Source organism: Syngnathus acus, chromosome 23 (assembly GCF_901709675.1).
Source record: "Syngnathus acus chromosome 23, fSynAcu1.2, whole genome shotgun sequence".
NCBI lineage: Eukaryota > Metazoa > Chordata > Actinopteri > Syngnathiformes > Syngnathidae > Syngnathus > Syngnathus acus.
Window position 1 is genome coordinate 3,772,856 of NC_051107.1, and position 224,184 is coordinate 3,997,039.

Here is a 224,184-nt window from a genome sequence, read left to right on the forward strand (position 1 = left end):
TATTTGCTGGCATTTAGGTAATGGCGCTGTCTTTAGCTCCTTCTGTTTCTCTTCAGTTTTATCTTTTTATTGTAGCTAGTATGCCAAGTGGATTTAGGTCTATCTGTTTGATTTTCAATAACTGTCAAGATGCCCGAGGTAGTTGGGTTCAAGGCCTATGATTGTTTAATATTAGAATAGAATATTGTCATTGTACAGCAGATATACAAATTTTTTTTTCAATTTATTGTGGATAAATCTTTGAACTATTTTTGCCCATTTAGGCCATGTAAGGCAATCTGAAAATAATTATATTAGTTTATAAAAACTCTTTAATATGGAAAAGTTAGTAGGCCTTCAGATTCGAATGCAAAGCAATGCTCAATGAATATATAAAATAAAAAATAACTACAAAATGCCCCAAGCAGCCCCTTCTCCTCCCAGCAACAGTGAACTAGCGTTTGGCACCCGCAGATTCGTTTTTTTGTTTCGTCAAATATTTATTCATTTTTTTAGGGGATCTGTCTTTAGTAAAATATTTATTCATTTTTAGGGGAGGCGTCCATCCTTTTTTTCGTTTGAAATGCATTTCGAATGAAAAATGTTAACACACACACACAATGCATTGCGATGGACGTAAGCCATTCGCGGGCATTTTCCCTCCGCTGCCCTCATAGCTAACTGCTATTTCTGACGGTGACCACATACGAACTTACTAAAAAAGGCAAAAGAAAAATGTCTGGAAGTCATTGGAGACAAAAACGAACAGAAGCCAAAACAGGAAAACTGTGAGGTAAAGAAAAGTAACGTTAAAGAGAAGTATAAGCCATTGATAATTTATGATTAATTAGCTTCCGCGGTTAACCCCGGTTAGCTTCAATACAATATGCTAATCAGTAAAACGACCACTTATTTTATTTAGTTGGGCCGCAAATTATATTTTAAAATAATGTGCATTTAAACGTACTCATTGTGGTGTTTACATTAAATTGGCTTAATCTAGGTTTTTATTACTTTTTGATAGCATTGACATGATATGCTAACATTTTTGATAGGCTAACATTTTCGCGATGTTAAAATCGTCAAAATCATGTTAAATGCTTTAAACTTTGCGTCACATATTATTATTATTATTATTAGCAATTTCTGTAAGGTTTCAATTTGATGTTGATTGTAAGTTATCACTCATGTCAGAATTTTTATTTTTTGGCTATGATATTTTGTATTTATTGTATTTTTTTATGTAACTTGAGTGACATGATATCCTGCAAGTTAAAGAATGATTAAAACATTATATTCAATCTTTTTGTAAGTGTATAAACAGTATTCATCACCGACAGAGGATGGGCACGTAGAAAATCACAATTGCTTCGGCCGGCCACAAATAAAGGTAAATAGGCTGCCTCAAAGTATACTCAACAGAAAATATTTACTCAAAATAACCATCAATTACTCTCTGTCTAGAATTCGCCGCAAGATCTTGCCCAGAGGATTAAAGATGACTGAGACTAAGGTAAGGGAGCTGCCTCAAAATACAAAATAGGAATTTGTTAATCAGGTCCCGATCACCTACTAAACTGAATCTGACCCGCAGAACACCCCTGCAGTCAAGTGCAAGTGTAATGCCGTGACCTTTTGGAGTGTTTATTCCTCAAAGATCCCCAGTGACATTTACTGATGTTTAATTAGGATTGTGTCCGGGCGCAAATTCAGTCTCTTGCTGTAGCCCCAGACCCCTTAAGACTTGTTAAACACAGAAAATCTGTGTGCTTTAAATCCCAGGTGGATAAGAGGAAAGGCATGTGTGGAATTCCAATGGTCCAAGTTGAAAAGTGGTCCTCAATCCACAGGCATCTTTTGTGAGAGTTGTGGTAGCTCAATTCTCTTTGATTGAGGAATGCGTCACAATTGAGAGCTTCTGGGTTTGAATTTCAGCCCAGGCCTTTCTACATTTACCCCAGGCACTCTGGCTTTGTAAAAGTACACAGAAACATGCATTTTCATATTTTTTTTTTAAACTAAATTGTTCATAGATGTGAATGTGAAGGGGAAGTTGAACCATCTTGGAAACAGGAGTTCAGAACGATCAGTTATATCAGCCAAGTAAAAGAATATCTGAAAATGTTTTACTATTACTGACACCTGTAGGGCTGGAGTGGAACAGCATGATTATATTTTTTTTACTTATTTTTAGCGTGATTTTTTTAAAATGGTTTTGTGTACAGCACTTTGTTACAGTTTTTGTCAAAGTGCTCTATAAATAAAGCTGAGTTGAGCTATGTATATCATTATTTTGCCTCGATTGACGGATGGAAAACATTAAGGCAACAAAATCGTCTTATTGAATCGGGTACATGTAAATTAAGCTGAACTGCAGGGGGTCATGGTTCATTGTGCTTGTAAACGCAAAGCCTGGAACACTGCACCGGGCACCCTGCAGGAGCGTGCGTACCCAATCACGTAGAGCAAGACGAAACTTGAATCCTTGCCTTCTAAAATCATAAAGTGTAGTTTGCACTCGGAACATTGCATCTTGACTTACTTTCAAAGTAAGCTACTGTCCTGTTTTTGTTGCAGGAGCCTGCCACGCTTTGAGAAACAAGTGTGAAGTAAGTAGCAGTTATGTAATATTTACGTAACTACATGCACACACCCTGGCAGTGTACCTTTAGGTTGCATGCAATAAAGCTCACTGGCACATGAGAACGCATTTTGTGCACACATGTTCCGCCAAACTGTCATTTTAGTTTTAGTATTTTTTTTTTTTAAACCCTAGGGGAAACATTACAGTGTGTAATTCTCAATTTCCCCACAAAAATGTGATCTTTCCTCTAATTATCACTAATCACTGCTTTTTAAAAGTGCAAGGGAAGCAAGGATGGTGGCAAATGTTTTTCAAAGTGATGATACGGCATAATACTTATCCTCATATATGCTCAATATAATTACGATATTCTGGTGGTATTAATTCATTTTCTTATGTTGTCACTATTTCACTGATAAAAATACAACCTATTTTTAATCATTAAAAAAGGAATGTATTCTTTTCTTAATTTTCTCACTCTTTCCAGGTGCAGGGTGAATTTCACCCTTTGACCACGTGGCGGCGCTACAGAAAAGCAAATCCTTGAACCACATGACCATGCAGTAAGTGCCATTCGCCAGCATGTGTTCAGGGCCTCAGAGCAAAGTGAGAAGAAGCTTCTGTAAAATGCGGTCTGTTGATTTTACATTAATTGTTAGGAGGCCTTCCTCAGTGCACCATCAACTAGGAAGGCTGGGGGGAGGGGGGGCGGGGGTCAAGTGTGTATGTGTGTGGGGGGGCTTCTATTTTGGCAGAAAGCAAAAAGCAGATCGCTTGTGTTGATTCAAGGCCCTGCACAGACAGGAACCGGGGAGGCTTTTGTTTGGGAATCATGAGATAAACAGTGAGCTGAAACGCTGTGATGGTCTACTGCTACGCACTGTAACATGCACACACACACACACACACACACACACACACACACACACACACACACACACACACACACACACACACACACACACACACACACACACACACACACACACACACACCCTGCGCCACTCTTGAAATGAGCTGCAGATGTGCACAACACACTCAATCTACAACAGTGACTCATTTTCGTATACATGCTCCGATCGTTGCCCTCAGAAGGCGTCTTAACATGCACATAGTTAGCCTAGTAGCATAGCTGTTTTTGTAAGGATGCCAAAGTTTTTCTCAAAAAAACAAATCCCGTTTGGCTATTGTCACTGAAGGACTTTTTTTTTTTTTTTTTTTCCCTTGAAAACGGGCCACTTTGATTCTCATGGCATTCTGGGTACATGTCCTTGTTAGGTTTAATTGTCGAGCTCCTTGGAAAAATGTCTCCCCTGCAGAGGGAAAACCAACAAATGAGAACCTCCTGGTCTTGAGGGTATGGCGCAAGTGTTCTTTTACACCAGCGTGAAAAAAAAAATTACATTCACATGTGTCTAGTCCGGATGACAATGCTCCAGAGCTAACACACACATAGAGGCACACACTCTCGGACAAATACACGTTTAGGGACAGGCGGGTTGATGTCGAAGCCATCTGGTTGTATTTTGTGAAAGGAGTCCCCCCCGTTCCGGAGTTGGCCAGTCTGCAGTGCAAATGAAAAGAGCCTCGAGAGAAAAAAAAACAAAAAACTGTCTGCAGACTCGTACCATGTCTGTGTGTAGCACTCTCATGACGCATGCTGGCTCAGCAAGCCTGCTCGCTTCTTGTGCTGTTCTCATGTAATTTTCTCAAAAATCGACTTAAATAAGGATTATGGTGAAATGCATTGCGCTTTAAAGTAAAAGAAAACGATGCCAATAACGAATGTAAATGCACAAGATAAAATGCAATTGAACGCTATCAGATAGCAAATGGTCGCCAAACAATTGCGATCTTGAACGGACCCTGACGTGAATCTAACGTTCGACGCTTTTGAAAACAGTGGCACTCATTTATTGTATGAGAGACGGTACATTGTTGAGTGAAAATACAAAAATGCATTTCTACGACGTGCTGTAATTCTCCGCTCTGCTTACCTGATGGGAAAAATACAAAGTATGTCAGTAGAGGCAAGGGCGTTGATTTGGGTTGTCAGGTTGAGCCTGTAAAATCCTCAACATGTTCATTAACTTACATAAAGTCTTTTTTATTGTCCCATCGCTCGCTACCCATTGGCCGGTTGTGCGTTGAGACAAATACCTCGGCAGATTTCAGTAAACACGATAATTGATACTTGCCATGTTTTATAATACGTGACAACAATTTGACGTACAATCGTTGGATAACTTGCTGGCAAACTTTCTTTCTGTGTCATATCTTTCACGTCAATAAAAATATAGCACATAAAAATAATGACCTCATACACTAATCCCCCCCCCCTCGAAATTGAAGCAAGTGAATTTAGGCCCATATGCAGGTGAATGTAGGGCTTACCAAGCTTAGCTGTAGCTTTAAATGACTCCTGTTCTCACAACTACTGTATAATAATAGTTTGCAAAGTGTGGGGGGGGTAAGATTAGACCGCGCCTCTCCGCCTGGCGCCTCAGTGCTGCTGAGGGGAACACTTTTACACCTGTGGCTGTTTTGCTCTTTCAACACTGCTATTTGTAAAGAAACATTCATGTTGACAAAATGATGAAGCAACGCGGGACTTGTTGCCGAGTGTCCGTTTTGTGTGTTCCCTGTTGCAATGAACAAAGAAAAAGGATATGTTTGTAATTACAAGGCGGTTCATTTTCAGTATGGGTGGTCCTGTATGCTGCATTTTATCCCTGCAGCAATGTTTTTTTTCCAAATTAATAATAAGTGCTATATTATATAGAGGGACTGGGAGAAAAAAAATAACAGGGTACCAATATAAGATCCATGAGGAATGCCTCATTTTGTGATGGTATTCTGAAAAAGAAAAATCAATCCCTTAAATTGCTCAGAAATGATTGTCCACATTGAATCTTGCTAATGGTGTTACTTTTTGCGATGTCTTTATAACTAATTTAGTCTTTTAAAATATATAATTTTGTTTTACAGTCTGTACAAAGATGCCTACCTATATTATCTGCAGTTCATCAAGTACACGTCGCAGAAGCACGCAAGGTAAGGAACAGTCCCTATTACATGATCTAAGAATGTTCTCGACTGACATTGGTTTACATCGCTACCAGTCACAAGTATTTGGCCTCGAGGTAGCGATCAATAAATTGTTTTACCTGTCAATGTAGCATTTCAGTTTGTTGTGGTGTATAGAACGAGATGTTCTTGATTGACATCTTGCATCTGTGGTTTGGTTGTCATGTAATGTGGGAATGTCTCACTAAGAAATGTTTTTTTACATGCCAAATATTGATGCTGACTTTTTTTTATGATAATGTCACGCTGCTTAAAGGCTTAGTGAATATTGGCTTAACGTAATGGCTAAAGCAATACAGTATAAACAACAAAGATGGCTGCTACTTTTCAGAATATGGATTGTAATAAAATGTCATGTCATTGCATACACCTACATTCCAACAAATACATAAGAACCCTGAGAAGAGGTAAGTTTGCGAGACTTAAAATGTGTAAAAAAAAAAGTTTTTAAATAAAAACAGTAGAAACACATTTACCTAGAAAACATCTAAACCACCTTGTAAAATCGCCATGAGAGAAAATGACACACGAGGTGCGGATTGGAAAGCTGCTCGAGACCTGTGCAAGCATGTCGAGGTAAGTCAAATGTTACTGTGGCATTTTTATACTTACAGTAGCTAGGGTGGTTAGTTCAATTTTGCATACTGAAGGTTAGTTTTAGGAACCTGCTATCTTGTAAATATCACTTTGAATATTGTAGCCAAAGGCCAAGAGGGCTTTTAGAGACTAAAGCTAACTGATGTAATAAAAAAATTTTTATGCTCTTAGCTACAGTCGCTCTACTTGTGTGGTCTTATTTTCGAGTATTGTCCTCACCCTATTAGCTTGCATCCATAAATATCTTAAACATCATTGGTCCTCCAGAATATTAACCTTTCACCCTGAAATGGAGAGACTGTTGAAAGTTAAATGTAGCAGCACTACCAACTCACATCTCCTCCGTGCACTCTTTCTCGATTGTCTGTTACCAGTAGCACAGCTGCAGATATTTAATTGATAGACACGTTTCCCACAGGAAAACGCGTATTCACACTTTCCACACTGTGAAAAGTGGAAAATCAGTGATGGATAAGAAGAGTCGAGGATGGGAATGGGGATAAGTGTGATTACTGGAAATGATCCATACCACCGCAGCCCAACGCCAACCCATTTTTAGTACGGCTCCAATAGCGCATATGTATTTGCGTGAGAGGTCGAGGTGAAGGGGCACCAGGTTAGTAGCGTGAGGTGTAAATGGAGAGGAGGTCAGCCAGCTGGGGGCCGGGCGGTCGCTTGTCGTCTTCGATTTCGTTCATAGACAAACACCACAGTGTGTGAAAACATTTTTTCAGAGTCAGGCTTGTGTGAATAGAAACATGTTCATAGAATTAAAATAGGTCGTTAAATATCTTATGACTTCATTTCTGAGTTAATTACGTTAGTGACGGGTCTGGCATCGATGTTGCAGGGTTTATAAACTTTTAAGACATTTGGGTTTATAAACTTTTAAGACATTTTATACAAGAAGCAAGAACACATCCAGATAGCGCCGCATAGACACAGTATATTCTTTATCCTCCGCAAAAAATGACAAATACTATTTCAGCTTAATTGCCAGTCTTCTGTGTTCCATCATCTTCACGTAGTATCTCTACTCATCACGCTGCCCACTAGTGGACCAAACTTAAACTGCAGACCTGGGGGGGACCGGTAACATAATGTTTGCAATTAGCCTGCGTCTGCTAGAGCACCCGCCCCCCCCAGGGCAGTCGCTCAGGATATTGGGTAATGTCTGGATTCTGTGCATTGTGGGCCCGGTCCGTCTGCAAAGGCAATCGAGATGGCGCTGAAAGATACTCTAAAATATGAAATCGTGCAATGAATGGGCTGCAATTTTCCATCCGGGGTGGGTTAGTAGGGGGGGGACGTGTTGAATGTCTGCGACGAAGAGTTTGGAGCTTGGAAAGCTGGCATATGTAAGAAGAGATGGCAAATGTGTGTTTTCATTTAAAAGTGTAATATGGATGACAGTCTAAGCTGCAGGGCTGTTTGTGTTTGAAGCTTAAAACGTAGAAGGCTCAGTCTCGACCGGTGTTTCCCAAAACTTTAAGTTGAGTCTTGTATTTTAAAGAAAGAAAATCTCACGGCGCACCACCAAACTAAAATGTTACTGAAAGAGGATTTTAAACATATAAATGTGCACTACAGAAAAATCAAAAAATGTTAGCTCAATGCTAACACTCAATGCAAACGCCATAGATGGGCAGAAAAAACTAGCAACGATTTTTGTGGTGTTTTATTGCTTCAAGCAAATTGTTGGATTAGATTAGAATAGTGCTGCAAAGTGGGAGTGTTTGGCCAGCTGGCAACATTTAAAAGTTGACATTTTTAGCAGCTCTTTCTGTAGAAAAACCCTTTGTGAAAATTTTACAAGACTATCAAAATTCTTTGGGCTACCTCGAGTGAAACGCGTTCAAGATTTGCACGCTGAGGTATGTGTTTTTGGATGGTAGGAGACAGGTGCCCTCGTACTCAGGGCTTCCACAGGAAGTCAAAGGTGAAATTCGGAAAAATAAAACAAAACAGGCAGCATGTCAGTTAGGCACAGCCCGAAAAACACTTCCCGTATTTTCCAAAAACACACCGATCGGAGGCCTTTCGGAAAAACGGAATCTGCTTATGAAATCAGACGGAGAAAAACAAAGCTGAGACGGAATAATGTCATAAAACATTTTAGGTCAGGCAGCTTTTTTTCCCCTTTAAGTGAGTGACATACATGTAAATGACACATTAAATGTTCCCATACTACACAAAATGCTTTTTCCACATTTGACCTTATGTAACGACGAGGCCTTCGTAGTGTCTCCTTATTCTTCCTAATGTCCTTTCAAGGGCCGGCAGATTGAGTTACGCCGGACTTTGCCTCCCTGTCAACCACATTCATCTATTGTTACTTTGGTTACATAATTTTGTGGCAAAGGATCATGCACACCAAATGTCTGCTGTCCGTTATTAAGGTCCATGGCTCCTGTGCGTGTGTGTTTCTGATACTTTTGACAGTATTAGGACTGTCGAGGCAATTTGAGTGGTAAACAACAAAATATTCCCTTCAAAACTTTTATATCGGACATACATATATGTTAAAATGTGTGCATTACTAGATAAAAATATCTTATAAATGTGAGGGGACATATTAAAAATATGAAAATTAAAATGTAATAAAGCAATTATTTTCATTAATATAAATTAATTAAAAATAATGGAAGTTCAGGCATTAAGTATTTTCAAATTGACGCAAACGGCAAAACCCTCAATGTGTTAATCATGTACAATTGACATCTTATAATGAAAAAAAAATAATGTAGAAGCAGCGTCTTGCCATGTGGCGCCAACACTACTATCAAAGTCATTTGATTTAGTCATTTTCAAGATAATTATACACTGCTTTGCTTCAAGCCACCCGCTAAGGATGCGAAAGCCGCCTTCCCGGGCAACCCAAACCCCAGGCCACAGACTCGGTAATGAGCTTCATAAATCAACCAGTAATTACTTAAAGACTTGGATTGCAAATTGATTAAAGACTGGCACTTTTTTACTCTGAACTAGTGTGCCTAGCTACCGTCAAAACTCCAATCAGTTCCCCTTCTTGCACGGGTGCCAGAGTAGCTCTTCGACACATCAGTTTCCATCAAATCCCTGCTGGGAAACTGTTCCCCTTGTCTGATCGACTGTTTCCATCGTTGAATCTGTCCATATTTCACCCAAGCTATACGTTCCTGAGGGAAAACAGCTGCCGGATTTCCCGGCATCCATTCGGTTTGTTGGGCAGACCTCACCTGCTACGTTTACATGCTTTGCGCAGTCTGGACGGAAACAATGACACAACGCAGACCGATCCAGAGTTCTACACCGGTCCTTTGATCCGTGATTTAGCGCCCCAAACGCCAGACGTGCGCGCTCTGTGATTTATAGGTCAGGTTCAAAGTTGACTCGTTCCTCTGGCGCTTTTATTTTGCAAGCTTGCGTGCATGAAAGGAGAATAAAGATCCAGAGGCAATCGGTAATGAGCGCCGTGATGGGAAGTCAGACGTCACCGTTGGCGAGCATGAGCAGGTCTCACGCCATAACGGCTATTTTGAGTAATTTCTCGCACGCTTCGGCCAACGTGCGCTTTGGCCAGCTGCTTGATTCCATTTGTTATGTCAGACGCGCCCGTCCGATTTCCAGGCGAAGCTCGTTAAAACTTTGAGAGACAAAGGAGGCTTCTCATAGCGGCAGCTGGTAAAACTTCTAAAGTTGATTGTCCTAATGCTTTTAAATTGTATACAGTAGTTTGCAATTTTACGAAAAAAGTTGTTGCTTTGGGCAATGATGGAGTATAGTTAGTACGTCAGGAATTTTTTCTCATAGCACCTTCATGTCTAGTACAAACAATCAGTCATTAAAGATCAAATGCAAAAGTAATACATTTCAAAGTTAAATACAACTGAACTCTATTCAGGCAGTGATTCTTTCACATTCCACTAGAGGGAGCTGACACTTGAAAACCTTGGCATAGGAACTGTGGCCTGTTTCATAGGATTGGTATTTGTAATCCTTAACTAGACTTGAACTCATGTGTAGTGAGGTGCTGTGTTAACGTGCACCCAGTTGCCACAGAAATGATCTGTTTTTGTATTTGTATGTTGTGTTGCTACAAAAGGCGCATCGATAAAGAGCCTCAGACAAAATTCCCACTTATCAGACGATAAGGTTTATCTTGAAGTTCATCGCGGTGTGATGTTCTGGGCTTTTATCTCAAAAGACGGGAAGTGAAGTGAACTTGTTCTACCTGTTGAATTTGACTTGTCAACACTAGCTGCTCTCTCTCTTGTGTCGAAGGGACAATACAAAAATGTTTTTGCGTCACGTTGCGACAAAAAATATTTCTCGAGAGGATGCAATCTCTGTGGTGGAACACTAATTTCACTTTAGCTTGCATTTACCTTTGGAATACAGCTTTTTTTTTATTATTGTCTCCAAGTAACTGTCGAGACTCTGTTCAGTCGTTACCTGGTCTACATGTCATGTCGTCATTGATTGTATCATTAATCAATCATGTCCTCACTCGTTATTGCTCAGTCTACTTTGGCTTGCGTTTTTCTTTAAGTCCCGCCTCCTCGCATGGTTTGACTGTCATGTCATAACTTCATAACTGGACTGAAGACCATGTTCATACAATTATGGAGCAGACTACAGGTCGATCCTTAAACACACACCACCGATTGGTAATGATGTCACTCGACGAGTGTCCATGTCAATCATTACTCTACAAGACAAAACACAGCATGTAACCATTTCAAAGGTGCCTTGCGTGCTGTTGACCGATTCGTCTTCACAAATCTCTGAGTCACTGACCTGAAATAAACGAACCACTTCAAGCAACATGATGCTCTAAATGGAGACCAACAAAAACTTCAAATAGAAGTGACTGGTCTTGTTTGGATGTGTGTTGACAGAAGAGGGACCACTTAACCTACAAAGTTGCTTGGAAATCTTTCTGCTGAAAGAAATCCCCTAGAACTCTCACTATGATGTCATAATGATGTCATCTTTATTGTCTGGCCCTAGGAACTATACATTAAAGCACATACCGCTACTTTGATTACGGGAGCTTGAATCCGTATTAGTGGACGAAAAGGCACAATTGCAACTTCATAACAAAACTTTCCAGCGTAATCCTGCGCAAACCCGTAAAACCCAGTGGAAAACCAAAAAACAAAGTGGGCCACTTTTCTCATGAATGTAACACATATGTTGACTTTCCCTACAAGCCTGTTGGAACTGACCACATCATACATGACATACTGCGGTTAGATTGTAAAACTTGTGTATTCCGATTTTGTCATTCGTAAGCGTATTATATCCAGCTTGGATGCGATATACGGGAAAAAACTGCTGGCAAAGAAACCAAATCATTCTTAGTGGTCATTGCGGTGTGACACATAATCGCCACATATACTGTACATGTAAAAACAGGCTGCGTGTGTCTTTGCCAGATCTGCGGGTCCATTTTGCTGCCCTCAGAGGAGCACGAAACTAAATGGCTGCTCTAAGTGTTAGCCTCTAAAATCATCTGCTGTATGCATTACAAAAGAGTCCAAAGAAATTCTGTAGTTGTGCGTGGTTGTGTGTTGGACAATGCAAAAGAAGGCCACATTTTCTAGACTAAGCGCAATTTCAATACTGAGGTAACACGATTAAGTAAGGGAACCGAAGAAGTATTCAATGCAAGCCTATGAAATATGATTCAAAGCAATGAATGGACACTATTCATTGTCTCGTAGTGCGTGAGAAATCAAAGGTCAATTAAATCGTGCTGAGTCAGCCTTAGTAGTTCAGACTGTTTCTCGAAGCAGCATTGAGAAGAAAGAAAAACACAACTCTCAGGCGTCAGCACACAGGCACTTGGACTTGACACTTCACGTTAAGGAAAAGAACACCGCTTATTAGTCATAGCGGTCTTTGTATCAAAATATTAACTGAAGAACAAACTGGTGGTTGTTTTCCAATATGTCGGTTTTCGTCATGCAAAGAAGTAGTTACTCTGAAAGTTCAGCACAGTGTCAGCGCGTTAATAATTACATATGACTGAAAAATCTGTTTGAAGATATTTATCTTGCATTGTTCTGTGTTTGGTCACCTTAACCTGTAGGCTAGCCAAGCTAGCTCAAGCTAGCTAGCCATAGCTACCTACAGCAACAAAGTTGATACACACAATCTTACAATTCTTCTTTCTATGGCACTTCTCTTTTTGCCACTATCTCCTGGGACAAGTTGCTCAACAATCATTAGGGGATCTTATTGTGTTCTTTCCAAACAAAGCCGAAACGAGTGGAACATTCCAGCCACGAAGCGTCATCCCTGTGGTTGCGTTGGACCCTGAGTCTTCTGCCGATTTTTAGGCGAAACGTTGGGGAACCTTTTCACTTTGGAAAATGACATGTGACAAAACGCCTGCTGGGAGTTCTCCATCCTGTGATTACACGATATACTGGAACGTTTTAAACGCCAGCCTTTGTTCGGCATCATCTGTCAGACAAGCGAGGACCTTAGGCAGGATTATTATGATGACTAGATTCCACAGAGACCTTGTTTCATTAGTGCGGTGATTATTTAAAACACACAGTGATGCTTGGAAGACCTTTAGGCAGGCGAAGCTTCCAAGAACATGGTTAGCGATGGTCTACACTATGTTTCAGATTTCATCCAGTTTTCTGCTTTGGGAGCTGTTTGGCTGTGTATACAGAGATATCGTGAGCCGCCAACAGCCACAAATTACTATTTTTGCTTCAGCAAAAGTCCGCATAAATGACGTTGACAAGTCGATCTCATTTTTGGCATTACCGGTGGGCTAGAACGGACAGCACAGAAACACGAGAATGGAATGAACACACAGGGAGTCAAAAAAAAAAGAAGAATAATCTGAAAACCATAAAACTGGAGATTGCCAATTAGCTTCCAAGTATGCGTCACAAAATATTTAAGTGCACAACCAGCCCATTATTCTGATGCAGATTATCTTCGGCAAAATACAGCCAACATCTTTAAGGAAGAAACATCAGCCATAAAAGCATAATGACATGCAACTATTTTCCCAGTTTGAAAATTGAACTGAAATTATCTTTGTGGAAGAAAAAGAATGATGCTGACATTATGCTGTCAGAACAGCAGGCATCACCAAGACAACGAGAAGAAGAGCGTTAGGTTGACAAACACATCCTGCCAAATCGTCTTCAAATTAAATCATAAATGCGGCATTTTTTTTTTTTGCAGCCGTGCCGAAAAAGTCCTCTCAAATGTCTTACTGACATTTTACCGTGCACTGTGGAAGTTTCCACCAAACAAAATACCACAACTGTCAAAACCAATTTACTACGAATATAACCACATTTTCAAATGTTTGCATTTTCTTCGAAAATATTCATTTTTTAAAACCAAATATTTCAAAACAGAGTCATACTCTAGCCTTAAAATATTCTAATGAATGCTTAAGCTAATGAATTCCTTTCAATGCCACCGCAGCCTATTATTTCATATAATTGCTGTCAGCAGAAACCTATCACCAAATATGGTCGATTCAATATTGTTTTCACAAATCGAATGGGGCAAGGCACACAAAAGACGGGGCGAGGCAGTCTTGAGATGACATCGGCCGGTAGCGTACCGGTCGTTTTGACCAGCTGCAACCACGTCCGACAGCTCAAAAACCGCCGCTATGCGAGTGGGCACGTGACGGAGAGAAATAGACGCTTCCAAAATGTGCAAAAATCAAAATTACAGAGCTGAGGTTGACCAGATCGCAGCTGCCAAACACATGCAGCAAAGGAGAGAGAACTCAAAGGCGTGTTGGGGAACTGGAAAAACTGGAAAAGTGTCAACTTAAAAGTGACACGATTCTCTGCCGGAACAAAAATAACAACAGAACGCTGTGTGTCTTAATCATAACTCAATTATATTTACAGAAATAATGGACTTTAATTTGTGTGTGTGTGACATTTAACTCGAGGAAACAGAATATCCGTATCTACATAAATTCCATAAAAACAAAGACAAACCAAAAAATGTAAAGATAAGTAGTTGGGCAGTAGTCCTCAAACTTTTTACCACCCAAAAATATTTGGCCTACAGACCATTAGAAAAAAATTCTGTCAGGTTTATAAATCTCTGGGGCGAGTTTTATCTTCTCCAAGGGCACGCTTATTTTGTTATCGCTTCAGGTCATCAGTAAATTCAGCCCATGGACTTCAGAGAACAGATAATATTTCAGTTTGATTCTAAACGACATAAATTGAGTGCATGTGAGAATAATGGGGCTATATAGCGAAAAAAAAAGGCAGAAGAAAGTCAAAGTGTTCATTATTTTCTCAGTCATGGGGTTCTGCGGTGAGAATTGGGTCAAGAGGCCCCAGACTGCTGCTGTGCACACTTAACTCACCCCTGAGCTTCTCCTCAGGAAACACATGAAGGAAGGGAAGGCATGTCAACTCTTTGGATGAAGTGTTGATTGACTCCTGCGGTGAATGACCATATTTCCTAAAAACCACTCTGACAGTCTTGCTAGTTAGCAAGGTCCCAGGGTGGGTGCACAGGTTATACAAAGGCTAAGGTGCGGAAGCATAGTGAAAACGCTGAAAGAGCATTTTCTGCAGTTTGCAAAAAAAAAAATAGGCTCGCTTATTATCTTCTGTCATAACACAGGAAAGAAGAGATTTAGATTTCGACAGATTTCAACTTTGTTGACATGGGCTTAAATTACTTTATCAGCTAAGACACATTTATATTGTTTGTAATGTTACGTAACCAGATTTTCAAGCATGAAGAATTGCTCATCCGACAAACTGTAACTTCGCTGCTATCATGGCTAATGCTAGTCATTTAAGATTTTCTCAAGACAAACACAAAATTGGCCATGCAACAGATCTGATCTTGGAAAATCTCGTCCGTTAAGGTACCACTAGACCGGCTGACTGAGACTCAACGTACGGACTAAGGGGAATAACATCCCGATGAATCGGCCTGTGAGATCAACGTCTCAAGAACGTCCAATTTAAGACCTGTCTGTCGTTTACCCATCTCCACATTCTAGAAATAGAACCTATTTTAAGAGCTCTTCCTCCTCTAGCTTTGTTTATAACATCAAATAGATCAAGATGGACTCTTCTGCCTGGGTGGCTTTGCGTTTGACTGCATACAACCTTGACAAGGGCGAAGTCGGGGCGTGCTTTGGTCTCTATTTCCATCACCCCCTTCTGTGAGCATTAACAACCCTCACCCCTTCCTCAACATTCTAGCACGGTGTGTTTGTCTTTTGACCCACTTTGACAGAAAATCAAAGGCTGGCTTTTGCTGTGTCAACACCACCGCCAGCAGTAGTATCTTTGTTAGCGCTGGACTCAGATGGAAAGAATGAGCCAGGAGATAAAAGCAGGGGTCCTGTGTCGGAGCCATTAGGGCGGTCCCCACTGAAATCACGGTTCACTGAACACTTGGCCTTGAAAAAAAAAGTGTGTGCAATTGGGGTTTTATTGGAGGTTACCTTTCTGCAGGTGTATGTTCAGGATTTCTGTTCAGTCCCTAATTCTAGACTTAGGCCATGTTCAAAGTACAATCTGCTGTTAGTTCTCAATAAAGCAATTTGTTAGTACAATACTTATTTCATCACGTGGTTGCTCAGTGGAAAAAACTACATGCCGTGGCGGTACAACGTGAGCAAAACAAAACGTCATTTCATTTTTGTGTAAACCTCGTAAATTCTAACACCAATATCACGTGCTCACATGGGCCTCTAATTCTTTGGAAAACGTTATGTCCTCTTCAGTTTACAAGTGGACCTCAGTGCTCTTTGCTTAGTCCAAACCACCCATAGCCTTAAAAGCGAAGGTAGCCTGTTTTCATATCTCATAAGTCTCACTCTGTATATTCTCACCTGACACTAACAATGTACACGTGCTGTGTATAAACAAAGGCTTAATTAACAAACCGCCCTGCCGTCCTCTTTTTTTATTTTCCTTCGGTTTATTCTACGATCAGCGCTGGTCCTGCCCGGATTAGTGAGGAATGCAGGCTGCTTCAAATTCACCAAAGCCTCAGGATTCTGCGAAAATGGCTAAAAACAAACTCAATGCTTCTACTGGACTAACCCCAGCAGAGTCTTGTTGCTGTGTGCACAATTTTGCTCAGAAATAGCATAATGAGCACAAAGGATAATATAAGATTTGAGGCGTAAACAAGCAAAGACGTGTTGAAGAGGCCCAACTCCATCATTGCAGCATACTGTGAAACTCGTTAGCCTTTGGCCCGGTGAGATAAGAACCCGCATGTCAGTTTCAACTCTCAAAAGCCGAAACCCTTTTCTGCAACTCCTCTCCAAAATCACTTCACCGACTACTTTGTACACACTTTGTTTAGCTCTTAGAAGAACCTTGAACAGAACTTTGATCTAAAAAATCGAAAACAATATTCTGTGCACGACTCACAGAATGTGACCGTGACTCGATTAGCGTAGCATATCATCATCCTCATGTTATCGCCTAAATCTTCACGGCCTTATCACCTTGTGCGTTTCAGTCTTTGGTCGCTTTGTTGTCATGTACGTGAGGGACATGCTGACCTTAATATGCCCCCTGTAGTCATAAACAGTCTATGTAATGAGAAATTGTTTTTATTGGACTGCTGTTAGAATAACACAAAATATAATTCAAACCTAGCTTACAGTATATTCCAATTAGAAGTGATGCTATTTGTTTTCAAATACTATGTTCAGATTTTTATCGATGTTTTGTTAGCTTGCCTATTGATTCTTGAAGTCATAAACTAATATTCCCATTATATGTTAGCATTTCATTCATTTCGTGGCCACTCTCCAACGATCCAAGAAATCAACCCATGTCCAGGTACCGTTTTTAAATTCTCGGAATGCCTCGACTGGAAAACCCGTTGACCGCCACGCGACCCGGCCCGATTTGCCTCGTTAACCTGGCCTTCCAAAGTGAGAAGTGACAACACAGCAGCTCTCCCTCCTGCCTTGATGAACGACACGGCAAAGCGGTGATAAATGACTCGTCCTCCCCGCTGAAAAGCCACATGTGCAGTCAATTCACTCTGCTCACGTGAGCCACACAGGAAGTGTGCAAATGTGTTTGCCCAGGGCACAAAAGAGCCTTTGTCGCCCTAATACACTGCAGGTGAATGACATCACTGTGTTGGCTATATTCCCATGAGAAAAATGTCAAAAGTGTGCATCACCCCATCAGTGAATTGATACGCTGACATTTAATAATCATGTCAGTGATTTCACAACATAAAAGTGACTCACTACATTCACTGTCATTCAATGAGCTTCAATTTACCAAAACACAATCTTCTCTGAGGCTCTGGCTTCACCTCGAATGCCCTTGCGATATTTAATTTGTCATATCAGTACGGCAGTTTATGCAAGTGTAAGAACAAGGTGCGAAGTTTACTCAACATGTGACAATTAATGTGTTACAGTCGACACAAACAATCAGCTCTGAGTGTGCAGCAGGTCAGCAGCAGGTCAACCATGCAACCAGAAATGAACAATAACACACCTTTTGATTATTATTATTAAATTCGCACCTTATACACTCCTAACTATACATAAACTTCAAGAAAAATTTAGCTTTGACACGTTTTCAGCAAAATGGAACATAACTATACAAATTAAAATCTCGTGTGTTAGCCTCGGGCTGTATAAAATATGCAATCTTGCCATGCAAATCGTTGGCAGTGACTCTTGTGATGAGCGTTGAGAAAACACAGGTTCAATCGCAGTTGTGTAACTTGCCAAAATGTTTCAAGTGCCGCTTTCAATCCCAACCCGGTGTTATTGTTTTGACACTAGCTGCAATTCTGATGAATATGATTTCAGAATTCTAGAGTGGAGACTATAAAGCTCTTACAAGGCCAAGAAAGTCTGTGTTTAGATAAATTGAACTTAACAATACCCTAATAAGTCTTCCAGCTTGGATCAACAGGGGTACACGGAACCGACTCGGAATGTCAGCTTAGTCGGGTTACCGTGAAAACCACCAAAAGGTACATTGTGTCTTTGCTGGGGAGCGATGCGCTCCATTAAATCACCTGATGAGCAAAGCAGCTGCTGCTCCCTCTCCCCTTCGGAACCCTGTGGACCCCAACCCAGCAGGGACCGCTAACTAATCCTACATCAAAGTACACCCAACCACTTAAATCTGCAGTGATCGTCTTGGTTTTGATGCCTCCTTTTGGACATTTAAACAATCCAAATGGATCCCAAGTGCCATTAAATAAATTACCCTGCACTACTTATTTTCAGGTACTCTAAATAATCTTCCAAATCAGTCCTTTTTTCTTGGAAAAGATGAAAACAACAAATATTTTCTCAGCAGGTAAAGAGGATTGATTGGACGTTGAGTTCAACCGCGGAAGATTAACTGGGGAAAAGCAGTTCGTCTTTGTCAGGGACTCGCCCGACTGGCTCTATTGACGCCATCCAGACCTGAAATTCTTGGTTGGCAGCAGCCTACCATTCCCCAGAACATTCAGTTCCCATCGCGGTGGCCTCTTCTCTAGTAACCCTGAATGTACAGTATGACCACAAAGAAGCTGTAATATGCATTCAGAGTTGTGATATAACTCTCCAACCTGTACCATCTACTGTGCTTACCTCCTTTCTTTCTCATAATACATTCACCTACCATAATAACATCTGTCTTTTCGCCATCACCCCCCTCAAGCATTCTGTTATCGATATGCGCAAGCTGAGGCAACTTTGATGACATCACCTAACTCGCTTTGGAACTTGAAACTCTTGCCGCAGGTTTCTTCTAACGAGTGAGTAGCTGTAGTGGCATTTAATGCATCTCTATGGAAGAGGCTAATAAACCAAGTCAAATGCATCTGTTTTTGTCTTGACGGATGAGCACAGGCGGGCGGTAGTGTGCCGTGGCTTATCTTCTTCGGGTGAAGGCCGGGTACCTGCAGCAGGAACAAAAACAAGTGTTGCTTTCTTTGTCGGGTGGCAGACAGCGGAACCAAAAGTAGGCTTGACAAGAGACAGCAGGGGGGACAACATGACACAATAAACCTATTTATGAACTGCTTTATTGTTAGTACGTTGGCCGTGTTAAACGCCACGGGATCATTTGAGCAGCTTTCGAGCCTTAGACAATAAGTTATGGGCTTCCAGCACATAACCAGAGCGCAGGAAGGACGTTAACCCGCAGGCGCAGTTCATCCCGCAGATTTTGTTTTTGCTTTGATGGACCAACTTTGATAGGAAGAAGCTTCACACTGTAAACCCTGCAATAAAAAAATCATTTTATGACGGAAATAGAGGATAGTAAAAAAATAATCCCGAATGTTTTTTTATCAGGCTTTTGCTTGTTTTGCTCCTAACGTGAAATAATTCGTATTTTTCAACATTTTCCATCATTTCTTATTAAATAAATGCATCAATTCTGATAGCAAAAAAAGACTTGGGCGAAATTGTGAATATTATATATGTAGGGCAGTTTTGATGATAAAATGAAATTTATGTTTTAGAGTTGTTGTCATTTTACAATTTTACGCGTCATATTGCAGCTGTATTGTTTACTGCTATGTTTTATGATGTCCAAGCAGGCTGATGTCAGTGTAGGCAAAATGAGTTTGGAGTTAATCACTGAACCGCAGCTACTGCCTGGGCGAAACAAGAAGTTAATGACAGCCAGCATGTTGCTCCGAAATACTCGGGTTTGCTCTCGCCCTGAAGTCAAATCAATATTTGACTTGGCCGTGTCCCACCGGTGACCCTCAATTGAGTGAATAGGGATGCGAGGTGCTACCAGTGAAGAATCCACTGATGACCTCTTTAACATGCAGGTGGCATCTGTTAAGACGTCACAGTGCTCATGTGTAAGACTGTTTTGGGGCACTGAGAAAAAAGCTCTTCACTTAAATGACGCAAACTGAAAATACCACTGGCTCGTTCCATAATTTTAGAAAAATGTTGTTTACATTAGCTCACAACGCCGTTAAAGATTTTCTCAAGAGTACACAATCAGACTTTATTTTTAATGTGCGGCAAATCAGTTACACCACTTTGTTGTTGCACATTCCGCTTTTTCTCCTCTCGAGTTGCGCTCTCTGCACACTGAGGGTGGTCAAGGACTCGGAAAGCAACTTTCATTACCTCATGAAACCGCCACTGAACCAGACAGCCGAGTCGGTCACCCCACAGCGAGTCTGCCGAAGGCAGCGACCTCGTATGCCTTGGGTGACTCAACAGTGTGAGGGAATAAACAAAGCCAGACTTGCTAGCATTAATCACTCAACACTCTAATTTGCTGCTATACAACTTACACAAGGTTCCGTTTCGGAAAAAAAAAGACATTAAACATGATTATGAGATGGAAACTGAATATCATGAATATGTAGTTTGAAATTGGACTTGTTAACTGGTGTTGAATGAAATAAAACTCTGCCAAGGCCTGCCGGCCCGTCAGACAGGAAGTGCTTTAATCATGGCTTCCTGCGCTTGCCTTGTTTTGTCTGGATGCCGAGAGAGTGATATGTTTCTCATATGTTCAGCAAAAAGTGGTTTGAATTTTGCAGTTACCCTGTGTCAGTTCGTAGTGGTCAAACTCCCCCTTGGCTCGGACCCCCGCCACTGTTTTGCGAGGGGGTATACATTCCGACACATGGTAGTGATGTCACGATAAGGCCCTACACTCGCTCTGACATTTGTTTTCCGAACCCCCGCTGGATCATCTTGCTGTATTCTTGCTACCATGGCTTATTATCGTTAGAGCGGAACATCTCACCTCACGTGCAGAGGACAGTCCGGCCAATACAATACACGCATTGTTGTACTCGCTAATCCCCTGTTTCGGTACATAAACCGGTTTGTTGGCTATTACCAAGTACATTCTTGCTTTTTTTTTTGCGCTCTGTGTAGCTGAGCTTGGCAGTTCAAGGACACTAAAAAAAATAGGTGCACCATTACGTACTCAAATTAAAATGTACGTACTGTGTACACGGACCAATGCTAACACCGTAATATAGTCATAATTGCAGTAAATATTTACATAAAAAATCTTTGGACCATATATACACACTGGTACATTCATTAAAAGTTAATAAAATTATAGATTGTAAAATAAATTGTGTTTTTATAAAGTCTGGACGTATTTGTGTCGTAGATATGTGCCTTAAATTCAGTGATTCGTTTGTGCACCACTAGAGGGCGCTCACTCCAACACGGCTAACTCTCACCTTCCCTTAACGAGGCTTTCTTCGGAAATAGGGTCACATAGAAAGTGAAAGAAAAACCCTGAAAAACTGTCGATGCTTGATGTTTACTTCACCTCATGTTCATCCTAGTAAAGGCTTTGTAAACATAAAAGCGTAATAACCATATAATCATTCGCCACAGCGTGGCCATTACAGGCTAATCCCGCAGAGTGCTGTGGTCACAAAGCGGCTAGCATGACGCAGGGTGGGAGAAGAGGAATGGGGACATTTCACACGTAGTCCGTAACTTCCAAACACGTCACCGTTTTCTCGGTCTCGTGCACGGATTAGGTTTTGCGGCTTGTCTCAAAGCCGTTAATGTGTTTCACATTACAAGGTGCACGCAGACTCGAAGGAGAATTCATATTTGAGTATCGGTTTGAAACTTATCCCATCACTTACGTCGTCTTAACCGATATTATTGACGATTTCTGGGAAGTTCATCGCATTTACTGTTCTTTGTACCAAATAAGGCTTATTTGGAAAATGTGGTTCTCAAATTGAGCTGAAATTGTCAATTTTTCTGCTCCATTAGTCAACACTCCACACCCTTCACTAGATTGGAACGCTAAGATCGTAACGTCACCTTAAATTTTTCAAAGCTCATCAATAAATTTCAGAAAGACATCGATGGTACAGTGTGTGATTGTCGTGTACTGTGAGAAGTGTTTATCTTATCTCGTCTAGTCTTGCCGAGGCTGTAGCCTTCTAATGTATCTTTCTGCTTTTTGTTATGGCTTCACCTCTCTTTTTCTCACCACTGTTTGTCCTTCTGTTGAGCAGTATATTTATTTATTCGCACAACTCTTAAACAACATCACAATGACATCATCTCGGCATGCAAGTCTCATTTACGTAGCGACGTTATGTAGCACACGTTCGGCCTTCCACCTATGCGGGTACGTGTAATTCTGTTTTTTTCTGCAGCTGATGACATTTGGAATTCCGAGAACGCTTTCCGTAGCATTCTGAGAAAAATCAGCTGCATGAAAATATCAGACCGCCATGGTTTTGTTGACACATCAGAGCCTTGTGCAGGTGTCTTTAACTTCTGTCTCCATGCTGCATTGGACATGGCTAGGGTGGAAAATCTTTCCAGCCTCTGGCAAGTCAGATACAGTGGCTACAAATTGAAAAATTGATTTTGAACGGTGCTGTGTAGACTTTTCATATGCACTCTTGTATATCTAAACAAGCTACAGGGAATTTGTAGGGGTTAACGAGAGCTATAATGTTTGGGTAAAAGCTTGTGAGCATTAGTGCAACTATCGAACATAGATATGCAACTATCTCTTCCTTCCAGATAATCTATCTGCATCCGACTGTCAGACCACTGGGATACAATCCGAGTGGGATTGGGGGAGGTGTCTTATCTCGAACCCTGACACACCTGTTTACCTCACACAGTCAATAAACAAAACAGAACTAGCACTGAATAAAATAGAGACACTTGTAGTTAGGACCAAATGCGTCATAGGGGTTTTACTATCCTAATCCAATCCCATTGGACTATGAAGGAGTCCACCTTCATGACTGACATAGTCTTGTTTAAACTTAATCATGATTTAGAAGAGTCATTGGTATGTGGACTTTTGCTCACCAATCAGCTGATTTCATTTCAGTTTACAACTTATCTGTTAGACTTTGGAATGATATACCAAGAGAGCATGTCGTTTTATCAGCAGCGTCAATATGTTAGTCAATTTGTTAATCCGGAAGTTTCAGTCCTGAATGTTGTGTAGTTTCCGGAAAGTGGCTTTTTTTTTCTTTTCCAAAAATGTCCCCATGTGGCGTTCATATTTGGAGATACAGTCCATGTTTTTTTATTGAGCATTCAAAAAGCATCAAGTCTGATAGCTTCGTATTTGAGTCTGTCCGAACCCATTTAGGGTACTTTCCTCTGAATGCTTCACTTCCTTTACACGTTAATCTCCGTCTTTTATCTCCCTTCTGCTGCTTACCTTGTCACCTCCCTAACATGTCCACAAAGGACGTGTTGTCAAAGCCAAGGCGCAGAATCATACGGGTGCACAAAAGGAGGGCTTAACTTCTGACAAGGCTCCCCGAAATGCAATCTGGGCCAGGTGTCTGCAGGTACAGCAAATCTTTGGTGATTTCATCGTCGTGAGTCTTTCAACGTCTCTCCTCTGATATCACGCACAGATTACCTCAGAGCCAACACCATCTGGGAGAGCCATGCATGAAACAGTTTGGAAAAGGCCCATTTGAATTATTGTTGTTATCCTTTCTGCTGCAGCTGGCTAGATTTCCATAAATGGCAATGTTTACATTTCACTTGTATGAAGTGAAATGGTACTTTTTTTTTTTTTAAAGAAAATAATGTAAACATAAATCTCATACATGGCACATATGCACCTGCATCTGGAACATTTTCGTGTTGAGAGACATCGAGACAACGTATAATCAAGTCTGAATTGATGTTGCATAAGAAATTGCTTCGCCCTACTTGGAACCACCAAAGGGATGCTTCAACAGCCTGAAAAGGCGCCGAACCGGTCACAATGAGATAATGACCTCATCTGTTTATCACATGCTTAGAAAAAAAAAAAAACGAAATCTTGTCACATTTGAAATTTGATACGCGGGCTGGTGTTGGACTCTAATCCAAATGCTTGGACCTGTTTTTAGTCAGCACAGTTTTGTTTGTGTTTATTACTGCGGAGAGGTGTGTTTGTTGGCAGGTATCCACTTTTACTGTCTTGTGTGAAAACGGGACGGAGGTGTGAGTAATCCAGCACCGGGGCTGAGTAATGGCTTGAATAACGCGACGCGTTCCCTCGGGTGGTGGATGAGGCCCAGATGGCTAGCCAAGGGTTGACACGCAAACACACTGACTCGAGGGAGAGAGCGTTTAATTCAGACAAAGCCAGACTGCTGGAATCAGCTGGGACCTTGTTGGCACGTAGACAGCTTCCAGACCGGGCAGAACGATGAATTCCCGAATCAACTTTTTGGATTTTTATATCACGTTTGGTTCATTAGTGCAGGTGTCATTCCTAGTATATATTGTGAGCTGATATTTCATAACATGCCTAGGCAGTTCTCATCTTGGTTCATTTCGGTAGATCTGTACAAATGATACATGCCCACCACTTTGGGAAACTGAATATACACTTTTGAGGTCCTGTTCTCAAACCTGTTCTTTGATTCCCGAAATCACACTAAAATCAGCGACCTGGAACAGAACGTCAAGTTTTGCAAAAAGCATTGAAACCTTCAATAGAACCTAAAGTGAACAGGAAGTCGACCTCCATTTCCCTTAACCCAACTCAGGCATTTGTTTGAAAATCGTATGGATCAGTCATAATAAATTGCAACCTAGAAGTCCTGTTGTATTTTCTATTGGGATTCGATTCCATACATTTGATTTCTTGCAATCTTTTGTCAACTACCATTTACGCCGGAACTGGGTTAGAAAACAACTGGTTAAGCTACGGTGGGGTTTCCCCGCTTTACATCATGTCTGACATTGGATCCTGTGGCGACAATGTAAGGCGTGTCATTGTCACGACCTGTCTGTGGCTAAAGGACAGTTTGCTGAAGCACAATTGAGGCAGCACAGCAAGGACATCTCTCCATGTTCTCAACCACACTGTGCTGATTTGCTCCACTGATACTTTTCCTTTTGTTTCTCCTCTTACTGTTGACTGTCTAAAGGAATATTTCCTGAATGGAGCAATAGAAAACAATACAATGATGTATCGCCAACTTCTTAGCTGCTCTAGTAAAGGCTCTCCCTTCTTCACCTGTGAACTTAACATATGGCGGCCACCTGCAAGTGGGTGCTACACAAGCAATCCTTTAAATGGGATTTTATGAGCAGCTGTGATTTAGGATGTACAGTTCAGAGATCAGACATACAAGGGTTAAGGTTTATGTCTAGTAACCTATGGCCCCGCTGGAGTATTTGTGATGCAAGGCTAAAAAACAGATTGAATCTCCAGTTATAAAAATGTTCCCAAACAAATTTGTAATAATAAACCATCCATTTGCGTTTGTGGTCTCTCTCTTTGGCATTTGTGGGAGATAAAAGTTTCAGGTTTCACTTTCTGATCAGTGCTTTTGCAACACTGACAGGTTGTAGGATGGGTTTTCATTACAGGATGCAAGGTTATGAAACGACATGAGTCACGTTCAGCTTGAGTACATTGGAAGTCAGATTTCTAATGAACCGCTTAAAAAAAGAACTTAGTCATTGAGATTGCCGGTGAACCCAAAGAAGTCCAAAATGGGCTAACATGACTCTCATACCACTGCTAAGGCGCCCTGAAAAAACCTTTTGGTCTCTTGCCTATAATGAAGTTGAACACAGACAAGGGGGACCCTTCAGTATGACGATTAGCATGGCGGATTAGTTTCCCCTGCTGGGGTGAGGCCTCAGACATCACCTCTCTTGGTTTTAATGGCGGATTAGCAGCCATTGGAAAGCAGAGCCAGCGTTTCCATTGAAAGGACCCTTGCTGACTTTGATGTCTGATGCCTGGGCGTCCGTCTGGAAATGGATCACAAGGTTGTGCGCAACCCGCTCGACCTTGTTTAACTTTTTAAGGGACGATTGAGTGGTTTGATCTCTGTTTCAGCCCAGTCCGATGAAAAGATGTCAGCGCATATTCTATTCTTGGTATTCAGATTAAGGTCCATGCGTTCTAGTTAGAAATAATGATAGAACTAGTCAGTACCTCCTACTTTTAAGCTTATGAACTTAAAAAAAGGATAGCAGTCGGGTCTGCTCTAGGACCTCACCTGCCGCTTGAACGGGATCAAAAGCTGGAGGTGTCAAATTAGCAAGGGCAACAAAAAATCTCCTGGGGCAGGATTTCAAGTGACTTTTCTGTTTCAAGACAAGGGGGATCAGGAGGAGTTGTTGAACTTCACTCTGAGCCATTGTTTTGGTTTGGAGGGCAGGTTTTTTCTTTGGAAAGTCGACCACACATCTCGATGGAATTCAGATGTTCCGATAAGGATCACATTGTCGGCTCTTTAACTCCTTTTATTACGGCATCCTGTGTTTAAAGTCAGAGTTTGCCATGCTTAAATATTAAGACATCAGCTAAAACGCTAAATCCAACCCACATATTGCTTTTGGAGTGAAAGACGCAGGATTAGCATCAAATACAGACGTCGGATAGAATATACATTGAAAGGTGGATTCATTCCAGATATGCAGCACTGGAAACCTTCCTTTTTTTTTTTTCACCAGACTTTTTTTTTTCACCAAAAAAGGTCTACTTTAAGACACACGCAGGTGTCACTCAATGATACATACCCCTCCAAATCCGGTTTTATTAGTCCTCGCATATTTTCGTGCAAGACTCCTTACGTAACATCTCAGTGTGATGGTTGAAGGTATGCTGATGCCCGGCTCCTGCCAAGATGCTGAATTCAGCAGCTCCAAACAACAACCTGTAATTAGCTCATAAATTCCTGCAACTATCAGGCCATGCGATTATTCAACTCTGTTATGTCATATAAAAAAGATGCTAAATATTGTGTTTACATGGCAAGTGCTCGAGGGGTCATGTTAGTTATGCCATTGGCGGTTGTTTGTGCACAGCTCAGCAATAAGGCCATTCAAACCATGCTTGAGCTCACTTCAAATCTGATGAAACCTCGAGAAACTACTTGTATTGTATCGGAACACAATATTCAAGCAAAAGTCCTGTTAACTCTCAGGGAGAGTATCACAAAGCTACAAACCTCCTCCTAAGGAAATGAAAGCCTCCCCCCTCGAACGCCGCCGCAATATGTCCAACCACTATAAAGCCTACCTCGTAAAATATTGCTTTCACATATTTTTGAGGTGGGGGGGGTCTGCAACACAATCCGACAAGCACAAAATCTTGCTTGTGTGCTGATAACCTGCAGGCGAGGTGAGCCTGGCTTTTTGAACTTTTTTGAATTTTTCTATTGTGAATCTTAGCTTAAGGGCACTGTAGACTTTGGCACTTTCTACTGTTAAGAGTCAATTTTGCTTATATTCAGCAAGGGAGTGAGTGCTGCTAGTTATTATAGAAAATTGATCAATTTAGTAGAAATGCGATCCTACTTTTCCCAAATCAAACATGGGGTCCTCTTCAAGAATTTATCAAATGGTAACGCCAACTTTTAATATGTTTTGTATTATCAGTAGTTCCATCCATTCAACAGACATGTTTGCCATTGAACAAGTTTTGGTCTGACCAAGCAACCCAATGTGAAATCTGATTGGTTAAGGGCAGTCCCTTCACACTACTGATTCTGACCGCCTGGGGGGATGTGAATGATTTTTGCATGTGTCCCGTGTTAATGTTAATTTAACTAACAATCTGTTATATTGTCTCCACTCGGCATGGGGCTCCTCTTTAACATGCATGAGCCACCACGACGATGTGAATGGAAGCGCCCACCCGCCCCATTGACTTTGCGGGCTCCAAGGCAGCATTAAATCATATGCAGATTTCTTTGGAGGCAGAAAAGCTGAGCTAACAAGAAAAAGTAATCTTTTTTTTCCTCCACGTCATTAATAGATTACGACTGCAACACTCTGCAGATGAAAAGTAGAATTATGAGGGGGGAAAAAAAATCGAAAGTGTAAAACTTGAGTCACACAACGTTGCGGTCTTCATTAGGAACGGCTCAAGCATGGCCTACAAAAGTGATACCGAGATTAGCAGAAAGGGAAGCGAGATGGTTTGTGTTTGGGTGTTAATCAGATTCAAGTTCCACAATTGTAGAAACTTTGTGGCTGAGTCAGAGCAATGAGGGAAGTTTATGTATCAGAACCTTCCGCCCGGCCGTGGCCACGGGGCAAGAAGGTTGCATTTTTTTTCTTCTCCTCGTGTAGATGGCTGTCAAATGATGTGATGCTGATGGATGACTGACAGGAGGCTCTGCTGCCCGTGTATGTCAATAATCGGATCATTTAAAAAAAAAAAATGCACAGATGAGTTGCTGACATAAATCTTTCTGCAAGCCCTTTGCAAAAATGTCCCCATTAAAAGATCTAAAAATATCAAATAAATTAGACTTCATTTGGTTTTGCACATGTGCACTCTAAAACGTGCGCTTAGTGTTTTGAGTGGCCTTGCCGTTAATTTGGTGTAAATACCGGTGAAATCCATTACGAAGAACAAACTGTGTACATTACTGGCTCCTGTCTCCATAGCAACACCGAATAACGTTGAATTCCCCTAACTGTTTCAGTCAATTGAACTACTTACGAAGAAAAAGTTTACGGGATTCCTGAGTGGCTATAAAGTCTTTTGTTTAAATAAATTTGTGCTCAGATTGTTGTCTTCAAATTTGACCTATTTGGATAGTGGACCTCAGTAGCAATATCTTAAATGTCATTTTTTAAACCTTCAATTTGATGACTTCCAAAAATGAGCCAAAACACACAGAAATGATAATGATGACGTGACACAAAAGGTTCAGCTGTAAATCTTACACAGATTTTTATTGTTCTTATACTTGGGTAAAGTTAATGGCAAGTACTCTTTTCCCCTCCTTTTTCCTATCTCAGCATACACATACAGAAACCTTCTTTCGACGTACTCATTTCCAACTACGACCATCCAACATTTTCTTAAATAGCTTTCTTTTCATTTCCAAACAGTCTGTTCTCTTCAGCAACATTCTCTTCTTCATCCTTCTTATAACACATTCTGTAATTCCGCACAACTTCAATTCCGTGAAAGATGCTACACTGAAAAGTCTCCTTCGAAATTTCGAAACCATCTGTGGCTCAGTTCGAAAATCAGTTTCAGAACATCCCCGACTTTTGATTTCAGATTTAAATAACGCCTGATGCAAAAAAACAAAAAAAACATGACAACCACATCCTGGCATTTTTGGGTTCAAGGAATGTATAGAAATAAGACGTATAGTTCACTCGTAACTTTTATGTGGTACATCTTAATTTATCTTCCTGTCTTACCTAAAACACATGCGCCACCTATAAGCTAAAACAGTGCTCCTTTTAATATAGCTAAAAAAAATACCACATAAGAATATAAAAAAAATGTAAAACTACATCCCTCTTCTTATGCGGGAAAAAAAATGCTTAAATATCATATTAACGGTAAACATTCTTCCCTTTCTTTTTGTCTTTGGCAGGGTTTCCCAAACTTCCCAAAATTGACAATTATATGGCAGAACAATAATTGGATGTGGGAAACGGAAACCCTGGTCTTTGGGATGGACTTAAAAAGGAGGGGCCAGGTAAACAGCTGCCAAAGTGGACAGAAACAAAGAACACTGTTGTGAGGGTACACGCGCACAATGACACACACATAAATATACAAGACCCACGTTTTCCCGTGTTTATGTACAAATAAGAATTGAGTCTTTTTTTTTTCTCCTTCCACTTTATACCATGGTCTCTTTTCTCTTCCCTAATGAATAAAGGGACCTCTTGTCCTTTTTGGTCTTGTGAGACGCAGGCGGGGAAATAGGCGACGATGACGTGGAAGAGGAAGGGGAATCTGAGGGGGATGGGCTGGTGGTGCCACACGGTGAGCTAGGTGCGGACTGGGTGGTGCGCTGTGGGAAGTTCTCATCTGTCTCCTCCATGTGGACAATGGCGGAGACGGAGGATGGGCGCCGTTTGGGTCGAACGTCCATTGTCGCCGGGGAAGCGGGGTCACCATGGGGTCGGTGGACAGAGATGGCGCTGCGCAGGCAGTTCAGCCACTGCTGCTTGTGGAAGACATCGTTGACCTGGAGCGTGTGCGACTGCGCCTGGCTTGGGTCTTGGGCACGAACCCGGAAGATATTCTTGGCTGGAATGGAAAATTGAAAAAAATATATATCACGACTGGTCCAGATTACACAATGCCAGGATATCTCTGGTAACACGAGCCTCACCTTTGTCAGCGTTACTGAAGGCACCTCTAAACGAACCACCCATCCTGACATCACCGTCCTGCAGGTCGTCCAACACCAGGTCCTGCACGGGAATGGGCTGCCGGTACACTTGAAAACATTGCCGCTCGTTTCGGATGACCGAGCGGGTCAGCACAAGCAGCTCGGTAAACAGGAACACGTGCAGCTTCTGCCAAAGAGACAATGAAAGATTCAGGCTTGGCTACTTCCTCTTGGTGTCGTTAAACAGTAACTGTCCCTTTCCTTTATTGGTCACTCCTAGAGTATGAGACTTATGAATAAGAGACATAATGCTACCCCAGTTCTACTTCCTCAAAGTGAGTAGACTCATTTTCCCTGATTGAGTGGGGGTCTGGCTCCTTTTGATAAGATAGGTCAGGTTGTGTACTTTGCTCACCGTGCCGCTCTTGTTGCGAAGCTCGCCGTGACACAGCAGGCTTTTGCACTGTTCAAGACGGGGATCTTTCTGCCTGTCATCCAAATACTCCAGCTTGTCAATGTAGTACAAGCACTCAGACTCGCCCTTCTTCATGTTGATGTCTGACAGCACCCCTTGGATGATGGTGATCTAAAGACAAGGCATGACTTAATTTCAAGTTTTCTAATGGGTGTTAAAAAAAAAAACATTTTAGAGTTGGTACTTACTGCTTTTTCCAAGCTGGTGACATCCGGGTGTTCGGGCGGAGTGTGTCTCAGGATCTCTTTGAGCAGCAGCGGGTACTTGACCAGGCGGGAGCGTGGGATGTCCAGGAAGCTCCAGAGATCCAGCTTCCGGCTAAATGGCGACTCCAGGCAGCGCTGCAGAAAGTCTTGAACCCGCCTGTCTTGTTTCTTCTGGTCCAGCAGGGCCTTGGCAGCCAGCTGGTTGCTGCAATAGTCTTTGTAAGCGTCTAGCTTGGGCAGCTACACAGAGAAGAAAATTCTTTAATTACCTCGCCCTTAAAGCATTCTTTTGCCGATAGTTCATTTGAGATGAATCTTACCCAATTTACAACAATCTGACCGATCTGGCCCACGGTTCCGTTGGAGCCTGTTGCTTTGGAAAGCTGGGCCAGCAAGTCCTCATGCAGAGGGATGTAGGCATCCAGGTTGCCGAAAATATGCGAGAGTTCCTCTTCTGACATTATGGAGAGCTTCAGCATTGGGTCATGATACGCCTGTGTGGAAGGAGGAAATTGTTAAATAAATCTCTACGAAACCAGGTTGGGAGGATGCTAAAAATAGCTCTTAAAGACAACAGTAGACACAGAAAAGATAGACTGGAGGATAAATTCCTGGTTTTTTATAGTCCCTAGCTTGATTGCGCAGAGGGCCTGCCAGACTTTGATTTAATCTGTTTGCTTTCTGAGTACAAACCTTGCGTGCAAGTTGGAGGTCCTCAATCAGGTCCTGTTCTCCACGAGACAGCTCAAATATGGCCTGAGGTAGAAGAGGAAGGGGTGGGGGAAGGTAGAGGTACACATGAATCAGGTTGCTTTTTACATTGGGGACAACCCAATACCCCCTTCGATTTAAAGCCAGACTCGTGCCGGGTGCCAAGCGACTGAAGTCTAAGTCTTTCTGGCTGCCGTTTGCATTTTAAAAGTGCACACTGTTTATAGCTCCTGACAGCTCGGAAAGATGTCAGACATACAGTAAGTAGGGAGGTAGCTTGCCTCGTTGGCTTGTCAGTTCTGTGTGAAGTCACACAGAGTGGGAAACAGGCTCTGTGAGGGCTTTTATTCCCATTTTGACTATTTGACTTGTGTCAAACTGCATACTGCAGGGTTATGTGAAAGTAGTCTGGACGTACAGTACTGTCTGGATCTCTGAACTACACAGGCTTCATTCTTTCAGTCTGAAGAGATTCTCACCTCCTGCCTCTTGATCTCTTTGGTGGTTAAGGTTTCCTTCTGGTGAACGTCGAGCGTCTCAGACCACAGTGTGCTGTTTCTCCTTTTCGGTGGCGTGGGGGCCGCTGCCTTGCTGCAAGGCTTCTGGGGCATGGCCGGCGACTTGCCATCGCTCCGGAAGGAGGCCTACGGATGGAAAAAGGCCCAGGAATCAGACACTGTGATGTTGTCCTCTTTGACGTTCGGCGGAAAGAAGAGTCACAAGACTCTCACCTGGATGGTTTGGCCGAAGCGCCGGACGGCCCCATTCTTCACCGGAGAGATGAGGTTAGCTAACGACGTCACCCTGCCGAGAGGACGGACACGCTTGTTGCTGGGTTCCTGGATCAGAAAGACAAATGAAGGAGGGAGAAGTTAGCCAAGGATGTAACAAATCATTTGGTTATGCCAACTGTGAGACCTCAGCACAGAGTTCCTTGTGACTTCCTTGTGATCAAATCCATTGAGTCAGGTTATAAATCCTGTTTATTGACTCCACTTCTAGGCTTTGGAGCCAGGAAATAGAGGGAGTTGGGAGATTGTGCTCACAGTGCAGACAGAAATATTGTCTGATTTTGGTTGGACAATATGGAGACCAAAGCGCCTTCACCAGCTGTTGGCTCCATCATGTGAGAGGCAGGCGGCTGGCCCACACTGCACAAAGACCCCCTCTGAGTGCTGATCTGGTCGGAAAGGGGGTCTGGAGGAATGCCAAGAATGCACGAGACTCCGTTCTCAGCTGTTCGCTGTACATTCCCCCCCCCCCCCGTGCACGCTCCGCGACTATCTGCTTGACAACAAGCCCTCTTAAAAATATATCTGTAGTTGATAAATGCTTCCTGTTGCCTTGCTGCTCTTTAACTTCCTTTTCCAGACAGACAGGCGAAGCAGCCTTTCAGGTTTGGTGGCTGTAACATGAAACAGACAGCAGCGGCAAGTCTGGGAACGGGGTCTTCATCGTAAACCTGCAGTAAACCCAGCTCGAGTGTTTACATTGCACGGTGGGGGATGGGGGATGCAGTTGTGTTCACAGTGCTTCTGCAAGTTGACACAGGTTTTTGAATAGGGCTCGCGTGAGAGCAGATCTCCACCCGAGGCAGGTAACCAACCCCCCACCCTGGAGAGTTCGAAGAAAGCTGCCTGGCCGTAGCCCAACAACAACACAGTGCAGTAATCAAGAAGTTGAAATAATGCTTTCAGACGATAGAAGGGACGTTTTGCCTTGGGTCAGCAAAATTTAGGAAACCACCGAGGCACAGCTGTGGAACCAATCCACACGCTCTGGTGCGCCCTTTGAGCTGTTATGACTGTGGTTGACTGGGGTCTGAAGACGCTGAACCGCAGCTTTATTAAGCCCTCTAGCGGTCAGTCTGGTACAAGGTTGCCACATGGCAGATGGACTTGTTTGTGACCTATTATTATCTGTGCAGAATAAAACTAAACACCAAAGGATGCCCTTCCTGTTTTTTAAGCAGACTAGCACCAAACAGCCAATAATCCAATCAAGTTTATTTTTCTTGCAGAAACAGACCCATTTGCAGAACTCTATAACTTTTGTCAATGGAAAAAAACGAATAACGTGGCATAATCTCCGTCCAAACCCAATATTACAACCTCCCTTCTAGGAGGCCTTTGGGTTTCTTTGATCTATACTTAAATGTGCAGCGTGCCGAAAACTCCAGATGGTGCGCCTTTGCCTTTTACAGAAAAGTGCTGAGAATCAGAACCAGACCTCAAATGACAGAGCCAAGGTCATCAATAAGTCACATGCGAAAGTCTGGGAACTCGCTTGTGGAGAATCATCTGCAGACTTCAGAACCTCAGCACTTTTACTGTCGGTGTAACCACATGTTGGTGAAGTTCCTTCCCAAAGACTGCTAAAGGCACAATATACCTTTCTGCAGTCGAGAAACCAGTCCTGCATTGATCAACAGGATCATCAAGTGAATACTTGTTTATTTCTAAATTACCAAACCATAAAGATTGTTTATGGTACTTTGAAACTGCTGATTGCTCCATATCCTACCAACCCCCCCGCTGGGACAAATATTTATGAAAGCTCAGCTAATACACAAAATTTAACAAGTGCGGTTGTTAGATGATTGTCTTAACAGTCCAGAATCAAATGAACAATATAAAAGCAATATGCAACTCACCTCTAACTCCTTGTGGGCTTGGTTCTGGTTGTCTATCACTTGCAGAGTCCGTTTGATAGGCACCAAGCTTCCCAGTTCATCGTAAGCCACCATAGCTTTCAGTAAAAACGCGATATCCCTTTTTTTTTTTAATCCTTTTTTTAATTGGGCTCCAAGTAATCCACAGAGAGAGAGAAAAAAAAGATAAGTTAAATATATATATAAAATATCTCAAATTTAGATTAGCTCTTATCCCCGAGAGGGACTGAGCTTTTAGTGAAGCTCAACCTTACATGCACTCTAAACGTTCGTCTGCTCCAGACAGAGGGTGGGAGGGCTTTATAGCTTACGAGGAGACATGGGGAGGAGGCGGGCTCAAAGTTTGCTGGGACGTGAGAGGACACCACCAGCACGCTATGTTGTTCCATACACTCAGGACTAAAACAGTAGTGAGAAAAAGTGAGATCCCGAGTAAAGTTTACATCTAAACAGAGTTTCAATGTGGGTTTTGGTTGAGCCCTGTGCAAAACCATAAGATTAGCTCAAGAGGCCAGATACTTAAGGTCATTTTCAATTGGTGAAGAGACTATTAATCAGAATAAAGTGGTGCTGCATAGGACATATTATTGTAAAGAAAGTTTTTGACATGACTTCTTTGAATTGAAGCTTCAAATTTCATGTTAACTGACTGTAATAGAGCAAATGTTTCGGTTGAAACCAAGAATGAATGACTTCATCATTTTGTGCTTGTGAATCAATCAAGTCTGTGTTTGAACCTAAAACAGTCCTCTCATCAATCTCATCCAGCTAACTGGGGGAGGCAACATTTGAATATCAATAGCAAGGGGTGCCTTCAGCCGTTTTTTTTTTTTTTAAACTGAAACCTGTATATTGAATATCAATAAGGGGGGGGGGGGTGCGACTACCACCCATTTAATTGGTCTATTTCTTTGTCAGTTTCAGTTAAGTCAAAACGAAAATCTAACCCCAGGCCTTGTTTCTCTCAAGTGATCTAAACTCAGACTGACAACCACACCTGAACATGCAGAATGTTCAGGGCGTGATCTGCCATCTTAAATCGGGGTGCCACCAAAACAGCAAAGTGTAAAAGCCCGTTCCAAGGGCAAATGAGTGAGAGCGTCACATCGTGGACTCTGTCCTCCTGAGTCAACACCGAGGTGTGAAGGCCAACTTTGCCGTGTGAAGGTGATAAAACGCAGATGCTGAATGAGCTGCATCGTGGTTGACACCTTCTTTAAGGGGTTGTTGACATGGTGATAGGGAAGCACACCAACGGGCTTGATGGTTCCAGACATTGGAAATAACAAAGTTTCTCCAATGGTAATCATGGTTGAGGTGTGGGCATCGTTAACATTTTGTGAGACCGACGGCAAATTTTAAAGTTGCATTTGAACGTGTTAACCGGCGTTAATAGCAAAACAGAAGCGTCGTTTTTAACAAGCAGTTGTCACACGAGTGTAAAAAAAGAATGTATGAATAATAACACACTGGCGACAGCATGATAGGAAGGTGAGACGATTTTAGCATGCTTGTCAGAGTCATACAAGACATTTTCCAAATTGCCCAAACCACCAAAACAACGAACCTAAATTTCTCACTACAACACCAATCTGCGACGATGCCACTTTTGACACCTTACCCAAATAAATGTGGCGTAATGTGGGCCCGCGGTGCGATTTGACTTAGCGTGCCATTATCACTAACACGGCATCTGGCACAGGTGTGTGAGCATTTTTACTGTCATGCTGTCAATCTGGTCACGCAGCTACCTCAGCTTTTTTACACGACACGTCTCGCTTATGTTTTACTTTGCAGCTCCACATTGAAATCGCATTCAAATTAAAAGTAACAAAATAGCCTACATCTCAGTTTTGTGTTATTAGTGACAAAACCAGTCATATTCTTGAATTATTTTGTCGTAAAGTAGTTCAGTGACTTAAGTACAGTAATTGAGCTTGGATCTACAGTAGACGAATGGCCATGACTGTTCGACAGCAATCCCCTCTGGAACAGACTTATTCTTTCATGTTTATGAGTTAACAGAGCAGCAATGAATCGCGAGAGAAAGTCTGAATGTAGTCTGTAAGGCAGATGACACTGGGTTGCCTTTTGGCTGTGAGTCACTTGGTGTGGGGAGACCTGCTGCTGAATCAGCTGCACGTCTGCACCCCCCCTTCCTTCGAGTTACACGGAACTGCAGCTGGAGTGTCAACGTGATTTACACTCCAAAAATCACAGTTTGTGAAGTGCTGGTGGGCGTTGTTGATAGTGGGAGTGGAGCGGGATGAATAATGCCACGTGTAGCGCAGAGTTTCACCGCCGCCTAACCTATGCCGTGCCAGGGACGGACGGACCCAAACGCCAAGGCCTGTAGGGGCTGAGCTCGATTTAACTCGCACGTCAGGAACGGTGAGCAGCCTATTTGCTGCGCTTGAGGGAAGACATGAAATAAGCAACGAAAGAACCCAGCAAAATTCAAACCATGGAGTTCCTGCTGCCCCCTGCTGACTACATTTAGAAGATATACATGTATTTTAGGTTAGGGTTAGTGTTTGTAAAGAATAGTAGTAGTGACCTGTTCTGAAAAGGTCGACAAAACTTGTGGTATGGAAACAGAAAATCAAAAATAGCATACAATCAATTAATTTGGTCATACGCCCATCCCCAAAGCTAAATGTTCAAGATGGTTTACACTTCCAATAGTTTTGGGGCGGGAATCTATTCCACAGGTGTATTAGGTAACTATAAATATCTCATTTTTTTCAGACCAGAGGCAGAGGATAGCGTGTAATTACAAAATGGCCCACGTCTGGGAAACAAAGAAAACACCGCCGACAGTCTGTTACTCAATGTTTTGATTTGTCAGTGTCCACGCCCCAAAGCAGACCTGGTTGCTACCAAACACAGGATGGTTGAAGACAAACTGGAAAACCGATAGAGCCCGATAACAGACAAAATCACTTTAAACACTACTTCCTAGTTTTTTTTGCTGGGCAGTGACATATGCTGATAGGCCCTGGAAAATAATTGGCAGTCGCTTACCCAAGCGACAGAGCATGTCGTGATTAAAGCGCATTGGAAGCATGTCAACTTCAATGGAAAATAAAGTCGTAGCAAAGCAGAGTTGTTTTGATTGGAGGCGTGGTCGCTGGGAATCTCCACCCCACAACACTTTTTAAACCGAATCACTGCTACTGATACAATCAGTTGCGTAAGACTCATTGCTCTTGCGTAGGCGGAAAAAAAAAAAAACAGCCCACATGCACCCAAATACTAAATGATACAAAAAGACTTTTCGGACTGCACTGAAATGTAAAAGTTATAAAGTTACAGAAAAAAAACAGTTGTAAAGTGCATGTCAGGATTATTTTATGAACCATACTGAAAAGAAAAAATAGAGAATTAAATTATTTTATAGCGTGACAATAAATTCATCTTACCAGAAAAATATGATTTTTATGTAGTATGAAATTTCCAACAATGAAAGGAAAGTTGCAATTTCACAAAGGTAAAGTTGAATTTTTTTTTTCAAAATGGTGCCCCATACAAATTTTATATTCATATTAGATTATTAGGTAATACATGTTCCTTTTGTAGTTATTTTTATTTCACCGCAGAGAGAAGTCGTCGTCATGACCGGTCTTGTTGTTGGTTCTAGGAACCACCCACACACTTTAACGTCAAATGTGTTATTTTCTAACTGCGTTGCCCTCCCTGTTGTACCCTCGAACCAAACAGCTTGTTTGGACATGAACCGACCTTAAAAATAGCAATAGAAACGGCTGACGCGTTTGCTTTCGTGATCTATGAAAACCAATGCGTCATTCTCACAATGTGACACTTTCCAGTTGATTTTATTCTACCAAATGCTAAAACCTGTACGTGCCACGTGTTTGTGCTACAACATCGATCCATGTGAGTCTTATTTCAGTTTGTAACAAGTAGTTATTTTCATCCAAAGTCTCGTAGATTCTATCTTGAGATCTGTCTCTATGGCCTTGTCCACTCGGTTTAAATATAACTGGCATGGTTACTTTTAATAGTGTGGAGAGGGTGGGAGAGGAGCTTGTAGCACGCTACTTTTATCAATAGATGTCCATCTATTTTGGTCAAATGTCTAAAAATGGGAGAAAAATGTTGATCCGCAACCGCCCAGTCAGCTTGTGTAAATTGCAAATGGTTATTTTGCATTAGTTCTTGCATATTACCGTAATGATGGATTGTATATATATTTTTTTTAATAAAAAAACAATCATTGTGTGACCATTCAGCATTTTCTGATGGCAAACATGTCTGCTGTCAATACACACCCAGTCTGGTGTCAATACACAACTCGGATTTGGAGTTGCTGACTTGTCTTATATCTCTTACTTCATATATTTACGATTAAATCTGTGTCGTAAGCTCTTCATTATACATGCACAAGAGAAAAGTCAACATGTGGGTTGTTTAGTGTTTGATTTATTACAGCGAAATGCCCCACCACAGCCGTTCTACGCGCTTGCCACAGGCCCACTCATTGCTTTATCGTAAAATGACAATGGTCAGAGCGGGAGGTCCTTGAGCTAACAGGAAAGAGTTAATTAGGCAGCATGATGCTTTAACAACTGCATGTGGATTGCCAGTCAGTTAGCAGGTGTAGTTGGGGTGGGCGTCCAGGGGCGTAAAATAAAATAAAAAAGGGACCTCCCCCTACCCCCCTTGGGGTTGCCATTGGGGTTTATTATTGGGACAGTCCAGGCTGCCTCTCAGGGTGTCGACTGACCAGTGAGCGGTCAAAATGGGCTCGTAATAGTTAAACCTTATTTCGTTTGTGTCGTGATGACAGCGATGTTACTTCCTCTTGTTTGTTCCACACCTTCAACCATGCATTTTCCCAGCCTGTCTTTCTGACTTACAGGCCGTGCGCTCCATAGAAGGCTACAAATAACAAACGGTATTTTTTTTTAGCCGGGCAACATTTATTTAGAGATAGCAACATTGTCGGTTTTTGAAGCTCGCAGTGAATTAAAAGCAGGGAAACACGCAAAGTCTGAATTAAGCAGTCATTGCTGCTGCTACCTCAAAGACTTCAGAGTTATTGCAGGCGATAAAGCTATCAAGCATTTGCATACTTTCTTCCGCGTATACATTAGCCGATCCTCTGCGTCTGTCTGATCTTTTTCTTCGGAATTTACAGTATAAGACAAGATGGATGTCTAAAGGCACTCCCAATGGTTCTGCCTTACCTTTTGTCAGACCATCTTTTAACTGATATGTTGTAAAAATAACATTGTAGGAATCAGAATTACAAATCAAAGTGAATATATTAAAAATGGCCTGGGAATATTGCTTTCATGATGCGGGTTTTTTTTGTTTTGAGTGGAGGAATTTCACATATAGGAGAAGAATGACATCAACAGTAGGTTATCCAAACACTGTACAAAATGGGAAGACTTCAAGAGAAGCCTGAATAATGGTCGTGGCACATATCAGCAAGTTATTTATTTGTTATTCGTGTATGGGAAACGCTTTGGTCATTTGTCAACACGACAGTTACATGAACTGTTGGTTGCCATACTCTGAGTGGACGTTATTTATTTCGGTGAAAACCCTGAAAATAGTCTTGTTTTCTCCGAATTTCCCATCTTCTGGAGTAGTTGAACCAATTAGTTGACGTCAAGTTTTCGCTTTGTTCTTGTTGAATAATGCCAAATCTTGTTAGAGCTCGAGTTTGCCAATTGTGCAGGATCGCCGTGAAAAAGCGTGACAACACAAGATCTGTCCTGTCCCTCCATCAGCAGCTCACAAATAGAAATGACATGCTCCGTGCAGCAACTTGTTACTTCTTACTCAACAAACCCGGGGGCTAGTATGGATAGTTAAGAGCGTGTTAGTCACATGAGAGGTGACAGGGCAGCTCTTACTATGCACAAGTTTCAACAAAAACACATGAAAGGGTTTGCAGGTATCCCTTTAAAAATAGCTTCTTGTTAGTCTCCAAATGTTTTGCTGCCTGACATAAACAATGCGAGTTTAATATTCCAAAGTTTTAACTAAGGCCTAGATTAGAGTCCGAACAAAGGCTGAGTGTGAAAGATTCTTTGTTGGTAGTATGTTTTGTGAATTTGATGACAAATTTGGATTTTTTTTTTCTTTTCTGTTTAATTTTGGGATCGAAAATAAACAAATTGATGGCTGTGGGAATTGACTTGTCGGTTCAAGCCCAGGTCAGTAAAATCAAAAGGTTTTTTGGCTACTTTTAAGCTAACTTAACACCAAGTTATTCTCAGTAGCACATCAAAACAGGAGTTCAGAAGAATTCATAAAGATTCTTCCATCCCACTGATTACTAAAGAATAACAGTTACTTCATTTTTCCCATTGGACGATCCAATGCCCATCCCTAGTCTGCATACAAACTGTATTTGTGAGAACATTTGATGTATAGAAACACATCGGCTTGTAATTTAAGTTTGATTTCCAAACCAACCCTCTTCTCCAATCTAAATTACAACTCCATTCATAGTGATCTGAACATAATTCGTGTTATATTATTAGCAGCCCAAAACTCCGCAGGGGCTTGGTTGAACCCACACGAATCAACCGCGGTGACAGACTGCAGCATTTATTTATAATCCCTCCCCTCTCATCAAAAGCCTGCGCGACATCAATGAGCGCTTATAAAAATGACACTCTGAAATCTCCTTTTGTTAACATGTGCTATCCACTATTACGAGGCATCAATCCAATGACTACAGCCGTAAAACAACATCAAAGTGTGATGTGTCGAGTGGAATATGGCAGTTGCATCGGTTCTCGGCAAAATGGGCCAAGAAACGTCTGAAGGGTTGAGTAAATTGCTAGTTTCTTAACGAAAATTGGTCCAAATAGACCGAATAATAATGGACTGGTAGTTCTCCTTTGTTTAATGATTTCAAGTAAATCAAAACAGTTCTCGTTTGGAGAACTTTTGGGTATCTGCTGACGACCACGCAATTTAAAAAGCAATACCTGCTTTACATCTGTCTTTTGTTGTAGCTGTTTATTAGCGGTTTCGACCCAGCACTCGCTGTACACCTGACGCACATTCTTAGGGCAACGAGGCGCTCGAGGCCGGGTGCCTGATGTAGTCTTGAGAGAATGCGGCAAGCCTTCAGAGAATTCTCAGCTCCCCCTGTTCCAAGGTTCGCCTGGGGGCCAATCCGCCCCCACCTATATCCAGCAATGGGCCGAATGGGGGAAGGTGTTGATGGGATCGAGCTTAACTACTTCAAAGCCAGATGATTGGACCAAACATTATTCAAAGCCAAAGAAACTTTATGTCTTAGGGTGCCTGAATTTTTAGATAAGCAACAATGAGAGATGCTAAGAGCCTTCCAGGATTCTTTTATCACGCGGTCGATTTATAAATGACTGACAAACTAGTCCAAGATTAAATGGCGAGCTAATGAGCACCATGTGTTTTTGCTCGGATGAGCTAATCATACCAATGTTTGCGAATCAAAGCAGAAGCAGCAGGCTGGCATGAGATTAAGAGCAAACGGACCTCCGTAACAATTCTTTTATTTCTTCTCCGCCATGACACGAGTGATGGATTAGGTTGCAGGCGGCTTGTAAACCTCACGGAATGCTGATCATCACGCTGTGTAATCGGTTCTTTTTCTCCTCCGCTTCTACTAATCAGCTTGTCTCGTTTTGTTCTGACTCTAAACCGCACGGGCGTACTGTAAGAAACAGTAGTGGTTTAAAGGTCATTATGTTCCCTTTGGTTCAAAATCAGAGCGTTCTCTTTAGCCAGCATTTGACGAGCGCTTCGAACATAAACTGGCTGAACCCCGAGGGAGCTACTAAACATTTAAATAAATGAGGATGTAGAAAGAGCACACAAGTTTGGAGGCAGCTCAAGGTAACTGAATCAAGGCTTGATCCAGATAAGAACCTCATGATGTACTAAAGTTTTCCATTGCATGTCAGGGATTTACACATACTAAAATGTCCTAAAAGCTCACGTTGATTATTTGTTGAACGTGCTTAAGAATACAAAAGACAAAGCGGCGGCGTTTGTCTCCAACCTTGGTACAACGCTCTGGGAATTGTATCTTTCACTTATCATCAAACAAAGTCAACCAAACGTTGGCAATACCACATAAATTCGACAGCGAGTCCCACAATTATCTGATGTGATTTTTACTTCAGCAATATAGAAATGACCTAATATCATAAAAGATCTAAGATCTATATTAGACCTAATATAATAAAATGTCTTATGTCAAAATGTCAAGATACATCTACAATCCACCCGACTTAACCAACGCAAGTTCTACTTTGCCAATGAAGGCCTTTTTTTTTCAAGAAGATAAACATGACTGAGCCAAAGATAAGAATACTGAGCAATCAAAAGCACTTGTTGAGTCCACGTTGACCTGAAGTTCCAGCCTGAGAGTGACTTGAGTTCAAAGCACTCACAAGATGATAAGAAGGCAAACGTCCTGAGAAAAAATTCAAATCCCACTACCTACCACAGCTTCAGCATGTTGGAGCTAATCACTCCAACCAAGATCAATGACGAAAGGGCAGCACGGAGCCCCGTCAGAGCCCTCATTACCAAAAGGGTCCAAGAGAAGTGTGATATTGGAAGGAGGAGTCCTTCATTCCCACACAAACTTCCATTCTTCTTCTCATATTTGTGTGAGGGCAGCTTTACTTGACCTATTTTGGAGTTCTATTTTGTGTTTTGATCATCTTGATAATTACGCATTAAGCCTGTTTTGACTCTGTTTCAAAATGTTTTGGAAAGTCTGGATTAGAAGAGCCCCCAAAACAAGGCTTAGAGGTCTCGTGTCTTATTGAGATGGAACAAACAGGAGGCATGTGGTTAGCTGAACATTACACCCTGAGAACGACGACAGTACATTGCTTTCTTTTTTGTTGAGATGTACGTAGAGTCCATGACATCAGGATACTTCCACAGACATTGGTGTTAATCACTTTGACACCTCAAGAAGGAATCAGCATCCAGGGAATGCTAAACTGCCCGGAAACAATTTCGTGGCCCTCAAGTGCTACTCGTAAGGCTTTCCAGTTATTTGGCTGCTCTTACCGCTGTTGCTACAGGTGGCGTTAAAGCCGGTCACACAGCAACTGTGAGCGACACATGTATACATTTTTTTCTTCTTGTACTAAATGTCTCGGTCACTTACTCAGCTACCCGTAGTCGGGTAACGCCGAATGGATCACCAGTACTCACCTGTGTGGAACGTAATAGTCTTGGCGAGCGAAGCAAGAACAGCTGGTTCTGTTTTAAAAGCCTCGCCTGAAAAATGGATGAAGTGTTAAATGATTTAAAACAGACCAACTGACTTTACAAGAGCATTGCCAGCAGAAAACTAATGACTATTTGAATTTGATCAAACATTTTAAGCGATGTAACCTGCTTGGCCAATGATGATTCTAGGAATGGGCTTAGCTATTGATTAATAGTTAAGAAGGTCCATTTTTGGACTTTTGAACTGTCATGTATATGATTTAATTGGACTTGGGGTTTGGAAGTGAAGTGCTTTTTGCAGACAAAGTATGTTCATAGTCTTGACAACAATGAAACAGAATTGGAACTCGGGTATTCAACCTATGATATCATCTAACAGACCACGGTGTGCCGTACAGATTCTCCAAGACTGACTTACCAACACACATGAATCATTTGAAGTCCTCAATATGCCGAGGAAAAAACGCAATAACAATTGCATCATGTCAGACGTAAGAGAAAATACTGTATATGGGCAAAAGTCTCGAAATGAAAAACACTCAACATCAGTTCACATGAAAGAGCTCTGTGGACCACCCATGTGAGAAATACATGGTACTGTAAGGACTTGTTGCTTATGAATGCTACATGTGTTTTAGCATAACAATGATTGGAAGGAGAAGGAAAACAAGACTTCCCGGGTGTCCGGGGGAAAGGTCACTGCAGGTGTTGTTTGTGGAACTGTCAATGTGGTAGGTTGCCAGCCAGACTGCTTTTTAGATTTGGAAACATAGATTTGTTGAATAGTAATGGTAGAAAAGGTTTTGTTTTAGTTTCGGTAAGACTTGCTTTTAGTCTCGGTAGAGGTTGTCATAGATACCAAAGATAACCATTACCAATCAATAAGTCACTAAGGTGTTCCGGAAACTCATTTCGTCACAAGACAGGCCTGTGTGCAGAATCAAAGTAAGGTCAAAGCATTTGCGGAATGTGTGAAGCTTCCAAAGAAGTCATACGGTGACAAGCGCTATAAAATGTTGATGACTAATGACTGGCATGGGCGAGTTTTAGGAGCCAGTCTTGGTCGTAGTGCGTCCCACCGCTGTTATGGCACCCGGCTGGAATCCAAGGTGTTAGACAATTTCTCAAACGGGTGTAAAAACAACAAGCTGGGAATAGCAAGAGGAAGTGGGACGCAAGTCAAGCTAATAGCTCACTGCTCTATCTAAACAACCCCATTCCAGAAAGACTGCGGACTAGACAAAGGTATGCAAGGACAAAGGTTTGAGAAGTAAGCATAAGCCACTTTATGGTAATCAATGAGGATCCACTTTATATATACTTGCATACCTCATAATCTAAATCGGGAGAAGGCTTGTGATTGCAAATGCCACCCATCATCTTTAGTAAACTTGTTGTAGTTGTTATTAAGTTACTTTTAAGTACTGTACAGCAGTATCAATTTTAGAGCCCTTCTATTTGTTCAAATGAATCTCCCCATTAATTAGTGATTGCGTGAGTTAAAATTTTGATCTTGGAACATCAAATTGAGACTCAAATGAACAGTTGTTGGGCGTTTGAGAATTCAATGTGATGTTTGCTGTGCGCTGAGTAATTTGGAAAGGCGAGATTGTGTCACAGCCCCGCATCCAGGGGACAAAGGTGCTTTTTGTCGCAGATCAGCGTGTGTGTCGAGAGTAAAGTGTGAGTCAGTGGATCGGCGCCCCAGGTTGCCCTACCTTTGTTTGTTAAAGCTTAGTTAAAACAACCATTTCCTCACCTCCGCCCATCGACCCTGATGTGCCGTTTTGAACAAACGGTGAAACCCTAATTGGCCATCATTGGTAATTGAGGAACATTTTGTTTTTAATAAAGGTTACACAGAACTCTGGGAATCAGAAAAACGGAATACATTGTCAACCTCACTTGGGAATTGAAACTATTTTCTCCCCCGTGTGTTTTTTTTCCACAATGCTCGGTACGTGGGGGTCAGATAATTAGGTGAGCTTTTTCCATGTTTGTCTAAAGATCCAGACGGGCACTGGGCAGGGCCTGGGCACTCTGGCAGACAACATGGAAAAGCTTCAGAAGAGTCCAATGCAAACGCTCCCAGGGGTGCAGGCTGATTGCCGTGATAGCATTTGAGTGCTATATCATCCTGGGTCAAAGTGAGGCAGAAAAAATGCTAATGTAGTCAATCTTGCCAATGGTCATATTGCCATTCCCCAGTTTTGATTGTATAAATGTAAACCTTCAAATAAATTTGTTATTCACGACTAAACCATCACTTGTTAGATTAGTAAACTGGAATTTATTTCCTTAGTCGGCTGAATCTCGAGTTCAATGAAAGCTCTCTGCTGACATCTTGTGGCCTTGCTTAGATTCCTGGCCATGCTGTTTTTATGACACCTACTGGTACCAGTTGCGAGTTTGTGACTTACCATCTCAAAGTCCTGTTTGTTTCTTGGGGAGATGACCTAGAGCTGTACCTTCACTAATTTCATCCATTCGTACTCACTGAAATACCCATGTGACACATGTTTTGTTTGTTAAATGGAAATACCTCCTAGAGCGGTCACCAGCCTCCAAGGACCACATAAGTAGCCTTGGGCCTGGTCTAAAAATAGCTCACGAGTAATGGGACATTAGTTTCTCAGAATGTTGTGACAATGTTAAGGTTGATTTCACACAAAAAAGACATTTTTACATTTATTTCCGTTTTTTTATTTAGAAAAAAAAAATCCATTTCAAACAGCATTTCTTGTGTTGACTTCCCAGCTTGCGTTCCACGCTCAGATGCATTGATCCACGGTTTTATAACCGATTTCAAATGGTGCTAGAAGGACTCTGGCGGGGGCTCTATGCACCATAGGAAATCAGTTATCTGGTAGTGGAGAAGAAGAAACATGGAAAGGCTGTCCAGTGTTTGAGCGTTGACCTCAGATGCAACCTCGTGGTGGGAAGCTGTGTTGCTGTCCCCAAGAACACTGATTTCAAATGGTGCTAGATAGAGGCAACATACATCTAAACCACCATGTGAAACCAGCTTCTGGGGGCGGACAGGGAACAAATACTGCCACACTCTGTTGACTGACAAACTCAACCTAAAGTGAAGACGTGTGTGTTTAAAACAAACATACTGGTGTCTTTGTCTTAATAGAGCATTCTTAGTTTTATGCTAATCATTCATGCTAAATGATGATCATTTTTAATATTGCCATGTACAGTATCAATGCAGAGGGTCGCCATTAGGTGTCACCAAAGCCCTTCAAAAATGGTCATCAAGTGAATCCATTTAGATTCCAGGGTGGGTGAAAAGTTACGGTTAAAACTGGGAAAAAGAAAATATAAATAAATATCACATTTAATGAAACAAGAAATTCATGTTCTTTATACATGTGAAAATTAGAGATAAGAAAAAGAAAGTAAGCTATTAGCTCAGCTTAATTTCCATCCACGATGTAGTAGTTTAAAAAATATATTTTTCTCGTATGGTGTTCAAAATGTCAATGTGGTTCAAACCCAATTTTCGCAACAATAACAAAGAAAGGACAAAACCCTTTGCGCCGTCGTGGGCGTGAACACAGCCCATTTAAGTGCAACAATCTTTGACATAACAGAAGTACAAACCAATTGTGTCCGGTGGCGGTTTTGACGCTCATTCTTCCCGGATCGTTCGTGTTTTTGTTTGAAATTGACCCGAACATTACGTAAGGGTCAGGTTGATGATGGACCTAATTGGAAAAAGGGACAAAGGGGTGTAATAGGAAATATTGTGTAAATGTGCGTGTGTCTGTGTGTGTAATTGTGAGCCGCTTACAGTAAAATGGGTTGTTTTGTTAGTTCTCTGCCAATAACTCCCCCCCCCCACACACACACGAATAAAACACCCCCGAGACCACTTTGTATTACACTACTTGTTTTCGATCCGACATACTTCTGAAGACCACAGAAGAGTGACTCAGAAAACATCCATCATTAAAAATGACACACACACACAAACAGGCCGCAAAAAAAAACAACATGAAAATCCCCAACTTCCTTTTTAGAGTCTCCAATGACGAGTGACGGTCAAGAGGATTTGTTGGAATCTCTCTTATCGGTCTGTGACTTGACAAAACCACCTCTGGCCACAAAGTAATCGCGAACGGCCCTCTTGACGTCAAACGGCTGTGGGCCTTTTTTGTTTGAAAGCAAAGACGAGTAAAGAGTGAAGAAGGATCAGCGTCACGGCAGAGGAGGGGGTGATCTTCACAATCCCTTTCTACTTAATGCTAACACGTGTGCAACGTGTGAGTCACTTGTTGAGTCACAAATTTGCCTTGACATAAATTGATACTTCGGCCAATCGTTCTGCCCAAAACATTTGGTTTGTATATGCTGTAAAATAAGGAAAAGTTAAGACAGTCTTAAAAATCTTTAACTTGACTATCACAAAAGTGAAATCAATGCCAGCACAAAAATAAAACGAGATATTACCAAGCAGGAAATGAAATCAAAGCAGGCTTATGTTGGCACCTTTTTTTTTTTTTTTTTTTTTTTTAAAGGTCGGGTATCAAATTTTAGAATGGATTTGATGGAGTTCATCAGATATCCTTCAGGAACTGAATGGCATACCAGTGGAAATTCCCTTCTTGTTAGCTTCTTAGAAGGACAATAGCAGTGTTTTGGTCCAAGTTTCAATCTAATCATCTTACACCCAACGCGCCTAACAAAAGTCCCTGTGTTGGTATGACTGACTTAAACAAACATACAGTATCTCCCTTTCATTGCTCGAGAAGGTGTGGTATCCTACTTTAGCAGTACTAGTGACCAGTATGAAAATGTGAGAGCAATAACATTTGCACCTGAAAACTTACATTAATTCGTCACTCTTTCAAGACAGTATATTTCCATTACTTTTATTTTATAGCAATTTCTTCCCTATCATCACATAAAAAGATGAAACTTTTTTTTATATAAATATGGGTAGCGTACTCACTTTTGTGAGAAGGCTTGATCGCTGTCCACTAGGAGTCATCAGAAGACTTTTAACGCCGCACTCGCTTCAATCCCCAACTTTCCCACGTCCCGCACGCAACCTCGTGTGTCGTCTGTGTACCGTTGCCTCAGTGACTGTGACGCGGAATACTTTACGGCAGCAAGGTTTGGCTAAGAGCCTAGTGGCTCCTGTGGCGGGAAAACTGGGGTGTTAACTTCTTCACATGTATAATTCAATAGCGTAAAAACAACCCGGACACATGTAAACATTAGCGCCAAAGTCCGTTTTTACTCACCGAATACGTAATAAAATGCGTTTAGGTGATGTCTCCTCCAGTTTCATTTTCGCCCCAAATCCAAATTGTTGCCTTGTTCAACCTAATTAATTGCCAGGCTCATAACCTGACTTACACACTCTTTTCACTCTGGTGTGTGTCCTGTCTTACAAAACAAAGTGGGTGTGTCTCTCTTGAATCAAGCCCAAAAAATGTGAGTCAAGAGGAGGAAGCACACACCCACACCGACGATAGACGACTTCGGTTGCACGCGGGCGACATTTGCATGAAATATTTAGCTTGAAAATAATATTAGCGCTTCTTTTTTAAGATTAAGAAAATGCTAGTTGTGACTCACCCCACACCTAACCTGTAACTAAAAAAGCTACCACGCCACTCTAAATGAAGCAGACCTTAGCACTTCAATGTACTGAATGGTAAATAGGAGCAGAATGAGAGGAACTTCATAATAAGAGCTCCCCACGTCTCCATGGTGACACCAGAGGCAAAGAGCCAGTCGGCCCGAGCGACGCTCCCCCTCGATGTACACCCGCAAGGCAATATGGGAAAAAGGGATGGAGTCTCGCAGACGAGTGTCACAACAAACATTTACTCTCCTTGACCACGCACGTACGGAGTTCCGAGGTCAAGGGCAGAGTAATTCACTGGCCTTGAGATACAAATCCAGCAGCACACTATTAGTGAGGAGATGATCCTGCAACTTTAACAACTGGAACAATTCAAATTAATGACAATACTTAAGAGCTGACACATTTAACTAAAACTTTAATTTGGGAACAGGGAGTTATTTCAGGGAGGAAATGGTTAGAGTGCCGTCTCCCAATTACAGATGGTGATCTGTGGTCACACTCGTGTTCAACGACTTCCTGTCCTCCAAAGTCAAGTTGCTGACAGCGCCGTGATGGTGATTGTTTCGTGACCACAAACAAGGAATTGAAATTGCATGGCGATGTAGTGCAATGCAATTTGGGAGGCGGGGATTAAAATATAGTGTTTAGTTCAGCGCTTAAAAAGTAGGATCGTCGGCATGTCAACACATGGTAGAGCCTTTTTGCATATTCTTGTAATCTGTCTTGTAATATCTACACCACACCTTTGTTAGCAACTCTAACTGAAGTAGATAAATCACGTCTTTCATTTGAGCAAAACAAAGACTTCATAGCAAATAGCTGAACTTTTTTTAGTCACGGGCGTGGATCAGCTGGCTTTCAAGAAAGGAGATGCTTGTTTTGATCGGCAGAACATAAATAGATAAACAAGGTGGACAGACAGCGTGTGACACAGATAAGCCAATGAATAAAATCTTTTTTGAAAGTGGTTGGGCCATCTATAGGACTGAAAAATACACCCGCGGGTTCATGAAGCACATTTGAAGCTTCATTTTCCCCCAACAATACTATAAATAAATAAAATAAATAAATACTGTAGACTGTGCAGTTGTGTGTGTAGGGGCCAAGAGTGTTTGGCATGCTGACTCATCTTACGCAAGGCCATTTCAAGAAGCATGACTCTCACTCACTGGGTGACAGATGTGGGTAAAACAACAGGAAGTGACTTGCTCGTAAGACATTTTCATGCACGCACACACACATATTCATCATCATACTTCAAAAATAACACGATTATATACGTGTCGCGTCCCACTGTTCATCTGCTCAGCATGACCCTTCAACTCATTACCGCATATTTGACCCTGGTCATCTGATACCCTTGTGGTTAGATTTTTTTTTCCCCCTCCACAATTCCGAGATGCAGGATGTGTCATACGTAGTGGGGAATGCTTGTTTTTCTTCACCTTCTGAAAGTCACGTAATAGTGGACAGGTTTGTGCCAACTATAACTAAGCTAGTATAACTATCCGGCCATAGCCTTGTCTAATGTAAAAACTAGTTTGCCGCCATCTTATGGCACTTACTGGCAGTTGGAAACGTTTGAGGCGGGTGAAAGTACTTTGTTTGGTGGTATGCAGTCATATTTTTCCTCATGTTTAAAATATGCAACTTATTCACACAAGCAAAACAGACTAAGCTGTCCTTCCAATTTAGTGAAGTCCAAGTAAAAAGGCAAAGTTCACGGTGAAAAGGTGTGGCCATAACACACATGCACACGCGCACACACAATCAAAGACATTTTTGTTTTTTGACAACAGGTAGGATCATGCTACCCGCCCACATGCGCATTTTTCTCGTTCCACAGCCAGGTAAACAATTTGGTTCGGAAGGTCGACGCACAATAAAGCTTGAACCGCAGTCAACACTCACACATTATTACGCAATGCTCCCTTGATGCTTGGATTCGTCCGAATTATGGCAGGGTTCGTTTATTATTCAAATTAGACTCACACACACATTCAGACCTTCATTCCAGAAGTGCGTCATTCCAGCCTGGCCTGCTAATTTGAGCTTCGTACACTAACCTCCAAGCGAAGCCTGTATAGAGAGAGTGAGCCAACGTGAGAGAGAGAGAGAGAGAGAGAGAGAGAGAGAGAGCGAGCGAGCGCTTCGCTTACATAAGAAGTCCCTGCGAGATGGACGCCATCTCTTTGTTGGCCGCCCTCGGTTATCAACAGCCCAGCGAGCCGCGCCGTCCCGCAGAGGGGGTGGTTACATCCGTTACGTAAATAATGTTCGGCATAAATAAGCATGTGGCGACATCCACACGTGCTCCAGACAGGCCACCAGACTCGCCTCACATCCTGGCAATCGATGGAGTCGCCTGACTTTTACCGTAATGCTGTGAATAAACGGAGGTTTCCGAGAAGAATGAGTTAGGGGAATCCACAATTGCAGAACAGAGGACATGTAGGTGGTCCACTGTAAATACCGTGAAAATCTTTTTCCCTAACCTCAGGGTAAAGTGGAGGAAAATACAATTAACATTTGGCCACCGATAGAGCATTATTGGTGTTGCGTGGATCATCTCGAATGGTAGTGTATGTGTGTACGGGATTACTCGGAGGGCCAGGCCGAAGCCAGAAAGCACATTCTTTGGCAGCGTTCGAGGTTGCCGCCTGACGCCACTCAGGAACGCGATGTACGTGGCATTCATATACGTATGCAAGGTTGCTCGTCAATAAAAATTAGCACTTAGTTGTTGAATGAGATGGAATATATGTGACGGCTTCACGCTCAGTCACTTAGGCGACCTTCAACCAATGAGACACTTTGTCAAGGAGATGTTATGTTCTCGGATTGTGGATTAGTTTGAGTCGTTTTTTCTGGTATATATGTATCTTAATGCTAATTGCATAGTGAAAAAAACACCATAGATGAGCTAACGATTAGCATCGATAGCGGCGGCAATATATCGCTTTAAGCACCAAAGATTTGAACACAAACGGAGCTGTGCATGTATACGGATAGCATAACTACTCCCGGGCATATATTCTTTATCCTCTGCTAAAAACGACTTTTATTATTGCAGCTTTCTGAGAGTACTGGTGTCTCTTCTTCACTTGTGTCTGCATAGTACTTTATTATATTGCCCCCCCGCTGTCCAATGTCTCGTTAGCGGAAGTAGAAATCTCACTGCACTTTGGTGTAGTTATTCACAAATAAAAAAATTGTCCCCCTTGGGATTACTTTCAAAGGTTTTGCAGTTCAGTTAAAAAAAGGGCCTGAGTAAGCAGTCAGCATGTGGAGATAAGAGGACTTTTTTTTTTGAATGAATGCCAGAGTTCAGAAGTTGCGTTACGTCTCGTAAGTGTCGTAAAGTGTGCAGTTGATCTGAGGGGGTGTCGGGTTACACAATACAGTATCTTCCTTCCCCAAGGCTTTTTGTAGAAGCGAAATACTCACACACACACGCGAATACTGACGCATAACACACGTGCCTGAGCCATTTTCACAAGAAACACTTCCTAAATTACTCATTTTAATATAAATAGATTTTTCCTGATTCAAAAGGCTACACTTTAATTAAAGAAGCAGTAAACCAAAAAACTGTAGGAAAAACTAAAATAAATAGTAAGTGAAAAAATAATCATCTGACCACAGATATGCACTTATTTAATGAAGCAGACCTCGTCAAAATTCATGTCGAAACGTGAAACTTCCAAGCTGACATTTTCACGAGGCTCCATATTTTAAACGGGGTATTTAAGGCATTTACAGGCTCGTAAAAGTGGAAAGAAATCAGGGCTGGGATCAAGCCGTGAAGTTTTTCAAGTTCGGGGTTTCGAATGAGAGTGTGATAAAATTGAGATTTATTGCGAAATGTTCTGAAGAGTGAAAGCCGCGCGCTCCTCGGAGAGATCGGGCGGCCAATTGCAGGGGCCCAAATTTTAATCTGGACTGGCTGTAAATCAACGGCGAACAACTAGCAGGCAGTCCGACGATTTCACAGTGGGAAGTATCGTGTTTTGAAGGCCCAGCTGTGCACTTGCATGACTGGACACTTGCGGACGATCGAGTCTCAACGGAGCAGCTGATGCACTGAAAGGAACGCAAGCTTTCATCTTTAGCATTAAGCTAGCAGTCGGCAAAGTTAGCTGCTTGCGTTAAATACACGTGCACATTAATTCTCCTTGTTTTATGGTGCTCATATATTTTTTTGGGAGTCAATGCAAAAAAATTCATTTAAATAGTCAAATAAATTGTGTTACAATTAACATCGTGCACAATAGAAAATAAACACAGAATTTATATTGAAAATAAATAAATAAAAATATAAACTATGCGTTTACATTTTAAGAAATAATTTCATAAAAATCCCCTTTGTTCAAAATGTAAAAAAAAAATCAAATATAGCTAATTGTTTGTATGGTAGCTAATGAGATGAATTACGTCTCCTGTGTGTTTCTCTACTCAGTTGGGGTTATGTTAACCACAACCGCAGCACAAACATGTTTCCGTTTCTGTACACAGGACATCCACCCATATGGCATCCAAAGCTCTGTCTCATCTTGTCTGGCAGCTACCCATGCAGAGTTACTCGGGCAGCATTTGCATGCCGGATACATACTTCTTGATTTTCACGCTCTCTTATGTAATCTGTCTTCCTGCCTCTGGAATCAGTGCCCAAATGTGAGGTGCTGCTTGCATTGTTTGGGATCAGTTTGAAAAAATTGCACAAAATGTCTCGCCTAGCCCTCGATACGGCACGTTGCGGCTCCGCCTCTGCGGACTGGAGAGCTTCTAAAGAAAGGCGCTCAGTCACTGCAGGTGCTCAACACACACACAAGACACACACACACTCGCTTCCATTTATGCAAATACAACGCAGGCTTTTTCTGCGTATGCGCAAAGAAAATGCGCAATTCATCAATTTGCCCCTTATTAGTGGTGCAAATTAAAAACATTTGACGTCATTACAATACTTGAAAGTCAAATGAGACCTTGACTTCCGTCTTCCTCATTAAAAGGAGGTGAAATGTCATGAAAGCAAACTACAAACCTTTTTTTTCTAGTTAGCATAAGCTAATTTCTTGCTGCTCATTTCAGAGATGTTTTTTATTATTAATAATAATAATAAAAATATAATAAAAGTCCTACTACACTAATTTAATTATTTATTTATTTTACTCCTACTCAAGTACATATTGCGAGTAATTTTTACCCTTCGCCATGAATGGCGACCAGCAGACCGGGTGGCATGCCTCGTCCCCTGACATGGGCTCTAATTGAAGTGAACAGTAGCTTGGCCCTCTCCTGCTGTGCCCTGCCTAATGCCATTAGAGAGGATCTGAGCCCGTGGCGGTGCGTGTGTGTGTCCACACACGTCTGCGTGTGTTTGTGTTCACGATTTAATCAAACACTAATCCCCATTCATACAACAATAGCAATGTTAAATGTACATGCATATGGAAAGCCGAGAATATATGCTACGCTAAGTTAGCAACCAGACGCATGCAGATCAAGCATGCGCAGCCGAGAGGCATATATTACTAAATTCAACCATTCCCGTCGTTCGTCTACTGTGAATGAAACAGCAATTCTTGAATGGATCACACACACACACACACGCATGTATTTATGCAATCGGTGTTAATGCTATCAGTAACACATTAGCCCGCAGGCTAATAAAACCTTGAAAAGTCGCATATTTTGATTCCCCAAAGCCCGGGCACCGACTTAAAGGACACACACACATACACACACACACACACCCAGAGGCTGACAGGGCAAGCATTATGTAACCAACAGCCATGAGTTGCCGTGGGAACAAGGAAGAAGTGAGGCGGTGGGAGGTGGAGGGACTGGGGCCAGAGAAAAAGACAAGAATTGTATTAAATAAAAATAAAAAAAAGACATCTGGTCGCCTTCCCCTGTCATGTTCACACACACACAAAACATAATTAATCAATAAAACAGTATAAATGTCTGTGAGTAAATATGTATTGTAACCCAGTCAACTGTTGCAATACAGTACTAATAAATCAATTTAAATATTAAAAGCAGTGATTCACGATATTGGAATATTTTAATAATATGAATGTGGCTTTCATGTGTTTTATTTATTTTCTATATGATATACAAAATGAGATGCATAACTGTTAATATTAATTTGTATATTATATTTCATCCATCCATTATCACTCTATTTTTATTTGATTGTTTTTATTTTGTGACAAAAAAACACTTTAAATTTTTTATGTATTGTATTATGGATAATGTATACTATATAAATAATGATTATACTAATAATAATTTTGGTTATGATAGCACAATTAAATGACGTTTATGACTTTTCTTACTTTCACAAGAGCGGACAGGACAAGATCCACAAATACAAGTAATACAGAAAAAAAAATACACAATCACAACACCACTAAAGTCCTAGTAAGCAAAGCCACGAGAACGGCGGTGTCATCTGCCATGCCCTCCTACAGGGTAGAACCGGTCCGGCTGGTCTATTTGCTTCTGGTCACTGGGGAAACCGATGCTATGGAGAGTCACCTGACTCTCCTCCTCATACCTCCCTTTCCCTCCTCCATATGCTGGACAAACACAGATGATAGACCAAAGAAACTCTCCCATGCAGGCCGGACACCGAAACGGATGTATAAACACGCTTAAGTAAATCCGAAAGCAAACGGGGACAATCCGGTAGCAGACTACATTTGTCGGAGTATTGTAGTCTTGACTCTGTGTCTTTGCATAATGGCAAGTCAGTCACTTTGCGCAATACCTATGTCGTTTCCATCCAATCACTGCCCATAAAAATAAACCTTAAACGCCACCCCCTTCCCAACTTTGAACTTTCTACGCCCTCTGACAAACACCGACCGAGGAAGTCCCCCTTCTAACACCCCCCTTTCTGCTGACCTTCTGCACCAGTTAACGCACTTAAGGAAAAAGGTCGCCGTCGTCTCCGGGCCAAGGAAAAGAAACACTTCCTCTCGTCGACAAGTGGTTTTGAGTGTCTTGTACAGACGCCAGACGGCATGGGAAACATGACACACGCGAGGCCTTCTCTCTTTAATTTCTCGCTCGCTCGCTCTGTCGCTTTTCCCATCTCGAGCTAAACAAGACACTGGAGAATAGCTAACATAGCAGCACCGCTTCATGTGACACTCCCCCTGTGCCTTTGGCCTACTTAGCGCCGGCGCTGAAGCAATCTGTCCCTGCTCTAATATTATCCCCGCATCCACGCCGCAACCTTTAACATCTCCAACTTCCTGGAGCGTCGCATTGAGTCTGCTAACAACAAAACTCAGCGCAGCTTTGCTTACCTTTTGGCTTTGACAGCAGAGGAACAGAACCCACTGCAGTGTTTCCATTCCCGCCAGATATCGTTTCAACTCGAAAGTGATTCTGGATCTTTGCCGACTCTATCTGACGTCTCTAGCGTCCGTCAAACGAACTCTCGGATCACAAACACGAGTGCGTCGGCTTGTTTTTCTGCCGCCCCTGTTATATATTGCGCAGCTTGGAGCTGGGCCAGTCTGCCTGCCGAGTCACCCTCCATCCTGCGGGCTGCGCAAGAATCGAATCCGCCTCTTGAGAGCAGACCCATTCTGGGTATAATGTATCAAAACAAAGACAAAAAGATTCAATAAAGCCATGCATTGTATAAAGTTATCGGGCCTTATATAACAAACTAAAATAACTCCAATGTACAAGGCGGTCCACATTCATGCCTCACATGACGCCATCTTCTCTTTAGATAATTTATTCTTCCGTTATAGGACATGGTTACAGGCATGCTTACCCAATGTCAATCATAGGTCATGCTTAGAATCTGATCTAAGACTTCTGATCTTGGCACCAGAATGCGGATCAAATCCGAAGGTTCTGTATATCAGTAAGGCGCAAGATTTGAAGTCTATGTAGTTATTGTCCAAGCGATCATGAAAAGTTCTCAGTCAGCATTTTGTCTTCTTCGGACCTAAAACTCATAGCAGGACCACCGATTGGTCGGTTCCGGTTTTTACGCAGACATCTTATAGGTTGATGTCAGTGCCTGTAAGAGTTGATGAAAAGTTTCGCAGCCAAGAAAGTTCGAGAGGGAAGCGAGCCAGAGCGATGATGAGGTCACTGTGAATAGCAAACCGGGGAAAGTTGGCTCCCAACTGGAACAGGCCAAGTTCTGAACAAACACAACCTTGTGTCACTACTTTTATAGGGAGTGGGTGGGTAAACACATTTCATAATCAAACGCAAACTCGGCGCCAAACCGCCAATGACTCATTCGCGTGTTTGTGACCATCACAACAACGCTAGCGGTCAGCAAAATGGTTTTATTTTGCAGCGTCCTGTCCTGTCACTCATTCCTCGACGCCGCCTTCCCTTTAAGGCCGCCTCCTGCGTCACTTCCGCTGCTGGTCATGTAAACACAAGCTCTCGCTCTTGCAGCCACATGGGAGGTGCTAATTATGACCGCATAAACCCAGCGGAAATGCAACTTTCACAGCTGGCTGTTTGAGTTACGCTCACATCGAGACACATCATAATCATTAAAAAAATACACTGGCGGAACGGGGGTAATGGGTTACAAGTAACACGTTAGCAATCCAAAGCCTAATTTCCAAACAAATGAAAGCGATCTGTGCGTGACGCACGCGGGAAGGTCTGTCTTTTGTAAACCGCAACCAGAAGACGGACAAAAGGAAACATGGTCGTATTGTTTCTACTGGCAACTTGGAGCTAATCTGCGGGTTCTATTTAGTCGTTACACGTGGTCACAACATTAGGTACGCCTGCACAATGTCATGCGATATTGTCGAGCATTTTTTAGATTAGAGGTGAACTACGTCATGATGACTGAGAGGTCAAACAGTGGGGCGTTTTAATTTTCAGATCAGATGAATGTTAGATTACAAATAAATTTGCTTCATGGGGATGACAGGTTTGTTAGGAAAGCAAACATGGCAGGATTAATGATGGTTAACGCCACGGGGTTATTGCACATTTCATTGTTATCACGACTCGGACTTGTTTGGGCGGGTTTTGTTACTTTGTTTACAAGCGGAATCTTGGAACACAATTGCTTCATTCCACGTATTTTTGATTACAAAAATATACATTAGTGCGTGAGTTTCGACTAAAATAGCAAGACAGAGAGATCAACTATTTCCTCATTTGAGCTCATGTTTGCATAATTGCATTCATAGGCTTGTCACGGTGGTTTGTTGACACAAGTGAGACGAACACCCTTTTGGATCACAGCCAAAGGCTTCAAAACAACTCAAATCACAAGAAATTACGATAAATATTAAATCCAGTACTGTGTGTAAATATTAGATGATTGTTTACGCATTGACAGTACAACTGCAATTTAGCATAGTGACCTCTACCAAGGCAAAAAAAAATTGGTAGGGATGGGCATGTGATGACATTTCCTTGATTGATCATGGGAAAAAAAAACTTCCCAATAATCTCTCCACAAGGGGGCGCAACTTCTGCACACAAACGCCAATGATGTGATTCTTTTTCATAATGTCAATAGAAAAGTATAGAATTCACGGTGCAGCCCCACATCTCGCACAGCCACTCTATACCATCCATAGATCCATCTATCAATCTATCTATTGATCTATCTATTTAGTATCTACTTTGCGGAACAACTTCTCTTTCACTCAGAGAATCACAAGTTCTACTTAGTGACTTATTATTGCATTATTTCCACTGGACACCGTTAAGTTAATTTTTGCTTTAAATGAAATGTCAAAAAAAAAAAAAAAGCTTGAGGACGCCAACTTGTTCTCGGTCCGACCTCGCGGATGATTTCAGTATATTCCCACTCATGCCCACGGCAGTCGCGCTTAATGATCAAAACACGCGTCCCCCCACGACCCCCCCTTTTCTCCCCCTCTTATTCCCACTTGTTTACTCCCATTTCGATGTGCGCAACAGCACCTGGAATGCGGACACTGGTGGCGAACGAGAGAATGAACACGTAATCTCCCTGTGTAGAAGAACTAGTTCCTTATTAAAAAGCAAAGCGAAATAAAAGCACACTGTCAAGGTATGCGCAAACGCACCTGCGCCAGAAGCGCACAGCAGCCTGGCGCACATCAGCGAGGAGAAATAACTTCACTCACACTCAATCGGCGCTGCTCCGGGACCGCGATGTTTCCTCCGTGACATTTTTTTTTCTCCTTCTTTTAAAGCGCGTCACAGCTGCTGACAGGTGTATTGTATAACCGACAAGTCCACGCGTCTAGCGTTCCGGATCCTCGTGAAATGACTCCGCGCGTCCCCCCCACCACCTCCGAGCCCAAGAAGAAGTGGCCTCGCTCCCTCGCTCGCTGTGTTCCTGCCCGGTCATGATATCATGTCCATGTGACACGCTCGGGCCTCCGTCAATGGCAACTTAAAGGGGCCTCCCACGTGATTGCTTCTCGCAAAAAGTGGTATTAAAACCAGAAGAAAAAAGAAAAAAACTGATAGCACCTGGGCCGGTGGGCTGTGCTTTTCCCGGAAAGATGATGACGAGCGTGTGATGATGTCACCTCTAGCAATTGCAAAGATATGACGCTGTAACCATGATGAGGATTTGGCTGAATCGGGATTATTATTATCATCCGATGTGAAGACAAAAACAAGGATGCTTGAAGAAATACGTTCTCATTCTAGCATCCAATTACCACTACTAAAAATAATGGTTATAAGACCCGGGAACTATTATTATGCATAATACTTACAATATGTAAAAAAAAAAATTTTTTAATTTTGAGACCGCTCACCCCCATAAAAAAATTAAAAATGCAGTATCCTCCTGCTATTAAAAATACGAATTATTAGAAATATTTCCTAATTAGTATGCTCTGCTCATCTGCATTGCATTTAGTTTTTATTATCACTCATCAGTAATATCCATCCTATACTGTGCTGCTTTTCTTTCTGGCCAGGTGCCATAAGTCCCATTATAGAGCATACATTATTGCATGCAATGCAATATGCTATTGTAAATGATATTCCCCATTCAAATAAACACCGCCTCCATCTTACACTTTGATATAGCATTGAACAAGATGCAAGATAGAATTACAGGGTGAGAGAGTGCATTAAAGTAATGCAAAACTGACACTATAATGGCAAGTTTACTGAATTTACACGAGGAGGTCTGAACACGTCCCCGAGAAGAAGTGGTGCATGGGTGGGGGCGGGGGGGTCGAGTAATGCAGGAGATGAGTCGTGCCTCTGAGTACAATAAAATGATGTAGAGGGGAGCCATTTAACGGGAATAGAGTTATTAGTCATCCGATGATGCATCTCGAGTGTTTGTGTCCACCGACTCAATATTTCATAGAAGGCTGACCTCACCCTGAAAGTCTCTTTACAAAACTGACATTTATTGAAACTCAAAACCAGGACACAAAGCAAGACATCTCATTGGCAGTACAGTTATAGTGAATATAAAAAGTCTTTTCACACAGTTGTACGTGCATGACGCGTGTCTTTCGCCGCCATCTTTGTCCGGGCAAGTCAGCTGATTCCGTGAATATAGTGCGTGCGTTTATTTTATTTTTGTATTAAAGCCCTACAACACGTCAGAATTCCTACCTATCGCCAATGTATACTTATTATATTTGACTAGTTTATCATGAGTGTTCATAGAAAAGCTCTACTTTACGTGTGTGTAATAAAATCATTTCATGATAGAGTACAAATATGATTTTTTTTATTGTTTGCGTGGTTGTTTTAAGAGATGCTGAAGAGTTTTAATGTATTAAATATAATCAACATAATAGGGAATATGGTGTTATATTGCATATTATTTGAAGTAAAAAAGGTGCGGTGTGTCTTTTAGTGCTAACGCGCTTAGCGCTCCCCCTGCTTGTTTTTTTTTTCTCCGCCCCCCCCCCCCACCCTCCCCCCTGTAACAAGATGGCTGTCGTTCCAGAAAGCAGGGTTCTCACGTTCAGCGTTTTCAAATGGAGCTCTTACTCCTCCACGTATTTACCCGAGTGAGTAATTTCCATATTCGTCTGTCCGCTATCTGCATATAGGCCCTTGTGAATTGCTGTGAGCGCTGACTTAGTTAGCTTGCTAGCCTTACTCTTCGTTTTATTATGCAGGCTAGTTAGCATTGGCTAACGATGCTAGCGATATTTTTGGGAGTGATTTGAGGCAGATTCTCGGTCCAAATCATACTCAATGTCAGTTTAATGTCTTCTCTGAGAATTTAATATTCAGTCTATGACAGTACGAGGCCAAATATTAGTTTCCTCTGCTTTATTATTTGTATTACGACTATCGCTTCAACGGTATTATCGTGTCAGTGTATCCTTTCCTGTTTACTGCACTTTTTATTTTTTGTGTCTGATTGCATTTTCAATAAATATCAGTCGCAACATAATTAACAACAGCAAAATAAGCACGCAGGACCACCATTATGCATGAGTAAACAAAAAATCCCAATACACTCTACAAAAGTGTTTACTTCAATGGTATAAATGTAGGAGTCTTGTCAACTTATTGCTTCCTAAATCGCAGAGGCGACAGATTTGCACATGCAAATTAATAAATAGAAACATGATAATAACGTTTTCAAACCACAAGATAAACTTAGCCAGTGGTTCTCATACGTTTACATAAAGTACCACCTAATAAATTCCGTGATGCACAGGTTGAACACTGCACTGAATTTTTGATTGTCATCCCCATAAATCCATATGGGCATTTTTAATATTTAACTTGATTGTCTTGTTGCTTTATTAAGGAACATTTTGGTGGACAAACCTAATGATCAGTCATCCAGGTGGTCATCTGAGAGCAACTACCCTCCACAGGTAAACATAATGATGTCTTCATGTGTCCTTGCAATGTCTCATTTACCTCGTGATTTTTTTTTCTCATCAAAAGCCAAATTGAGGATGCTGTCCTTGTTTTTTTGCAGTTTTTAATCTTGAAACTGGAGAGGCCAGCGATTGTTCAGAGCATCACCTTCGGCAAATATGAGAAAACCCACGTCTGCAACCTGAAGAAGTTCAAGGTGTTTGGTGGCATGAGCGAAGAAAACATGACCGAGCTTTTGTCCAGGTAAGCTTGATCTGCTTACAAATACTTGCTAATATGAACTTTTTTTTTTTTTTAAGGTTAAAGGGAGCAGACAGATTTTTTTTTAATGTCTTTTTTTTTTTTCTTCTTCTTTGCCAGTGGCCTTAAGAATGATTACAACAAGGAAACATTCACCTCAAAGCACAAGATTGACGAGCAGATGTTTCCCTGCAGATTTGTCAAAATAGGTAAGGAGCCGTCCGTGTGCTTGGATGCAACTCTAATGTTGACTTTCTCAAGCTGGTTCATGCAAATTTTTCTTCGCTCTCTCCCTCAGTGCCTCTGATGTCGTGGGGTCCGAGTTTCAACTTCAGCATCTGGTACATTGAGCTGCACGGGATCGAGGATCCAGATGTTGTGCAGCCCTGCCTTAACTGGTACAGCAAGGTAAGATGTGGACAAATAAATCTATTTTATTCTTATTTTTCATTTTTTGCTTTAAAATGTTGACACTCAAATTATGTCGAGTGCAGAAAATATTTTAGTATTTTTTTCTAATATTCTTTTACGTTTCCTTAGTCAACAAATGAGCTCAGATTGAATCTCCAGCTCCCTCTGCTGGTCTCGTCTAGTTACTACTTCTGAATATTTAACTCATTTCACTGCTGAAGTAGTGTCAGTTCAAAGAAAGAATTCCTCGAAAATCATATCATTTACCTAAAGTTGCTTTCAATTCAGAAAATTGTGGGCACTGGGTTTCAAGTGTCCTTCCTTTTTTTTTTTTTTTCTTTTCCCCAATGTCATTGCAGTACAGAGAACAGGAAGCCATCCGCCTTTGCCTGAAACACTTTCGTCAGCACAACTACACGGAGGCCTTCGAGTCACTGCAGAAGAAGACGCGCATAGCACTCGAACACCCCATGCTCACCCACCTGCACGACCGGCTGGTGCTGCAAGGCGATTTCGACGCCTGCGAAGACCTCATCGACAAAGCCGTTGGAGGTTCGACCCCCGATTCTCGGGGGAGTCCTTATTTCCGTCCGCTTCTTGCGTGCGCTGATGCCACTTCTCTCTCTCTCTCCATAGACTGTTTGTTTAACCAGTATATCAGCCAGCAGGAGTACAAGCCCAGGTGGAGTCAGATCATCCCTAAATGCAACAAAGGTACAAGCGCCCAAGAAATCAACAGGGACGACGTGAACAGTGAGGCCATCTATTAAAAGCTGGACTTATCCAAACATTTCAGTATCATGTCAAAGCTTTGACGCTAAAACAATGTCTTCTTCCTTTGTGTGTGTGTGTGGCTGAACCTTCAACCTCCCATCCCTTTCTACGCCATCCTCCCACTTTCCGCCCCACATCCCATACTCACATGCCGCCTTTGTACCCGCCTTCCTCTGCTCTCCGCAGGCGATGGTGACGACAACAGGCCGGGGATGAGGGGAGGCCATCAAATGGTCATCGACGTTCAGACTGGTGAGAGCGCACGCGAGCCGTGTTATGACTTGGCTGGGCAAGGCACTCATTTCCTCCTCCGCGCGACTCTTGCCACTTTAATCGGACGATTCTGTGTCAGCTGGTGGTTGATGTGCACTTCCCTGCGTGCGAGTGAGTGAGTGACGCATTATTGTGTGCCCAGCCAAGAGAAGGGTTTTGTTTCAGAAAGGCAAACATTGACCTTTTGTCTCCCTTCTACTCGAGGATGTTTACACGAGTTAGATTTTCAAATGTTTTGAAAAGCGAGACGGCTCAGTGAGCGTTCCTTTTCGAGCCGTTAAAAAGGATTCCACTATTGTTTTCCCTCAAATAAACGATTTTAAATTTCCTACTGAGAACCAACCTTCAATTTTGCAGTCCGAGTTTATTCCTTTGGGAACTTTTGCAGCAGTTCACATGACTTTAAATCACTCGGTATTATTATGACAGTTTGCTGTAAAGCAACAGGATGAGTTGAACGGAGCGTTTGTGTCCTGCAGAGACTGTGTACTTGTTCGGGGGCTGGGATGGCACGCAGGACCTTGCTGACTTCTGGGCTTACAGCGTTCAGGAGAACCAGTGGGTCTGCATCTCTCGGGACACAGAGAAAGAGGTAAGCACATGACGCTCCAAGTTGGGAAGCATGTCAACAGCAGTGGCGCGAAATAGCGTCTTCCAAACTAATGAGCCCCGTGTTGTCGTGCAGAGCGGCCCAAGTGCTCGTTCCTGCCATAAGATGTGCATCGACTCCCAGAGGCGCCAGATCTACACGCTGGGCCGCTACTTGGACTCCAGCGTCAGGAACAGCAAGTCCCTGAAGAGCGACTTCTACCGCTACGACATTGACGTCAACACGTGGGCGCTGCTTAGCGAGGACACGGCGGCCGACGGGGGGCCCAAGCTGGTGTTCGACCATCAGGTAACCATCGAAGGTGGCTAAAACACACCGAAGAAATATTCTAATTTTGTCGAACCAAACAGATGTGCATGGACTCGGAGAAGCATATGATCTACACGTTTGGCGGGCGGATACTGACGTGCAACGGCAGCGTGGAGGACAGCCGCACGTCCGAGCCTCAGTTCAGCGGCCTTTACGCCTACCAATGCCAAGCGGCCACCTGGAGCCTCCTGCGGGAAGATTCGTGCAACGCCGGCCCGGAGGACATCCAGTCGCGTATCGGACACTGCATGCTCTTTCACACCGTGAGTCGGCAAAATGACTCATCCTCCCTGATGAGCTTGTTGTCTTAATCAGTTTCTCCTCCCTCCCCTTTCAGAGGAACCGCTGTCTGTATGTATTTGGGGGTCAGAGATCTAAGACCTACCTCAATGATTTCTTCAGCTACGACGTGGACGGAGACCACGTGGAGATCATATCGGATGGCACCAAGAAGGACTCGGGCATGGGTAAGAGTTGAGTTGGCCGATATGGTCTTAAAATAAAATATTAAGATTTTGTTGTTGTTGATCTCTGCAAGGTTTAAAGTTGGGATTCTTTTTTGAAAAATAGTCTCGGGATCAAAGTTGCAAATTTGGCACCGCTGATTGGTTTTGTAAACAAGCTCATCTCTCGTCACTGCTATGTTGTTAGCAGGAGCAACAAATCTGGACCCCTAAAAGAAGACAGTGTGCAAATGCATAAAACCATCTGAAAGGAATGGAAGGAAGGAAGCGGGCAGCACAAACAGTTGCTTCTTTGTGTCTTGTAAATCTCTCACTCTCCTGTGAGTGAATGTGCAGCGCTGCCGTAGCATCACCGCTGATATCTGTCGACAAAGCAATCCTTTATCCGCACTTAGGGATATTTTGCCAAAGTACAGTGAGTGTAACTCTTGTGTGAGCATGCCTGTGCTGCTTTTTAAACAACGTGTAAATGACTCGCGGGCTCTCCAAAAAGGTTCAACGATATGATTGTAGTAAAGTTTTCGTTTCGATGTCTTACCAGTTGCGAAACGTTATTTATTGACCCGTGTGAAAAGAGCCGAGCTGAGGGATTTTTACCGCAAATGAGGTGGTGGGGAGGAAATGAAAGTCAGGCTGAATTTGCATTCTGCGCACTCCAGTCGGTCTGGCCTTGTTGCCATGGCGGCGTGCTATTATGTTGTTTTCTTACTTCAGAGCCTCCAATTCTGCTGCTTTGGAATTTTTCTCTCATCATTTTTTTTTTTTTAATGGCTCAAAGCATTTATCCCAGATTGAGTAATGATTGTCGTATTATTGCTCCCCCCCCCCAAGTACCGATGACAGGCTTTACCCAGAGGGCCACCATCGACCCTGAGCTCAACGAGATCCACGTCCTGTCGGGCCTCAGCAAGGACAAAGATAAACGCGAGGAGAACGTCCGCAACTCCTTCTGGATCTATGACATCGCCCGCAATAACTGGTAGGGCACGCAGAAAGCTCCCCCTGAATTTGTGTGTGTGTGAATTTGTGTGTGTCCTGTATTTGCACTCACCGTTTCTGAGTCACTGGTTGGGAAAGTACAGACCGTCCTCAATGTTCCAGCACATTGATTTTAGCTGTTCTTGATCTCCCCGAGGCCATTCAACGAGACCACCGAGACTTTTTAAGCGGATATGCGCTCATTAATCTTTCAGCACGTGTGTTGTCATTTGTTATCACCACCCGAGATTTACAAATGATACCTATTTATCTTCCTAGTTGGATTTTAACTACTAGGGCTTTTACTACTAGTTTCATTTATGCTAATGAGCTTCCTCTTGTATTTTGGTTGATGCCCAAGGTCATGTGTGTATAAGAACGACCAGGCAGTGAAGGAAAACCCCAGCAAGGTCCTGCAGGAGGAGGAGCCGTGTCCGCGCTTTGCTCACCAGCTGGTCTACGACGAGATGCACAAGGTTTGGCGTTTCCTTCCACGCACCGTCGCACGACATTTGCGGGAAATATTGACAACATGACTGCTATGCAATTTTTTTTCAAGATTCAAAAGAGTCATTGGTTTGTGTTTGCAGGTGCATTATCTGTTTGGCGGCAATCCAGGCAAGTCTTGCTCTCCCAAAATGCGTCTGGACGACTTTTGGTCCTTGAAACTGTGTCGGCCCTCCAAGGAGTACCTGCTGCGCCACTGCAGATATCTCATCAGGAAGTACAGGTCTGTGACAAAGTAATTGGTTACTAAATGTATTTTATATTTATTTATTAGAATGATTCATTCATTGTTACATTAACTTTGTAACTTAAAAATATCACGTGGCACTTCAGCAAGGTCTTGCCCAGCTCTGCTGTTGAGAAAACCAGATGCTGAGGGATTCAGGTGCCATCTAGTGACCATTTATAAGAACCGCAAATGTCATTTTGTTCTGGCCAGGTTTGAAGAAAAAGCCCAATCGGAGCCACTGAGCGCACTCAAATACCTGCAGGATGACCTCTCGCTCACTGTGGACCACACAGACCCCGAGGAGACCAAAGAGGTACTGGATTTATCTTCTTGACAGATATCTTTTTATAGGATCACTTCAAACGCTGTTGTTGTACTTTGTTCCTGCCTGAGATCATTCATGACGATTCGTGTTGCGCTATAGTTCCAGCTTCTGCCCTCAGCTCTGTTCAAGTCCAGTAATGACTTCATCCCCCTGGGTAAAACTCCAAACTTATTTCTCCTCGTTAGCCCTTTGACGTTTTTTTGCTACGTAACAGTTTTAAATGTTATCGAATTGTTAAACGCCCCCAAGGTTTCTCAGACGTGGACCAGACGTACGCCCAGCGCACGCAGCTCTTCGACACTCTGGTCAACTTCTTCCCCGACAGCATGACGCCGCCCAAGGGCAACCTGGTGGACCTCATTACGCTTTAGCCCTCCCGCTGCCCCCTCCCCTCCCCTGCCTTGCAACACGCCACAACCTCGCCCGCTGGACACAAATGCAAAAGACACAGGAGGACGAGGGACCGACCACACACCAGGTACTTTCTATTTCTAATATCTTGTCCCTTTTACGTCACAATCTGCTGCTGCCACCCTGAAACTGAGACTCGTCAAGCCAACACTGTGTTACACTAGAATGGAATAGTGTGTGTGCGCGTGTGTGTGTGTAGTGATGACCAACTGCCAAGTTTTTGTTTTTCCTCTCGCCTCGGTCATTTGCATCCATACTTTGGGCTAACCATGTTCCAACTTGCCTCTTTTTGCGTTTCAGTTTTGAAGGACTCGGTAGAACATGGTTTGTGCAATCAGAGGCCTCTGCCATGTCTACTAAGAGGCAGTAGATGGCGATAAAGGGCCAATCTGATGTCGAGTAAAATAGTTAGGCTCAATTTTTTTTATGTATGCCGCCTATCATGAGTCCACTGATTATTTCTTTTCCTTCTTCCTAAAAGGATTCATCTAGCTGTAGCTATAGATTTTTAGTCATAGTGTTATGGTATGCTGTATACCATCTTATTAGTTCTGGTTGCTCTTGAATGGAAATAACCGTCATTCAATACAAAGATTGAAAACATTTGAAGAATTTTGCAGACATTTATTTCTCTTAAGGATGACGCAATTCTGACTAATTGAACCACGGCATTAGAAGGACGGGCACAATTTAAAATCACAATTATATTTTTATTTGCAAGTGTCAAAAAAAAAAGGCTCACTAAATAATATAACTGCTGCATTAATGTGTGTGTGTGTGTGTGTGTGTGTGTGTGTGTGTGTGTGTGTGTGTGTGTGTGTGTGTGTGTGTGTGTGTGTGTGTGTGTGTGTGTGTGTGTGTGTGTGTGTGTGTGTGTGTGTGTGTGTGTGTGTGTGTGTGTGTGTGTGTGTGTGTGTGTGTGTGTGTGTGTTAGCCGCATTAGCATCGGCGTCTCGGTTGCGTTCGCGTTGAAATGATCTGGTAAAAAGCAGGTATGCAATACAAACGTGCAATCTTGTGTTTTTGTTGAATCGTAGCACAGAAAAGCACTGAATGAATTAACGGTAATGTTAATTGATTTCTGGGGGGGATTAATATGACTCGGTTAGGGAACATGTGCAAAGATGGCCAATTTCCGCGGTTTTACCTTATTTTTGGATCGAAAAAAAGACGTGGCCATTGTTTACACATTTTTTTAATCAACTATGCCCTTTGTTTTTGATGTACGTAACCATGCATTTAGTCTCTTAGCATTGTAGCAGAAACAATTTGGAAAAAGAAAATCGTTACGATACAATAATTGTCATTTTTGCCTCAAATATATTTAGTGGAAATTTATAGCAAGTTACGATTCATGCCCTTAACTGAGTCGTGTAGTGCAAATTAAAGCTTTGTAAATGAACTATAAAATAAATTCTGTCAATGTTTTGACTTTTCTCCTCACTCCAAACCCCCCCAATATTTAGACTTCTTCTTGTAATTTTCTGACTTGTCATTGCATACTCCAGTGTGGCCATTCTAAAAATGGCATTAATGCACACAGAATGGCATTTGTTTACCGTACTGGCGACTTGTCGTCATTATCGCAAGTAGGGGAAGCCGGTGGTTCCACCATAAGCTTCTTTTACATGAACACTGGTCAAATTTTGTGTTGGAATAGGCTGTGTGTGTTGCCGTGTGTCTGAGAAGAGGGGGGGGGGGGGGGAAATCAAAAGCACCTTTTCTTTGAAAGCGATGCCAAATATTATTGTTTAATTTCCTCCTCGCTGAACCACACGGTCATCCATCTCGAGCCCTGAGTGGAACTGGGTAGTTCCAAGCGCGGTACTGTCCGATCTCTCGGCACTTCTCTGTGGAATGTGTAGAAAGCCTTGTAGTATTGCATTGTATGTAATGTAAATAATGAATAAAGATTGTATTTTGTTCAGGTTTTCATATATTCTGACGTTTGTGTTTCCTTTCTTCTCTTTCCCGCTATTCAAAAAGCAATTTGTGGAAAAAAAAAACTTTATTTGCACAAAAATAGTGACAATTTACAACTTCCAGTGTGTCAGACCCCTGTTCACCTTTTTCAGCAGACAATACATAAATACAAAAAATACAAATAGAGGGAACACACTAAAATAACAAATCCCCTGCATATTACCAGTTCACTATTCAACGATCATCGTTGATTTTGTGTTCTTTCTGAAACACCCTAAGATTTCACAAGATGGTACCAAAGTCTAAATAAGGACTTAAGCACAATTGATTGTTCTCGACTGAGAGACAAACTTTGTATGTCGGAGACTTAAGTTTAGCCCGGGTTGTTAGTAGAAATGATGGATAATAATCGAAACTGAGTTTGAAAAATAATGTTTTGAAATAATGCATTGTGGTATATGTACAGTTTCAATTATTAATACAATACTGGCAATTATAAACATTCTTAGGGACACACCAATTATCTGCTAAATAAAAGGAGATTACTGGAGTTTGAAGTTGCGCTATATTAATCGGCTTAACGGGGAAGGAAATCATTTGAGCACATTTGAACAAATGAACCGTCCAGCATCAACAATAAGACTAATAAGATATTTACAGTGTTTGGCAATAAGAAGCTTTTAGCTGGGCTGTGAAATTGTATACAGAGTTCCTGATTGATACAATGGTGCCTTGAGATACAAGTTAAATTTGTTCCATAGAAATGTATGGAAACGCCAATGCAGCTTACCCTGGCCACTAGGGGGCAGCATATTTATATAAACACATCACTCCGCAAAGAAGCACTGATATTTGTCCTTCCTTGCTGAAGATGAACATGCTTATGTGTATTATGTTGTCTGTCTACATGTGTTGCTGCACCGTTTGTGTTCAAAAGGTATTTCAAGGCACCACTGTATTTTTTTAATACATCCAACTTGGATGTAATTATTCATATCTTGCAGTGTCTGAGCTGTGGGTTATAAAAGCTGGTGTGTGTGTACAAAGAATACATTGAATATTTTGTAAAGGCACATTGTGTAACTTCACTCGTGTTATATGTCGAAGTCAGGCGTCAAATCTGTTCAGCCACTCCACAGTCCCGGTTTCTCGGTGGTCGTGTGTTTAATCCGTGCCAGGTTTGCGCTCCCTACAGGTGCGTGTCCTCCTCTTCGGGGATGTTCCCTTTGAGCATGTTGTCGATGGGCACGATCCAGCCGTCGTTGTTGAACTCGCCGTTGCGGGCCATCTTCTCCTGCATTTCCGGCTGCACCTCCATCACCTCCAGTGTGGGGTTGTCGTGGTAACCGTTCTCCACCGTGTGCAGCTCCTCCGTCAGGTGTTGCTGGTGAGTTTCCAAAGATGTTTTATCAAGTTTTTTTTTTTTGTAGGCTGCTTGCTAGCATACATTAAAAACAAATGTACCTGGTTTTCATTGTAAGGCTTGCGGTGGTGGGACGCACACACGGCCAGGATGATGATCATAATCAGCAGAGCGCCGCACGAAGCCAAAATGGCAATCAGGGTTTTGTTATCGGTCGGTTTCTTCATGCGGACAACAAAAGAATCATCCAACGTAAACGTTAGCGGCTTATAAATGTGCCGAATCAGCATTCAACCCACCTTTGTTATTTCCTCGTAATACTGAGTCGCCAGGGCCGTTTTCACTGTAAGACAAAAAATATATATTTTATGCTTTTTGTTTGCGGTTGGATGGAAGCAGGCAGCCGTACCTTTGCCGTTGATCTCCACACAGTCGAACATAAGTTTGCCTTTATGGTGGCGCCATGTCAAGGTGCAGTTTCCATCCCTCAGGTTGCCCATGAGGCGCTTGCACACTTCCACCAGATCTTTTTCTTCCTCCTTCTAAACGGGCACAATTGGCAAAGTCGGTGAAGAGATACATAGAAGTAGAAACTGTTCGAATTTAAGAACAGAAGATTGACCCCTACCTCTTGTCCATTGTTCAGCGAGTACTAGACAATGAAAAAGAAAAAAAACAATATTGTATGTCAGCAATTTTTATTTTGAATAAGTACTTAACTGTCCCATCTTACCGAAAACTTCTTTGGATAAGCTCCAGTGGCTGTGGTCACTGTGGTTCTTTCGAAGGATGTGGCGCCAGGGGTCGCATTTGTGGTTGTGACCGCGGAGGTCGCAGTTGAGGCCGGGATGGGAGACGGTGAGATGGTGGTCTGCTCCGTCACACCTGCTTTGGTCGTCCCTGAAGTCTGTTGGAGGCTGGTCGCACTGGTTCCAGCTAAGTGGATCAAAATGCATGTTTACTGGTGATTGTTCAAATGGATTGGGCATGGAAAAAAAACACCTCACCTGTTATGACGTCCCCTCGAGTTGTCTTGAGGATGACGGTGGTGCGCGAGGGCAGCTGAATCGTCGCCGTCGTGCCATCTGTGGGCACTTTACCCGTCGGCGTGACCGTGATGACGTTTTGGGTCGGTGCGGGGGCTTGCGTGGCGCCCGTCGTCGCGGCCGTCAGGCTGGCTTTTGTCGTTATAACCGAGGCGAGGGTAGCTTTCCCAACAGTAGGTGGCGCATTGGAGGCGGCAGTAGCAACCTTTGTTTGGGCTTGCGTCGGGGCTGGCGTGACCTTGGGAGCGACCGTCGTTGCGACGGGAAGTGAGGTGACCACCGGTGGAATCGTCAGGGCCTGCGTCACCTTAACTTTGTCGCTCTTCGTCGGTGCTAAAGTGTGTAGTTTTTGAGTCACGGGATCAACTACAGCCTGAATTGTAGTTATGCTGGCATTGGTTGGCACTTTGGTGGGCCTAACAGTCATCCCTTGTGTGGGCGCATCCTTCGTTACGGTGACTCCGGTAGCTGCACTTACGTCGTCTGCGTGCGCGTTGTGACATAAAAGACCTAAAAAAAAAAAAATCCAGGAAGAACATATCACATGGTCAGTGGGAGTCACAAACAAAGGAACATTAGATTATCAAAATATAAATAATATGAACCTTACACGCCCATAGCTATCCATCTTCATCTGCCGCTCTATTTTTAGCGACCAGGCCAGGATGTTGAATACAATCAACTTGGAAACACCACACCTATGCAGACCACTACCTTTTTCATGTGTGTGTGTGTTTTGTGCAGCACAGTGGACAATCCTCGTCTGCACTACAATGGCGTCTGGCTCCAACCGCCCCTGTGGATTGTGACCTCCGCCCATCTATTGTATTATATCCCGCGTACGCAAAACCACCGATGACCAGCACAATTAGCCGAGGCATTTATCGGAGATGATGTCATCACCTTGCCAGCAAAGAGGTATGTCATGTAATATTTGAACAACTTTTCAGGATGTATTTCTAGGTTGTTCAGTGAATGTATTTTTCTTGTCCTCCTAACCCCTGACCCTCAGCTGTCACCGCCGCATCTGTTTCTTTTCCCGCCACTATCTCCACCGAGGTTGTTTTTACCTCACCCGGACATTCCTCATGATGTAGGTCACCTGTGGGTCATCAGATCCACTTGCACGATGGTCAAAAGGTGCTCCTAGTTCAAGGCACTAAAACCTCTCGCGTGATACTCATGTTAAAAAGGCTACGTTGTTTTAAAAAGTAGAAATCAAGCGCTAATTTCCAAATGATTCACTAAAATCCTGCTAACCAGCGTTCTGCCTTTTGTGCTTTCGTGCTTGGCGGAGGGAATAACATTTTTATAGTGAACCCGCGGTGCATGGCTCCTTGACGGAAGGTCACGGGAGGTCAAAGGGTATTCTCACCCGCTTTGCCCTCCTACTGTTTGATTTGACCTCCCCCCCCCCGACTGCTGTACCTCTTCAAACGCACCCACATTTAAAGTGGTTTTCTTTTTTTTCTTGAGTTCAGCCTTAATTATCTTTTCAGACTTGCTAGTTACATTTTATGGCCTCCCGTGTATTTCCAACCTCCTTGTTGCTAAATACGGTGACAAGAGCGTGACTCCAAAAGCGTAAAAATGAGCTAAGTGGTTCAGAAAGACATTCCCTCTACAAATCGGACACATTTATGAGCGTGTTTGTCTGCCGGCCAGTTAGTAGTTTGCCAAGGACTGAACCCATCACAAAAACAATGAGCTCCAAAAAGAGCCAGTGGGACAAATCTTCCTCATTACTTTGGTGACACCTCGCACAAAGAGCCCCCACGTGCGCCCGTGTGACAATTCCACATCCCTCGTTACACCAGGAGAGCTAATTCAGCCCGGCCCGCCTTTGTGAGGGGGCACCGGGTGGAAGCCGGATAAGGGAGGGGTCCCGTTAGGAGGTGAGGGGGGCGGGAGTGTAGTCGGTGGGAATAAAGAGCGAGACGAGTGAAAGGGAGGAGGGCCAGAGGAGAGAACATGAAGAGACGCTGTAAATTTAACTGCCAAATGCAAATGGCCGGCCACACACATTATCCACACACTCCCCGTCCTTGGAAACCAGACCGGTATGCGTGTTGACACAAGCTGCGGAGGAAGTTAATGATCAAAGTTCATTATCACACCCCTCGAAATGTCGTCACGGGTCAAACGTGAATCAAGATAGCTTTAAATGCCGCCTATAAATGTATTCATCTGATCAACATAGCTAATTTGAACAGTCTGCTCTGATGGATGTTGCAACCAGGAGTTGAAATGCTATGACGAGCCAGATAAAAAAAAAAAAAATGAACGAAAACAGGGCGGACACCATGCGGTGCAGAGGAGGTCCGGGTCGGTACCAGTCGCTGGGCTTGATGAATGTCTGACACCTGGGAGAGCATCATGGCATTCAAGAGAAGAATGTGGGCTCGCAGTGTGGAGGCGATCTGTCACGAAATGTCAAACCGCTGTCGGGATATGCATAAATGATGACATCCTGCGTGAGCAGTCAAAACTCAGTCCGAGATAAAATGCACGTCTCGGTTAATACACCCTCATATTGTCCTTATTAGGTCCAAAAGAAAGGGAACCATATTTGATTGAGTGGGGTTACAATTGACCCAGCGTGCCTATAAAGTATTATAACTTCCTTGGCAGAGGTAATAAAAGCAAAACATACACAAGCAAGATGCTCCAACTCGTAAATATTGAAAACAATAAAAGGGAAGTACTGGTAGCACAAACGCAATTCTGTTCTTGTAACTGACTCCCATTAGTAAATGAATATAAAATGTTGTTATGCAATTGTTTTTACTAACTTTTTTTTTTTTTTTTTAATTCCACCAGGCCCACATGAAAAGATTCTTCTTCCATCTCCTGCTACCACACCCTCCTTGGGAACCAGGATGTTGATCGAAAGTATTTTCCCCCCCTCCACCTATTGTTCTCACTTCTCTCCCATGCTTACTGGCCAGCAAAGACACCGAAGCAATGTGCCAAAACAGGCAGCGTCTCCCCCCTCGCTCCCCCGTTCGGCACCCTGGTGTCCTGGAGCGTCTGTTATCTTGTAGGAAATGGACTGGTCACAACCCAGAGAGGACAGATGGTCTGCGTGACGTTAGGAAGTCCTGGTGAGGACTGATAACCAATGATGCGACCTCTTCCTGTCGGCCAACATCCAGCCGTTTGATTCAAGTATTTTTTGGGAGGTAAGTCGTAGGTTGCTTTGACACTAAATGTGAGCATATGATAGCATCAGGTCAAAGTGACCAAAACTCACCCAACAGTTTGGTTAACTACTTTGGAAGTGACCTTTTGACTCCTGGTTTAACCTGGCGGACTCATTAATGAATTTGCCACGCCTGCTACATATTACAACTTCATTGGCGATGTTAATAATCCAAAATAATGCAAAAGTCATAAGCCCTGATAAGAAACATTTGTATTGTTTTTTTTATTAATCGTATTTGATAAACCAGGGTATATAAAAATCATTGTAATAATATAATTTAAGTTTTTATTATTCTTTTATTTTTTTAATTATTATATTTTTTTATTTTATAAGTTTATAAGATATAATTTTATTTATTTTATAAGTTTCGGTATGATATTTTGAATCTTGTATTTCCATTCCCGGTTTAGGAGTTAGTGTATGAACCCCCCCCTTAAAAACAAACAAACAAATACGCACACAGCCATGCATGTTCACACACTTCTTTCTATTTTTAGGCGTTTGTATTGTGCTGACGGGTTTTCTATCAAGGGGACGGCTGTGTCACACACGTTGCTTTTCCCAGGGCGGAAAAATAAAAGCTCGCATTTGAATTCTCGTAATGCGGTGGCTGAGGCAGGTGCATAATTGAAGAAAATCTCTTTACTTGCCGCCAGGGAGGGAGGTCATGGGTCCACTTCATTATTCAAGATGTTTGTGTGTGTGGTGAGAAGCCCTTCACTTGGGGCGGGGGGGGTAGTTGTGGGGGCAGATGTTTCAGCTCTTAGTCCTACTTTCAGATATGATTACAACGACCTTGGTACTGATTGCATAGCGCCAACATGAAGACGGATAAAAAGGCTAGTTCTTTTTTTTTTAACCCCTTCATTTCAAACATTTAATTTTTATATTCAATACATTTGAAATAATATTTTTAATTTTTTAAATTAAATGTAACAAATTAATTGTAATGTAATTGATCATTTTATAATAATTTCACAAGTTTGTTTTGAAAAAATGTAGATTCATTGTATTGTTAATGTCTGTTTTAATGTGGAAAAATACATGCAACTGTAATAATTCAACATAACTTACCTATTTCAATAATTCTATGTTAATGTAATTTAAATGAATAGAATTTTAATAGATTTACGTATATTGCATTTTAGTATTTTTTTAATTTAAACTTTGAAAAATCAAAATAAGCACTGATAATGCTGTATGAACAAAGTTAAAAGAAATGCTAGTATTCAAACTAACTTTTTAAATTTTGTTTTGAAAAAAATGTAGATTCATTGTATTGTTAATGTCTGTTTTAATGTAGAAAAATACATGCAACTGTAATAATTCAACATAACTTACCGATTTCAATAATTCTAGGTTAATGTAATTTAAATGAATAGAATTTTAATACATTTACGTATATTGCATTTTAGTATTTTTTTTATTTAAACTTTGAAAAATCAAAATAAGCACTGATCATGCTGTATGAACAAAGTTAAAAGAAATGCGAGTCTTCAAACTAACTTTAAATTGGTGACCCCAAAATGACTCCGTGAGCATCCCACGTGAGCACACCTGTTGCTTCTTTTACGCTTCCGATTTCTCATTCTTTTTTTTCCCGCCGATGCAAAGAGTAAAAACTCGTGTACTCACTAAACGATAGCAGCAAACACGTGATCCTCATGGTGGCTGCCATCCTATTTGTGCGTTCTTCTCCTTCTCCCAGATGTCGCTATCATTCATGCAGCGGATGAGTTTTCAAGTTTGCTAAAACTGGAGCCTTCACGCCTTTCTCCTCCAATTGGAAGTAAATGATCTTGCCGTGCGGGCCTTTTGTGTTTTCTTCCTTAAAAGCTAAAGCCAAGAATGCTTTTGTGCATGCTTGCGTCCCGGGCCCTCTTTGCAGGGATGGAGATTTTGGAGGAGGGGGGGGTGAGTTTTTCTGCCGTCTCCTTGGCTGCGCTTGCTCCCTCCCTCTCCCTTTCGATCCTGGCTGGTATTGTGCTCAACGCGGCCCTCGCTCTTGCACTAAAGCGTTGCTCATTGCCATCCCCGAAGCATGCCTGCCTCCCTTATCAAGAGCGCGGGCGGGCCAATCCCGGCGCGGCGTTTTAAATAACAAAGGAAATGGGGAGACAATGAGGCCCTCCGCTACCAAAATGGTGCGTGACATCAAGGACGAGGGGTGAAGTCTCACCAGAGCGTTTGATCGCAGGGGAAAGTCAGCATTCTGTCAGATCGTGACATTTGGGTACAAACACAAAAATGTATCATCAGCATACAAAATTGAGAAAACTCTTCAAATACACAGATAGACATGTAAAACTGGAACTCAATAATGAAAAATAGCACAAAACAATGACAGCAAATAAAATATAAAGTCATGAAACGTAACTTTCAAATGCTCAAATAAATTAGCTATGTTTGTCCCTCAAACAATGTTAATTTGTTAACTTGGTCTCGAAATGTAATGACACTCCACAACTGTAGGGGGAGCCATAAGATAAACACACTAAAACAAAAAATATATATAAACAAGTCTAGCCTTCAAAATTGAAACTTAATTCAGCACATTTTAGTATCAAATTTAGCATAGCGTTCCGTTACCTGCGAAATGTCACGTATCAGGACCAAAGTGAAACATCAATGGCCAAATTGTGTATTCTTCTCAAATTGTTCAAACGTCATACTTTGAAGCTTTTTTTTTTTTTCCTCCTCTCTCTTTCTTTAGTTTCCTGCCGGCCATTATTAAATAACTGATGCAGTGGCAGGAAACGGCCAGGAAAACTTCCACACCCCTGATCTTATCCAAGCTACTTCTTTCCCCAGACGTCAACACGCACATGAAACAACATGGGGAGAAAAAACTCTCATATCCACTCTTCACCAATTTCAAAGGTATGTAATTCGCAATTGCTTTCCTTTTAAAACTAAAAACACTCCCCCCCAACCCAATAATGAACCAAGAATTTGAATCCTGATGGATGCTCAACATAAATTGAAACCAAAAAAAGCAATGTTAGATTACGAGTGGGATTACCCGGCTACCACCCAGCGATTGGTACCGTTTCACAAACACTGATAGAGGCGCTGATGAGCACCAGACGTTTGTTGAAGTAGGGGGGGGGGGTAGATCTGGAGGAGTCCATGGTGGGGTGATGCGTTTGCACCACATTCTTAAAATGCTCATGTCATTGTGGAAGCTAATGAAGGATGGATTTGGGGGGGTACAGTGCCCCCCCCCACTCTCTCAGTTTGCTAGACTGCAGGACAGAAAAGTTGGACGGGATGGAGCGGCTGAGCTCACAAGTGAGGAATTCAAACGCCGGACATGAGAGGGCAGGGCCCGATGCCACTAGTTTGTGTGTGTATAAACACGGCACGCATACAAATCCGCGGCGATTACTCGCCACCGACGTCCGAAGGGGAAAGGATGACATTTCATTTTTTTCGGTATCCCCCAAATCAGTTTATTATCCCGCCTCGCCAACCTAGATTGATTGATAAAAGAAGGTTCCAGTCATTTGTGTTGACATTCTAGCTTTGCGTGCGTTGCATCTTTTGAAAATACTTCCGACTCAAACGAGACACAAAGCTCACTCTCTCCGGAAATGATGTGACACATCCTTCCCTCGCTCCCTTCCGTCGTTTGTCATCCCGTCACTCAAACACTGACGGGTGCTTCCATTCTTCCCCGACATGCTTTGAGATGCCGAATTGTTGCTTTTGCGTTAAAGTTTCCCCAGGCAGGCAGTCCAGACTGGAGTGGCCACGTTTTCTCTCCATACATCCAGAGTACTTCTTTAATCCTCGAGGAACAATCGGCTCAGTCTAAGCACGCACAACACTTGACTTTCAAATGGACATGCTAACGTTCTAGCGTAGCTAAAAGTACTAAATGGCTAACTTGAGCTATTTTAGGTTAAAGGTGAGGAGTTGTATTCAAGGTACTTTGGAAAAGACGTATGATGTTTTGGTCTTGTTCAAGGAGAATCACAAATATTTAATCGGTAAACAGTTGTCAGACTTGCTACAGCGTGCGGCGTGGGGGGACGCGCCGTGTAATGATTGGATGCAGAACACTCCACACCTTGTTATCTGGTACCAAGCGGAGCGGCATCTGGAGCATTAAGGAGTGCGCACGTGTGTTGAGGGGAGGGGGTGGAAAACAAAATTGTGTCAGGGAGTTCTGGGTTGAAGCAGATGGCGCTTCCCTCGACTCTAACTGAGGCGCTTTGCTGTCAGCTCTCCTTTTTGGGGTCACGCATCAGTAGATGGGGTCAAAGGTGAAAGTGAAGATGGAGGTGTGTACGCCTTCCCCAGATAAAAAAGAATGACGGAGTGATACTTCTATCTTTGGCCGATAGGATTCACAGAGAGCTGACTTATCTGCTGGCGCTATCGCTGCAAACTGTTGGCGAGATCCACAGCAGACGTTGAGTATTTTTTGGGACGGTTCCCAGTTAGATATTATGTTTCAAAATCTTGTCAAAATAGGCTTGTTACTTTTTTAGACATTTTAACATGACAAAATAAATAAATAAAAGACAGAAATTAAAGGTACTGGACATAGACTCTTGTGGTACACCAAATAATCACTTAATTAAATGTTCAAACTGGGCATGTATTTTTTTTTTCTTTTTAATCCAGTACAATAAATTTACGTACAATTTAGTTGTATGTACCTTAGGGATGAAATACATTTGCATTCAATGGTTTAAAAACGCTTTTCAAACTTTTTTTTTTTAATTAGAAAAAAAATGTGCATTGGTAGACTCTAACTTGGTGTTCAAAATTAACCTGTACCATTGAACCGCGTGTTAACTAGTAGTCAGTGTGCACATGCCAACGATTTTTGATTAAACCGAAAAAAAAGTTGAACTTGGGTTCGCCTGGCAATAACATTGTTAATGGACAACTATATTATTCTGCACGGGCGATGTGACGGGAGTTGTTGACGCAAAATTTTCTCATACAGATTTTCCGTGATTTCCAAATCTTTGGTGGTCAGGTTTGTTTACGTCTGCCCGCATGGATGAATGTGGTAACAACTTGACCCCGGGCACGTGTTATTTATAGCCTGACGCAAATACAACAAGGGGATGGATGGGAGGGGTTGCAAGCGGAGAGATGGACTGATGTGTTTGAAAAGCAGGAACAGCAAATGAAGTTCTGGATGCGCAGAGACGTTCTGGTTCTGCCTGTCCGACAGCGGTGACACCAGAGTGGGCCGTTTATTCCTCGAATGGGTGCGGCTCAGGAAGCTGCAAATAGAGCAAAAAGTATGAAGGGCAGTTCCTGCGGTTCTATAGGAGGAAGTGCGGTTGCAGCCCAGGGGCACGGAGGAAGGACCACCGAGAGCAATTCTGACAAATGTTTAAGTTACTTCAATCCACTTGCAGCGAGGGGGGGTGGGGCACCAACAGAAAATATGACATTTGAGTTACTTCCATCGTACAATGTTAATTTGTCATCCATCTGCATGTGTTGTATAATATTCAACCAGTTTGGACACTGATAGCATTTAAAGGAAAAGTTGCAACAAATTCCCAAGGCATTGAACAAATATTGGAATTTAGAAAGGGGGTGTTAATGAGCAGAGATGAGACCAAGTCACACATGTGCAAGTCTCAAGTGAGTCTCAAGTCTTAACCTTCAAGTCTCAAGTAAGTCCCAAGTCATTTTTTTCTTGGGCAAGTCCAAGTCAAGTCCAAGTCAAGTCACCTTATTATTGCAATTTTACCCGCAGAATCTGATCTTAGTAACGTGAAAAGACAAGATATAAGTAACTTTAAGTAACCATCATTGTCCAATGTGTCTAACCTGTTTAAAAAAATATGACAATAATTTGGATTTGCACTGTAATTACTGATATTCAGTAAAATACACCATGGAATCAAACAAAAAAGAAATGACCTCATACAATGATTGACAGCTCAATCTAAACAAAATGAACGTCTGCCGACAGTGTCTGACACATTTGAGTTGCAAATATGAAAAAATAATCTGAAATAAATCTGAAAGAAGAAACACATTAACGAGCATTAGAAACATTTTATGTTTCATCTGTAACATCTGGAGACACCAGAGCTCTATAAACTTCAAACGGACAAAGTCGTCTGGCTGTCTGAAATGTTTCTGTTGCATATCTTGCACTGTGCTGTCCGTCTTTTGCCGTCATAAAGGTAATTACGATAGCCGAAGGTACCGCTCCCGCTGACATGTTTGTGCATGTCTGATATAAAGGGGCGTGATTCTCCAATAAACACGTTGGGTAGGTAGAGAGGGCACGATTGATTGACAGGGTTGCGATCCAATCATGACAACGCCATTCTCAGCCTCGATATTACTTTTTTAAATGTATTATTAATTTTATATTCAAACTGAAAACATAAACTAAATAACACGGAAGTCATTCAAGTCATCGTGTCTCAAGTCAAGTCCCGAGTCTTTAACTTCCAAGTCGAGTCTCAAGTTTTCTTATTTTTGTCAAGTCAAGTCACAAGTCATCAAAACAGCGACTCGAGTCGACTCGAGTCCAAGTCACAGTGACTCGAGTCGACTCGAGTCCAAGTCACAGTGACTCGAGTCCCCATCTCTGTTAATGAGTCAGGGAAGGTGTGGTTATATGTCCAAAATAAAACGAGTTCAGTCAGCCAGCAGTCAGTAATCTGTCTCCCATCCATTGATTTGCTCCAATGCATCTGCGTCTGTCTGTGTTCGGGGTGATTGGTTTAGGGTGCCCATCGGGGTTCCCTCACCCTCCATCCGGTCACTCGGCTCTGCGGCCCTGCAACGGCATCGCCGGGCAAAAAATCTGGAACACGATGAGTCGGAGTTCGTCGCGCGCCGGTGTCGAGGCGGCGAGCTACTGGACCATGATGACTGCGCGGCGGCCATCCTCGACCACAACGACTTCATTCAATTAAGTCAGTGTCTTAAACTCGTATTGAAATGAGAGCTGACCTTCTGGTGCTAAAATGAAAGTAATTATTTTGTCTCATGTCTTTTCGAAGTATTGGCGGATGAAGATGACGAGCTTGGTTTCTCTCCACTGGCCACCTCTGTGTATCCTTTCAATGCCTTTGAAAGATATTCCCATCCAGTTTTCTCGTTCTACTTCTTTGACTTGCTTTGAAATAGGCAAGACTATCAGGAGCCCACAGAGGTTTGTTCTCTTGTCTTTTTATTTATACAAATTTAATAAATCTGATTTTTTTTTTTTTTTTATGTGGGTCTTGGTAGTTCCTCTCTCTGGATGGCAACAGTCTGACCACAGCAGATCTGGTGGCTTTAGGCCAAGGCTTGTTCAAAGTAAAGGTGAGTTTGATTAATTTATTATTATTTACTTTTCACCAAGACTGCTTTACGATTTTCACCACCACTTTTAGTTTCTCTAAAATCGTTGTATATTTTTATTTAGATGCAAATTTATATTTTTCTTTAGTTTCCATTTGAATTTTTATTCCATTCCCTCCCCCTCAGCTAACCCCAGAAGCAGTGGACAGGGTCATCAAATGCAGAGCAGTGATTGATGGCTTTATAAAGGAAGGAAAAGGTATTTTGTACCGTATTAAGAGAAGAAAAAAAAACTTTGAAATGCTCACAGTGCTTATTATATGTATCTGCAGTTGTGTATGGAGTCAACACAGGCTTTGGTAAATTTGCTCACACGCTCATACCGAATGACCAACTTGTGTAAGTCAAACATCCATGAGCAAGAACTTATTGAATCAACACAAGTATTGTTCCTGAGGATGTTCCATTTTTTCCTTTTGTTTGTTTGCAGGATGTTGCAAGAGAATCTTATTCGCTCCACCAGTGCTGGTAGAGTTTGACGCGCTAAAGTATTCCTCCAATGAGCGAGCGATCTCACTTGCGTTTGTGTGCGAAGGTGTGGGTTCCCCGTTGAGCGCGGAGAGAACACGGATGCTGCTGGTGCAGAGGATCAATGTCCTGGCTAAAGGCTACAGCGGGATCTCCATGGAAACACTTGATGACATCATCAAGGCTTTCAATGGTACGCGTTTGCCAGAACATGATGCTGAAGTTGGCAAATCAATTCTTTCATCTTAACATTTGCGTGCTCCAGCGTCCTGCCTGTCCTGGGTACCAGAGAAAGGCACGCTGGGGGCGAGCGGCGACCTGGCCCCCCTGGCCCACCTGGCGCTGGGTTTGATGGGGGAGGGCAGAATGTGGTCGCCACAAAGCGGCTGGGCCCAGGCCAAGGCGGTGAGTTGGGCTTTCCTCAAGTAAGAACCAGAGTCAGAAAATGTCAGGTCATTCATTTTTGCAGGTGCTGGAAGGACATGGTCTCAAACCTCTTGTGCTGAAGCCAAAAGAGGTAAGGATCCCTTGAGTATTATTGAAAAATATTTAAATTTTATTCCCATACAATTTTGACAAATGCCTAAAAAATGTCACTTTATAGTCCTTTCAATTTGTGATCTGTGACGTTAGGGCTTAGCTCTGATCAACGGCACTCAGATGATCTCATCTCTGGGAGCGGAGGCTGTGGAGCGGGCGTTGGCCATCGCCAGACAAGCTGATGTCGTCGCCGCTTTAACTTTAGAGGCCCTGAGAGGAAGCGTGCGACCTTTCCATCCTGGTAACTCGGGTCGGACCGGGATAAAGTGCAGCACGCACCAGACACATCATCAAATGAATTATTATTCTCATCCCCTTTATGTTTTGCTGTGTTGTAGCCATACATGCGGTGAAACCACATCCTGGACAGAAGGAAGTGGCCGAGAGGCTGTGCGCTCTTTTGGACTCCCCCGGTTTCCCTTCACAGATTTCAGGTGGATTGCTATAAAGGGCTGTGATTAAATATTTCAATTGCTGTGTCATAAATAAATGCTGATTGAGTCAATGATCTTGCTGAAGAAAGTCACAGATCCTGCAACCGTGTCCAGGATGCCTACACGCTGCGTTGCATCCCACAGGTAAGGTTTCATTTGACATTTTTCTTGTTTTATTGATTCGCTGTTGGTTTTCTTTGGATTGGCTGCACGCTTTTGCTCGTTGCAGGTTCATGGAATTGTGAATGACACCATCAAGTTTGTGCAGATGATCATTTCAACGGAGATGAACAGTGCCACTGACAACCCTGTATCCTTCAAGAACATTTTTAGAAATGATTTTTTTTTTATTGTTCTTTATTCAATTATTATTATTTAAAAAATTATTATTCTAATGTGTATTTCAATTGATATATTCTTGTGCGGACCTCTAAACCTGCTTTTCAATCTGTCTGGATGTAATTCACAACATGTCCACAAGGTGGAAGTGTTTCCCCCCCCCTCAATTACGTCAAACTTGCATGGTGGGTCCTCAACTTGACTTCAGCTGGTCTTTGCTGAGATGAATGAGGTCATTTCTGGAGGGAATTTCCACGGAGAGTATCCTGCCAAGGTACGATGATGTCATAGATGATGATCCATCCACTCTAATTCTATTTGGGTTGGCAAGAAAAGTGGAAAGGGAGTTGTTGGATACAATGAAGCAGCACTATTTATGTTCAGGCACTGGACTACCTGGCCATCGGTGTGCACGAGCTGGCCAATTTAAGCGAGAGGAGGATCAAAAGGCTGATGAACCCGCCTCTCAGCGAGCTGCCGGCTTTCTTGGTCCAAGACGGAGGCTTGAACTTGGGCTTCATGATCGCACACTGTACCGCCGCTGCTTTGGGTTCGTCCCCGTACCGTCTGTTTTCCGTAAACAATTACCATAATATTAAAAATGTTGTACCCCTTTTGTAGTTTCCGAGTCCAAGGCTCTGTGTCACCCGTCCTCCGTTGACTCCCTATCCACCAGTGCCGCCACGGAAGACCACGTGTCCATGGGCGGCTGGGCTGCCCGCAAAGCTCTCAGAATCGTGGAGCATGTAGAGCAAGGTCATACAACCCCCCCCCCCCCCCCCCCCCTTCATGTATGCCTTATGTTCATGTATGAAAATGTATTTTCTTCAGTGTTGGCCATCGAGCTGCTGGCTGCCTGTCAGGCTCTGGAGTTCCTACGTCCACTCGAGACCACTGCGCCTCTGGAGAGGGTCTACCGGCTTGTCCGCTCTGTCGTCAGGTGTGCGCTCTCAATGATATGCCAACAAATTTTCACGTAACTTCTGCTAATGCTAACAAATGTCTTCTCCCCAGTGCTTGGGATAAAGACCGCATCATGAGCCATGATATCGAGGCGGCTCACACACTCCTCAGACGGCAAAAGGCAAGTGTGCCCCGATTATTTAAAATAGTCGTACAGTATCAATTTGTGACTGTTTGCAGGTGTGGGCTGAGATTCAACCATACATGGACAAATACAGAAGCAAGATGAAAGAATGAGACACAAGAGGACAAAAATATTCAGGTTCCATTTCATTGGGCAGGTTTGTTCTATAAATAAAAAATACTGTTAACTTTACACACATCACAACTGATTGTATTCCAATGAATTGTGAAACACAAGCACATAAACTGGGTGAATTTACAAAAAAAAAAAAACATCATCAAAGCAGACACGCTATTGCTTGATCACTAATTACATCACATCAAGATAAACCTTTCAAATGAAAAACAACTTGTCCAGGAAGTTTGGTTAAAAATCCTACACATTTGGTACCACACAACTACACAGATGGACCTTTGTTCATGTGACGCAAATTAAGCGGGACTAGAAACTACCGTAATTTTCGGACTATAAATCGCGTTTTTTTTCATAGTTTGGGTGGAGGGGGGCGACTTATACTGAGCAACTTTTGTGAATTTTTTCAAAAATTAAAAAAAACAAGTGAAACCGCAATGTAGCAAGGGATTACTGTAATTTGAATTTCAAGTGACGTCAGATGGTTTTATAAACGTGTTATTTATGTAATAGTTATTTGAATAACTCTGAATGTTACGTCAGGCCCGTTCTCAGCTCTTCGTTTGTGTTTATGTCACGTTAGCATACCTATCGTTTAGCCTGTTGTTGCTCGTTCATGTCTGTTCTTGGTGTTGGATTTTGTCGAATAAATTTCCCCCAAAATGCGACTTATACTCCGGAGCGACTTATGTTTTTTTTCACGTTATTGTGCATTTTAGGGCTAACGCGACCTATATTTTGGAGCGACTTTTATTCAGAAAAATATGGTACTTTCTACTCAACAGGTGATTTTGTCTGTACATGGAGGGTGCCCAGCGGACGCAAGCACCCGGTCCTTCTCCTTGATGGCCTCTTTTCCACCCGCGCCAAGTTCGGACGTTCATCCAGCGAGCGCAGCTCGAGTTTTCACGCTGAAGGTGAGGCCTTGTCATGAAAACTGTATCTGCTGTACGGTGGGAATCTGCACGACAGAGTATAAGTGGGGTCAGAGTTGACTCTATGGAAAGCCATCAAGTGTAAAATTCAACCAAGTCAATACAATATTTCCGAAAACATGTCAAGAGTCTCTGCCTGCCTGTTGATATGAGGTGGTGTACACCATGACGTTCTGCTGCTGACCATCCGCTGTTATAATTCCTGCTGGGAGAGGGTTTGCTGCAAAGAGTGGAAAATGACAGAATTGTTAAACAGAAATTGCTTTTGAAAACAATCAGGGTGGGTAGCCAAATAAATATATAGTATTAAAGTCAGCTTACTGAAGCTCTCGTCCGTGAGCTCCTCCCCTAGGCTTTCGCCCACAGACACACCAGGCATGCCTTTCTCCCCTTTCATTGCCTGGTGAATAGAAATATAGCCCATTTATTTTTACGCATTGTAATGCAAGTGGTCAAGGTCAATAGACGTGAGCGGTAAAATTATTATTATTTATTTTTTTAAATGCGTAATAAGTACATATGCAAGCGGTTAAGACCAGCACTCATGTCTCACCTCTCGGAACTTCTGCAAGTAGAGCTTGAGTGGCTCCACGTACATGTCGAAGCCCAGCGTGGACATGGCGAACAGGATGTCCTCGCCGTTAATGGTCTTGCGCTTCTCCTGGTGGCAGCGCTCGCTCGCCTCGCTCGTGATGAAGCTGATGAACTCGCTCACGCACTCCTGCACGCACTCCTTGGCGTCCTTCGCAATCTGCAGACGGAGACGGATTGTCGCGTCGGGTTCCGATGCATGTGGACATTGAGGAGTATACTGACTCTGTTTCCTCCTACATCGGGAAGTGCATTGATGATGTGACACACTCAATATCCGTCGTCACTCGGGCTAACCGGAAGCCATGGCTGACGGGGGCTGTCTTCAGGCTGCTGCGGGCCAGGGACAAAGCCTTCCGGGCGGGGGATGAGGCTGGCTTGAGGACTGCGAGGGCCGACCTGTCCCGGGGCATCAAAGACGCGAAGAGGGTGTTCTCGGGCAAAATTACCGCCCACTTCAAGGACAGCAGGGACGCACGGCGCCTTTGGCAGGGCATTCAGACCATCACGGACTACAAGCCCGCGCCGCAGAGCTGTGATGGCGACGTCCGTCTGCTCAATGACCTCAACCGCTTCTTTGCTCGCTTCGACGCTCAGAACAGCACTTGCCCGCTGAAGGCCACTCCCCCTTCCCACGAGCTGCCCCTGTGCCTCTCCGCCGATAGCGTGAGGGGGACGCTTGCCGCTATCGACATCCGTAAGGCGGCGGGCCCGGACAACATCCCGGGTCGAGCGCTGAAGGACTGCGCTGGTGAGCTGACGGGTGTCTTCACGGACATCTTTAACACTTCCCTGCAGCAGGCCATCGTCCCGTCGTGTTTCAAAGCTGCCACCATCGTACCTGTGCCGAAGAAGCCTGCTCCGTCCTGCTTCAATGACTACCGCCCCGTGGCACTTACGCCCATCATCATGAAGTGCTTTGAGCGGCTTGTCTTGGAGCACATCCGGTCAGTTCTCCCCCCCACCATTGACCCCTTCCAGTTTGCGTACCGGGCCAAACGGTCCTCTGAGGATGCCATCTGCTCTGCCCTCACCCACCTGGAGGGGAAGGACTCGTATGTGAGGTTGCTGTTTGTGGACTTCAGTTCTGCCTTCAACACCATTGTGCCGCAGCGTCTCATCGGCAAACTTGACAAGCTGGGCCTCAGTACCTGCCTCTGCAGCTGGCTACTGGACTTCCTCTGTCAGAGGCCACAGGTGGTACGTGTTGGCGACAAGATCTCCGCCAGCATCACGCTGAGCACAGGGGCCCCCCAAGGCTGCGTGCTCAGTCCGCTGCTCTTCACCCTCCTGACGCATGACTGCGCTGCCACCTGCAGCGGCAACCGCATAGTGAAGTTTGCTGACGACACGACTCTGGTGGGTCTCATCACCAAGGGAGACGAGACTCAATACAGGCTGGAGGTTGACCTTCTGACCGCGTGGTGCAGGGACAACAACCTCCTGCTGAATGTCGACAAGACCAAGGAGATTGTTGTTGACTTCCGGAAGGGTCACGCCCAACACCTGCCGCTGACCATCGACGGTGCTGTGGTGGAGAGAGTGAGCAGCGCCAGGTTCCTGGGGGTGCACATCAGTGAGGATCTCTCCTGGTCCACCAACACCGCGTCGCTGGCGAAGAAGGCCCAGCGCCGCCTGTACTTCCTTCGGAAACTCAGGCGAGCGGGGGCTCCTCCGGCCGTCATGACTACTTTTTACCGCGGCACCATTGAGAGCGTCCTCTCCAGCTGTATTGCTGTCTGGGGTGGCAGCTGCACTGACCACGACTTGAAGGCCCTGCAGCGCATAGTGAAAACGGCTAGTAAGACTATTGGTGCTTCTCTCCCCTCCTTGAAGGACATTTACACCTCCCATCTCACCCGCAAGGCGACCAAGATTGTGAGTGATGTGAGTCACCCCGCTCACTCTTTGTTTGAACTTCTGCCCTCTGGGAGGCGGTACAGGAGCCTGCGCTCCCGCACCACCAGACTTTCCAACAGCTTCGTACTCCAGGCTGTTAGGATCCTGAACTCGCTACGCTGAAACTTTCAGCGTAGCGTCCTGTTCTTGCTGTATGCGCACTGGCTCGGTTTTGCCCCTCTTATTTAATGGGTTATTCGTCTGTTATTTATTCATCGCTCATTTCGTTTTATTTATTATTTATGGTTTGTGCCTTCTTGTTTTTGTTTTGTGTCGCCTACTTGTATGTCTCGTCACCGTGGGATGGAGGAAACGGAATTTCGGTTTCTTTGTGTGTCTTGACATATGAAGGGATTGACAATAAAGCTGACTTTGACGTGACCTCTAAGTAAGCATTGCAGGCCTGCGAACGAACCTTTCCAGTTTGCGGGACGGCGTTTTTCATTATTCGAGCCACGTTGGCGATGGGAAGATAAATGTCCTGCTCCCTGTAATTCTCCTTTATGCCACCGTCGTCGTGGTCGTTCATATTTTCATCTGGGTCCTCTAAAAAGAAAAAGAAATAGGCATATTTTGTTGTTTAGATGCCGTTATAGCAAGTTGTACCATTACAAGGGTTAAACCATCAATTACCATCTTGCTGCAGCACATAGTGAGCGGATGGGATGTACTCCCCAGCCATGCCCAGCTGAGAGGCATCGGTCGTGGCACCGTCTCCATCCATCTGGGGAACAGACACGAATCCGTTTATTAGTAGATGCATCTATTTAGCGTTATTCTGGCTATGCAAAATAAGATAAAAATATGCCAGTTGTCAACCTTGCAATATTTTTATTCTGCAAACTTGCTCATTTCCAGTGCTGCTGTACTAAATGAAGTGATTAAAGTCAATATTTAGCAATAATTGGTTCACTTTACAAATGCTACAAACAGTTATTTATGGGGGGAAAAGTAACTGGGGAAAATTTGTAATTCGGATGTACCCGCCTAAAATTACGCATTCAAATGTCAACGAACCGCACCCTTCGCCTAAGAAATATCGCCCTATTGGTTAAGTATTTGTCGTGCAATTCTTAATATATTGCATTTGCTTTGCAATCCAAAAAAACTAGCCCACCAAAAAAGACCATCAAAAAAACATGTATAGCTATGGTATGCTAACTAGCAGCTAGCTCACTAGCTTGCGATAACCCCAAAACCCAGTATCTTGCGGAATTTGCCTGATTAAAAATACGTTGTTGTTATGCACCATTAAACAAGAAGCAAGCAATTCGGCTTTCTGTTACCTTCGATGGCTAAACCGGTGTTCACGCAAACGGCGTCCATTGCATAAATGGACATTTCACATCCACGGTACCGAAAGCGTCGGCCCTGTTTCTTTGTCGGAGGGGAACGTGGCTGCGGCCCGAATCGTATTAACCGACAATTATAAAGTTTCGCTGGAGAGATAACTTCCTTACGAACGGACGACAAATTAAAAAAAATGAGCCGGACGACGGACATTTCCATTCGAGCTAACGAGGAATCGGTTAGCAATCATTGGCCGGAGCCAGACACAGACCTGCAATGAAGCCCTGGTTGGTTACCTTCCTGAGACGGCTGTTTGGTTGGACAGAAAATGGCTGCGAAAGGACCAGTCCCAGCGCGGAGCCACAGCTGCGTTACCGGCTCTGACCAGTAGGGCGCTACGGTGCGTTCAAGAACCAGTCGCAGATCCGTTCCTTATAAACTCGCTTTAATTATGGACAAATCACCACCACCGAAGGGGTTATATTAAAACCTAATAGGCTCAAACATATTAGTAATAATTCAATAATTAGGAATTTATAGTCTTTATATTGCTTTTTGATTTTAGCAGTGCGTTTATTTTAAATTCTACTTAATATACGTTGAGTGTTCGAACGCACCTCCCCACAGGTGTTTTCACCCTCCCACTATAGCTGTTTGAACAGTAGCAGGCGGTTTATCGTCCCCATGAACAAATTCTCTCCTCTGAGGTATTTTACGTCCTTTTACCTTGTGTAATTTATATTTGTCTGCCTATCCTTGATTCCGACTCTTAAAAAAACTCAGTGAAAAGTTTCAAACCGCTAACTCTTAATGAATATCTGGACGTGTGTACGTGGTAACCAACAGGCATCGAATTAAAAAAAAAAAAGGAAAATGGCGTCGAATTTTAATAATTTGATAACTACCGTCGTTATTGTGCTTAGGCAGCAACAGTTTTGTTTTCGCGTTCAACGCGTCTGCACTTTACTCTTTTACCACAAGACGGCACCATACCAAAGCATTTAAACGTCTCAGGGTTGTAAAATCAATGCCTTTAAAAAGTGTAGTCAAACGCCATTTTTACGTCAACCGAGTGGGCTAAGCGTAATTTTCAAATTCTAAAAGCGCTATCGAATACAAATGTACATTTACAATAAATATACGTTCATTTTATTCTTTTTGCAATCAATAATGTTTTTGTTTTTTTCATCCCACAGGACATGTGGCATATAAAAGAAGAAGGGGGAAAACACCCAAGTAAGTATGTCAGAAAATTTGAGTGAGATTAGCCTAGATAAATTATATTCCCTGGATTTATACTCTAGTGTTGCTTCACCTGACCCTGAGATGTGGGGACTAACAGAGCAGATAACCGATTCCACCACCTGTGTCGTAAATCTTAACATACAGATCCATCATGGCGCAACAACACCTTGGCCTTTCTAGTGTAGGCCAAATTGACTTTTCCATCTTGCTTGACAGCGACGACGTGTCCCCTGAACCACCTTGCAACTTTGTACAACCTGAATTTATTGACTGGTAACCTGGATGGACAATATGTGGACTCCAAATCCCCATCAGCATTTTCCCCACAAATAATGGTTGAGGTAAGTCACTTCTGACTTACTGTGCTGTAGAAACGAACTATACTATTGAGTTAATTGGAAAACCACCACGACTCGTGAGAGCAACCCATGCGGAGGCACATTTCACACTTTCAGGATACATTAGCGCTTTCGCCATTACGCTCTCTTTTGGTGTGATGCCTTTATTTAATCGTAAATTGAATTGTGACACCAAGGTAAGATAAAATAGAGAAGTGTAGAGAAAAAAATATGAACTGAAATGTAGGATTTCTTCTGGAGCAAGAAAAATGTGTGTAAAAAGCCATTACAGTATTCTTCAAATTGTGATAATGCGTTTCATTTAATGATGTTACATACTATGCACACACTCACTCATTTAGTTTTAATTTGATGTACTGTATTCTTGTGTTATTTTTGTGCGTATATTCTATTTGAATACTTGTCAAGCAACATAATTGGAGAATTTAATGTTTTATAGCCATATGTGCATAATGATTGTCATTACAGTAATTACTACCCTTAGTGTCATGGGGGTCATAAATCCTCAGTCCTTGCAACTAAAGATTGCTCCCGTATTCATATCGCGCTCTGTCTGAGGTCCTTCGGGTTGTCAGTCCTTGAGGAAGCGTGGCTAACTTCGAGGTCAATGTCAGGGCGGGGGATTCAAATGAGTTTCCCAGTCTGGGTGCTGAATTATTCAAGATTTATTAAAAAAAAAAAAAAAGTTATTCAAAAGAACCTGTGTGGCGGCTAATTCCATGTTACATTGAAGGGTTAGGGCCTCGTTGGAAAATGTAATTAATAAGGCATTCAGCGAGGGTTCAAACAAAGGTCGCCAAATCTTTTATCCAGTGACTCCAAACGGTATCAAAGGCAACTTCAATTCGGACAATTTTAATGCAGGCCAAGACTTTTTGCTCCCCTTGCGCGCACCCCATTGACCCAAGGTGAACAAGCTGTATAGGAAAGTGCTGAGGTTGGCCCCATCAATCACGGTTGCCGTGGTAACCGGTAATGGCTGCCGTGACTCGTGCTGCTAACTGATGACCTTGACCGTCTACTAGTGTCTTCACGTGACAAACAGCCACGCGGGGGACTGAGCTGCCAGTGCTAATATCCATCATGTGTTTTTTTTTTTTTAACCTTCACCAAGGAGAACATCTCCATCCTTTTGTTGGTTAGCTAACTAGATTAATTGGTAAATCCATAAATTAACATGCAAATGCAGTAGAGCCCTCTCGATAGTCTCACATCCTCATTCGTAATTTCGTCCATTCACAGAGTATTTATTGTAGATACTTGCTCATTGTTTCCATTTGTTAGCAATTAAGCTGAACAAAAAAATAAACACTTAAATTAGACATTTAAAAGGCTATATGGTCGTTTTCAGCACACCACAACTTAATTTCATGCAATGAACTAAACGGGACTCTAAATCGATATCCGTACATGCTCTTCCTCTAATAGTCCGCCGTCTGTTCTTAACCAAGCCCTTAGGCCGGCATTCCTTAGGTGCTGTTTGCTTTTCCACTTGTGTCCTATTTCCGTTCCCCCCTCAAGCGTGTATGTTTCTTAAAGGAGTGACCGTGAATGTTTTCCCGTCGCCACCTCAGCTACGCTCCCACGTGTACATTGGCGGGCCACACGCACAAAGCCTTCGTTTTAATTCCGCCAGAGTGACACTGAACTTCCCCCGTCTGTCTGTCTTGAGTCTTTGCTGCAGTGTTTATCAATGTCATCTGCGGGACAACCTGCGGTATTTCCCATGACGACGTTGGCTTGTGTACATAAGTGATTGCACCGCATTTCCTGCTTTTTGCATGGGAGGGATAATGTGATTACAACATAGACACGCCACTGTACTTAAAGATGCTGCATAGAGATACTATTCATCACTGCCTTGGGAACTTTGTCACCACTGGGTGGCACTGTAGCTGTGTGTGCCAATGGAAATCGAGTTGAAGCAGAAGGGGTTTGGACAACGTAGTCGAAGGGGGAAATGGAGAAAATTGTGTGTGGGTTGTCATTGTCTGCTGCCTCTTGCTATTTCTGTCACTAGTGCTTATACTACCACAATAAGTGGCAATGCCAGATGGTATAAAAAAAAAATCGTGGCCTGAATTGAAATAACTGTCTCAGGATGGCTTCTTGCATTGTGTTAGCGTCTGATTAAAAAAACTTGATTATTGTGTTTGCAGCTCGGAGTGTCGGAGTTATGTACTGCATCTTAATGAGAGACCTGAGTCTTATCTTTTGTGATCAAGTGTACTTTTTAGGAGCATATACTTTATTTGCTATTTTGGGTTTGGCACCGTGCTATGTTGAAGTGAGGGGAGGAGCTTCATTTGGTGAATCTTTACCTTGTTTTATAAGGGAAAAATACTTTCCAGCTGACTTCTTTTATAGACGCAATTACAAACCTTCCTGAATGTGCAAATTTTTGCTATAAAACGATGACAACTTTGGACCACTTGGATATATTGTGATTAAACTTTTTCCTGATTTGATGACTCTATTTAGTTGCAGGACAGGTATTAGTAATGATATCAATTACGGCTCTCTTCCATTTAGAAAGGCAATTTAGGGGAGCCAATCTAAAAATATCTCCGTCCCCAAAATGGAACGCTCTTACATTAAATATGGACCTAAATGGTCCAAACTCTTAAGTCGTGAAAGAAAGACGCGCACATCTGGACGCGCTCATCTCCTCAAAACCGGCAGCCCATTTCCGCCAAGCGGCTCCTCCTCCCCCCCGCACGCCGCCCAGCAATGGTACACTCCGTGTAGGATGCGTTGAGCTCAATGACCGGCGGACGGTCCTCCTGACTCCTCATCAGTACCACCGGAGGCACACTAAGAAGGTTCGAGCGAGCGGAACCTTCAGCCCCGTCTCTTTATTCTCGCCTTCCTCGGCCATGAAACAGACTTTAAGCGAACTCATGAGGATGAGCAGGATATGCCGGATGGTACTGGCCACTTGTTTGGGATCCTTTATTCTGGTCATCTTTTATTTCCAAAGTATGTTCCAACCAGGTAGGAGCCCCTTGTCTCTTCTTCCTAATGCGCGCGGGCGCGCGTGTGTTTTGCCACCCCATCAATTTGTTTGCACCAGCCGCACGATCGATATGACTTGACGCCAAAGCAAGCGCCTCTCTCCTGGAGCGCTGTGTTGGAATCGATCGGTCTCCGCATTGATCCATTTTTTTTTTGGGAGGATATGCCGGCGTGCGCTCGCCGGTAGAAGCGGTGGCATTGTGCGTGAAAGAAACGAGAACGAGCAGTATCCCCCAATTCCTTAAGGAGATGCGTAAAAGGGCGCACACCAGAGTGCCGACCCCCTCTAGTGGCGCTCGGTTTGACAGAGGCGGTCAGTGGTGGTGGGGGGGTCCAAACTGGAAAGCATGCGTTGTCCATGTCCGTGAACGCACCGTGAATCACATCCACGCGGAACAAAGGCAGATGCTGTTTCAATTTAGCTTGTGGCTGCAGTGGCGCCTTGACTTGCGAGTTTAATTCAACACTTTTTTGCGTCGTGATTTCACGGTTTTAGTTCTAGTATGCACACTTTGGCCACCAGGGGATAGCGCAATTAAGAAGTAAAATGTAAATTGGATTAGATTTTATGGGGTAGCACGAAACACAACGTCACAACTAAACTGCAGTCAAACTGGTCGTTTTTCACAGAGGATAAAGAATATATGCCTATGAGTATTGCTATGTGGTCTGTTTTCATGTTACTACAGTACCACTACACAGGTGATAGTTTCGCTAGCTTGTGTTTTAGCATTAAAAGTTATGTAGTTTGGGTTTTATTACATGTAATACTATCTCTTTTACGTTTCATTTTCGAAACTTCATGTAATCAAGGCCTACATTTTCCTCCCATCCATTTTCTGTATTACCTTTCCTCATTAGGATTGTAGATGACCTGGAGCATTACCTGGCATATTTTTGAGCCCACTCGAGTACCCCTCAACTTAGGTGTACCACAATTTTTGTCTATCTGTGAGAGGCTCCAGTTACCCAAGACCCAAAATGAGGACAAGCAGTCTGGAAACGGATAGACAGCAGTTCTTTCATTATAACTATTTTAGCATTGAGACTCTGTTGGGAATTGTCGCCTGTGTCTGTCATCTAAAAGCAGCTCAAACCAGTCCTCCTATTGTGGAATCAATGAAGTTGTCTGATTGGGTAATTTACCCTGTAGCCATTCAAGGAAATTCAGTCACATGGTCGTGTCACACTGACTCTCGCTTCTGATTTTCTTCCATAGAAGGGAGTTTTCCTCTTTCCCGAAGCGCTCGCTCATGTGCTGTGCCGGCGGTTCTGTTTAATATGCGAGCAGCGTGGTGTTGGATCTGATCCATATCAAAAGTGCCTTGAGGTAGCGCTTGTTATGCATTGGCGCTATATCAATATGATTGAATTTTGCTCATGCGCGCTACGTTTGCCAAAAGAAATTGCTCGCTTGTCAGTGCAGTGCATCAACGGAGTCGTCGATCAGATTGGAACGATTGCGCGAGGATCCCAGGTTCTCCGCGGGCGTTGCATCATGCTCCACTCACATGTGCGTCGAGGTCACCGAGTTTCATTTTAACGACAGGCTTCTTCAGGATGCTTCGACCAGAGGATGGAAGGAAGTTTGGCATTTAAAGAAGACATATGGATGTCTCCATTCACAATTCAAAACGGTCCCCGCAAGTGTCTTTTCTGAAACCTCGCAGACAGTCTTCCGTTAAGATAAACTAAGGATGAAAACCTTTCATTACCAGGACACCCACGACCGGCAACAACTTTAACCGCTATTTACGGTGTCGTTTGTGACTTCTAGTCGTCAGACCTTTTCGAGAGCCAACTATTAAAAAGTCATTTCCATGACATCCCCTATAAGTTTCAATCCTGTATTTGTATTCATGTCTGATAACAAGAGTGTTGGGTTTGTACATTTGTGTTGGCTGTTCCCTTTCCAGTGATTTGTAGTGTTTACATTCTTTCCCAATGTCGCCGCAGCACAAGGCATACTTGGCACCCACGCACCATTGTTGTTTGTCAGATAACGATCCCGGGCCAGCGTCGCCATGGTTGAGGCATGTTTAAGAGCAAATGCCGTCTGGCCTCCCAGTGTAAACTCTCTCCTCTCTACCAGCGCTGGGGGTTGCGACCTCTTGTTGGAAGACACAGCGGCATCGCACACCGCCGTTGTCCTCGCTCAGTAATGCCACTTTGATTCTACTGCTGATGGCTTAGTTGGATTTGTTCGAGTCGGATTTGTTGCCAGCACTTCCTTCACTCGTCCACAGTATTTCTAAAGTTGTCATCATGTGGTTGTGGTAATTATAACGTCTTTTCAAGCCGACCTAATCATATGTTGTCCAAACCAGTTGGACACATAAAATATTTTACATTCTGGGGGCTTCTGTCGTGACAAAGTCAAATTATTTGGCAGGCATTAAGGATCCGTTAGGACTACGATTTCCATGCTCGCGTTTTATCTGATCTCGGTGGAATACGAAACATTCATTAAATATGCCTGGCGGCGAATGAGCCGTGCGTCTCAGGTAGCGGGCACAGCAATCACAAATATCGAAAGCGGGAACGAGATCGTAATTTCGCCGTTGATGCAAATAGGCCGCGGTTGGGATAAAGCTTATTGAGTGGCGAGTCGAGGTCGTCCTGTTCTGTCTCCAAAGAAGGGCCGCTTTGTTTTGGTTTGAGTGCGGACCTGCAACTTGTCTCTGGGAATTGAGTTGAATGGCAATCATAGTGACCCTGATAGAGGTCTAAGGACTTTCTCCCTTTTTTGGGTTGATAAGGAAATGTGCTGTGAGCGCCGCTTGTTTGGTTTCCCCCGTGAACTGCCTCTGGGATAGTCAGAAGTCTGTGTGTGTTTGTGTGTGCTGAGGCTGCAGATCTGCTCCGGTTTCCGCAGCCACGCCACATGCGCGCTGGCGTTTAACATCCCTCGGAGGTTTCGGTGACAAAGCTGCGATGGTTGAAAGCAAAGAATGAGCACGTCTTGGGAAAGAATGAAAGGCTCCGCCTGTGGAATTTCAACGGGAAACTCGAAATTCCTCACCCTCGTTGCCCCGTCGCCGCATGGCCAGCTGTAGTTGACAAGGGAGGGTCAGCCCGGGTCTCCAACGACAAACATAAGCACAGGTACACGTGTTAGCTAAAACTAGCATCAGCTGCCCCCTTGTGGTTTTTACAATCAGGAAGAAGCTTGGCTATTCTTGTTCTCTTCCACGAAGGTCTTGCCAGAGTCTCGACCCGGACTTTGTGTGTTCGTCTGTTTTTCCTGCCCAGCTGCGCCGCTAAATCCCACATCTAACGTCGCGGCATGGTGGGGGAGGAGGCTAAAGGAGAGGGATGAACCCCAAAGTTTTCCAGCATCTCCTTTCATGACTAAGCCATGCAGATTATCAAAGATCCAGCAAGCACATGTTAGGCACGCTCATAAATTTGGTCTCGTGTTATTAAATTAGCTCGTAAATTACCGCAATGAAAATTACACACCAGTGATTGGGATTTGTGAAATGTCACCTTAACCAAATAAAAAACGAGATACTGTCAATTGTTTGCATCCTTCCTACACAAGTGAAAATTCCACATCTTGAAGCACTCACTTATGACATCTTGTGCAATTAAATACCAGATGTTTTTTTTTTTTGTCAGTACATCAGAGGCGGTGACATTAATGATGGCAACTTGCAGAGTCAGCAATCTGCTCCTCAGCATCTGCCCCTAACACCTCATCAAATACACATTAAGTAGTTTAATGCACACATTTCCTAAAACAGTGGCTAGGCCGAACCACATCTTGTTCTCCGGTCATAAAATATGAATAGAAAATAAATAAAAAATCGAGAATGGCTCGTTATAACTGATGTGATTTGAGTCCGAACTATTTTCCTGCTTCATTTTGGCCGGCTAGCTTTTCTCACAGGCGGTTGTTAAGTCCCCGTGGTCCGCATTTGCGCTTACCTTGCTCTCTCTGCTCGCACCTGCCTGTGACCGTCTTGCCTTGAAGTTTGATAAATGACGCATTTGTGCGTCTTTTCTCGGCACGCCGGGCTAAAATGCTGGAAATCGCTCCTCGAATCCGTGCAGGGGAAACTCGCAGACCTCCTAATGTTTTTTTCAAGCCAGGCGATTGTGAGTCGCGAAAACTAATGAGCTCCCGCTACACATTAAGTCATTAAGCCTGATAATAAAAGACAGTTGTTAAATGAGGTTGTAAATATTTCCTCCCTGCTACAGAGATTTGCGACTGCTGCTTCAATGTTTTCCATCAAACTCTTAACAATTAATTATGTCCTTCAACTTGGGACATATTTATAGCAGGGCTTATTTTGAGCATATTGCAGGAAGGACTAAATTGTTAACGTTGACTCAGCTTGACAAGATCATGATGAACCACTGACTTATGATTTGGCTCATGTGAAGATTTATAAACTACATTGAGTAAACAAATCGATTCCCCACTTAGCTATCATCACGTGTGTTTATTTACTTCAACAGGTCCACGATGGCCCTTGTCAAAATAAATCATTCAGAAACGCTACGGTAGAAGATAGGCTGCTGGATTCGAAGGTTAAACCGGGTTAACCCCCCCCCACACCCAATAATTGAGCCAAATTTCCTCCCCTTCGGTCAGCAAAAGCACAATTGTAGGGGGGGCAAAGGTCCCATGCGGTCACTAAATGCGCAATCTCGGCAGTGGGAGGGGCTGGAGATGAGAACGTAATCACTCAGCGCCTGTCGATAAATATCGATTCCCTTGTTAGGTCTTCGCCCCCGAGACGTAAGTAAAGGGGTGCGAGTGTCGTCCATTAGCCACATTAGGGCATTAATAAGAGCCAGGGGGGAGGGCGCCGACTATTTTTAGCCGCTGACGAACGGCTCTGTTGCTCCATCTTAGTGTTTACCTCTGGAGGAGTGGGTGGGCAGGATGGAGAGTTTGTGTGTGTGTACAACGGCTCAGTATGTCTTCCAAGGAGAGCGCTGGAACCTCTACCGAGGTCATAGAGTTCGGGACTCCGTCTAGGTTTGCTGATAAATTTTAAATCGACCTCCTGAGATGGGAACGCTAGGTCGCCCCAGCGCACTACTAAAGATTAGCGTTCGGCCTTGGCGCGTCCACGCTTTCCGAAGCGCAAGTGTTGTGTGTTGACAGCGCGTGTCCTCGGTCGCCAGATGTAGACGGCGTGCTGGAGGAGAAGTGAATCATGGCTTTAATTAAGAGGACGAGCGCCAGGGCACATCTCATTAAACGTCTGCCGGAGGAACATTCAGACTACAGTAGCTAGCTACTGGGCGGCGTAACAGTGGAGCTGCTTCTGACTTTCCACTCCACCTTTTTCCTTTGCCTTTCCAAATGTAGACATTTTCCAGGACAGGAATTTAGAAGTTTCTGGCTATTTGAACACAAAAGGTGCCGCAGCACATGTAGACAGACACAGACAGGCATGTATTCTGAGAAATCGCTAATATCACTGCAGCTCACTCAGCAGTTATAGCACCCCCTGTTGCTTTGGCTTGTGCTTGGCAAAAGTATTTTCAGTGAATATAAACTAGCCTCTCATTTTGGTTTAATAATCCAAGCAGATTTGTAGTCAGACCTGGCTGCATACTTCGCAAGCTAATGGCGGTAATGTGATATTTCCCGTTTAAAGGATCTCATAATGTGACAACTTACATTTTATTGCGGCATTTAAAACTGTTGGAAAATTCTTTCTTGGTTAGCACTCCTGGATGAAATGTCCTCAACTCAAAATATTGCTATAATTCTTCCCCCTTCCTCTTTTCCTATACGTTCCCATTTTGTCCATCTGTCCGGCGGTTTCTGCTTTCCGAGCACGTTTCCAGCGTGGTTGTCTGGTTTGGCGGGTGGATCGACAAGTGCCGCAATCTTCCTCGCCGCAGATTCGGCGCCGGAGTCGAGCCCGGCTGGACGCGTCGACGTCCTCCAAACGGGGTCAGAGCGGACGTGTTGGCAAGAGACGAGCAGGCAAACTCTTTTGACTGACTCAGCAAGTAGTGGGTACACACCAAGACAGTGCTGTACTATAACGCCCCAATCAAGGGCACCTATTTATATCAAATCAACCTTGACTCTGATTTTTTTCGATGTCTGGTTGAAATCACTTTTGAGGAGCTGCTTTCAGCATCACGTAAATGCCGAGTAGGATTTTTGTTACCATGACAACTCGGGTAGAAATAGACCAATTTGACAAATTGGCCAACCGAGTCATTATGTTTCGTCTGGGTGCTGCTATCCAATTGAGTGCACCGATTATCCGATTATTCAGATAAAAACGGACTTTGTTTGTTATTAAACACAATGGCATGAATGCAAGGTGCAATTGTCATATTTGTTCACTTTACATGGCCGCCCTCTCACGTGATGTCAACAAATGAGAGCGTAGAATTTGCCGATTATTAAAAAATACCGATATATTATTAACTTTTTTGTTTAGATTTTATTTTTATTACCCAACAGTTTGTAAAGAAGCAACTCAAAAGTCAATAGGTCTTAAACTAAAAATAGTCTTAAACCAATTGATGGACTATATCGGAGAAACAATTACCAAAAAAAAAACATTAATGGGACGGAAAGGGTTTCACTGCCATTGCCATCGATCTGTCCTGTCACTTGACTGCATGACCTTCTGCCATGTTTCCACACATCACAAATGTAAGATATCGCAGGATGCCTTCAATAATTCAACCGTTGTCAGTCGAGTCTGTTTGAGACGATTAATGTCGCCCGCTCCTGCCAGCAAGCGCTTAAGGTGTTCCTTGCTTAAGTGCCATGAAGAGGACATTGTTCTCCAGTCTACGGCGCCTTTCCTCTTTTGACCATAGACAGATGAATCTGACGGAAACAGCTGCCAGCGGCTTCTCGTCCTCCCACCTCCCACTGTGCTGTGCAGATAAAGCATTCTCGGGCTGGCTGTCCATGTGATGTCTATAGCGCGTGTTTGTCATGTGCCGATGTCTTGAAGCGGATATTAGATCTTTCCTGTCATCACTCATTTCTTCGCTCTGGCGTCTTGGCCAGGCAGGCCCTAAGAGGGCCTCATCCGTCATTCGTGGTTGGAGAAGGCCCATTTGTCTTCCCTTTGTGTGCTTATACATGCTGGATGTCTACCTGTCTCGGGAAATATTTATTAGTGTTAAGGTTGGAGGAATTACGGAAGTCTGGAAAACAGAGAGAGGATGGGGGGGGGTTAAATGCTCAAAGTTTCAACACATTCCACCTCCTCCTTTTCCTCGTGCTGTTATCAGCTCATTTTGCCCAGCGGATGGGGTTGCCATGGCGATGGGAGTGAGGACCACAATGAGAACAGACGTCCTGGCTGGCTGGGGTGTGGCCCAGTTGGGAACATTGCGGAGGTGTGAATCCGGTTTTGGGATTGGAATTTGCCAGCGGGGAATCCGTTTTTTGGGTTTTGCAAGAATGGCTTCGAAAATTTGAATAGTTCCGGTGCTGAATTGTAGCTGGTATAAATCCCGCAGTCCCCCAGTGCGGTCAGAATCCAGTTTGCGCTCAATTCCTTCCGCATTCGGAATGCTGAACAGGCGCGTTACTTGTAATGCGAGAGAAATGGAGCGTAGCCTCAGCGCGAGCGACAACCCCGTGAAGTCAGTTTGAAGCGACTGATGACCCACTTTTGTCTTTATAGGCCTTCAATTGCCACTGATGATTACCTGCCCGGGGGTGGGGGGGAGCTCGTTACACGTCTTTCATTTCTACCTACCGATCTGTGTTGCTTGTCATTGTTGCGTGTTGTGTGACACGTTTATAGAAAGTAGCACTGGTTGTTCCGTTGCCTTTGCCATCGTGTGGTTGGTCAAACAGAAGCAGTTGAGCGCCACCCAAAACCGTACAACAGCGACTGGTAGTGTGCTAAAAAAAGGTCTTGGAAGGGAAAAGTGGATGGATGGAACTTCTAATTCTCTCCGCCGCCCTGTCATCGATCCTCTTATTCACGCTTTTATACGGCTGTTCCCCCCACAATCAACCGCGTCCATTCCTTTGATTTGTCTCTCGCAATCTAAATTGTGATGACTCGGACACATGTCCGCCGCCTCGGATCGATTTCCACATGTTCTCCTGCCAAGTCCTCGTGGTCAAGCTGAAAGACAAGATGCAGCCACCGGGCTGCTCCAGAAGCCCTGCACGCTGCTTCTTTTTTCTTTTTTTTTTAATGTCTACAAGCTCGCACACAAACGCTAACTCGCTGGCTCTCCAGCCCTATAATTTCCAATGCTGTCTATTTTAGGAGGACTTGCAGCGCTGGAAAAAACACAGACGCACTATAATTTAACAGTGCATAAACGTTGAGCAGCAGCAACCAACTCTAAAGGTACCTCGAATGAGAGACGAGCCTTCGAGCTTGCGTTACGTTCTCGCAAATTTATGATATGAAGAAAATGACTCTATAAAAAGATAACGAGACAATTTACCAGAAGAGCTGAAAAGGCTCATCAACCAGCAGCTTTTGTTTCGCCATACAGTTTTGGCGAGGAGTTTCAATTTTGAGAACTTCTTGTTTTTTAATGGCCGACGGCAAACTCGTCCAAGTTGCAGAGTGACCTCAGGGTCAAAACGACTCTTTCCGCTGTCTTCAGTGTTATCCTGTTGTTGCATCATACTCAACTCGGGTTCGTGCTGAAGAAAGCAAACCGCCAATCGCGCTTACAAAACAGCAGCGTCATTCCAAGCGTAATGAAAGGGCCAATCGGAATGTAAAGTTAAAAAAGGTAACGGCCACCTTCTATTCGCGGTATCATCGGTTTCCCGAAATGTGAACGGCTAACCGCTCGTTGGCCTCCCGTGCGAATATTGGCGCGTACAACGGCCATTTAAGGCAATTTTGCCCGATAAACAACCTATTAAAAGAATCGCCTCCCTGCGTCATATTGTTAGCTAACAAACATACGTATATACGGCCACTTTCCACGAGTGCACGTGCTAATTTTACAAGCCCAAACTATATGCTCCAATTTTTAGTGTGTCATTAAATGTACATTGTAGACTTATTGGCCACCATTCAAAGTAGCCACGCATGACTTATTGCCATATTCCATATATTGCATTCCACTCCCTGCATTTGAGGGATTTTTATAATTACACTTTACATCCAGCTTGTGACATCACTTTTTTTTTTAACCCTAATTACCATGGGTTACCTACGACTAAATCCCCCCCTCCCCCCGCGTACAATTATCGCACCAACTTGCCTCCTTGACTTTCTCGATTCATCTTCAACTGGCTTGCCTCCCGTCAAGTCTTTAGGAGGTTATTTGGGATGTAAAAGCTGATTTTACTTCAGTGCTAAAATAAGAGCTTTGTTCTTGCCGGAGGAGCTCATGCATTTTGCAATAGTTCGGGTTTGTTGATGCCAATGTTTTGATTCCAACAAAATGGCCTCTGATCACACAGTCACTTACAAGCCGATAAAGCTTCTGGCGTCATTGTGAGCCCGTTGTTGTCGGAACGCTCACGATTCAGTGCAAATATTTGTCACGCCCAGACGTTCTTATTTTGAGGATAAAGCGGTTTGGAATATTTTTGGATTGATGGTTGTGGAACCTAACTTTTTTTCCGTCTTTTTTGAAAGTGCCACCTTGTCATTATGCCGCAGGGCTAAAACGAGAAACTTTAAAGAGAGTACCAAAAAAAAAAAGTTTCACTTTTACAATCCGTGTGAATTGACCCTTTTAAAGTGGGCAAAACCACGTTAAGCCGCCCTCCCACGGCCGATTCGTTCCGCCGCTCGCTGTTGCCTTTTCCATTTACCTTGCAGCTCGCGCATCAAACGACGTCCTCTTGACCCTTTCGATCGCAATCAAGAGCCGCCCTTTTTTCTTCTTGCGGCTGAGCTTCTGTCTAATCAATGGCGTTCCTTCTCATGCCAGCAACATTGACATACAGGTGTGCCCACTGCTGTTTTCTCAGCGAAAGTAGCAAAAGTGGCTGTTTTAAGGGGTGAAATCCGGAGCGCAATAAATCAAAGCCGGTCCACAGGGGCGTATTTTAAAGCTCCCTACACTTAACTGTCTAGGTAAAAAAAATAAAAATACTCTAACCATCTTTATTATATTCTCTGTGGGACTCTGCCTTTGTGATTTATCGAAATCAATCTTCTCCCTTTCACCACCATGTTTTTCGCTTCTGGAATTGCAAAACCCTTTCAGGGTTTTTGGGGGGGGGGAGTTTCTCCACCTCTAAATTTAGAGGCCAGCTGCTCCCCTGGGGCTTTGTCTGAACTCCTCCTCCCCTTCATTCCAAAAGCACGGCTGCTCGGGCCACACCCAAAGGAATGGTGGGATATCGGTTAAAGACAAACAAGTGTGTGTGACTCTACTGTATAACATACTCTCATAATAGCTACGGGATTGTTGGGTTGTCATGTGACCAGTTTGAAATCCCATATCTTAAAATATCATTGGTCACGCATGCAGCCATATTTCATGCAGTTTTTTGGGGCATTTTGAAATCATTATAGGACAAAGATTTAGGCTAAACATAGCCAATTGTTGGGCGCAATAAAAATTAATTCAGTATTTCCACTCCTGTGTATAATTCATCAAATTAACCCGAGATTTAATTTTCATGACTAGGAAAAAATGAATTCTTATATTATACAGTCTAATATTTTTCTAACTAAAAAACACTCCAATTATTTTTCTGTTCCCTGTGAAAACGGTTTTTATTAATATTTGCCAATTTATAAAAAAAAAAAAAATTACAAGAGTGTAGGTACATTTCTCAGGTGACACGCCAAGTGTGAGAGACTGTCTGAAATACTGCCGCTGTGTTTTAGCCTTGTACGGCTCTGACTCATTCACACACGCACACACTAACACACTCTCCCGCTTTGTCAGGATGTCATCAGATATTTTACACCCTGCCTTTTTGTGCTGACTCGGGCTTTCCACTCCACTCCACTCGACTCTCTCTAGGTCACTCAGTCGCTCCTCTTGAAAGGCTCACTGTAGGCCCAACTGACGCAGATGAAGGCGTTGTGTCAACAGCGCAGCCACGAGGCGGTGACGCTAGCTGAAACGCAAACGCTCAAACACGTGAGGCGTGTTGTTTGAGATTTCAACGTGCTGACTCTGTTTCTCATGTACAGCAGATGGACTTGACTCCGTCCATAGGCCCCAAAGCACCACGGGAAGCCCGAGATGAGACCACTCACATCTCCACAGGATGCGCCGTAAAACCAGCGCCACTTCATGTTTACTCAGCTCCTGCGCATAAACTATTTGATGATAGTTGCTCAAATAAGATGCTGACTAGTGCAACTTTCCCCCAAACACTGTTTGAGGCTTTGTCCATATTACATTCATAAAAGTCATTAAGATAATCACAAGTAAAGAAAATGTCGTTTTATAACGAAAGAAAAATTCCAATTCCTCGTGTAAGTACATCATTAAGCCTCGCAATATGTTTGTTTATCCCTCCCGGGATGAGAGCGTTGCACGAGCGTAGCTGCCGAAGCTGTGCTGCTGTGAACGAGGGATTGGATTGCTGTCGGGGGTGAGCGCTCCTGTCTCATTAAGTTCTTGCACATCCATTTGGATGATCACAAAGCTTTGTGGAGGAAAATGTAGCCGTGATTATGAGCGGGAGTCGCCGCCCGTCTGGGTATTAAGCACCGTGCTTTTTTAATTATCCTCCAATCACTGTCTAATTAGCGACAATAAAGCCCCAATTGGGACTCAAAGGTCGGGCGCACAGAGGCGCACTTTGTCAGGCACGCCGTAAAATGCTTCATGTTAGCGCGAGCTCGCTCTCATGTGACTCCCCTTTTGCGTCTTTAGAACATTCCCAGATAAGCACAATAAATTCATATGATGATGACTTTGTCAAGCAAAATGACACTGTTGCCGTTTCTATAAATACAAGCACGAGTAATTCTAGCTTACATTTACAGAGACAATCGGGAGGGTTTTTTTGCCACATATAGGGCAGCATATTTTGGCAGGCTGCAAATAGGAATGGATCGTTTTTGTTTTGGGTGTAGGACCCAAAAAATGTGCATAGCCTCAAACTGGTTTAATTCCTTTTTTTTTGGCGTCACTGAGCAAACTGAAACTTTGCCCAGACATTAAATTATTTAATTACATTCATTAAAATTCTTTTATTTTTTATTTGTTATTTTATTTTTAATTTTCTATTTTATTTTATTATTTATTAACAATTGTCTTGATTTTTTTTTACTTTTTTTTCTTTCTTTTTTTTTAAACTCCCAAAATGTCCCTGTAGTTTTGTGTGGTGGGGATTCCCCCAAAGGGTTGCCTGGGAGGTTTTTATTCCTACAAAGCTATCGGGTGGGACCAAAGACAAATTGGGGCACCCGCCGCTTAGGTAGACGACACCAAGAAATCTATTTACTCCTCTTTCAGGATTATCGGATTTTCTGTTTTTTTTCTTAATTTAATCCAACACCAGCGGCAAAGTTATAAATCACACAACAAAGGCTCCGGATTAGTTATAAAACTTCCCGACTAAATAAAACCAAAAAAGTAGTCCGATAAAGTTTTTTTCTGGTTCATTTTCACGGCCATGTCGCTATGTTTACATTTGTGCCCCCCACTTGTTGCTAGGCAGAATTCATCAAGCCACCACCATCTGTAATGGCTAAATAACTGTTTTACTGAATCACTCTTCTATAAAGTCGAGTAGTTCAAATACCATGAGTTCCATTTAAGGGAGTGTTCTGGGGCTATGTTGACTCGAACATCTTTGTATATTTGGAAGCGACTGAATGCGCTTTTGATTTGCACCCCAGCAAAGAGTCCTTTTAGCACAGCCAGCCCCCACATATCCTCATCCCCGCTCAATATCGCAAGCTCTTCCTTAAAAGAATCTCTGGGCTTAGAACTCATGAATTACTCACAATCTCTCTTCTTTTTTTTTTTTTTATATCCCGCTTTAGATGTTTTATGCATAAGGACCCCCGAGTGTCGACGCAGAGGACCAGGGAAGAACTCAAATGATTTTTCTTTGAGTTGAATTAAGTGCTAGTGCACTTCTCTCCACGCAATCCTGCGACAGCTTGACTCGTCGAGCCACGGGGATCTTCTTAATTCTTCACTCGCTCCTTTAGAGGCCAAAGCACTGAGATGTGGAATGTGTATTTATGAGTGAAAATGCTCGAGTGGGTTCAACGGGGGCAACTGCCATCCTTGCCTGTCCTGACCCCCCCCTGCAGCGTTTGTATCACGCCATCTCTTTTTTTTTTTTTTTTTTTTTTGCACCGTCTGCTCCACTTCCCAGCAGCCAGCCGTCTCGTGACCGTGACTCTTCCACGCTTAAGCACCCTCTGACTGATTCGACTCACGCTTGACCGCCTTCCGACCCCTCCTCTATTTTGCCACAAAGATATTTTTATGCCAGTAGAAGTAACACACGACACTTCCTGTAATCCATCAAAATCGCCGTCGATTCTATTATAGCAGCCGGCTGACGTCATTGTGATGTTTCTAAATCCACACTTCTCTAAAAAGTGTGAAAAGACAGTAATTGTACGCTCGTCAATGCGTCTAGCATGTGTCCCGAGTTTTCCAAACATCTGCGGTTCCGTCGGGCTGACGATTGGCAGTGAGTCAGGCAGTGAGTGAGTGGGCAGCTACGATCTTTGGAGTCCTGGGAAAAACGAGGCGGTGATGTCATTTTCGAGACTAGACAGAGGTTTTTTTCAAAAGCGGCGAAAATGAAAAGAACAGATGTTGGAGGTGCTTACTCATTTCAAGTCGTCGCGATGGTTTTGGCCCAGTTTCTTCTCACCGGTCGTGGTGCAGGTGCGCCTCATTGAAATGAGTGAAATCATCCCTCATATAATGAATATATAATATAAACTGAACTCCACGCAATTAGACGCAAGCAATTGAAAAGCCAACTTCCCCGTAATTTGTCGCCTTTAAATAAATGATCCTCTCAGACCCAGCCCAGTTTTTATCACTGCGAGTAGCAAGTGGCGTTCAGGAGCGGCGCGTCAATAATGGAAGCCTTCTCATGTTAAATGAATGAAAGCCTGTGGCTGTGCTCGCCAGAGGCTTTTTTGGATTGACTGAAACTTGCCTCGCCACTCGCCGCTCAAGGAGCTCGACTGGCACGTCTAATACGTATGTTTAACTGGCCTAAAACATCCACGTAAATCCAGTCGAGCACTTGTACCAGCATTTTTTTGTTTAGGGGGTTGTCTGAAAATTGTTGGCAACATGGAATAGACTGTGCCTCGGTCGTCATGGCAACAAAAAGATGCATTAGCATCAGACACCTTTTGTCACGACTGGCAACTGACTGACATTTCCTCCGACTCTAATCCGCGAGTCAACGTTTCGTCAGATTTGATCTTGTAAAAGCAGCGCGGCGTTATCGGATCACGCCGCCGCTTCCTCCGGTTGCGTACGCGCGCCAACCTCAGGTGAGGAGCGCACAAGACAAAATTAGTCGTCTTATTATCACCGCGCTCGTAATCATCATTAAGTGGGATTAGACTCATGCTGCCAACCTTCGCTGGAGTCTTGATTGCTTTTACACACGCACACAGTTGCACGCAAGCGTTAAATGAAGTTGTGCCAACAACCCCCAATCACCTGTCTGGCAACACACACACACATGCGTGGTAGTGGCTGCCAGTGTTTAGTCCTAATCATCACTTTTATGCGCCGCGCAAAGTGGCTCTCCGCCTCGTCTCACCGTGTAGGTAAGATTAGTCACAAATGAATCTCCCTCCAGAGGCCCATAATGCTCCGCTGATAGATGGCAATAGATGTTGTGCGTGACTACCGAGCCCTGACTGAGCATGATTTTTTTTTTTTATTAATATTTCCCTTTTCCGCAGCGCTCCAAAAATTAAAACAACAAAAATAAAAAATCTGACAACAAAAGACATTGAAACTATTTTTAACCATCCATTCTATGATTGGAGAGTTCTTCCTTGGCCCATTCCAAGATGAACGTCGCAGCACAGCCTTTTTGATTTACGGCGTTGAGGACACTTATTGTCTGATGGCTCTTATGACAGGGCGTCGCCACTTTGTCCTTTCGCCTTAAAGGCAAGACACACGCGCAGTTAAGGTTTTATTGTGACGTGGTCTGCCCACCGCTGACCTTGGTAGGCGACGTTGCCCCCTTTAGCCGCGCTGTGGGATGCAACATTAAGTTTTACTAGGGCACCGAGGTTGCCATCGAATGACGAAGCCGAGTTGGAATGCACCCAGCTTTTTTTTAAAAGCGCTAATAAATTGAAAAGGAAATGTCGGAGAGAAACTTCAGCGGCGTGATGGCAGCAAAAGGCAGGAGATGGAGAGTCATGTGAACTGGCATCAAATTATTTTCTTTTTTCTTCTGCAGGTCCCAGTCTATTAGTTTCATGGTGTAGCAGTGGGCTGCCAAATTCACCATCAGCATCATGCCAGACAGGCAGGAGGGGGGAGGGGCTTGTTGAAGATTGCCGCAGTGTGGAATATCTTTCAAATTAGGTTCAATAATGAAATGCAAGGCTGAAGGCAACCACAGTGGATTCCTTCTATCATCTGGTGTCAGGTCCCTGACAAAAAATGAAGGTGCAGGTTAAATCATGGCGAGGCAACTGATCCGGTCTCCATGGTTACCTCCATTTTTTCACATTATTATTTTTATAAAATAGATGCCAAATCAGTAGTAATGCAATCTACTGTAAAAGGGCAGATCAGTCAGCTGCACTCTTTTTTTTTTTTTTCCTCTGTGCATGTGTACCTGAAGGCATCATAAAAGCCATTGCCATGTGCTAAGCCTTGTGGAATTATTCAAATGGTTTATTTGTGACTCTTGATGGCCAGCCAGCATAGCAAAAATCAAAAAACATTAAAATACTGCACAGTGCTTTGAGAAAAAAAAAAAAAAACTGACGTCGGACTGAGTGGGTTCAGCGAAACAAGTGTTATCTTGATTTCTTTTGACATCCGTCATCATTAACCGCCAGCTTGCTGTTACTCATTATACAGCATTCCACCTCTTCACTGGTAATTTAGCATGCTAGTGCGGACACGTGTGCATGTGTTATGTATGTGCAAAAGCCCCCCCGAGGCGTTCGGAGGTTATTCTTTCAAGCAATTCAGTCCCCTCCTGGGGTTTGGACCAATGGAGTAACAGTTTCATGCAGAGTCACAATCATCTATTCTTCTACGTTTGGCTCGAATCACTGCAGGAGAAAAAAATTGCAGGCCGTCTAAGCAAACTGTAGACCTTCACTGTGCCAATAGCGAGTGGGCGCTTGCAGATTTGCATGTTTGCAGTCAACAGATTTGTAAATTGACAGCAGAGCGCACCAGCAGGTGCGCCGAGCGAGCAAATATAGATTCCGAGAGAGCGGGTGATGCGGCAGACGCCCCTTTGAATGGAAATCAGGTCTCGCCTTCTTTTAATTGCTTTTTAGCGCGAGTCGGCGCGTTCAAATCGGTTACAGTTCAGAGCCTGATGTCGTTTTGTTCGCGTGATTTATGACAAGGGTGAACTTGGAGTAACATTGAAGCAGTGGGATGACGTTAGTTGGGTGAATGTACAGCACCATCGGCAGAAAAATTGAGCCGGAAAACGTTGACTTGAAGCCTATAATCAAGTTTGGCTCTTTTCCGTGCGCAAAGGAAAAAGTTTCAAGTTGAAGCCTCCAAACGCAAATCCATCCAGCTGTCATTTATTATGCAGGTGTCTCAATGGGAGCGACATATTCTCATCCATGAACATGAGCTCTGCAAAAAAAAAAAAAAAAAAATTGATTTGGATTCTCATTAGTGGATTATTTTCATCAGCGTTTTTCCACCCAAAGTAATCCGAGAGGTTTGTTTGAGTCCAATGAACTGATTGGGTGTCTCGCTTGTGTTTTGCAGTCATGCGCAGGAATCCTTTTGTGGCGGAAGGCTGCTGCGGGAAAGGCTCCCGCAACGCCCTTCAGGAGCTCTACAACCCCTCCCAGGTAGGAAGGAAGGCATCAGCTCTCGCCTCATGTTTCCACCGTTTGTTTCGTGCCGTCTAGCGTGACCTTCGCCGGCCCTCGTTTGTTCTCGACCATCTGGCCGAGGTTTGAGCGCCAGCCAGAGCAGGTGGAGGCTTCCAGTTGAGCCTTTTGAAATATCCTCTATACAGTTTGTGCTTATGTTTGCAGTGTATTTTTAAAAAAAAAAAAAAATCCTGAATGGAAGTCATTGATTCCCATTAACATGCCATTTGGAAGCATCAAATTGATAAGTGCTTTATTATTTCCTGCGGGTAATTTTTGCCAGGGACCTGATTATGTTCGACTTTGGAGCCTCCGCCATCTTGCTGACGGTTGTTTGGTGTCGTGTCTGATGGGCAAACAGCCCAAGGTGATGCTATCACAGTGATGGATTGCATCCTTTTTTCTTGGCGCGCCGCCGTCTGCTTCATTATCACGTGACGTCGTCCTTTGCCTCCAAGGCAACTCTTCATAACACCCGTCTTCATTCGTTCCCATTTTCCCATTGTCTTCCTGTGACTGTGTGGCGATTAAACAAGGCGTGAGCGCATCTCGGCTTGATTTTTTTCGTTTTTTTCCACGCGTCCTCGCTCATGTGAAGTCCCATTGATACGCTCGTGTGTGTGCGCACGCTGGCCGCGGCCAGAGTAAACTTGAGTCGGGCACTGGAGGTCAGGAGAGAGGTAGGTCTGTCTGCGCTCGTACGAGAATCACTTTGACTCGGAGGATGCCAGAAGGAGAGCGTTTCACCTTGAGTGGTCAGGGTTGAGGGAAAGATAAAGATTTCATGTAGAGGCCCATTTTATGAGGGGGGAGAAAGTTGTACAATTAGGATAGTATGCAACCGTTTCCGCTTGTCTAATGTTTTAGCACAGGGGTGGGCAAACGTTGGAGACCTTCTTTGGGTATTTTTAAAAGCGAACAGATGGGCACCGGGGTCAATCAGAGGCGAGGGGAAAGATGTGCATGGTTATTGACGGTAAAGTTGAAAATTAGAGAGCTCATTAACCTTCTTATAAGCCCGATGAAACTCTTCCTGCAGCTGATCTCGGAATGTAAAGTTATTTCATGATGATTGCGTTGAACACATTGCACTAAAGCTAAACGGCCCCTCAGGCCAAAACGTTTCATTGATCGTAATTAAAATCAGAATTCGTTTAGATGCTTAGAAGCAAGCGGCCACAAAGGTTATCAAATATTATGTTAAGCGTCATATTATGTCTCCCCGGTGAGCCGGCAATGGAAAGAAAAAGTAATCAGCGGCCAGGCCGCCGAGGCACGCGGCCGACACTGTTATTACCGAGCCGGCCGGGCGCAATTAAATGTTGATTCAGAGCTGACAACGTGGGTCGGAGAAAATCATGTGCAAATGTGTGCGGGGTCCCGCCGCCGATCAGAATTTTAAAAAAAATAACGTCCAAGTATGAGAAGCAAGCCGACTTTCCATGAGCTTGGACCGCTTACAAATGTCCCCTTTAATTTGACATCGGTGATCCAAATTTGCCACATTCTGACATCAGTTTCTGCATCCTGGTCGGAATTAGTAGCCTGCTTCGGTTTCATTTTACACCAAAAAAAAAAAAGACTCTAATCCATGTTGGAACATAGGATCCTCTCATTACTCACAGGTTGGAATAGAAATGGGGAAATTTCCAATTTGGGGACTACAATAAGGATTACAATACGACTCAACGCCTTCTGTTCATTGATGTGACGCTCATGAATAGCAGCAAATTAAAAGGTCATCCTCAAGCTACAATGTGAATGCCAAGGAAGTCTTTAATTCCTCCCGTTGGCTTCCCGAGAGGTAACCGAGCGAGCCTCGCTCTTTGATACTCCTGCTGTAATTACATCCTCCATTTTCTCTCGCACGTACAAACGGCGCCGGTCCCCACGCCCACGTCCACAGATGTTCACACGCAACTTTCATCTTTTTTTTTTTTTTTTTCCTATGTCCGTGTGGTAACATTAGCGAGTGAGTCGTATCTTGTCACGTTTCCACATTTGGTCCGCCCTCTCGAACATGAAATGAGCTCAATTGTCGAGACACGAGACTTCTGCAGCTGTACATCGAAATTGCTTCTTCCATTTTGCTTAGAAGTGTTTTTTTTTTTTTTTTTAATTGAAATCTCAATGCACAAGTGACAAACTTTGGAAGATAGAAGAAAAGAAAAAGCCAAAATGTCCACATTGTCCATCCTTAATGATGTGTCCGCATTTCTGTTGTCAACTCTGCTGATTAAACGCATTGTTGTGTAAGCCAGTCAGCAAGTTGTCACTGAAAGAAAGACGTCCGCGTTGAATTTGAAGCAAGTCCATTTAGAGTCGTGACAGTGACGGAGCACGCGTTTGACAATTCGGAACGACGCTCATTAACCGAAACTTCATTCCCGGCCCGGCGCCACTCAAAGCTGACTTGTGTTTGTGTTGAGCCGCATGAATATGAAACAGTACATCAGCAAGGAACGAGAACAAGTCGCTCCTCTGCTGAAATGAAGGTAAATAAAATCATTCTTAAGGGGGGGTTGAATGTCATGGCCAGTCCAGATGGAAATGTCTGAGCGGGCTTTGTTTCCACGTTAGTGAATCTAATAGACATCGCCAGTTATAATGGATTGTAAATGCCCTTGCAGGTGCTTGGTCAAGGGTAGAATCACTTTATTGAGCATGATATTGAAACAAACTCTCAAAAAAAAAGATAAAATAAGAATAAGAAATAAGAAAATAATCTAATAAATAAATGATATAATAATAACATTGATAAGTAACAACTAAGACTATTAACAGCCAGCCAACAGACCATATTTATTCTCTGGCGCCCACATCACTTACCAGGCCAGGCTCCGCCTTTTAAAGCCATACACACTCAAAGTCACAGATGCGACACTAGAATGTGTACAGTCTGTGAGTGGGGAAAATATAAACCTGACTTGGTGTAAAACTCGTAGCTAGCTACGACTTACACTTACTTACACGGCACTTTGTGTCCTATTGAAGTATGGATGCATATATGAGTTGCTTTTTCCTTTTGCCCGCTATTTCAAATCGCAGCGAAGCAGAACCGACCACTATTAAGAACTATCTCGTAAAATCCTCCCTGCACAAAACGTGATAAGCACAGTGCATAGCTGCACATAGATTAATGTGGCACGTCTATTTTAGGCTCATTTAAGTTTCAACGTGCTTTATAGAAACTTGACACAAGAGCAAAAACTCTCTGGGGAAAACTATTTAAAAAACAAAAAAACAAAACGTCTGCTGAATCCGTCAGCGCTGCGCCAGGTTGGGAGCGCAAATGAGATTGGAAACACTCCAAAGTAAAGATGCACTCGGTTAATTGAGAGACACAGTTTAGTGAGGAGGAAAATGGGAATAAATGCCCAGCCTCGCATTCCTCCACTGCCCCCCAATCGCCAAATAATTATAAAAAAAATTAAAAAAAACGGGAACGTTTTCATCGGCAAGAGGTCTTCAAACAAGCCACACATTCTGAAGCATCTTTTCATTCTCTGAAAATAAAATGTTCTCATTGTTAGTCCAGGTAAAGCCTTTATTTCCTTCCCTTCATCTTCCTCATAATCTGGGGGCGTCACAGCTTTTTCAAGTTATCTCGATGCATCCGCTCCATGCTTATTTGACATTCATAACATCGCTCAGGGGCAATAAATGTGCTGGAGCAAGGAAATTAAAAAATGAGACATGTGGAGCGGCAGTCTCTTCAGTCAGTTATCGTAGAATCAACAGTGAGCCACCTGTTTATTGTTGGCTCGCTGTATTTTACAGACCCACCCATGATCCACAATATAAAACATTTAGTTTCCTTAAACACAGTCAAGTTACTAAAACTGACTTTTTAAAAGTATTCCTTTGTCAAATCAGTCTTTGTCAAAGTGAATGAAAATCCAGACAAATAGCAATAACAAAGAAGACTTTTTCGCCACGTGAGAGAAAAAGGAAGGAATGCATAAACCCAAGCAATATTTATCAAAGAAAACATTTTTGTAAACTGAGGTTCCGCAAGGTTCCACCTTAAGTGACCTGCTTTTTTTTAAATTACATTTCCTATTCATGTGGCGCCGTTGATGAACCGCAATATTGTGGAGGAAAACCTTGAATGATTTTTCCTCGCCACTCATTTGAAGCTCCATTTAATTTATTCCGGAGAGAACGAACGCCCTCACGGTAACTAAATCAATAGTCGACAAGAGTTTGATCACATCAAGCCGCACACGGCAGGTTTAAGGCTCCTCTGACAGCAATAGGAGATGAAATGGCATTATGGGATGCCGCTACCAGCCTCCATCGTGGTATTGTTTTAGGACATTTTGCCAGTTGTTGCTGAATTAGCCAGGTGGCGTGCAAGCAAATTGCTCTCCGCTCCCTCGTGGGAACAACTTGACGCGGCCGAAGGTCAGCGGCCTCCATCAAGGCTCTCGCGGCCGCTGTATCGACCCGTCACGCTCTTGCCGATCCTGCACTGGAGGAGACAATTCTGCCGAGGGGGAGATTCCCCCACCCCCACCCTTATTAATTACACCGTCTGCCCTTCTTCCGGGACTGAGGGTCTTGCGCTCGCTGCTCCTTTTGTGTGAATTATAGCTTCATGTGTCTGCGAGAAGAGAGAGGAAAGGAAAAAGAGAGATTTCCATTTCCACTCTTTGATACATGGGCAATGGTGTGAATTGGGAGGGAAAAAAACGACATGTTCGGAATCCATCAGGCAGAAAGCTTTTAACGGGTTCGTTTGATGTGATATGACAGGAAAAAGCCAGAAAAATGTAACCGTTTAAATCAGGTTTAGGGGGACTTAGACAAGACGTCGGGGCCCAAGAAACATGCAGCTGAGCTTTTTTTTTTTATTAAATCAAAGCAAGCAAGGATCCATGTTGTGTGCATCCAATATGTACTTTGAATCTGACTAATGAATTAGCAAGCATGTTAGCAGGCGGATTATGGCATCGCTAATAAATACATCAACACAGCTTGCTAATTGAATGAACATAGGGCTTAGCTTTAATGAATGTCAAAATATTAGGGTTACTTTTTTAACCACCCATTTTCCGAGTTTGTCAGGTTGCGGAACTGACCACAGAGAAGCTCACTCATGCTGTCATCGGAATTTAAGAGGAGGTGGGCGGGGGTGGAAAACGTCTGTTTGCGCTTGGGCTTACAATGAATGGCTCGCTCACAGGCACGTCATACAAGCGAGCTGTTCATGCGGCGTCGGCCTGCAGATATTTCAGGTCTTGATGGAAGCAGCTGTGGGCTGCGGTCAGCACACTCAAAGGCCACGTTTGTTGGCAGTGGGAAATATGCAGGCGGCTTGACAATCCTTTTAAATTCCTCCTGGAGGCAGGGGGCACTGCCCCGTGGGGGAATTTCAACCCCGGGAGGTGGGATTCATCAAGAGCAGGAAAATTCTTATCCGCCTCCGGAGCAGTGTGAAAGCCTTGAATAATTGCTGCAAATTTATCGCTCACTATCTCCTGCTGGTTGCATTTTGAAGCATTTCCCTCTGATCTTCTCTCACATGACCAGCCCGAGCTGTCGGGGGCGGCCATCCTCCACCAGACCCGACGGGACCAGGTGGCGGACGCGTGTCGGGTCTACAGCGCGTCCAGCCGCAAGCGACGGGTCCTCACGCCCGGAGACCTCAAGCACCTGGTGGTGGACGAGGACCACGAGCTCATCTACTGCTACGTCCCCAAGGTGGCCTGCACCAACTGGAAACGCGTCATGATGGTGCTGACGGGCCGGGGCAAATACAGGTGGGACCGGAAGGCCGGTAAGGAATACCGCCGGATGGGCACTTACGGTTCTTGATTCTTGCCTTCCGCAGCGACCCGATGGAAATCCCGTCCAATGAGGCCCACATCCCGTCCAACCTGAAGACCTTGAACCAGTACAGCATCGCCGAGATCAACCACCGGCTGAAGAACTATCTGAAGTTCCTGTTTGTCCGCGAGCCGTTCGAGAGACTGGTGTCGGCCTACCGCAACAAGTTCACCCTCAAGTACAACTCGTCCTTCCACAAGCGCTTCGGCACGCGCATCGTGCGGCGCTACCGCAAGAACGCCACGCAGGACGCCCTGGCCAACGGCGCCGACGTCAAGTTCAAGGAGTTCGCCGAGTACCTGGTGGACCCGGCCACCCGACGCGACGGCCCGCTCAACGAGCACTGGCAGACCGTCTCCCAGCTGTGCCACCCGTGTCATATCCACTACGACCTGGTGGGCAAGTACGAGACCCTGGAGGAGGACGCCAACTACGTTCTGCGGCTGGCCGGCGTGGCCGACTTCCTGCGCTTCCCCAGCTACGCCAAGTCCACCCGCACCACCGACGCCATGACGGCCCAGTTCTTCAGCAACATCAGCACGCCGCAGCAGCTCCAGCTCTATCAGCTTTACAAGCTGGACTTCCTCATGTTCAACTACTCCACGCCCACCTACCTCCGGCTGGACTAGGAGGGAGCCCGTCTCGTTGGAGTCGTCTGTGTTTTTGTTTCTGGCGAGCTCCAATGCTTATTTGCACGTGAGAATGTCAAATCAGCTCATTGTTTTTGGATAGAATGTGCGTGAAGCAGGTCTTCCAGCCGGACGGAACGAGACTTGAAGAGTCTTAGTGATGCTCCTGGCAGGTTTCAAACAAACCTTCTGCTTGCACCCTGAACCCATTCGCATCAAGTGCACGTCACGACTGGCGCCCGCCTCGTTCGACTCCCGACCCTTCGAGGAAAGGACGTCCCGGTCGGCAGTCGGACGCCAAAGTCGACCAAATATTTTCAAAAGATGTTCTATTAGTGGCCTGCTCGCTCGGCACCTCCGAGAGCGTCGTACCGAGTGGCACCCTTAAGAGCAGGCGGCGCGGCAGACACTGGAGCTCGTAAACCCGCCCGCGGACGCGCAGTAACTTTCCTCGTGCTTATTTACTATTTTATTGTCTTCGGAAGCGTTGCTGCGAGACGGCAAGGATTATTTAAACTGCTTTGTCTATTGACATCATAGAGTATTTAATTTTTTCTTCATCTATTGCGAAGCGTTTAGTTTGTACGATTTTTGTCGACTTCCACACACAGCTTAAGAATAGTTCTCTCTGAGAATCTTCCGCTTGTAAATGTGATTAGCGCTGCCGAGCGACGTCAAGGTTGGTAACGACACTCTCCATCACACTGTAAAGTGCATTACGTACGCAATTTTACACACAGAAAGGGAGTCTTTGTAAATCCCAAACCACTCCAGCTCCCAAGTCAAAAAGATATTTTGGGGGATAGCTCTTGCAGTTTTTTTTTTTTCTCTTTCTTTAGCACTTGACTTTACAGCAGACATAATTATTTTCAACACGCAATTATGTCCACAGCGAGCGCTCTTGAATTTTAATGAATGTTATTCTAATTGACTTATCGGACCACCGCAGCAACAGGACATGCAAAGAATTTTCAAGTAGGGTTTGGTTTTTTTCTTCCCCCAACAACCACCACCACGTGGCCCTAAAGCAGTACTTAGTTCCTCGTACTCATCTCTGCAAAAAAGAAATGCGATGCCGGAAAAAAGATATGCGCATAAATAAAGTGCAGGGGATGCAAATTGCTTCTTCCACGCAGTAGCTTCAAAATTGTGTCTTGAAGAAAATGCTTTTGTGAATGTTTTGGGTGGGGTCATGTTATGAATGAGTGGATCTGTGTCTGCACATGGATGCTCACAGGAACATTGGTGATGAAGCCTTGACTACACACGCACACACACGCACACACACACACACACACACAAATTGTAAATAGAACACCCAGTAGCACACAAGTCCAACTGTATAGAACCCATTTACAGTATTATTTCAGTTCATATTTGTTTTGTACAGATATGGTCTTCACGCAGGGTAAGTGCGCCCTCTTGTGGTCCTTTAGTCTCGGTGCCCCTGCAACAACAACAGCAGGTTGCTCCCCTCTTCGCCTGTTTTTTTTGTTTTTTTTTACTCCCCGCTGATGTGCTGATGCCGACTTACTCAGCACTCGTAAAGCTGAGACGCGACCTCGCCACTTTTATTTTTGACCTTCCTGACTATGCCGTTCATTTGGCCTCCAGAGACGTTCCAGAGCCACAAAGGGCCCTTCTTCGCTCCATTTTAGGAACCTCCAGTCTGCATGCTGCCGTCTTCCGCCTTGTGCTGAAAAGGGACATGCGGTTAGGAAAACATCCCAAATCCTCAAGTAGAAATGATTGACTTTGTTTTGGCTGCTTTTGTCCCTATTCTCAACTCTGCTGTCTGCATCAAAACCCAGCCAACTGCCCCCCCCCCATCCCCAAACGATGTCTATTATTAGACTGAATTATATACAGACAGCATTTACTGTTTTGCTGAAATCTCCAAAACACACGGGAGGATGTTTTTCTTTTAAGAGAGCAGTTGACGATGGGGTTTTATACAGTATTTATGCCTTTATTTTGCTATTTATGCACAGATGAACACATTTTGTACAGTAGTGAGGAAACGATTCCCTGATTCCAACAAATGTTTGCAGTCACAAATTAACAACAATGAAAATGCTCCAAAGTGGACAGTCATGGAGTTTATTGGGAGTCTCTTCTTAGGCGTCAATTCTGAGAGCCTGCTTGCGCATAAACAAGATTGATCGGAATCACTGAAAGAGTCAGCAGGGGCGGTGAGGGACAAAAGATGACCAACAGACGGATTGTGGTTGGAATGTTGTGAAACATATTGTTTCGATATTGTGGTTTGTCAGTGCTGTTTTGAATAAAATAAGGACAATTTGAGTAGTTTTTTTTTCTTTGCATTTGTTTATTGCTTAATATATGCTGTGTCAAATTTGTGACTGTACAGTGACGATGTGAAACTTTATGACGTCACCCACGGACACTTAAAGAGGTGCACTGCACGAGGTAAAAAAAATAAAGATTTCACCCAGATTTTTCCCACCTGAAAGTGGTGGTGTACCTAATGGAGTGTCCGAGTGACGTCACAGATCAACCAGCCAATCAGGAGGTGGCGGTGAGGGCGGGTGGGGCACTTTTCTCTTTCAGTTAAACTTTGACCATGATTATTCCCTAATAAAGTGGCCTGAAAGTGGTGGTGTACCTAATGGAGTGTCCGAGTGACGTCACAGATCAACCAGCCAATCAGGAGGTGAGGGCGGGTGGGGCACTTTTCACTTTCAGTTAACCTTTGACCCTGATTATTCCCTAATGAAGTGGCCTGTTATTAGGTACACTTGAAAGTGGTGGTGTACCTAATGGAGTGTCCAAGTGACGTCACGGATCAACCAGCCAATCAGCAGGTGGGGGTGAGGGCGGGTGTGGCACTTTTCACTTAAACCAGGGGTGTGGACCTCCACTCCTCGAGGGGCCGCGTTCCAACATGTTTTCCAAGTGACCCTCGTTAAGCGCAGGTGCGTGAAAAGTTTTAGCTACTTTCACGTTCTGAAGGAGCTAAAAGTTTTCACACAGGTGCACTTAACGAGGGAATGGTTTTTTTAGGGTGACTGTGTTTTGTTCTTGTACAAGATGAGCATACAGTATAATATAAGTGCAGCTGTAAACCACAAATAAATACATGCTGTCCTGATTGATGATAAGACTTGGATTAAAGTTTTTTCATGAACATATTTTAACAAATTTGCCAGGGGCGTCGAACTCCAGTCCTCGGGGCCGCGTTCCAACATGTTTTCCAAGTGACCCTCGTTAAGCGCAGGTGCGTGAAAAGTTTTAGCTACTTTCACGTTCTGAAGGAGCTAAAAGTTTTCACGCAGGTGCACTTAACGAGGGAATGTTTTTTTTTAGGGTGACTGTGTTTTGTTCTTGTACAAGATGAGCATACAGTATAATATAAGTGCAGCTGTAAACCACAAATAAATACATGCTGTCCTGATTGATGATAAGACTTGGATTAAAGTTTTTTCATGAACATATTTTAACAAATTTGCCAGGGGCGTCGAACTCCAGTCCTCGGGGCCGCGTTCCAACATGTTTTCCAAGTGACCCTCGTTAAGCGCAGGTGCGTGAAAAGTTTTAGCTACTTTCACGTTCTGAAGTAGCTAAAAGTTTTCACGCAGGTGCACCTAACGAGGGAATGTTTTTTTTTAGTGTGACTGTGTTTTGTTCTTGTACAAGATGACCATACAGTATAATATAAGTGCAGCTGTAAACCACAAATAAATACATGCTGTCCTGATTGATGATAAGACTTTGATTAAAGTTTTTTCATGAACATATTTTAACAAATTTGCCAGGGGCGTCGAACTCCAGTCCTCGGGGGCCGCGTTCCAACATGTTTTCCAAGTGACCCTCGTTAAGCGCAGGTGCGTGAAAAGTTTTAGCTACTTTCACGTTCTGAAGGAGCTAAAAGTTTTCACGCAGGTGCACTTAACGAGGGAATGTTTTTTTTTAGGGTGACTGTGTTTTGTTCTTGTACAAGATGAGCATACAGTATAAGTGCAGCTGTAAACCACAAATAAATACATGCTGTCCTGATTGATGATAAGACTTGGATTAAAGTTTTTTCATGAACATATTTTAACAAATTTGCCAGGGGCGTCGAACTCCAGTCCTCGGGGCCGCGTTCCAACATGTTTTCCAAGTGACCCTCGTTAAGCGCACCTGCGTGAAAAGTTTTAGCTACTTTCACGTTCTGAAGGAGCTAAAAGTTTTCACTCAGGTGCACTTAACGAGGGAATGTTTTTTTTTAGGGTGACTGTGTTTTGTTCTTGTACAAGATGACCATACAGTATAATATAAGTGCAGCTGGAAACCACAAATAAATACATGCTGTCCTGATTGATGATAAGACTTGGATTAAAGTTTTTTCATGAACATATTTTAACAAATTTGCCAGGGGCGTCGAACTCCAGTCCTCGGGGGCCGCGTTCCAACATGTTTTCCAAGTGACCCTCGTTAAGCGCAGGTGCGTGAAAAGTTTTAGCTACTTTCACGTTCTGAAGGAGCTAAAAGTTTTCACGCAGGTGCACTTAACGAGGGACTCATAGAAAACATGTTGGAATGCGGCCCCGTGGACTGGAGCTTGACACCTGTGACCTTTGACCATGATATTTCCCTAATAAAGTGGCCTGTTATTAGGTACACCTGAAAATGGCGGTGTACCTAATGGAGTGTCTGAGTGACATCACAGATCCAACAGCCAATCAGAGAGTGGGTGTGGCACTTTTCATTTTCAGTTGAGCTTTGACCACGATTATTCCCTAATGAAGTGGCCTGAAAGTGGTGGTGTACCTAATGGAGTGTCCGAGTGACGTCACAGATCTAACAGCCAACCAGCAGGTGGAGCACTTTTCACTTTCAGTTAAGCTTTGACCCTGATTTTTCCCTAATGAAGTGGCCTGAAAGTGGTGGTGTACCTAATGGAGTGTCCGTGTGTCACACTCAAATGTAAACAAAGGCAACACTTTCTTTTCTCAATTTTTCTTTTAATTCTTTTCATATAAAACAAAGAAGACAAACACATTACGGTCATAATAAAAATAATAACGATGCCCTCTTTGTGTTGTCATTTTTTACTCTTGCTTGCGACTTGCTCTTGTGCAGCTTTCTTGGCTTTAACCATCTCCACCAATTCCTGTCAGAGAAATGAAAAATATAAACAACACATGGTGGCATGCGTGGTGTCATTAAAACTGCAGCCGGCCACTTTCTCTCACCTTGTACCTCTTCATACAATCTTTCTTGTTCCGTCCTGGCACGGATGCGGCTATCTTGTCCCAGCGTTCAGGCGTACTGACAGGATATGTCTTGAGGGCCTGCTCAAGAAGCTTCTGTTCCTCTGTGGTCCAGGGAGCGGCGCTTCCATCGCCACCTGGGGCTTGAGGTCACAAGGACAGCAAGAATTATTAAAAAAAGAAAAAAAGACAAATCATTTCATCGTTGAACTTCTAAAGTGGAGCATCCACCTTCAAACCTCTCCGATGGCACAGCGTTGTCAACGGTGGGTGGCACAGAATTGTGTTCCTTCTTGAATTTCTCAAAGGCTTTTCTGTTGATGTCGTCTTTCTGTAATGGATCTGAAGAGGCGAGAGTTGGATGTGGATTGTGTTGGCCCTAATTGGTGTGAAGCAAACGTTTTTCTAGGACTTTTATTTTGTTTACCAAGGCGTTGTAAACTCTTGGCTTTGTTGATGACGTCTTTGGCTGTCCTCTTCATGCCACTTGTCGAGTGTAAATTCATGTAGTTGGCAATAACTTCCCACCTTGAAGAAGAAAAAAAAAAAAAAGTGCTTATGCAGCATGACTTGTAATGACTTGACTGGATATTTATCCGCTGGCAGATTACCTCGCATTGGTTCCAGCAGGGAAAAGATTGACGGCCTTGATGAGCAGCTGGAGGTCTTCTTCGTTCCAGCCTTTGCCGCCGCCCCCTCCTCCCCCGCCGCCGCCGCCGTGCTCACCGCTCCGAGAGGCCTGCATTGCCTGAACCTCAGCCTCCCGCTCCTTCTGGAGCTGTGCGTTCACCTCTAGCACCTGAGAGGGAAGGTAAAGATTTAGGCACACTTGTGCTCAGAAGAACGGACATGCCGATGAGATTTTTTTTATTTTTTACCTGCTTCTCGACAGCAACTTTGCTGTCCTCCTTTGAAGCAGTGGCCAGTAACTCATTGAGGGTCTGCAGGCTGGAAGTGAACACAAGAAGAAAAACTTCAAATTCATGTTGCTCAACATTTGTGATCAAATCAACGCTCTGCTTGCTTTCTTTCACCTGCTGAGCTCGAGCCTATCGCAGAGCTTCTCCACCTCCTCCATCATCTTCACGTTTTCGCCCTCACTGGCAGCAAAGTAATTCCAGTTCTGCGGCATGTGAAACGGCGCCGTTAGCGCAGCCCACGGATCGTGAGCAAACAATAGCGCTTGGTGTGGAATCAACCTTGCAGGTTGTCCTGAGCTTCTGACGCTCCTTCTTGATGGCTTTCTTCTGGATCTCCTTTTCTTTCTTGGCCAGCTGGGCCGCCTGCTTGGCTTCTTCGTCTTCTTTCTCTTTAGCCAAACGAGCCACCTCCAGCTCAGCCTGTCGGGCCTGAAAACAAATGAGAATGTCATCAGCAATTTTTTGTTGCTTTAACTTTTCCCGTCGGGACTTACTCGATCTTTTTCTTCCTGCTCTTTCTTCTTGGCTTCCACTTTTGCTTTCTTCTCAGACTCCTTCCGGGCCTTTTCCTCTTCCTTGAACTTCTTGATCCGGGGATCGCAACTGTAGGCGGTATCTGCATGGGACAAACGGAGCGGGTTCACTCGAGCGATTCCTTCGCGGCATGCGCGCTGCACTGCAACGTTCACATTTGTAGTCTCTGTACCAACTAGTGTTCGTATTCGGATCATCTCCTCCTTCTTCCTCTGAGCTCTGGAGGCTCGATTCTGCTTTTCGATCCATCTCCGCTCATCCCGACTGCAAGGGGAAAATACCAAGGGCTAGTCAGACACAGACACTCAGACCAACGAATCGGATTGGAGTGCTCAAAAGGTCTACCACTCAGCCTTTTCCTTCTCCTCCTCATCCAAGTACGAGAATTCCCGCCAAGAATCAAAATTGTACCTGCAACAACGCAAATCAAATCGCAAGACTAAGACCTTGAAAATATTTTAAGCGCTGAAATTGAATACGGCGTACCAAAAGGAGTAGAAGTTATCCACTTCCTCAAAGGAAGACGCTATGGTGCCGAGGTTGGGCACGTGCTTTTTGGTGGACCACCGGGAGTTCCTCTCAAAAACTGCAGGGAACACCTGGAAGAAGTTTTCTTTGCCCTCCGCCTTGGAAGGCACGCTGTTGTCAAATGTAGGTTCGACACTGTCGAAGGCTCGCCTCTTCACGGGGTCGGACAGGGCTTCGATAGCTATTGGTAAGCAACAATGGCAAGACATCAATAGAGAGCAACCCCAAACCCTCCATCAATACAAACGAGTAACAACGCACCTTTAGTTATACACGTGAAGTAGTCATTATCGCCTTCTGAAATTTGCTCTCCCGCAGCTTTCCTTTTGTCGGGATGGTGCTTCAATACAATGGCTTTGTCTGTTGAGAAACAAGCGAGTATGTGACCCCGGGAACAAACACGACCAACTAGACCAGTACCATGCAGAAAGCATACTTACGGGCAGCTTTGATCTGTTTTTGAGTCGCTTTGTATCTCAAGTGCGGAAGACCGAGGACAGCGTAGTGATCTTGATTCTAACACCGAGTAACAGAAGGCAAGTTGTAAGCATATGTACAAGCCAATGAAAACAACATTATATTGTTCTCAGTAAATCACAGTCAACATTCAAGTCCATGTTCCCATGATACATATGTTTGCTCAACATTAAAAAAAAAACACCTTCCAGTCCTTTGGATCGAGCGTTCGGAGCATCGGATGCTCTTGCAACTGAAAGTCCTCATCATCCGACTCCTCAGAGGACTCCTCTTCCTCTTCCAACTCCTGGAAGGAGGTAGACAGGTTCCTGTTTCTCCTCTTCACATATGCTTCGAACCATCGGCCCACTGGCTCCACCTGAACCCGCACGGAGGCTGACAGAGGGATGCAAATGTAGGTATTCACAAATATGTACTCAATTACTAGTCACACTAGTCTGCTACTCAGTCAAGCCTGGTCACTCTTAACGGAAGTAGTTAATAAATAAAATGTCCACGTTAAAAATACATGTTATGACCATGTATATGTATTGACATTGTGTGCTATAACCAGCTGTTTTTATACCGGCACAATAATTTGACTGACGACTATCAATGTGTCACTCAAAAAATGAGCTGCTGTTATGCAACAGTCACATAACTGAGCTTAAATATCATGGCTCACACTGAAATATCTTTTTGGTATGAGCTCTACGTTTTCTGTCTGTTTTGAAACGTATTGCTAAGCTAACAAGCATGCTAACAAACTCTTAAAGTGTAGCTTAGCAGACTAGCTCCCATTAGCCTCAGTCATTCAATCCTTACCGGCAACGTCTCGAAACACTGTCGTTTCATCGTTGTCCACCGCTTTTAATAACATTTTTACAAAGAAGGCAACACGAACATTCAACAGCCACACTAATTAAACACTATATTTCTGAAGGAACTTCCAAATTCAGTAAAGGCTAACGAATGTTTGCAATAGCGACATGTGTCGACGCAGTCTGTAGGTCACTTCCGCCTACGCCGGTATGTCGCTGAGGCTAAACGTCACTTCCGTGATACGTCACTTCCGTTTTTAGGAATCTTTCGAAAATTGGGGTCAAATGTTTTGTACTTGAAAAAATAAAACTCGTACGTGAAAAAATACAACTTGAAACTGAAAATAAACGTGTTGAGCTTGAAATTTGAAAAATAAAAAAATTATTAAAAATAAAAATAATAGTTTAATAATTACTTGTATGTATATTGTGTACTATGTCTTGTCACCGTGGGATAGTGGGAACGTAATTTCGATTTCTTTGTGTGTCTTGCCATGTGAAGACATTGACAATAAAGCAGACTTTGACTTTTTTTTTACTTTGATAATTTGCTTGGAGAGAGGAGGAATAACAAACCTTAGTGTCTTGCTCAAGGACTCTTGGACATGATTACCAGGCTTGAGGATAGAACCCACCACCTCCAGAATATTTGGTTGGCTTGGACTCACCCTCCCCTCCCAAAAAACACACCAAGTAGCATTATATCATCCAGCGCTTGGATTTTATTATCAAAATGTCGACAGACCAATTTCCTCTCAAAAACGTGAATGTTTTGGACCGTCTGAACTTCATGTTTCAACATACACTTCTTTGTTCCTTAAAAAAATAAAACACATATTCAAACATGCCTCTTCTCCCCACAAGTGTGAAGAACAAACTTGAAAATATAAAGAGACCACAAAAGAAAAAAAAAACCACACAAATGTACAACCTGACAAAATTTAAAGCTGCAAATACATTCTTTTACCAGCGTAGGGAAAAAAACTGTTTTCAAACAATCAATACAAGCACTTTGGTCTCCTTCTACCGCACACAATTATGAATAATATAGAATTAGCAACATGCTAACACAACATTTGTCAGCATTTAAATTGGACGAGACTGATGCAAATGATCCGCTGTAGGTTTAAAGTGCACGTTTGTTTTCTTTCAATAACCAGGCTGCTTCGACGTGACGAGCTAATACTGATGCACATAAATTGACCAATCGGATTGCCTGCCCCAAACTACCATTTACATCGCCATTTGTTTTGTGTTTTGACTCGACTCGGGGGGGATATGAAGAGAAAATACTGCGGAAGACATTCTTGAATGAAATGGGCAAATAAAATAAAATAACTTGTAGATTTAAAATTAAAACTAGTCACACTTTTGGCTTCATTTACATTTCTTGTTCAACGCAACCATCCTTATTTTGTAGTCTTATTACTACCATCTTCCATATTTGTAGTTTTCTTTCTTTTTCCTAATTTCTATCTTGGTGAGTCAGCCAATTGCGAACCTGAAAATGTGGCAGGTGACTGATTTGCTGCCGATTGTTCACGTCATCCAATTACGGGATTTGTACCTGCGTTGAAAAATGTAACAGTATTATTATCAAAAGCAGGCAGAACACACGAGTACTTTTAAAACAAAATAAAAACCAAAATTACAACAGCAACAACAACAAAAAAACAGCCATGAAATATCGCACTGCACTGAGAAGCAACAAAAGCGACAAAATAATATTCAGGACAAGAAGATAAAATAACTTAAGCTCAAGGGCACAATGTGAGACGTCATAAATAGTGAAGTTAAATAAAAGGTGAAAACACTGAGCAGGTAAAATAGCTTGTTGACGGACAAAGCATGATGATACGTCGTCCTCTTCTTCTTCAGTCATCTCATTGTCACGACTTGATTTTCCACAGCTGCAAACACACACGTATGTTACACATGTACGGACACACACGCTGTTGTGTTTGCGCCTTTTTTTGTCACGCTCACCTTCAAGTTAAATCCTAACAGGTCTGAAATGACGCCCGAGACAGCGGAGAGGATGACCACCTGCGTGATGTTGTACAGCAGCGGGTTCATGGTCAAACCGTACAGCCGGAACGGACTATCCAGCTCCTGCGAAGCGACAAAGGCGGCAACGTCACCCGCGTGCACGCTTGATGACCACGCACGCGCACACACACCTTGAGTAGTTTGGTTGCCAGTTTTAAGACGTTGTTGACCAGCGTCAGATCTTCCTTCTTGTTGGGCTTCTTCTCCATCTTGAGATACAAGTTGATCTGAGACACACACACACAATCAGTACTAAGAAGCAAAGTGTGTGCGTGTGTGTGTGTGTGTGTTTTCAGCCACCTGTTCAGTGAGCAAAATGGAGGTGTTGCTGTACTTCTTGCTGGTCTCCGAGCCCAGCGTGACGAACCTGAGCAGGAAGAGCGAGAGGCTGGAGCACCAGATCACCAACTCCCAGTTGTAGTGACACTCCAGGAACGGCTCTTGCGCGTGCAGCAACTGCGTGAGGACGAACGTCAGTGGAATCGCCGTGACAAGACGGCAAGGCGCGCTCGCGCACGTTACCTGCGCGCAGCAGATGAAGACGACGGAGAGCGTCAGCAGGAAGGCAGAAGATACGATGACGTCCACGGAGCGCTGGGGGCCTCGACGCTGCAACGGAATCGTCATCGTTCAAAAGCGTTCAGCCAAAAAAATAAATAAAAAATCTCAATCAAGACTTCTTTTACTTTAAGGTATGAGCGGAGTGACAGCCACATCTTGATGTTCTGGACCTTCTTCAGTCGAAAGTGAGGAACCTCTGATTTCCTGGCTCTTCGGGCTGAAGTCAGGTGACCAAATAGTTTTGCGAACAGCAGCCTCTGAAAACCACATTTATTTCATACACTCCAGTTTGGCAACAATAAATAAATAGTCATCGTCAGTATGGTCCTCACCTGCTTGTAGGTCCTCTCGGCCACGCTCAGCAAGAAGAAGAAGAGCCAGATGAGGCACACCCGCACCATGAAGCTCAGCGTCACCATGGTGACCACCAGGGCTTCCGAGCCGGAGCCGCCGCCCAGCGCCACGGACAGCAGCTCGTTGGCTGACAGCGTGGGTAGCCGGTCCAAGTCGCTGTGCTGAGCAAGTCTGACGACACAGAAAGTAACCATCGGGGGGGGGAAAAAAAAAAAAAAAAGAATCGTACCGACTCGTCGCAAAGTAATCAAGCCACCTGTAAGCGAAGGGCGTGAGACCCAGCGTGACCGACACCAGATTCCCAAACACCTGGTAGCCAATTCCCGGAGTGTAAAGATTCACCTGGAACACGCAAACACGTTAGGATTAAATTCAAAATGAAAAAAGGTGCGTTGGTGGTGCGCTCACTCTATTCATTATCATCCCACTGATCTCCAGGACGGACATATCAGCTTTCTTGCACTCGTTCCCCTCCCAGACGATGGCGCTCACTCTCTCCAGGCCCGGGTTGGAGCTGTGGAGCCAGGGGGCGTGGCCCTGAGGAGGAACAAAAAGGTTAGTTTCCAAAAATATCAACTGGACGGTGTTGCGTTTGCTGACCTGGTGGAAAGGGTCGTCTCTGTACTCCTTCTTGGTGGGAGGACACAACGGCGCGCCTCCTCCTTCTCCGTCTGCGGAGGAGGACGATTCTCGTGTTAGGCACGCAAGCGGAAAAGTGTTTGGGGGCTCGGCGGACTCTCTGACCCGTCTCCGAGGTGCAGGACGACCTGCACTCGGCGCAGTGCAAGAAGTCCTCCCACAGCAGGTCCTCCGTCTCCGACTCGTGGCGAGTGCTCTCCGAGTCGGGCGTCCTCAGGCTGGAGCACCTGGAGCTGCAGCTGGTGCCCGACTTGGGGACATCCTGACACAAGAGAAACATTGAGATTCCGAGGTGGGGGTGGGGGGCATGGGGGGACAGGACTTGACAGACCTCCACGGTGTAGTGTTTCTTGTGGTGTGTGCTCTTGCGGTTTCGCAGCGCACAGTCGACGCTAAGTCTTTCGACTCCCCTGCGGAGGGCGATATAAGACGCCTCGGGGTCCTCCTCGCTGGACGCCTCGTCCGATGCGGGCCCCTGTGAGACACCGGCGACGTTGAGAGTCGTGACTATGTTTTCGGGGAGTCGCGCGGCGCCTCGGCTCACCTTGCCGGCGGCGGCGCTGCGGGCGGCGTGCGCCTGCGGGGGCGGCCCGCGGGCAGCCCAGCAGGCCTCGTCCAGGCGGCTCAAGAGCTCGCAGCGCTGCAGGCCTTCCTCGCTGCTGCGGTTGGTCACGCGGCCGTCCAGCGACACGTAGCCGTTGTCCGTTTCCGTCGACTTGTCAATGGACAGCTTGGACTTCTTGGACCTGGGGCAAATTGTTAAGGGTCTTACAATTCCGCGCCTCAATTGGTTCAAGCAAGAAGAAAATGCCTCACTTTGGCCACTCGGAGAGGAAGAAAGGAAATACACACCCAGCTTTACACAGATCATGCCAGAAACCGTGGAAGAGAGTGCCCAGGCTTTTTGTGGCGCTGGCAGAGTAGGAGAGCGGCGCCCCCTCCTGCGTGTTATCGGTAGTGCTAGAGCCGTCGCCTTCCCTATGCACCTCCATCTGGGAGGCCTTCCTCAACTTCCTTCAGTCGGGGGAAAGACACAGAAAGACTTAGAGGCCGCCGCTTGGGAGCCTTGCGAACCAAGCCCAATGATTGCACGGCCCATTTCGGGCGTGCGACGATCCTTCCCGAGAGAGGTGAAACGTCGAGGCGACGTTCCCAAAGTGAAAATGCAGACGCTCCAAAAACACACAAAGCGGCGTCAAACTCCAAACTTTGCAATTGTGATGGAGAGCCTGATCAATAATGATCAATTGAAAAAGAAAAAAAAATCAAAATTTGAACGAAGAGACTCTCCATGGCAAACAAGTTTTTTTCTCATCACCTGCGTCTCTTGCCGCCGAGGCCGCCGGAGGCCGGCTTGGGCGTCCGGGTGGAGACGATCTGACAGTGCACGGTGCCCAGCAGCAGCATGAGCCAGATGGCGCCCAACACCTCGGTGGCGGGGATGCCGTGAGGCTGCGGGATGCTGGCGTAGAGGAGGGCCGCCGCCGCTGTGGACATTTAGAGGAGGCGGAGTTATAAATGTTTTGAAATATTCAAACAAGCTCGCCAGGAGCCACACCTTGCAAGACGTAGAGAGCCAGCAGCAGGAGGAAGATGGCTCTGGAGGTGACCTGGATCCACCATCGGTAGAAGAAAGGGAAGAAGACCACGCGCACGATGCCCTTGCGAGTCAGCGAGGTCCACGGGCTCTCCGGTTTTGCTTTTGCAAAGGCGGAGCCTTGGGAGGGAGGCAAAATGAAAGAATGACGGCGGCGCTCGTCAGCACGCACGCGCTTAGGGTCAGCCTCTTCTCACCTCGAACCAGGTCTACGTCGATGAGGTCCGGCTTGACGTGACCTGTCTTCTTTGGCTTGTTCCTCAGGCCCTGCGGGGAGGACGCAAAAAAAAAACATCAATGAAGGCAGATTAAAAAAAAAAAAAAAAAGTTTCCATTTGGGAGGTACACGGTACTTTCTACAAGCGTTAGATGCATTCCTACTGGGTGAGTCGCATCGAGGTGCGCGTACGGAACCCACGCGACAAGATGCCGGCTGGCTTCTTCCATTTGGTCCCTGCTGCGTCACACACCAGATTTTTTTTTTTTTTTAAGTCTACTAAGCCACACCGAACCCGTGTTCAAAAGACATCAAGCACACGCCGCGTGCACGTTTGAGTCACGCGTTGTCGACTCGTTCTCCTTCAGGCCGACCCAAACGAGGGGATCGATAGTTAGATTTATCTTGGCATTGCCCTTCCAAACAAACCGCTCACTCGTGTTCTTATCTGCGAGCTATTTGCGGCTTCTTATCTTTATAACGGCCACTCGGCCGCGTCAAAAGCTTCTCGGAGACTGTGAACGGCTTCCTTAGATAAACATTGGATCAAAACCAAAAACTTTTTTTCATTTTCATTTCCACTCGGGTGTCACGTGGGCAAGCGTGGAGGGGTAAACACACCAAACACAAAGGCCCGGGCCGCTCGGGGGACGGACCAAACACAAGCGGCGCTACGTCTACGCCGCGAAGTCAGCGAGCGCACGTGCACCGCGCCGGCCGCCGCTGAATACTCACCCGGGATATAAACTGAAGACGAGGACGATTGACAGGGAGGATGGGTGAAGATGGAGAGGAGGAAGTGGGGCAGAAAGGAAATGGTTAAAAAAAAAAAAAAAAGAAGACAAACACTGGACGAGGACGGAGGTGGGAGGGAGCAGACAACTTGAAGAAAGTGAGAAAGAAAACAAATGAATGGCGGGCGGTGGCCAAAAGTAAATGGGGAGAGGAGCACCTTGATTTCCCGCTGCTCCACCGACTTCTCCCAGATCTGCTGGTCGTAGGCGCCAATCTACGAGACAAACACAAGCACAGACTCGTGAAGATTTTTCGTTTGACGACACGGATTAATTGTATTCAGACAGACACAAAAGAGTGCTGAGGCGTGCGAGCGTCATCGGTCCGTGACACGTGGAGTCAACAGACTTGGCGTGGCGTTGCCGTGGCAACAAGATAAGCCGTGAGACCTGGCAGGGTTCAACTACTTTGACCTATTTCTTCCACACAGTGCGGCGAGACTCCCGTGGTGTGCGCTGCGGCACTTGCTGAGGGTTGCCATGGCGACGCAGTCGGAGGAGTGGGGATTATGATGAACAACCCGGCGGCTAACTAGGAGCTGCTAGCGTGCAAATTAGCTCATCGGTGATCTTTTTGCGAAACCGAATGGGGCATCTCCGTGTTGTCATTTTCGGTCGACGGCAAGACAAAATGGCCGCCCCCGTGATGGATAAAGAAAAACGTGGATTTCTCTGCTGAGTTCATATTTTGCAACACTAACCGAAGTAGCACGTTTCGACGAGAGGAGGCGCAAATAAGATGTTTTGACTTGACTTCCACCTGCAATATGAAAAACATCTCACTCCAGTTTTGCATGTATGAAAAAGGAGAAGCCCACTCGTCTCTCATTCATGACTCAGCGCTTCTCCTCACGAGCTCACGCGGCAACAATTTGACTCAACAATTTGGATTGCCCGGGGAACTCCGATCACAGCTTGAATGCAGTCAGACAGATTTCGTTTTAATTGCACGTGAGTCACGTTGATGCGCGTTGTCGTCAAGCGGAGCGTGTCTGCCAGAGGAAGGGGAAAATAACGAAAGCCAAGACGGCTGAGATACACGTAAGGTGAGAGGCGAGGAAGGGGGGGAGAAGGTCGGCGGGTATCGATATTAGTCCAGCGGCGGATCGGATATCGGAAACCACGGAAAAAAGATGACACGCGACGCCGGCTTGCTGGCCCGTTTTATATTCTGAACGTGTCGGGTCCTTTGCTTTGAATGGAGATCATGCATACAGCAAATGTATTGGGACACAGGCTCGTCAATAATTAATCATCAATCAGGGGTTGGAGGAGCTGCAGAATTAAATCATCGAAGACATAAATCATCGAAGACATTTTTCAACGACTGCAGTACACAAAGTTCACAGCACGATAAGTGCAGGCCATAAAAGCAGCGTCTCACCTTTTTCTGGTACCACACCACGGCATCTTTCACTTTGGAAGCCATTTACATGTCACCTCTCGCCGTCTGGGGCATCTTAGACTGGAATGGAGAGGGGGGAGAAAAAAACAACAACAAATCACACAGGAGGGAGAGGAAGGTGAGTCCGACAGAGCAAAGCGAGCGCACACGCAATTTGGAGGCAGGCGTGTCCGGACTAAAGACGCCGGGGGGAGGGAGGGGCGGACCTGCGCGGCGAGCACACGTGTGCGCACATTTGTAACATGGTTGTACAAAATGCAGACTTGTGGTTGGAAGGCCACTCGGTCACACCACCAAGTAGGACGCTTGCAATACAATGCAGCGCAGGGCTCCGCCCTTAACATTTGGGCGTTGACACCAATTTGTTGTGCGCACAAGACGTGTCACTTTTGACAGGCACATTCTTGTTTTTTTTTTTCTTGTTACTATGTATAAAAAGTATCAGGCCGCGCCACAAGCCACTTCCAACCCCACCCTGTTGTGTTGACGCCAACGTCGGCATTCAACAGGTGCCGAATGGTGGACCCCCGCCGCTGGGATGATGTCATGCATTTAAAGGAAGGCTGGACTTTGTGCTGAAGCAGGAACGATGACACAAGGCTATGTGACGGCCAACCGGATCGAGGATGTTTTTCTTAGCCGGGGGGGATATCTCAAAATTACAAACCCTCAAAATGATTTGAAGAAAGCTGAGAAAGCTTCACTACATGTTTCCGAGAGGGGACATGTGGAAATGCTGAAGAAAATTGTCGGGAAATACAAAAAAAAAAAAGGGGGGGTCTGAGCATTCCTCAAGGGGGCAGTGCCCCCACTAGTGCCACAACAAGCAGGAAGGAAGCCAGCTAGTTGAAATTTGAAGATGTGGTCAGCAAGTGTCTGGCTCCTTCCTTGTTCTTGTCACTTTTCTCATAAAGGTCTTCCTCTACTGTGAAGCGTCGCACGCTGACCGTAACATGGAGTGCATTGCCATCTCGCCGCGAGATAAGCGTGATAAAGCGCACGCGGCAAGGCCGTGCTCGCTCGGTCAAGAGCGGTGGGGAGTGCCCGAGTGCCTGTCTATCTTGACACAACAGGCGGAAAGAAAAAGACATTTATAGCAACGGGAAGACTGTCCGGCCAGAAGTCGTCTGAACTTCTAATCCTCCAAGCTTAAGGCACTTAAAGGCAGAAACGGTTGGCTGCAACTCCGCTTCACCAGTTGGCCTAATATGGCCTCAAAATTGCAGATTGTGCACTCATTTAAGAGGGAAAACACAGCAGGACCCTAAAAAAAAAAAAAAATGTTCCCAAAATACACTGCGGCTTTGGGTGTGTATTTCGGGAGCACAAGCAGACGTTTTAATGCACTCAAGTCACATGACACCAAACACAAAGTGCAGCACACTGGCCGGTTCCATAGAAATTCAGTCGAGAGGAAAAAAATAAACAACTGCTGTGCACACATCGGGGAGGCCGTTAAGAGCAAAGTCATCCCGAGCCTGGGGGAAACCAACACTAAGGATACAAATGGGACAAGCCTCACATGGAACATTCCACTGACGGAGAGCTTTTAACTTGCAAACGATGTCAAGACTCCTTTTAACCTGTGTTGGATTTTGATGGCATGAAAAATAATGCGTGCAAAGTGTCATGGAAACGCATGAAAGGAGGCAGATAAACAAGGGCGGGGCACGAGACGGAATTTATTTCATACACAATGCGAGTCATAATTGGGTTATGCAATGGAGAACGATACTTTAATTGACACTTTTGGACGAGTTCGAGTTAACTCAGCTAAGTGGAACCTGAGCTGTCACCCCCCCCCCCCCCCTTTCCTGTGGCTGCTCTATATTTCATGATGGGTGCCGGTTACATCTCTTGTGCCACATTGGAAAAAGCGCCGGGCTGCCAAATGAAGGCGGGCGAGCCAAATAAGCACAGGCGCACCCCAATGATGGGTCGAGACTTTCCGTCCGGCCCGCTATGGGGACAGGGGTGGACTCGTATCCTCTGAAATTGACTTCCGGTCAGCCGACAGCACGTGGGCAAAAGTATTGGGACAGTAGCAATGTGAATTAACATACCAGCGGTGGTGAAAAGTCTTGACGCTGGGATTGTCAGGCTCCAGGCGGTGACTCTGCACAAGAAATGAGCATCACACATCAATGATTTGATATTTGGGGACAATAGCGACTCAGCTTTTCTGCTAGGGACAACAGCGAGAAAAAAAAGAAAAGAAAAAAAGGGGATGCTTCCTCCTACGTTCACACTTTGAACATCTGCAGCTGTGAGACAAGGCAGCGGGCGGGTGATGTAACAGTAATGCAGCAAGTGATGTAACCGGCCCAGCGGCGCGACGGGCTCGCTCGGCCAGGCATCGCAGGTGCCCGACGACAACTCAAAAACAAATACAACGCAATAAGTGACCATTAATCGCAATCCATTGTATCCATGGCAACTAACATCGTATGCCAATCTCACAGCTTGCACAGCGGCTCGCACTAACAAGTTGAGATTATTTTTTTGGAGTGTTAATTGTTAGTCTAACCTTCCATCTGACACACCTAGTTGTCCCACACTATGACAGAAGAAGCATTCAGTAAGCACCGACTAAATAAAAGCCGTGCCATCCCGTCACCTTTTGACCTCACCCAACAAACAATCTTCCCTGACAACTTAATCCCTTTGAGGAAAACAAAAATAGTCTCAATCTACACAAACTTTGGAAAGGAAACATTTTCAAGTATGAGAACACAACCTTAAGAGTTTACCTTTAGGCAACGTTGTCCGTGTCATGGGTAATCTAGTAAATCAGCTTCACAGCAAACTCTTATCAATCCAATACGTTGAAGTGCAAGTGCAAAGATACAGATGTAAACAACGGTTCCTTTTTGCCCTTTTAAAGCGTGATGTACAATAAAAACAGTCAACGAGCAACGCGCACACAACGTGTTCTTCTCCTTTATCCCTTTTCTAAGCGTTTTCTAAGCGCCCCCCCTCCCTGCAAAATGAGAAGCTAGCTCGGGAGCTAACTAGCCAGACGGCTATGCTACCCGGCGGCCACAAAGACCCCCCCCCCCCCCCCCCCCCCCTCCCATTCTTGACCCAGACATGCAACTGGCGGGGGCTGCAGCGTCTTACCTCGCTGACGGTCAAAGTTGCTCCCGCCGCACACAATGGATGAAAAGAAAAGCTTTACGCGTGGAGCTAGCCAGCCCGGTCCGTGGTGTTCAGAGGCGGCTCGGCATCAGCTCACTGGTTCAGCTTGTTGAGCTCCTCTGAAGCTGAGTGACGAGCAATGCAAAAATACAAGTTCACTTCACTCGCCCCGACCGTAAAGTCTCACTTAAAGACGCCTCCACATTTTCAGCAGTCTTAGTGTGTCCGTGGAGAAACAAAACACGTCATAAGTGCGACTCACCATCATTAAACCGCTTTAAACCGCATAAAAAAATGTAAGAAGACAGTGGATTGTCTACCTCTAGCGGACATTATTAATTCCTGCAGGTGAAAAAGAATTGCCCTGCGTCACGAGCACGGGGACTATGGTGAAAGCGCTTGCGTGACGCAAGAGCTTGCTAACCAATCAGGATTCAGAGTGGGCGTGCCAATCACGGATAACGGATCTACTTTCGCTCGCCCATCTTCCAGCGGTCGTCAGTCCAAAACCTTCGGAAAACAATCCATTTTTGAATAAAAAAAAAACAAAAAACATTCAAAGAGTGATGATGTAGGCCATACGGGAAGATGGAGAGGCTGGTCACCGATGTAGGAACACGCTGAGTGAGTGACATCGTCTGCGGCTAGCTTCATGCTAATGTGCTATGAGAGCTAGGTTAGCATTTTAAATATTACTTTGTGTTTGCATGTGCACAAATGGATTCCAATAATAAAACCCTGTCTCGATTGACAATACATTTAGTCATCTTATTGCGTATTTGACAGTGACATTTTTGAAATGTTATTCCATCCTAGCCTGTTTGTCTCCTGCCTTGCCAAGTCAAGATGTCCCTGGCGCAGAGGGTCTTGCTGACCTGGGTCTTCACCTTGGTCTTCCTCATCATGCTCGTACTGAAACTGGATGGGAAGGTAGGACATCATGTACTTGCAGAAATTACAAATATGCAAGAATGATGAATCGTTAATGTGGACTTCAGGTGCAGTGGAACTGGTTCCTCATCTTCTTGCCGGTGTGGGTCTTCGATGGCATCCTGCTCCTCATGCTCACCATCAAGATGGCCGGTCGCTGCAAGCCAGGTTTTGACCCGCGGAACGGCTCACCGGACCTGCGTCTGCGCGCTTGGTACCTGGCGGCCATGCTGCTCAAGCTGGCCTTCTGCCTGACGCTGTGCGCTAAGCTGGAGAAGCTGGCAGAGGTGAAGCTCACGTTGGTGTGCATTCCACTGTGGACCATGCTGCTGGGAGCGCTGGTGGAGCTTGGCTTCAATATCTTTCCAGAGAGGAGAGAGGCCTGACAAATGATGGAACAAAAAAAAAATAAAAAAAATAGACTACTAAAAATTAGACTACTTTGAACAACACACTGGATGATTACTTTTATTTGTTCCCATTATGTTGAATATTTGTGATTTGAGAATGTTTATTTTGCACAATTTTAAAGCTCAATTTTGCATCCAAAGTCAAGTACTGTATTAAGTAGCTGAAGTTCCACATTGTCAACCGACTAAATGTGACGTGCTGTTTAGAAATGACCCTGAATTTAATGAACAAACAATGAATGATACTTATTATGTCTCATAGATGAATTGCATTATTTTGCACTGTGCCAATGTAAATAAATGATAATGCAGTCAATGCGTTGTGGCTCATCAGCAAGAAATAGAAACAATATGCTGACCGAAAGAAAGACATTGAACTTCTTCTGAGAATGTCAATATTTCATCCAGTGAGCCTTTTATTAGTTTGGCTCTTATTTATTTAAAGTAGAAACCCTTCTACGCGTTTGTCTTTACAAAACCTCTTATATACACTACAGTGCTGACAGTGAAAAAGAAAATGGCTAAAATCAAATAGAAAAACACACAATTGATAAATAATCCTGAAAAAAACAAGTCCCTGAAGACTTTCTACGGTCATTGCGAGTTTGAACACAAATAGAAAGATCATGTCAGGTTTTTCCATTTCTGGCTGACCACACCTGAACTGTTTAAAAAAAAAAAAAAAAAAGCTTCATATTGTCCTTCACCTCTCAAGTGAAGCCTTCTGCAAAAAATAGATGAGAACTAGCTTACATTTTGGAAATATTTGCCACTCTAGCTGCGAGACTAAATGGCAGAAAACACAACTCGGCTTGCTGACCATTTTTTAAGGCTTTGGTCTAATTTTCCAGTGTGTGTGGGCGAGGGGGGGTCAAAGTGGGAAACTTTGGGATGATGAAGCAACACAACAAAATCTCTGTGTGAACATTCCATAGTTTACAGTTGAGGACAGGCACTCGGGGGGGGGGGGGAATGTCGTGGGCTACATTAGCAAGTGGGGAGGAAGCGACAGGAAACATTCCACGACTGTGCGACAACAAGAGACAAATAGTTTCAAAATTTGGAAGCAGAATGTCCGTCACTAAGCGCTTTTGGAAGTCGACATTCGTGATGAGCTTAAAAACCATCTTGGCGGTGTGTGCATAAAAATCTCGGAAGAACACAACATCTCCCCTGTGGACCGCCGGAAATGACGTGGATGTACGCCGAAGAGGTTGAAAAACGGGTCACTTTTCACTCGGCAGTTTCGAGAGTGCATGATTATGACTCATAATAATTATTCGTCGGGCTACCTGCCATTTGTGACATCGGCCGGTAAGACAACATGGCAACGGCTGAAACCGTGGGCGACGCCTCGATTTAAAAATAGTAACATCTCGGGAGGAAGTGTTATCATATTACGTAATATTGTCTCGGCCATTGTATTACAACACGGGGCGAGTGTTGTGTAAGGTGGCGGGTTTTTCTTGTTTTTGTTTCATAAAACGTCTCGGGCACAATTGGAAGCATTAGCTGCAAGTTGAACGGTAAAACGTCAATCTTCCAAAATGAGACTCGGCTTACCTGGTTTATAACACTTTTCAAAGCATACTGGGATTTTTGAAAACCACTTTCCTTTTTACATCATTTTACAACACCAGCAAAAGGAAAGCTGTACAATTTAATCTGGGAAAACCAAATTGTTAGGTAGAAAAGCCCTAGAGACTCCGCTCCTCTTCCTCCTCGTTGTTTGGGGGGAGTGGGGGGAGAGGGGGAGGCGGCGGGGGAGAGGCAGAAGAGGAGGGCGGTGGCGGGGGAGGCGGGGCGAAGGTGTGAGGTGGAGGATGGAGAGGCGGGGCCGGTGCCATGGGTTGGTAATGGGGGGGAGGAGGGTGGTTGGGGAAGGGCTGGGAGGGGAGGAAGGGGAGCGTGGGGTAATGTGGGGGGTAGAAGGGCTTGGGGTGAGGGTGGAAGTGGTGGGGGGACATGAGGGGGGCCATTTGGGGGTAGTAGTGCTGGGTCTGGGTGGTGGCGTCACCCGGGTGTGGGGGGGGCAGGTGCAGTGGGCTGATGTGAACTGGGTGGGGAGGCGGCACCTGACTGAGGAAGGGGGGAGGAGGTCTGTGGGGGAGGTGCGAGTGAGGCAGGAGCGGCGAATAGGAAGGGGGGAACATTTGGGGGAGGTGGTGGGGAGGTGGCATGGGGGGAGGATATTGCTGCAGGTGGTGAGCGTGCACGAACGTCCGGGGGCTCATGTCCACGCCGTGAGTCCACTTTTCTGTCGGCGCGTGAGTCCGTGCGTCGCCATAGGAACCGAGGTGGGCGTGGAAGTCCAAGGACGCGGGAGCCCGCCGGTCGGCGCCCGCTTCCGGGTTGAAGCGCGGCGAGTCTTTGTCCTTCTGAGGGGAGGGGGCCACACGGGAAGACGTGGATTCCGGGGAAGGGTGCGGGTGAGAGTCTGGCGGGGGCTTGGGGCTCTGCGATGAAGACGAGGCGGAGGAGGAAGGGCTGGCAGCAGCTAGCGGGTGGCGTAAAGACGAGGAGTGCGGCGAGGCGGTCATTGGGGACAACGGAGACGAGCTGGAAGACGGCGTGGTGGCGCTTGGCAGATGACGATGATGAAAGTTGTGATGAGTGTTTTTTGTGGCTTTTCTGTCAGGCTGGTGAGGGCGAGGTGATGAAGGTTTGCTCCTTTTGGGCAGCTCTGCTGTGACTCGGCTCGGCGGCGACTGTGGACGTTTGGGCCTCGCGTCATCCTGTGCAACCTCCTTCTCCTCCGGCTTGTCGCTCGCTCTCGCTTGCGAGTCCACTGAGCGCATCGGCGGCGGACAATCAGAAGGCGGCAGATCTTCCAGTGTTGGCAACGTCCTGTTCCTGGCTGCACCCAACTCCTCCTCTTCCTCCTCTACTTTGATCCTCTCCTGTTCCTCGCCCTTGGTTTCTTCCATCAGGTCCAGCTCCTCCTCTTCCTCCTTCACTTCCTCTCCCTGGCCTCCCTGCTCGTACTGCCGTAAGCGGACGTGCCAGGCCAGGCTGCAGACGGCCGACACGGTCTTGAACTGGTGGACCACGTTGCGCGGGATGAAGTAGACGTCGTCGTGACACAGCCGGATGCGGGCGTAGCGGATGCCCTCCCGACGAAGCTGGTTCAGCTTGGCATCGTCCACCCATTGCACACACTAGGAGAACGATACAACAGGATGGCGGCATCGTGGGATTAAAACCTTGAAAATTCAACCTTATCATAGTCAAGATACTTGATTTGTTTGAAGACCTGCGAGAGCGGCGGTTCATAAAGATCCAACTGCAGCCGCTGAACCACGTACGGGAAATCGGCGGCGTGGAAGCACACCACGTCTTTGGTTACGCGAGGAGGGTCCAAGCTGCAAAGGAACGCAGATGTCACGTCAGCGTCCGTCCGTCCGTCCGTACTTACTTACCCTTCTTTGTAGCAGACGGCCTTCAGCACCCCCACCGCCGCCGTGGTCTGGCGCTCGAAACCCTGGCCGATGTGGTCGGCGTGGGCCCGGGTCCTGTCTTCAAAGAGCATCTCCCTGGGCTCGCTGGTCCTGGGAAGGGACTGGAGGAGGTTCTTCACCTCGTTGGTGGAGCTGTGAAGGAAACTAAATCTAGTAGTAAAACCCAATAAAAAGTGGAAACTGTTCTGGCGGTCTTCTTACCGTTTTCTCTTGAAAGGAGACTTTGGTATGTCGGCCACCGGGATCATCTGCTCTCCCGGCCTCACCCACATGATGGGCCCGTCGTCGCTCTCGTCGGGGCTCATCAGGCTCAGGCTGGACATGGTCCCCCATGGAAGTGTGCGCTGGGGAAAAAAATAATAAAAATAATCACATCCGTTTGCCACCCAACTTGTGCAAAGTAACATTTGCGCGTGCTTTGTTTATTCAGCAGGCAAGGGACTCACCTTCAGGAAGGGCGACCCCTCCAGCATGCCGAGGAATTCCGGAAAGAAATTGCCCGCCTCCTCATCCACGGCTCCCACCAGGCTGATCTGCCTCATCGCCCCGGCTCGGTACGTGCCGTGGCTGTAAGTTCTCTTCACCTGCGGCGACGACAAGCAAGCGTTTTGGACCTTGCGTCAAGATTTTGGCTGATGATGTAAAATGCCAGCAAGATGAGGAGCTTCAAGGGGGTGTGCCCGCTTTTTTTTTCTTCTATTTTTTATTTTTATATCCGCTGTACTTAAAATAGTCAATGACCTAGATACTGAAGGATCAGGTTTTTCAAACGACCTCATAAATGCAGTTCGTGCAACAACCTCCGCCTCACCTCTGAGCGGTTTTATGCGCTCGCTTGTGGTCGCGGATGTGGCTCAACGGGACTAAGTCCATTCGAGCACTGCGTCACAACAAAGCCGGCGCGTCGCCCAACACACATTTTATTACATAATCCCTCCGCCGTGCTTGGCGACAAATGAGTTGCTCGAATGCGCTCAGAGTAAAAGCGCCGCATTAGCCCGCCGGGCGCCTTTTATTGATTCTCGGCGAATGGTCAAAAAGAAACACGGCTGGGGACTTTACCTGAGAGTAGAAATTCGCCATTGTGGTGGTTTCGATGTCCTTCTTTCCCAGGATCTCCATTTTGACCGGCGCTGATGAGAACTTGGTGGAAAAGTAGTCCAGGAAGTCGGGCAGGTAGGAGGCTTCTCCGTGGACGATGCCCATGACGTAATGAGCGGCCTAGGACGCACAGATAAAAAAAATGTAGTCTTTGCCATTTATAATGACATTGTATCACGTACCTGCGCCGAGTCCTCGCTGAAGGCCAGCGTGACAAACTCCTGGGCGAATCGCCGCCTCTGGGCCGCCGAGAGTGAGGCCAGCTGCGAGGCGTAGGTGTGGGCCACCAGAGCGCCGCCGTTGGGCTGCGTCTCGATGTGGATGTAAGGGGCGAACTCCAGGCCCGAAAGGCCGGGATGGATGTGGCGCCCCGGGCTCTTGTGCGGGGACGAGTTGACGTACGGCGAGTGCAGGTGGGCGCTCTTGTTGTTGGGCGGGGGGTGAACGGGCAGGGGCAGTTTAAACGGGGACGCCGCGGCGGTGGAGGAATTGTCGAGGTGAGGCGGCGGGGAGGGCAAGAGGAGCAAGCCGGCGCAAACGGTTTGGCACGAGCGGTGGTACATCTTCACGCGCTTGTGCTTCTCCCCCTCTTTGTGTTTCTTCTTCTTTTTCTTCTTGACTTTTTTGATTTGCAGCTCCGAGTCCAGCTCGGCTTGGACGCCTCCATCTGTCGGGGGGGAAACGAGTCAGCCGACCGTGAGACGTTTTTGCGGTCGAGCCGGTGACTGCTTGCGATCGACTTTGTCATTTCTTACACGCCGACCCCGCAACCCACTGGCGGATTTTCTTCCGCAGAACTGAACCGAGGCATTTACAAGTCATCAAATAGCGTGAAATGGAAAGCCTGGAGAGCGGCTGATACGAGTCAGGCCGCATCTCCTGAATTGCCGCGGGCTTTTTGTTATTTATGCGCCTCGTGCGGTCTGTTCACGGAGGCGGGGACTCGCCCGCGCGTCTGTGGCAATTGTTCACCCAAAGTGGACAGGTAGTAGAAAAAGATAGCAAGGCGGGATATATGTGCTGCCGCGTCAGCAATCTTGCGCAGTCTCTTTTTTTTTTTTTTTTGATGGCACATAACACGGCAATGAGACGGCCTGAGCGCACACTGTAATACAATGTGTGTGTGTGAGAGAACAATAAAGAGAGCAACAGAGCGAGGATTTGCACACAAGCTACTAATCCAAAAGCTCTTTAGGTCCCCCCCCCCGACACACAAGCGCCCTCCCCCAATTCCCCTTTCTGCGAATCCACACACTTCCCCCCCGAAAGTGTCCTCGAGCCCCAACAGAAAATTATTTGGAAGCAAACGATACGATCGACGCTGGTGAGTGGTTGTGCTTTATTTCGGGATAACCGATCAAACCAAAACATTGATGTTATTGTTATTATTAAAATGCAGATTCATTTATTACTTGTGTGTATGTGTTACAAAAAAAATGCATAAGAGGACTTGGAGGGGAAAAAAAAGAAAAGTGCAACCCACTAGTCGACATTAAACAGCATCTGATGCGTTCCCACACACAAACGCGATAACAAATGGCCTCGGCGCTCGTAAAGCAGCCGCTTGCCGCTTATTGATTTCCTTTCGTCGTTTCCTCCGGCCGCCGATGGCCCCCGCTTCAGCAGTAAACTAGAACTGATAAGATCCCCCCCCCCCCCTTTCCGCTCCGAACGGACTTGGAAAAATAAACACTCCTTTGGATGCGTCAAATTCACGCCTGCTTTCTATTTGGCTCACATGACTGGCGAGTTGCCTCGGAAGCAACATTTAATGCCTGATAGTTTTTTTTTCTTCTCATCAAAAAAAGAAAAAAGAAGAGCCCCACAAGGACAGAATTATCTACGGTTAATTTGATGTGCAGCCACCGGCTATGAATGTATGAGAGACCTTCAAATGCCTCCCCCGTTCGGTTACAAATTTTTGATGGTGGCAAAAAAAGAAAATCCATATCTACCTTTAATGGGCTGCTTGACCTCTCCATTCTCCCGCTTGATGTCGTTCATCACTTTGTGCTTCTTCTTCTCCTCACGCTCCTGGTCTTTAGTCTTGTCCTTGTTCAGGAGTTCTGCGGGAACAGAAAGGAAGTGATATTTTATCATAAATAAAAAAAAAAAAAAAGGTTCAATCCCTTGTACGCAAGATTAAAGCGAGACTTGCTATGATGCATGATCACAGCACGCAATGCTCCCTGGAATATTGCAATATGCTTATGATATTTTATGACTGTAACATGCAATTCCAAGGTGACATCGAGCAGCATTTTTTTTCCCACCCTGAGAAAAAAATACGTTTTTTTCCCCCCCCTCCCCAGACTCATGGAGAGCACGGACGTGCGGAGTGTGAAAGTGAACACGGCGGGGTTGCGGCCGCCGCTCGCACCATCAAAGTGGAAAATGCTTTCATGGAGGCTTAAAAAGAAAGCTTGAAGGGGCAATGGGAGAAGAGGCGCAATGACGCTCCTTCCATTTTAAAATATACCGTTTGACATTTTAGTGGATCCTTTCGCTTCCACTTTGCGTGCGGGTGTCGGACTTGCCTTGCATGGTAACATATAGGGGTCAGAGGTCAATGTGTGGCACGAGTTCCCTTCAAGACTAAAGTCAGTAAGTTAATAACGGCGCTGAAGAATTTCGGAAGGGCACGATTTGACCGCGGCCACTTCGTAAAAGCTGACAGCCCGCGTGAATATTTAATCGTATTTTGACATCTTGAGTGCGGTTGTGTCCACAACGCATCTCAGGACAGCTGCCATGACTGTTAACAGCGCGACCTCTTAAACTAACCAACTGGAAAAGGGTGACATCATTCACGCGGCAACGCTCGCGTACATAAACACCCGATTGGCCTCGAATGATGTAAATCCTTTAGCATAAAAGACACAATGGTGTCCATCCTCTGCAGATTTGGATCACGAAAAGAAGATTAAGACTTCCTCCTGAGAAAGCCACAAGACAGCACAGATAAAACGATGTCTTCATGGACCAGGACAAAGCCGTGATTCTGGATTCAGCGGTTGTCGACCTAGTAGGAGATGAAAATGGAACTTTTCCAAGAGAAAGTTTAACAAGCCGATCGCCTCTCCAAAAAATATTTGCTACTGTACAGCAACGTTGTCTAAAAGACATTTTGTTGACATGATTGCTGAAGGTTAGGAAAACAAAACGTGTCTAAAGTAACCGAGCATGAATGGAGCGGAGGGGGGCGTGGTGCTCTACCAAAACAACACTTGGTCCATAATGGCGGGCGCCTGTCATCGTGTTATGACAGCGGCGTGTACTTTGAATACACTCCGACAATCGAGGCACAATTCGACGTTAAATACCCCGCGGGTGTTAAACCGACGGTCACATGACACATTGGCTTTGTTTGTTTTGATTATTTTATGATCTATACGTTAGCTACCACCGCGAGGGTTCAGCGAGAGCTGGCAGCCATTAGCCGAGGGGGGGGGGGGCTTTGTGGCGTAAACACCCCCCTTGTGTTCCAGTCCAGCCAGTTTGACGGGCTCCCTTTCAAAACGTCCGAAAACGGGACTGTCCAGACGAATTAGGCGGCAGACTAGTGCACTCTCTCGTTAAGGGGGAGGGAACATGCCAGACAAGTGGCTGAATGTAACACTTTGGAAAATAAGAGTTGACTCAACTTAATCGAATTGTTGAGTGAAAGATTGTGTCAAAGACACCGTGGCCTACCTTTATGTGGCAACGCGACATCCCCATTTTGTCTTTTGATTGGAGAAATGTGGTCGAATCTGCCAATGTCGTTGTTAGCGGGCGTCACGAAGAGTTTCTTTTTCGCGTCTCCCTTCTCGCGCTGTTTATCCTTGCTCGGCTTCTTGATTTTAGGCGCCTTGTGGAGGAAGAAATCGCTCTGCTTCAAGATTTTGTGCCCAGTAGCGACTGCCGCTTGGCTTCCGCCGATTGTGTGGACCAAAGCGGCGCTGGCGTTGGCCGGGCTGAGGCTCCACAAACCCGCCGCGAGACACGGTTGCTTCGTCGGCTGCTGGAGTTTCTCCTTGCCGCCACAGTTGCCTCCCAGCAGCCCTCCATCCCGGACGACTTTCTTTGGTTTGACGCTCCTCTCCTCGACTCGGAGCTTCTTGGGCGGCGGCGCGTTCAAGTCTCGCGAAGACTGCGGGCGGTTTTCGGACTTGGGGAGCGGGTTTGCAACGGGGGCGGTCGCCGCGGCTCCGCTGCTGAAGCGAACGGAGCTCGGCGAGTCCGCCATCTTGAGGCTTCTCTCGCTAGTATTTACTCGCTCCGCTCAACTGGCGCGAGACGTGCGGAGAGGCGGGGGCGGGGCTTGACTCGCTTTGATTGACAGATCCGGAGGGGGCGCTTTACAGTGCAGATAATACAATACTACGTCAAACTCAATAGTAACAACTAAATTGTAATTTTTTCCCCCCCTTAGAATTGTACTAATTTATCCCAAACCGCACGTTGCCACTATTTTACCGCATTTCCTCGTCTGCACTGATTTCCTGTGTTAATAGATTTTTCATCAAATCAAATTTTAGCTCCTGTGTTGCCAGGTTAATCTAATCTGCCCAGTGCATTCATAATAATAAGTGCTAGTATGCCTTAAAATAAGAGATTACTTTGTTCCATGACCACGCTTTTATCTTAAAAGTGGAAATTAAGTCATTTTTATCACATGACATTCGTAATGTGAGCCCAAGGGCATTTTGACGTCATCTCCAGTCAACAGCAGGGGGAAGTATAATGCCAAAATGTCTATTCAATTCTTAATTTATCAATGTAATAATATTTAGAACACTGTGTTTAGACTTTTGGGCAAAGATTTCTTTTGACTTCCATTTTAAATCATTTGACTAGCAATGTGTGTAGCAATTTTAACGCAATATTTGGGCCGTCTATCACAATCCACTCGCTTACACAGCTCCAATTGAACAGTCTGAGAAATAGTGGTTGACGGCGTGTGTTTGTCTGCGGGCTGGAAATAAAAATGCATCCATCAAGGGGATCCGCTCGCCACTATGATCCAATTTCCCCAAGAGGATTATCTTATCTCCCTTTCACACACAGAAAACACATTACGCAACGTCTTGTGAACCGTCCGGGCCTTGTGTACACTTTGTGTATTCAAAATTGGCTATGATATCAGAATGAGGCAGCTAAACTTGGAATGAGGCCATTATTGACAGCACAAGGAAATGATCGTCGTGGCTGGATTAGAGTGTAAACAGAGCCATTAATGGCAAAGTCGAAAGTTCACTGTGGAAAAACATGCTGGGAATAAAACTGAAGGTATTGTCTACAAAATGACAGTTATTTCATCAAGAACAATCTTGCTTCATTGATACAGCTTTTGCATCCTGTATTGTGATGCAAACAGCTCGCCACGCAATTCACAAAGGCTAATACGACAAGTGTAGCAATACACGGCGTGTATTTCCCCAACGTGCAGAGATTAATGAATGCCTGCTATTAGCATGTGTGTGTACAGGTGGCGGCGCCATCTTGACGCCCACACACACATTTCTAGCAAGTCATGACATTATCAGTTTACAAGAGCCAAACAAATGGAAGGCATCCAACTCCACTAAAAAGTGCTTTACTGGAGTTTTGCCACAGAATGCCATTTGGCATTTCTATTTCTGTGTACAAGTCAATGTTGACCTATTCATGTTAATATTTCATCAGAAATGCGATAGCGCAGCCCAAAGTGCGCGTCAGCTTCACAGATAAGTCTTTAAGTAGCACATTCCGACAAAAAAAAAAAAAAAAAGAGAGTCATGTCTTCATATAATGTTCGTTTTACTGATTGATTTCTGCAACATACAATGTGTGTGTAGTTTTAAGGGGGGCAACAGGGTGAGTTACACGAGGGTGGTGGTGGGGTAAACAAAAAGAGCTTCAGCAGCAAATATCAGCACCACTCAAATGAGTGGCGGGGGGGCGGGGCTGTCTCGTAAAAGGCACAGGTGGGCTTGTTTCTGAAATTGAGGACAGTGCGCATACGGTTTGTCGGCAAAACCTCGAGGCCAAGGAAAGAGAAATAAACTGCGTTGAAAGGCTGATGGGAATTGAGCGAAGTGGATCGAACCAAGCGACAAACAACTGCGTATACAAAAATAACATTTAAAACAATTTACAAAAAAAAAAAAAGCCACATTATTATTATTGTCATTAACATGATTATTACAATCTTAACAGGGCCAACAGGCTGCTTTTCTGTCAACCAATTAAAATCTTTTTTTTTTGGGCAAAAAGCAAAAACCCCAAAAAACAAATAGGCAGCTAGAAATAATTTACACTTTTTTGTGTAGAGTTGACGAATTTTCTTACATCTTCTGTTTAAACGGAAAGAAAATCCGAAATAAAATAGATCGCAACTCACCTGTACAGTTTTGGATCTTTCGAAAAGCAAAAAAAAAAATAAAAACTATGAAACATTGTATATCCTGTAATAGACGTTGCGAGAAAACAATGAGAGTCCTTGTGGGTCCGATATGAGCTCGTTCTGGTGTCAGTCAACTGCCACGAGAGTATCGCATGTGCAAAGTCGTTCACCTGACGGCCTCCCCCAGGGGGCGATGAAGAAGAGACAAGCAGCAGAAAATGAAGCAAGCAAAAAAAAATAAAAATACCGACGCATGATTGGAAAGCTGAGGAGGACTGCGCTTGACGGTCTTCTTCGAGAGTCAGACTAAGGCCGGCTCATGGTCCCAGCACTGAGAACCCGAGTCTCCAAGCATAGTTGTTTGGACCTTAAATACTTCAACGGCTACTTTTGTTCTTTCTCAACAACTTATTAGGACCAGACCACATCACTCTGGGACTCGGGTTTAAAAACATCGTAGGACTATTGTCCAAAGTACTGCAGCTAAAAGGCAAACCATGACAGAGGGGAGACACAAGGGTATGTCCCCGTTTTTCTTCTTCTACGCTCATCTTGGGTAACGTAGCATCAGCAGAACAGAACGTGAGGGGAGAGTGAAGAGGGAGGCGGGGAGACTACCCAGGAGGTTGCGTCATGGTTAAGATTATCTCACTTCGCTTTGAAGATTGTTGCTGATTCAGTAGAAGGGCACCTTCTAGTCAAGTGTTGCTTTCAAGGAGAACATCGAATAAGAAGGGCTTCCATTTGGTCAAAGAGGAAAACGTCTCCAGCTCAGAGAGAAGATTGCGCTCCTTATTTGCGCTCACGTCAAAGATATTAGGCTTCGGACTAACCGGGGGAAGAAGCAGACGGCTCCCACGTCAGCGTCTTGAAACATCCGCCGGCAGCCAGCCAAACGGACGAGCCTCTCGAGAAGAAGGGGACGGGGGTGAAGGAGAGGGGGGGGGCTCCGACTTGCAAAAACGCACAGCCGGCAGGGTGGCATCTTAGAAGCTCGCTTTGGGACCACCCCGGGGTGAGATCTTGGCCCGTCTCCAGAGGGAGGACATTGTTGTGGACAGAGCGGTCCGTCGTGTCCACTCCATGGGGGCATTGTTGAGGGCCTTTGGGCGCAATGCAGCGGTTATCGAACCCTGGAGACAAAGAGGACCAACCACAACGCTAAGAAAACCAAGAGAGGTCCAAAACAGGGCTGGACCATTTTAAAAAGTAGCTTGAGTATCACAAGTTGGTATCGGAGGCCTCCGAGTGTACACGATACCTAAGAATGATTGAACTGCCGACTAAACAAAAAAAAAAAAACAGACTTACCCACTCAGGTCTGCCTTGCTGTTGGCTGTTGCGGCGGCCGAAGACTGACTATCGGCTGCAGAGGTCTTCTTGACACACTCGGACATATCTACACAAACGTAAACACAAAAACGCAAATGTTTCATTTTGTACTGCAGTCAAACAATAACTTTTGGTGTTTCATTACAGGGGACTCACCTTTGTGTGACCCACTCCACTCAGCTGAGGCGGGTGTCCTAACGTCCAGAGGGTCTGGCGGAGAGAAAACAGGCATTTAAATAAAAAAAAATAAAAAAATTGAACTCATTCTTTGTATGTGTACTCTTGCAAGCTCTTTGGGAACAAATTCATTCATGCTGACTCAATGCCTGCCCTTCACTGTCCTACATCATTCCCTTGCACGAGGGACAAGAGCGCCCTCTGTTGTACAACTGTATAAACTTCACTTGAGTCGGGGATGACGTATTTTTATTTTTCCTGCCATCATCCAGGAGGCGTCTGGGTGAGCGTCCTCCCCCAGCGAGGCAAACGCACCTGTGGCCAGTATGAAGGACTCGGGGGTCCTCTCTGGGAGGGGGGGAGGGGAGTCGTCACTGTCCCAGCTGTCTGGGTTAAAAGGGTCAGAGGTCAAATAAGAGGCAAGGTTACAAAAAAAAAAAATCAAAAAAGTCAATCTGGATGGATTGATTGGGGAAGCAATCGGTGCGGCAAAACAAGCAGCCACCAGCCGTGTGCTTGACACAAAGCAGAAATGAGCAGAGCGCCACCCGTCCAAAAGCACAACCATCTTTGCGACCCATCGTGTGACGCGTCATGGAAACAAGGCTCCAGAAAAAAGCCAAGCAGAAAAACAACACACCCGGGACCACTTTGAGAAATGCCATGGACATAAATCTGCGTCTGGTGGGTTTAAATACGGGAACTACTCGAGGCGAGCATGAAGATGTTTGAGGTCACTCAACACTTTTAGTCAACCCAAGAGTGATGGACATCATGCAGCCTCGGCGTATTTAAAAAGGCAGCAAAACACTCAACGCGTGTCCAAAAGCATTCCTAAGTGTGTCCCAGTCCAACACACTCCGTGATTCTCCGTTGCAATTGCATAACCGCAACACGCCACCGCAGTCCCAAACGTGTTTCACATGCGCTATTGAACCTTCACCATTCAACATGCGACCACCACACACACACTTTCTTAACCCACATTGACCCAGAAAGTATGCGAGGATTACGGGGGCAATTTTCAGTGGTTTGCTCAACTTGTGTCAGCGGGTTGCTAAGTGCAGTGCGAAACAGGCCCCCGATGGTGAAATACAGACCGGCGGTCGCCGTACTTGCTGTGGCCGCAGCGGGTGACGAGGAGCTCTGCCCGGCGATGGACATGGGCGACACCTTCCGCACGGGCTGATGATCTCCAAAGTTAAGGGACGTGACCGTCGCCGTGGAAATACTGGTGCGATGGCTCTCCCGGCACGCCGCCATCTCCCCGTCGCCCTCTTCGTCCGAGTTGTCCGAGTGCAGCGGGTTGGTGAAGCTCAGCGCAGTCCGAACCGGCGTGGACGAGGAGGAGGACGAGGAGGAGGAGAGGTGCGAAGAAGAGGAGGAGGAGGGGGCGACGCGATCGGACGACGACGAAGACGAGGAGGTCTTGGGGAAAGGTTTTTCGGGGCTGGCGCAGGCATGAGTCCACGCCGCGTGACTGGCCTTCGGCTCCGCCCGCTCCCCGCCGTCGCTCGTTACCGGGAGATGGTTGGGTCTGGCGAGGACGGCGCCTTCTGCGTGGCTCTCCCCGCATCCCCCCGCTCCGCCCTCCGTGCCGGAGTCCTCGGACAGCGAGGAGCTGGACGTGAGCAGGGACTGTCCGGAGCGAGCCTTGAAGGCGTGGCACCTCTGCAGCGGGCTCCCGCTGTTGGCCGAGCCGCCGCCCGCTCCGGCCGCCGCTCCCATAGAGGCGCAAGTGTCGAAACTGCGAGGTCCTTCCTGCAAAGGCACCTTTTTGATCTCGATGCTGAGCTTCCTCTCCACGCGTGGCGCGCCGCCGCAGTCGGCCGCCGGGGATATGGGCAAGGAAGGGGTCCCGCTCAGGCCCGATTCCGTCTTTGCTGTTGCCGCAGACAGTTTGTTGTTGTAGTTTTCATTCAGATCCAGATTGGACATCTGCTGCTTTTGATTTTGGTCATTTGGCTCGGATGGACTGCTCTGCGGCTTCTTCGCACTTGCTTCGGACAGGTTCTTCTCCATCTCCGTGCCTTTATTCTGGAAAGAGAGAAGCAAAGGCATGACATTTTGCTGCTTGTAGGCACAAAGTAAATAAACAGCTTGTCATTTACCTGAGGGAGGTTCTGTTGCGCGCTGGCCAGGACGTGGATGACAGGCTTGGGATGGTAGCGGTCGTTGTCTTGGCGGACGTTGGTGACGGTGGGGAAAGCCGACGGGGGCGACGGGGTCAGTATGGGGGGCACGGGGTGAGGCTCGGGGGGCTGCAGGATCTCCTCTTTCACGTCGCCTTCCACCTGAGCACTAAAGTCACAAGAACAATCTTGACTTTATTTTTCCGCCACTAGAGGGCGCAAATCGGAGATAACATTTTCCGACCAGATTTTCTGTGCAATCCAAATTGCCCCGCCGAGCCCAGTCAAAATGCGATTTGAAATTTCCGAGAAAGCCAACAGCAGATTGTTTGTGCGCACGTGAGCTACGCGTTTTCTGACAGCACGTGAACATTGTTGACAGGAAGTTGAGGTTGCCACCCCTGAGCCGACGCATTCATTTACGTGTTTGCTGAAACGCCAATTTTCTTTGCTTTGACAACTTTGCAGACAAAAGGGCACGTGGGTTATTTTCTCCAGATTTAATTTGGATCCCACTTCATGGATTATTTCTTTAACCGATGAGACGGAGCAAGTTTCCGTGCAAGCGCGCAGGGGCTTCTCGGAAATGATTTCAAATGCCTTTTGACTTGATTAAGGGGAATTAACGACTCTCCTCCGCAGGGAGATCAGATTGCACGCCATCTTAATTTACTGTCCTGCTTCGGCACTCTTCATTGCAGTCGTTCGAGTGGCGACACTAACTTCTTTTCAGATAAACAAAAAAAAAATGGCTTCGCTCGGAACAACTTGAAAATTGTCTTCCTTGGCTGAGCAAATAAAAGAGATGATTCCCACCACTGGAGCGGATTGTTTCCATGGGGATATGAATTATTAAAAAAGCCAGAGTTTATCCAAGACATTTGTCCTTTCGATATGATGAAACTTTTATGATATGCTGAGGGGCTAAAAAGGAGCAAACGCAAATAAGACAGGCCAAAAAAAACAAACACGAGTAGGATTTGCTTTACGTGTTAAGTATGTATGCAAATGAGCTTTTGAATAAAGCACATTTTGGGGTGTGTCTGACTCGCTAGCGGTGACCTTGACGTTCAAGCGCTGAGTGAGTGAGTGTGTGTGTGTGTGTGTGCCGACTATAAAAATAGCAACTTGGATGGTCTTAGGAGGCTTAAAACACGCAGTGAGTATTTAGGCAGCGGAAGGATGAATTTGTGGGAAACGGCTCCATATATATTCCCATATAAATTGACAGTGTCGCAATTTCGCGGCATTTTTTAACGGCACGTTTGTGGCTTTGGGTTGGAGCGCTTTGAAAAAACGTTTGCGTTCCCATCAACCGTCTTCGGTCAGATAAAAAAGATGGGGGTGGAAGAAAGAGCCAGACATCATTTTTATGCGCATTTCTTTTAGCGTCCTTGGGTGTTAACGTGTTCATTTCCCCGGCGGCGGTAATAAAAGCATATCTGTCTATAGGTACGTGCATTCATCACGGGCGAGGCTGCCATTTCTGCGCGTGGATCGTAAAAGCCAACGAGAATCAGGAGGACCAAGCGGCGAGGAGAAAGTGGAGCGCAATTCCTGCCGGGGCCATACGGCGAAATTAAAATTGAGAAGGGGAGTGAAACGCCGAGACGAGCGAGTCCCGCTCAGCAGGGGAGTCAAGTGTTTGGAAAAAGCCTGCCAGCCACATTCGAGTTGCAGACCATTGCAAAAGATCAGCAGGAAGCATAGTAAGGGAGAAAGTTTTTTTCCCCATGTGGTGCGGCGTTTTTTTTTCTTCAAAAGACAGACAAAGCATCTCACCTGCGTATACGAGGTGGTTTGGGAGGAGGCGTGTCCCATCGTTCGTCATCCGACTGGTGGCTCGCTTTGTCGGGGCTGCTTTCATCCTGCTTTAAAATAAAAAAATAAAAAAATGTGAGCTGCATAATGCACCTCTGTGGGTGTTTGTGCCGCTAAACAATAGCCGTGACTCAGCCGCTAAAGGCGTGAGTCAGTAATGGCCGCTGAAAATGTTTGGAGAAGCAGTTAAGCACAAGATAATAACACACTTGTTGCCCTGATGACATTTCACGCCCAAATCTTCTATAATGACTAACAATAATTATATAACAATAACTGTGACTCTTAAACGCTATTTCCGGGCGAGGAGAATTTCTAATCATGTCTCTGAACTTGGGTCGCACATCAAGGGCCACGGGAAGGAAGATGAACGAGTGGCGACACGCAGCTTGTTAGCAGTTATGTGGGCCGAAGGAGGACGGCGAGGACTCAAAAAAACCCGACGAGAGCAAAAAAAGTTCTTTTTGATTAGAGTCCTCCGAGGCTCAACAACTCTCAGAGAGTTTTCTGGAGGCCAACTTTGACACGCTGCCTCCCATGTGACTCATTATTTGTGTTTTTGTTTCGCTTCCATTGTGCTACTAGGCGACATTTGTGTTGACACGGCGTGCGCGTCCTACCATGACGTCGTGGATCTGCACGTTTGTGGGGCTCTCCAGTAGCTGCAGTTGCTTCTGGAAGAGCTGCGCTATCGCTCTGTGGACCAACTCGTACTGCTCCTGGGGAGGAGGTGGGGGCAAAGGAGAGACAACAAATCAATAAAAAGCAAAAGTTTTGGGCACTGCAAAGGACGGAGCAATGAAACAAGCACTGGCAGATGAACGCTAACCTCATTACTCCCCCTGAGTGAGGCAGGAAGTCTTACGCCGGGCTTTTGTTTTTTTCTTTAAATTTCATTACCGGCTTCCTGGAAACTGCTTCGCTTTGTGTGAAGCATAATATTTTGATTCAGACGAGAGGTACGAACACAAATATACGGCGGATATGAAATCTAAAAGGTGTCATTGCGAATAGAGAGTAAAAAAAAAAAAATTGTTGATGAAATGGCGAACAAACCTTTGTCTGAACAGCCGAGTGTCGCTGCGTCCTCATTTCTTGGATCAAGCGGAAAACGTTGAAATCTTCTGGAATTTTCTTAAGGGACACACAATGTGAAAAAGAAAAAGTTTATTTGGACATTAAAGAAAAAGCGGAAAGTATTTGGATTTGCAGCTACCCCGGCTTTGAGGAGGTTCCACGTGTAGTCAATGGCGCAGATGGCTCCTGTCCTCCCGCAGCCGGCACTGAACAGAGAAAAAAAAAATAAAATCATACAAATGAGCTGAGATGAGCACCTTTTTCGAGTACTCGCTGTATCGCACCTGCAGTGCACACATATGGGGACGTCATCGTTCTCTTGGTATTCCCTCATGAGTCCGATCATGTCCAAGATGGAGTCAAACGAGGAAGGGACGTCGTGATCGGGCCAGTTGATGTAATGGAACTGCGTTATCCTGCGCGTTTCCTGCGGAGAAGACGAGACGGCTCGTGATTGCCTTCCGCTTTGTGTTTGAGCGCAAACTTACATTTTCGTACTCCACCACCAGAGAGCGGATGGAGTAGTCGGTCCTGGCTTGCTCCGATTCCTGAAAGGCAACGAGAGCGTTGACAAAAAGCTCAAGCGACGTCCATGAGAAGAAAATGTGAGAAAGGCTCCGCCTCCACAGCTGCAGATTTATCTACTCACGCAGGAGATTCTGAAAGGGCCGAAACTCACGGGCTCCCCGAACAGCGGGAAATACCGCTCGCATTTTTTCTGAGGAGAGAAGAGCGGGAGAGTTTGCCGAAACGGAATCATGCTGCTTTTAATCTTCGCAGAGAATTCTTAAAAATGACAAAGCTGAGCAAAAAATTGATAGAAGTCTAATTAAAGTTAAAAATAAATAAAAAGGCTCACCCTTCCCATCTCAAACTCACGACAGGCCATCACAATGACCTGCAGGGACGCAGAGAAGACGTATTAGGACGGGCACTGGCTCACATCTGCGAGCTTCTCGGCTTAATCGCCGCAAACACGGGACCCATCTGCTCCGTCCCATCTGCCTCTCAACTTCTCTCAGCTATATGAAATATTTATCCGCTACTTATACAATTAGCAGCCTTTTTCAATTATTGATAACAAAGTGGATGTCTTCGAATCCGGTGGATCAGCCAGACCGAGAATCGAAATTGTAGCGAAGCCCAAGTGATGACGTTTTTGTCTTTGCGACAACTCACAGCCACGTTGTATTCCCAGTTCATCCTCCAGAAGTCGATCACAGTGTTGGGGAGGGGGCCCTGAGTTGCTATGTAGGCCTCCGGGCCATCCATGCCCTGGGAAGAAAAAAAAACAAGATGATCAATCATCAGAAGATATCACCCAAAAAAGATTTTTTTTTAAATCTTCACACCTTGATAAAATTGGCATTGATGTAATCTGTATCCTGATTGGTCGTTTTGAACGTCAGCTTCACCCGAGTGTGATCAACTGAGGAGAAAAAGGAAGGACATGGTTTGAAAAAAGGCGTAAAAAGTATCACCAGGCGGGACTTACATGGCAGTATGTCCTTGTATCGGTTCTTCTTGATGTTTTCTTCTCGCTCGCCAATGTTGGTGGGGTAAATCTTTTCCGTGCGGTACTTGGTGGAAAGCCGCCGCAGACGCTGTAAAGGAACAAAACAACACGGAGACACCAAGGTTGAATATTTCCTCATTTAAAGCTCCTTGTGGTTGAGATATTGAGGAAGATATGTTGAAAGAGGAGCGCGACAGTCACATGATAATAAACCAATGCAACACGCAAAGAAAAGAAGCAAAATTGCTTTGATTCCAAAATGATGTAAAAAGGGCACACACGAACTTCACATCCACGACGGCGCTGGCTACCGTCTGCAGATGCCCTGCTTCTAATTACTCGTACTTCCTGTTACATAAAGTGCACATGTGTACCCGGACAAATAATAGAGGACGCCTGGAGGGCGGAAAAGGAAGAATAAAGCGGAGGGAGTCGGACCGTTGCTTGAGCCAACCGACCGGCACAAATGATCAACAAGAAAAGATGCTCTTGCTAACAAAGCTAACTGCTTCCTGCATTCATGATTCCCTGACACACTTTGGTGAATGGGAGCTGAAGAAACGAGGGCCTGTGAAATGACAAGATGCGCCTTCCTGGCATCCAATCATAGAGCAGCGAAGCACGTTTTCCTGCGCACACACACACACACACACACGCACAGAGGCAGGGCGTTTCCCGCCTCCACAGACCCCCGTCAGGGTGAGTCACCGGCGTTCACAGACACATTACTTGGGTCGAAAATAACTTGCGGATGCCAAGGCCGTTACTGCGCAGAGGGCTGCCGACATAATAACTATGTGATTAAAAAAAAAAAAGACATTAGCAGCTAAGCGAATTGGCTGAACAGAAAAAGGTAAAGCCGCTCGGAGATGCTGCCGCCGAGCTAACCTACTTTCTGTCTCCTGGCTGAATAAGCATGGGCGTACTTGCTGAATAATTCAAACATTTAGATGCTTTTTCTCTTTCTGCAGTTCAGCCCGTGAGCGCTGATTGGCAGAGCATGTGTTCTTCCTGCATATGGATAGTGCGTGCTGGTTGTGTTTGTGTGGTCAGGAAGTGGGGGTGCCGAGCTGCTGCATCACTCTTGACGGTCAACTTTCAGCGCCACGGTAAAATAGGTCAGCACTTACAAAAAAAAACTGGCATGCAGGCAAAGATGCACTGCGAGAGCACCGAGAAGTTTGGAGTCACATCCCATGAAAGCAAATTTAGGTCAGTGGAGCATCGTCGCGTCCGCTCCTTTAATTAGCCACCGACCGGTGTTTCCTTTTTTTTTTCCTCAGTGTCTGTCACTCTTCATTTTCAAGTCGCCCGATAGAATTCCCGCGGCTCCTCTGTTACGCAAAACAAACCGTTCGTCGCTATTGTTCCCCTCCGGCCGCAGGAAGCAGATGCGGACCGAGCGCACGTAATCCCGATCATCCGCTTGCGCATCGCTTCACCGGCTGAGATATTCGCAGGGCAGAAAACGGCGACCTGCTGACCTTGCGCTCGTAGGCCGTGGCCTTTTTTTTGTTGAGGCCTTCGCCGTGACATCTGTCACTTTTGTGAGGCGGTAATCAATGTTCTAACTTTCACCCGAGTGTGTGGTCTGGGTCAGCAAACTTTCGTCGAGCTACCTCGGCGAGCGGAAATACGCCTCGGCTTCTCTTGTGAGAAGAAGCCAGCTCCCGGGGCAGAAGGCCTGTTTTTTGGGTTAAGCCCAACGAGGGGGCGGCTTCCGGAAGAAACGGGAAGGTGTTTTCACAGTAACGTGAGGCAAAAGCGCAGGAGCGACAACCCCCTGCCGTGTCACCCTAAACCAAAAAGCAAGCTAATGAAACATCCACACGTCACGTCGGCAGATTCCGCTTTAACGAGATGACAAAACTCCTTCGGCAGCCTGCGGGAGTCTCCGCTTTTTAACCTGAGAGGCTCGAACATCTTGAAAACATCCACAGACCGTGGGTGGGAAGAAAAAAAAGCTTCAGTCGGTATTTCACCAAAAAAAAAGTAGCGCCCGACAAATTATACTTAGTCTTCATATAGATGTTAAATCGCACATGGAGAGCAATCAAATCAATTTAACACATGTCGGCTTTTATATGCAATTTGGGACCCGGCACCTTGCACAAATTGCACGCATTTATTTTGATTTGATGTTTCCCTCCAGGCAAGATTGCATCTTTTGCATTCGTAGCGCTGACAGTAAAGGGGCAACTCGGCGTCTGCTTCGGGCTTTCCGTTCACCTCATGAGTCACCGATGTTCTCGCGGAAAAACATACACGTTGCCAGTACGTGCTGATGAGCCCAGAAGAAAATAGGTTTGACATTCAAAAAAAAAAAAAAGCACTGCCTGAATATTTCGGATTCTCCCGCACTTTGGCCAACCATATAATCTGTGACTGGATGACCTAGCAAGCGCACTGTCATTATGTGTATAAAACACACTCTATATATAAGTAACAATAGGTGGTTAAAGTGGGTGTCCAAGTTTTTTTGCAGCGGGCCTAACCAACTACGTTTTCTAGTCAACGGGCTGCTCTCGGATGAATAATTAAAGACGAACAGCGCACAATGTTGCCAGATGAGAGCAAAGTCAGCCAGAGGCCTCGGATTAATATTTAGCACGCGGGCTTCAACTCAAACGTTTTCTCGCCTGTAACGAATGTTGGGGGTCATGCGAGGGGCCAGACGAGTGAATGTAAGGTCAATATCAGCTTCAGCGATCAATTTTGATAACAGAATTCACAATTTTGGAGCATTGTGATGTATGAAATTTTATATCTAAAAAGTATCGGATCTCGGTATTGGTGCGCATGGACGTGACATCACCACATGCTACTGAGCAATAGCCAACATTACAAATGCTACTTCCCTAAAGTCTCTGTCTAGTGTTTGAGCAATATCTGAGGTCAACTTGAAACGCATATTTACCGGACAGAAGTCCAAAACAACCGAATGCGTGTTGATATTTCGCCAAATTTTTTTGAAAGACGTTTGACAAAAGTGTGTCCAAAAGGCAATGACGCAGCGATTTAAAAGGCGGGATATAATGTTATGAAATAAACGCAAGAAAGAATGTTGCAAGCTCCAGCAAGCAAGCAGCTTCCATAAAGTTCACGGGAGGGTGTGTGTTCGTGCGTAATGTGTGTGGGCCCAACGCCTCCATCCCAATCAGTACGTCACGATCAAACAAGTGCTCAATACTTCATACAAAATATGACGCAATATAAGCTTTAAAAACATGGTGACTAACATTAGATTTAAAACATTTGCAACGCGTTGCTAGGAGCTACAAGCTAACCTCCAATTAGAAGGTGCAATACCTTTCTAGTTGATGGGAAAATGGGCCATAGCAGAAAGGCCCCCTTTACCCCCCCCCCCCCCACCCATCAAGGGCAAAGGAGTGGAGCCAGAACATCACTAAGGATCTATGTGTGCACGTGTCTAAAAAAAATCTAAATGTATCATATGTAGTCATTGTTAAGCTGCTTTAATGAAGATCTTAGAAATAGGGAACACCTATCAATTTCGTCGGTGTATTTCATTAGTATACATTTATGTCTATGGTGAACAGAAGCTAGCTTCTAACAGGAAGTAAAGAGCCATCATAACAACTGCACTAACAAGCTATGCTAATAAATGAGCTATTCAGTATAATGACTGTGTATTAGCCAAAACGTGACGTCAATGCAGAAGGTTTGGTTGCTTAATTGTACGAAAGTGGAGCCGGCGGCGTGTCTGAGGCTAGGCCGACGTGTGAAGCCTGGAAATGGGACGAATGGGAGGAATGGGACAGCGGGGCAGGGCGGTCGTCCCTTTGCCTTCTGCGGGACAGAGCGGACCGGGACACGGGGTGCGATCAGAGCACGGAGGGCTTCTACGTGAGCTAACGAGCTAGCTGTCGATCATTTTGCACCCACCATAAAGTCGCTGCCGAAGTTGTCCTCTCCCCTGTCGTCGTCCCCCTCCGTCATGGCTTTCACGCCCTGGATAAACTTTCTCAGGATGCCGGCTTGGTCCATCATGCTTGTGGGCGCTTTCTATTAAAAACAACCTCCCTGAAGTAGCAGAGGAGGCGAAAAAAAAAAAGCAACGAAAAAAAAAAGACAAAAGGAAGTGGGGGGGTTGGGGGGGAATAAATAAAAAATAAATATGCTTCACGGATCCTCCCAAGGAGTCATCGTCGGTTCACAAGCCTTCCTCGTCTTCTTTTTTTTTTTTTAATTATCGCCCCATGTTGTCTCGCCTTCTTTCTTCTTTGCTGTTTTCACAATGCTTGACAGTAGTCGGAGGAAAATGCAGCAGCGACCGGGGTTCCGCCACAACGGTGAAGTTTATTACCACAGCGTCACACAAGCTATGCAAACTTCCTTGTAGATATTTTTTTTTTTCCTCCAAGAAAGCAATTAGACTTTAAAAAGAGAAAGAGATCCGGTTCGGATAAGTCTATCTATCCACCCCTCCCTGTCTAGCTCGATTTCCACATTCACTGCTGCTCGTTACTTGCTACTGGGAATATCCGGACGCGGTTAGCCAACGAGAAAGAGAACCCGCCCCTTCCAAGAGAATTCACTCTGCTGATTGGCGGCAGCGGATAAATGTCGGGATGTCATTGGCAAACACGAATGTCTCTCTGTGTAAAGGACGATTCTGATTGGATAGAACACCAGTCTGTCGTTTCGACGCGGTTTGGCACGTCATCATTTTGAATTTTATTTTTTTCATTACACGCATATTGGATAACAGTACAGCAATAGGATTATATATTTTTTGATTAATTAAAAACGCTCGGAAAGTGTGTATTTTGGTAACAGTCACAATTCTCCTACCAGATGCCACAATACGTGATCAAGAATAAGGGAGCAGGTTAATCCCGTCCATGGTTCTAAAATCAAAAGCAAACACTCAAATAATCCAGTCAACAGCCATTACGGGATTTTAATCCCCACCACTAAAGATGTTGGGATGTGTGGCTCGATATTACGTGAAGGCCGGAATTAAAACGCAGATTAATGGGTCAAATGTCGACTCTGGATTAAAACATCTCCAGAAATAACTTGTAACAAATACATCGCTAACAGCCAGTCTTTTTTTCCTCAACTATTTAGTAAATCGATTTGACAAGTGAACGTGACCTTTGTCTATTCTGAATTATGGCAACAGTAGTTACAAACTGGAAACAAATTACTGTGAGAAGGTTGTGCCAGTAACACTAACACACATTTACACTTGTTATCCTCACACACAAAAACCTCCTTCTGAAGCATGACATCATCCCAACGCAGTTTACTTTCTCTGACTAACCCCCTCAATTCACACGTAACTGTCTAAACAAGTTTATTTCTTCCCTCCACACTCGAGTGGAAACAAATCAAAAAGCAAGACAACAGGCGATGGTGTGTGCGTGTGTTTTAGCATGGGAATCCTATAAGAAAGTGGTCTTCTGGGTTCAACGCCCGCCTCCTTCTCTTGACTGTATTTGACCTGCCAGTGGCGCTGAGGGGCCCCAGGACAGTTAGCTATGACAACATCCTGCTGACACGGCTCCCAAATCAACCCGCTTTGACTTTCTCCCTCACACACACACTATTTTTCCCCTCCCATCTTTCCGCCTCTCTCTCTCTGGAATGTAGCGTTCAGAAGCAGCTGAGAGGAGGAATGCTGCTGTTACAAGCCCATACACAACCTCAAGGGGCTGGAGGGTGGCCCCAACACACACACACACACACACACACACACACACACACACACACACACACACACACACACACACACACACACACACACAACTGCACATACACATTACCTTGCCTCTGAACTTGAACCAAAAGCAACCCATTTTGGGTGATTTCTAATCAGGAGCGCTGCTGGCAATAATTCCACGGGCTCCTGACTGGCAGTATTGAAGCGGTGTCGTGAACAATGATTAAGCCAATAATAATCCAAATAAGGATTGTTGGGAGCCGGTCCACGCCTCCACGCAGCCTGAAGCGCAATTGAATAATGCCGCCATTTATATCTGCCAAAAATGGTGATTATTCATCATTACACAGCCTTCTAAGTGATAATGGGGATACTATCATCAAGGTCTATTAAAAGTAATAAAAATGGTGCAAAGAAAGCAGTCATCATTGTGCTTAAATGTCTGCTTGACCATAAGCGTTTCATTATTCTGCTACATTTCTTTTAATAATGAAAGTGATTCTGAGAAGTGCGGGACGTCACATCCACTTCGCAGTGAAACAATATTGAAGAGTTGTATGTGGGCTCCCTCTAGTGGTAAGAGAATCACCGAATATAACTATTCCAACACTGCATAATTTTAGAGCCCAAACCTTTAATTTTCAGTGGTGTATAGCTTTTCCCACTGTGTAAAAAAACATTTTGGTCATTAGTTGACGTGGCTCTAACTTGTTTCCCTCAATCAGCTGACTAACGGTAGTTTTTTTTTTTAATTCCACACCAGGGTGTGGTTACTCGAATTGGCCACAAGACGGCAGCGTTGCACGCAGAGCACATCGAAAATGGTGCAATGACATTACCGCCTTAATTTGAGGTCAACTTTGGATTTATTAAATTATTATCGCTTCATGTGACAGAATACGTGCTTTTTCCCAATTCGCTCGGTTGAAATCCTCAAAAACACTCGTTTGTAACTCAATTAACGTGCACTGGGCAGAAAACGCGGTTGAATAAGCGACTTCCGAATGTGACGCGGCATAATCTCGCGAGAACACGGCGAATTCATGCGTTGCGTTCAAATAAGTCGGAATCTTAAGACCTTTACAATGAAAGGTCAAAATTTCATTAAACGGTGTGAAGCAACGGCAAATTTAGTCTAGGGAGTGAAAAAGATTCTTTTTGTTGATGTAAAAATAATAAATATCAAATCAAAGCATTAATGGGCGAAGATTGGCCATACATTGCCCACCCCTGCATAGTAACAAAACATTATTTCCCCTTGATAAGTAAAACATTTTTACTCACCAGTGCAGGATACAATGGTCATCCAAATTGCATGACTTGGTATCTACTGCTTCTTTATTAGTTGTCCACCAGGGTGCAGCATTGACTCACTGGTTGCTTTGCATTGGCACTGAAAAAGCTCACTGTATGAAAAAGAGAGCCAATTAATTATTTCCAAGCGTCATTCATCTAAACTAAGTAAATACATCACTGAAGTTTAATGTAGAAATTTGGAACCTCACAATATCTGCAATGCAGCTTCTACCACCACAATATTAAATATATTGCTAAATGAACACTTCTATATATCTGTTGTTAGTCAAAGTTGCGTAACTTTATTGGCTGCCATTACAGGTGTTAATAATGGAGTGGTATGTTTGTTTTAGATCAAAGCATATTTTTCTTAACTTTGGTTTCCGCGTTTGACTTCCTGTGCAATGATGTCAGCTGTTTTGACTTGACAGGCCCGCCGAGGTGCAGGGGGCAAGCCAGTCAAGACCTGCCCGTGCTCAGCTGTAATCCAAAGCCTTCTTTGTCCCCTTCATCTCCATTTCACGCCAATTTCAAGTCTGACGCCTCATGTGTAGAAATGTCGGACATTCATTCTCTCTGACACCCCCAGCCCGCACCTCGGGGATTGAATAAGGGGATTATATGCAAACTTACATTTCCTGCTTCTGCGCAGGTCATGGATTGGACACCTGAACCATTCCTGAAGGAATGTCTTAACAAGACCCTTCTGGATTCCCCGAGTGAAGGAATCTCGGAATGTGGCGCGTTCTTGAGAAGAGCAAGGGCGCCATCTGGTCCAAAGCTGTTGCAACAGGTAACCAAACTAAAGCACCCTTAATAATGGCCTGTTGCAAGACCTGATCCAAAAGGACAGTAGGCCACATTAGAGGTTCTCAAAACCTTTGAACATCTGCTGTTTGGTGACACGCTTAACATGACAACCCAGTTGCATCTGCGTGTTGGACGGGGAAACCGACACAAAGCGAGAAAAGCCGAGACGGCTTTAGGTGGCGTGAGTCAGCATAGTGACTAATAACGGAGTCCGTGTTGGCTAAATTACCTCATGTTACGTGGCGCAATGACAGATGGGGGAAGAGATCGGATCTTGATAGCGGAAGCCAGACAGACGTCAACACCAATTTGCGGCCAGAAGCACCGGCGGAGCTCGAGGGGGAGCCGTGAGGGCAGTGCCTCCCCGAAGAAATATGCTTGTATTAATCCTGTGCAACCTATTTTATATATGATATGTCATTCTCACACATGGTTGGAGTTTGACTCAACTATCTAAATATTGTGACTTGTGATCAGGTGGTTTTCTTCTCCGTACTCAATTGCTACACGATTGTTATTGTTGAGAGAAGATTGGGAGTAAGACCTCCTGGAACCACCGGGCTCGCTTCCAAACTTGGTAAAGCCGTCGGAATTCACGTCGTGTGCATTAACGGACAGCGGCGGGATTTTTTCTCGTGGACTTTGCGCTGGTTTTCCAGTAAATCTCATCTGCGGAGCACATGCTTCAAAGGGGTGAGGATGAGGACACCAAACGGACAAGGGGGGGGTTGCTGAGGAAACCCAGAAGCATGCTGGGAAACAAAGTGCGCTGTTAGCCCTTTAATCTCCATTCAGGAACTTTTTTTTTTTTTTTTTTAAACTTGAACCAACCGGAACACTGTGCCCTCTCCTCCCCGGCACCCCGAGTGATTCTGCAGCTTGTTTCCCATGGCTGTCCTTCAACAACAATCCTCTTTGTTCGACTGGAAGAAGGGTGGGAGAGGGAGAGATAATCACAGGAGGCGAGGCACGCCGAGGCAAACCGTGAGCCAGATGTGGCAGCGCTGGCTTCTTTTTTTTTTGTTTTTCACCGGGACGTCAGCGGGTCTGCCTCTGAAGTCGGAACGCTCCTTCAATTTGCCGCCCTGTGATGCGGTCAAGCTCATTTCGGCTCGCTCTGCAGCTGGAGACACAGCCGAGTGAGTCGGAAAGCACGCAGAGGTGGAGGGGGGGGAATTCAGTCCACAATTCCGAACCTGGGGCTTTTGTATTTCGGAATGATTCAAGTTGAACTTATAAGTGTCCCCCCCAATTTCTGTCTTTTTTTTTTCTGACCGACTTTTTTTATGAATAGGCACTCTTCTGCATTGTTGACCCCATTTAGCACCTGCAGGAGCGAGGCCCCCTTCACATCAAAAGCATTTTTCCACCTCACTGACAGGCACGGCGTCAACAAAGGCAGGCTGGAAGCAGTTTTGCTTCCCCACGTAGCCGCCGCTCGCTGCCATGGTGCTCGGGCCTTGTTGATACCGGCGGGTGTAAACAGACAAGGAGCGGGACGGAGGAGGTGGTCTGAAGGGGATTCTGTCGATTAGTATTGCTGGAAGGACACGTGTTAGATTTTCCGGTGTATTTCTGGACAGGGAAGCAAAATATCACGCGCTGAAGGATTCGCTTGGTGCCGAGTCATCTCATGACTATGCAGGCCGGTCGCTGGAATAACATCAACTGTCGTAAACAATGAACGAGCCGCTTACTTGCACCTGAATTAACAATAACGAGACCTTTTTGGCCTGGAGAAAGACTTGGCAATTTAAAATTGGATCTCATTCAAAATCAACAATTCTCCATTCAAACCGGGAACTCTAATTTGATTAAATTATTAACTCATGTTTATTAGATTGAGATGATGGATTTCAGCTTCAGACTAGCGCCCCCTGTGGGTGTGGAGTGTTCGCACAGGAATTACTCCTGTTGCTTGTCATCTTTGTGGTGCGTTCGAGTGCAACTGAGGGTAAGCATTAAAAATAGAAGGCGGAGTGTAAATGAAGACACGCGAGCTGGCACTCGGGCAGATAAGCGGGTTGCAAATAACACGTGCGTTGTATTTTGCGCTGTTGTGTTGTTGTAGTTGTCTGCTTAATATTAGGGGTGTAAATCGCGGGTTTTGTAACGATACGATGTGTATCGATGAATCGTTACACCCCTACTAATTAGGGTTTCAAACTAGGGTTAGGGTTTCCTACTAGGGTTTTAAACCAAGGTTAGGGTTACAAACTAGGTTTTAAAGCTAGGCTTAAGGTTTCCAACGAGGCTTTCAAACTACTTTTAGGGTTTCTAAGATTAGGGTTTCTAACTTGGCTTTCAAAACTAGGGTTAGGGTTTTCGACGAGGGTTTCCAAGGAGTTTTGCCATTGCTATTTAGGGTTTCAATCTAGGGTTAGGGTTTCCGACCAGGGTTTTAAACAAAGGTTAGGGTTACAAACTTGGTTTTAATGCTAGGGTTAGGGTTTCCAACGAGGGTTTCAAACTACTTTTATGGTTTCTAAGATCAGGGTTTCTAACTAGGCTTTCAAAACTAGGGTTAGGGTTTCCGACCAGGGTTTCCAAGGAGTTTTGCCATCGCTAATTAAAGTTTCAAACAAGGGGTAGGGTTTCCGACTAGGGTTTTAAACCAAGCTTAGGGTTACAAACTAGGTTTTAAAGCTAAGGTTAGGGTTTCCAACGAGGGTTTCAAACTACTTTTAGGGTTTCTAAGATTAGGGTTTCTAACTAGGCTTTCAAAACTAGGGTTAGGGTTTCCGACCAGGGTTTCCAAGGAATTTTGCCATTGCTAATTAGGGTTTCAAGCTAGGGTTAGGGTTTCCGACTAGGGTTTTAAATCAAGGTTAGGGTTACAAACTAGGGGTGTAAATCGCGGGTTTTGTAACGATACGATATCATATCGATACCAAGATACACGATACGATATTTGCCGATATCTTAAAGCCTGCTGTGATTCATTCACGATACATCACGATATAGTGCTCTACGATCGATATAGAACAATATCCTGATTTATAACAATTCATACGCAAAATCAACAACGTACTGCAAACTCTTTATTTAGGAAATTACAAAGCGCTTCCAAACGAATGACTTGAAGCCCAAAGGGGAGCGAATTTCCTCGTCTTCTTGGACACTAGCCATAGCACCAGCCCAGGAGCCGCGTAGTTGTCGGCTCCCCTTTCACGTGCCTGCTCTGTTCACAACACAACACGCCGGCACTGCTCCCGGAAAGAGGAAGCAAGCAACAATGAACTGGATTTCAAAATAAAGTCGTGTCTAATGTCCGAGGTCAAAAACGGGCGATATAGATCGATGTTTACGTTTAGCATCGATGCCAACAAATCGTAGAGCATTATATCGATTAATCGATGTGTATCGATGAATCGTTCCACCCCTACTTAATATAGCTTTAAATTGCAAGGCCGACCTTTGATTGTTTTTTTGGCCCCCTGCGTCGGGAGCGGTTCGCTCGAGTCGTCATCTTTCCTGATCCCTCTTTTATTTGATAGTACCGTTCTGGCCGCGACATAATAAGAGAGAACACGAGAGTGTTGCGACGCTGGAAAAACCACACGGGCCCCGTCGGGAGCGGGAAAAAAAGCCGGCTCGCAACAACACGCGTCCATTGCACTTGTGCCGGATATGAAACAGAACTGAGTGTCAATTTTGGGTTGGTAGTAGTTTAGAGGATTTTTTTTTTTTTTTCTGGCTGGGAGCGCTTACAAACATCACTGAGGCTACTTTGGGTCATTGGGAATAACAAACGTTTTTGGGAGGCGTCAATTTATTCGCTATTCGATAAGAGCGGGAGGTTCAGTGTACTACTTTCTAAATTGTCAAGACTTTGGCACCACCTAGTGGCATCTTGAGGTACTTCAGAAAGAGCAGAAAAAAAATGCAAATCTGAGTTTTTCAGAGTTGCATTCAAAACAAAAATATTTTAATTTGGGAGTAGCAAAGCGCAAAAAATACGGAGGATCACTGCACAATAAAAGCTGAACCTGACATTTTGTGTGTTGCCGGAGTTGACATTCAGACAAACAGCGATTAGGGATGCTGGCTCAGCGCATAAGCCGCAGCGCCTCTCTGTCCGCTCAGCGCTTTTTGGACATCCTGTATATCTGGCCAATCACGTGCCACTCACTCCACATTGGCACACGCCATTCAACCCATTGTGCCCTGTTTGGAATGTAGCGGCTACACACTGGTCACTACATTAGGTACACCTTATGAGGTCCAATACAGGACCTACAAACATTTGTTGTTCGAATTAAAATGGAGTGACAAACTGGGCGTCTTTGATTTTGTGTCGTGAGCCGGCGCCTGGTGGAACGCAGTCGCCTCCGGAGCCAAATCTTGACTTTACGGCGCCGCCCGTAAAAAAAAAGACATCGATCCTTTCTGTAGTTGCAAAAACCAATAGCGTTCTGCTTTTTTCTGCTCGGAACAAGCCCTCAAGTGACGTTTGTGTTTTATTCGAACACATACGGCGAACAAAGCGGCCCGGGTCAACGGGGAAGAGAAGCTGCCCGTCCGTCACTTGAAATGTAAATGAAGCGTGCGAGCGAATGACTGCACAGCTCGATGTGGCCGTTTTACATAACGCCGGCGCGGAGCCGCGGCCAAAGCGACAGCGCGGTTCCGGCTTGGCCCGGCTCCCGCCGTTCTGGAGCTCTTTCGCGGATGGCAGTGAATGGCGCGGCCGAGTGGAAGCCCGTCGTGGAGGCCGAACGGGAGGGCGAGGAGCCCACGCACCAGCCTGCCCGCTGCCCCCGCGCTTACGCTCATGCGTGGCTTCGCTGTCGCTCCATTCAAACCATCCGGTGACTCCATTCCGCACTCGAACGTATTTAGAAATTGCATCCGTGCGGCTGAAGCGTACGACGGGCTCTACACACACACACCGACTCACTTGACTTTTTCCCATCTTTCTCTCGCCTACACGCACTCACGCACGCTGCCCAAAAAAAGAGAGTATTCCCAGATGGATGCTAGCAGAGCGGGAATTATGTAACAACTCCCAACTTGAGCTCCGCTTGTCATCTCCAAGCAAACTACATACACATTACGCCGGACCGGAATAGAAAGCGCATTGTTGATTTTGGAGAAAATGTAATGGATTAATTGAGTGGCCAATTTAATCGGCCATTTTAGAACCGGCTGTTTTTTTTACACGACCCGAAAAAGGGGCTATTGAACGAACGCGGAGCCCGGCAGTTCCATCCTAGCAACGGCCCGGCTCTGAAAGAGGTTGCGGGCGCTGCCAGATGGAAGGCGGCCCAGTTCCGCATCCCCGAGAAGCGACTCTCCCGAGTCGTAATTCACGACAACGCTACTCGATTGCAAAAGCTGATCTCGCGAAATGAGTTGGTGCGTGTTCAGCAGTTTTTTGCGCTGTCCTTGAATGGACTTTCTGTCGTAATTCTGGTTCGTGGTCCTCCCGTTTATTTGCAAGCTAAGGGGTGGTGGTGGTGGTGGTGGGGGGTGCAGACCAAACTGGGAGCAGATGTAACTTTTACCCCCCACGCTGACACATCGTGCTCACATGCACCAATCCTAGCGTCTCAACGGCGGCCTCTCTTTCGAAGGAGGGGGTCTTCACGCACCCCTAAATTCCTGCCATCACCACCAGCGCATTCCCAGGCCCTCTCCTCGCGGCCCCCCCCTCACCGGTTCCTCGGAACAACGGCGTCAGTGTGGCCCACTGGCGTCACCTTGCTCCTCGGCTGCACACTGGCAACTCTGTTTGTCAAAAGGGGGAACCACCCCGACTTGGAGATGATGGGAAACTAGGAATGATCTTAAAGGCTTGTTTTGACCAATTTGTTTTCTAACACGTTTGCGCACACCTGTCCTGAGATGAAACAATGCGTGGGTTGTCATTTTTTTTTTTTTTGTCTCTCCAAAATCCCCCACCTGGCCACATCACACGGAAATGAACACAATGGCCTTGTTGTGTTGGCGCTATTGCACAGAGGAGGGAAATGAAGGGATTGTGCGGTCACCTCATCTCACCCATCCAGGTGTTTAGCGATCAAAAAAAAAAAAAAAAAGGCTCAGATGCAAATGACAATTACAACAAATGCTCTTCTGTATAATTCGCTTCGAGACAGATTGGTCGATGGAAAAATATCATCCCTTCTTTCCGGATGGTTTAAATTCAAACAAATACAATCTTAACTGGAAGAATGTTATCATTCATATGTGATGAGTCATGGGGATTTTTTTTTTTTTGCTACCTTGATTTCTTGGTTGATGATGCCGCCACATTTGGGCAAGTGAGAACATGCTCTGGATGCTTTCTGGAGAGCCAGATGTTTTGTGTCTCTCCAATGCTGGCAGGTGGTCACAGCTTGTGAAACATCTGGATGAGACAAACGACAAAAGATTCATCCTGGAATTTCTCTGGCCCGATTTCAACCAGCTTTTCTTAAGTAGTGTTAAACATCAAAAATTAGAATATTGGTTTTAGACGGGTACAAAGGGACGCTTGCGCCGTTGTGGGAGTTCAAAAAAAATCTAATCTGTGGAGCGGAAATAATGCATGGTGCTTCTTTTGCGCGAGATTACAGCATGGCCTAACACCCCACCTGATGAAAGCGACGCAGTATGTTGCTGATGCTCATAGGTTCTTTCAGTGGCTCGAGGAGGCCCCGCCTCCAGCCTGGCCAATAACAATGGACGCCGGCGTGATTAACCAAACAAATGCCACCGGCGGCACAAAACCTCTTCTGTCAATGCACGTGGGCATTCCCGACATGCCTCGCTGTTTACGTGCACCCGCGGTTGGGGGGGTCAGAGGGGTTCATGCATTTGGGCCGGCGTGTGACTGGGGGCAAACTGCTTCCATGGACGCTGCCAAAAAGTGACCTGAATGAACTCGCCCGACTGAATGCATGCGGGCACGTTGCTGTACCGACCGTAAATAAGCCCATCTACATGGAGGGGCCCCCTTTCCCAAGATTGTCTTTTGTTTTACAGCGACGCTAGTTAACAGGAAGTCACCATTAAGTGTCCGAATACATTCATCTTACCAGAATGCTGGACTGAGGACAAAAATCCACAGTAGGGCATCCTCCAAAACAGTAGGGGGCAGTGCACTTGTGATGTAGCCTATATTTTTATATACCTTACAATTGTATATAATATAGTCCAAACTTATTTTCCTATTTTTAGAATGCTTTGTTGTCAACGATGACCTACATTCATATTTTAATTCATAAAGCCTGCAGATGTTCTTTCCTCTTCTGGAGGCCTTTTTGTACTCGTAAATAGGAAAAGCTCACATATTTTGATGATGTATTTATTATTTTTTACAGAATGTCATGTTCCCAAATACGATGAGGCACAGCATTGAGTGTGCGGACAGCATCGTAAACTGGAGCCAATAAATGCTTTGTCACAGCGGGGGCAAGTTAAGGAGGTAAATATGGAAAGAACGTGACGTCGCTTACTCCGGTGACGTGAGATGTTTTTGATTGGAGGTGTTGGGGGGGGGGGGGGGGGTATCTAGGAGACATTGTTATCGCACAGCAGCAAGTGACACGCAGTGGAGCCTTTTCCAGCTCTTGAATAATTAAACTGAACGGCTCACTACAAATCTATTTTTAGCAACAAGAGCCGGACAGACGCGTGTCAAATATACACGGGAGCGAGGCGCTGGTGTTTATCACGCGACATAAAACGTCACGTCACATGACGCCGGCGGCCACATCAATGGAGGATGACTTGGCCCCCCTCCCCCGAGGCGTTCGAATGACACTTTGTTTGCTCTTAAAATGGACCGGCTTTGTTCTAAAAATAAGATTATCAGCACAGCAATAAATGTCACTTGAGTGACCGACACACCACTCGCTTTATTTTCCATGGAACGTTTTCATTTTTACTAGAACCCAAGGACTTGCTAACACACCACAAGAACAACCCGTAAAAAGTCAGTCCGCCCTTTTTCAGCTTCACAAAAACAGACTGAAGAAGCTTTTTCGTCGCCATGGTGACCTGGGATCATCTCGCATATTGGAATTTAAAACACAGTCAGCACATGCCTTTTTTTTTTTTTATGATTTCACTCAGAATATTTCACGCTTGACTGCGTTCAAAGAGATACTGTACGTTCAAGCGTGACCGCATCAAATCAGATTTATGAGTGACCTATACGCTTCAAGATGGTATCTTTTTAGCCTCGAGCTTAAAGTGACCGGTGCTTGTGCTCTGGCCCACCACTGAACTCCATCCTTGCCCCTCCTCCCAAAAGCCTGCCGGCTACAAATCCTTCACATCATCTCGGCATTTTCGTATACCTTCGAGTTCAATGTAAAGAGGACGTTTGCCGACACGGCTCGTACGTTGCATGAACCGGAAAAAGATGGCCAGGTGTCCAAATACTTTTGTCCACATAGTGCGTTCGCAAGAAATGTTGCTTCTCCGTGATGTCATCGGTATGTTCGGTGACAGCTGGCTTTCACTTCCGGAAGATGATGTCACTCGTTCGTACTAACTTAGCTTCCCTACGAATTTATCAACGGCGGGAAGGCAAGCTAATACGCAACAGCGTGACCTCACCGAGACGGGCGTATTGTTTTAAAGGTCGCCATAACGCCCGGGCCGCGGCCGCCTTATCGCATATCTGCCAACACAAATTGACAAGATTAAAGCACATTGTTTACACACAATGGAAAAGTCCCGACGCGGATGTGACGTACGACAACAGTTATTTGATAGTCGTAACCTTCGGCGGCGACGTCAGCGCGGATAATCCGGCGAGACGCAAACATGAATAAACGCACCGAGCGCAATAATGGGCTTGATGCACTTATGCGTGAGGCAATCACATCCATATGCGCCACACGGAGCCTCCGTGGCGGCTCCGTGACGGCAGATAGCCGCGCTTGAAAACAGGAAGCCGAGCGTGCTCTGCTAATCGGAGGGGGGGGGGGGGGGGGGGTTGCTGCCTGCGTTGCCGTGCTTGCTCAACTCAAAGTTGCTGGAGCGGAAGTAATCTCGGCTGTTCACTGAGTGCATTCTTTTAAGCTACTGAGCTAATGGCTTCCTCCTCCTTGCTTCTAAAACAAAACAAACTGGGCGGCGGCGGCGGCAACGGCAGCAGCATCGCGACTCGTTGAGTAACAAAGTCCTTTTTCGGGACCTTTGCCATCCACCTGAGCGCCTCGCCACCCACGTTTGGACGGCTGCCATTTGCTCGGGCTTTGCCAGGGAGAAGAATTACAACCGGAAGGAAGCCTTCGAGCACATTCGATTGATCGGCTGACCTCCGGGCAGGCTCGGTTTTAACGCCTAAGCGGAAATGCAAAAAGAAAGAAAGGCTTGTGAATTAAACACTCCGCGTGATGTCACTGGCTCCTTTGATTTTGACTAACCAGGCACCACGAGAACTTAAAAACTGCAGCGCTGCCTTAATTAGCCGACTGTTTTGACTCCATCTTGGTGACGTGTGGGGCAAAGTAGGCCGAGAGCGCCGACCTCGTCGCACACGACCGACCGTGTTTGCACTTGAGTGTGTGCGTGTTATGATGCCGCCTGTGACCTAGTTACGTTGGGCCCGCGTCGGAGTTTCTGCGCTGCAGGTTACATCGATGCACTTTACTCGCTCGCTTTTGCGGTGGGAATTCTTGCTGGGTCAGCACTTGCGCTCGAACAGAATTTTATCCAGCATGTCGTGGAGGTTCTGTACGTTCTCGCTTTATGATTGCGCCGGCGAGCCTTTGTGGTGTCACATTATTATTGTTATTATCGAGACTAGCACGTTTTCCGCCGCGTCTGGGAACTGAATGTCCTGGTTGTAACATAATCGCCGTGATGACTTTGGTCATCGCCGTGGCAACAGACTCACAGGTAAACAAGAGAGGGGAGGGGGTGAAGATACAATGACTGTAAGTGATTTCAAAACATAAATGAAAGGCTGTTTAAATCACGTTTGTCCCACTTTGGACCGGAGTGTCCGAGTGAAACCGGTGCTGAGGAGCCGACACAATTGATGCATTGATACACCTCAGGGTGCGAAACATTCTCACATTTCTTCCAATTCAAAGACTTTGAGGTCGGCGAAACTGTGATCACATGCCTCGCTCGCAATGTGACTGGATCGCAATGTTCCGGTTTCTTTTATTGTTTGGTCAGGAAGTCAGGAAAAATGAAACAAAACACATGAATTTTTAATCTACAGGTGAGTCGTGGCTTCAGGGATCCTCCAAACAAAACGTGACTGACAAGAAGTCCATCTGCACTCTCAACCGTGACCGCAATCTTCCTTTACACTATTTAGTTAGGAGGTCACGGTCGGCTGGGCTCAATCCCGACATGCATTGTGAACCGACCAGATCGTCATTCATCATCGGACCTCGTTTGTTGGAATGAAACACGAGCCCAGAAAGCTTGAAGAATTTCTAATCGATAAACTCTTATTGACTAGTGGTAGAATTAATGAAAGGGATAGACTACATTGGAACGATTGGAATGATCTCAAATTTGTCAATCTGTTTTTTAGTGTGCGGTTCATAACTTTGCTGCAAGATATTTTGTTCTAATAATAATTTCCATAAAATTGAGGTGCACTCTGGCAGCACACAAACCCTTCTGTCACTTTGCTGGAAGCCCGAGGGCCGAAATTATTGCTTTGATACAGATTTTAACGATTCATATTTTATTCAGCCTATTCATTACATTACACATAGTACTGATCAAGCTTTTTGAGTTTCTGTTGTTATGCCAAGCTTCAGAACTTTTTTTTTTAATTTTTTTATCATGGGCAGAGAACGTCCTCAACTAATCTCTAGTAATAGTAATTGTTTACACACAGCAAAGATAATGGCTGCTTGTGAGAACTGTTGTAAGCTCTTTGTGTGTTTGTTAAAATTGCCATTGTTTGAAGGTTTATAAACGCCCTAAATAAAACATTTTATCTCTGCGTGTGCCCACACTTACCGCTCATGAATACGTGGTGTTCAACAGAACAAAGGGTTCCTTCAGGGTGAGCAGCAGGTTGCCTCCAGCTTCGCAGCCAGGTAGTCCTCTGCTGGCAGTGGCGCAACTTTTAATGAACACCAGGACCAGACCATGAGGCGGCAAGCCCCGAGCAGGAGGCCTCCACATCTACACAACACATGGGGCAATGTTCAAACTGAAGCTGAAGATAGTTTAAGAGAAATGATCTGAATAAATTACCAAAATAAACTAATAATATGAATAGAAATGAATTAAGAAATACGACAAGTTAAAAAGTCAAAATGGATTGATTACGAGTGACGTGTTCGCGTTGTTGCTAACAATAGCATTTTGGTTTTAGCAAACGCTACTTCTACTCGTTATTAAAAAATAAAATACAAACTTCTATTCGTTATGTATTTAAATAATGTGTCTCACTACAGTGTCCAGTAGAGCCGCAATACACACCAAGACAAAAGTGTATTTTGTTCATTAAAGTTTGGGCCGGGCGAACCGGAAATTGTCGCGCTATCACTTCCTGTTTCATCTCAAAGTGCAGCGCCACCTAAAGGCTTGGCATGCATATTACATTATTTTGTAAACATATTTGCGTATTAAACGGCATTTTATCCATTAAGTATGTTTTATCGGCGCTAAAAGTATAAAGTATAGAACGACGTAATAAAACAAGTTAGATTGTTTATACTGCCTTTTACCTCAATGTCAATAGATAATAAAATGCAACAATAATTATAGATATTTTCAAAGTATGATGGCTTGAGGGTCAGTATAGATTTAATTGTGACATCACACAGAAGCAAAATGACGTGCTTAAGCACAACATAGCATGGACCAATACAAACTCGTGCATTCTGATGGCCGCGTGTCCTCAAAGCGGGGTCAGACGAATGGACACACAACCACTCACAGTTAGATCCACGGAGAAACAAAGAAGCTAGTGTGAAGTGTAGTATCACTGGCAACGCCGGTGCAATCTCTCGTCTCGTCTTTTCCTGTTCTCGGCGCTGGCGTCGCAGCCTGTGCCGCCTGTGTGGGTTGACACCCACCGGCCCATCTGCGCCCGCCGAAGGCCTTCGGGGCCCCTGGAGACCATCTGGCATCTCCCTCTTGTGTCTGGCGACTCGTCACCTACGAAAGTCTCTTCGACTTGTCCGAATTGCTTTGCATACTCGTGCAAGTCAGGACACATCACATGACATCATTTAGATAGGAAACAGATAATATTAAGCGTTAATATATAAATGGTTGTGTTCCTCTAGACACTAATGGACGTTGATAAAAGTGTGTGTGTGGGGGTGGAGACCATATGCCCACCCATCTCCACTTAATGAGGATTTCACAGTGAGAGTGGATGAGGCCTCACTGTCATCTGTGAGGTTTTGATGAAGACAAGATGACGCTCATTTACATGGCATAAAGCTGTTAAGACAATGAATGGGAGGATTAGCAGGGTCGTTCGAGCAGAGTTAATAAATTAACTTGATGAATGAGACCAGTGCTTTAACAGCACTACTTGGTAACTAGTGGAGGTCAGAAGGGTTAGGAGTCTGTTTTACACTCCAGCTGTGACTGTCTCCAGCCTAGCACATGTGCCTCTTATTTGTAGCGTGGTTTTTGAACATTGTCGTGCGGTTAATGACTGCTGTGATGTCTTGGCGCGGTCATGCTAGTCTTTGTGGTCAAATAAAGTTACATTGCACTCTGAAATAATCACAACACCAGTTATTTCTGTACATAAAAGTGGGATTTTAATTGAAAATTTGGTATAAAAAAAAAAAAAATGCAATATTAAATCCTTTGGGGCCCCGAGCGGCAACGGTGAGCCCGAAGGTGTTGAATGTGGCGCGGTTGTGTGAAAAGCGTAATTGTTTTCAACTTCAAAGTACAGATGGAGTCAACCTCCAAAATAGTTAAATAACATTCAAATCCTTTCAAATTTAAGTAAACTTGTTTTATTCTGCTTTACATCAACAATTGTCAGTGCATCCTCCACATCTACAAAAAGGAAAAAAATTGTCGATATGTAAAAATAAGTTAGGAATGCAAACTAAATGCAAAGTAGAATATGCAAAAAAAAAAAAAAATTTTTTAAAGGGAAGGGAGTTTAAGCAGACAATAAATAAATAAATAACCACAGAATGTGGAATGTCTACATGTTTTGTTGACAAATAAATTAAATTCAAATGGGGAGGAGGGGGAAAAAATATACACACTAAAAGAGGCGGGAGGAAACACACTGTACAATATTTGCAAAAAAAAGAAAAAAAACCCCAACAACACAGTCTATGAATATTGCATTGATTGTGCATTTCACCCCCCAAGGAGCCCCGAGAGGGGCCGAGGAGGTGGGGCATAACGTGTCAAGCGGTGAGACGGCGGGAGGCAAAAAACGTTCAAGAGGCGACAGAACTCGCAACAGGCATGGCTGAACACAACGGGAGAAAAAGAGAGCGAAAAAAAGGCCGAGCGGGGTCGAGGTGTATGCGTCTGTTGACATGTTGTAGACATTCAGAAAAGACAGGATCCAGTTTCCAAAACACCTGTTCAGGCTATAGAGTGAGTGAGCAGCTTCCAAGAGTGATACACAGTCGCGCATGTGTGTTTCAAGTATTCTATTCTCTCCTCTCTGATGCTCTCGCAACCTCTCAACTGGGGGCTACTTGGCTTGTGGTGATGGAGACGCTCTCCCGTCACTGAGGTTTGAGTCCGAAAAAATGTCGAAAACTGCTGAGATGAAAAGCCCCCAGAACAAGCAGCGTTCCAAACAAAAAAAGGCACTCCAAAATTAAAACGTTGAATTAAAAAAAAAAAAGTGTTTTCCCCAACGCTCTATGAGAGCAGCCATATCTGAATAGGAAGGCCTTGCCAGATGCATATACCAGCCTACTGACAAAAACAAGTTCAAACAAGGGGAAATAAATAGTGCTGGTAAGACCAACCAAACAGCCAACATGTTCCCCTTTAGGAAACAACTGAATGGAAACAAGGGAATTTGGGGGGTAAGAGAAGCAACAACAAACAGTTGCAACCAAACAGCAACATGTTCCCCTTCAGGAAACAACTTTTTAAGAGAAACAACAACAACGAGTTGCTGAAACCCCCCCCCCACAGCAAGTCTTTAGAGTCCTTCAGACTGCTCCTCAGAGGCTCCCCTTGCTTGAGGTTGTGCTCGACGACGAATCGGTAGCGATGGTCCGCAGGCGGATGTCGACGGCGGCCGGCTCCTCGGGATTGGGGTCGGGCGCCTCGGCCGTCGCCCGCATCCAGGCGTGGTCGCAGATCTGCTCCAGTGTGGGCCGGTCGGAGGGCCGCAGGGCCAGGCACCATTTGATCAGCTGCTGGCACTCTGTGGAATCAAGAGAGCAAGCTCAGAGGGACGCTTTCCGGTTTCACTTCATTATTAGGACAAATATATGAGATCCCCCCCCCCCCTAGTAAAACAAGTGCCTTGGCTCAATAAACGCTTTGGAAACACTGCTGCAATTCATTCTTTTCACACCAGTTGGTTCCGGATCCCATTAGTACTACTTGGTGCAGCTAGGGGGCGATAGAGCCAATCTTTGCGTGCGTGTGTGTAATTGCAGCAACTCACCAGCTGACACCCTCCTCCTGAAGTACACTCTTCCCCGGAGGATCTCCTCATCCTGCTCGAAGGGGATGTCTCCGCACACCATGTCGTAAAGCAGCACGCCGAGCGACCACACCGTGGCGGAGCGTCCGTGGTATCTGTGGAAGCGGATCCACTCGGGTGGGCTGTACACACGAGTACCTAGAGAGGGGAGAAAAAAAAGGGGGGGGCAATGAGTATGGAGGGTGCACAAAAAGGCACAAAATTGGTTGGTGTTTCTAGGTCATGCAAAAAGAGAGAGAGAAGCTCCCTGTGCAACCACAACAAACCGGCTAACCTATACACCCCCCCCCCCCACCCACCTTTTCCTCCTCCTCCCTCATCAGCACAGAGCAGGAAACGTGATCCCATCATGTGACGCCGCAGCTCGGGTTTCACAACAAACGCCTTACGTGGCACTCGACGACCCGACTATGACTCACGTTATTCGGTTCCCGTACAGTATGGATACACGCGAATCATGCGTCACGCAGTCGTCACAAGCGCTCACGATTCAATTTGAAATAGATTAATATGAGGAAAGCCCTCCGCCGCGCCGCCCCCCCTCCCCAACTTAAAAACATAAACATCACTGCGTCACAGGCTAGTAAACGCCTCCGCGACTGGAAATAGCACCGAGTGCATCAAGGGCCCGAAATGACCAAAACAACGCGGAAGCTTACCGTCAAAGTCCGTGTACACGGTGTCCTTGAGGATGGCCCCGGAGCCAAAGTCGATAAGCTTCAGCTCCCCGGTGCGGAGATCCACGAGTAGGTTCTCGTCCTTGATGTCCCGGTGCACCACGCCGCAGCTGTAGCAGTGGCGCACCGCTTCCAGGACTTGGAGAAAAAAGCCCCGCGCCGCGTCCTCGTCCAGGGCGCCCTTCTCGGTGATGAAGTCGAACAGGTCCTTAACGAGCTCCGGCCGCTCCATAACCAGGAGCCAGCCGTCGGCGCGCTCGTAATAATCCAGCAATTTGATAACTCCGCGAAAAGAGGAGCTGACTTTCTTCAGCAGGAGAATCTCGAGCGGGACCATGCTTCCATTCTAAGAGCAGAAAATGAGGGAATCCGTGATGATGAGGATTGCGGGGATTACACGCAGCCCGCCCCGACGTTACATCAAAACAAACACTTACAATCGAGCCCCACTCGGTCACCCTTTCCTTGGCAACGTGTTTGACAGCGACCTGGAGTCAATAAAAAAAAAAAAACATTTAGAGTCGCATAAAGAGGAAATTCTCAATTCCTCCACACCGTCCGCGACTCACCGGTGCCCCGTCAGAGAGCCTGCTGCCAGCGTAGACGGTTCCGAAGCCGCCGCTCCCCACCACGGTGCCCACCTGGTACACCTTCTCGAACGGTTCCTTCTCCACTTTGACTGTTTCGGGGGAGGGCGAAGATTAGCTCCCCGAGTAGTTCCACAACAGCCGTTAACCTCTTTCAACTCTCCCTCCCCCGCTGCCAGCCGTCTTTTGCTTTGACCAAGACGTTGCGACGTTACGCTTACTTACCCGGCGGAAGCTGGATTTTCACTGGTAGGTGGTCCATGCTCGAAGGGTTGCAAATGTGCGAAAAAGAACCAAACTTTGACAGCAACATATTAGAAAAAGGAGGTAAAAATGAAAAGCCGGTGGTGGTGATCCAAGGCAACCAGAGAGAGGGATTCGACTACTTCTAGAAAGACTTTAAGGGGTTCGGGCGCCGTCTAAATAGTAGTATGGATCGTCTTGGAGTATATCCAAGCCAGCCGTGCGCCAACTCGGCCGCACCGCGCCCGTTCAAATCGTGTCACGACCGTAAAGTCGCACACCGGTGCCTGAAAGCCGACATGAAAGCGGGTCGGAAGGGGTCGAGGTACCACCAAAAAAAACCAACCAAATAGTAGATTCCGAGGAAACAACAACAACAAAAAAGTAAAGTCCCGAATTTCTGGAAACGCACACGCGTGCAGTAGGTCAAAATGTCCTCCGCGATGTGTTGATATCCTGAAGTGTTGCCGCTGTCTGAGCTTTGACGCGCTCTCCCAGAGCCAATATTTTGACGCGCAGTGGGACGTTAAGTATCCCTCCGCCGCAATACCGGGCGATCCTTTCGTTCAAATCTCGCTGATAAAACCACCACGTTTCCCAAAATACATATCCGAACACGTATGAAAAACAGAACATGTCATAAAACACACTTTTGCTCCAAAATAGGGTTTGAAACTCCATTTGTATCACGGGACTATTTCTTCATAGTAGGAGACGCGCAAGAATCCCTGTCTGGTAGATTTGCACTACGTTCACTATAGACTCGGAGGCGGCAACCAATCAGATGTGGTATAAAAATACTTTCTTTTGGGCATTGGCCAATCAGGTAAAAGTTGTTGTAATAAAGCGGACATTTGAGTGCACGTGGCGGCAATTTTCGACCCCCCCCCCCCCTTTTTTTTTATTTACTTGTACCCCCCCCACATGCAGCAAGAGACAGACAGTCTGGTTGGAAAAGAAAAGGTCATTTTGTAGACAAATTAGTCATGAACATATCACCACTGTTCTTTGTTCAGGAGGGCGTGGAACCCAAATAAATAGTCTAGTCTACTTAGCAACCCAAACTAATCCATAAACGTCAGTTACTAGAGTTAGCACCATTAAGGTGTGCAAATCAGTTTCTTATGTCTTTTGAATATTCAAATCCAAACCACAAATCAGCCTTTGCAACATTTAGACTCGGTACGATTTGCACTTGCATGAATCCCACTTGACATTGTTGACAGTTTTGGGAGCAAACTAGGTTAGCGAGTTGAAAACACGCACCGATCGAAGTTTTGCAAAGTTAGCTGTGCAATTGTGGAGTTCAGACGTTCCACGTTTACTGTCACACATGGCAACATGACCTTGGCTCACTGTGAACTTTCCACTGTTTATCTCCTCTATCCGCTGATAACCTGTGCCTGTGTGTGTGTGTATTTCTGACCGCTAACCAAACAAAAAGCGTTTGAAAAGTTCCACGGAACGTTATCGGGGCACAGACCAAGCCAGCGCAAAGTTATGTAAATGCAAATATGAAAACAGCGTCCAGGCTGTAAATTGCTTTGATGCTCTATATTTTGTTTCATATATTAATCGGCGAAATTCATACAAGTTATGCATTGCTTAATGTTGTGTATAAATAAACCTACCACCAGATTTATGTTGAATAAAATACTTCTATAGTATCCAGTGTTGTCTATTATGTTTTACAGTGTTTTCTATAACGTGTTTATTTGAAATCCCACTTTGGTCAACATTCTGTAAAAACAACAAGACTGGAGGAGGAGGTCAAAGGTAAACTGCCGCTCTTTTGTACCCTGTTGTGATGACAGCAATTATGATTATCTGATTAGGGGAAGCCGTAGTTCTGTGGAAAAGGCAACAGAGTACAAATGTAAATTCTGACCCTGAAGCTCAACACATTTAAAGCACCATTTCAAATGTATATACGGTTAACCATAAAAGCAAAAAGTGGTCCTGCTTATTTTTGTGCAGGTACTTAAGTGAGTGCATTCTTTCAATGACTCAAACATGCCCAAAAATGCTTCTTGAGCTAGAATTTGACTTCAAGGTCTGAAACCAAGTATGTTTTCATGACCTTGTGGAGCCCAAGTGGAGTTTCTAGCCAAAATGTCTCACTTTTCACCAGATACAAGTCAGTTCAGTTGAGGTTTTTATGTCCCCGTTTCTCATGAGGTCACACTCCGTAACTATTAACAGTCTTGAATGTGCAACATAATACTTGGAGAGGAAAGCCCGCAGTGGGCAATGTGCAAATGGGGGTGGACTGAGGTGAAGCTGTAATGAGACCCGCGATAGATGAGATGTCATAAATGTCACAATTGCTCTTGACTTTTAGTCTACACTGTAAAAAAAAACCATCACTTAAATAGTCATTTAAGTCGGAGCAATTTTAAAATATATTTCCACGTGTTAGTTAGCATAACAAAGCAATTAGCCGAGCTATTTTTCCGACGGGACGGTGTTTTTATTCTTCAATTTTCAGTCATTTAAATAACCCGCAGTTAATCTCAGTGAAAATTAGTACAATTACGTTGACGTTCAATTTTAAAAAATATATAAAACCATACCGTCTGGGGTGCTGTCCTGTACGGCTGCCATTTTCTGCGACGGACTGTCTAAAAGGACAAACATAGCGAATCGCGATTCATCGTGTGAAACAAATCAATGCACATTGTGGACTTATGAGAATACGAGAAAATTGCGAAATTTGACCTTTCTGGGGTACCGTAGTGCGCGACCTTAAAAATGGACGCGCTTTTAATTTAGGTCATTACATTTTCCTAGTTCACCACTAGATGGCAAAATGTCGGAAAGCGATCTTCATAACGGCACAGCGATTTCTTTTTTAAATCAAAATACGTTGCCATAAATGCCGAGTTCACCCAATGTTGTTTTATTCCACTGTAGTGCAATCACATGACTGTAAATTTTACGTTTTTAAAATCCATTTCCCGGACTCCTCAAACTGAACAAGCAAATGAAAAGACATCATCAGGTCATAATCGACCACCAATGACCTTACAAGCACCCAACATTACATTTCAAGCGGCCTTTAAAAATATCCTCACACACTAAATAATGCATTTAATAGACAGTATGCATCTCTCAATCCTATGCTCTGAAATGTTGGAGTGTATTATGCCGGGATAGATCCAATCTTTGCCCTGGACAAGGATCAGTCAACTTTATGAAGTATTCATGATTGTGCCCCCCCCCCATTCAACCTGTGGGCCATGCAGACAAGCATCTTTTTGCTGAGGTTTGATCCGAATAGTCGTTCACAGCTCTCATGGGAAATCATCATCAGGTTTTTTTTTTTTTATGCGCGGCACTTCTCAGAGAAAAGCCATGAAGAAGAAAAATGGCGAGTGGCACTGTGATGAGCTGTCACTGTCCGGCCTCCTCTCGTTTTGGGCGTATATCTGCACATGCCTGGGATGCCTCCCACTTTTCCTTTGCTCTAATTGCCGCCTTAGTAACGGGTGTCAGCCAGCCCCAAAAAGGCGGGGGGGGGTCCAGTAGCATTTGCATCTCTAATTTGATGGCTTTCACTGGGGACACATAAAACCAGACATGCCAGAGGGTAACGTGGCCACATCAGAGTCCTGGAGTCACATGTGGTTATTTTTAGCCCCCACCGCGCCGGTTAGTAGCGACCACATCATTTTGGTAAGCCGACGGTTGAATTCCATCCAGCTCGGCTTTGCTGGTGCAATCTGGGACGTTTGTCATGCACTGTCCTCTCAACATGAGAACGAGTCAGGATGTCCTTACAGGCCTCAAGAAAGCTTTCATTGTGATTGGCGGCCATTAAAAATCAGAGTGACAGTGTACACGTGTGGCACTTTTGTGTGTTTGTCATGTGCCGTGTGCGGCAGCCAGGTCACCGTATGGATTACGACCCCGTCTCGGTATTACGCAACAACGTCAGGCCGGTCAGTCTGGTAATCTGCCGGCCACATTGCATAAGCGCTCATTCGCGCTTTTAACACATTCCCTTCGCACCTTCCCGTTATGCAGGTTTGGCCGGAGAATAGCGTGCATGCTACATACTACATATGGAGATAACTTGTTAGCATTTGGTGTTAAATAAATAACATGGAGCGACTCGATTGTGTCCCCCGAGATACTCAGCCGGAGTTGTACTCGTGTAAATTTAGCCGGCATGAGGGTCAAGCGTAGGGCAAAGTGACATTTCTCGTCCTTGCGTTGCTTATCGCCTTCTGCGTAGAGCGGACGAATAATAATAGGTTGAGCGAAAAGACAAATTAAAATAGGCGGCCGGCCGGGGGAGTTATTTAATTTCTGCGTCACCGCCAGCCAGCGGGTTAACGATGCCCTCGGTGAGTGAATGAGCGACGGCGGCCTTCAGCAAAAACATTTTTGCTTTTTAGAAGAGTAAATCTGTTTTTTAACTATATTCTGTCCTGAAAAACCTCCGTCACATTTCTTCAGCCTAATGTCAACTTTATTATTAATATGTTCCTAGTTTTGTCATGCAAAATTTTATATATATTTTTTTCATTTTGCAAATTGTTTGCTCTGTCAGTAAAATACCTATTTTCCAAAATATACATTTTTCTTTTTTTTTTCTTCACTAATATATCACCCTCAAGGTGAACATACATATTTCCATTTGACATAAATATCCTCGAAATGGAATTTCCCCTTATCCCTATTAAGAGATAGTTATTTACCAGTCAGTAATCACTCAGTAAGTCTATTGCTCAAACTGTCAAGAGATGTAACCCGCCCCCAGGCAACTCGTCGTTGCTTAATCCTCATCGGCAAAGCGTCGCTCCATAATTTCCACATACATCCAGTACAAGTTAGAGCTAAGTGCTCCACTTCCCTTCACTGACTTGATCCATTTAACCGCCCATCCCCGTCTTAAGAGGATACCGAGCCCAAAGCTTTAAATCCCCCCCCCCAACCCGACCGGGCGGCGATTCTGGGAGGGGGTGGTCAGTTGTAACCTTTTGTGTTTGAAAATAGACATTCAGATGTATTATTTTAGTCCTCTTTTGGGGTATATTCGTAAATTTACATTCCCTTTGACCGCCGCCCCGAGCGACGTTTTTGACGGGCGTACTGCTGACTGTGTGTCTGCGAGGGCCCGAGCTCGGACACGAGCTGCCCGCTCAGCAGTCTTGCGGCGGCACGTTTATTTTCCCCCAAGAAATTGCAGCACGATGTGTAGATACGCCAACAAGCCCCTCCCCCTTCGCCTGGGGGGGTCATGATGGTGGGGGCTACGCATTATCTTCTAACTCAATTCGGTTTACATGAGCGCTGTAATTAATGGCCGTGAGGTGCTTATGTGATTGACAGTTCGTCCGGGCAAACCTCAGCGGACATTTCCTTGTATGAAGGCAGGTATGGATTTGTTAGCTTAGGCTAGCGTAAACCAGCGACAACATAGACAAGCAGGCCTAGCATACATGTTCTTGAAATGTGGGAGGAAGCCGGAGTGCCTGTTGAAAATTCCCCATAAGCATGTGGAGAAACCCTTACGCCACACAGGAAGGCAAGATTCGAACCCACAAACCTCAGAAATGCGAGGCAGATGTGCTAACCACGACACCAATTCCAAACACAGTCCGATTGTATTCCACGTGCTACACGCTAAATTGAAAGCTAACGTCGCTTTGCGTTCCCGGCTTGCCTGATACTTCGTTTGGGTCGATGCGGGCTAATGATGCTGATTAGCACAGTGACCTTCCTCTCTTCTCCGTCTTGTCCTCGCCAAAGTCCGCACACGTCCGAGTTAATGAGAATACATCGGCTAGTGACGAACCGTCTCTTAACGAAGGGCTAGCTAATTGCACGTCGATGAGCGTGGCGCACTCAGCACTTTCAAACACAAGCCTCCCCTTTTTTTTCCGCCATAATTGCTCTCTTTTCGTCGTGTAATCAAAACGAGACTTGGCGCTTACGTAACAATTCTATACAAAATGTCTCATTATTCCCCCGTGCGCTGGCCTTGTCAACATCAGCGGCGGCAGATCAATCCGAAATGTCAAGAACGAAGCGGTAATTATTCCTGGGGACCGACGCGTTCTTGCACGCCAAGTCATCAGAAATTAGGCGCTGAAGGGAACACGGTGTCAAAGCGTGATAGCGGCCGCGCCCGCCGCCACATTAGCGGCGTAGCATCTTGCGTCACATGCTAATCACCCTTTGCCGCCTCATTCCTGGGATTGTGCTGCACACGGGTCCTTGAACCGCGGGTAATTACGGCCAGGAATGCGCACGGCCCAGAAGCCAATGAGAAGTAGCACGTTGGCATGGCAACCGGCGAGGTGTTAATTATTTTCTTCCTTGACGGAATCCCCTCTTCAAAGAGAAGAAACACCTGCGAGTCAAACCCCCTGCTTCAGTTTCTTGTTTTATTGCCTCCGCTGGTTCTCTGTTTTCACAACCTTTTTCCGTTGCCTACTCTCCCAATTTCCTCTTCACGTCAGGCCTGTTTTTGACGAAACGGTCATTTACATGCGTGTTTGTTTCCACACGTCAACAACCGAGACAGAAAAAAACGGTTCGATTCCATCGAAGCGCAACTCAAGTTGTTGTTTGTTAAAGCGGTAGCGCGAATGTTAGCTGGGTAGCACTTATGCTAGCCGCTGCAACCATGCTAGCCTCTGTTACTCTTTCATCACTTGTTTGTGCAAATATTCACTACGCCCACCACTGGCAACTAAAAAACTCTTACGAGAATTTTTCATTTTATTTTTTTTCAAAAATGACATTAGCGACTATCATGGTGACCTGCGTATTCCAAGGTCTGTAGGGATTGTGTTAAGCTCCTCTTATCATCAAAAGATTTTCTCATTTAAATACAAAAGCGTTTTAGGGAAGAATGATCCTCAGAATTATTTTGTTTCAATGATCTTCCGGAAGGCGGAGGAACTGGTTTGGGCGACGACATGCTATGACACACGCCGCATTGAACTAGGGGGAATGTAATTATAAGTGAGGGAGAGGTCAAGTAATGAAAGCTTGTTTCATCTCGCCGCCTCGGTTTGAAAATGTCTCACGGCAATAATGTCATTGATGCTTTCGGACCTCGAATGAGAAACAAATTTGGAGTATTTCATCTCCAAATTGTTGATTTTTGTCATCGGTGATCAGCTCGATTTTCCTTTCACTACTCAATAACAACCGGATTGTTTTTACCTTGCCTGCCATGTTTAATTTGAGTGATGGGCCAAACACGTCCAGCACCCCCATCCTTCCTGCTCTTTAATTGGATCGTCAACAGGACCCCCCGCCTGTATTTGTGCTCGACTCCACTACACACACACGCACAAAAAGTCACACAAACCCATCAAAACCAGAAGGGCTGTGTGACCACGCTGACTGGGGCCAAGTTTTTCCAAAAGGGAGGGGGCGGGACACTCTGCCCCCCCCCTCTCAGCTGATTAGGAAACTACTAGTAAGGTTATCGCAAACTTTCCTCCTACATGCACGGAAAACACCTTGACATGCTCGTGTTTGTCTTCGCTGTTGGCGGGTAAACAAAGGCGCTCGCTCGCATCTATCGCACCGATTTTCCATTTCGCAGGCCCGGCCCCCAAAAAAACGCCCACCGCTTGCGACAACAATACAAACACTGACTCTCATTTGACTTTTCCGTTGAAACAAGTCGTGTTGCGCTAACCTCTGCGTATGATGTCTTTCGCCTCGAGATAAATTGAGGTAACTCTTTCCATCAACACAGAAGATTGACATAAATAAAGATTGAAATGAAAAGCCAAGCTTGCGGCTTGTCAACAAAATGAGTCGGTTAGCTTATGCTGTAAAAAAAAAAAAGGACTCATTTGGTTGGTGTCCCATTTATTTGCATTGGGAATTAATTCAGAATTTCGGAATTGTATCGCCATGGTAACAGAATTATTACAAAAAAAAAAAATCCTCTTCAAGCATGTATTTAATCATGTCTTTAATACATTTATTCAATATTCTGGTTAAAATTGTGACCATTAAAACTGACTGCTCTAATAAATTAAAAATATATAATGAATTTTTATTAATAACTGTATTTTATAACATTTTTCTATTTATTATTCTTTAACAAAATATTATTTTTAATATTATTATTTATATTAATTGTGCTTTCGTAGTGTCGCTTTTCCGCGGGCACTCTACAATATTAATTTATATGACCAGAAATCCATATCGATGAATGTGGCTGTTTTTGTAATGAAAAAAAAACAAACGAATTGTCCGAAGTAGCCTCGAATTGGATCGTTGCGGATCATCAAACAACTCTACTGGGAATACTGCCACATGGCACCATGTGTGGATTGGGAACGTTCGTAAAAAAAAAAAAGTCAGGGCACCTCTACACACACACACTCACCCAACACACACACTAAAAAGGACTATTTCATTAAGTATTATTAGTTTAGTTTCAGGAAGCAGAGGTCAATGGAAAAAAAAAAAAACCCTGACTGCTCCGGATGACTTGGTACTCGGAAGTTCATCATTCCGAGCTGCTCAGCGGCCTCACATGTCCAATAACGGGCGACATAGCAATATCAGCGGTGTATTAGCGCACTCGGATTAGCACCGGCGGTGTGTGCCGACGGGGGCGAACGGGGGGTCAACACGCTGCGAAGCTCGGCGTGCGAACTGATTGATGAAAGCGGCCGTAACAAGGTTTCGCGGAAAAGTAATAGAAATCTTTGCTGACCTGTCGCCGCTTTTGACATAAGCTGCGGCTTTGTTCTCGCCGATGCAATCAAAACATCACAAGTGTGAAAGTCTGATAAATGGCACGCTGCCACGGCAAAGTTCAAGTTCCATTTTGATTACGCGCCACACGCGCACACAAATTGTATGTCTCTTTGAACGGGAAGTTGCCGTGATCATTAAACGCGAGCTCGAGGTCGTCGACAAAACGTTTTTGGGTTGGCGAACAAGCTGACGAGGAGAAATGAGAAGGTCTTACAAAACTCAACATCTGCATATGTCAACGATTAAAAAAAAAGAAAAAGACCAGTCCGCACTTTTTGGACAAAACTGAGAACCTTCCAGGTACTTTATTTTAATCAAGACCAGTTCTTCGCGTCACACTGCAGGACTTTGCCTCAGGTCCAAACACACACATGAGCATCAAAGCAAACAGCGCCACATGTTCTTAGCATGTCCAAAAAGCGCACGTGTGTCCTCCGCCCGTTCTCCCGGCACCTTTGTGTCTTTTTATGAGCTCATTGCAGGGGAGCGCTCTCTCGCTAGAAACCCCCTCCCCTCCCACCCTCACCATCAAAGCTTTTGCGGCGCCGCCGTGTCGTTTGATGCCGCGTCGAAAAAAGAAAATAAGAGAGCCTGGAGGAGGTTTTGATTTCTTCATCCATTCTGCTCTCCATAAAAGCCAACCAGGCCACTCTTGAGTTCAGAGGGAAGGAAAGCACCATGATGGAGTGGAGGAAGTCCCAGGCCTGACGAGATGATGACATTTACGATGTCATGGCCTGCCTGCAATATTTTAAATACGTTTGGACGACAAGTGTCGTAAAAGCACCATATTGATATCGCCTGGCGGGAATTCACCAGAACCTTTCAATTACTCATTTCGGGGCTGATTCAAAACTTCTGCCTGAAATCTTTTTGTTTATATATATTTTTTTCCCCATTAAGTCCCATTCGAGTGCTTGTATATTAGCAAGCTGTCTTGAGAACATACAGTCTGTCCAGAGTCTGATGACTAACCGTTCATAAACTGCTGAAAACAAGATGTCCCATTATCTATCTTACACTGTTCCAAAGTCTCCCTTTTAATCTAAAAAACCTTCACCGTCACAAAACCAGCAAAGGCGCTTTTGAATAGCTGCTTATTTTCCAGCCTCCACTGAGAAATTTGCATGGTAAATAAATCTCATTTGGATGAAAAGAGGTCGAGTTAGATTCCACACCTGAAAGTAGAAAAGCTCTTGACATATTTTTTAATTTATTTCAAGACCTGAAATGAAGCTAATGTGTGCTAGTCATGTAAAAATAAAAGGGCTTTTTAATCCAACAGTGCATCCGCCTCTTCTCTATCCCCCAGGGCGCAAACCTAAAGAGGTCACAGAGGTCACAATGACTCTTCAAAGGCGCCATTATGCGACGGACAGTCTTCACGCATTTATTGATCAGGGGCTGTGAATTTTCAACTCGAGAATTCCGGTGCTGACGGATTGCTCAACGGCGCCCCCTAGTCCCTCCGTATGCTTGGACATTCCCAAAAAAAAAGCAACAGCTGCGAGTTCCCTTCTATGGCTGGATGTCTCTATGTATAGAAAGCATGTCCCGATATAAAGTTCGAATCCCCTTTCGCACCTCCTACGGTATCACGAGGTGTGAACAGTCGTGGCGCAACACTGGATGACTTCGACTATGCTGCAGCACGCGCAAGCTATTCACCCTCAAGGGGTGGGGGGGGACAAATATGCCAAAGCACAAAATGTACTAGATGATGATGGAAGGTGCGGAATGGGGCTAAAGGTGAGGTGATTAAAAAGTGGCTTTTACAGCACGCCATTTTTTTTTTTTTGGTGTTACGTGGCGAGACTTATTGATGTTTCCACTCCAATTTGTGTTGAGTGTCAATAAGACGCCGTCGGCCGTCGCGTGATGTGGCAACAAACAAGCCGAGACGACGCAAAGGTTGTGTGGAGTGATGCGGACAAAGTTTACATGACGCCACGAAACATTCCACAATGAACTTTTCCCACATTGTTCATTCAATACTTTATTTATTTATATATATTATATAAATAATTATATATATTTATATTATATATATATATATTATATATATATTTATATTATTTATTTACTTTATTATCAAACTCAATGCTACTACCACTAATTGTTTGAATGGAGCAACATTTTTTTGAATTCGACTTGTTAGCTATTTTCTTGATCGTGTTGCTGCGGCTCAGCAGTTGCTGTGTTTGCTGGGCGTGCTCAAGTTGACCCTCCCAGGATTAATAAAGTAAAACAAAGCCGCAGGGTAACAGTAGCGGGGGGGGGGGGAGTTAGTCGAAGGAGTGTCCCGCTCGATTCCCTGGGATATCCCTATCGAGTGTCAACCTTCACTGGATAAACATACAATATTAGCTACTGCCGTGACTCACCTTTCCAAATAATGACAAAGTTGACTCGTGTGTGCAGTATGCATGAGCACTGATGATTCAGAATTACAGTAAATTAACTTTTCGACTCTGGAAAAAAAAAAAGTGGATTTTCCATATAGATTGAAAGCATCAATCACCCCCCTAAGGTTTATTTGCCATTTTATATATCTCCGAGATGGAACCTGTAATTGGTTGAGTGAAGTGAAACTGCGGCCAAGCTTTTTCTTTTTTTTTTTATGGTCAGTTTGTGCTGAATTTGCACAATGAACAGGCTAAATCAGGTTTTTGGACCTGAACTTTTCACCTCAAAAAGGACACTTGTTCAAATATGAGTGTTTTTTGTAAGATGATACCCCCGCCCCCATCTCTGTTAGCTGTATTCAATTTGCACACAAAACTCATTAACACCTAAAAACTTCCTCTCTCTCATCTCGTGCCAAATTGACCCGTGCAGGCACATGCTCGTATAAACCGAGCATGATTTAAAGCAGGCCCGCACTTTGTTGTGTTTACTATACATGCAACTTGTATCCACTTGTCCATAACGACAACGTCTATACCGCATTTTAAAGCTTTTAAAATCTCACAACGATATTTGAGACGCACAATGTCTTCGTCTGTCGCGGTACTAATGCGGACCGTAACACAGATAGAGTGACCGATTTTCCAACAAGTCAGAGACTGCTCCGATTATGTTCCATAAAAGACTACTGTCTAACTCGGCTTTGAGTGGACGACTCAAATAATGCTATCTTTGGCGGACATCAAAGTGGGAATGGATATGAGTCCAATCAAATCCAAATGGACCAGAACTAAAATGGTATTTTGCCAAAAAGATTGTGCGATACCGCTAAAAATGACCCCATGTGACTTTTTAATGTTTCAGAATTGTTTCGACATAACTTGGTGGGAACCCGAGCCTGACCAATCAGCTTTCCCGCCACACCTTCTTATATCCCTATGACCCATTTAACCACGCAGGTAAATCTGCACTGATATCAATAAAGCCCCCCCTGGTGTATCCAGGCCGAAAAATCTAGGCCAAGAAGTCGTAGCGTATCGCTTTAAACACGCTCTAGCATGCAAAACAGGTAAAAAAAAATCATCTAGCATGCTCGGGTGGTCTGATTTTTTTTTTTTTGCGCTGAGCTATAGATACAATTTTCTGAAGATAATGCTTACTGTGTAGCTCTACATGGTTGTTTAGTGCCAATAAAACCATTTATGGGGCAATTCAATTTATTGAGCATGGATGGGAGCGAGAGGCGGCCATCTGTCATGTTGAATTTCCTGGGCAATTATGAGCTTGCCTGTAATGTTATTTGCCCCGGTGGTTCTTTATAGACAAGTTAGGAGCACTCACGTCTTTGCTAATAATGCGTCAAAATAACTCATTTGTGACCGGGAGGCACGATACTGGATCATGTCGGCGGCCAGCTGACGTTTATGCCGAATGTGCTCAGCTGTTAGCTCTGGATGACCACCAGCAAGATCAACACTAGAAAGTGACCCCCCCCCCCTTTTTATTTTCCCAGTGGCGCTTTGGGCCGGTGACTCTACGTCTGGTCAACTCCTCACTTGTGTGTGTGTGCACAACAGGAGGATGAAGCGAGACAGCCAAATTATGGTATGAGGGAGGCGGAGCGGGACCATCAAAATGCTGTTTAGACTCAAACAGTTGGCAGTCTGGAAGGCTTGAGTAAGTAAAGCTTTATTATATGAGCATTGGCGGCGCTAGGATTTTTTTTTTTTTTCTTCCTCGGGGCTGGGGGCTAAGGGGGTTGCGAAATAAAAATAAATAGATAAAAAAGAATCGTCAGAAACGGCTGATGAAGATTCACGATAGGTGTTAAAATGTTGGAAATAATTCCAGAAAAAGAAAAAATCTGAAATATTTCAGACATCCATAATTTACATTTCAAAGTAACTTAGCCAAAAAAAATAATACACAGTGCACGCTAATGCGCTAAATTAGCTTGAGCGAGAAGTCTCGACTTTGGTGCCAGTTATTCACAAATTCCCCAAATTAAATTTACAGCTCTCAACGATGACATCAGCGGGGCAAACATTCAAGTGTGACCTTACTTAGCACAGCCATACATTTGTGGGTCTTGCACTTTTTTGGACCAAACAGCACCTCTCTCCAGTCATAATAAACCAATACAAGGGGAATTAGAACACAGCCTGTCTTGTTTACACTCCTCACTACCGTGATGACACGCTCTTCTGGAACTCACACCAAACATTAAAATAGCGGCCCGCTGGTCAGTCTAGACATTTTATATTTTGCTGGACTCCCCACACTTCGCTTTTTTTCCCCTGTTGTGCATCACTAGAACTGTTGGACCTTTTGATTTATTCCTGCAGAGCCTTTTTATGTGTGTGACATGTATAGGGGAAGGTTTGTTTAGGCTGATGCATCATGGAAAGCATTGCTCACCTCTCTCTGCCTTATAAGGTAGTGTCTCTCACGGGAGAGAAATGAGATGTTGTTAGAGTCTCTGGCCATATAGCCACTAAGTATGCAGTGTGTTTGACTGAATGGTGAGTATGCAAGGGAAAGGGAAGCCAGCTTGTCTATTTAGGGGAAAGAAATGATCCTAAGGTCCATTAATGAACGGGGAGGAGAAGCAGCGGGATGAAGATAAAGCAAAGGTATTCCTGAAACACAAGAGAGGCTTTGATAAAACAGCTTTGATATGGCTCCAACTACCGTGTTTGGCTAACCCCCCCCCCCGCCATCACATTCCCATCTTCTCTTGGGGGTCCGCAGTGGGATTAACCCGCCGCCAAGGAGCCCCTGCTATGTCACGTGAGGGGAGCTTAGAGGGAAATGAAGGAGAAGTTGTGATCCAATTTTCAGCCTCCCACTTGGTTTGTGTTTTTTGTCCAAAGCCGTTCCCAGGACGCTACGTGGAGTGTGTGGTCTCCGCTAGTTTTATTTTACGCTAAGGGAAATCTCTATGACTCGAACTCGAGAATTAGAACGCAGCGGAGGATGTTATCCTACGGGTAGTAAATAGACTCGGGACGCCCAGGGTCATCACCGGGTTGACCCGACACTGACCCGAGCTCGTTATAAGTCGGCAAAGTTATGAGTGCAAGCTGATAAAATAGGATTGCGGCGCTCTAAGCTCATCTATCGTGGAGACCCCCGCCCCTTGTTCAGGCTTAAAGGCCGATTATGCCATATGATATTGAATCCTCTTTGGGCTGTTGCTATTGTGTGTTTAAAGCTGGCACCGCTCGGCCTTGGGTGTGTGTGTGGGGGGGGGGTTCTTGGGTCAGGAGTTCAACGGGGGAGCTAAGTAACGACCTTCAATCAGCATCCATCACTTACTGGCGGGACGCATGGCTGCTTCCAGGTAGACGATGGAAGGCTTAGTGCCACTTTTCACTGATGAAGCACCAATAGATTTACATCATGACCTGATTATACCTCTCAGATTTTGGGTTATCCCCCCCCCCACCTCCTATTTTGCCGTAAAACACACTTAAATGTCAAGAAAAGAGCAAATATTTGGTTTTATAGTGTTTAGCCGCTAACAGGTGCAGGTTGCTCTGACATTGGAGGCGGGGCTTTTTGGATTTGGGAGACGCCGGCCCACGCTGACTGATTTACAAGGTTATGGCACGCCGTTGTAAACTTTCAGAGGCTGTAAAAGCGGGCTGATTGACAGGTCAAGCTGAACTCTGGAGCGGTGACACGTCTTTGTTTGAAACGTTGCCATCTCGACGCATACACAGCATGACATGGCGGATTGTTTACGGTTTTAGAAACAAAGGCTTTGTTAAATTATATATTATATTTTTATTATTAAATATATACATATATATATTTTTAACCTTTATTTACCCAGGCAAACAATTTACAATAAATATAGATAATAAATAAATATATAATAAACTATTATATTATATTATATTTATTTATTTTATTTTTTTTCAGCAATTTGCTTCACAGGAACTAGGACGCACGTGCGAGCTTTATGTTGACTTTTTTTCTAGGAGTCATTTTGTCTTTCAGGGAATTTGGGTGGAAAATAGAAAATTGTCCTCCTTTCATGTGGTGGCGGGCGATTTATTTTCTCCACGCGTCCCCTTTCTTGGAAGATAATGTATGGGTGGGGGCGAGGAGACATGACTGTGGTTCGAGAGCGGCCCCGGTTTTCAATTTCAACGCTCGCGCTGAACTTCCCTGCACCTGTTGCTAATTGTTGCTCAAAATGGAGGCTGCAGATTGTCACTGTCACAACTAAAACACGACCTACGTTGATAAGCGGTGACGTCTGCCGCCGAGGATCGGATGTCACGGCGGCCGCAAGCGTGGACCTGCCCGACGCTTGGCTTAAAATGAACACAGGCGGCCAATCCGCTATTATTCAGCGCTAGCCTCTGTTTAGCTAAATAACTCCCGCCCTGTAATAAGCGAGTTTAGCTGCAAAGCCTGTCATGTCCCACAAAAATCAAAGTCAATCCATTTTTCAGGAAATAAAGCCCGATTCGGCGACGTTTTAATTCCACGGAGGAATCTTAAGGCGTCTCCGAACAAGAAACACGACACATTTTTGCGGCGCTATTTTTGTCAAACGTCTGGCTTTGAATCGGCTCGAATTATATCGTCAGCTGACTGCCAGCGCGTTGTCATTTTTATTGGCTGTACGCGAAATCGAATGAGCACCAGCGTGTCTGTTTTTATGAGCGGACATGCTCATGTGGTTTTAATATGGATCCAGCCAAGCTCTTTCCTTCTGCAGACCACCGGGAGCAATCGGACCGTTCTTTGTTTCTTCTAATTAAAGACTGCGCCTGGCTGGGCTTTGCTTATTTGAGGCAAAAAAAATTGAGCGCCATTAGCAGTCACTCTTGAGTCCTTCCCACTTTTTTTTTATTTTTACCCAAAAGGAAAGCCAGCGAGCAACAAAGGGAGGAAGTGCCCCCTGACATTAGCGTCTTACAAAATTATATTTAGCCTTTGGGTTATATTGGGCGCCATTCTGCCAGATTTAGATCAGAACCACGAGCGAGTGATTGTCGAGGAGCTCGGCGCTTACAATCACTTGGAGTTTTATTCCGCTCCGCTATGTCCTGGCCATCTTTGATATTGTAAGACTAGATTTGATTTGACTTTACTCAACGCGTAACTCATTCATTGATCGATTATAGACGTCAAAGATTGGCACTGAATGGGCCTAATTTGTCTGTGCTGGAAATGGCCATATTAATATCGTCTTCGTGTCCTCGTATGACCGCAGGTCCAAAACACAGTCTCATATTGTCCGACGCTTGCAAATGATCCCTTAGCATGAGTGCTTATTACCAACGCATCTATTTGGAATGATTGCACATTGCATATCCAATGGCCGCTCAGCGTCTCTGGTTCTCTCGCACCCCTCCGGGGAGCGCCACGGCCACAATCCTCCCACGCCTGCACTCGCTAACTCCCCGTGGCTGAGTCACCGCACCAAATTCTGTTGGACACCAAACCAACCCGCTGACCTCAGCCTGGTTCTGATCCGCCCGTGGCACGCCGGTCGTGAAGCGTTTTGATTCATCTGCTCGAATAAGTTGCATCCACTTGAATTAAGCGAAAAAGCCTCACGTTGGGTTGGATTCAAATGTCAGAGGTTTTACCGAAATGTTGTATTTTTTTAGTTTCTATTTAAACACCATACTGTACTTCTGTTCAGACGCAATGCTAAAACCACATTGTGGACAATTGGAGGATATTTATAAAAGGTGGGGTGAAGGGGGAGTGTAGACGTTCTCACATTTTGGTCTCATCTTCATTATGTGGTCGTCTACTTTTGCTTACAGTCAAGGAAGTGGGCGGCCACGCTAGTTGTTGCTGCATAGTGGCGGCGAGTGTCTGAGTAAATAGTCTGGGAAGCAAAAAAAAAGCTGCGCCTGCATAACCATTCTGAACGCCGGGAACGTGCTTAATTATATTCATTAACATATATTTCGGATATAAATACCCCCCCTCCCAGGAAAAAAAAAGCTCCGGTATTCATCGTGTCACACGACCTGCGCCACAAATTACACCTGCTCTTACGTGGTCTACTTTCTGTCACTAAATTACTCAACGTGCCGGGGGCGTGTCATAAAAACAAAAACTATTTATGTGCTCATCTTCACACCCACTCTGGCTGAGTCCAGCAGTATATCATTTAAAACCAATATTACTTGTTTTCATGTCAAAATAATGACTCGGAAAGACGCTACAGAGCCAAAATCCAAAATTGTCTCATCAAGCGCTACTACAGTTGGAGTCGTTGGTCCGACTCGCCTTCAAGATCCAAAGACTTTTGTGGGCCAGAGCATCATGCAGATGTTGAGAGTTAGCGACAGAGCGAGGGGCCCGGCGGAGGGGGCCGATGCTGCGGCTTGGAAGCGTCCCCAAACGGAGCCCCCCCCCCCCTACTCCTCCGGCAGCCCTCCCTTGTTATTGTTTTGACTGAGTTTGGGGGCAGGGTTACCGGGTGGGAGGGGCCGGGGGGTGAGCGGGTTCACGTGGGGGGTAAGGCAGTGCCTATTATGTCTGAGCATCTTGGAATCTAGGTCAGGATTCAACCCCATGGTTTCCAACCGTCCTCCCTCCCTCCTTCCCTCCCTCCTGCCAGGGCCACTGCCAAAAATCTTTAATCCCGCAGCGCCTTTTTCAATCCTCGCCGTCTTGATCGATGCACGTCTAAACCTTCCCTCCTCCGCTATCTCGCCCTTGTCTCGTGGCGCCAAATGCCAGGCATTTATCAGGGATAAGCAGATGTCCCCTTTGCTTCAGGGGAAGGAAAAAAAAAAGCAGACCACAGAAGCTGCAGCCAGTTTTTTTTTTTATGCAGCTGCTTTTGAATGTTAATTTTTAAAGAAAACTTTCATCGTCAACCAAACCCAAGTCGCGCGCCGCCTTTTATCCTTTCAAATCGATTTGATTTAAACGTTTGTCAGCCATCGGAATGGAAAATCCCAGCAAACAAGTTGATCTCACGGGTGACACTTTGGGCGCCACCGAGATTGGAATCCAACTTTTGAAGATACAAATAGTAATCGACAGGCTTTCAGAATTCATAAACAAACACCAGCTGAAAGCTGCTCAGCGGCGAGCGTGCGGATACGAGCGTCGGCCGCGTCTGAAGGTTAACGCCGCCGCGGCAGACGCGTCACATCTTCAAAACACAAGCATAACTCAGATAAGTCGGCAGCCGCCAAGATCAACATTGTGGTCCTCAGCCTTGGAATCCTTTTGGAATTTTCATTACAGTTTGCTTTAATCATTTTCATTTTTTTTTTACCCTTTTTTTGTAAATCTTTTTCATTTTAGCTTTAGTTATTTAACGGACTAAAAAAAAAAGTCTAAAAATACCCTCCATTTTAGCGACTAGTAGCTTTAGCTAACACGGTTTTATCTTCACTGCCTCAAGTGTCAACTTGCTAGCGCTAATCATTAAAACACAATACAACATTTTGTTGACAGAGGAACGCCCCCCCCCCCCCCCACTCGATCAGATAAAACAAAGTATTTTGCTTGTCTCCGACACCCTCCGAGAATTATCTAAACATCGACAGCTTGAAGAATCTGCTTCATGTTGTCCTTGTGACTTGTTTTGGAACAGACACTGCAAATCCTATTGACTGCATGACTGAGAGATCAAAAATGCCCCCCCCCCCTCACGGACATTATCTGAAGACTTCATCACAGCCGCACTTCATACTTAGCATGCCTGTCTGCATTGTCATGTGTCATGATGCACAAGGGGACAAATAACTGGACAAAAAAAATTCATAGTTTCACTCCACACACTTGGTCCTGGTCATGTATGACAACAGCAGTGGGGGAGTTTGGTAGGAGGAAGGACTGGTGCTATTGTTACAAGCCGCCTGTCACTAAAACTTATCACATCCAAGTGATGTGGGGGTCGCTCGCTTAATCATGCGTGTGGGGGTGAGGGGTCATGAACACATTGGGTGGCCTGTTTAACTTGTTGTGGCATGCACCTGCACCACCAAGAGAATATATATGATGATATATATTTTGTTTTTGAAAAAACCTTTCCAATCCATATCACTCAAGTCAATTCCCCACTTGGCTACCTGACAGATGCATATAATTAGATCTGTGACATTATCTGCAAGGGTCAGAGTTCCACCCGAGGCACCTCAGGCGTGGGGACAAGGACACGTGGAGGCGAGCAATTAGAGGTCGCTCAGTTAAGGAAGGGCGCTGCTATCAGCAAGGCTACCAACAATGCGACGCCACGCAAACAGAAAAAGGAAGTGATAAGAGGCCCTAAAAGGCAGATTGGCGAGAGTGACTCAAGGTGGTAAAAATGCAACAACGCCCACACAGGAATTCCTATTACCGAGTGGCTTTTGTATTTCGGCAATTGGGTGTAAACAAACAGGTGCGACGAGGACAAAGGTTGATGCTGATAACTGTTTGCGCGACTAATATCCATATTCAACACAGTCGATGAAACAAAATGTGAAAAAAACAAACAAATATCCGTCATAAGGCGTATTTGACTTGACATAGCAAAAGCATGGCCTATATTTGGCACTGGTTGCTAGGCGACCAAATAGTAGCCTGGTGCCTTCGTTTTAAATCTACCTTGCTATTAGCTTCATGCTAGCTACTTTGTCAATCCACTCAATTTATTTAGGGCCTTATTTTTTTTTAATCCAAAGCTTAGCCTATAGCGCTATTAATGCGTTACCTTTGTATGACCTTGGCTGTCAAATAATTTTAGCCAAGCCGTCTTGTAGGAATTACACACCGTGTGCCATTTAATCATCACACACTAATCATCCAATCGCCATTACTGCGAGTACAGGCACAATTATTTGGTGTCAACTTGGTTTTTTTTTTAACGCCCCTCATTCTCATTTCCATAATTTGTCCGCTGACTTATTAAGAAGATAATCCTCTTGTTATACGGTCGCCGCGGAGGAATTCACTAGGGAACTGTGTTTGGGGTTCATATTAGGACACATGAACTCCTTCGCCCATCCCTCCTCCTCGCTGTCCTCCTTCCCTCCCTGCGTCAGCTGCTTGCCAGTGCTAATGATTAATTGCTTATTTGCTAGGCCGGGCTATGATTGGCGTGTGCGCGGAGTGGACTTGACGAGACGCCAAAGCTGTCAAGCGGGATGCAGAACGACAGCAGCGAGAGAGGGAATGAGAGGTTGATAGTAAATAGTCTGCCCATCTGAAGCTTTTTACTAGCACAAGCGCACTGCGCGACCTTTTCACGGATTTCAAGCTAGCGAACGAATAAAATAAATAAATAAATAAAAATAAAAAACTGGATGTGCAGTTACACTTTAGACAAGTTGCTGCAGTGCGTTTTATTTTTATTTTTTTTATACTGACCCGCATGCTGACACCGTTCCGTCAATCAGGCACTGCAGCCTCCGTTTCAATCATCGTTAGAGGCGGCGACGGCGCTCAAGGCGCCTATCAAATGGCGGTCGGCGTTGGAAAACGACTGATTGCATGCATAAACATGAACGGAAGGACAATCAAGCGGAGAGGCTTGCAAACTCAATTGGCTTTTTTTACATGAAGCGATTTGAAGGATCCATTCTGATGCTGGTTTTTTAGCCTTAATAAAATTTTAATATAATTATATCAAATATAGTATATTATATAATAAGTTAGCAAGAAGCGGTGACAACAGGTTCAGTTCACCCTCCTGTCAGTGTTTGGAAGTTGGCCTTTGGCACTTTTGGATAAATAATTAATGCATGTGCGCAAATAAAACCTGCCTTTGATTAATATTTGGCGATTTGCAAATGCAACTACTGCAAAGTTAACGTGAATTCGCATGACCCGAGTTCACCTTACAACTCAAGCAAGTTCTTTTTTTAGTTTGTTAGTTTGCAGGATTACGTTGCAATGGCGTGACCTAAAATTTGTTTGTTGAAATAAATTAAATCCAGTTTTAGCTAGTTCTTACAGCAGTCTTTTAAAGGTTTTTTTTTTTTTCAAAAGGCTTCATTTTTTATGATTAATTTTAGTTATAATTTAAAAAATTATATGGAATATTTAAAAAAAAAAAAAACATAAAATGTGAGGTAAAAAAACCCCTCTTAATCTCAAACCACTAAAACAAACATCCCTAAATAATTATCCAAATCCTTTAATCAATGAACGTGATAATCGATTCATTGTGGAATAATCGTTGCATCTCCACAAAGTCAGAAAATCGGATTATTTTTGTTCGATAAAATGCTCAAAGTTGTCATTTCCCCCACTGCAAGAAAGGAGCATCTTATCTATTAATCAGCAACATTCTGGTTTGCGCCATGTGATTTCCGACTTGCTCCTCTTATTTACTCATTGATGTGGTCAACTATGAAAACATGTCGTGCGCATTCCTTGTGGCTCCGCCCCGCCACCGAATCTGCAAATTCCATCCGGCGGCCATTACATCTAAATATACGCTTCCCTTTTGTCGCATGTGCTGGAATTCCAAATCCTCTTGTGTGTCTGCTACTGCTCCAAACCCCCTCCCCCTTTTTTCTTTTTTTTTTACAGATGGGGGACACTTTTTCACAAGTACACACGAGGCTGTTATTTCCTGTCTCTCTGCATTCTGTGGGTGTGACATCCACGAGGAATCGGGGCAAACCTCGTGCAGATGTAAGACACGCACAAAAAAAAAAAAAAGCGACTGTGATGCAGGCGGAGGATGCTGAAGCAGGGAGGGGAGGGGGGGAGTGCGCCGTGTCCTCAAACGGCCTCTGAGAAACTGGAGGCAGGGATGATGAGGATGAGCAGTGCGGCGTAGTCGGGAAGGGGGTTAGTAAACCGTTTGGAATTGGATAACAGCCTCGCCGCCGCCGCCTCGTCGTCACTTTCACGTGACGACGACGAATGAAAAATAGATTAACTGAGATGCCGGTCGGCCGGGGACAGATGGCGCCGGTTTAATCTAGTACGCGCAAATCCGACACATATGACGGATTTAAGCGCGATAGCCGATTCGAGTGTTTGCGTCCGTACCGGCGAGCCAATTAGGAACGACTTGATTAGGTTCAAACTGGATGCGGAGGAAAAAAAAGGAGGGGAGGGGAGCTCCGAAAAAATGTCTGCATTTGGAGCCGCAGTGTCACCCTGCCTCTCTTTGTTGATTTTTGGGAACAATTTGTCCTCACAGGAAAATGTCACGCTACCCTGTCAGCTCCGACTGCCCCCCCCCCTTCCCCCCCTCGCCCACCACCGTCTCTCGCTTCCTCTCGTTGCAGCTTCCTCCCTCCTCTCACTTCACATCTCATCATGTCCTCCCTCCCCTCACTTTTTTTAGGCGAGAGCATCCACGGAACGCGGTGTTCGAATTTTTTTTTTTTTACACAAAAGATGCTACCGAGATGATTCCTCCCCGTCTTGGATATTTTAAGCCAAAGAGCAGGACAGGTCAAAAACACGACACCGGCATGTGGATGCTACAAAGGAGCATTTGCAGGCGCCCTCAAATGAACTCCAGGAGATATCGTCTGACTTCCTTCCTGGTCACATGCTCCACCCCACCCCCACCCAAAATAAACAACAACAGCATTCTTTGAGGAAAATGCTAACGATGGTTGGAATGTGCACGACGCCTATCATGTGAGCTAGCTTACGAATAAGCTACGCGCGGTCAAGCCCTTGCAGCCACACGTGCACGGGGTGACGCAGAGGTGTGTGTGTGTGTAAGCTTAGGCTTTGCCCAGCAGTTAAGACGATACACACCTAGCGTAAGCCCCTTAACAAATAAATGTTACGTACTCGCAGGTGCGTCACACCGCAAACGTGTCTTTTTAGCTAAACCTCTGCAAACGTAACGTGGGCCGGCCTGAAAGAACAATCAAGCCTCTTTTCCATTTGATACAGTCCAGTATTTCATCGAAAAAAAGCTTCACATGATGTTCTGTACCGAGCTCAAGTCAACGTGCACGACGGGGGGGGAAGTCAGCCGGTCCTTTCTGGTTCCTCCCGAGCGAATCGTTGGAGAATTAGTGTGAAATCAGACGATCAGCACTACAACCTGACTAGTCGTCATCGCTTGTTCATTGAATTCAGAGTCACATGTCAGCTTTGCTAATGTTTCCTTCGCTTTATTCTCACGATGACTCAGCATTTCTCCCATTATGCGAGTGTGAATTCTTAGCCCTTGGTGTTGGTGTGCGTGTTATCTTTAGCCACCTCACGCCAGCCGTTGACCTTTTCCGAAAGGTCCGGCCGCCCAGTTGTCCGAACGGAGACACGTACGCGGGATGATTGACCCGCTCAGGCATGTTTGGATTTGACAGCACGTTCCAGAAAGGTTGTATAAAAATTTTTTTCTGGCTTACTATAAATAATAGCTGGGATTTGACTGTCACAAAATATTTTGCTACGTCTAATCTATTCAACGTCGCTTGGAGGGAAACGGTTGCGCGATTTCCCTAATGCAAAAAATGCCGCTACGTGCGATTTCCATTTTTGGGCTCGTTTCAATGACGAGAAGTGTGTTAAAGTTTGTTTTACAAAAATGGAGCACAAGTCACTTGCGCGCGTGTTTAAAAAAAAAAAGATGTGCTGGAGGCGATGTGGGGGGAAACCTTTGGACCAGAACGTCCTAAAGTCAAAATGTGCAATGGATGTACTATTCAGACATCCTTGAAAATGAATTTGAACACCAAAGCCCACAAACATTCCAATCGGTAATTAACCAGGAAGTCTGCCTTTTTTTTTTTTTACAACCGCATTTTCTTTTCAACGGTGACCTTGTACTCACGAGCTTCCTATATTTAGCCCGGAGTCCGTCGACGCCTCCGTGTAAGGTTTTCGAGCGCCGTGTTTACATCATAAAGGGCTATTCTTGAACCGGCCGAGTAGACAAGCGACAAAAACACTTGAAGCGGCTAAGAAGCAATCCGGACGAACCTTAATCCGAACCCTCGGTGCCAAATCAAGGCTCAGCTGTGAGTGACACGTAACTGCTGAGTGATCAATGAAGCAAAAAAAAATGTAACTTGGTTCCGGTTAGCATTTTGACCTGGCAGGCAGCCATTTTTTTGGGGGGGGGTTATTTGATTGTCCGCCATCAACCAGAAAAGCAATAACGTCTATTGCGATGGCTAATTTGACAAATTCCGTTGAGGCCTGCGGTGAATTTATAAAGTTCCATGGAAATATTTTTCAGCCCCGGCTGCCGTTCATCGGCGATTTCCTCCCGGTGTTTGTCGCGCTCGGCCTCGGCGCATCATCGCTCATCATTAGCGCGGCGGCGGCATGAGAGGCCATTAGAGAGAAATTGACCCTGCTCGGTGCGGTTCCCAGCAGGTTGCAGCCGGCACCATCCGGCGCTCGAGAGCTCGTCGGCCCACTTCCAAACATTTATCGATACGCCACTTGACCCCTCGGGCGTCGCTCGCGCACTCAAACCTGCTCTGAATAAAACTTACAGCCACTCGGTGTCAATAAACTGGCGTGCAAAAAAAATATTCACACGTCCGCATTTGCACATGCTGGCAGGTGCAGAGTCCACTTGTGTCATATGCTTGTTTATTGTCGGAGGCGGGACAGGAAGTGACAGGAATCCTCCGGCCAAGCGATACTCACGAGAAAGACCGCGTTAATCATTTTATAGGCCCTGCTGACACGTGAACGTGAAATCCGAATCATTTCAAGGTCGCTTTGCTAGTACACACACACACACACACACATACTGGGAATGTCTGCTCTACCATGCATGAATATTCATGGATGTACTTATGTTCTAGTCATGGATATTGCTCGCGTTTGTGCATCATGTGTGTGTGTGTGTGCAAAGATCAGGCACAAGACTCACAAACTGCAAGTGAGATCTCTCAGGGGGCCCATCCTTGACAGACTTGTTACTTGTTCTGCACTTGAGCATGTGTGCAAGTCAGCGTGTGTATTTCTACAAGCATCTGCTTCAAACCACTGGTGCTTGCTGCCATTCGCAGCTCCGAAAATGACATTGAGCCCATCCCGAAAGCTTCCCCAATGCAAATGAATACTAAAAATAATTGAAATCGTCCCAAAAACAGAATCTGTAACTGAACAAAAAGTCCAACACTTTATCCTGGGCACAGGTTTGTGCAGGAAAGCAGAAAGCTGATTGGTCAACCAAGCCCAGTGGGCGGAGCCTCACTAGGTGAAACTCACCACAGAGACGATGAGCGACGTGGTTTGAAAACAATAATTAATTCCGATGTCAACAAAGAGAAACTTCCCTGTGCACGACAGGTGACGTCAAACGCTCGTCGTGTTCCTGTTAAATTGTCAACAATGACAGTTGAAGTCACACACCTTTATTTAGAAACACACACAAGAGCAGCTGGCATCATTTGCAGTGTGCAACATTTATTCATGTCCAAGTCACGTGCTATTTATTTTTCTTATCGAGCCATGACTACGTATATTTGAGGTCACGCTTGAAAGAAATAAAAATATCTCGGAATGAATTAATATACAATGACTAAGTCATTGTGGGTTGTTTTTCCAGCCGTAGGCTACGGATGGTTAGCGTTAGCTAAATAGAACTCATTTTGCGCTTGTTTCTAGATGCCAAGACCAGAAGGGTTTGCGTCTACGTATGTGTGAGGTGCCAGCCGAGGCCCGCTTTATTTTGACTTCGGTTACCATAGCGACCCAGTGGGACTTTGAGTGTGTCTGCACTAGCGAGCCAATGAGCCATCTCGCAGCGTGCGTTTCTTCCAAGTCGTGAGTAGTATAAAAATAGCTTTTGAATGAACGGCATATTTCACAGCACAAGGAAGAGTCGAAATAAAAAGCGGGTTCATTATCCGGGGCCTGTTATCAGTTCCCGCTTGTGACCGTAGGCGTGTTTACCTGCGTCCCAGAAAGGAGGACAACAGTTACACAAGACGCGTATTCCGGTAAAGCTAACACGCTGCTGCCGAGCATCGCCTCCAAAATAACCTTCGACCGGTAGTGTTAGCCTAAAGCCGTGTTTTTTCATTATTTGCCTCAAAGTCTCATTTCCCAGCACGAATAAACGATTGTGTACAATTCACACGGACTCATTAACACTTTCCGTCGGCGGTTCGTGCCGTGACTCGCGTCGGAATGTCAACGAGTGTACGCCAAGAGGCATGCGAGGAACGTGAGGAACGCGGCGTGTACGCCTAGCATGGAAAAAAAACAAAGTCCTGCTTGACGGTCTGGTTGTTACCTTTTGTCAAAGTGAGAACTTGAATTAGCCATGTTCAAAAATCCAAATCATCCGGGGTTTTTTAAAGAACGAGAAGAGCAAGAATGTTTTTGAAATAACCACAAAAGTCAACTCTGGACAATGACTCGTCTTCTTTTTAAGCGATTTAAATAGATTCTTGTTTGAGTGTTTGGAAGCAGCAAAAGAAGCTTCAAAGTTTTATAAATAAAAAAAATTCAAGCGTTGTGTAACTTCGGTTCGTTTGAGTCGTCGCTTTGACTTCACTGTCGCATTCCATTCACGATTTTCCTTCAAATCAGTCTATGAAAGCACAAGTGACGCACGAACGGTTAAAAGAAGAACCATTCAAATAGTCTCCTTGAAATAAAAGTGGTTTCATTTTTTTTTCTTTTCAATCTCCATTGACCAGTTTTATTTATTTTTTTTAAAAATATTCACGTTGCTCGACTGAAAGCGAGGAATGAAATCAGAGCGCAGCAGGAAATATTGACTTCAGAAAATGCCGGAGAGCTTCCGGGACGATATGTTCTCATGTGTGTGCTTGTATTTGTGTATTTGTCAAGTGTTGAAATCAAGACCGGGGGGGAAAAACAGGATTGCATCACAAGGCAAGGTTGCTTGAAACATTTTGTGATATTTGTAAAGTATCAAACTTTCTGGTCCTAGCTTGATTTCTAATTAGATTCTGAAGAAACCACCGCGCCGGAAAATTAACAACCAATTAGAGGCAAAAGGTGTTTTGTATGGTTTGTTATTAATTCCGCAGTTCTCATAAAAAGGAACAGAATGCTCATACCAAGAAAATGTGTCACAAGAGAATTTGCCTTGATGCTTGCCGCCTTTGATGATCCCGCCCGAAGAAATCATTTCCAAGCAAATTCTTTCATCTCATTACATAGACTTCCTGTTGTTGTCCATGACAAAAAAGTTCTGACTTCACCCTGAATGACCTCAAGTGAAAAAAAGCACTTTTGTTGACGATAATAATATTTTTAAAAATTGTTTTTCACCCACGGGTTAGCAAAATGTCAAACGTTTTGCATTTCACCGACGTTACCTCGATGAGTCACTGCATTAACAAATTTGGCCCACGCTGAATCTTAAAATCTTCCAAATTAAGAGTGAAAAAGGCCAGCTTGCATCACACAGCTGAGCTTTATATGTGACCCTTTTTGTTTTTAAATCTGACAACAACAACAAAAAGCCTGCCTATCGCCAAAAGGAAGTGGATTTGTTTTTTTCCGGCTTCATCGCGCTATAGCAAAACAATGTTTGTCTAATTTGAGTTCGGAGAGTTGTGTTGCTTTATGAGCTGGAAAATTTGAATTCCCCTCGGAAATTTTACAAAAATGCATCATTGCCAAATAAACCGTGTAATATTTGTTAGTATCAGACAAAGACATCACGACGCGTTGGAGGGAACTGGGACGTCTAAAATTAAACAAAATGTTTATGTCTCCGTAAATATCATTGATCCTTTTCCCCGACATTCCCTTATCCAAAATGGAAATTGGAAATTTTCCAGCATGTGACGCCTCTGCCGATAATTCTAATTCTAAGTGTGTGTCTTCAAATAACAATTACGGGTCAGGCCCGACAAAATATTTTTGTCGCGACCGTTAGCATGAGTCTTCTTTGTCTGTTTGTTTACGTGATCCCCTCGCTCCACGGAAGGACGTGTTAATATTATGACGATATTAGGGATCCCCCCCCCTCCCTCCTCATAGACCCCCACCTTCCTCAAATATGCTAAGAGGCTCCGCCTTCTTGTGTGACCAAAATAAACTTGAAAACAGGACGGCGGGAAGATGCGCTGGTTTGTGACCCTGCCTTTTATTTGTGTGTGTATGTGTGTGTGTGAGTGAGAGTGGTAAAAGGGGGCTACCCCGCTATAGAGGAAGCCAGCAGGAAGTCTGAGCCGATTGTTTTTCTGGTTCAGCGAGTTCGCCGCGGCTTGTGTCTTCATAACAACGAGAGCCTCCACGTGTTATTGGAAAAAGCTGCAGCGAGTGTGTGTGAATGTGTGTGTGTGTGTGTGTGTGTATGTCATGTAACAACACATAATGGGATTATATGAGCATGTTTACATTGGGAAAATGGCTGTTATGCTTCTTTAAAAAACAGCAAAGTGACTGATGTTTACGGCGGTTGTCGACAGTTGCGCGTTGAGGTCACGGCGCCGAAGACCCGCTCGCGCCTGAATAAACATTAAACGGCAAATAACAGAAGAAGAAGAAAAACACGTGTGTGCTATGTTTGCCTTTTGTGTCTCACTGTTTGGGGACGGCGGCACATGAAAGGGATGAAGGTCAGAGGTTATCGGGCGCGTAAATAACGCCGGAGCCGCGACGCCAAATGTAGAAAAAGATGCGGTCAAGGACTTGATAAAAAAAACGGGAAAGTCGAGTGAGGGTCACCTGAACGGGGAAAGGTCAAGAGCTCCTGACCGGAATATCACAACACGACCTGAATTCAAGTCAGCCGTGTACACACATGCGGGAGCGTCACTCAATAGAGGAACAAAAAGAAAATGGAAAACTTTTTTTTTTTTTCCACCAGCAGTTTGGCTTCACTCAGCCCACACTGATTTAACTCGATTTGATTGGTTGTCAATAAGCTTGCGTAACCCAGCGTGGTCATCATTCAGAATTTCCACTCAGCCCACACGACAGGGAATCCTGCATATTTTTACAATGATTAAAAATGAGTGTCGCGCAGCACGAATAACAGTATTGTCAATAAAGTTTTGACATTTGAGTCCTCATAGAAAATTAATGCGGAGTTCCGATCACTGTGGCGTCGGGTGGAAGTGTAAACACGACCCCACCTTTCATGTAAACACGTATGTGTGTGTCAACGGACCAGGATATCCTGCAAGCGAGTCTTTTTTTTTTTTGCATCTGTTGCTTTTGTTTTATTGATCGCAAAGCTCCAGTCATTAATTCAGCGGCGGCTGAGGGATGCCCGCATTGTGTATTCATCACTTTGCATGATGATGATGAGTCAGCCGTGGCTTTGCGGGAGCTCGTCGGCGTCCTTCAGGACCAAAAAGGCACTTTTCACAATTGCCCTCAACCCACAAGAGGCGGAACAAAAAAAAAAAGCCACACGGTATGTCACACGAATCAATCTGTTTCGCACAATCGGCGGCATCGAGACGCAAATCGGATTCCCCCGTCGCGTTTATATGAACGATCAGATTTACGAGGTGGGAGGAAGAAGCCATTGTCTTTTTCACCGTATGATAAATAAAATCATCCACTAGAATTGGGCTTAAACGAATCGCTGCGTCGGCATTTTGAAGGTGTCGCGTGACTTGAATAGTTTGGGTACAATAAAACCTTAAGGGGTAAAATTCTTTGCTGATGAAGTCTTCTTATAGTTCACATGAAGTACATATCATGTATTAACGTGACATTCCGAATCTCGAGCCGGTTCTAAAATCGACCTCCTCCCACTGGTCTAGTGAAGACGTAACCGTCTATGTGTATATATATATTTTTTCCCATCCGCCCGTCATGCTGCCCGTCGGCCCTCGTGTGCATGAGCAGGTATATTCTGGCTGACATACGGATCAATAGTGAATTAGGCCCTATCACAGCTGCTCGCCCCGGAGACGGGACACGCGGGGCGAGGCGGCATCAAGCTGATAACGCTCCCCCTCGGGCCAGCTGCAGATACGAACGGGTTGAGGCGGGGGGGGGGTAGAAAAGAAGCTGTCAGAGGGAGAGACAAGCTGGGAAACCGAGAGGGAAAGATGCGGCGATCAGGAATTGGCCGCCAGATGAAGAAACTAGTAAAAACTATACTTTACTGTCGTTTTTAAAAGTGAAGACAATTTTAGAATTTCGCAGGCTTCATAAAATGATGTGCCGGGCCGTATCCGGACCCCGGGCCTTGGGTTTGACACCAATGTCTTAAAATATAGCAGGGGTGTGAAAAAACAAACAAACAGGAAGGCTTGAATTAGATTGCATAAATTTTCAAATCAGTGCCAAGACAAGCCTCAATAGCCCCGCCCCCTCGCTTCCATTTACACCGGCCGGCTTGTTCCAGGATGTTAAGCGGATATGACAATAAAAGATGGCCACCTGTGCTTATTGCGGCGGTCATCTGGATTGGTGGGGGGGGGATGTATGGCTTGCGGGGGGGGGCATTTTCCAGCATGGTGCAAAGAGCAGTCACCATCTGCGACTGGCTTTCTAACGAGCGGCTTAATAGCTTTCCAATCTTACGCCGCAGGTCCCCACGTTTACATCCATGTGTGCATCTACATGTATGTAAAGTGCTTCGGGGGGGGGGGCTTCGAGATTTATAGCGCTCTAATCAAAAATCTTACATTCAGTAGATACGGATATAAGATCGCTTTTGTCGTCATGTATATTGCCGGAGAATCCAATTGTCTCCCATAAGAGCTATGAATGTCGGTCACAGCTCGATAGACTGCGACCATACAGACTTGAATATTTGTTTTATTGAACGCTGATACGACACTTGGCGTAGGAATGCCCCGCCGAAAGCTGATATTTCGACTTATTTATGCATCCCTGCACGTATTCAAATGAAGCATGTCTGAAACGATTAATTCACACCTGCCCAATAAAAGTGAGAAATACCTGCAGGAAAAAAGCGGGGACTTATTTATTCATGAGTTGCAACTATGAAACGGGCATGGCAACGGGGGGAAATAGAAACAATTCGATGAATTTAATTTGCTATGATTAAAAAGAATATACATTTGTCTATACATAACCCCGCAGTTCATTAACATGGTACGACCCGTACGTGAAGGTTGCCAAGCGGGCTAATTACAACCCGGCCATTGTTTCTCGTAATGAATTCTCTTTATTAGCATTCTCCGCTGAATGCTTCCACACGCGTGTTGTATTGTGCTAAAGTATTTAATGAACCTGCCAGTGACAATTAGCGCAGGGCGCCTTGTACTCTGAGCTCTTGCCATTAATTTGGGCTAATTAATGATGTGATTTTTACAAGAGGGAGTTTATTTTTACACCAATCTAAAGTCATTCATTTATTATACTTTGTACTTAAAAATATATATATTTTAATATATATTATTATCCTTTTATATATATTATATATTAATATACATATATATTTGTATTTTTTTAAATACATTTTTTTTATTAGTATTTTTTATTTGTTTTAAGTCATTTTCAGGTCAGTACGAATGAACTATATTTGTACTACTGCTGACTTGAATTTGTTTTATTCCAGCGAATTCTATTTGATTGGACGCAGAGATTGCCCCGTTTTCCTATTAGCGCGGAGGATCAGCGGCGGTTCATTTTATAGCGTTTAACGTCAGGATTTTTTTATTTTTTATCTCTGTGTCTACGTGACCCTTGCTAAGCTAGTTAATGCACAACTACGAGGCGAAGGCAAAAAAAGGAGGGGTTGTTTTGTGCTAATCGTAAAGGTCCGGGGGGGAAATGTGATGTGCTGGATGCAATGAATCCTTTACCCGAATAGGGAATACGCCAGCAGGGGTTTCAATTTGTCTCCGGGGCCTTGTGTGTATTACATGCACGTCTGGATGTTTGAAACAAGAACACGTGACGGGTTTAAAGAGGGGCCGCCTTGGCATGTTTTTTTTTTTTCGGCAGATGGGGGGGTTGCGTCAGCGTTGCCGTTTCCATCCGCCTCAGCCTGCGTTTGCATCAGCATTGACTTTGTCTTGCCTCAACACATGCAATTCAAGTGAAAAACAAATGTGTCAATAGGCTGCAATCACTAAGGAGAGGAGACGCCGTTTAGTTTCGGAGCTGACGAAACTGCACTTTTAAACCGTAACCACGTGGGAAAGGCGATTCGGAAATGGACGGCGCTACAAAATCACAAGATGAGAGGCCGCGTTGTTGTTCAGGTAGCCCAAACCATGTTTTGAGTTCATTCCAGGTCGGCGCAATTGATCCGAAGCGTCTTCCAGCCAAGCACGTATAATATAATAAAATATATTCATAAATCAAATAAATTAAAAAATATATATATCGACAAAATAAATATAATTGGTTTTATTTTTAAATATAATTAATTTGATTTTTTTTTTTTTTTTATTCGGAGCATTGAGATGTAAGTGTGGACAAGGAGCAGGACGTGCTGAGCCGGCTCCTGTCACTCCCTGCTCGCCCATCATTCTCTTTGTGTCTTGGCGGGGAAGACGGGGAAGGGGGTGGGGTGGCACCGGTTCACACCAGCTGACACAAACCCGATACCCTCACACACACACACACACACACACACACACACACGCAGGGGCTCAGAAAACTTTTTGGTTTGTAGCTTTGAAATATTCAAGGCTATGTAGTAACGGTCGTGGGGTTCTCAACACACAATAATGTCGGAGATTTAATCAGCACACGGATATCGTATTCTGGGCCCGTCGTGTGCCCTTCCTCTCCCCTCTGACACAGTGAGCTCCAACCGGAAACTGGGCTCCTTAGCATTCTGCACAGAGAGGAGCTTTTGTCTTGGCTACACAGATGCCTCTTTCTCTAAACTCCCTTCTCTGTGGAAGTGTGTGGCAAGTGCGGATAAAAGTTAAGGGTGTCGAAGAAAAGAAAGGAAAGCGGGTGTAGGGGGGGGAAAAAAAAGTTGGAACGTTACTGGGGCGCGTTTAAAAAGATGCTGTCAGCCTCAAAAGGGGAAATGCAAATGAGGTGGCGTGTTTGGGATGACATCACGGCGTGTGAGCGTAATCTAAAGTTAGTTTGCACTCGCTTGATGGGAAAACGAGAGTACTGACGGCGTCTTATTAGTCTCCGATGATTAAAAATATTCCGGATATTTGACTATTTTCGCATCTTTCGAAAGTGCCTTGATTGAAACGAGCCAGACAGCCTCAACTTTCACCCCTGGTTGCTTCACCCCAGCAGACTCCTTGCGGAAATGTCGCTGCTATTTCGCCACTGTGCTTTTATGGCCACTTTTACTAGGGGAAGCACTTTGTCTTTGTGACCTCCAAGTGAAGGACAGACGATAAAGATCAGACGTATAAATATAGATGCACTCCCGCTCGCCGGCCAAAACATTAGGTACACCTAGACGAGCAAAAAAATAATATAAAAAAAATATTTGTGTATAAAAATGAAATAAAAATATATTAAAATAATAAAATATAAATATATATATAAATATATATTTTTTATTTTATAAATACATGTATATACACACAATCTATACTCAAGGCCCGGGGGCCAGATACGGCCCACCACATCATTTGTTGTGGCCCGCGCAGACAAATTGTGGATCAAATTTGTGTCATTAATAGAATTGCAAATTGTCTTCACTTTTAATAATACCTTTTTTTTTTAACATTTGACCAGTTGTTACTCGTCTGATTTGAAAACGAGTTGTCAGTTTGTTTTGTAGCTTTTACTGTCTATAATATGAGGTGCTCATACATTTATTTGGGTTGGCAGTCATAATGGCCCTCCGAAAGAATCTATGACGACAATGTGGCCCGCGAAAAATGATGTGTAGGAGCCCATATGTGCATGGACAAGGGACACGCATGGACATCATGACACGTGTTAAAACGGTGCATTAGACTGTAAAAGCGTCGCATTCATCACAAGGCTGTATTGCGGTTGATATAAAGCTGGCTGGAGCTGTTTAAACAGCTCAGCAATCTCCACTGACATCTCCCTGATGCATCATTCATGTAGCAGGCCGGAGCACGCCGATCAATAACCGAGCACGCATGACGCAGCGCGAGCGAGGAAACCGTGATTTCCCACAACGCTCGCCCTGCCGGCGGCACGGCCACGCCCGCCCTCTCTGCGGCAGTCGGGGAGATGACTCAGGCCCACTCGTACAGTAAACGTCGTCTTATGTGGCGAGCATCTGGGATTGGCCCCTCCCCTCCACCGCCACCATTTTGGAACAGCTGCGGCCGAGGCTTTCATGTCTGGCGGTGGAATGCGGGACGGCAAAGGTAAATTACAGGGGAAGCCGGAGCGACGTCGTAACGCGGGCGGAGGTCAATTTGCGCCTTGAGGCTTCTGGATTTGGACATTTTTTTTCAAACGGTGTCGCTGCCACAGATGTGGGCTCGCCAGTCACGGGCCGTGACAAACGACCGGACCGGACCACTTGCGAGCGTTGGCTTTGCCCACCGCAAGCATGTTTGACTAGTTTGTGAACATGCGAGTGTCGTATAATCCATCATTCAAGTCCATGTGGGCGTCTTTTTTTTTTTTTGGTGGGAATAGAACGTTGGGAAAGTTTAGTGCGAAATGAAACAACCAAGTCAATAAGTCAAAAACTTGTTTGGGTTTACGCTACTTCCTGCAACAGGAACCACTTGCAAGTCTTTAAATACACGCCGGTTTGCAAAAAGTGCAGTTTAGGGCTTCCTTTGCGGGGCTCCTAATGTTGTTGTTAGCGAGCCACAGCCAAGAATCAAAAGGCTGCGGAACCGATTAAACGTGCGTAATACGCAGCTGTGAAAATGGCCCCCGTTTGGATATAAATATCGACGATCGGCTGGGGTGAGTCAGGTCGCTTTCGGAATTGTTGTTTTGCCATCTCTGAGAAAAACGTCAATGTTGGGAAAAGTTGACAGGCCGGCACAGGTCTTTGTTTTGATCAAAGGAGTCGAGGGTTAGCGTTAATGGACGCCGGGATAAAAGGATTTTTTTGGGGTTTTCAGCCAAGTCATCACAAGCAGGCTAACGTAGCGTTCAGTTCCTGAACGGTAACATCATCTTGTCCTTTTTGATGCCAGGCCAGATTGTTCTAGAAGGGCACGAGCTGCTACACTTGCTTATCAGCAGAAATACCTTCGCCAAGCGTAAAAAATAAATATCTCAGATGACGCTAAAAGCATTTGTGGAAACGGCGGCGCAGACCAAAGATGAAAGGAATTAAACTATGACCGGCACGGTTGCCGAAACCGATTTGAATCGGAAAATCGTATTTGGAAATCGGTGACCGTCATTCTGAATCATCCTGAAAGAGCTGCACAACAAATATGAATTGATTTAACGTTGCCGATAACTTATTTGAACCGAAACGAATCACTGAATCAAAAAAATAGAATCACCCACATGAAATCGGGTCATTTATTAATCGTCATTTTCAGAAATACGTATTTAAATGTGATTTATTTCGGTTTTCCTTTCATCGCCTCTCATAACAGTAAGCGATACCGGACTCACTATATCCATTTTGAGGCGAGAGTGATGTGAATGCACCGGACGCCCCCGTCTTTTTTTTTTTTTTTTTTTTTTTTTAAATGGTGCAGCGGAGCAGAGCCCCCGCTGCGCGAGTGCTGTCGTATCCTACGCAGAGGCGGAGAGAGCGAGAATTTTGACACAACGCCAGGCCGACCTCATTTCCCCCGACTCGGCTCGGGGAGCGTGTGCGCTGTCGTGGCGCTGGCCCAGCTGGCGGATCTCCGCCCTGCACTTTAGACATGTAACACAAGCCGTACCGCCATTCTCACACACACACACACATCCAATCAAAACGACCTCACGCACACATATTGCAGATAATCCAGCTACTTAAGGGATCTTGTCATGTAACAAAGGTTTGCAGGAGGCATTTGCAACAACCATATAAGCTAATTCTTAGCCACGTGTGGGCGCTAGCTAAAAATGCTACGAGGGCCAATAATAAGACGATTGGATGTAGTGACACACTGACAGTGTGTGTGTGTGTGTGTGTGCATCCCTGGCAAGCTTCCCTCCCCAACAAGGAACTCATTGACCTGGATCGGTGCAGAGCCGAGCCGCGCCCCTCCTCACGGCTGCTGCAGCGACCAGAAAGGGAGGGAGCGAGCGAGAGAGCCCCTGGCGGCTGCACTGTGAACCTTTTGGCCCCAATTGATTCCCACGTTTTATGAGTCTAATTTTTCTTTTCTCGGTCGACGCTACACGCGTCGTAAAAACAGTCTGACTCGTCTCGGCTTTTAGTGCGGAATACGAGCGTGCCCGGCTGTCCGGGTTGCGGCGAGTTAATCTGTCACTCATTGGATGAACGTGGCGTTGAATGGATTAGCCTTTCGCTAGCTAACTTTTAGACTAGACTGGGTCATTGCTTGATTTTGTGCACCAGACTCTGAGGACTCAACGTGAAGTGGTTTAAAAAAAACAAGCAGATCCTGATTGACATTTGAAGGTATTAGAAGCTAATTTTGCCCCGCCCATTGCCTTCATTATTATTTTTTTATGCTGTTAGCTTGAAGACTAATTTGCGGTGAGTACACAATGTCCTGTGCCAGCCTTCAAACCGCAAGCCTCTGGCATTCAAAAATTCCAATGTGAAAAAAAAAACCATGCAAACACGGAAGTACTGATGAGCTTTGCCACTTCTGAATTTTTCTTTGTACATTTTTCTGTTGCGTCGGAAGCTCGGGAGCGTTTCTAAATCGGGAGTACGGCTACTCGGCATCACAGAGACAAATTTGCGAGTGGGAGTGAGTTGGGCTTTTAAGATATAAATAGGAAAAGAGTTCAGAGGAGCCATCTTTTTAGGGACGATTCGTGCATCGGAACGTCAAGCTAAGTCTTTGAAATGACAACGTAGATGACGACGGGACCAGACAAAGGCGGACGGGCGGGCGAAGTTTATTTGTCATCTGTCGACTTATCATTATTAGTCTTGCGTGCGTTTATGTGCAAAATATTTATATATTCATATATTTTATTTTACATATTATTTATATTCATATATTATATTATTTATTATGTTCATCCATATTATTGTCTACAAGGTTGCTCATTCACTATAATGGAAGCAAGAAAACAAATCAATCAGCTTTTGTCGTGTCTATTTGTGGCTTGAAATCAAATTTGCACAAGCACTCTGTCAGGTAAAAGATCACAGCGGACACGTGTGCATGTGTGGTCGGCCGCGATTGGCTGGCCCGGCACACTCCCCCCATCATCCGAACCCCTCCTCTTTGCCTCCGGAGTGGTTCAGACACACAGGCCTGGTCGCCATGACGACGGCCACGTCAGGCGGCTAGCCTGGTGTAAATATCTCCCCTCCTGTGAAGCTCTCTGCCTTTTCCTCAATTTATCCCGACCTCCCGCCATACATATATCGTTATCCTGCGTGACAAAATCATTTCTCACAGATTGTCTGCCTATTCACGTATTTAGCGCGCTACTAGCACAACACGTTTAAGGGGAATTTAAAAAACCAATCTGATTAGTTGTGACTCAAGTGGACTGCGACCACTCCCACAGCGGCGCACACCTCCCTCTGGTCGATCCGCCAGCCAGTTATTAGCCTCTGCTAGGTGCAAATGACTCGCAGCATTCAAGTGGGGGGGACGTACTTGAAACGGCTTAAAGTCTCCAGAGGCGGACAATGTCAGGATATCAATCTGCGAACACTTTCGTAATCATTCCACAAGGTTGTTTCCGTCAGAAAAAGTAATTGATTCAAATTAATTCAATCACAAAAGGAAAGCCAACTATGATGAAAATCATGACACCTCTCCCCGCCCTTCCCACTCCTCAAACACATGACTTCAGGTGATGTTGTTGCTGTGGATGAAGTGAATTCTTGGAAAAGCTCCACGTGTGCTCTTCCCGGACACCGAGCGGGCGTCACATTGTGGACTGACCGCTCGGCTGTGACTCACTCCTTCCGATAACGAGAAGGGCGAAACGATGGCGAGCGGAAGAGCCTCACTTTCCCACCCTCGTGAGCGAAATGTGTTATCGAGACAGCCTGATTCCGGGATGATGCGCAAAAAAAAAAAAAAAAAGGGAAACCTGCAGAGCAACACGGCTTGAATTATTCATCGGCGAGACAGAAAGGAGCAGGCAAGGTGAGAGGAAAGGATGGAGGATGCGAGAAGGGAGGGAGGGATGGCGCAGGAGTCTGAGCTGCCTGTTCCCGACGGTCACGTTCGCGCTGTCTGAAACCCGAAAGACGCGACACACACGCCGAGACAAAACGCTCCAAACACATCGAGAGTCTGGATGAAGGGCGGGAAGATCACACGCTAAGACAGACAAACGTGGGAGGTGGTTTACAAAAAAAAAAAAAAGATGGCGGCAGACATGGCGAGGTCAAATGAGGAGAAGCATGGCGGGAAGTCAAAGAAGCACTTAAGAAGCAACACTTTCCAGACAGAGCTTTTTTTTTTTTTAATTGCCTCCTTTTAATACGAGCGACAGGCTTTGTGTCTGGCACATGCAGAAGAAAATGTACACATAAGATCCAGAGCGAGCTAGAGAGAGAGAGAGAGAGATCATTTGAGGAGACGGAAGCTGGGAAAAAAAAAAAAAGTCGAGTGGATATATGTGCACGCAGCTGGGCGGAGGAGGAAGAAGATAGACAGCACTGCTGCAGTGGCAAAGACATGTCCCTCGTGCAAAACACACACACCAAAATCGACGTGGCACATCAGCGCCGAGAGTCGCGGCAGACGCACCTGCACGCGCACACGCTGTCACGCTTCGCCGCTAGATTTCACACGACTGATATTTATCACTTGGAGAGACGCGAATAAATGCATATATTAGGTCACATGATGCAATGAATTTAGCAGAGCATGGCGGCTAACAAAGGAAAAAAAATGCTAACTGATATTTGTCACGCAAATAAATAGACGGATATTAGGTCACATGATACCATGACTTTAGCGTAGCGTGGCAGCGACAAAGGCTAGCAAAACATGCTAACATTAGCATGGATGTAATCCCAAACCGGTCTAATCAAATGTTACAATTTGGCCTGCAAATGTAGGTGACTCTGATAAGGTTTTAACCTTTGACCCTGACAGACTCAAAGTCAACAAGCGAGCCGGTGACACGACAGCTAACGTCGCCCTGTTAGCTCAGTGGCACGATCTGAGTTTTATGTCCATATAAGGGCGTCTTAATCCCACCCCCACCCCCGGTCTAAAAAACCCAAGTCCCGTCAGTTAAGACCATGATCCATCCATACGGGCTGGCGCTAAGCTCAGCACGATGCTAGCCGTAGCGTAGCGTGACTGAGGCGCATTACGCCAGTCGGCCCCCGTCGAGTGCGAGGCAACTTGCGTGTCCGGCCTGGGTGTGCGTTTGGATGTAAGTGTAATTACATGCGCTTGGCTCGCAAAAAAAGCTGTGGGCATGCGGCGGGTGGGAATGGTCGCATGATCGCGTGCACACTTTTGGCGCATCCATCTGTGTGCCTACGACCGCTAGTCAGGCAGCCAGATGAGCGGCCATCGTTGCTCTTCCTCCTGCCGAGGCTGTGAAACCAAGAGATAACCGATACCACGTATGAAAATAGAAATGTGTGAGAAATTTGAGCTCGATGTGTGGCTTGATGTAAAAAAAAAATATTTTAGCGCCTCCCTGTGGCAAATTGCGATACTTATGCAGCACCAATTAACTCATTCACTGCCAGCCCAGGATTTAGCCGTCAATGGCAGTGAAGGAGTGTCGATTGAGCGTGTGAAAAATTTCAAGTCGGCCTGACGGGTTTTTGTGGGGTTTAAACGGAAAAATCGACGCATTAAGGACTTTTTGGGTCGAGCATTTTAATCAGGACGCTGAGAACTGTCAGACTTCTTTCAAGTCCGTTAGATCTGTACAACTTCAGATAAAAAAGACTGCCTCCAGTGTCTTAACACGGTCAATTCGAAGGTTTTTTTTTTGTGGATTAAGATCGACTGCATGTGAAATTACAAGTCGATGCCTAACCTCGCCGAAGACATTGCCGCCATTTTGCTCCGAGCAACACAGAGAGGTGAGAGGTCACGGAAGGGTGTTTTTGTTTGTGCGGCCAATCTGCTTAATCCACTGTGACATTTAAAATTTGCAGAGAGGGAGGTCGAGACGGAGGAAGCGTTCCATAAATGTATCGATTCCGTGAATGGCAAAGTGTAAACACAAAGGCGCCGTTGCATAATGCATGAGAGGATCATGTGTGTGTGTTTACATGGATGAAACTAACCTGGCGGCGACGGGGCGGATCTGATATTTCGGTTTGCGCAGATTTGAGACTTTTGATGCACGATTAGCGCAGAGAGCTAGCGGACGTGGATGTTCGAGCGGCACGCTTCTCGACACTCCGCTATCAATCAAGTCTTCCCGGAAGGAAGGGAATGTGCTTGCGTTTGTGCTTCTGTCAATCAGCCAGCTAGATGGCCGTTCCATCCGTCCGTCCGTCCAGCAAAAGCCGATCGAGTTGTGTGTCAAATGTGACGGTGCCTTTAAAATTGACCCGTGAGCACTCCCCCCCCCCCAACTGGAGGTTTGCCCGCCTGCCATCGGAGCGCTCCAACTGGCGCCAAGTTCCACACTCGCCTCGCATGACTGCCAGCCTACGCCATCCCCCCCCACCCGCCTCCCCCTACGGTTTCTGCTTATTTAAAAATCCTTTTCAGCAATTGTACTTGGCACTTTGTGTGCTGAGTGAGACGTGCGCAGCCTGAAAAAAGAAACGCTCGACTCTGTTATTTCGTGGGTGTCGAAAAAAAAACAAATTTGACGTGTCTTTGAAAAAGAAGATGAAGACCTGTCGTTGATGTGTTTCTTAAATATGAGTCTTGAGAAAGATGGTATTGAGGTCACGTTCTCTTGAAAAAAACCCCCATTAAATATTAATATTAAAATGATTAAAATAGATAAATAAATATTTTAATGAATAATTATCTTAAATAAATAAATGTTCCTAAATTGTGGCAAAAGAAAAATGACGTGGGAGGATGGTTGCCACGGGGCAAGGTCATGCCAAGCATCACAAAACAGCACTGGCGAGAAAAATTAAGCAGGATTAAAAAAATATATATCACCAAAGTCCAGTAAAAGCAACATTCCAGCCAAGAATATGACATTAATACGAAAAAGAAGGGCAAACGCTGCATTCTGGTGTCATATTGTTCCAAAAAAAAATAAAAATATGGGAATCTTTCCACCAGCAGGAGTCAAACCACTGGAATGTGAGGGTTGGCTCCCCTGCCTCATTGCCGTCATTTTTTTCCTCCATAACAACAATAAACGATCACATTTACAATTTCCATCCTCTGATGGCCGCCTCGGTCTTGCCTTCTCCTTGAGCTCATGTTTTGCTCTCTCCGCCTACTCGGAGGTAAATATTTCTTTAAGCCCCGTCACATCAGTCCGTTTCCCAGGACAAGCACCTGCTTTCCCCTCCCGATTTATTTGTTATGAATTCCACTATTATGGACGTCTCATCTTCGCTATTTGTCTCCTGCTTGCAGTCAGCAGCTGACACGCCACGGGATGTGTGTGTGTGTGCGAGAAAATGAAGAAATGTGAGCATGTCGATGCTCATGAGGAGAATCAGGTGACGGGGCGCCGTCAGACCAAAACAATAACACAGCAGCTTGCACGTGTGCACACACACACAGCTGTCAAAAGTCAACCCCCCCCCGCCCTTAGGTTTTAACCTTTCTGATCACATGCCCTAAAAAAAAAAAAATTTCTACAATGGTTCGATGCGACAATACAACAATAGAGTCAAGTTTGTATTTCCCTTTATTTGATCGGGCCCATACTGCTGGAGAGAGCTTCGAGAATTGCCCCCGCCGCTAATCGGATTAGGAAGGACAAATCAGTACCGGGGAGGCCCGGATTGACTGAAGCCTACAGATGGCTCCTTTTGTTTCAGCGGGGAAAGGTACGAGGCCAAGTATACAAAGGGACAAATGTGATCTCGGTAAAAAAGTGGACGAAAATAAAAAAAATGTAAAAAAAAAAGCTTTGATTTGACTGTTAGCTCTTAAAAAAAAAGAAATCAGTCTGCTCCCTTGCCGAACTGCAAAACAGATGTAGTCACCGTGACCTGGAGAAACCTTTTTAAGAGCTTCTCATCCATTTTTATCTAGTTAAATCCACTCCCAATGAAACTTGGGGAGGGAGGGGGGGGGGGGTAATGAGACGGTTGGGGTCGGCGGAGGAGAGCGCTGAGAATCATTTGCATTTGTCCCGGCGTGACCCGAGGGTAGCGAGGCGGAAGAAAATGGAAGGCTTGAAAAGGGAAGACGAAGCAATCGATGGCGAATCGTTTTTCCATCGTTTCAAAAAAGATCGTCATTTTGGATGATGAGCGATTTTTGAGGCACTTGCCGTTTAGATTAGCGCAGATATGTGTCACGCCGTGCCCTAAATAATAAGAAGCCGAGCGTCGCTTGGATTTGTATAGTAATGCTTTTGGCTCCCGGCCAAGGTAGGCCCTGCTGTTGACACACACACACACGCACACACACATCCCACAGCTTTAGACTGCGGAAAATAGGGATGCCC

The 224,184-nt window shown here is 44.8% G+C and overlaps 12 protein-coding genes and 3 long non-coding RNA genes across 32 annotated transcripts; 5 read left to right on the top strand and 10 right to left on the bottom strand.

Moving 5' to 3' along the window:
* Positions 1-28,874: 28,874 nt before the first annotated feature.
* net1 (neuroepithelial cell transforming 1) lies at positions 28,875-34,671 on the bottom strand. The gene is made up of 9 exons (XM_037243576.1): positions 34,356-34,671; positions 32,434-32,541; positions 32,182-32,346; positions 31,685-31,747; positions 31,312-31,485; positions 30,974-31,231; positions 30,726-30,896; positions 30,311-30,497; positions 28,875-30,225 (listed from the first exon to the last, which is right to left on the bottom strand). The coding sequence occupies exons 1-9, from the start codon at positions 34,446-34,448 to the stop codon at positions 29,813-29,815; spliced, it is 1,632 nt and encodes a 543-aa protein (XP_037099471.1). The 5' UTR covers positions 34,449-34,671; the 3' UTR covers positions 28,875-29,812.
* Positions 34,672-50,442: 15,771 nt separating this feature from the next.
* On the bottom strand, positions 50,443-59,712 carry LOC119117428. Its single transcript, XR_005096519.1, has 2 exons — positions 59,340-59,712; positions 50,443-51,285 (listed from the first exon to the last, which is right to left on the bottom strand). It is a non-coding gene; the product is annotated as an uncharacterized LOC119117428 (long non-coding RNA).
* Positions 59,713-61,103: 1,391 nt separating this feature from the next.
* mkln1 (muskelin 1, intracellular mediator containing kelch motifs) lies at positions 61,104-68,317 on the top strand. Of its 2 annotated transcripts, none has more exons than XM_037242939.1 (18): positions 61,104-61,208; positions 61,964-62,033; positions 62,141-62,283; positions 62,401-62,489; positions 62,579-62,688; positions 63,051-63,243; positions 63,328-63,444; positions 63,652-63,717; positions 64,218-64,330; positions 64,424-64,636; positions 64,699-64,920; positions 64,995-65,124; positions 65,953-66,100; positions 66,461-66,575; positions 66,690-66,829; positions 67,046-67,148; positions 67,260-67,314; positions 67,410-68,317. In XM_037242939.1, exons 1-18 carry the CDS (start codon positions 61,129-61,131, stop codon positions 67,529-67,531), a joined length of 2,229 nt encoding a protein of 742 aa, XP_037098834.1. In that variant the 5' UTR covers positions 61,104-61,128; the 3' UTR covers positions 67,532-68,317. The 2 variants fall into 2 exon arrangements, with proteins under 2 accessions (XP_037098834.1, XP_037098835.1); XM_037242940.1 differs by having other exon boundaries at positions 63,328-63,405.
* A 1,247-nt stretch (positions 68,318-69,564) lies between these two features.
* Positions 69,565-77,150, bottom strand: podxl (podocalyxin-like). The gene is made up of 8 exons (XM_037242941.1): positions 76,744-77,150; positions 71,865-72,413; positions 71,591-71,793; positions 71,486-71,509; positions 71,267-71,399; positions 71,157-71,200; positions 70,959-71,078; positions 69,565-70,878 (listed from the first exon to the last, which is right to left on the bottom strand). The coding sequence occupies exons 1-8, from the start codon at positions 76,784-76,786 to the stop codon at positions 70,684-70,686; spliced, it is 1,311 nt and encodes a 436-aa protein (XP_037098836.1). The 5' UTR covers positions 76,787-77,150; the 3' UTR covers positions 69,565-70,683.
* On the top strand, positions 72,478-77,947 carry LOC119117020. 2 transcript variants are annotated; one of them, XR_005096404.1, is made up of 3 exons: positions 72,478-74,536; positions 74,724-75,085; positions 77,920-77,947. It is a non-coding gene; the product is annotated as an uncharacterized LOC119117020 (long non-coding RNA). The 2 variants fall into 2 exon arrangements; XR_005096405.1 differs by having other exon boundaries at positions 72,479-72,821.
* A 3,770-nt stretch (positions 77,948-81,717) lies between these two features.
* Positions 81,718-86,506, top strand: LOC119117394 (histidine ammonia-lyase-like). The gene is made up of 21 exons (XM_037243628.1): positions 81,718-82,019; positions 82,107-82,158; positions 82,234-82,258; positions 82,336-82,410; positions 82,576-82,648; positions 82,722-82,788; positions 82,880-82,917; positions 82,985-83,110; positions 83,183-83,322; positions 83,387-83,434; positions 83,551-83,698; positions 83,796-83,891; positions 83,977-84,035; positions 84,121-84,201; positions 84,439-84,504; positions 84,615-84,780; positions 84,852-84,986; positions 85,062-85,170; positions 85,245-85,314; positions 85,374-85,455; positions 86,235-86,506. Exons 7-20 carry the CDS (start codon positions 82,881-82,883, stop codon positions 85,428-85,430), a joined length of 1,338 nt encoding a protein of 445 aa, XP_037099523.1. The 5' UTR covers positions 81,718-82,019; positions 82,107-82,158; positions 82,234-82,258; positions 82,336-82,410; positions 82,576-82,648; positions 82,722-82,788; position 82,880; the 3' UTR covers positions 85,431-85,455; positions 86,235-86,506.
* Positions 85,449-90,547, bottom strand: LOC119117395 (nuclear transcription factor Y subunit beta-like). Of its 3 annotated transcripts, none has more exons than XM_037243629.1 (8): positions 90,436-90,547; positions 89,508-89,598; positions 89,290-89,420; positions 86,938-87,135; positions 86,706-86,784; positions 86,525-86,604; positions 86,221-86,410; positions 85,449-85,769 (listed from the first exon to the last, which is right to left on the bottom strand). In XM_037243629.1, exons 2-7 carry the CDS (start codon positions 89,596-89,598, stop codon positions 86,378-86,380), a joined length of 612 nt encoding a protein of 203 aa, XP_037099524.1. In that variant the 5' UTR covers positions 90,436-90,547; the 3' UTR covers positions 85,449-85,769; positions 86,221-86,377. The 3 variants fall into 3 exon arrangements, with proteins under 3 accessions (XP_037099524.1, XP_037099526.1, XP_037099525.1); XM_037243631.1 differs by lacking the exon at positions 90,436-90,547 and adding an exon at positions 90,161-90,401; XM_037243630.1 differs by lacking the exon at positions 85,449-85,769 and having other exon boundaries at positions 86,079-86,410.
* A 265-nt stretch (positions 90,548-90,812) lies between these two features.
* On the top strand, positions 90,813-120,497 carry chst11 (carbohydrate (chondroitin 4) sulfotransferase 11). 4 transcript variants are annotated; one of them, XM_037243656.1, is made up of 6 exons: positions 90,813-90,871; positions 91,361-91,400; positions 91,554-91,750; positions 111,623-111,708; positions 117,268-117,497; positions 117,569-120,497. In XM_037243656.1, the coding sequence occupies exons 4-6, from the start codon at positions 111,625-111,627 to the stop codon at positions 118,191-118,193; spliced, it is 939 nt and encodes a 312-aa protein (XP_037099551.1). In that variant the 5' UTR covers positions 90,813-90,871; positions 91,361-91,400; positions 91,554-91,750; positions 111,623-111,624; the 3' UTR covers positions 118,194-120,497. The 4 variants fall into 4 exon arrangements, with proteins under 4 accessions (XP_037099551.1, XP_037099550.1, XP_037099549.1 ...); XM_037243655.1 differs by having other exon boundaries at positions 90,817-90,871; positions 91,626-91,750; XM_037243654.1 differs by lacking the exons at positions 90,813-90,871; positions 91,361-91,400; positions 91,554-91,750 and adding an exon at positions 94,504-94,747.
* A 2,646-nt stretch (positions 120,498-123,143) lies between these two features.
* On the bottom strand, positions 123,144-126,871 carry dnajc2 (DnaJ (Hsp40) homolog, subfamily C, member 2). The gene is made up of 16 exons (XM_037243723.1): positions 126,673-126,871; positions 126,053-126,243; positions 125,832-125,907; positions 125,653-125,751; positions 125,350-125,572; positions 125,209-125,274; positions 125,036-125,127; positions 124,824-124,945; positions 124,609-124,758; positions 124,444-124,532; positions 124,288-124,357; positions 124,021-124,208; positions 123,837-123,937; positions 123,641-123,751; positions 123,392-123,552; positions 123,144-123,309 (listed from the first exon to the last, which is right to left on the bottom strand). The coding sequence occupies exons 1-16, from the start codon at positions 126,725-126,727 to the stop codon at positions 123,241-123,243; spliced, it is 1,863 nt and encodes a 620-aa protein (XP_037099618.1). The 5' UTR covers positions 126,728-126,871; the 3' UTR covers positions 123,144-123,240.
* Positions 126,872-127,362: 491 nt separating this feature from the next.
* Positions 127,363-137,736, bottom strand: LOC119117530 (putative homeodomain transcription factor 2). 5 transcript variants are annotated; one of them, XM_037243863.1, is made up of 21 exons: positions 137,405-137,734; positions 136,348-136,400; positions 134,264-134,344; positions 133,038-133,094; positions 132,821-132,832; positions 132,066-132,135; positions 131,830-131,988; positions 131,590-131,758; positions 131,124-131,285; positions 130,816-131,017; positions 130,603-130,746; positions 130,377-130,533; positions 130,233-130,303; positions 130,041-130,169; positions 129,889-129,974; positions 129,611-129,803; positions 129,404-129,535; positions 129,018-129,326; positions 128,849-128,944; positions 128,655-128,780; positions 127,363-128,578 (listed from the first exon to the last, which is right to left on the bottom strand). In XM_037243863.1, exons 3-21 carry the CDS (start codon positions 134,306-134,308, stop codon positions 128,558-128,560), a joined length of 2,340 nt encoding a protein of 779 aa, XP_037099758.1. In that variant the 5' UTR covers positions 134,309-134,344; positions 136,348-136,400; positions 137,405-137,734; the 3' UTR covers positions 127,363-128,557. The 5 variants fall into 5 exon arrangements, with proteins under 5 accessions (XP_037099758.1, XP_037099757.1, XP_037099761.1 ...); XM_037243862.1 differs by having other exon boundaries at positions 129,018-129,173; positions 129,240-129,326; positions 130,603-131,017; positions 137,405-137,732; XM_037243866.1 differs by lacking the exon at positions 132,821-132,832 and having other exon boundaries at positions 129,018-129,173; positions 129,240-129,326; positions 137,405-137,730.
* Positions 137,737-137,847: 111 nt separating this feature from the next.
* Positions 137,848-139,436, top strand: LOC119117531 (transmembrane protein 60-like). Of its 2 annotated transcripts, none has more exons than XM_037243869.1 (3): positions 137,848-138,098; positions 138,239-138,352; positions 138,421-139,436. In XM_037243869.1, exons 2-3 carry the CDS (start codon positions 138,269-138,271, stop codon positions 138,736-138,738), a joined length of 402 nt encoding a protein of 133 aa, XP_037099764.1. In that variant the 5' UTR covers positions 137,848-138,098; positions 138,239-138,268; the 3' UTR covers positions 138,739-139,436. The 2 variants fall into 2 exon arrangements, with proteins under 2 accessions (XP_037099764.1, XP_037099762.1); XM_037243867.1 differs by having other exon boundaries at positions 137,848-138,046.
* Positions 139,165-147,586, bottom strand: LOC119117528 (lysine-specific demethylase RSBN1L-like). 2 transcript variants are annotated; one of them, XM_037243854.1, is made up of 9 exons: positions 147,015-147,586; positions 145,277-145,387; positions 143,504-143,988; positions 143,283-143,441; positions 142,667-142,804; positions 142,422-142,564; positions 142,182-142,364; positions 142,016-142,124; positions 139,165-141,920 (listed from the first exon to the last, which is right to left on the bottom strand). In XM_037243854.1, exons 1-9 carry the CDS (start codon positions 147,547-147,549, stop codon positions 140,460-140,462), a joined length of 3,324 nt encoding a protein of 1,107 aa, XP_037099749.1. In that variant the 5' UTR covers positions 147,550-147,586; the 3' UTR covers positions 139,165-140,459. The 2 variants fall into 2 exon arrangements, with proteins under 2 accessions (XP_037099749.1, XP_037099750.1); XM_037243855.1 differs by having other exon boundaries at positions 142,182-142,352; positions 147,015-147,585.
* Positions 147,587-149,085: 1,499 nt separating this feature from the next.
* On the bottom strand, positions 149,086-162,243 carry LOC119117529 (tyrosine-protein phosphatase non-receptor type 12-like). Of its 5 annotated transcripts, none has more exons than XM_037243859.1 (18): positions 161,650-162,243; positions 157,723-157,831; positions 157,580-157,656; positions 157,407-157,502; positions 157,087-157,125; positions 156,877-156,945; positions 156,716-156,775; positions 156,512-156,654; positions 156,367-156,433; positions 156,207-156,284; positions 155,771-155,869; positions 155,112-155,197; positions 153,309-153,498; positions 152,313-153,234; positions 151,513-151,584; positions 151,177-151,230; positions 151,000-151,087; positions 149,086-150,821 (listed from the first exon to the last, which is right to left on the bottom strand). In XM_037243859.1, the coding sequence occupies exons 1-18, from the start codon at positions 161,752-161,754 to the stop codon at positions 150,812-150,814; spliced, it is 2,364 nt and encodes a 787-aa protein (XP_037099754.1). In that variant the 5' UTR covers positions 161,755-162,243; the 3' UTR covers positions 149,086-150,811. The 5 variants fall into 5 exon arrangements, with proteins under 5 accessions (XP_037099754.1, XP_037099751.1, XP_037099752.1 ...); XM_037243856.1 differs by having other exon boundaries at positions 155,112-155,200; positions 161,650-162,242; XM_037243857.1 differs by having other exon boundaries at positions 151,513-151,580; positions 152,298-153,234; positions 155,112-155,200; positions 161,650-162,242.
* A 2,478-nt stretch (positions 162,244-164,721) lies between these two features.
* On the bottom strand, positions 164,722-176,637 carry LOC119117490. Its single transcript, XR_005096533.1, has 3 exons — positions 176,468-176,637; positions 171,766-171,890; positions 164,722-164,838 (listed from the first exon to the last, which is right to left on the bottom strand). It is a non-coding gene; the product is annotated as an uncharacterized LOC119117490 (long non-coding RNA).
* Positions 176,638-178,417: 1,780 nt separating this feature from the next.
* pim3 (Pim-3 proto-oncogene, serine/threonine kinase) lies at positions 178,418-182,120 on the bottom strand. The gene is made up of 6 exons (XM_037243571.1): positions 181,609-182,120; positions 181,366-181,475; positions 181,234-181,284; positions 180,779-181,142; positions 180,081-180,257; positions 178,418-179,834 (listed from the first exon to the last, which is right to left on the bottom strand). The coding sequence occupies exons 1-6, from the start codon at positions 181,694-181,696 to the stop codon at positions 179,629-179,631; spliced, it is 996 nt and encodes a 331-aa protein (XP_037099466.1). The 5' UTR covers positions 181,697-182,120; the 3' UTR covers positions 178,418-179,628.
* Positions 182,121-224,184: the final 42,064 nt, after the last annotated feature.

What these genes read in the sequence shown, in the direction of transcription:
- mkln1 (XM_037242939.1), top strand. Translation starts at nt 61,129, where the DNA reads ATGGCTGTCGTTCCAGAAAGCAGGGTTCTCACGTTCAGCGTTTTCAAA. An exon ending in TCCTCCACGTATTTACCCGA is followed by an intron (nt 61,209 to 61,963) that starts GTGAGTAATTTC and finishes TGCTTTATTAAG; the next exon opens with GAACATTTTGGTGGACAAAC. An exon ending in AGAGCAACTACCCTCCACAG is followed by an intron (nt 62,034 to 62,140) that starts GTAAACATAATG and finishes GTTTTTTTGCAG; the next exon opens with TTTTTAATCTTGAAACTGGA.
- LOC119117528 (XM_037243854.1), bottom strand. Translation starts at nt 147,549, where the DNA reads ATGGCGGACTCGCCGAGCTCCGTTCGCTTCAGCAGCGGAGCCGCGGCG. An exon ending in GCCGTCTGCTACAAAGAAGG is followed by an intron (nt 142,125 to 142,181) that starts GTAAGTAAGTAC and finishes GTTCCTTTGCAG; the next exon opens with CTTGGACCCTCCTCGCGTAA. An exon ending in ATGAACCGCCGCTCTCGCAG is followed by an intron (nt 141,921 to 142,015) that starts GTCTTCAAACAA and finishes TCGTTCTCCTAG; the next exon opens with TGTGTGCAATGGGTGGACGA.
- chst11 (XM_037243653.1), top strand. Translation starts at nt 94,645, where the DNA reads ATGAAACAGACTTTAAGCGAACTCATGAGGATGAGCAGGATATGCCGG. An exon ending in CCAAAGTATGTTCCAACCAG is followed by an intron (nt 94,763 to 111,622) that starts GTAGGAGCCCCT and finishes TGTGTTTTGCAG; the next exon opens with TCATGCGCAGGAATCCTTTT. An exon ending in ACGGGCCGGGGCAAATACAG is followed by an intron (nt 117,498 to 117,568) that starts GTGGGACCGGAA and finishes TGCCTTCCGCAG; the next exon opens with CGACCCGATGGAAATCCCGT.
- LOC119117530 (XM_037243862.1), bottom strand. Translation starts at nt 134,308, where the DNA reads ATGGCTTCCAAAGTGAAAGATGCCGTGGTGTGGTACCAGAAAAAG. An exon ending in CGACGTAGACCTGGTTCGAG is followed by an intron (nt 131,989 to 132,065) that starts GTGAGAAGAGGC and finishes CTCCCTCCCAAG; the next exon opens with GCTCCGCCTTTGCAAAAGCA. An exon ending in AGAAACACTACACCGTGGAG is followed by an intron (nt 130,534 to 130,602) that starts GTCTGTCAAGTC and finishes CTCTTGTGTCAG; the next exon opens with GATGTCCCCAAGTCGGGCAC.
- pim3 (XM_037243571.1), bottom strand. Translation starts at nt 181,696, where the DNA reads ATGTTGCTGTCAAAGTTTGGTTCTTTTTCGCACATTTGCAACCCTTCG. An exon ending in GAAAATCCAGCTTCCGCCGG is followed by an intron (nt 181,476 to 181,608) that starts GTAAGTAAGCGT and finishes CCCCCGAAACAG; the next exon opens with TCAAAGTGGAGAAGGAACCG. An exon ending in GGCTCTCTGACGGGGCACCG is followed by an intron (nt 181,285 to 181,365) that starts GTGAGTCGCGGA and finishes TATTGACTCCAG; the next exon opens with GTCGCTGTCAAACACGTTGC.
- dnajc2 (XM_037243723.1), bottom strand. Translation starts at nt 126,727, where the DNA reads ATGTTATTAAAAGCGGTGGACAACGATGAAACGACAGTGTTTCGAGAC. An exon ending in AGCAGGAAGAAAAAGATCGA is followed by an intron (nt 124,759 to 124,823) that starts GTAAGTCCCGAC and finishes ATTTGTTTTCAG; the next exon opens with GCCCGACAGGCTGAGCTGGA. An exon ending in ATTGTATGAAGAGGTACAAG is followed by an intron (nt 123,310 to 123,391) that starts GTGAGAGAAAGT and finishes TTTCTCTGACAG; the next exon opens with GAATTGGTGGAGATGGTTAA.
- LOC119117395 (XM_037243629.1), bottom strand. Translation starts at nt 89,598, where the DNA reads ATGGATGGAGACGGTGCCACGACCGATGCCTCTCAGCTGGGCATGGCT. An exon ending in CTATGTGCTGCAGCAAGATG is followed by an intron (nt 89,421 to 89,507) that starts GTAATTGATGGT and finishes TTTTCTTTTTAG; the next exon opens with AGGACCCAGATGAAAATATG. An exon ending in CCGTCCCGCAAACTGGAAAG is followed by an intron (nt 87,136 to 89,289) that starts GTTCGTTCGCAG and finishes CTCCGTCTGCAG; the next exon opens with ATTGCGAAGGACGCCAAGGA.
- LOC119117531 (XM_037243869.1), top strand. Translation starts at nt 138,269, where the DNA reads ATGTCCCTGGCGCAGAGGGTCTTGCTGACCTGGGTCTTCACCTTGGTC. An exon ending in TACTGAAACTGGATGGGAAG is followed by an intron (nt 138,353 to 138,420) that starts GTAGGACATCAT and finishes TGTGGACTTCAG; the next exon opens with GTGCAGTGGAACTGGTTCCT.
- LOC119117394 (XM_037243628.1), top strand. Translation starts at nt 82,881, where the DNA reads ATGTTGCAAGAGAATCTTATTCGCTCCACCAGTGCTG. An exon ending in GCTGGGCCCAGGCCAAGGCG is followed by an intron (nt 83,323 to 83,386) that starts GTGAGTTGGGCT and finishes TCATTTTTGCAG; the next exon opens with GTGCTGGAAGGACATGGTCT. An exon ending in CACTCCTCAGACGGCAAAAG is followed by an intron (nt 85,315 to 85,373) that starts GCAAGTGTGCCC and finishes GACTGTTTGCAG; the next exon opens with GTGTGGGCTGAGATTCAACC.
- LOC119117529 (XM_037243856.1), bottom strand. Translation starts at nt 161,754, where the DNA reads ATGATGGACCAAGCCGGCATCCTGAGAAAGTTTATCCAGGGCGTGAAA. An exon ending in GCCCTTTCAGAATCTCCTGC is followed by an intron (nt 156,776 to 156,876) that starts GTGAGTAGATAA and finishes GTTGCCTTTCAG; the next exon opens with GAATCGGAGCAAGCCAGGAC. An exon ending in GGAACCTCCTCAAAGCCGGG is followed by an intron (nt 156,285 to 156,366) that starts GTAGCTGCAAAT and finishes GTGTCCCTTAAG; the next exon opens with AAAATTCCAGAAGATTTCAA.
- podxl (XM_037242941.1), bottom strand. Translation starts at nt 76,786, where the DNA reads ATGGCAGCCACCATGAGGATCACGTGTTTGCTGCTATCGTTTA. An exon ending in TCGAGGGGACGTCATAACAG is followed by an intron (nt 71,794 to 71,864) that starts GTGAGGTGTTTT and finishes TGATCCACTTAG; the next exon opens with CTGGAACCAGTGCGACCAGC. An exon ending in CTTATCCAAAGAAGTTTTCG is followed by an intron (nt 71,510 to 71,590) that starts GTAAGATGGGAC and finishes TTCATTGTCTAG; the next exon opens with TACTCGCTGAACAATGGACA.
- net1 (XM_037243576.1), bottom strand. Translation starts at nt 34,448, where the DNA reads ATGGTGGCTTACGATGAACTGGGAAGCTTGGTGCCTATCAAACGGACT. An exon ending in AAGCCCACAAGGAGTTAGAG is followed by an intron (nt 32,542 to 34,355) that starts GTGAGTTGCATA and finishes TTTCTGATCCAG; the next exon opens with GAACCCAGCAACAAGCGTGT. An exon ending in GCTTCGGCCAAACCATCCAG is followed by an intron (nt 32,347 to 32,433) that starts GTGAGAGTCTTG and finishes TTCCATCCGTAG; the next exon opens with GCCTCCTTCCGGAGCGATGG.